General features: G+C 42.1%; 2 protein-coding genes, 2 non-coding genes and 2 pseudogenes across 4 annotated transcripts; 4 read left to right on the plus strand and 2 right to left on the minus strand.

Annotated features, from left to right (window-relative positions):
* The first annotated feature begins 945 nt into the window (after positions 1 to 945).
* On the plus strand, positions 946 to 85,183 carry HSD17B2 (hydroxysteroid 17-beta dehydrogenase 2). Its single transcript, XM_065920436.1, has 5 exons — positions 946 to 1,213; positions 57,468 to 57,680; positions 64,287 to 64,472; positions 78,756 to 78,893; positions 84,822 to 85,183. The coding sequence occupies exons 1-5, from the start codon at positions 946 to 948 to the stop codon at positions 85,181 to 85,183; spliced, it is 1,167 nt and encodes a 388-aa protein (XP_065776508.1).
* Positions 14,888 to 14,989, plus strand: LOC136162176 (U6 spliceosomal RNA). The gene has a single exon (XR_010662006.1). It is a non-coding gene; the product is annotated as a U6 spliceosomal RNA (small nuclear RNA).
* TRNAC-ACA (transfer RNA cysteine (anticodon ACA)) lies at positions 18,745 to 18,817 on the plus strand. The gene has a single exon. It is a non-coding gene; the product is annotated as a tRNA-Cys (tRNA).
* Positions 52,322 to 52,806, plus strand: LOC136158632 (gametocyte-specific factor 1 pseudogene; annotated as a pseudogene).
* Positions 85,184 to 109,544: 24,361 nt separating the features above from the next.
* On the minus strand, positions 109,545 to 120,174 carry MPHOSPH6 (M-phase phosphoprotein 6). The gene is made up of 5 exons (XM_065925093.1): positions 120,050 to 120,174; positions 117,905 to 118,017; positions 113,041 to 113,131; positions 110,664 to 110,758; positions 109,545 to 110,236 (listed from the first exon to the last, which is right to left on the minus strand). The coding sequence occupies exons 1-5, from the start codon at positions 120,098 to 120,100 to the stop codon at positions 110,104 to 110,106; spliced, it is 483 nt and encodes a 160-aa protein (XP_065781165.1). The 5' UTR covers positions 120,101 to 120,174; the 3' UTR covers positions 109,545 to 110,103.
* Positions 120,175 to 262,438: 142,264 nt separating this feature from the next.
* Positions 262,439 to 263,085, minus strand: LOC136157434 (programmed cell death protein 10 pseudogene; annotated as a pseudogene).
* Between the last annotated feature and the right edge of the window lie 25,273 nt (positions 263,086 to 288,358).

The raw sequence follows: 288,358 nt of genomic DNA on the forward strand, positions 1-288,358 counted from the left end.
GAAATAAGACTGCTTGTTTCCACATCTGTGTGATCTTGGGTAAGTCGCTTAAGCTCTCTGTGCCTCAGTGTCCTCACCCGTAAAATTACTACAGTGATAGAAGTTACTTCATAGAGATACTGTGTTCAGAGATGCTGTGCATATTGACTGTTGAAAGCTACTGCCTGGAGCAGAGTTTGGCAGAAAATCGAGTCTCAGCTGAACATGGCTCCTGGCACAAATAGATATCTATCAACCATTAGTCATATTTTTATTATAGCGTTATCTCTCCCTGGCTTGTCTTTCCTCTGGTGAGACCAAAGCACTTCTCTTCTGCCAAGAATCTCTTCCTCTACTTCTGTATTCTCTTTCCATCCAACCCTTCAGCCTGGCTCCAGTGGGAGATGGCAGGAGTGTTGCAGATGCGGAGGAAATCAGTGATCTGTTTCCCTTCCAGAGTTGATCTTCCAGAGTGGTTGCCTGGATTTACATAGACACACACACACACACACACACCGCTGGGTCAGAAAAGAGGCCTGACCCACACACCACAGGCTCTGAAAGGAGAAGAAATCTCCTGCGAGCTAGAGGTTTCGTTATTCACAGTTCAGACAGTTTGAATTCTGTCAATTATTACCCAACTAGTTATCTCTCCAGAGGTGATTAAAAAAAAAAATGATGCGTGTGTTTGTTGTGGGTGAGTACACATCTGTGTCATATGTGCAGTGGGCGTGGGGGGGGAGAGTAATCAAATAGTCAGTGCTCTAGTATTTATATTAAGCTGCAGACTGATTTAAATTATCCACCAGGAACTATGTGGCTGTATGTGTATGCTTAAGTGAGCTGGGGCTGCTTTCTCCCCCTCCCTTCTTGCCTCCCCGTTCATATAACCCAGGCTGCCTCCAGACTGCCTTTGCCCACTTGCCTCACTGGCCGTGAGCACGGAAGGGTGCAGAGTCGCCGAGAATGGGCACTTTCTTCTCTGAGACAGGCTGGCTCTGCCTGACTGTCACCGCACTGCTGGGAGGAACAATTCTTTGCAAACTCAAGACGAGCCCAGGGCAGGTGGGGAGAAAGGTGGTCTGCCTGGCGGGCCTCTTGGGAGGAACTTACCTGATCAGCCTGTTCCTCTTCTGGGGCTTAGTCCTCTTCTCCCTGTTGTATCTCGTCATGTATACTTACTTTTCTGGTCAAGAGTTGTTACCCGTGGATCAAAAGGCGGTGCTGATCACAGGTAAGTGGACAGCCCTGCTCAGGGCCGGAACTGGCCCTTGCTTCGCCTTAGCAGGACTTTTTTTCAGATTAGGTTTAAAAAGAAAATTAGGTTAAAAAGAAAATATCTGGCATGGAGTAAATGCAAGCACATCCCCAGTGTCTTTCACTACAACGATTTGATCTGCTTTTTTAGAAGGTGCTCTTGATGAGGTTGGTGGTAAGAGGGACTTGGAAGGGAACATGTATCTAAGTCACGATTTTGTTAATTTCCTAGGGTATGTACAAATAAGCCAAGACGGTTCCTTTCATCGTAGCCAGGAAAATCCTATAGGTTTTTTTTTTTTTTTAAGCTAAAACCAAATTTTGTTCTGAGATTAATGTTTAGATGTGTTTTAGACTTGGCTTCTTATTCCTGAGATGCACAAAAAAGCTGTCAAATTGAGGTTATCCTTGTACTTTGCTTCGTTATTTAAATATCGAAGAGACTCACCCGGGCTGGAAAACTTTGCGGTTTTCCCCAACTGCTGTCAAGAACAGCTTGTCTCATCCGAACCTTTGTCTTCAGATCTGTCTTGGGACCGCTAATGTTTCTTAATTGGATCAATTTGGCAAGGTGTTCAGAAGGCGGCTGGCTGCCGGTTGGCCGAGGTGCTAGCTTTTTTTCCTTCTCTTGTGTTGCTTTTTCCCCCTGCTGCAAGTGTGAGGCCAAATTAAATTCCTGGGTATTGTAAAACTGGTTTGTTTGGTTGTGAAGTTTGAGCTTGGATAGGACTTTAATTAGGGTTATCCAGTGTTATCCTCACCCAGAAAGTCCAGCCATGGTGAGGATAGCAGCTGCAGAACCATTTGCTGGGAGGGAGGTCATTACCCCACTCTCCACCCCTAGGTTGTGACCCCCGGGAGTGCAGAGAAGGCAAACAGGCAGTGTGAATGGAATCAAATCAGGCGAATTCCCAAATCACCGAGAAAGGGACTAGAAACTGACTTGTCTATCTTGCTCTTGGCTTTTAACTCAATCATGGAATTCTCTCTTAAAATGAGACACAAGCAGGCACTTGTTGGAGTTCTGAAGTGCTGCAGAAAACAAGCTTCTGCAATGAGAAAAAAAATTACCAAAACAGTTCAAAGGTAGAAAATTCAGTTGATCCATGGGATGTTTATCTACGCTAATATCTGGTGTTACCTGGAATCACGCATCTGGAGGACTTGGCTGGGTTTTCCACTGTTTCACTCAAATGTTCTAGGGCTGGCTGGGTGAAAAGCTGTAAGAACAGTATGAATTTTTCTGTTCAGTCTGTAGTAGCAAGTCCCCACAGTCTTCAGAGAAAGTCCAGTTCCAATTTATTTTTTGTACTTTTCCACTTGCATGAAAGAGAGAACAATGAAGCATGTTAAAAAAAAAAATCATGATGCTTCTGTTGACACTAATGGCCATGATTTCCCGGAGGTCCAAATATTCCTGGGAAATGGATTTCTAGAAGCAGCGGGCTAATAGATAAGAATACTAAAGCTTAGGATAAACAGAGGCAAACTTCAAGGTAACCGAGAAAGCAGGAATTGTCTCTTGCTTGTTTATCTTGTCAGTGTTCTTTATCCTATACTTTTGAAGACAGAGGCATGCAGAAATGCACCAAATACACACCCAGCTCAGCTCACATCAGTCATTGAAATGTCCTGACTTGTGTTCAGTGGCATGGAAAATGACTGATTCAATTAGGCAACTCAAACCCAGTGACTAATCCCTCAATGAAATGCTTAGCAATTAGAAAATTTAGGCTTAAGAAAGGAAGGACTTACCTTAAGGCTGACTGAATTGTGCCTTTCAAGTCACTTTCATGAGGAATGCCATAGATTCCATATAATTCTAGAGAAACTCTCAAGACCTTTGTACTAAATAGGGAAATTTTAAATGAATTTAGTCAGTTAGACCCTTGTTGTTGTTCAGTCGCCCAGTCATGTCCAACTCTTAACAACTCCATGGATTGCAGCACACCAGGACTCCCTGTCCCTCACCATCTCCCAAAGTTTGCCCAAGTTCATGTCCATTGCATCAGTGATGCCATCCAGCCATCTCATCCTCAGATGCCCTTTTCTCCTTCTTTCCTCAATCTTTCCCAGCATCAGGAACTTTCCCAATGAGTCAGTTGTTTGCATCAGATGGCCAAAATACTGGAGTTTCATCTTCAGCATCAGTCCTTCCAGTGAGTATTTAGGGTTGATTTCCCTTAAGATTGATGGGTTTGATCTCCTTGCTGTCCAAAAGACTCTCAGGAGTCTTCTACAGAATGATCGTTCAAAGGTATCGATTCTCTGGCGCTCTGAATCTTTATGGTCCAGCTCTCACAACCATATGTGACCACTGGGAAGACCTTAGCCTTGACTATGTGAACCTTTGTCAGCAGAGTAATGTCTCTGCTTTTCAACATACTGTCTAGATTTGTCATAGCTTTCCTGCCAAGAAGTAAATGTCTTCTATTCCATGGCTGCAGTCACCATCCACAGTTATTTTAGATCCAAGAAGAGGAAATCTGTCACTACTTCCACCTTTTCCCCCTCAATGTGCCATGAAGTAATGGGGCTGGATGCCATGATGTTAGGATTTTTAATATTTAGTTTTAAGCTGGCTCTTTTACTCTCCTCCTTCACCCTTATCAAGAGGCTCTTTAGTTCCTCTTCAGTTCAGTTCAGTTCAGTAACTCAGTGGTCTCTGACTGTTTGCGACCCCATGGACTGCAGCACACCAGGCCTCCCTGTATATCACCAACTCTCTAGGTTTACTCAAACTCATGTCCATTGAGTCGGTGATGCCATCCAACCATCTCATCCTCTGTTGTCCCCTTCTCCTCCTGCCTTCAATCTTTCCCAGCATCAGGGTCTTTTCAAATGAGTCAGCTCTTCACATCAGGTGGCCAAAGTATTGGAGTTTCAGCTTCAACATAAGTCCTTCCAAAGAACATTCAGGACTGATCTCCTTTAGGCTGAACTGGTTGGATCTCCTTGCAGTTCAAGGGACTCTCAAGAGTCTTCTCCAACACCACGGTTCAAAACCATCAATTCTTTGGCGCTCAGCTTTCTTTATAGGCCAACTCTCACATCCATATGTGACTGCTAGAAAAACCATAGCCTTGACTAGACAAACCTCTGTTGGCAAAGTAATGCCTCTGCTTTGTAATATGCTGTCTAGGTTGGTCATAACTGTCCTTCCAAGGAGAAGAAGCATCTTTTAATTTCACGGCTGCAGTCACCATCTGCAGTGATTTTGGAGCCCCCCAAAAGAAAGTCAGCCACTGTGTCTGGTGTTTCTCCATCTATTTGCCATGAAGTGATGGGATGGGATGTCATGATCTTAGTTTTCTGAACGTTGAGCTTTAAGCCAATTTTTTCACTCTCCTCTTTCACTTTCATCAAGAGGCTCTTTAATTCTTCTTCGCTTTCTGCCATAAGGGTGGTGTCATCTATATATCTGAGGTTATCGATATTTCTCCCAGCAATCTTGATTCCAGCTTGTGCTTCATCCAGCCCAGAGTTTCTCTTGATGTACTCTGCATATAAGTTAAATAAGCAGGGTGACAATATACAGCCTTGACATACTCCTTTCCTGATTTGGAACCAGTCTGTTTTTCCATGTCCAGTTCTAACTGTTGCTTCTTGACCTGCATACAGATTTCTCAGGAGGCAGGTCAGGTGGTCTGATATTCCTATCGCTTGAAGAATTTTCCACATTTTATTATGATCCACACAGTCAAAGGCTTTGGTATAGTCAATAAAGCAGAAATAGATGTTTTTCTGGAACTCTCTTGCTTTTTCAATGACCCAGCAAATGTTGGCAATTTGATCTCTGGTTCCTCTGCCTTTTCTAAATCCAGCTTGTACATCTGGACATTCATGGTTCACATATCGTTGAAACCTGGCTTAGAGAATTTTGAGCATTACTTTGCTAGTGTGTGAGATGAGTGCAACTGTGTGGTAGTTTGAGCATTCTTTGGCATTGCCTTTCCTTGGGATTGGAATGAAAACTGACCTTTTCCAGTCCTATGGCCACTGCTGAGTTTTCCAAATTTGCTGACATATTGAGCCCAACACTTTCACAGCATCATCTTTTAGGATTTGAAATAGCTCAACTGGAATTCCATCACCTCCACTAGCTTTGTTCATAGTGATGCTTCCTAAGGCCCACTTGACTTCGCATTCCAGGATGTCTGGCTCTAGGTGAGGGATCACACCATCATGATTATCTGGGTCATGAAGATCTTTTCTGTATAGTTCTTCTGTGTATTCTTGCCACCTCTTCTTAATATCTTCTGCTTCTGTTAGTTCCCTACCATTTCTGTCCTTTATTGTGCCCATCTTTGCATGAAATGTCCCCTTGGTATCTCTAATTTTCTTGAAAAGATCTCTAGTCTTTCCCATTCTATTATTTTCCTCTATTTCTTTGCACTGATCACTGAGGAAGGCTTTCTTATCTCTCCTTGCTATTCTTTGGAACTCTGCATTCAAATGGGTATATCTTTCCTTTTCTCCTTTGCTTTTCGCTTCTCTTCTTTTCACAGCCATTTGTAAGACCTCCTCAGACAGGCATTTTGCTTTTTTGCATTTCTTTTTTGGGGGATAGTCTTGATTCCTGTCTCCTGTACAATGTCACGAACCTCTGTCCATAGTTCATCAGGCACTCTGTCTATCAGATCTAGTCCCTTAAATCTATTTGTCACTTCCACTGTATAATCTTTAGGGATTTGATTTAGGTCATACCTGAATGGTCTAGTGGTTTTCCCTACTTTCTTCCATTTAAATCTGAATTTGGCAATAAGGAGTTCATGATCTGAGCCACACTCAGCTCCCAGTCTTGTTTTTGCTGACTGTATAGAGCTTCTCCATCTTTGGCTGAAGAGAATATAATCAATCTGATTTTGGTGTTGACCATCTGGTGATGTCCATGTGTAGAGTCTTCTCTTGTGTTGTTGGAAGAGGGTGTTTGCTATGACTAGTGCATTCTCTTGGCAGAACTCTATTAGCCTTGCCCTGCTTCATTCTGTACTCCAAGGCCAAATTTGCCTGTTACTCCAAGTGTTTCTTGACTTCCTACTTTTGCATTCCGGTCCCCTATAATGAAAAGGACATCTTTTTTGGGTGTTTTTTCTAGAAGGTCTTGTAGGTGTTCACAGAACTGTTCAACTTCAGCTTCTTCAGCATTACTGGTTGGGATATAGACTTGGATTACCGTGATATTGAATGGTTTGCCTTGGAGATGAGCAGAGATCATTCTGTCGTTTTTGAGATTGCACCCAAGTACTGCATTTCAAACTCTTTTGTTGACTATGAGAGTTACTCCATTTCTTCTAAGGGATTCCTGCCCACAGTAGTGGATATAATGGTCATTTGAGTTAAATTCACCCATTCCAGTCCATTTTAGTTCGCTGATTCCTAAAATGTTGACGTTCACTCTTATCATCTCCTGTTTGATCACTTGCAATTTGCCTTGATTCATGGACCTAACATTCCAGGTTCCTAAGCAATATTGCTCTTTACAGCATTGGACCTTGCTTCCATCATCAGTCACATGCACAACTGGGTGTTGTTTTTGTTTTGGCTCCATCCCTTCATTCTTTCTGGAGTTATTTCTCCACTGATCTCCAGTAGCATATTGGGCACCTACCAACCTGGGGAGTTAATCTTTCAGTGTCCTATCTTTTTGCCTTTTCATAGTCTTCATGGGGTTCTCAAGGCAAGAATACTGAAGTGGTTTCCCATTCCCTTCTCCAGTGGGTCACATTTTGTCAGAACTCTCCACCATGACCCGTCCATCTTGGGTGGCCTTACAAGCCATGGCTCATAGTTTCATTGAGTTAGACAAGGCTGTGGTCCATGTGATCAGATTGGTTAGTTTTCTGTGATGGTGTTTTTCAGTCTGTCTGCCCTCTGATGGAGAAGGATAAAAGGCTTATGGAAGCTTCCTGATGGGATAGACTGACTGAGGGCATACTGGGTCTTGATCTGATGGGCAGGGCCATGCCCAGTAAATCTTTAATCCAATTTTCTGTTGATGGGTGGAGCTGTGTCCCCTCCCTGCCATTTACCTGGGGCCAAACTATGGTGGAGGTAATGAAGATAAGGATGACCTCCCTCAAAAGGTCCCATGCATGCACTGCCACACTCAGTGCCCCCAACCCTGCAGCCGGCCACCGCCAACCCACGCCTCCGCTGGAGACTCCTGGACACCCACAGGCAAGTCTCCTGTGGGGTCACTGTTCCTTTCTCCTGGGTCCTGGTGCACAAAGTTCTGTTGTGCCCTCCAAGAGTCACAGTTCTGTGTGTAAGTTCTGGCAGTTCTATAGTGGGGTTAATGACGACCTCTTCCAAGAGGAGTTATGCCATACCCACACCCAGAGCCCCTGTCCCTGCTGCAGACCACTGCTGACCGCTACCTCCACAGGAGATGCTCAAACACAGCTCTGTCTCAGTCTCTGTGGGGTCCCTGGGTCCTGTGGCCAAGGTTTGTTTGAGTCCTCTGAGTGTCCCTGGCGGGAATGGAGTTTGATTCTAAATGCAAATTCGCCCCTCCTACCATCTTGCTGGGGCTTCTCCTTTGCCCTTGGATGTGGGGTATCTCCTCACAGCCGCTCCAGCACCTACCATCTTACTGGGGTTTCTCTGACCTTGGACGTGGGGTATCTCCACACGGCTGCTCCAGCACAGCATGGCTGCCACTTGCATTTAGGACTTCTAAATGCACTTTCTGCCATTAGAGTGGTATCATCCTCATAAATGAAGTTGTTGATGTTTGTCCCACCGATGTTGATTCCAGCTTGTAACTCAGCTAGCCCGGCATTTCTCCTGATGTGCTCAGCGTATAGATTAAACAAACAGGGTGACAGCAGACAGCCCTGTCACATTCCTTTCTCAGTCTTGAACCAATCAGTTGTTCCATACGAGGTTCTAACTGTCGCTTCTTGGCCCACATACATGTTTCCCAGGAGACAGGTAAGATGGTCTGGTATTCCCATCTCTATAAGAGTTCTCCACAGTGTATTATCATCCACAAAGTTGAAGTCTTTGGCATAGTCAGTGAAACAGAGGTAGATGTTTTTCTGAAATTCCCTAGCTTTCTCTATGATCCAGCAAATGTTGGCAATTTGACCTCTGGTTCCTTTTCTTTTTCTAAACCCAGCTTGGATATCTCGAAGTTCTTGGTTCGAATAATGCTGAAGCCTAGTATGCAAGAATTTAAGCATGACCTTATTTCATGGGAGATGAATGCAATTGTCTGATGGTTAGAACATTGTTTAAGTACTACCCTTCTTGGGAATTGGGATGAGAATTGACCTTTTCCAGTACTATGGCCACTGCTGGGTCTTCCAGACATATTGACTGCAACACCTTGATGGCATCATCCTTTAGGGTTTTGAATAGTTTCACTGGAATTCTGTCACATCCACTAGCTTTATTAACAGCAGTGCTTCCTAAGGTCTGCTTGACTTCACTCTCCAGAATATCTGGCTGTGGGTGACTGCACTATCATAGTAAACCAGTTCATAAGTCATTAAAGAATAAGTCATCATGACTTGGAACAGCTTTTGCTTCAGGTTGGCTTATATTGTAAATCAGTACACATTTTAGGGTTGGGGTGTACATAGAGAAATGTGGCAGTATACCTCAAAACCATAAATGTTATTCTTTTACATGATAATTCAAGATTTGGACACATCTCTTAAAGAAATAATCTGAAATGTGAGAAAAAGGGTAGATGCAAACCAAACTGGTACATTTACAAATGTAATGATATTTAAAATTTAAATATTTAAATGATATTTAAAATTGTGAAATATCAAAAGCAATCGAAATGGTGACAACATTGTAAAATTAGAAAGAAAGCAACAAATGTCATTAAAATGAAGAAAAAACAAAATGGTGACAAATGATGGTATAATCTCTGGATGTAAAATGAGAATTTGAAAAATTCATATAAAATGACATGACAACTTTGCTAGAACATGGAAACTGAACTAAGGGAAAGCACCCAGGGGATCTTGGTGTTTGGCTAAGACTATATCCGTGTCACATGAACGTGAAAAGCACTAGAAGGAAATAGTCTGTGAATGGTTGGATCAGAGTACTTAAGATTTGTTTTTCCCTCAGAACTTGTCTAATGTAGTTATACTACCTATATAACTGTGTACTTTAAAAATATTCATAATCTAAAAGTTGAGAATTATGTTTTACTTGGTGGAAATTTTTAGGGCCTTAAGCCAAGCCTCTCAAGCTGTTACTTGAGACAGCATCTCAAGAAGCCCTGAGAAAATCGCTTGGAGGAGGCGAGGAGAGGAGACCGGTTACACAAAACTTTTGAAACAAAGGGCAGGTAGTCTGAACATCAGAAGGTTGTTGTTAATTAAAGAAGATCAAATATCCCAAGTTAAGGAATTTGGGGCTTTTCTCTGAATGGGAAGATTCAGGCTCACTAAAATCATTCCTTTCTTACACGCCTTGGCTACCTGGGGCCAGCTCCTGTGTTTTCACATCCTGAGCTTCCTTTCCTCAGGGTTCAGCTGCAGGGAGTGGCTGAAGTCTGATGGCTGCTAGGTGGGAGGTATTCTTTTCCTTCCTGAGTGCCCTTAGGGTTCACCACTTCACTTTGGAGGGTTGGAATCCCTGATGACTGTGATATTCTTATTTATGGATATAGCAGGAAATATTGCATTTCTCATAACAAAACCATTTAACAAAGAGATCATATTAAAAGGATAAAGTCCACTGTAGTGTCTACTTAATTATGGACCCAGGTGTAGGACAATTACAAGTTCAAAAAACCTTTTTCCTTGAGTCCCCTATTTCACTTTGCTAAGATAAAGGGCTTTTGTCTCCAAGACATATAATTATAGCACATAGGCCATTCAAACCCATGTTTGTCTTCAAGGCCCCGAAGGCGTATGGCAGTCAGTCAATTTTTTAAACGGCTGTGAGATTAGTGAAGAGCCCAGCCACCCTGCAACAGCATGTCAAGCACCGAGGAGGCAAAAGAGGGTTGAGGTCTGACAAGCTTGGGTTGGAACCTTGCATGCACCTTGCCTCAGGGTAGGTTCTCTAGGGGCAGGGATTTAGGTGAGGACTTGTGTGAAAGGAATTTATTGGAAAGGTTTATAGGTTAAGGGTGAAAGGTCCTGGAGTAGGGAAGATGAACAGGGAAGGGGAGGAGGCCAAGCCCCAATTCAGCAACAAGGGAGGTGCCTTTGGCTCCTGTATTAGCTCAATAGCCTGGGGAAGATCAGGAGGCCCGGGTGTCACAGGGAGAGCTGTCCTCATTGCGGGCCAGGGGATACCCTCATCCTGTCAATAATTAGTTAAGGGCTGTCATCCCCACCCCTTTTGGCAAGAGGAGAGGCTTAAACTCCAGCTGGCTCTCCCTGCTGTGTGTGTACTTAGTGGCTCAGTGGAGTCTGCGACCCCTTGGACTGTAGCCCGCCAGGCTCCTGTGTCCATGGGGATTCTCCAGGTAAGAATACTGGTATAGGTTGCCATGCCCTCCTCCAGAGGATCTTCCCAACTCAGGGACTGAACCCAGGTCTCCTGCATTGCAGGCGATTCTTTACCATCTGAGCCACCAGGGAAGCCCTGTGGCTTTCCATGGCCACTGCCTAAAAGGACCCCCAGCATTCTGGGCAGTCGGTGGACCAGATCACAGGCTCTGCTTGCTGGGAGTGAAGTGTGCTGTGGATGAGAGGTCAAGGCGCATATACCCTACTGTGTGCAAAATAGAGAGCTGGGGGAAGCTGCCGTGTAGCACGGGGTGCTCTGCTCAGGGCTTTGTGATGACCTAGAGGAGTGGGAAGGGGCTTCCCGCGGGGGCTCAGATGCTGAAGGCTCTGCCTGTAATGCGGGAGACCCAGGTTTGATCCCTGGGTTGAGAAGACCCCTGGAGGAAGGAAATAGACGGGTGGGATTGGGGTGAGGTGGGAGAGAGGCCAAAGAGGGAGGGGATAAATGTGTGTGCTTGTCTGCTAAGTGCCTCAGTCGTGTCCGACTCTCTGTGATCCCATGGACTATAGGCCACACCCTCCTCCAGGGGATCTTCCCCACCCAGGGACTGAACCCCCGTCACCTGCGCTGGCAGGAGTGTTCTTTACCATCAGCACCACCTGGGAAGCCCCAGATATATGTATGCATATAGATCCCCTGGAGGAGGGAATGGCAACCCACTCCAGTATTCTTGCCTGGAGAATCCCATGGACAGAGGAGCCCAGAGGACTACAGTCCATGAGGTCACAAAGAGTGGTACATGACCTAAGTGACGTAGCACACATCCATAGTTAATTTACATCATTGTACAGCAGAAATTAACACAATACTGTAAAATAATTATACTCCAATTATAACAATATTTTTAAATCTAGCAGTCTGATATCTGCTAGATACCTCTTACTAGCAGTGTGATCTTTCAAAAGTACCTGGTTTTAGGCTTTAAACTGGTTTCTCCTCTGTAAACTAGAAATGATCACACACACACACACACACACTCACACTCACAGTTATAGATGGAGTTAGTGGATGAGAAAGAGGAGGGGGAGGGAGGGAGAGAGGTGATTTTGTCTGTTGATGTGGTAATGGGTGAGGTTAGGTAGGATAAAAAGAGAACCAAAAGGAAAAACAATAGCTGACAGAGAAATGGAGGGTGCGTCCAGAAAGATTCCCAGAGTAGCATGAAGCCCAGTGTTGGGTGTGGGAGGGAGCTCATTAGGATCTGAAAAAGTTACTTTTTACAAGGAAAATAAGGTCTTCCAGGCAACTGGTTAATCAGTCATGACACACACAGCCAGCACTCATTAAAACTTGTTCAGTTGGATATTTTTTTTGAATTGCATAATTTTTAATGGAATTTTCAAAACTAGGTACAATGGAAGAGAGATCAGGGAAGGGAAGAAGAATATGTTTGATGTGGAAGTCTTTATCGTATGCCCCAAACAGAGTCCTAGGTGGATGGTCACCCCTTTCTAGGACTTACTAAATAGTCCAATTTGTGTTCTAAAATGGAATACTGTTGGCATCAGCTTGGGATTTAGGTTCCTTTGAATTTTTTTTTTCTGGCGGCGGTGGTGAGGGGGTGGAGGGGCATGTAACACGTGGCTTGTGGGGGATCTTACTTCCCTGTCCAGGGATTGAACCTGCACTCTCAGCAGTGAAAGTCAGGAGTCCTAATCACTGGACCACCAGGGAATTCTCTGGGCTCCTTTAAACTTAACATTAGACTGCTGAAGTGGATAAGCATTGACAGTGGGTGGTGGTGGTTTAGTTGCTACTTCTGACTCTTGAGACCTCATGGACCGTAGCCCACCAGGTTCTTCTGCCCGTGGGATTTCCCAGGCAAGAGTAACCTGGAAACTTACATTACCATATGTAAAATAGAGAGCCAACAGGAATTTGCTGTATGTCTCAGAAAACTCAAACAGGGGCTCTGTATCAACCTAGAAGGTTAGGATGGGGAGGGAGATGGGAGGGAGGTTCAAAAGATGGGGGGGATATATGTATACCTATGGCTGATTCATGTTGAGGTTTGACAGAAACAATGAAATTCTGTAAAGCACTTACCCTTCAATTAAAAAAAAAGAATACTGGAGTGAGTTGCCATTTCCTTTTCTAGGCTGACAGTGGACTAGGGACTAAAGGAAATAACATTTCTGCACTCAGAGCTCTACATACTTTTTATATTTGATTCTCACAACCTTAACAACTAACATCTTATGAATGAGGAAATGATGTGTCCAAAGTCCTTGGAATACTAAGCAACATCAGTTCAGTTCAGTCACTCAGTCATGTCTGACTCTTTGCGACCCCATGGACTGCAGAATACCAGGCCTCCCTGTCCATCACCAATTCCTGGAGCTTACTCAAACTCATGTGCATTGAGTCAGTGATGCCATCCAACCATCTCATCCTCTGTCATCACCTTCTCCTCCCACCTCCAATCTCTCCCAGCATCAGGGTCTTCTCAAATGAATCAGTTCTTCATATCAGGTGGCCAGAGTATTAGAGTTTCAGCTTCAGGATCAGTCCTTCCAATGAATATTCAGGACTGATTTCCTTTAGGATGGGCTGGTTGGATCTCCTTGCAGTCCAAGAGACTCTCAAGAGTCTTCTCCAGCACCAAAGTTTAGAAGCATCAATTCTTTGGCACTCAGCTTTCTTTATAGTCCAACTCTCACATCCATACATGACTACTGGAAAAACCATAGCTTTGACTAGATAGAGCTTTATTTGCAAAGTAATATCTCTGATTTTTAATATGCTGTCTAGGTTGGTCATAACTTTTCTTCTAAGGAGCAAGTGTCTTATGAGACTAAACCCAGCTCAGACCCATCTGCCACCCAAAGCCTTGCTCTTAACAGCTGTCATTATCAGTGCCATAGCTACAGTTACCAGTTGGCTATAAATGTTCCCAGAATATAAAATGTGTCCATTCATCAGCAAGTAAGTGATGAACATCCTTTATGGGCACAAGACCCTGCTTGACACAGAACTTGGTAGTTGACTGGATGCAGAATATGCTCATGAGAGAAGATAAAATGAAAGGTATCACAGATGGGGATGAGGATGCCTTAAAAGGGTGATAATGGAGAGATGCCATATGGTGAATCTAACTTCAGGTTTGAGTTTGAGGGCAGTGAGGGGACCGTTGGAAATACAGACCTAGATCTTGATTAGGTTTGGAGAAGGAGAATGGAGAAAGAGAAACACAAGCAACATATCATGGTTAATGCTTCAAGGGAAGAGGTCATTGGTATATATTGTAAGGAATCAATACAGTCTTCAGTGAGTGTATAATTTAGTCAGTCTATCAGATTGTTTTTAATGAACACATATCCTCTTTGATCACTCATTTTAAGCTTAACCTTAGCCTTCTACAGAGAGGCATAAAAAAGGTATTGCTAACTTGGGTAATTTTGTAAAATCTGAATGGGGACTTTATTAGGCATTCTAGATGGCGTGTTGAGGTTGGCGGATATACTCATGGAATGAAGTTCCCCCAAATGTGTTGTAAGCTGTTTGATGGCAGAGATCAGATCTCTTTTATGACCAAGTTCCTTCTCTGTCTCTGAGCACATTAGACCCATCTCAGTGTTCATGAGTGAGAGAGCCATTAGTGAATGAACCAAGTGGGTGAAACGTCCTCTCCTTGTCGTGGTCATTGGTTAGACACAATGGGTTTGTCCCCATAGACTCCCTTGCTTAAGGACTTATCTCTGCTGGTTCTTTTTCCTGAGGTCACCTGTGTAGAAAGGTCAGAGTGACTTGGCCGAGTTGTGGAGGGCCCATTGCTCTGTAGAGACGCCATTCTCGGCTTTCTCTGGACAGGGCTTTGTGATGACTTGGTTCGAAGCCTGCGCCTGGTCACCCGGGATGCAGCACGAACAGAACACCCTCTGGTCATACCCCAGCTGCTGAAGCTGCTCTCCCAAGTGTCACTGGTACCCTCCTCGTCCCCCAAGCATGGCTCCCACGCCAGCACTGCTGACTGTGTTTTCCTTCTTGACACGGCCTCTTTTGCCTTCCAGAACACTATATGGCCACGCTTCTCCCCCACTGCTCTGTCCTCCGGCTCCTGTCTGTCCTTCTTCTTACCCCTCCCACTTAGGTGGCCTTTGTCCTTAGCCCTCTTCAGAAAGATTCCTGGTCCAAACAAGTTCATCTCAAAAAAGCCATCGAAGTGCTCGCTTGAGCAGCACCTATACTAAGATTGGAATGACACAGATTAGCCTGGCCCTGGGGCAAGGATAACACACAAATACATGGAGTGTTCCACATTTCTCATGTTGTGGTATGGCAGAAAGTAGCACAACAATGTAGAGCAATTAGGCTCCCATTAAAAAAATTCTTTTAAAGATTGATCTAAGATTATCCTCGCTTACTGCCTCGTGGACATAGCTGCCTTGTCCATTTGTTTTTCGGTCTGAACCTTGATTGCCCCACACATTTTGGTGTCCCCTCTTTATGCTCCTAACGATGAACCCTTTCCAGATGCTGGTCCTTTGCGTCATCCCCTACCCTCCAGTGCTGGGCCCTCAGAGCTGGTGATTAGATGAGATCATAGGATGTCAATAAGTATGCACTAGGACACGGTGTGGGCAGAGGTTCTGAATCAAGGCCAGGGACATCAGGTGAAGGAGTAGATGGTTCAGATAGCTCTGCTGCACTGAACAAAGTGGAGAAAAACAGACACCCGGGGGTAACACAAGTCAGTGAATCCAGATGCCAGAGAGGATAAGACAGGGCTAGGTAAGCAGGGGGCAGGAGGGAGTCTAGGACAGACATGGAGTGGAATGGAGGAGCATGTCTGGCTTGGGTGATCCAGGGACGTCTGCATCCATCCCACCCTCCATTATCACAAAGGGGCATCTCCTCTTTAACATAGAATTTACCACACCCAGCATGTGCTCCCTGGCCCCACTTCCACTCCCTTGCCCACTGGTATGCCTTATGAGTTCCTCTGTGCTCAGATTTTCCATCTCCCATGGATTTCAGGCCATAAACAGGACACTGAAAAGATACATGTCCGCTGAAAAACAATTCTAAAATTCAAAAAACAGAAGCTACTAGGGACCTGTGTGGAATGCTCTTTGTGTGCAGAGGACTCAAGGCCCAGAGACTGCACTGGATGGATCTTAACTTGAAATAGTCAGCGCCCAACATGGTCTTAGGTTGAGTGAAACCCCAGTGTCATCTTTATGGGTCAAAGACTTTGATAGGGCAACTGAAACACTGGGAAGGAATCTGGGTTTCATTGAATTCTGTTTTGAAAAAATAACTTTATCTGTTTGTATTTTTGGCTGTGCTGGATCTTCGTTGCCCATGGGCTATTATCTAGCTGCAGCAAGCAGGGGTTACTCTTGTTGCGGTGTGTGGGGTGCTCACTCTAGTGGCTTCTCTTGTTACAGACACGGACTCTGGGGCGCATGGGCTTCACTAGTTGCAGCACGTGGGTTTCAGTAGCTGTGGCTCCCGGGCTCTAGAGCACAAGCTCAGTAGTTGCAGCGCACAGACTTAGTTAAGCCACAGCATGTGGGATCTTCCTGGACCAGGGATTGAACCTGTGTCTCCTGTGTTTCCAGGCAGATTCTTTGCCACTGAGCCACTAGGGAAGCCCCAAATTCTATTTTCTTATAAACACTCATATTTACTGAGGTCCTGTAGCCTAGAAAGTCAAACCAAACCTGGGCATCATTAAAAAGAATAGAAACAAAACCAAAACTCTGTTCCTCTTTTGAAACAACACAGGTGCATCTAAGTGCAGGTTTGATCACTGTCATTCAGGGTGAACAGTATCATGTAGTGATTAAGACCGCACACTTAGGACAATGACTGATGCATTTACTAACTCCTGCCTTGCCACTTATTAGTTTTTTGACCTAGGGCAAATTAATCTACCTGCCAGAACCTCAGTTTCTTTTATCTGTTAAATGGAGATAATCATATACTGATCTCACTGGACTGCTGCCAGGATGAAACGAGACAATACACATAAAGGGCCATCTGTAGGTGGTAACTATACGTCTATCCAGTGCTAGTCATTGCAAATATAATTTTTATAATGAGCCAAATTATGCGTCCTTGGAACATTCATCAGTGCACTTAGTTCTGCCCTTGGAAGTCACATAATCTGATTAAACCACTCTTTTGCGTGGTAGCCCTTGAAAAATGTGAAGACTCTGTCATATCATAACCAAATCTGCTTTGAATTAAATCTTCTGATCCAGTTTACCTTTCCCTACCATGGCCTGGTTTCAACTTTCACCATTCTATTTAGTTTCCTCTGGACCCTTTCCAATTTCTTCACATTCCTTTGAGATATTGACTCAGATTTAACATCATGTGCCATCTTGGTATTAGCAATACAAACCAAACTGGAATTAATGAAATAAAATTAAATCAGTATACATGCACAGTTCTTCCTTGGATGTTGTTCCTTTGTTTGGTGGGGTCGGTTCATAAATCCCTTTGTAATATTCCCAGCTGAGTTCTGAACTCATAGAGATAGGCAAGTGAAAATCAAGGTGTCAATTTTATTCCCTATATAAGCCTTGAAGAAGGTATCTTAGTTGTGTAGTAATAATGGTGCATTGGAAAAGACCCTGATGCTGCGAAAAATTTGAGGGAAGGAGAAGAAGGGGGCGACAGAGGATGAGATGGTTGGATGGCATTATTAACTCAATGGACATGAGTTTGAGCAAACTCGAGGAAATAGTGAAGGACAGGGAAGCCTAGAGTGCTGTAGTTCATGGGGTCACAAAGAGTCGGACAGACAGTGACTGAACAACAGCAAATGGTGCATCCATTCAAGGCAGGGCTGAAAAGACTCAAGCCTTGCCCACAAGGTAGGACTTGGGTTGGACAGCTAGGCTATCATAGCCCAATAACACAGGTGTTTTGCAGGCTGGGAGATGCTGAGAAAGAGAGGAAAGCTTCCATGTGACACTCTGGCCTCTTGATTTTTCTCCTCTGCTTCTCTCAGTCCTGATCATTTGCTTGAACTGTCCTTTTGGTTCTTCTGCTAGAGAGAGAAGAGATCTTTGCCGCCATTGAAACAGTCTCCAAAAATTCTTTCTGTCAAATCACTAACCAGATGCTTTGCTCCACCTCCCAAGGGGCAGGAAGGAGTGGGAGACACAACAGGGCTAGTGTCACAATAATAGATATCCCTCTACACTGAAGGAAGCATGTGCAGTGGGGAAGAAGTGTTCCCCTCTTAATATTAGGCTCAGAAAACCAGCTCTCTGGATGGAGAATGCTGTATCTAAACTGTGGCTTGTATGATAGAGGTCTAGGGAGGTTTGACTACAAACTTAAACAGGGTCAATGGTGGGCTGTTTTCCCACAACCTATCACCCACACCCATTCCATCACACACACATAAACATATATACACAGATGTACTCTTAAGATGCACAACGTCTAAAAGAAGGTATTAGACCACTCACTAGCTCTGGGCCCTTGAACAAGCTGCTTCACCTCTCTGAGGTTAATTATCTTTATGTAGAATGAGGGAACCATGATGGTGTGTCTTCACAGTTCATGTTTGCGATTACGACTCGTCAACTGCCTCCTGAGCACACTTGACATACAATGGGGAGCGAAGACAGACAGGGTCTCTGCCCTCATGAAGCTTAGTTCCAGTGGAGAATAACACAGTACAAACCAATAAAGAGATAAGATAATCCCAGCCCAGCAAGGATTTGGTGGCATGAAGAGTGACCCTTCCTTCACTGCTGAGGACCACTTTGTACTGGAGGCTATCTATGTGTTAGGAACTGTGACAGGAACTGTGATTAGCATTCTCCTAATTTCATTTAATTTTCACAAATACCTTATGAATAATGAAAAGCTTTAGGTAGGGTGAATATATGCAACAAGCCCAATACCCATGTTCTAAAATCACCTGTAGTCCATGGAATTTTCCAGGCCAGAATACTGGAGTGGGTAGCCTTTCCCTTCTCCAGGCGATCTTCCCAACTCAGGGATTGAACTGAGGTCTCCCGCATTGCGGGTGGATTCTTTACCCAGCTGACTTCCCTGGTGGCTCAGACGGTTAAGTGCCTGCCTACAATGCAGGAGACCCAGGTTCGATCCCTGGGTCAGGAAGATCCCCTGGAGAAGGAAATGGCAACCCATTCCAGTACTCTTGCCTGGAAAATCCCATGGATGGAGGAGCCTGGTAGGCTACAGTTCACGGGGTTGCAAAGAGTCGGACACGACTGAGCGACTTCACTTGAAAATCATAATTGAGACATTGATAGATAATGTCTATTATTAATCCCACTCAAAGATGTAGAAGTTGAGACTTTCAAGAGATTACACAATTAAGATCATATAATGTAAAAGAAATAAGTGGCAGTGCTAGAATTTAAATGCAATATTCTCTCTCTTTGGCTTCCAAAGTGGCTCAGACAGTAAAGAATCTGCCCATAGTGAGGGAAACCCCGGATCGATCCCTGGATCAGAAAGATGCCCTGGAAAAGGGCATGGTAACCCACTCCAGTATTCTTACCTGGAGAATTCCATGGACAGAGGAGCCTGGTGGGCTACAGTCCACAGGGTCACAAAAGAGGTCAGACATGACTGAACAATCAGTTGTGCATGCACACACACACACACACACACACACACACAGTTATACTGAATAAACTTATAGTGTTGTGAGGGGACCGATAAGAAGGAAGATGTTACAAAGCAACATAACATGTGAGAATTCAGAGAAGTGAAAAGAAATAAGAGGAAATAAGACCACTTAGGAGACCAAGGCAGTGGCCAGGAGTTTGGAGAGCAAGCAGCTGATTGGAGGGGCACAATGATGGGAGAACCAGAGCACTTACCAGCTCTTTGGGTCTAGGTGGTAAAGAAGAGGAGAGACTTACTACACATTAGACTTCTCCTACTATAACCCTCATCAAAGCTCTTTGCACTTTCTTTTGACCATCTGTCTTGCCAGATGGACTGCGAGTTCCATGAGGGCAGACAGTATGTAAAGCATGGTGCCCACAACAGGTTCAAGGAGTGACTTCATGAACAAAAATGAATGTAGACAATTCATTCTGAAGCTCCGAGAATGATTCTTCCTACTAAAAGAAACAACAGATTTTGAGAGGCTGAGGGAAAGAACTGACTTTGAAGAAAAGATAGAGCCTTTTCTTTGGGATGTCAAGGTTGTATTCAGGTAGAGTGTCCAGATGGATCGCAAAAGTGAGTTAAGCTAGTCTTCCACAAAGGTAGGCAAAATAAAGCTCTGAAAGCTAAAACAATGCCTGAGCAATGAGTGTAGATAGAGATTGGGAAAAGGAACTGGGAACTTGGAGGAACAGTGGAGGCTACCCAGATCTATAGGATAGGAGGCAGAAGGTAGACCTGAAGGGTGCAGGGTGCCAAGGAAGAAGAAAGTTCCAAGGAGGAGAGTTTTAAATAACATCAAACATGGAGGACAGATTGAATGGGATGACAGGATACCTCTGGATTCTATGCTTTGGGGAAACTGATGAGAATAATTTCAGTAAAAGGTATAAGAAGGCCCCCCAGTGTAAGGACAGTGAAGGAGATGGTTGGGCAACTCTGAAGTTTTGAGAACACTGGTGGGAAAAGGAAGAAGCAAGATAGGAGATCAGGCCTAGGGAATAATAAGATCAAACAAAGAAATTTGGGTGATGGGAAAATTTGGGGGAGTAGTTTTGGAGGCTCAAAAGGCAGGAGATATTGACAATTCAAAAAGGTTGTTGTAACTGATGAAATGGGAGGCTGTTGCCTGGAGGATGAACAAGAAGTAGAAGCAGTCACTGTCTCAGTTTTCATTCAATTTACTATTTCAATTTACTTATGTAGTGAGTCTTTAGTGGTTTGTGGTCCAATTGTGCTTATAGGGTACTTACAAGAATACAATGATATAAAGCATGCCTGGTGTTCAGTACTGTACCTGGCTGCCTAGTACAGGGTCGGTGAATGCTACTATAGGAAACTAGGGAAGACAGAAGACAAGTAATCAGAGAAAGCCTCATGTTGGAAGGAATACCAGCTATTTTTCTGGGCTGGAACAGGTAGTCTCCACATTGGACTCATCTCTCCATTCTTGCCAAGATAAATTGAATCTCTCTTGTTTATGCTTCTGTCATCACATTTATCTACCTTGATGAGTGTTTATTTAATGTCCTCTTCGTTCTAGAACAATATCTCTTGACTGGGAAAATTTTGCTTCCCAGGAGAAGTTTTAGCAATGACTGAAGATATTTTGGGTAGTGACAACTTGAGGGGATGGAAACAAGCTACTGGCATCTAATAGGTAGAAGCCAGTGAAGCTGCTAAACATCATACAATGCACAGGATGGTCCACACAACAAAGAATTCAGTTCAGTTCAGTCACTCAGTCGTGTCTGACTCTTTGAAACCCCATGAATCGCAGCACGCCAGGCCTCCCTGTCCATCACCAACTCCCAGAGCTCACCCAAACCCATGTCCATCGAGTCGGTGATGCCATTCAACCATCTCATCCTCTGTCGTCCCCTTCTCCTCCTGCCTTCAATCTTTCCCAGCATCAGGGTCTTTTCCAATGAGTCAGTTCTTTGCATCAGGGGCCAAAGTGTTGGAGTTTCAGCTTCAACATCAGTCCTTCCAATGAACACCCAGGACTGATCTCCTTTAGGATGGACTGGTTGGATCTCCTTGAAGTCCAAGGGACTCTCAAGAGTCTTCTCCAACACCACAGTTCAAAACCATCAATTCTTTGGTGCTCAGCTTTCTTTATAGTCCAACTCTCATATTCATACATGACCACTGGAAAAACCATAGTCTTGACCAGATGGACCTTTGTTGGCAAAGTAATATCTGTGCTTTTTAATATGCTGTCTAGGTTGGTCATAACTGTCCTTCCAAGGAGTAAGCATCTTTTAATTTCATGGCTGCAATCACCATCCACAGTGATTTTGGTCCCAGAAAAATAGTCAGCCACTGTTTCCACTGTTTCCCCATCTATTTCCCATGAAGTGATGGGACCAGACGCCATGATATTAGTTTTCTGAATGTTGAACTTTAAGCTAACTTTTTCACTTTCCTCTTTCACTTTCAGCAAGAGGCTCTTTAGTTCTTCTTTACTTTCTGCCATAAGAGTGGTGTTATCTACATATCTGAGGTTATTGATATTTCTCCTGGCAATCTTGATTCCAGCTTGTGCTTCCTCCAGCCCAGCGTTTCTCATGGTGTACTCTGCATATAAGTTAAATAAGCAGGGTGACAATATACAGCCATGACGTACACCTTGCTGAGATTGAGACAGCCTGTCCTAAGGTGTGAGCTCCATATTGAAAGTGAGAGTGTTAGTTGCTCAGTCACGTTCAACTCTTTGCAACCCCGTGGACTATATATAGCCTGCCAGGCTCTCCTGTCCATGGGATTCTCCAGGCAAGAATACTGGGCTGAGTAGCCATTTCCTTCTCCAGGGGATCTTCCCAACCCAGGAATCAAGCCTGGGTCTCTATCAGGGGCCCTATCAGGGGCTATATCACTCTCATTGATCATGGTATCCCCAAGTGCCAGGTACAGAGCAAGTCAATGATGGGTGTCCAATAATAATAAAAGGGAATAAAAGGAAATGGATAAAGAAGATGGGACACACACACACACACACACACACACACACACAATGGAATATTACTCAACCATAAAGAAAAACAAAATCTTGCCATCTGTGACAACATGGATGGACCTAGAGGGTATCATGAAGTGAAATAAGTCAGACAGAGAAAGACAGTGTATGATTTCACTTATATGTGGCATCTAAAATGCAAGACAAATAAATAAACACAATAAAACAGATATAGGATTATAGATACAGAGAACAAACAGGTGGTAGGCAAGGAGAGAAATAGATGAGGGAGATTAAGAGATACAAAGTTCCAGTCATGGGTACAAGATGTACCTGTGTGGGGAATGTTGTCAATAACTATGTCATATCTTTGTATGCCGACATATTACAACCAGACTTATCATGATGATCATTTTGAAATGCACAGAAATACCAAATAGCTACAATGTATAGCAGGAAATAACACAGTCTTGTAGATCACTCATACTTCAAAAATAAACAAACTCATAGAAAAAGAGGCCAACTTTGTGGTTACCAGAGATGAGGGTGGGGGAAGGAGGAAATGGGTGAAGGCAGTCAAAAGGAAGGGGAAAAAAAGGAAATAGAAGGTTGAACTACAGCTTGAAGAATAGGCCTGGTCTCAATGTATTTTTCTCTGCTTTGACTACACGGTGGCAGAGTATGCTGGGAGTTGTTTAGAAAAAGGAGGTTGGAAAGAAGACTGTAAATATTCTATCCCCAAAGGGATGGAAGAGATGAAGCAGCCCTCGGGCTTCAGCAGGAGACTGACACTGCTGTAAACAAGAGACTCTCAGAACAAAGGGTCTGGAACTGAAGGTAGCATGAGAACATCCCAGACGTTGAGCCCTTCTTTGTTTTGACAGATGGAACTCAGCCAACCACCAAAGCAGCAGCAGAGGCAGGATTTTAAATAGACACAAAACAGAGAGTTCTTTTGGTAACACACAGAGGTGAGGCTTCTCAGCCAGCTGTGGGCTGCCATGAACACAGAGAAGTTCCCCTGCTTGGGGCAGATTCGCAAGCACAGTTGCAAGGCCTCTTATGAGTAACTCCTCTTTCCAACATCTTACCTACCCAAGTACACTGGGTGTCTCAGACCTGCTGTGTCTGAAGGCGAGCTCTTGATCTGGGACCCCTCCTACCTGGCCCTGGCTCGGTCTTCCTCATCTGGAGGTCCACATGACCCAGCACCCTGGAGACCAGAATCCCTGTTTCTCCTCCTCTTCCTCCCCAGATCCAGTTCATAGCCAGGGCTGTAGCTGTCACAGATACACCCATTTCTCTCCTGTACCACCTCTGGGCTTAGTTAAGGCTGCCCTCATCTTCCTGGGCAGTTCCCAGTCTCTAGGATTCTACTCTTCCCTCACTGCCACTCCTTCTCTGCAGAGGAGCCAGAGTGCCCCTCTCCAGTTTTAGACCCTTTAAAGGCTTTCCATGGCAAAGACTAAAAAGCCAAACTTCTGCCCAAGACCAGGGGCCCTGTACAACCTGGTCCCTCTCACTCTGTAACTTTCTCCCCTACTCCTCAGCTTGAGACACAAAGCTTTTCCTGGCATTGTAGCCTTTACACATGCTTTCCCTCTCATCTGGATTGCTTGGGGCAGGCGAATAGGTCTAGCATCTTCTTCATCTTAATGCTGTTGTTGTTCAGTCGCTAATTTATGTCTGACTCCTTGTGTCTCTGTGGACTGCAGCACGCCAGGGTCCTGTATCCTTTACCATCTCCCAGAATTTGCTCAAATGCATGTCCATTAAGTTGGTGATGCTATCTAACCATCTCATCCTCCACCGCCCTCTTCTCCTTTTGCCTTCAATCTTTCCTATCATCAGGGTCTTTTCCAGTGAGTTGGCTCTTTACTTCAGTTGGCCAAAGTATGGGAGCTTCAGCATCAGTCCTTCCAATGAATATTCAGGGTTGATTTCCTTTAGGGTTCACTGATTTGATCTCCTTGCAGTCAGTCCAAGGGACTCTCAAGTCTTCTCCAGCACCACAGTTCAAAAGCATCAGTTCTCCGATGCTCAGCACTCTTCATGATCCGGTTCTCACCTCCGCATATGACTACTGGAAAAACCATAGCTTTGACTACTTTGTCAGCAAAGGTCACCTTCATATCTTTGTCTAAGTCAGGGCTCCTCAGTCTTGTGCCATTAACACTCTGGGCCAGAAAATTATTTGTTTTGGGGGCTGCCTTATGCATTGTAGGATGTTTAGAAGGATTTATGACCTCTACTCACTAGACGCTAATAGCACCCTACCCACCGTCCCCGCCATTTCTTACTGTGATCACCAAAATTGTCTCCAGACAATGTCCCATGAGGACAAAATCACTTACCAGTTGAAACACTAGTGTCTTAAATATTACCTCATTGAGTGAGCATTCCCTAGTGTTGGGACTTTAAGTCTCCAGCTGTTATTCTCAATCTCCTTATCTTACTTTGATATAGTACTTTTCTCATCTAGAAATTAAATACACATTTATTTATCTATTAAGTATCTGCACTCCCCTCTCCCCACTAGATTACCTTGACTATCTCACTCAGTTCTGCTTTACTCATACCTAACACAGCTGCTGGGACACAGTAGCTACTCAATAAACATGCATTGAAGAAGTGCATGCATGAATGTATGAATTCATGAATGTTTAAGTTCATGAATAAGCCAGGACTGCTGGGCATGTGAGTGGGAGATGACGGGGCACAGGAGAAAGAGCATGAACTTTGGAGCCAGCAAATTCTGGCCTCCCACCTCTGGGTGATTAACACCGCAGAGCCGTAACTTATCTACAAAATCGGCAGACTGTCCTTGAGTGTTGGGTCAGCTCTCCCAGCTCCCAGGTGTTTCTTCCCATGCCCTTGGCAGTTGGAGTAGGTTTCCATCAGTGCTCACCATCACCAAGGGCAGGAATCAACACTGCACCCTCAAGGCCTTATTTGGTGCCAAGCATATCAACAATGACCTGTGTGCAGTGTGACCACAAATCACACTGTGTCCACGTTTTAACAACAGCGCTGTGGCCAGTCTGCTGAGATGATTCCCACGGGGCTGGTCTTTGGGAGGAAAACGGCCAACGCCAAGTGCCCCCTTTGGTGGGTCGTGGGCCTGGGAAGGTGGTGCCCCTCTCTGCTGTGCGCTCACATTCAGGTGGGCTTCCCAGATTCATGCAGAAATCTGGAAAGCTAGGCCTGGGTCTTTCTGTTTCTCTGCTCCTCCTTCTTCTCCAGGCTTTGTGAATAATGAAGTTGATGATGATATTTTCCGACTATGTCTTAGACCCAGTGAACTGAATGTGGGCAGTAATGGCCTCCTCTTCCTCATTCACCAGAAAAGGGAAGGTCCATGTCTTCAGGATGGTTCTAGCAAGCAGTCTTTGTGAGTAGGGCTGTCAGTGAGTTTCTGTTAGTTCACAGCATGAGCCCCCCCAGGAGGCAGCCCTTTGAGGTCTCCTAGTGGCTTAAAAATCCCAACCAGGAGGCAAGCCCCAGGGGTTTGAATTTCCCTTGGACTGGCTCATTCCAGTCCCATCAGGCCAGCAAGTGGCAAAGCAGGGATCTGAATTTAGGACTTGTCTAGCTTCCTGTTTCCATGCTCAAAATCCACATCCCAGGGGGCAAACACCCTTTTCCCCAACCCCAGCAGAGTTGGACTGTCTGTGGTGCCATGTGGTGGGGAAGGGGTAGCCCCCTTGTGGTGTCCTGGAGATGCTTTGACAAGAGACCATATTCCAGGTGGCTTAAACATCAGAATAGTTGGTATTTTTACTTTTATTGGAGTATAGTTGATTTACAAGGCTGTGTTAGTTTCAGGTGTACGGCAAAGTGATTCAGTTATATCCAGACACATATACGCTTTTTAAAGATTCTTTTCTCATATAGGCTATCTCAGAATATTGAGTAGAGTTCCTTATGCTATGCAGTAGATCCTTGTTGGTTATCTATCTTATATATAATAGTGTGTGTGTGTGTGTGTGTGTGTGTGTGTGTCCACTGCAGGCTCCTGATTTATCCCTTCCCCTCCTTCCATTTTTAATTTGCTTTATGGCTCTGATGCCAGAACTCCACAATCAAGGTGTGAGTAGGGCCTCACTCCCTTTGAAGCCTCTAGAGAAGGCGGCCTCTTCCAGCATCCAGCGGCCCCAGGTGATACTTGGCTTGTGGCAGCATAACTCTAATCTCTGCCTCCATCTTCACATGACAGTCTTCTGCCTGTGTGTCCAAATTTTCCTTTTCTAATAAGGACACCAGTCATATTGGAATATGGGCCCTCCCTACTGCGTATGGCTTCCCTGGTGGCTCAGAGGGTAAAGTGTCTGCCTGCAATACGGGAGACCTGGGTTCAATCCCTGGGTCAGGAAGTTCCCCTGGAGAAGGAAATGGCAACCCACTCCAGCATTCTTGCCTGGGAAATCCCATGGACAGAGGAGCCTGGTGGTCTACAGTCCATGGGGTCGCAAAGAGTCGGATATGACTGAGCGACTTCACTTTCTTCTTTCTTTTCTACTGTGTATTACCTCATCTTAACTAATTTCCCCTGCAACAAGACCGTTCCTAAATAAAGGTCACATTTTGAGGTCCTAGAGGTTGGAACTTTCACATATCTTTTTGGGGGAAATAATGCGACTCATAAGATTCCCTCAAACCAAAGTAAGGTCCCATCAGAGGAAGTGAGGATGGATGTTTGAGCAGATGTGCTAGCCACGGGCAAATCCACATGGACCCACCCTTCTCCACGCATCTTCCCCACTTCTGCTTTCTATCCTGGAGACTGACCTCCGTCAGTGGAGAGAAAAGGTCAGAGGTTGTAGGAAGGGAGAAGCATGAAATCAGCTTATTCCTTCTGATGCCCTTTCTGCAGGGTCACTGATGCTGTTTAGGTCCAACTTTTTGCAACCCCATAGACTATAGCCCGCCAGGCATCACTGTCCATGGAATTCTCCAGGCAAGAATGTTGCAGAAACCAGTACTCCAGAAACCAAGCACCACACTCAGAGTTGCAGAACTCAGGTTTATTATGCCGGTGGGCCCGGAGGAGTTAACACTCTAAAATCTGAGCCCTGAACAAAGGGATTACAGAGTTTTAATAGCTGGACAGGCATGATTAAGCAGGTTTGTAAGGGCTTGGCAATTGCAAATAGCAGGACAAAGGTAAGTGAGATAAGCTCCAGTTCCTTGTATTGTGAGTCCTCACTTTCTGAGACTATGTGACCTACGTGATCCAGACTTTGCAAGGAGCAAGCTGAGTTACAGAGGCAGAAGGAGCAGGAGGTTATGTAAAATTTTAACTTTTCCTCTTCATTCTCCCCTCTTGATGCTTCTGTCACTCATTGTAGAAAGCATCATCTCAGGTTTTGGTAGGCATTCAGAGTTCCCCATCGTTTAGGGGGCTATATTGAACTATTACCATTTGTAACTTTATGGATTCTATCTGAGAGGTTATGAACTGGGTAATAGCATTGAGAATACAAGGGCCAAACAAGAGTGCTGCAAAGAACATGAAGAGAGGACTGGTTAATGGGAGAAGCCACGATGCCCAGCTCCAGATACTCTTCCAATTACCCCAGGGATTTGCTAGTTCCTCTCCCCTTTCCATGATTCATTCCCTTAGCTGTTGGGCCATGTCCCTGAGGATTGGGGGACATGGATTGGATTGGATTGGATTACATAAAAGCAGCATTCTTCATTCAAGAACAGGCAGAGTCCTCCCTTTTTAGCTGTCAGTAGGTCTGCTGCTGCTGCTAAGTCACTTCAGTCGTGTCCAACTCTGTGCGACCCCATAGACAGCAGCCCAATGGGCTCTGCCATCCCTGGGATTCTCCAGGTAAGAACACTGGAGTGGGTTGCCATTTCCTTCTCTAATGCATGAAAGTGAAAAGTGAAAGTGAAGTCGCTCAGTCATGTCCGACTCCTAGCCACCCCATGGACTGCAGCCTACCAGGCTCCTCCATCCATAGGATTTTCCAGGCAAGAGTACTGGAGTGGGTCTAGCCCTCTTTTATTCTATAAAATCATCTCAGCCAGGGTTGACAATGAAAATCCATTGATATTTTGATAGCCGGACCCTCCAGCTTCCACTGTGTGTTGTCTAGTCAGCTTCCGGTGTGACTAGAGCAGGGCTCAGCATCCTTCCGGGGTGAGGGCCTTTGTCTTTGGAACTGGACCTTGAGGAGGTTTTTGGGGTCCTGAACTGCTTTCCAGGTGTCCTCATCACAGGAAGCTGCTGCCTTCTTGACTCTGGTGTGGTGGATCCAAGGGATAACACCTGTAACTTTAACAGCAGTATGGGTTGCCATGATGAGCATGTGAAAGCCTGTCCCAACTGGCTGAAGTGGTTCATGTTTTCAGTCTTTAACCCATATATCATCTCCTGGCTGATAGGGGTGAACCCAATTGTTCAAGGGAATGGGTGTTCCTTCTAAGGTTTCTCAGACAATATGGCGGAAGACTTTTCCCAGGGCCTGGAAGTGTTGGGACATCTCCAGGTCAGCTAGCTGTTGGTGGTCTCACTTGAGCTTTTCTGTCACTGGGGGTGGTCTCCCGTATAAGATCCCAAAGGGAGAATAGCCTGAGGACCTTGGGGTGCATTTATGGAGGGAGGGGAAAGTCCACAGAATTATAAGGTAGCTTGTCTCAGCACTGTCTGGGTGTTGGCCAGGGGATATTCTTGTCATACTACTACTTGGAGAAGGAAACTTAATAAGAAAGTTAAAGATATTTGGCCCAAAGATTAATAGAAGCAGCAAAGCTGCTGGGGGGCTAGCCAGGAGAACTAGGTCCAGATATTGGTTTGTGACATTAGTGTTTCTCTAGAGAGTGAAGAGGAACTAAAAAGCCTCTTGATGAAAGTGAAAGAGGAGAGTGAAAAAGTTGGCTTAAAGCTCAGCATTTGGAAAACTAAGATCATGACATCTGGTCCCATCACTTCATGGCAAATAGATGGGGAAACAGTGGAAGCAGTGTCAGACTTTATTGTTTTGGGCTCCAAAATCACTGCGGATGGTGACTGCAGCCATGAAATTAAAAGACGCTTACTCCTTGGAAGGAAAGTTATGACCAACCTAGATAGCATATTAAACAGCAGAGACATTACTTTGCCAACAAAGGTCCGTCTAGTCAAGGCTATGGTTTTTCCAGTAGTCATGTATGGATGTGAGAGTTGGACTGTGAAGAAAGCTGAGTGCCAAAAAATTGATGATTTTGAACTGTGGTGTTGGAGAAGACTCTTGAGAGTCCCTTGGACTGCAAGGAGATCCAACCAGTTCATCCTAAAGGAGATCAGTCCTGGGTGTCCATTGGAAGGACTGGTGCTGAAGCTGAAACTCCAAAACTCCAATACTTTGGCCACGTCATGTGAAGAGCTGACTCATTGGAAAAGACCCTGATGCTGGGAGAGATTGGCGGCAGGAGGAGAAGGGGATGACAGAAGATGAGATGGCTGCATGGCATCACCGACTCGATGGACATGAGTTTGAGTAAACTCTGGGAGTTGGTGATGGACAGGGAGGCCTGTCGTGCTGCGATTCATGGGGTCGCAAAGAGTCGGACACGACTGAGCGACTGAACTGAACTGAACTGAACCGAGGTACAAGAAGATACAAGAATTTGGACTCATAAAAATCTTTACCTGAAAACATCTGACTATCTGAAGGCTTGTTTTTCTGTTTTTTTCCCAGAGCACAGAGTGTCTTATTTTTCATTTCCACCCTGAGCTCCTTTCAAGGGGGTGTTGAAGGTCAGCATCTTTCAGTGGTCATGATTTAATCTTTGTAGAGGCATCTGGCAAGGGCCAACTTTCAGTCAGCAGGGCCTCTTCATAGCTACATATTTGACCATGTTCTGGGGGGCATTTCATGGTCATTGTGTCCCTTGGGGCTGGGAAGGCTCATTCCCAGGTCTAACAAAGATTCCATTGACAGGTCACTCAATGTGTTGTCACTAGACCAGGCCTTGTATGTAGCAAAAGTCTCTGGACCACACCTGTCTTACTAGCCTCTTGGTCCAGGAAAACATTTTCTCTTATTGCTTCTTCCCATATCTAGAGTCACATTATTACAGTTATTGATCTTGTATGGAATTGCATATCAGCATTTTACCACAGGCTCAGTCACACATTTGGTAATGTAAGCCATAATCTTCTGAAACAAGCTACACAGAAAATAATATAGCTAACAGATATTAGTAAGGTCACCAGCAAGAATTTAAGTCAAGAACTTTCATTGGGTATAGCCCAGTATACCCCAAGTCATCTGACTCAGTTAAATGATTACAGCCAAGTGTTAATCTCCTGGTTGTACATCATGGAGCATATGACCTTTATCTAAAAATTGGTTGCTGAGATAAGCTTTAAAAACAATCTTAGAGGGTCCTTTCTAATAACTTACTTAAAGCTTTTAGCAATATAACATAACAAGAAATTATCTTGGAAATGACTCTTAGTAGGCACAGGCCTTAATTAACAAAACTAGAACTTAATATTCAGTGAAACATAATTTTTTTCTTTTTGGAGAACTCATTGTGAGGGCATTAACACTGTAGCCAGGGAAGGCTTTAACCCATCAAATAAAAATGAGGTCCATCAGGGAGCTTGGAAAAGCCAAGTGGCCGTCTTGGATTTCCCATAGCCTTGGCTCTTTGATTTTCAGCTGTTGTTTAACCATTCTTAATTTCCTGATTTAGGAGCAGACTATTACCATGTTTTAAGGACATCAGGATAGCAAAAGTCTTACTGTGAGGGGTTATTTTTTTTTTGTAGAAGCAGAATGAGCTTTGTCTACATGTGCCATAATCTTAAATAATGTTTATTTACTTTACCAAAAAGTTTATTTACTTTAACAAAGACATTTTAAAAACAAATATAAATCACTTAAAGACAAAGAAATTCATAATCTGTTATCAAAAGCTGCATTCTAAGAAAACTTTGTTCTCTAAACAGAGAGAAAACCAGATTTTAGTTCGATACCAGCCTACTATTAATAATAAAATTTGTTTATCTGTTTAATCTTATTTTTCCATAAATCTTGAAGAACTAGCAGTTATCATCTAAAGGCATGAGAGTAAAACCATAGAAGGCATGTTTAAAATTTGATTCTATTGCAATTAACAAAGAAATCTGATCATTGTTGTGATATGTAACACTTTAATATGATAACTAGAATTATAATTGACCATGTTTTATCAGGGAATATCAGATCTATATGAATTTAACATAATTTTAGGATATCTATATTAGTAACATTGACCATACAGTATAACCAGAAAAGATTTATCACCACTTCAACAGTACTTCTCATGTAATTTAACATGTCTAATGAACCCAGGTATCTTCATAGCTCTTTGGGATGTCTCAAGGGCCCTCAGAAGCAACCCAAATTTAGCTACAAGTCAAGTTATTTAGGAAGTTTTGTCGATAAATGTCAAAAGTGTTTATAACACTCAGTCAGGTAGGATCATATAAGTTACTGTGAAATAATAGTTATTCACTTAGCTGAAGTTAACAAAAGATTTCAAAGGTAAATATACAACAGATTAATTAAGAGGTAAAGAAACTTAAATCTATAATTAAAAGCAGTTCAACATCTGAAGAAAGCATGTCCTCTTAACAGAGAGAAAGGCCAAATTTAAAGTTTTGCATCAATTTACTTTAAACTCATTTCAGTTCAGTTCAGTTCAGTTCAGTCACTCATTCATGTCTGAGTCTTTGCGACCCCATGAATCGCAGCATGCCAGGCCTCCCTGTCCATCACCAACTCCCAGAGTTTACTCAAACTCATGTCCATCGAGTCGGTGATGCCATGCAGCCATCTCATCTTCTGTCATCCCCTTCTCCTCCTGCCGCCAATCTCTCCCAGCATCAGGGTCTTTTCCAATGAGTCAGCTCTTCACATGACGTGGCCAAAGTATTGGAGTTTTGGAGTTTCAGCTTCAGCACCAGTCCTTCCAATGGACACCCAGGACTGATCTCCTTTAGGATGAACTGGTTGGATCTCCTTGCAGTCCAAGGGACTCTCAAGAGTCTTCTCCAACACCACAGTTCAAAAACATCAATTTTTTGGCACTCAGCTTTCTTCACAGTCCAACTCTCACATCCATACATGACTACTGGAAAAACCATAGCCTTGACCAGATGGACCTTTGTTGGCAAAGTAATGTCTCTGCTGTTTAATATGCTATCTAGTTTGGCCATAACTTTCCTTCCAAGGAGTAAGCGTCTTTTAATTTCATGGCTGCAGTCACCATCCACAGTAATTTTGGAGCCCGAAAAAATAAAGTCTGACACTGCTTCCACTGTTTCCCCATCTATTTGCCATGAAGTGATGGGACCAGATGTCATGATCTTAGTTTTCCAAATGCTGAGCTTTAAGCCAACTTTTTCACTCTCCTCTTTCACTTTCATCAAGAGGCTTTTTAGTTCCTCTTCACTTTCTGCCATAAGGGTGGTGTCATCTACATATCTGAGGCTATTGATATTTCTCCCAGCAATCTTGATTCCAGCTTGTGCTTCTTCCAGCCCAGCGTTTCTCATGATGTACTCTGCATATGAGTTAAATGAGCAGGGTGACAATATACAGCCTTGACATACTCCTTTCCCTATTTGGAACCAATCCATTGTTCCATGTCCAGTTCTAATTGCTGCTTCCTGACCTGCATATAGATTTCTCAAGATGTGGGTCAGGTGGTCTGGTATTCCCATCTCTTTCAGAATTTTCCACAATTTATTGTGATCCACAGAGTCAAAGGCTTTGGCATAGTCAATAAAGTAGAAATAGATGTTTTTCTGGAACTCATGCTTTTTTGATGATCCAACGGATGTTGGCAATTTGATCTCTGGTTCCTCTGCCTTTTCTAAAATCAGCTTGAACATCTGGAAGTTCATGGTTCACGTTTTGCTGAAGCCTGGCTTGGAGAATTTTGAGCATTACTTTACTAGCGTGTGAGATGAGTGCAATTGTGCAGTAGTTTGAGCATTCTTTGGGATTGCCTTTCTTTGGGATTGGAATGAAAACTCACTTTTTCTAGTCCTGTGGCCACTGCTGAGTTTTCCAATTTTGCTGGCATAATGAGTGCAGCACTTTCACAGCATCATCTTTCAGGTAAACTTAATTAAATTTATTTTAATCTTGATTAGTCAGTCCTAACCATGCACAAATTTTTTTTTCAGGGTCACTTTCCACAAATCTTCTAATCACTTTTTGTAACAGCAACCTGTAAATAGGACCTACTTTCTTTTCTCTTTATAAAATGTAATTTTATTTTTTATATCTTTTTCATTAAAAACACATTTCCTACTTCCTTATTATATTAGGAAACATTAATACTAGATATTTAATATTGAATATTTCCCAGTTTATGTGAATTTGAAATTTATTTAGATTAATTTTTTTTTTTTTTGTATTTAGAATTGCTTGATTTGTGCTTGCTTTTCTTTAGGCCAATTAAATTAGAACTCATTTACAACTTTAACAACATTATCAGAAAAAAACAAAAGACATACAGTGAGACATACATAAATCCAGACAGACAGACTGACAGAGATCTGACAGCTTTCTGTTTGAGGTTTAAAATATCTCTTTGACTCCCCCTTTGTTTTCTTTGCTTGAAGTTCTAATTTGCCAAAGGCTGAGGTCTCAGGCAAAGTTGGCTGTGTATTTCAAGGACATGGAAAGGGTTAACTTCAATCTTTTTCCTGGGCAGGCCTTTTAACAAGCTAGTTGTTTTTAATTGTATATTCAAAAAAAGTTGGTTTTATAGTTTCCAAAAAGAAAAATTTCTCTCAGTCCATTCAATCAGCAATCATGCACTAGCAATCATTCAGAGGTTATCACAAAGCCTCCCTTCTCCCGAGTCCCCAGGCTTCTTTAACTGTTGCCCCGTTCCTGTGAGCCCCGAGGAGAGGCCAGTCTCCTACCTGTTGGGGTAGGACCTGACTGGGGCCTGGCCCCGGGGCCTTACCTGATCCTGTGGCCTTTCCTGGTGAGTCGGTCCGTCCCTCCGATGAGTCCAGTCTGGGCTCAGCCATCCGGAGAACTGGAACACCAGTCTGAAAGAGACCCCAGAGTACTGTTAGGTAACACACCTCCTCGTTCATCTCAGGGCTCCTTTGCTGCAGCCTGGTTGAGCCACCAGTCCGGCTGCTCAACAGGCCAGCGTGATTGGAATCTCGCTGGGGCCTCCAGAAATGTTGCAGAAACCAGTACTCAAGAAACCAAGCACCATACGTGGAGAGTTGGAGAATTCAGGTTTTTTACACTGGCAGGCCCAGAGGAGTTAACACTCTAAGCTCTGAGCCCCGAACAAAGGGGTTACAGAGTTTTTATACACGGACAGGCATGATTAAGCGGGTTTGTAGGGACTTGGTGATTGCAAAGAACAGGACAAGAGTGAGTGAAATAAGGTCCAGTTCCTAGTATTGTGAGTCCCCACTTTCTGAGACCACATGACCTACGCGATCCAGACTTTGCAAGGAGCAAGCTGAGTTACAGAGGCAGAAGGAGCAGGAGGTTATGTAAAATTTTAACTTTTCCTCTTCAAGGACGCTGGAGTTGATTACCATTTGCTTCTCCAGGGGATCTTCCTGACCCAGGGATTGAACCTGTTCCTCCTGCATTCTTTACTGCTGAGCCACCAGGGAACTAGGAGTTGCCTAACTCCCCGATGGAATGTCACAGTTTACTCTCTTTAGATTTCAGCAACTGATCCCTCCCTTTGCCCCTTAGGCCTAGGACAGGGATCCTGACTTTTATGTGCCTGGGAGAATTTCACTGCCTTTTGACTCTTCTCACATCCATTACTGGCTTTCCTTCCAATCAGCCAATTTGCCATCTCTTTACCCAGGATATCCTGCCTTACAGAGCAGCAAATACAACAGATGCCACTATACTTTTAAGAAATGTTCACCCTACCATTAGTATTTGATTAAACACACATTTTACTAAATGACATCTTTTGGTCATGACTGCCAGGTCTCCATGATTTTTTTGTCTAATAACTTCATTTAATAATAAGTCAGCAACCAGGTGTTTCTAGAAATTTTTCCTAGCACAGGATTTGTCTGCACTGCAGGTACAGAAACACAAGGAGCCCACAGAGCCCATGAAGATCAGGGAGTTGTGACTTGAACCACAGAGAAAAGAAGCCAAACCATAAAGCACGAAGAGCAGTGGAGATTTGGAAGACGCACACGTTCCAAACAGGCCAAGATTATCACAGCCCTTGAGCAGAGTCCACAGAGGAGATGAGGGTTCATGGAAATCATCACCATCTTCCATTCTCCTGAATTAAAAACAATGACAAGAACTGCAAACCGAGATAGCAAATATCAGCATAGCCAAACAATGATACATTTAGCAGGAATGGGTAAAGTCCATACTGCTAGCCTTGGACTTGGAGTTTCCCACCAGACTATAAGTGCCCAGAGGGCAGGGACTGGCTTGATCTCTGTCACCATTCTACCCCCAGCGTCCAGTCCTGTGTGGGGCAGAGAGAAGCTGAGTGAACTCGTGAGTGGGACTCTGGCTGGGGCTAGCTTCTAAAGGTGTGTGAATCAGCTCCGAGACTGGGCACAGAGAAAGCTCCACTTGTGTGTCGTTGTCCCCTGGGGGAAGCTTCATCTCTGGATGCAGCTGGGGAACCAACACAAAGACGGACATGGAGAGTCACCCACGGGCAGGGCATCCCCTTGGCACTAGGCAAGGAGGTTCTAGAAAGTATAACCATAGATAGAGGTTCATAGTTGAATTTAATCAAGCAGATAACTGAAGGGACTCAGACATCAGGGAAGGTCACCCTGCCTCATTAGGTCAAGATGTCATGTGCTTAAGCCCCTATGTTAGTTATCCCCTGTACTAGGTCCATTCATGCCCTCCAGAATGTGTTTGCAAATCCTCAAGTTCATCTTTCTCCAAGTGAAGGTGCAGTGCTGTTCTCCGCCCTGTTTCCACCAAAACATGCAAGAGCCCTATCTCCTTAATCACTCACTCTCAAACCCACACACTTCCACACACAAATCGTAGTAAGCTTTCCAGAAAATTCAGGTGTCTTCTGTCATAGCAGATATGGTAGATATTACACTGCCCTATTCTATTCTTTTTTATATCTTACTTTTTATTGAGCTATAAATTCACATATCATAAAATTTGCCCTTTCAAGTGTACAATGCAGTGGATTTTAGTATACTCATAAGGTCAACCAATTGTCACTACTATCTAAATCCCAATTGTCAATAACCCCCAAAAGAAAGCTGGGACCATTAGTAGACTGTTCTCTTCTGAAAAGATCACTTAGTCATTTCTGCCAACTCGACCTGCCAGCTTAACCTCTCAACCTCCTGACTTCTTGCTTTTCATCACCTCCACCTCTGTCTCTTTGGGGAATCACTCTTCTTCTCCGCTAGTGTTTTTAGGTAGAAGGGAATAGTACAAGGCAGTGCTGTCCAATGGAAATATCATGCAAGCCACATAAGTACTTTGTGGTAGTTCATTGGTAAAGAATCTGCCTAACAATGCAGAAGACACAGGAGATGTGGGTTTGATCCCTGGGTTGGGAAGATCCCTTGGAGGAGGAAATGGCAACCCACTCCTGTCTGGGAAAGAAAATCCCATAGACAGGGGAGCCTGGCAGGCTACATACAGTCCATGGGGTTGCAAAGAGTTGGACACGACAGAGTATGCACACATGCATGCTACATAAGTAATTTAGATTTTTATAGTAGTCACATTTAAAAAGAAATGAAAAAGAAATAGGTAAAACAAATGTTAATCATACATTTAACTTAATACAATATATTAAAAATCTTATCACTTCAATATGTAATCTGTGTAAAAGTTATTAATGGGGTACTTTTCATTGTACCACATTTTTGGTGATTTGTTTACTTCCTTGAAGAAGACTGCTTCTTTAAGTCTGGTCCCTCCTTTCTGCCTCAATTAATCATCGCACAGCACTCATTTAGTTCCTCTGTAGCACTTAACCACAGTGCATCATTTTTTTAATATCATACAGGTAATGTCTATATCCCACACAGGACTGTAAACTTTGTGAGGATGGTGGTATAGTCTGAATTATATTCTCCCCAAATTCATATGTTGAAACCCTAGTCCCCCTGCCCCCCACACTGTGATGGTGTTTGGAGATGGAGCCTTTGGGAGGTGACTAGGTTTAGATAAGTTCATGAGGGTGGGACCCTCATGGGATCAGTACCTTTATGAGAAGAGATTACCAGGTGGTCTAGTGGCTAATACTCTGCACTCCCAATGCAGGGGGCCTGGGTTCAATCCCTGGTCAGGGAACGAGGTCCTGCATGCTGCAACAAAGATGGAAGACCCTGTGTGCCATGGCTAAGACCCAGTGGAGTCAAATAAACAAATAAATTTTAAAAAAATAAGAAGAGATGCCAGAGAGCTTTCTCCCTCTCTCAGTCATGTGAGGACACAGTGAAGAGGTCTGCAGTGGACTTCCTTGCAGAGGGCCAGGAAGATCGCTTTCACCAGAAGTTGCTCATGTTTGCACCCTGGTCTCTGATTTCTGCCCTCCAGAACAGTGGGAGAATGGATTTCTATGGTTGAAATACCATCCAGTCTATGCTATTTTGTTATGGCAGCCTGAGCTGACTAATACAGATGGAGTTCACGTTTTCTTTTGTACTTAAAGATTGGTTTTTTTATCCTTTATTCCCAGTTGTTTCAAATTAATATTCTTCTTGGACATTATGGTTCCTTGCCTTTCTTGGTGCTCACACAAGTGTATATACCTTCAGAGTATCTCATGGGCTCTTTCACAATAAAGTTATCACAGTATACTTCCTCACAGGCAAATTAGCAATGCATCTTGGATATTCCTGTATGAATACTGATCTGTCTTTTCTTTTCCTTTGTTTTTTAAAATTAATAATTTTTATTGGAGCATAGTTGCTTTAATATTTTGTTAGTTTCTACTGTACAGCAAAGTGAACCAGCTGTACGCATACATATATTCCCTCTTTTTGGATTTCCCTCCCATTTAGGTCACCATAGAGCACTGAGTAGAACTATACAGTAGGTTCTCTATTTCATACACAGTACCAAACATTTACATATGTCAGTCAGACAGGGATCACACTGGTCTTCCTCACCAGTATATCCCAAGTGCCTAGCATAGTGCCTGGCACATAGTATGATCTCAGTAAAAACTTGGCAAATGAATGACTAAATAGATATTGATGTCAAAATCATTAAGGTATAGCAATAGCTTCAATAGCTTAGACAAGCCACTTGGAATAGTGTCCCCTGGGAAATTTTATTTCTGGGAATTGTCACCAAAATGGGAGATGATCCCCTGGAAATGGGCCACACAACACAAATGAGATTTACTCATAGTGTTGTTCAGGCAACAAATGCTGAAACTTGATTCTCTTGTCTGTGAAATGGGGATAAATGGATTGACCCCAAGAGCCATGTGTTCATTCAACAAATACAGAGTTCCCAGGGTATGCCAGACACTGTCTTGGGGACTGGAGATTCAACAGGTCACATAGCAAAGTTATTGCCCTCTCTGAATTTGCATTTTATTGGGGGAGACAAATATTTAAAAATTAACATACCAATATGTCATACAATGTCAGGTAGTGGTAGGAACAATGAAGAAAGTTACCAAGCTATTCTAGTTTAAGGGGTGTAGTACAGTGTCTCAAATTGGTAGCCTTTTAAATGGCTTTATAAATGGTAGCCTTTTATATCACTCATTATTCAAAGTATGATTTACTACCCAGTATCCAAAGTGACCCTTTCAAAATCAAAGTCAGTTCATGTCTTTCCTTTGTTTAAAGCTTTGTAATGCCATTTCATCACACTTAGAGTAAAAGCCAAAGTCATCACCATGGTTTAAAACAAGGTTTTGGGACTTCCCTGGTGGTCCAGTGGCTAAGACTCTGTGCTTCCAATGCAGGGGGACCAGGTTTGATCCTGGTCGGGGAACTAGGCCACATATGCTGCAACTAAGAATTCGTATGCCACAATGAAGACCAGGCACTGCCAAACAAATAAATAAAGCAAGGTTTCTCTACCTCGGCACCACTGATACGGGGGTTGGATACTTCCTTGAAGTGTCACTCTGTACACTGTAGGATACTAAAAACATCCTTAGACCCTGGCATCCAGTGAGATACCAGTAGCACCCCACAACCATGACAACCAAAAATGTCTGCAGATATTGTTAGATGTCCCCTGGAGTGGAGGCCAAATCACCCCAGTTGAGAACCATTGGCTTAATGGCCCCACATGAACTGGCCTTGAACCACTGCTCTGATTCACCCCCTGTTGTTCCCTTCCTCACTCATTCCCCTGAGGTCACAACGGCCTGCTTGTCCTTCCTCTAACAGTTATGTCCCTGAGAGCCTTCGCACCTACTCTTCCCTGGGCCTGAACAGTTTTCCCTGGGAAAACTGTTCAACTGCTCCTGCCCAGAGGTGTCTTCCCTGACCTCCACATAGAACCTGGTGTCCTCCTCTCTGGTCACAGCACTCATTGTCTCTTAATACCATATGCATCTGTCCGTGTGTTTATTGAATGTGTCCCATCTCCACCTATAACATGAGGCCCATGGGACTGGCACTTGGATGGCCTTATGTACTACTGTGCCCCCAGGAACAGTGCATAGCACACAGCTGTTGTTGTTTAGTTGTTAAGTCATGTCTGACTCTTTTGTGACCCCATTGACAGTAGCCCACTAGGCTCCTCTGTCCATGGCATTTCCCAGACCCACTGGAGTGGGTTGCCATTTCTTTCTCTGGGGGATCTTCCTGACCCAGGGGTTGAACCCGAGTCTCCTGCATTGCAGGGAAATTCTTTGCCACTGAGCCACCTGGGAGACTGCACAGCACATTGTAGGCACTTAATAAATAGCTTGATAAATAATAAATATTCTTAAAGAGATGGGAATATCAGACCACCTTACCTGCCTCCTGAGAAATCTGTATGCAGGTCAAGAAGCAACAGTTAGTACTGGACATGGAACAACAGACTGGTTCCAAATCGGGAAAGGAGTACATCAAGGCTGTATATTGTTATGCTGCTTATTTAACTTTTATGCAGAGTACATCATGAGAAATGCTGGGCTGGATGAAGCACAAGCTGGAATCAAGATTGCTAGGAGAAATATCAATAACTTCAGATATGTAGATGACACCACCCTTATGGCAGAAAGTGAAGAGGAACAAAAGAGCCTCTTGATGAAAGTGAAAGAGGAGAGTGAAAAAGTTGGCTTAAAACTCAACATTCAGAAATTTAAGATCATGACATCTGGTTCCATCACTTCATGGCAAGTAGATGGGCAAACAATAGAAACAGTTAAAGACTTTATTTTGGGGGGCTCCAAAATCACTGCAGATGGTGATTGCAGCCATGAAATTAAAAGATGCTTGCTCCTTGGAAGAAAAGCTATGACCAACCTAGACAGCACATTGAAAAGCAGAGACATTACCAACAAAGGCCTGTATAGTCAAATCTATGGTTTTTCCAGTAGTCATGTATGGGTGTGAGAGCTGGACTATAAAGAAAGCTGAGCACCGAAGAATTGGTGCTTTTGAACAGTGGTGTTGGAGAAGACTCCTGAGAGTCCCTTGGACTGCAAGGAGGTTCAATCAGTCCATCCTAAAGGAAATCAGTCCTGAACATTCATTGGAAGGACTGATGCTGAAGCTGTAGCACCAATACTTTGGCCACCTGATGTGAAGAACAGACTCATTGGAAAAGACCCTGATGCTGGGAAAGATGGAACACAGGAGAAGGGGACGACAGAGGATGAGATGGTTGGAAGGCATCACCAACTCAATGGACATGAGTTTGATTAAACTGCGGGAGTTGGTGATGGACAGGGAAGCCTGGCGTGCTGTAGTCCATGGGGTCACAAAGAGTCGGACATGACTGAGTGACTGAACTGAACTGAACAAATAGCTGTTAAAAAAAAAAAAGCTGTTGAAAGAATGGACAAATGCATGCATATTAGAAGGATAGGCAGGAACACACAAGATAGGCAAAGCAGGACATGTGCGGGATGTTGAATAAACCAGCCTGACTAGAATACAAAGTAGAGCCTGATCTTGGGCTTGGCTGGGTGTGAACAAATTAAAGAAATTACTGAAACCCAAGCAGGATACTTCATCCATCACTTATCAGACAAGAGGGAGCCAGAGGAGGTTTGCAAGTCAGTGAGAGATATGGTGGTAAGGATGCAGTAGAAATTAGAAACCTGACTCCAAGTAGAAAACAATAGGATGAAAGCCTGGCTCCAACCAGAAAATAACACAATGCTTTGTGTGTGAGTGGGGATGGCAAATACCTTCCCCTCTTGTGCTGTCTCTGGTTGGTCAGGAGTGTGTGGTGGAGGAGTGGGTCCTGAGTGAGTGCGTGCTTTGATTGAATGAGGTCCATCAGAGGGGGGTGGTGGCAGGGACATCAAGGGTTCTGCACCTCTTTTGGGAGGTGTAAAGCCAGTGCAGAGAAAAAGAGTGAGCCGGGCAGTCAGGCAAGAAAAGGAAATTTATCAGAGGGAAAAGAGAGGGTGACTGGCTGTTAAGGAGAAGCAGCGTTCTCCCTTTCTGACGAAGTCCTTCTTACACCCCACCAACAAAAAAATTCTCTGAAAGGATGGTCACATAACCAGAGGTCTGTAATCTGGTGGTCTCGCAGCTTTAAGAAGACAGGCGCCAGTGAGATAACAGGATGCCATTTGCGCAATTGGGTCGGCCTCACAGATCACTGTGATTTATTCTTTGTTTGCGAGGTCGACAAAACGAGCCATCTTATCGATGAGACCCCCTGTGGGCCCTTTCAGGAGGAACTAGGTCATTGGCGGTGATGGCTAATGGAAGAGAAAGAGAAATTCTGTAGATCACAGATCTCTTGGGTTTCTGGACAGTATTTTGGTCCAGTTTGGCAGGTAGCATCTTGCACCATGAGATGTTAGAAGCAACCTAGAGTTTTTGGCTATGTGTTGGCAAGAAGGACATCCTGTCAGTCAAGAAGCACCTTTGCTGTGAAAGAGACTAACAGAGACATTTTTAAGAGAGCCCTTGGTAGATGAAATTATAGGTAATGATAGGGAGGAGGAAGTGAGCCACCTTGGTATAATGGGGCAATTTAGTGGCATCTCCAGGTAGTTTTCCCTTCTTTGTGTAACATTAATCTTAAGTAAATTTGCTTCTTAGATAATAGTGTGCTATTTTTTTTATGGAGTTGCTTAACATGTTTTTACAAGTGTTACCTTGTTTGTAGCCTTTCTTATGAACTAAGTGGTTGGAACTTCTTTTTAAAAAACTCCACCTACCAAACCACATGAAAACAAATGAGGATGAACAAAAGAATCCAGCCTCCAAAAGGAATAATGGTGGCTCCAATTACTTAAAGTGAAAATCAGGCACACCTGCTCTGCTGTTAGAAGCCAGAACAATGGTAGCTTCTGGGGTGGGGATTACTGGAGGAAGGCACCAGGGACATTTCTGGTGAGCCAGTGAAACTCTGGGTCTGGATGTGGGTGCTGGCTGCATGAATGGATTCACTCTGTGAAAATTCATCAACGTATAAAAAATCAAAAAATGAGGAAGTTTCCCTGTAATGTACATAACACACTGGTAGTCTCAAAACTTACTGCCTTAAGTAACTCCATCAGGTGAAAGATACACTAGTCATTGGTCAACAAAGACTGGCTATGTTCAGTAGCCAATGGTGAGTAGGGAAAAAACCTGTGTGCTTTAGAATCTAATGATTTTAATTGCACCTCTGCTCTTGTTAGTTTAGTGATGGTGGGAACTTTATAGTCTTTGAAGCTTGGTTTCCTCAACTATAAAATCAGAATAAAAAATATACTTTCATGGGAGCCACCTGAAAGAGCTCCAAATGATTTAAGCTGGAATAATTTGAGCTAAATACTATTTGAGCTAAATACTAAAATCAAGTATTGGATTATAACCCAAAGTATAAAATTAATATTCATGAGTACATAAAGATAAAAATAAATTAATAAATGAGGGAAAAGAGACAAATCTCCCACGTACAAGAGTTCCAAATAATTTATGTAGGTATTAATACATAGAGGCTTCCTTCCAAAGAGTATAGTATGGAAGAGGGGGGTGGATAAAGAGTAACTTTATAGCGGAGAAATTTCCCCACTTTACTTCATCCAGGTGATCAAAGGCAACTTCAACATTCATGTCTTGTTGCTTGTTTGTACTTTTAATACAATGTGATGAAAATGGCACTGTACCTGTGATCTCCTTCCCCAAGCTCATAACCCCAGCCTGAACATAAGAAAGACATCAGACAAATTCCAACAGAGGGGCATCCTGCAATATACTTGACCATGAGTGTGTGCAATATACTTGTGTACTCAGTCGTGTTCCACTCTCTGTGACACCATGGGCTGTAGCCACCCAGCCCCCTGTGTTCAGGGGATTTTCCAGGCAAGAATACTGGAGTGGGTCACCATTTCCTTCTCCAAGGGATCTTCCCAACCCGGGGTTCAAACCAGCGTCTCCTGCTTTGGCAGGCAGATTCTTTATCACCTGGGAAGCCCTGTATATTTGACCAGTACTCTTTAAAACCGTCAAAGACATCAAAAGCAAGAAAAAGCCTGAGAAGAAGCCTAAGAGATATGATGACTAAATGTCCTGAATGCTGTGGGATGTTGAGAAGTGTCCATGGTTTCTGCATGTTGTTGTTCAGTTGTGAAGTCATGTCCAACTCTGTTTTACCCCATGAATCTTGTCTAGATCCTTAACTCACCTCTTTTTAATGGCTTCTGTGCTTGACTGAGGATTTCTGAAATTCTGGCCTTCTCAGCTGACTGAGCATCATCCCTGTCACTACTGAGTTTCATGTCCAGTGTTTCTTAACTGGCATACCCTTAAGGGACATAATATGAAATTTTAAACAATTACAACATCATTTTCTGTAGCTTTTGAGGATATATACCCCTAACTTTCGGCTTCCCTGATGGCTCAGGGGTAAAGAATCTACCTGCCAATGCAGGAGACATGGGTTTGATCCCAGGGTCAGGAAGATTCTTTGGAGGAGGAAATGGTGACCCACTTCAGTATTCTTGCCTGGGAAACTTCATGGAGGGAGGAGCCTGGCAGGCCACAGTCCATGGGGTCACAAAAGAGTCAGACCTGACTGATTGACTAAGCAACAGCTAAAACAGTCCCTAACTTAACAATCTGATGAGAGGCTGAGCTCAGCTGGTGTTTTTTGTCACGAGCTGCTGGAAAGGAGGTGTAGGTAGACATCAGTCTTAGGAGGACAGGCGTGGGCACTGAATGGAAGTGAGCATTGGGATAGAAGGTGTTGGTCATGAGTAATTAGGAGAACAAGAAATTCCAGAAGGTGAAGCAGTTGGGGGCAATTGGTGATGAGTTCTGGTTCAACTTGAAATTGCAGCAGGTGGAGTTCAGAAGAGGCATCAGGATTAGACTGTGGTCTGGAAATCCAGCCACTTGCTCAAACCCAGCAGAGCTACCTTGACTGGTTGCTTATTTTGCAAGGCTAGGAGTTGCTTCCTTATATACCACTGAGAACAAACCCACTGCATTTTTCCATCCAGAAAATCAGCTGTAAGTCATTTGCACTGCTGCATGGATGATGGCAGTCCATCCTGTATGAAGGGAACTGGCATCACTGACGGAGACCCCTCTTAGGCAGAGAGCTTTCATCATTGGTGCCCCCATCCCCACCACTTCCAAGTGCTCAAGGAGACAATAAATGAATCATAGCAATAATAGAACATGAAAGAAGCAAATCTGGGGTCTGAGAGCCAGCTCTTTTTTGTTTTGTTTTCAGTTCACAAGAACCTTTTATTATCCCTATGTTTTTTAAAAATTCATTTATTTTTAATCAAAGGATAATTGCTTTATAGTATTGGGTTGGTTTCTGCCAAACATCAACATGAATCAGCTATAGGCATACCTATGTTTCCTCCCTCTTGAACCTCGCTCACACCTCCCTCCCCATTCCACTCCTCTAGGTGGTTACAGAGACTGGGTTTGAGTTCCCTGAGTCATACAAAGGACTCTGTTTTACATATGGTAATGTACATTTCCATGTTATTCTGAGAGCCAACTCTTGCACATCCCAGCTGTGTAGCCTTGAATGAGTTATCTCTTGGCATCTCAGTTGCCCATCTTAACACAGGAATATCAATAGTACTGAAGAAATATTCATAAAGGTTTTTACAGTCCAGGAAAAGTTCATTTTCATTAAAAATTTGACATGAGGGCTTCCCTGGTGGCTCAGTGGTAAAGAATCCACTTGCCAATGCAAGATACACGGGTTCAATCCCTGGTCCGGGAAGATCCCACCTGCTGCAGAGCTATCAAGCTCTCAGGCCGCAACCACTGAAGCCTGCACGTCTAGAGCCTGTGTTTAGCAACAAGAGAAGCCACCACAATGAGAAGCCCTGTGTACCACAACTAAAGAGTCGTCCCTACTCACTCAAACTAGAGAAAATCCTTCATAGAAATGAGGGCCCTGCACAGCCAAAAAATAAAATTTTAAATTATTTTTAAAGATTGACATGAAAGATCTAGCTAAGCTCTGTGATGACCTATAAGGGGAGATGGAAGGTGGGGTTGGAGGGAGGCACAAGAGGGAGAAGATACTTATATATATGTAATTATGGCTGATTCGTGTTGTCATAGGGGCTTCTCTGGTGGCTCAGATGGTAAAGAATCAACCTGCCAATGCAGGAGACACAGGTCCCATCCCTGAGTCGGGAAGAGGCCCTAGAGAAGGGGATGGCAACCCACTCCAGTATTCTTGCCTGGAGAATCCAGTGGACAAAGGAGCCTGGTGGGCTACAGTCCATGGGGTTGCCAAGAGTTGGACATGACGGAGCTACTAACACGCACTTTGTACAGCAGACACCAATACAACACTGTAAAGCAGTTATCCTCCAATTCAGCAAAAAAGATCTAGCTAATTCCCAGGGGTTCACCACCCAACATGACTATCTTTTCAGAGTGCCAAAGTCAACACAGGAGGTGTGTCAGTGGTATAACTGTCAAGTATTATTTTCTCTTCCTGGATTAGGCGCTGAGACTTGTGTGGCTCTCAGGGAAGTATTAGGTTCCTGAGAGTTTTATTCTACGTGTCTACCACTTTATTATACCTTACTCTATTTTATAGGGGCCAGGCAGAGTCAACATGAGGGTGGCAATCTGGTGGAGTGCTTAAATTTCAAACAAGGGAGGGGAAAGTCCTTTCCTCCCTAGTTTTCCACGGTTTTCCAGATAAATAACTCTAGACCCAGATGACCTTTGTAAGTGGGACAGAGTATGGCAGGTGTGTTGGGTTCAAAAGGCTGCAGAGGAGGGGCGGGTCACAGTGGGAAGGCGGGTGGCGATAGAGGCGCGCATGCGCAATAGGAAGAGGGAAACCGGACCTGAGAGCATGGGGGGAGGGGGGGCTTGGAGTGGCAGGGGGCAGCTTTGGGATTCTCAGCTTCAGCACACGGGTTCCTCGTGGGAACGCAGGCCCACAGTTGGCCCTCTTCTGGTTAATCAAGAGAAACCACTGATCTGGGTTTTCAGGTGAAACCCCTGGATTTTAGCCTTTGTTTAAATTTTTACGAAGTACACTGTATTTCGTAAAATACACATATTCAGAGAGTAAAACACATATTCAGCTAGTATCCTCTTATTTGATACATGACAGGTCCTCCATTTGTGTTTATCTATTCCACTCAGTTCAATCTCTCCGTGGTGTCTGACTCTTTGCAGCCCCATGAACCGCAGCACGCCAGGCCTCCCTGTCCATCACCAACTGCCAGAGTCTACCCAAACCCATGTCCATTGAGTCGGTGATGCCATCCAACCATCTCATCCTCTGTCGTCCCCTTCTCCTGTCCTCAGTCTTTCCCAGCATCAGGGTCTTCTCAAACCTGTCAGCTCTTTGCATCAGGTGGCCAAAATATTGGAGTTTCAGCTTCAACATCAGTCCTTCCAATGAAGAGAAGTGAAATTCCACTATGAGAATGGGCCCTGGCCTCTGAAGAGGACCACACCCTGAAAAACTCTGCTTTAAGCTGCTGTTGTTCAAAGATATTGACAAAGGGGAGACTTTGAGGAGCTTTAGGGAAGGAGAGTCTAGGAGAGATGAGACTGCTGGCAGAAAGCACAATATTTGGCCAATTCATCACTGTGGTTAGAATGTCTGTGATACTCTTCTGAGACAAGAACTCAAAATTCTTTTGGTGTTAGGAACCAGAAATAGCCAATGAAAGGAGTAGCATGGATTTAAACAGAAACACAGTTGCTATTTATTTAACACCTGGACGGCAACTGCCACATGGTTGCAATTACTCTAGTATATAAAATCATTTAATCTTTCGGACAATCTTATGAGGCAGGTCCTAGTATCATCTCACTTTATAGATGAGGAAACTGAGGCACAGAGAGGTAAATTGACTGGCCAAAGTCACACAGCTTGTAAGTAGCAGAGCCAGGATTTGGACCTAGGTAACCTGGCTCCAAAATCCGGGCTCTCATCATGTCTTTCTCTCTGCTGCATTTTCATTGGGAGAATTTTATCTAGTAGTGAAAAATGATGATTTATACTTTTGCAGACTGTGGAAATAGCTAAAACTGGTTTATATAATACTAATATAAAAATTAGTTGTCAAATCATACGTGTGCTATAATTATAGTTGTTAAAGAACAGTGTATAGGAAAAAAAGACTAGAAGGAAAAGCAAGAAAGTTATAAAACTTATGCTAGATTGGTGATGTTTTGGGTAACTTCTTTTGTTTATCCTGATGTTGCTCTTAAAGTTTTATTACTTATATGATGTTTTAACACTGTCTAGAAATTGGTAGCTCAGGGGTAAAGAACCTACCTGCCAATGCAGATGTGGGTTTGATTCCTGAGAGGAGATACCCTGCAGAAGGAAGTGATAACCCATTCCTCCTCTATTCTTGCCATGGACAGAGGAGCCTGGCAGGAGCCTTCCAGTCCATGGGGTTGCAGAGTCGGACACAACTGAGTGACTAAACAACAATAACAACAACAACAACAAAGAAACCATTTACAGGGTTGCAAATTCTTCCCTCTTCATCCTTTTCTGAATGCAGCTTCCAAGGAACCAGCTTGTGTCCAAGAGCACATGCTATTATTCTTGACAGGTGTGTTTCATTCAGGGGACCTAGCCTTGAAGAACTCCAGAACTTGAATTATTCACAACTTGCTGACGACTTGACCCAACAAATGATGGGATATGTTTCTGTTCACCAGCTAATCTGGTGCCCCCATGCGGCAATAGCATAAATCCACTTACAGTTAGCCCACCAGCTCAGAAACTATATGATTCTTAACTCTTCTGAATTAAAGTGATTCACATTTCTGTTTTTCACACAAATTGTGAGGCTTTATTAATATTTTAGAATAAATCATAATTTCACATTCACTCCAGTTTTGCAAAAACGAGACTCTAGTATTCGTTGCTTGCTCCAAGCTGATAATTTTCTAGGCCTCTAGAGACAGAATGATCTCAAAGGGCATAGCTTAAAACCACCTCCAGCATTACCTCCACCCTCTCTTGGGGTAGGCATCCAACTCAACAGGTGTTTGTTAGGACTTAGAGGCTAGGAACCCTCTATACTAGTGACATAAGACTCTCTGCATTTTTAAGGCATTAAGACCAGTGCCCTCTTAAATGCCCATTTAGCCAACACATGCTTTTTGTGTGTGTGTAGTTTTTTGGCTGTGCTGTATGGAATATTGGATCTTATTTCCACCACCAGGGATCAAACTCTCTCTCCCTGGATTGGAAGTGTAGAGTCTTAACCACTGGACTGCTGGAGAAGTCCCTAACACACGCCTTTTATTGATCACCTACTATATACTAAGCCCTGTGCTCTGGAAGAATAGAATATTTTATACTGCAGATGTTTATAAATCAACCCCTGCCTGGGTTTCAACTTCCTTCTGCCATGTCCAGCTAAATGACTTAACCCTTCTGTGTTTCAGTTTCCTCCTTTGTGGAGTGATGACAGTAAAATGACTTATCTCCCAGGGTGGGTGGAGTTAATATGTGTGAAGCTGGATGGGTCTTGGTAAGCATTCAAGTCATACTAGGTTTGATAATTTTCAGAGTCTGGTGGTTTAGTTGCTCAGTTGGGTCCGACTCTTTATGACCCTATGGACTATAGCCTACCAGGCTCCTCTGTCATGGGATTTTCCAGGCAAGAATACTGGAGTGGGTTGCCATTTCCTTCTCCAAGAGATCATCCTGACCCAGGGATTGAACCTGAGTATCCTGCATTGCAGGCAATTCTTTACCAACTAAGCTACTGATGGGTAAATTATGAAACATTTTGCCTCTTCACAAAGTGTTAGTTGCTCAGTTGTGTCTGACTCTTTGTGTCTAAACTCATGGACTGCAGCTTACCAGGTTCCTCTGTCCATGGAATACTTCGAGCAAGAATACTGGAGTGGGTTGCCATTCCCTTCTCCAGGGGATCTTCCTGACCCAGGGATCAAACCTGGGTCACCTGTATTGCAGGCAGATTCTTTACCATTTGAGCTGCCAGGGAAAGTAGCTTTCACAAAGGCCCCTGCCTTGTCTTTGGGTTTCTGGAGTGCACAAGGGTTACTCTACCTTGACAGGGAGTGGCTCCCAGCCACCTACATTCTCAAGGCCCTCTGGCCCCTGTACGGCCCTAAGGCACCAGGGTTAGCATAGCCTGAACGTTCACACTGCAGATCAGAAATGATGTCTGGGTTAGAGCCACAATACTGGTAACAGTCATATATGATATGCTGGGCTTTGTGCAGAACATTCTCTGTCTTGTTGACTTCCAAGGTCAGCCTAGGAGGGAGGAATTGTTATAACCCCACTTCCCAGATGAATAAGTGGAGGCTCTGCACTACTTTATGTAATGTTACCCTAGGCTCAGACATGAGGGAGGCAGAATCTTAACTGAGTCTTAACTGAGATATTTAGCCATCAGTAGAGGTGAACTTCCCATCTACCAAGATCATGCATGTGAACACCTGAAATTCAGGAAGAATGTCGTGTACCTAGTATTATTATTTTTTAAAAAAACATCAATCGTAGTAATTCCAGGCACTGTTTAGCACATCACAAATGATAACTGATGTAGGCACCGTTATCAAGCCCATTTTAGAGATGAGGAAGCTGCTTGAGCAGGGTTGCAGAGATGGGGGCCAGGTTCACAATCAAGTCCAATTTACCTTGATTCATGGACCTAACATTCTAGGTTCCTAGGCAATATTATTCTTTACAGCATTGGACTTTACTTTCACCACCAGTTCAGTTCAGTCACTCAGTCACATCCGACTCTTTGCAACCCCATGGACTGAAGCATGCCAGGCCTTCCTGTCCAACACCAACTCCCAGAGTTTGCTCAAATTTATGTCCATTGAGTCAGTGATGCCATCCAACCATCTCATCCTCTGTCATCCCCTTCTCCTCCTTCCTTCAGTCTTTCTCAGCATCAGGGTCTTTCCCAATGACTCAGTTCTTTGCATCTGGTGGCTGAAGTATTGGAGCTTCAGCTTCAGCATCAGCCCTTCCAATAAATATTCAGGACTGATTTGCTTAAGGATTGACTGGTTTGATCTCTTTGAAGTCAAGGGACTCTCAAGAGTCTTAGCCAACACCACAGTTCAAAAGCATCAATTCTTCGGTGCTCAGTTTTCTTTATAGTCCAGCTCTCACACCCATACATGACTACTGGAAAAACCATAGCTTTGACTAGACGGACTTTGTCAGCAAAGTAATGTCTCTGCTTTTCAATGTGCTGTCTAGGTTGGTGTAACTTCTTCCATGGACCAAGTGTCTTTTGATTTCAAGGCTTCACCACCAGATACATCCACAACTGAGCATCGTTTCCATTTTGGCCCAGCCTCTTCATTCTTTCTGGGGCTATTAGTAATTGCCTCCACGCTTCCCCAGCAGCATATCAGACACCTTGAGGGTGCTTATCTTCCAGTGTCTTGTCTTTTTGCCTTTTCATACTGTTCATGGGGTTCTTGTAGTAAGAGTACAAGCATGGTTTGCCATTTCCTCCTCCAGTGGACCACGTTTTGTCAGAACTCTTCGTTATGACCTGTCTATCTTGGGTGGCCTTGCATGGCATGGCTCATAGTTTCATTGAGTTATACAAGCCTCTTCACCATGACAAGACTGTGATCCATGAATGGGTTTTAAAAATTAATTAATTAATTAACTTTGGCTGTATCAGGTCTTAGTTGAGGCACGTGGGAGCTTTGCTGTGTCATAGAGGATCTTTTGCTGCAGTGCACAGATTCTCTAGTCATGGCCCACAGGTTTTGTTGCTCTGCAGTATATGGGATCTTAGTTCCCTGACCAGGGATTGAACCTGCAACCCTTGCATTGCAAGATGTATTCTTAACCACTGGATCACTAGGGAAGTCCCTCCAGGGAGATGCTGTCAGCTTTAAAGTCAGATATCTTTTCTAATGACTTGCATATTGATCCCTGAGTTGATGGTCAGTGTGCTCTCTGATTTCCTGAACTTGCTGATTTTTAGGGGCATGCCTGACTGTAGCCCCCAGCTGCTGACAAGACAGGTCCTTCAGGGTTTACAGGAAAGGCCAGCTGGCACAGCCAATGTGAATATGATCTCTCATCTTTAGAGCTGTAGAGACTCAGTAATTGTTACACATTTATTCTGGTATGGCTCAAAGGGTGAGTTTATGTCCACGATGTCTTCATCTTAAAATTTCAGATATCTCTGTTTTGTACTTGTGGGTATAAACCAACTTTTCTAGAGTCCATAACACATTCCAAGTGAGTGGGGTAGACTCCCATCTCAAATTCTGAGATTTTTGCCCCCATCCCCACGCTCTGCTCACGCCCAGCCCTGCGTCACAGGAAGTGGGGCCCCACCCCGTAACGTCAGGGACCGGAAGTGAACCGTTGCTGGGGCACAGGGTGTGGGCAAAGACCACGGTTGGGAGAGTGTGTCTCAGCTCAGCATTTTGGATTAGGCTCCATAATCCCCAACATGAAAGAAACTTACATCAATACTCTGAACCCTGAAAAGCTATTATAATGCCCTTATGGTAAAAACCACCAGATCAGGGCCTGCAGGTTTCCTTATCAACTTATCAACTGCAGAAAGAATCATCCTGATATCGCAGACAAACTGGAGACTTGTCCCTTCAACGCCTTCAGGTTCCTCGGGCTGAAATCAGTCATCATATCTTGAGCTGTGATGACAAAAGCTGTATTGAGCAGGATGTAGTCAACCAAACCAGGAACCTTGGACGAGAGACTGGCTGAGAGCACATGGCAGTGCCCTCCTTGCCATGAAGACTGGGATAAAGACTTGTGGGAACAGACCAGCACCCCATTTGGGGCACAGCCAACTTCTGTGGCACTGCAAGCAACATAGTTATGGAACATGAGAGTAACCTGTCTTCGGGCATGCACGTTCCCAAGTCTCTGCCATATGTTCTGCCATGGAAAAAAAATGGAAATGCACAGTAACAATATTAATCAAATGTCAGACCCTGGAAGACTCTTGCTTCTTCCTGCTACAGTGGGTTCTTCACTTTTTTCTCCTAAGCTAATTATAGAAGGATAAACTGTCTGTGACTTTCAAACTGACAAGTACTTCTCCCTGCCCCTTTGAGTCCTTACTCATCTGATGCAAGAAAGAAGCCTCATGCTCAGAAGAACTGTTTCAAAGAAACCATCATTGTGGATAGCTTGATAATTTGGTTAAGTTGCCTGCACCCCACGATCAGAATTCATATCCCGTTCTACATTAATGAAACAGAATTATCTAAATTTACCTTAAGTTTAGTTCATTTCAGTCACTCAGTTGAGTCTGACTCTTTGTGACCCCATGGACTGCAGCACAGAAGACCTCCCTGTCCATCACAAACTTGCAGAGCTTTCTCACACTCATGTCCATCGAGTCAGTGATGCCATCCAACCATCTCATCCTCTGTCGTCCCCTTCTCTTCCTGCCTTCAATCTTTCCCAGCATGAGGGTCTTTTCCAGTGAGTCAGTTCTTCACATCAGTTGGCCAATGTATTGGAGTTTCAGCTTCAGCATCAGTCCTTCCAATGCATATTCAGGACTGATCTCCTTTAGGATGGACTGGTTGGATCTCCTTGCAGTCCAAGGGACTCTCCAGAGTCTTCTCCCACACCACAGTTCAAAACCATCAATTCCTCAGTGCTCAGCTTTCTTTATAGTCCAGCTTTCACACCCATACAAGACAAGTGGAAAAAACTGTAGCTCTGACTAGATGGAAATCTGTTGGCAAAGTAATGTCTCTGCTTTTCAATGTGCTGCCTAGGTTGGTCATAGCTTTTCTTCCAAGGAGCAAGCATCTTTTAATTTCATGGCTGCAGTCATCATCTGCAGTGATTTTGGAGCCCCCCAAAATAAAGTCTCTCACTGTTTCCATTGTTTCCCCATCTAGTTGCCATGATGTGATGGGACCAGATGCCATGAGCTTAGTTTTTTGAATGTTGAATTTTAAGCCAACTTTTTCACTCTCATTTTCCACTTTCATCAAGAGGCTCTTTAGTTCTTCTTCACTTTCTGCCATAAAGGTGGTGTCATCTGCATATCTGAGGTTATTGATATTTCTCCCGGCAATCTTGATTCCAGCTTGTGCTTCATCCAGCCCAGTGTTTCTCATGATGTACACTACATGTAAGTTAAGTAAGCATGGTGACAATACACAGCCTTCATATACTCCTTTCCCTGTTTGGAACCAATCCATTGTTCCATGTCCAGTTCTAACTGTTGCTTCTTGACCTGCATACAGATTTCTCAGGAGGAAGGTCAGGTGGTCTGATATTCCCATCTCTTTAAGAATTTTCCACAGTTTATTATGATCCACACAAAGACTTTGGCATAGTCAATAAAGCAGAAATAGATGTTTTTTCCTGGAACTCTCTTGCTTTTTATATGATCCTACAGATGTTGGCAATTTGATCTCTGGTTCCTCTGCCTTTTCTAAAACCAGTTTGAATATCTGGAAGTTCACAGTTCACATATTGTTAAAGCCTGACTTGGAGAATTTTGAGCATTACTTTGCTAGTGTGTGAGATGAGTGCAATTGTGTGGTGGTTTGAGCATTCTTTGGCATTGCCTTTCTTAGATTTTGGAATGAAAACTGACTTTTTCCAGTCTTATGGCCACTTCTGAGTTTTCCAAATTTGCTGACATATTGAGTGCAACACTTTCACAGCATCATCTTTTAGGATTTGAAATAGCTCAACTGGGATTCCATCACCTCCACTAGCTTTGTTCATAGTGATGCTTCCTAAGGCCCACTTGACTTCGCATTCCAGGATGTTTGGCTCTAGGTGAGTGATCACACCATCGTGATTATCTGGGTCATGAAGATCTTTTCTGTATAGTTCTTCTGTGTATTCTTGCCACCTCTTCTTAATATCTTCTGCTTCTGTTAGGTCCATACCATTTCTGTCCTTTATTGTGCCCATCTTTATATGAAATGTCCCCTTGGTATCTCCAATTTTCTTGACAAGATCTCTAGTCTTTCCTGTTCTATTATTTTTCTCTATTTCTTTGCATTGATCACTGAGGAAAGCTTTCTTAACTCTCCTTTCTATTCTTTGGAACTCTGCATTCAAATGGGTATATCTTTCCTTTTCTCCTTTGCTTTTAACTTCTCTTCTTTTCTCAGCTATCTGTAAGACCTCCTCATGCAACCATTTTGCCTTTTTGCATTTCTTTTTCTTGGGGATGGTCTTGATCACTGTTTCCTGTACAATGTTATGACCCTCTGTCCATAGTTCTTCAGGCACTCTATCAGATCTAATCCCTTAATCTATCTGTCACTTCCACTGTATAATCATAAGGGGTTTGATTTAGGTCATACCTGAATGGTCTAGTGGTTTTCCCTACTTTCTTCAATTTAAGTCTGAATTTGGCAATAAGGAATTCATAATCTGATCCAGTCAGCTTCCAGTCTTGTTTTTGCTGACTGTATAGAGCTTCTCCATCTTTGGCTGCAAAGAATATAATCAATCTGATTTTGGTATTGACCATCTGGTGATGTCCATATGTAGAGTCTTCTCTTGTGTTGTTGGAAGAGGGTGTTTGATATGACCAGTGCGTTCTTTTGGCAAAACTGTGTTAGCCTTTGACCTGCTTCATTTTGTACTCCAAGGCCAAATTTGTCCATTACTCCCAGTATTTCTTGACTTCCGCCTTTTGCATTCCAGTCCCCTATAATGAAAAGGACATTTTTGGGGGGTGACTTTAACTCAGATGACCATTGTATCTACTACTGTGGGCAAGAATCCCTTAGAAGAAATGGAGTAGCCCTCATAGTAAACAAAAGAGTCCAAAATGCAGTACTTGGATGCAATCTCAAAAATGACAGAATGATCTCTGTTGGTTTCCAAGGCAGACCATTCAGTATCACAGTAATCCAAGTCTATGCCCCGACAAGTAATGCTGAAGAAGCTGAAGTTGAACGTTTCTATGAAGACCTACAAGACCTTCTAGAACCAACACCCAAAAAAGTTACCTTAAAGGGTCCAACTAAAGTAGGCACGACGCTGTGAAAACAGTGTGGAGATTTCTTAAAAAACTGGAAATAGAACTGCTGTATGACCCAGCAATCCCACTTCTGGACATACACACCGAGGAAACCAGATCTGAAAGACACGCATGCACCCCAATGTTCATCGCAGCACGGTTTATAATAGCCAGGACATGGAAGCAACTTAGATGCCCGTCAGCAGACGAATGGATAAAGAAGCTGGGTACATATACACCATGGAATATTACTCAGCCATTATAAAGAATTCATTTGAATCAGTTCTAATGAGATGGATGAAACTGCAGCCCATTATACAGAGTGAAGTAAGCCAGAAAGATAAATACCAATACAGTATACTAATGCATATATATGAAATTTAGAAAGATGGTAATGATAACCCTATATGCAAAACCGAAAAAGAGACACAGATGTACAGAACAGACTTTTGGACTCTGTGGGAGATGGCGAGGGTGGGATGTTTTGAGAGAACAGCACCTAAACATGTACATTATCAAGGGTGAAACAGATCACCAGCCCAGGTTGGATGCATGAGACAAGTGCTCAGGGCTGGTGCACTGGGAAGACCCAGAGGGATGAGGTGGGGAGGGAGGTGGGAGGGGGATTGTGATGGGGAATACATGTAAATCCATGACTGATTCATGTCAATGTATGGCAAAAACCCCTACAATATTGTAAAGTAATTAGCCTCCAACTAATAAAAATAAATGGGGAAAAAAATAAAATCTAACTATACAGCAAATTAAAAAAAATAATAAAGTAGGCAAGAAATTTGAATTGGAAAAATTAACTGTGTATTTGTGTTCTCTGAAGCACATGGACCAAATTCCTTCTAGCATTTACAGGAATGGACCTTTTCTGATTAACGGGGAAAAAAATTCTGCAATTTGACATATGTTTTGCATATGATCTTATCCTCTGGTTTCATAAAGCAGTGCACTTAGGGATTTCTATCTGGCTTCTGTTGCAGGTGTCTTCCTAGGGTTCAGTGGTTTGGGAGAAGGCCATGGCTTAGGGGAAAGCGTCTAAGGAGGTGAGAAGGGCAGGTGGCTAGGAGTCTTCATCTTTCATAATTCAGAAAGAATTGGACCCTGTGGGTAGCCCCTGCTATTGTCCTGGGTCCACTTCGAAGCAGCACCTGACATTTTGTTATATCTTTAAAAAGAAAAACCAACTCCAACCTGTTAGTTTGTAATGAAAATTTTACTGAAGATTGTATGCAGTGATGGAGGTTATTACATCAAATACTACACGTAGAGATGAGTAAAAAAGCTTCTGTCAGATGTCTTAGTTTTCTCTGCTACATTCTTTGGCCACCAGTCACTCCTGGACCCCTTCCCCTCATCAGCATTTCTCCTTCCACTTATGTCCCCACCTCAAATTCTTCCTCACCTCCATTTTTTTTTTAATAAGGAGAAATTTGTCTGTTGTGGCTTCTCTGCCCATTTTCCACTTAGCAAAGGAGAAAACTTCCTCAAGACCTACTCTCTACAGAGAACACAGACCATCATAAACAGCATGCAGTGAATTTTTCTTCAGTAATTTCTCCTGCCATTTTAGTCTGAGCCCATTTTGTACTGCTTTGGCCCCTTGCAGGTTGCGATTCTGGGTTTGGCCATGGTTTGGCCAGGTATCTGGACGAGCTGGGCTTCACTGTGTTTGCCGGAGTTCTGGATGAACAGGGGTCCGGAGCAGAGGAATTACGAAGAACCTGCTCCAAGCATCTCTCTGTGCTCCAGCTGAACATCACCAACACGCAGGAGATAAAAGAGGCCTACAGCAAAGTGAAGGAGAAGGTGCAGAACAAAGGTACTGCCTTCAGCTACCTGTGCCCTCGACTGCCCGCCACCCTCCTTGCAAATGCCTAACACTGGTTCTAGCCTTTAGTTACCACTTCCGTCCAGTCTATCCTGGCACCTGGAGACCCCTGCGCTGAGCCCCTGCCCTTTGCTGGGACCTCTTGCAGATATGAAGACATTGGGAAGGAGTCAGGCATGGTCCTTCCTCAGAAGTGACAGAATTCTCCATCTCATTCCCTCCAACCTCTGCTCACTCACTCTCCTGTTACTTACTGCCCCTCCACATGTCTTTCCTCTTACTGATACTAACATGTATTAGACTGAAAATAGCTTCATAATGGCTGTCTTCCCTTAGCCCCCACCTTTCTCTTCCTCTTCCTTCAAAGCCAAGTTCTTTCGAATCCTGCTGCCCTATTTTCACTTCTTGACACATCTCCTTAACTGGTCTGGCCAAGGGAATCAGTATGTATTATCCTGAACACCAAGCTCTTAACTTCTCTGCAGTGTTTGAATGTGTTGATTACCCTCCCCTCCTTGGGCTTTGGGGGTCTCCAGCCATATTTTATCCCCCAAGTTCTCTGATCATTCTTTCTGCTTCTCTTGTATGAACCTCCTTCCTCTGTCCGCTGTGCCAGTCACCTAAATGTGAATGTTACTGAGGGCTCCATCCCTAGACCCCACTCCAAATTTCCTGGGCTATCCTGTTTCTCTTCTTATACCAGGAATTTTCACCCAGGAAGTGTCTTAAAATACCTATGTGTGGACCCAGGATGGGCTATGTAATTTAGGGGATGCAGTGCAAAATTGCAAGTTATGTGGGGCCCCTTGTTTACAAAATGTTTAAGATGTTAAGGTAATGCCAGTGGAAAATTAAACTAAGCTTTTCTGAAGCACAGGTCACACGTCTGTGATTCCCACGCAACCTGGGGACTTTTCCCCAGCAGATAAAATCGGTATCTGCAGACAGTAACTCAGCAGATCCTTCCGCAGCGAGGCTGGTACTGGTGCTCTCTGTTAGCTGGGAAGGTCCCCTATAAAGAAGATCCCATTTGGGGGTCCCAGGTATTAGCACATTTTAAAGCTCTTCCAGCAATGCTAATATTCTGCCAGAGTTGAGAAACACTGCCATTTAATCCCGTAATTTCTGAATCTGTGTTAACAACCTAGCACTCTTTTCAACGTCAGGACCTATAGGCATATACAACTGGTTGCCAGATATCCCGCCTCAATTTGTCAAAAACGGACCTCAATATTTTTCCCTTGCTTCTAGTCTGCAAATCAGTTTCCCCTCCTGCATCTGACGACTGAGGCCCTGGCTCAGACACCGGCTGTGCTCAGTCGCTCAGTCATGTCCGACTCTTTGCCACCCCGTGGACTGTAGCCCGCCAGGCTCCTCTGTCTAGGGGTATTCTCTAGGCAAGAATACTGGAGTGGGTTGCCATGCCCTCCTCCAGCGGATCTTCCTGACCCAGGGATCAAACACAGGTCTCCTGCAGGCGAATTCTTTACTGTCTGAGCCTCTACGGAAGCCCAGGCACTGCCACCCAATTAGTCGTTTAAGCCAAACAACCAGGGGGTCGCTTAAGCCTGCAGCTTACCCTTGATTTCTGCATCCAGTTGGTCCTGAGTCCTGTCAATTCTATGTCCTATATCTTTACCATCCCGCCCCTTCCTATTATCCTTAGGGAGCTATGGTTTAACTGGGGCCCTCATCTCCCACCTGAGCTCTCTTTGCAATCGGGTTTCCTTCCCCATTGCTTTCCAGGTGGAGAGTGGTCTTTACAATGTGCTCATATTAGAGTATCATGCATCTCCTTTGATAAACTGAGCCTCCATGTCTTGGGCTCCTCCCACGAGCCAAGCATGGGCTTTATCTCACTGAATGGTTCTGTGGTCCTCCATTCACCATCAAACACCTTCACAGGGATTCTAAGACCTTTCAGGAGAATAGCCCTTGCCAAAACCTTCATCTGCAGTGTCTGCTATTCCACTCGTAAATGATGAATGGTTTCCAGAATAGAATGTTCTAGTTCATGACTTTGTACCTTCAGCTTCCTCTTACCCAAACTTCCCTCTTGCTTCCACTTCATTTCTCTAGACTTTTGCCTTTGTCCAACCAAACACTCTACTCTACAGGAGATCCATCTCAAACATAACAGCTCTTGCATGACCCTCCTAGTAATCCAGGTTACATCATTCATTTCCTCTTCTGGAAACTCACTCTTTACCCCTTGCACACACCCTCATTACTGCATTATTATACAAAGATGTCCATCTCACACTCCTCACCACAAGGTTTCTTAAGAACCAAAACTATGTTTCCATCAGGATTCTTTCAGATACAAGTGACATAACCCAATTCAAAACTGCTAAAGCATAGTTTAATTCAGTTCAGTTCAGTCGCTCAATCGTGTCCAACTCCCTGTGACCCCATGAAACACAGCACGCCAGGCCTCCCCGTCCATCACCAACTCCTGGAGTTTACCCAAACTCATGTCCATTGAGTCAGTGATGCCATCTAACCATCTCATCCTCTGCCATCCCCTTCTCCTCCTGCCTTCAATCTTTCCCAACATCAGGGTCTTTTCAAATGAGTCAGCTCTTTGCATAAAGGGAATGCATTTAGCTTACATAACTAAAAAGATCCGTTTGCTTTAGGCATGTCTGGATCCAGGCACTCAAGCAATGTCATCAGGACCCAGCCTCTCTTAATTAGCTTTGCTTTCTCCTGTTCTGGCTTCACTTGGGGGTTTTCCATGAAGGCCTCAAGGACTTCCTCCTTATATCCTCTTCACACCTGACCTACCCAGAAAAAAACTAATATAGTTGTTTTCTAGAAAATGTCATTTTCCTGGCCTTGTCTCTTGCTATCCCTCTTATTGACTTGATGGTGTCTTGTTAGGAGATGTTCAATATACACCATCTAGAGAGGCCCAGTGGGACAGTATTGGCCATAGTGAATAATAAAGTAGTACTTCTTGAAATGCTAATAACAGTGGTAGTGTCCTGGGATGAAAGGATCCAATCAGTATGCCTTCCAAGGTGTGAGCATTTGGAAAACACTGTACATGCTGTTTTGGGACCTGCATTCTGGAGAATAGTCCTCACTGAGGCAGAGTTACCAATATACGGATTCAACACCGATACAGAATTACCTGTTCTCGAGGTCTCTCTCGACTTCAGCCTCTCAAGTCAAACAGAAAGTAGAGCAGCAGAACAGGGTCATTTAAAATCATGAAGAAGGATGTTTGCTAAAGAACCCTCTGGGCCACGTGGATAAACCAGAAAACCTCAGCTCCTGTAAGAGGGCCAACAAATGTGCTGTGTCCCTACACAGAAGATTTTTAAATTAGTATGAACATATTGTTCATTATTGCTCTGGTATCTGCGTACTCAGTTATATCTGACTCTTTGTGATCCCCTGTGGACTGTAGCCTGGCAGGTTCCTTGGTGTGTGGGATTCTCCAGGCAGGAATACTGCAGTGGGTTGCTGTGCCCTCCTCCAGGGGAATCTTCCTGACCCAGGAATCGAACCTGTGTCTCCTGCATTGCAGGTGGATTCTTTAAATGTGAGCCATGGGGAAAATCCCTTTGTTTGTTATTAATATTAATTTTTAAAAAACTGTTATGAAGCCCTACAGGTATAATAAGTTTATTGGCCAGCTTAGGATTCTATGGCAGGAGTTGGCAAGCTGTGGCCCTGCCTTTTTTTTTTTTTTAACATTTTGAAAAAATAGTAGATTCACTCTTTGCCAAGCCTCCCCCAGTATTAATATCTTGCATAACTATAGTACAATATCAAAACCAGGAAACTGGCATTGGTGTAATTCCCAGAGTTCATTCAGATTTCATCAGTTACACATGCAAGTGCAGGTGCGTGCATGTGTGTATGTGTGTGTGCTTGCTCACAATTTCATTACATGTGTAGTTTTGTGCAAAATCACCCCACTCAAAATACAGAACTGTTTCATCACCACCAGACTCTATTATGTTACCTCTGAAGAGCGATATTCTCATCCTTAACCTGTTCTCTCGGAGAAGGCAATGGTAACCCACTCCAGTACTCTTGCCTGGGAAATCCCATGGATGGAGGAGCCTGGTAGGCTACAGTCCTTGGGGTCTCGAAGAGTCGGACACGACTGAGCGACTTCACTTTCACTTTTCACTTTCATGCACTGGAGAAGGAAATGGCAACCCACTCCAGTGTTCTTGCCTGGAGAATCCCAGGGATGGGAGCCCAGTGGGCTGCCGTCTATGGGGTCGCACAGAGTCGAATACAACTGATGTGACTTAGCAATAGCAGTAGCCTGTTCTCTATCTCTTTAACTTTGTCATTTAAAGAGTATTTTATTTTATTTTTTTAAAGAGCATTTTATAAAGATATATAGATTATTATATAGATCTGCCACCTGTTTTTGTATATCCTGTGAGCTCAGGATGGTGTTTACATTTTTAAATGGTTAAAAGAAATCAGAAGAAGATTTTTGGACACATGAAAATTATATGGGATACAAATGTCAATGTCCCTATTGTTTTTGGAATGCAGCCACTCCCGTTCATTTACAGATTGTCTGTGGCTGCTCACACCATAATGGCAAAGTTGAGTGAGTAGGACTTGCAATGTTAAAGCATTTACTATCCAGCATTTTACAGGATATGTTTGCTGGCCCCTGTCATAGGGCATTCTCAAGCTGCCACCTGTATATTTGACTGGTCAAAGGTATGCATCAGATTGAGTCAATTAAAACCATCACTTGGAGGGACTAATTGGAGGCATCCTCTCCTCCTGTCACCAACCTTCTAATAGCTGTTGAGCTCTTACTTCATGCCAGGCATCCTCTCACTTACAACTCCCAGTCATTACTGCATGTAAATGTCAGACCACCAACTCAGCTGTGCAAGAAATGTAACTTTATTTTCTATAAGTCAACTCAATTTCTGTCTTGAGCCACGGCGAAAACCATGTCAGTCATTTGGAGCTTTCTCTCATTTCTGCATGGTGGCATCCTGAATTCCTAGGGATGGGACATTACATCTTTGATGGCCAGTGCTTCATGCTGGACCCTGCTGAGATGTCCAATACTCTGTCCAGTCCTCATGCAAGTTGGCTGCTACTTGCCTCTTTGAAGTCATCAGAAGGGCGCTGTTAGGGCTGGTGTCTGCTGCCATTTCTGTGTCTTTCCTAGCATGGAGGCTCATTCTGCACCTCTGTATTCCAGTGTTTCTCACACGTGGGTGTGCATCTCACACTTGGGCACGTTATGTCACAATGCTGAGCTTCAACAGTAATTTCTGATCATCAGTTTCTGATTCAGCAGGTCTGAGATGGGGCTCCAGTATTTGCATTTCTAATAAGTTCCCAATTGCTGCTGCTGGTCTGGACCACACCTTGAGAACCACTGGTCTAAACCCTGCAGTGGCCCAGGGAACTCAGAGACTCTGCTTCGGGTCTATCTAGCTGAACACGCCCCGGATCCTGTCGCCTGTTTCTCTCATGTGACTCGTGCTCCAGACCTTCCTCCCCACAAAGCACGTGGAGTTTCTGTATTACCGCTCTCCCGCCGTTTAGGGCAATGACTCTGAAGCTTGGTTGTACACCAGAATCACCTACATAGGGAATTTAAAAAATGGCTAATGCCAAGATCCCCCTTCTTTACTACCCCACAGTTGCTGATCTAATTGGCTGCAGTGTGGCCTGGGTGTCGGGGGTCTTAAAAAGCTCCCCAGGTGATTTTAATGTGCAGTCAAGGCTGAAAAATCACCAGTTGTGGACAGTGGTTCTCCAAGTGAGGTCCAGGCCTGCAGTGTCAGCGTCACCTATGAACTTGCTAGAGATGCAGATTGTCAGGCCTCACCCCACACACCCCCAATCAGTTTCTCTGGAGCTGGGTCCTAGCCACCTGTGTGTGAACAAGCTCTCCTTGTGATTCCAGTCAGTCAAGGGGATCAGGCTGACTGGGGAAGGGAGCAGAGCTCAGGGACTCTGCAGTCTTCTTAGCTCTTGGCATTTCTGCTCTAGTTTTCCTGTTTCCCTGTACTAGGGGAACTTTTCCAGTCAAAGGAAAAGGGAAGATAGGATCTTATATTGTTTCACTGCATGTGAGACACATTGTCTTAAACCTGCATGTCCTAGAGACATCATTCTGTCTCCACACACTCCTTTGAGGGAGAAACATGAGGCAGACTTGGAATAAACTTTGAGGCAAAAGAATATACCTCCATAAAACCATTTCTTAATTTTTCACAAGTATTCAAGAAGAGTAAGGTTTTTTCAAGACTTTTCTTTTTTTTTTTTTTAATGTGGACCATATTTAAACTCTTTATTGAATTTGGTACAGTATTGCTTCTGTTTTATGTTTTGGCTTGGGCCATGAGGCTTGTGGTATCTTAGTTCCCTAACAAAGGATTGAACCCACACCACCCTGTATTAGAAGGTGAGGTCTTAACCACTGGGCCTCCAGGGAAGCCCCAAGACAGAGGTGTAAGAGTTGAAGTGATCTCTTGCCCAGATCTCAAGTCTCAAATGGGTCCTTTTGACTTTGGAGCTTGAAGGATTAAAAATCCTCCCGTTCTCTTGGTATTGCCCGATCTCAGAGCTGTTCCTTTCTGTTCTCAGGACTGTGGGCTGTGATCAACAATGCCGGAGTCCTTGGCTTACCAACCGATGGGGAACTCATTCCCATGACCGAATACAAACGATGCATGGCCGTGAACTTCTTCGGGGCCGTGGAAGTCACGAAGGAATTTCTGCCTCTTCTTAGAAAATCCAAGGGGAGGCTGGTGAACATCAGCAGCATGGCAGGTGAGCTTGCCTTTCCCCCACAAGGTCGTGGCTGCCAGTCCTACGAGATGCAGCCTATAGTGTTTGTGGGCTGAACAAGAGAGCAGGACTCTCATGCAGGGCTGGGTGAGGATTAGTCAAATCCTGTGTTTGCCATTGATCTTAGTACAAAACCTTTTTTTTCTCTTTCAAATCCTTTCATGTACTGACTCTTACCTATCTTCTGACTCATCTGTTCATTACTGGGGATTTAGGGTTCTCATGTATCCTCACAGCGTGACTGCTAATGCACAAGCTTCCTAGATTTGGCCAGGAAACCCTGCACACAGTTCACGTCAGCATGATGGAGGACGTGTGTTTTCCATCCTCCCAGCTTCTACACGCTCTGTCATTCCTTGGACAATGAGTCGGCACACCTTCACTCTTTTGGCACTGTCAGAGCTCCGTGTTTTTGTTGGCTGCCAATCACCATTTTCCATAAGATTGTTCCCATTGTTTTGCAGTCTCAAGATAGTTGGGACAGGGTGTGACATTTGATGGCTTATCTCTGTCCATTTCAAAGGGCAGATAGTTAACAAGTCAAGGGTTTAACATCTCCTGTCCATAAAAAAATGCCCATGCAGATGATGTCAAATTCTTTCTCCTAGAATAGATATTTCCAAAACCAGACTAAGAAAACACAAAAAAAGAAACCTGCAGGCCAATATCACTTATGAACATAGATGTAAAAATCCTCAACAAAATTTTAGCAAACAGATTTCAGCAACACATCAAAAAGCTCATTCCCCATGATCAAGTTGGGTTTATTCCAGGGATGCAAGGATCCTTCAGTATATGCAAATCAATCAATGTGATACACCATATTAACAAATTGAAAGATAAAAACCATGTGATAATCTCAATAGATTCAGAAAAAGACTTTGTCAAAATTCAGCACCCACTTATGATTAAAATTCTTCAAAACATGGGCATAGAAGGAACCTACCTCAGCATAGTAAAGGCCATATATGACAAACCTACAAACTGGGGTTCCTCAGAGCCTTAGTTGGCTTTGAGTGGTGTCCAGGGGGTTGTTTGGGGAAGTCACTGTGTGGGTAAGTGGGAAGCCAAGAGGGTGGGCTCTAAACTCCAGGATCCTGTCTTTGTGTAGAGGAATACCGATTTTCACTGTTGGCTCAGTTGGCTCTGAGTAAGATTTTTTTTCTTTTCTTTTTTTTTAATAAAAGTCTAACTATTTGTTCGTTTGATTTGGGTTTCTTTACGTTTCAAGGGGGAAGGGTTTTTTTTGTTTGTTTGTTTTTAATTTTTTAGACAGTTGATATTGTCCCTGATATTTTCTTCCCTGGTTCTAACTTAGCAACTTCCTTGAATTTTACAGCTATTTGAGTGTGTTGCTAACATTGATACTTTCTCTGGTGGCTCAGACAGTAAAGAATCTGCCTGCAATGCAGGAGACCCAGGCTCAATCCCTGGTCAGGAAGATCCTCAGGAGAAGGGAATGGCAACCCGTTCCAGTATTCTTGCCTGGAGAATCCCATGGACAGTGGAGTCTGGTGGGCTACAGTTCATGGGGTCACAAAGAGCTGGACACGACTGAGTAACTAACACTTTCAACATTAACACTGCTGGTTGCAGGGAAGGAAGAAAAGAAGGAAGGAAAAGAGGGAGGGAGGAGGGGAAGGATGGAGAGGGAGATAGGTCTAAGATGGTTAAGAGCAATGAGTGTTGTATTTTAACTTTTGTGAGAACCCCAAAATATTTCCAGTTTTTTTGCTAAAACAAACCAATCCTGAGAAAACACATTGGCAGTATTTCACCCTTACCTTTCTTCTGAACTTAGCCTTTACATTTTTGACCTCTGCAAAAACTTCAATTTCCTCAGTCTGGTACTTCTGGAAGTCTCACATGTTCCTTTGCCTCATTCATTCAACAAATATTTACTGAAACGGCTTATCATTGCCTTTTGCTTGACACAGTGACAATGAAGTTTTTCTCTTCCTCTGTGCTCAACTTTGAGCTGCTCATTCATTCGTAAGATTTTATTTTACATTTCACTAATATGCACACTATCTGTTATTGGCCCTGTGTCTGGCATGAAGTAAAAGCTCAATCAATAAATGAAAAAATGCAAGGGTGCAAATGAATGGAAAAATGGATGAATGAATGGGCAAGTGATGAATTTATACTATGAGGATGTCCATTCATACATCTTCAACTTGGCCTCTAAAACTTTTTCTAAGCCTTTAAAAAAATTTTTGGCCATGCCACATGGCATGTAGGATCTTAGTTTCCTGACCAGAGATCAAACCTGCACCCCCTGCATTGGAAGCACAGAGTCTTAACCTCTAGACCACAAGGGGAGTCCTTAAGCCAAGACTTTGAACTGACTTGTCACATGTTTGGGCTTCCCTGGTGGCTTAGACAGTAAAGAATATGTCTGCAATGCAGGAGACCCTGGTTTGACTCTTGAGTTGGGAAGATCCCCTGGAGAAGGAAATAGCTACCCACTCCAGTATTCTTGCCTGGAGAATTCCATGGACAGAGGAGATTAGTGAATACAGTCTGTGGGGTCGCAAAGAGTTGGACATGACTGAGTGACTAACACTTTCACTTATTACATGCTTCCATTAGAGGAAAATTTTTGAGTATTAAATCATACATCTCCTATTCTCACCATTAGACATGCAAAACCTTTACACCTAGCCTTAATTATTTCCATTCCATTATTTTACCATTGTCATCAAGTCAACATGTCTGAAGCTAAACTTGCTACTAGCAACTCAAAAATTTGCTCTCTTAACTTCTTGCTGTTCATCTCCTGGTCTTTAGGTTTCAGAGCTTCGAGCTTTCTTGGGTTTGTTTATCCCTTTCTCTCCTTTGCTCTCAGCCAGTCACCCACTGGAACCTCTCACTCCACCCACCAGGATGCATGGAGTCTTCCTTCATCACACCCAGCTCTGAATCCTTATGTTTCAGGGAAAACCCAGCAGTGGGTTCATTTATAGGACTCATAAATCACCCAGGGTATTTTATAAAGTTGTTAGACCAATAGCATGAAATCAGAGCAGACAGGAAGCATATGTCCCTGACAGCGCAGGCGTTTGTAAGAAGACAGGAGCCAAAGATATTAAGCTATGCATACAGTTTACCTTATTGATGAGGAGCAGAGGAATTCAGCAGAATTCCTTGCACTTTGCTGATGAGTGTTTTGTAGAACAATGGAAAAGATTTTAAGCAAGGAGAAAAGAAGCCAGACTGTAATACAAGTATCAGAAAAGTCATGGGATGTGTAAAAGACACTATATAGCCTACTACTAATCCACAGAAATTAACATCCAAGATGATGACAGCTTGATGACTTGATGATGAGTCTCTTGGCAAAGCTAATGCAATAGTAATTTTGGAAAATGTACTTATTTGGGAGTACATGCTGGCTTTTTCTCATTTTGAGGATGGAGGTATGGAGAGAGAGCGAGCCAGTCACTAACAAGCATTCTCCAAAGTCCTCCCGGGAGCTCCTGGCTGCCCTGACTCTTCAGGTTGTCTTGAGCCTGGCACCTTGGCCACCCTCTGCATGACAATATCATGTAGAATTATCATGGAAGTTTGCATCAGCAAGGTGGAGCCAAGCTGGAACTGATAACTCTGTTCCAGTTATTCAAGGCGGCATAGCAAGCAACCACAAAGACAGTGTCTCAGGATACTGTGAATAGATAACTGGTCTGGTAGAGAATAATGATCTCTCAAATATATCCATGCCGTAATGCCCTGAACCTGAATTATGTGACCTTACCTGGCAAAAGGGACTTTGCAGGTATGATTGAGTTAAGGACCTGAAAGGCAGAGGTTATCCCGAGTTATCTAGGTGGGTCTGATGTGGTTACAAGAATCCTTATAAGAGGGAGGCAAGAAAGTCAGAGTCAAAGAGCAGTTGGAAGATGGATAGTTGTGACCAATAAGTACATTTAGAACTGATGTTACAATACTTAGAGTGGTGCCTGGCATATAGTAGACATCTAATAAATGTTAATAATTATTAGGAAGCATCCATTAGGAGAAGGAAATGGCAACCTACTCCAGTATTCTTGCCTGGAAAATCCCATGGACAGAGGAGCCTGGCGGGCTACAGTCCATGGGGTCAGAGTCAGACATGACTTAGCAATTAAACAAACAACTATTAGGCTTTAGGTATTTTGGGGATGCCATCAGATATATGATCCCAACAAGCCCGTGAAGTATTAGTATCCTCCTTTTGCAGTTGTGAAAATCAAGTTTCAGAACAGTTACATTACCAGCCCTGCAGCTAGAACTGGAATTGAACTTTGGCCCCATGTTCTGATGCACCAAGTCACTGCCTCTCCCACTGATTCAGGTGGGATCTTGTGTTAACATCATGTCAGAGACTTTTCCCAAAGGATCACCTCTACCATGTTCCTCCGCCTACTAATCTGCAAGCTTTGGCCTCACCCCCATACCCAGGTGTAAAGAGGGTCAGTATAACCACTCCTGTAGACAGGAAGTTCCAGGATTGGGGCAGGGCAGAAACATTGCTTCTTTAAAGACTTCTCCAGGAGATGCACACAAGAGTCCATCACATTACTAATACACCCTTCCCTCCTACATCTCCCCCTCTCCAAAGAAAGCAACAAGAAACAGAAAGAACAAGAGAGGCAGCATGTAGATATATAGGTAGAATCAGGTTTCAAAAAGGAGGGAAAGCCAGGAAGCTGAGTGGGGATAAACTGCTTAGGTTTTGATCCTGTCTTTCCCGCTGACAGTGGAGTGACCCAGGACAAAGTCCTGAATCTCTGAGTTGCAGCTTCTGCATTTTACAAAGGGGATAATAATGATTGTTCCTTCTTGGGGACATGGTGAGATGGGATGAAATGACATGGATTTAAGCATCAGCTTTGAACCTGGCGTGTAGTGGAGTAAGAGACTCAAAGGCCATCCGCCATGAAGAGGCTGGGTCTGTGTGCCCCTGTGGCTTTTAATCTTGCCCACTGCTGGCATCACCACGCCTGACTGTGACACTACATGGCATTTCATCCTGCTGCTTCCTATCACACACTATTGGCCGATAAGCCCAATAGGTCACTACTTCAAGATTTGACCACAACTTACCTGGGAGGACATTTCTACCTCCCCCCCCCCACCCCCCGCCGCTTCCCTGTAAGCAAGTTCATTTCTCATCCCTCCCATAGAATAGGATAGCTCTTTAACCTAAATCCCGGCAAGGCAGTTTGATAAATATTTAACCAAGGATTGAAGGAAGTGAGAGATGATTCTTTGATTGATGGGACAAAGGGCAGGTGAAAAATCTTTATGTTTGAGAGGTCTGAAACTCTTTTCTGGCAAGCTGTCTGCTTAAGAAATTGCAGAGCAAATACCTGTGTTATATTGAAAGCTGTGTTTGAGTGAGAACAGCTAAAAGCAAACCTTATAAAAACAACTGAGGCATCAGGGATTTTGAGCCGCTCATGCTCTGAACTGTGCTCTTGTATCACTAGCTGGGTGATCTGGGGGCAGGCCACCCCACTTGTCTATGGGTCCCTTTCACCTTCTGTATGACAGGTGACACAGCACTGAGTCTAAGGCAGCATTTGCCAGCCTCCACGTTATTGATATTTCCGAGGGGGCTAATTCTTTCTGTGGGCGGCTGTCTGATGCAATATAGGATGTTTAGTGGCACATGTTCTTGATTCATTAGATGTAAGTAGTACCCACCCACAGTGCTGAGAAACCTTCAGATATTACCACGTATTCACTGGGGGTGGGGGTGGGGTGCAGAATCACCACCAGTTGAGAACTTCTGGTCTCAACCGTAGAGCTAAATGCGCTGTGGGTTCTGAGCACTTAGCACAGTTGCAGAAGGTACTCTAGCAACAGGGACCTCTCTACTGAGAGACAGTAATGGTTGCCCAAGTCGACTAAAAAGATGCACAACTTGAGAGTTGCAAGTTGAGTTTTATTGGGGGCAAAATGAAGACTGCAGCCTGGAAGGCAGCACCTCAGATAGTTCTGAGAGACTGTTCCAGAAGAGGTAGTAGGGGAAGGTGGATATATAAGATTTTGATGAAGGGGGGAGTTCAATACTATTAAACATTCATTTACAAAAAGGTTTCTGCTTGTCACGAGGATCTGATATGACCATGAAGGGATTTATTGCTTTTTTAGATATGAGGAGATGGAAAGATTGAGGTTATAGAATCTGTTCCTAAAACATCTATCTAAAGACCCATGCCTGGAGCACAGAGTGCCTTACTCCACCCTGAACTCCCACAGGAGGTGTTAAAGGTCAACAGCTGCAACAGTGCAGGGTTCAGTCTCCTAAAAGGCAGAGGGTGAATGCCCTTGTTATTCAGTCGTTGGCAATGATCTTGGCAAGTGCCGATTTGTAGTTGACACCCATCTCATCAAGCTATTTAAAAATGTTTGAAAATTACTTTGCATCAAAGTCAGTGGCCTCACAGAGAGTCTTACAAGTCTACAAGTTATGGGTATCGGCAGATCCAACCTTGAGTTCAGTTTGACTTAGTCCATGTGGTGGTTTAGTCACTAAGTCGTGTCCAACTCTCGTGACCCCAGGGAGTGTATCCCACCAGGCAACTCTGTCCATGGGGTTTCCCAGGCAAGAGTACTGGAGTGGGTTGCCATTTCCTTCTCCAGCGGATCCTCCAGCCCAGGAATTGAACCCCATATCTCCTGTCCTGCAGGCAGATTCTTTACCAACTGAGCCACCAGGGAAGCCCTTATAGGTAGATATTGATTATGGGATCATGCCTGGATTTTTTTTTTTTCCCTTGCCGAACTAGCTGCCTTAAGGGAACCATCTGGCAAATCATTCAGCCAGGTTCAGCTGCTCAGTGATGTGAGAGGAAGCCAAAAATGAGATCTACTTCCTTAAAACTAGCCAGGGCAAGCGTAGGACAATGGGTAGAGGGGAGAGTAAGATGGAGTGAATGTCTTTGTGCTGAGTTTAATTAGATGCTTACATACTTGAAGTCATTCATTTCTAACATCTACAGGATGCAGAGACTAACTCCTTTTAGATCAAGAACACTCTAGCCCAGGATCATGCAGCTGGTAAGCAGTGGAGTCAGGGTTGGTACCCAGGTCTGTTCTTTTCCTCCAAATTCTGTGTTCCTCTCACTCTTCCAGACTACCAAACAAGAAGATACCAGGCAAAAATGGGGGACAAAAAACCCCCCAAAACAAACAGAAAAACCACAGACCCTAACTCTAGTATGTTTAAGCAATGATGAGGAAGTGTTAGCAGTTGGGGGCTGTTGCCTACATCAGTGCTTCTCAAACACTGTGTACGGTGATCTTGTTCAGTCGCTCAGTCGTGTCTGACTCTTTGTGACCCCATGGACTGCAGCACGCCAGGCTCCCCTGTCCTTCACTATTTCCCTGAGTTTGCTCAAACTCATGTCGAGTCGGTGATGCCATCCAACCATCTCATCCTCTGTTGTCCCCTTCTCCTTTTGCTTTTAATTTTTCTCATCATCAGAGTCTTTTCCAATGAGTCTGCTCTTTGCATCGGGTGGCCTTGTTAAAATGCAGGATTTGACTGAATTGGTCTGAGAGGGCCTAAGATTCTGTATTTCCATAACTAGTTCTTAAGTGAATGCTACCTGGACAATTTTTTTAAACTTTGGATGCATTAATACCAGCAAGAGGGCTACTTAAAAACAATGACTGGAAACCAAAACTTCAATGAGGTAATATTTCACATTCACTAGGATGACTGTCATGAAAAATCAGAAAACAAGAGTTGATCTGCCAGGATGTGGAGAAACTGAAACTCTCCTGAATTGCTGGTGGGAATGTAACATGGTGCCCCCACTGTGGAAAACATTCGGCAGTTCCTCAAAAAATTAAACATAGAGTTACAGTATGACTCAGCAATTCTACTCCTAAGTATGTACTTAAGAGAGCAGAAAACTGGTGTTCAAACAAAAACTTGTACACGGGTCTTCATAGCATCATTATTTATATTAGCTAGAGATGGAAACAACCCAAATGTCCATCAGCTGATGAACTGATGAACATAATGTGGTCTGTCCACACAGTGGAATATTATTAATCCACAAAAAGGAACAAAGCTGAAGGGTGAACCTTGAGAAGATCGTGCTAAATGACAGGGACCAGCCACAAAAGGCCACATTTTGGGACAGTCCTATTTATGTGAAATGTTCAAAACAGGCAAACCCATAGAGACAGAAAGCAGGTTAGTGGTTCTCAGGGCCTGGAGGGAAAAGCCATGAGAGGTATGGGGTTTCCTTTTGGGGCATTGAAAATACAGAACCAAATAGTACTGTTGGTTGTGCAATATTGTAAACATACTAAAAGCCACTGAATTGTACACTTTAAAAGGGTTAGATGGTAAATTTTACATTCTGTGTATTTTATCACAGTAAGAGAAAAATCCTGCTCTCACCCCCAGAATTTGATTCAGTGGGTCTGGAGTGGGACCCGAGGGCTTGCACTTCTGATAGACTCCCAGCTGCTGCTGCTGCTTCTCAATCAGACTTTGAACAAGGTCTTAGATATTTCTTTTGATACTGAACAGTTTGTTGAATCCTCAGGGACTGGGGAGATGCTATTAATCTCAAATTTCTGGTATCCATACCTAAACGAGGTAAGCAAACTTACCTCTCCTGGGTTGGTCTGTGTTCTTTTTTCCTCCTTTTGGCTGCATTTTGTAGCATGCAGAACTTCCCCAACTAGGGCATCATACCCATGTCCCCTGCAATGGAAGCATGGAATCTTAACCACTGGACTACCACGGAAGCCCTGGTCTGTGTTCTTGAGTTGGAAAGGTGCAATATAGTAATGAACTTTGTTCCTTTTTGGGGGAGGGGAATGGAGGGGGGGACTCTTAGATCCCTGACCAGGGATTGAACCCTGGCCCCCAGCAGGGAAGCACTAACCCTGGACTGCCAGGGAATTCCCTGGACTTTGTTACTTGAATTGGCTCACTTGACCTTGGAGGAAGCAGAAACCAGCTGGGAGCCCTCACTACTTTCTCCTGAGACAAGATCATGAGAGTACTGTCTTGGGAAGATATTAGGGAATGAGAAAGCTGCTGTGGACACAGGACCCTGACTATAAACATGTAACTTCAGGGTTCCCTCTGCTTTAGCCACGGCCACCATGAAGTCCAAGACAAGGAACCCCAGACTGATGACAAATGTGAATGTTGAGTTTGTTCTTGCCAGACAACAGAGTCACTGAGTAGTTCCCCAAGGCAGAAAACCTGGGTGGGGGAGACTGGTAGGTTTAGGAGGGGGTGGGATGCTGCATTCATGGAGGCTCCACCAAGTAGAGACAGATGGTTTGCAATTGTGAAGGATGGAAAGAGTCCAGGGCTTCCCTGGTGGCTCAGTGGTAAAGATTCCACCTGCCAATGCAGGAGATGCGGGTTTGATTCCTGGGTCAGGAAGATCACCTGGAGGAGGAAAGGGCAGCCCACTCCAGTACTCTTGACTGGGAAATCCCATAGATAGAGGAGCCTGGTGGCTATGCTCCATGGGGTTGCAAAACGTTAGACATGACTTAGCAACTCAGCAACAACAGCAGCAGCAAAATAATCCATAGGTTTGTATGCAGGTGGTTAAAACAAGTCCCCTTGTTGCCTGGGTGTTCCATTAAGTTGCTTAATAACAGGTCACCCCATATTCTGGGCTGTTTACCAGTGCTGGCTACTTAGAATCTATTGACAGGAACCCGAGCATTCAATTTTAATATCTCCTAAGCGAATGTTCAAACTACCACACAATTGAACTCATCTCACACACTAGCAGAGTAATGCTCGAAATTCTCCAAACCAAGCTTCAGTAATACGTGAACCGTGAACTTCCAGATGTTCAAGCTGGTTTTAGAAAAGGCAAAGCAACCAGAGATCAAATTGCCAAAATCTGCTGGGTCATACGAAAAAGCAAGAGAGTTCCAGAAAAACATCGATTTCTGCTTTATTGACTATGCCAAAGCCTTTGACTGTGTGAATCACAATAAACTGTGGAAAATCCTGAAAGAGATGGGGATACCAGACCACCTGACCTGCCTATAGAGAAACCTATATTCAGGTCAGGAAGCAATAGTTAGAACTGGACATGGAACAACAGACTGGTTCCAAATAGGAAAAGGAGTACATCAAGGCTGTATATTGTCACCCTGCTTATTTAACTTATATGCAGAGTACATCATGAGAAACTCTGGGCTGGAAAAAGCACAAGCAGGAATCAAGATTGTTGGGAGAATATCAATAACCTCAGATATGCAGATGACATCATCCTTATGGCAGAAAGTGAAGAGGAACTAAAGAGCCTCTTGATGAAAGTGAAAGAGGAGAGTGAAAAAGTTGGCTTAAAGCTCAACATTCAGAAAACTAGGGTCATGGCATCTAGTACCATCACTTCATGGCAAATAGATGGGGAAACAGTGTCAGACTTTATTTTTGGGGGCTCCAAAATCACTGCAGATGGTGATTGCAGCCATGAAATTAAAAGACGCTTACTCCTTGGAAAGAAAGTTATGACCAGCCTAGATAGCATATTAAAAAGCAGAGACATTACTTTGCCAACAAAGGTCTGTCTAGTCAAGGCTATGGTTTTTCCAGTGATCATGTATGGATGTGAGAGTTGGACTGTGAAGAAAGCTGAGTGCTGAAAAATTGATGCTTTTGAACTGTGGTTTTGGAGAAGACTCTGGAGAGTCCCTTGGACTGCAAGGAGATCCAACCAGTCCATCCTAAAGGAGATCAGTCCTGGGTGTTCACTGGAAGGACTGATGCTGAAGTTGAAACTCCAATACTTTGACCACCTCATGCGAAAAGTTGACTCATTGGAAAAGACCCTGATGCTGGGAGGGATTGGGGGCAGGAGGAGAAGGGGACAACAGAGGCTGGATGGCATCACCGACTCAATGGACATGAGTTTGAGTAAACTCCAGGAGTTGGTGATGGACAGGGAGGCCTGGTGTGCTGCAATTCACGGGGTTGCAAAGAGTCGGACACAACTGAGTGACTAAACTGAACTGAACTGAAGCGAGTACCCCTCTAATGCAAAGTTTTGCTTTTGCATTAGCCAAGTCTGTGATGGGGGTGCATGTGGGATGGAGTGACGAACAGTACACTGTCACTTTAAATTTGCTTGCAGCCTCACAGAAATGTTTAACACTGGGTGTGCTAAGAGGGCTCATCTTTTATGTTTCAGATTAGCCAGACCTTGATTTGGGGGTCTTCTATTTGTTGTTATTTTGTCGCTAAGTCATGTCTAACTCTTTTGCAACCCCATGGACTGTAGCCTGCCAGGCTCCTCTGTCCATGGGATTCCCCTCAAGAATACTGGAGTGGGTTGCCATTTCCTTCTCCAGGGAATCTTCCCGACCCAGGGATCGAACCCATGTCTCCTGCATTGGCAGGCGGATTCTTTACCGCCACCAGGGAAGTCTGCGGGCCTCCCATGACAAACTTAAAAAAAAAACTTAAATTTTTAGTTTTATTTACCAAAATGTTATGAGACCTTATGATCTTGGTACATCCAAAGACCTACATGGGAGCTAGGCAATTCTCCTGCCCTAAGATGTCTTAAAGAGAATATGCCTTTTAAAACTTTTTATTTGGAAGTAAGTATAGATTCTCAGGAAGCTGCAAGGAAATGAACTGGGAAGTCCTGTTGGCCCTTCACTCAGCCTTCCCTAAAGATAACATTTTGCATAATTATAGTGTGACACCGAAACCATCGGTACCATGCACAGAGCTTATTCAGACTACACCAATTTTATCTGCACCCATTTATGTGTGTGTTTGTAATTCTGTGCAGTTTCATCATATGCATAGCTTCCTAAAACCACCAACACAATCAAAATACAGAATGTTTCGGCACAAGGATCCCCTGAGATATCCCTTTCAGGACTAGATCCACACCCTCACCCCAACTTCTGGTGATCATGAATCTATTCTCCATCTGTATAATTTATTTCAAGATTGTAATATAAATGGAATCATACAGTATGCAACTTTTGGAGACATGCTTTCACTCAACATAATTTAAAGGAAATATATTTTGACCAAGGCATATACAGCTCAAGACCAATCAAAACCAAACATATAAACAAGAAACATTTTCTTCCAGCATAGCCTTAGATTTAATTTCAGTCTCTTGAAACACAACATACATTACCCCTGCCCTCTCCCCTACCCCCTCCCACATCTCTGAGACTTAGATCAAAGATAAGACAGCAATACCAGGTCACTATCCAACTTCTGAGTCACAACTTCTACAACTAAAACATAGACCTCAGTTTTCCTAGGTCCCAAACTGTATTAACATTTACACATCCAGAAGACAGAAATAAATGGAAAAAATTCAGAGATGTTCTTGAGAAGCATTTAACAACCAAATCTGACCACTGGAATCACCTGGAGGAGCTTTTAAACAACCCAGTGCCTGGGCAAATAACAGGAAGGTTTATTAGAGAGCCTACTAACTGCTACTCACTCAGCTTTCACAACCAACCTGTGACGCATGTATTATCCTTATTCTTGATTTACAGTTCAAAAGACTGGCGTCATAAACATGAACTGGTTTTCCTAACTTTAGCTGGCTTTGAACACAGGCACAGGTGGCTCCGGAAGCCAGCCCTTAACTGCTGCCCTCTGCTAACCTGTCTTCCAACTGGCCACGTACTCCTCATCTCTAAAAACGTCGAAGAAATGACAAGTCTAACTGTCCAAACTGGGTTGAAAGTTTGAACAAGTTGTTTTAGATTCTTTGGCCCTTCTCATGGGTCAAAGGAAGGAATTGGATTTTGAACTCTTAATTTAATCACTTCAATAAGAAGCAGCTTAAATGTGTGGCAAGCAGGAATCAGAGTTTAATATTAGTTGCCAGATACTATATTGAAATTACATCAGTTAAGCCTCAGGACTCTTTCTTTTAAGTGACAGGGCCAAACCTCAAAGGAACTTAAAGAAGGAAGCAGGAGTTTATGAGCTCACTGACTGGTTGCAAACAAGCTTCAAGGTCATCATAAACTCTTCTCCCAGCTCCATTTCCATTTTGGTCCGCAACCCTCCATCTCTAGCTTTCTGAACTCGCTTGTCGCCACTTTTGCATACCTTCTGTGAGGTGGTGACAAAATCGGCCCCAGGAGTTCTGAGCTTCACCATTATCACACGTAGGAATCCAGGAATAAATGTAAAGCTATCTCCCTTCCACAACCTATATCAGGACTCTGCTCAGATGAGGTCACATGAACAGCCTGAACCCAGTCTCCATGGCCAGGGGATGCAAGAGCATGATTGGCCAGTCAGCCTCTCTTAATGATGACAATACCCCTGACTGACGGCCTTCCTGCAAAGACAGAGGGGTAAGGGAGAGTGTTTCCCAAAAGGAAGTTATGTGAGCCAGACCAAAGATTTATTTAAAATTTTTTTTTTTTCTTTTTTTTTTTTTTTGCTGCATCGCCTGGCCTGTGAGATCTTAGGTTCCCCACCAGGGGTCAAACCTGAACCCTCTGCACTGGAAGCGTGGGGTCTCAACAGCTGGATCATCAGGGAAGTCTGAGACCAAAGCTTTAATAATCATGTAAGAAGAATAATGCTAATTAATATTAGCTCTTCTAGATATCTCTTCAATGCCTGTGTTCTCTGCCCCCCAGTTTTACTGGACTGCAATTTTCTGCCCAGGAGCAAGCATCTTTTCATTTCGTGGCTGCAGTCACTGTCCACAGTAATTGGGTTCCCTTTTCACCAAACTCTCTCCAGCATTTATTACTTAAAGTCTTCTTGATGATGGCCATTCTGACGGGTCATATCCTCTTACAGAGATGTCCCACAGTTGCCTGTGGTGTTTATTACTCCTTGTGGCAATGTGTTAAGCCCAAATACAAGTACAGTAATGGAGTGAACAGTGCCCATTCTACCCCTCCTTCCCTCAATGTATGTCCACCCAGGACCTCAGAATGTAGGTTGGCCAAACCAGAAGGTCAGAGGTTGGGCAGCTGCTTTTTATTATATTAGCTTCATTGCTGGGAGAGACTGAGCCTTACACTTGGCTTGTCATTGGACCAGCTGTGATGGAACCGCAGTGGGAAGCAGAAGGAAAGGAAGCCAGACAACAGCGTGACCAGGAATACACACTTGGGTACCGGGGGCCCTTGTCTTCCTTTGTCTGCGTTAGTCATCGCTGATACCAGCTCCTGGCATGAAGTAGGTACCATCTAAAAACTTAGTGGATGAACAAATAAAAACCTCAGACCTGATTTTTTTTTTTTTTTCTTCTCGTTGTTCCCTAGGAGGGGTTCCAATGCAGAAGATGGCAGCCTATGGCTCATCCAAGGCAGCTCTGATCATGTTTTCATCAATCCTGCGACAAGAGCTGTCCAAATGGGGAGTTAAAGTCTCTGTCATCCAGCCCGGAGGCTTCAAGACAAGTAGGTGTCTGAGCCCAAGAGCCCTGCAGTGTTCATTCTGGAAGAGATTCTGACAGAGGTTCTGTTCTGACAAAGGTCCAATCAACCCCGCCAGTGGTGGGCCAAAATGGGGTTGGGATGGGTGGGCCTCTTTAAGCGTGTATCAGTCGCTTCAGTCGTGTCCGACTCTTTGGGACCCTGTGGACTGTAGTCCCCTAGGTCCCTCTGTCCATGGGATTCAGCAGGCAAGAATACTGGAGTGGGTTGCCATGCCCTCCTCCAGGAAATCTTCCTGACCCAGGGATCAACACCCTCCCCCCACTTTTCAAGCACTGACAGTCAAGTGCCTGGCTTTGCAATGTAGAGTTGCTCCCCTGCTTCCTCACACCAACGAATTATATTGATGTCATGTATTTTTTCAAACACCACCTCGTCCCTTCTGGAGGATATGGATATGATCTGCCTCCTTCTACCCTGGGAGGAGATGGCTGTCCTTTCTTCTCCTCTTGCTGAATTTCTGGACTCTAGGGAGAGGCAGATGACCCCCCATGGCTCAGTCCTTAGTTCTGGGCCATCAAACATTTAATTGGTGATTTAAGCGAAGATGTAAAAAAGCATGTCTAATAAAAAACCACACACTGGGAGAAGGATGCCTAACACACTAAGGAACAAACCCTAGAGGTTTGAATGTTAACTCAAACATACCAGATGTAAATCAAAGAGAAAAGCAGAACTTTGTCTTGAAGTATTTGGCAGCCAGGAGTCTCCCAGAGCTGTCCAGGAGGAGCCAGGAGAGGGTGAAAGGGTTCATCTGGGAAGGAAACCTGGGGAAAGACACCTGACCCATCCAGGTTGAGAGGTGGGACCAGAACAGTAGGAGGGGGTAGGTGAAGTCTGGGGAGGAGTTTTCAGCTTGGGGACTCTCTGGGTGGGGAGAAGAGTTGAGGGGAGTTGATGGAGAAGGAGGGTGGGTTGGAGACGATGCCAAATGTGCCAGCCTGAGAGACAGAGCAAGGAAGCTGGCTGACAGCTAGTGGAAAAGGGGAGAATGGTGGACTGGCAGGAGGATTGAGGGCTTGCTGACACAGCCAACGTAAACTTCTAACACAGAGATGTGGGATGCACTATGGACCAGACAGCAGCCCTGCAATTAAGTGACTGTTTCAAGGACCCAGTGAATTGTCATCGCTAGCATTTGGGGGGAGCTGCTCTTATCAGGCACTAGCCATTTTCCATACATTCCTTCCTGATGCTGTTGATCTTATTTTTTAAATTGAGAAATATATCACATATACACAGTTTAGTAAATTGTTATAGAAACTCGCGCACTTAACGTCCAGATCAAAAAACAAAGCATTCCCAGCTCCCAGAAGCCCCCATATGGTCTTCTCTACTTTTGGCTCTCTCCTCCCTGCAACACTTAACCTCCTGCACTTTTTCTAACAATTGTTTATTTGCTATTCTTGACAGTGTTTCATGCATGCATGCATCCTCAAACAATAGTTTGGCTTTATTGGTTTTTGAGCTTTGAACAGAATCAACATGTATGTAATCTTTTGTGTCTGTCTTTTTTCACAAAATATTATGTTTTCACAATTCATTTGTGCTGTGCATAGCTGTAGTTCATTCATTTTCATTGCTGTGATATAGTCTGTGAATATGCCACAGATTTTTCTACTTATCAATGGGATATTTGAGTTGCTTTGGACTTCCCTGGTAGCTCAGACGGTAAAGAATCTGGCTGTAATGCAGGAGATCTGGATTCGATCCCTGAGTCAAAAAGATCCTCTGGAGAAGGGAATGTCTACCCACTCCAGTATTCTGGACTGGAGAATTCCATGGACAGAGTAGCCTGGCTACGGTTCATGGGGTTACAAAGAGTCAGAGACGACTGAGCGACTTTTTCTCCTTTCTTTCTTTCTTCTTTGGACAATTGTAAACAATTCTGTGGAACTCCTGGCACACGTACTGTGGGGTGTGTGTGTGTGTGTGTGTGTGTGTGTGTGTGTGTGTGTGTGTGGCTTTTCCTATAACACATACCCAGGAATGAGATGACTGGATCATAGATTTTCATTATCTTCAACTTTACTGGATAATTCTAAATTGTTCCCTTAATTATCATTCCAATTTTACTCCCATCCTTTCTGTATATGTCTTAATTTACATCACAGCCCTGAGGGGTACGTCTAATTGATATCACTCACCAGGTGAGGACACTGCAGTAGGTGGGTAACAGATATTCCAGCATGGACATCTATGACGCCACAATGGTGGGGAATTAGAAATCAGATCCCTTGGTGTAGTGCCTGGTTCTTTTATATCATAAACTGAGCTGCTCTCAATTTACAGCTGACATTTGGGGACTACCCTGGAGGCCCAGTGGGCTTTCCTGATAGCTCAGAATCCACCTGCAATGCAGGAGACCCTGGTTTGATTCCTGGGTGGGGAAGATCCGCTGGAGAAGGGATGGGCCACCCACTCCAGTATTCTTGGGCTTCCCTTGTGGCTCAGTTGGTGAAGAATCTGTCTGCATTGTGGGAGATCCGGGTTCAATCCCTGGGTTGGGAAAATCCTCTGGAGAGGGAAAGGTTACCCACTCCAGTATTCTGGCCTGGAGAATTCCCTGGACTGTATAGTCCATGGGGTCTCAAAGCGTCGGAGACGACTGAGCGACTTTCACTTCACTGGCAGTTCAGTGGTTAGGACTCCGTGCTTCCACTGAGGGGGTTGGGGTTCAACCCCTGATCACGGGGAAGATCCCACCATATGCCACACAGTGGGGCCAAAAAGAATAAGTAAAATGAAAAATAAAGCTGATATTTGCTGGGCTCTCTAAAGGCAAGAGGCCAAATGATAAAGGGCTGAGGACTTATGTTTGGAGAATGACATTTGAATTGGGAGATGAGGAAAGGAATCTTTAGGGACACAGAATTTCTGAAGACATTCAAGGAGGCGTCAGATTTTTGGGGTCCCTTGCAATAAAAATAGCTAAAACATTTTGCACTCCAAGCACATTTTAAGATTTTATGTTAAAAAAAACAAAAAAAGATTTTATGTGATCCCCTGGAGAAGGAAATGACAACCCACTCCAGTATTCTTGCCTGGCAAAACCCACGGATGGAGGGCTACAGTCCATGGGGGTCACAAGGATTCGACACGACTGAGCAACTGAGCACACATGAGGTAGGCATCATAATAATCCCATTTTTTAGGTAGAAAACTGTGGCTCAGAGGAGTTAAGGAATTTCTCAAGCCCCAGAGCTGAAATGAGGTAGTGTTTGGATTTGGAATCAGGTCATCTTAATAGTTTTTTTGTGTATGGCCTCAAAGTGGCAGGGGATGGGCAACTGTATGTCGGAAGAGGCAGATGAAGTTTGATCAAAGGCTGGTGGCTTTATTGATATAAACATAGCTTTGGGGATTGTGAACAGGGCAGGTGCAAGAGTGGTTAGAAAGTCCATGAGATGTTCAGGGAGGGAGGAAGTGGAGAGGAAAAGAAACCCACCTAGTCTGTGAGAGCAGAGACTAGGGAAGAAGCAACTGGAGGAACCATAGTTCATGCAAACATGCTTTCGAAGTTAAAGAAGCCCCCGAGTGGTGAGTAGTAATTGTCAGGGTAATCATTTCTTTAAGTAGGGTGTCAGGGTGTCATGCCTTCATGAAAAGAAATGAGCAATTGAAACCCTGTTTGCATTTCCTTGAGTATAACTGGATTAGCCAGGCTCCCTCACTGTTCTGATATCCAGGAGTCACCCAGGCTGGCAAACAAGACTCACCCCCACGGCAACCCGTGTGCAATCACACACTTTGCAGGACAGAGTGTGGGTCGCTACAACCTTTCTGGAAAGTAATCTGGCAGTAGCTATTAAAATTCAAAATATACCTGCTTTTTGACCAGATCATCACCCTTTGGGGACAAGTAGCCCAAAGAAGTAAAGGGTGAAAAACAAAAGAATATATTGTGCAAGGTTGTTGATGGCAGTGCTGCCTGAAATGGGGAAACCTAGGAATGACTGGGTCGTCCTTTGATTGAGAAGCAGTGACTAAAAACTGCTCGGTGGAAAATTCTGCAGCTCTGGTTTAAACCTTGAGCTATTGACCAGGAGGCAGGTCTGTGATTTATTACTAAGCAAGCAAACCAAAACCAAAACCTGCAAACAAACAAAAAATACATAGTGTATGTGTTTTCCAATGAAAGCACATATAGTATGATCCTTTCTGTGTTTTGTTTGTGAAAACACAAATGAAATGAAGTTAAGCTGAAGTCAAACATACACCTATATGTTTATGAAGTAGAAGGGACTGTAAAAGGACACACAAAACTGTGAGTGACCTCAGAGGAGATTAATTTTTAAAAATATGCATCTCCTTATTATTCATTATTTGTATAATAAGCAGACATTGCTACTATATTTTAAAGTAAATATATAGATATATTTGGGCTTCCCTGGTAGCTCAGCTGGTAAAGAACCTGTCTGCAATGCAGGAGGCCTTGGTTTGATTCCTGGGTCAGGAAGATCCCCTAGAGAAGGGGTAGGTTACCCACTCCAGTATTCTTGGGCTTCCCTGGTGGTTCAGATGGTAAAGAGTTGGCCTGTAATGAGGGAGACCTGGGTTCGATCTTGGGTTGGGAAGATCCCTTGGAGGAGGGCATGGCAACCCACTCCAGTATTCTTGCCTGGAGAATTCCATGGACAGGGGAGCCTGGTGGGATAGACCATGAGGTCACAAAGAGTTGGACATGACTGAGCGACTAAGCACAGCACAGCACATAGATATTATTAAATTTTCTATAATAAGCAAGAATTTACTTCTATATTAAATTGTGGTTATGTATTTAATCACATATCATTATGTGTTAAATTTTAATGTGTTATTTAAAATGAAAATTATATTTATTAAATAGATAAAATCATATTAAAAAAATCATGTTCAAAATTACTTATTTTTTAACTTTTTTTTCTTTTTTGGCTGAAAGGCTTTTGGGACCTTCCCTGACCAAGGATTTAGCCTGGACAATGGCAGTGGAAACCTGGAATTCCAACCACTAGGCTACCAGGGAATTCCCAATGTTATATATTTAACTTTATACACAGGCATTACTGCTATATTTTTAAAAGTGAATAGAGGGGCCTAACGGGCCACAGCCCATAGGGTTGAAAAGAGTCAGACAGAGGTGACTTGGTACGTTGGCATAGATAATACATACATTTTATTTTATATTGTATATAACAGTCATGAAAAGATATGTACTAGAATGTTTGTGGCAGCACTCTTTGTAAGAGCCTCAAATTGAAAACAACCCCAACGGCCATCATAGTATAACAGATCAATAATTTATGGTATGTTTACAGAATGGAAAGCTACTGACTACACAATACATGTACCCATGTGTGTGTGCATTTAAAGTCAGGTAAAACTCTATTCTGTTCATTGGAACAGTTGCTTCTGGGAAAGCAGCCTTGGCTGGTTTTTCCTCTTCTTGGTCTGGCTGCTGGTTACATGAGCTGTTTAGTTTGTGGAAACCTAGTCCTCTGTGCCCTGTTCTGTATGCCTGTTTAAAAGAATAGAATTGCCATTATAAAGCACATACTTTAGGATTTCCCTGGAGGTCAAGTGGTTAAGGCTTCACCTTCCAGTGCAGGGGGTGTGGGTTCAATCCCTGGTGGGAGAGCTAAGATTCCACATGCCTCTCTGACCAAAAAAAAAAAAACCAGAAAATCAACAACAGAAACAATACTGTAGCAAATTCAGTAGAGACTTTAAAAATGACCCACATCCAAAAATCTTAAAAAAATAAAAAAGCAAAACACTTACTTTAAAAGGCATTTGAGAATGTCCTTCCTGACAGAAGCCAATTCACAAGAGCCTTCTTCCCAATCAGGGGTAGGACATGCCTGTTCTGGCCTTCCCAGCATCTGAGCCTCTCTTTTTTTCCTCGCATCTCAGACATCTCAGGCACGAGTCAAATGTGGGAGAAGCTGGAGAGAACTGTCCTGGACAACCTCTCCCCTGAAGTGCAAGAGGACTACGGCCAGGACTATATCCTTAGCGAACGTAGTTTTCTCCAGTTAATGAAAACCTCCTCTGATCCGGACATCTCCCCAGTGCTCCTGGACGTTCGGCATGCCATCTCTGCTCAGAGCCCCTTTGCATTTTATGCGCCGGGGAAATTGTCTTATTCATGGCTCTGTTTTGCTTCCTTCAGCCCTACTGGCGTATTTGATTATCTTAGCAGAAAAATGCATACCTACAGTAAGAAGATGCCCAGAGTGTTAAGCACATCTAACTGGGAGGATGAGGCTATGTAGGCAAATCAGTGGGAAATGTTAAGCATCTTGGAATAAAAAGGAATCCCAAGCTTCTCATTAAAGTTGTGACTTCCTTCCTTGCAGCCCCTGTGAATTCTGTTGGTTGAATAGGGAGACAGGAGGGAAGGGGGCAGGGCACAACTTTTAAAAGAATTGAGCATATGCTCCATTGAGCATATGACCAAAAAAAGCTGGTTAGAACCAACTAGACCCAAGTTGCTGGGCGCTCATTGTAATTTATTAGCTAAATGACACACTCACAGGTGTCAGGACAGTTCTGAAGCTGACCATAAAAGGCCAGAAGGCGGGCAGTGCTCCAATTCCTGAAAATCCTTACCCCTTCCCTGAAACAGTTGGAGTGACCCTGCCATTCACCTGTTAGCTTATGAAATCACCCAGCCCGTAAAAACTGACTGTCCCATATTTCAGGGCTGATCTCCAAGCCTTTTGAGATGGCCCACACTCGGTCTGTGGAGTGTATATCTTTCTCAATAAATCTGCTTTTTACCTATCACTCTTCTGTGATGAGACATAAAAAACCTGAGCTTCATTAAGTCCTGAGACCAGGTAGGCGATTTCAATTAAAATACAATGGGTTTGAGGGGCTTCCCTGGTGGTTCAGTGGTTGGGAATCCACTTGCCATTGCAGAGGACATAGGTTTTGATCCCTGGTCTGGAAAGATCCCATGTGCTGAAATGCCACAGGGTAACTAAACCCATGCGCCGCAACTACTGAAGCCTGTGCTCACTGGAGCCTGTGCTCTGCAACAAGAGAAGCCACCGCAATGAGAAGCCCATGTGCAGCAATGAAGACCCAAGGCAGCCAAAAATAATAAAATAAATAAAAACTTGGAAATAAAAAAAGGACAGTGGGTTTGAGTCCCAATCTGAGTTGCATAGTTTCAATAGAACTTACTGAAGGGGAGACATGATCACCATGGAGAGCATTAATTGGGTGTTTACTTTGCCCTGAATAGATATCAGACATTCTCTCATCTAGTTCTCATTAGAGAACGGAGGTAGGTATCTTCACCCCTGTTTAATAGACAAGGGAATTAAGTATCAGAGAGGTTAAATTCCTCGATCATTGTCACACAGCTAGCAAAAGGCAGAGCTAGAATTGAAATCCAGGTTGGATTCCACTGCCTGACAGGAGAGGGGAAGAGAAAGAGAGATGAAGGAAGAAAAGAGAGCAGGATGGGAGAAGAAAAGGAAGAAATGGCAAGGACCACAGTGACATTGAGTCTTTCTCACTGTGCACTGATGTCTCACTGCAACTACTCCATTAAGGGCATTGGATTCATTGTCTGTAACCAGTGGTTCATGCCCCTCTTCTCCCTTCATCTACCCAAGGAGCCCTGGGGATAACAGGATGAGGCCTCCCATCTCAAGCACGGGCCCTGAGGTCTTTTGGTTGGATTGGTGTCCATGGTAACCATCCCTGTGGCCTCCATATGAACATGCAGAATGGAAAAGCCAGCATCGTTACTTGCAGAAGTTCAGCTGAAGGGAGCAACGTGAGATACTAAGGAAGGTGTAGCCAAGTTCACTTGGTAGAGGTAAAAGGGGAGGAGCTGGAGAACAGAGGGGGCATGAAAGTAACTCGAAAGAAAACCAGCTTGACACGAGGGAAGCAGAGATCCAGACATCTTGCTCATCGCAAACCTCTCTTTGTCTCATTTCCTTTCTAGAATGTGCAGGTTCTTTTTCTATTTTTCAACCCCATGGAGAATTTATGGCCATCTTTTGGGGTCACAAAAGAGATGGACATGACTTAGCAACAAAAAACAACAACAAAGGGAAAGAAACCACAGTGCAGTCTATTTGATTGGAGAAAGACTGACCACCTCTCACCACCACTCTGGCCATGACCCCTTGGGTTTGGGCAGAAGTGGGAGGTCTGGAAATGTCACTGAGGCTCATGGAGAGAGGAAGAGAACTCCAGGATGAAGACCCAGGGCGTCTGTAGGGTGGTTTGGGGGAATATTGTAGCAGGGGCCACTTGAGCTAGGGGCTGATGTGAGGATGAGAAATCCAACCAGAAAGCCGGTGAAGATGAGACACCACTGCTTCCCTGGTGCTTTGAAAACACACCAGCTCCTATGGACCCAGATTCTGAGGATTAGGGCAAGCAAAAGAGAAAGAGATGGTAGGGGAAGGGATCTGGAATTCTACTTCACAGTCACCTGGAGACCCTGTTTTAAATCAGAAGAGGCTAAGTTACCTTTAAGTATTAATAAGCATTAAAATAAATTTTGGGGACTTCCATGGAGATCTAATGGTGAGGACTTTGCCTTCCGATGCAGGGGTGTGGGTTCAGTCCCTGGTTGACCATGTGCCTCATGGTCAAGAAACCAGAACATAAACAACAAAAACAATACTGTAACAAATTCAATGAAGATGTTAAAAATGGTCCAGATTTTAAAAACTCTAAAACCATATAAGTTAGGTATATGTCAATTTTAGCACAATACCTGCAGGTTCTCAGAAAATAAGAGAGACAAGTACTACATACAAAACTCCATGTCTGGACCATGTCTGCACAGTAATTGATGTCCCTGGTTTACTACAATAAAACAGTAAGAGCTAATGGCAGAGGGAAGCCCAAATATTGGGGAATTTGTCATATTCTTAGGGGAAGAAGGCATAATGAACAGATGTTTCAGCAACAGGACTCTTGGCAAAAACTATTTTATCTTCCCCAGTCCTGCTTTCTGTTCAAGGGCAGGATGCAAGGTACATTTAATACCCGGGCACACAGCATCACATGCAAATTACATACAAAACCTTACCCACGCCCCATTTATCTCTTCATTTTCTGTATTTTCCCAATGCTGGCAGAGGGAAGTGGGCCATCCTAACAACCTAGGATAGGAGGAAGGAATCAGAAAAAAGCATGTGGCAAAAAAAAAAATATGATTTCTTTTATTACATAGGGAGCTGATAAAGATCTAAATATAAACTTTACTACATTACTGAATGGAACATTAAATTTCATGAGTTTCATTATACTGGTGATAAATCTGTGTTTTGGGATGCCATTCTGGATGATGTAATTCTGAGGAAGAGTAATTCCATTCAAATGGCTCTGATGAGGTGTTGGTACCTCCCGCCCAGTAAGTCTCCAGTCCAACTCACACATAAAGGTCCACTCAGGGACCCAGAACCCTTGAACACTTGGTCTAGAGAAGTTCCAAACAATGTTTCTCTGTTGGTTTATCTTATAAGCCAATATTTCTCCTGGGATCTCAAGTGTAGGGTGTCCATGGCAGGACGAGGTGGTTGTTTGAGAGACTCAGCTTAATATCCAGATTAGAATTCCACAGCAAGAAACAAGAAGCAAAAGGAAAGGAAGTTGGGAATGAATATAAAGTTTGAATATAAGTTTGTAGTCTGAAGTTGCTTATTCTTTTGCCTGCCTAGCATTCCTTTGGTGGAGGATTTTAGTGAGATGGTCATTCAACGGACTTCACACCCCCGTCATAGAGGTGGGCATGTGACCCAGGCTGGCCAATCAATTTATACTCTTGGATCCAGTGATTGGTTCAGAGGTGGACTCATGACCAAAGAAGAACTAGTCATGACTCCTGACTGTGGGAGGATTGCTAATGGGCACTGGGAGAAAAAGGCTATCCTTTCCCACTGTAATGTCCATGTTAAACTGCAGCTTTTAGACCCCACAGAGGAGAATCTGGTCGAGAATAAAGACAGGATAGAGGAAAATGTACCAGAATGATGAAGAAAAATCAAAGAGTGATGACATAGTTTGAGTCCCTTGATTTGGCTATACCTGCATATCTACCGTTTGGACTGATTTCCAAATTGTGTGAACTTATAAATTTTCTTTCATCTATTTTGAGTTGGGTTTCTATCTTTTGCAACAGGATTAGTTCCTGAAAAATACACACTGTAGGAGGAATTCAGTGAAGAAGGAAGAGTAAAATCATGCTTGATGGAGAAAAAAGACAAAGTCACAATATTGTAGGAGAGGAAGAAAGAGATGAAACTAAAGAGAAAAATAAAGGAGGTTAGGGTAGGTGATATGATGGTTTAGTGGCCCTCTTCCATCGAAAGGCAATTATTTCTGTTAAAATTTATTTTGGGGTTTTATCCCAAAGTCTGTGGGGGCTTCCTGGTAGCTCAGCAATAAAGAATCCACCTGCACTGCAGGAGATGCAGGAGACTTGGGTTCAATCCCTGGGTCAGAAAGACCCCCTGGAGGAGGAAATGGCAAACCACTCCTGTATTATTGCCTGGAAAACTCCATGGACAGAGGAACCTTGTGGGCTACAGTCCACGGAGTCACAAAGAGCTGAGTCAGACACAGCTGAGCAACAGAGCACACACACATGCCCCAAAATCTGTGAGCATGCTCCCTCAGGGAAAAGGTGATGCAAAACTCTTTCTGGGCCCCATGGTGGGAATCAAAGATTTCATCTGATCACTGGCAATTCTAGACTATTGAAATCACACTTGGCTAGAAGAACAGTGGTAGGTACACTGTGTCTAGTGTGGTTGGACACCCTGTCCTGGATCACCGCAAAACCTGTTTACCATATTGCAAAATATGGAGATGAGTAAAGTGAAAATCCCAGTTTACCATGGGAAGCAGGAAGATCAACAAAGAAACTCAAAACTTTTGTCCTCAATTATTTGTTTTTCTCAGGTTCTTCCATCCACATGAGAGTGTTCTGGCCTCTGGTAATTGCCCTAGGAATTCTACCACAGAGATAATTTTGTTTGGTTCTGTTTTCTGTTCTTCTTCCTGTTTTGATTAATAGGTAATAATTCACTGCTGTATAGCACGTAACCTCTTTCTTTGACTTGTCCTGTACTCTCTCTCCTTACTGTCCGAGATGTAAGTAATTCCATACAGAGAAGGTCCTAACTGAAAACGCTATTCTTTAGAATGGGTATTACTTTTTGGTAAGATTTAAGTGTTTGTGCAAGACATTTTCATTGATGAACACAAAATTTACCCTTTCATCTTGAATATTTATAGTATTCAAGTATATCACCTCATGGCAAATAGATGGGGAAACAGTGGAAACAGTGGTTGACTTTATTTTTCTGGGCTTCAAAATCACTGCAGATGGTGATTGCAGCCATGAAATTAAAAGACGCTTACTCCTTGGAAGGAAAGTTATGATCAACCTAGACAGCATATTTCCAAAGAAGTGATGGGACCAGATGCCATGATCTTAGTTTTCTGAATGTTGAGCTTTAAGCCAACTTTTTCACTCTCCTCTTTCACTTTCATCAAGAGGCTCTTTAGTTCTTCTTCACTTTCTGCCATCAGGGTGGTGTCATCTGCATATCTGAGGCTATTGATATTTCTCCAATCTTGATTCCAGCTTGTGCTTCCTCCAGCCCAGCATTTCTCATGATGTACTCTGCATATAAGTTAAATAAGCAGGGTGACAATATACAGCCTTGGCATACTCCTTTTCCTATTTGGAACCAGTGTGTTTTTCCCTGTCCAGTTCTAACTGTTGCTTCCTGACCTGCATATAGGTTTCTCAAGAGTTGGGTCAGGTGGTCTGGTATTCCCATCTCTTTCAGAATTTTCCACAGTTTATTGTGATTCACACAGTCAAAGGCTTTCGCATAGTCAATAAAGCAGTAATCGATGTTTTTCTGGAACACTTGCTTTTTCGATGATCCAGCGGATGTTGCAATTTGATCTCTGGTTCCTCTGCCTTTTCTAAAACCAGTTTGAGCATATGGAAGTTCACTGTTCATGTATTGCTGAAGCCAGGCTTGGAGAATTTTGAGCATTATTTTACTAGTGTGTGAGATGAGTGCAATTGTGCGGTAGTTTGAGCATTCTTTGGCATTGCCTTTCTTTGGGATTGGAATGAAAACTCACCTTTTCCAGTCCTGTGGCCACTGCTGGGTTTTCCAAATTTGCTGGCATATTGAGTGCAGCACTTTCACAGCATCATCTTTCAGGACTTGAAATAGCTCAACTGGAATTCCATCACCTCTATTAGCTTTGTTCATAGTGATGCTTTCTAAGGCCCACCTGACTTCACATTCCAGGATGTCACTTCATGGGAAATAGATGGGGAAACAGTGGGAGCAGTGTCAGACTTCATTTTTTTGGGCTCCAAAATCACTGCAGGTGGTGATTGCAGCCATGAAATTAAAAGACGCTTACTCCTTGGAAAGAAACTTATGACCAACCTAGATAGCGTATTAAAATGCAGAGACATTACTTTGCCAACAAAGGTCCGTCTGTCTAGTCAAGGCTCTGGTTTTTCCAGCGGTCATGTATGGATGTGAGAGTTGGACTGTGAAGAACACTGAGCACTGAAAAATTGATGCTTTTGAACTGTTGTATTGGAGAAGACTCTTGAGAGTCCCTTGGACTGCAAGGAGATCCAACCAGTCCATCCTAAAGGAGATCAGTCCTGGATGTTCATTGGAAGGGCTGACGCTGAAGCTGAAACTCCAATACTTTGACCACCTCATGCAAAGAGTTGACTCACTGGAAAAGACCCTGATGCTGGGAGGGATTGGGGGCAGGAGGAGAAGGGGACGGCAGAGGATGAGATGGCTGGATGGCATCACCGACTCGATGGACATGAGTTTGAGTAAACTCTGGGTGTTGGTGATGGACAGGAAGGCCTGGCGTGCTGCGGTTCATGGAGTCACAAAGAGTCAGACATGACTGAGCGACTGAACTGACTGACTGACGGAGATTGAACCCCATGCTGCTATAGCTGTTGACCTTCAACACCCGCTAAGGGAGTTCTGGCTGCTGGAGTGAGGCATTCTGTGCTCCAGGGAATCCTGTGGGACAGGTCTTCAGATAGTTGGATGTTTTTAGGAACAGATATTATGATCTCAGTCCTTGCATCTCCTCATATCTAGAGAAGCACTAAATCCCTTCATGGTGACGTCAGATTCTCATGACTAACAAAAAACCTTTTGTAAAATGAGTGCCTCATGGTACTGAACTCCCCCTTCACCAAAACCTTATCTATTGACCTTCCCCCACTGCTGTTTTGGAGCAGTCTCTCAGGGCTATCTGAGATATTGCCTCCCAGGCTGCAGTCGTCATTTTGTCCCAAATGAAACTTAACTCTCAAGTTGTACATCTTTTTTAGTAAATCTTTTTTAGGGGAGTGAAGGCTGGATTTCAGGCCCCTCTTACTGCCTTAGCAGGGTATGTTGTGAAGTGTACAACCTGTGCAACTGTGCATGTAAGCCTTGCTGAGCTTTATGATATCCAAGGACAGTTTCTATCAACCTTCCTTAAAAGGCACCCTGTGAGGACAGAATCCGCATCACATCCAAGGGGATGAGCAAGTAACATTTAGAGAAGAAAAGGTAGGAATCCAGCTTCAGTTCCACTTTCCTGGTGAAGCCTTCTGTTCCAGGGGCATCAGAAATGATTTTGGATTCTCAACAGCAAATCATTAGGTACTGAAAAACCAGAGAGACTGACAGGATGACCAGAAGGCAGGGCACGTATGAGGTTTCAAAATCTAAATTAACAGTTAGGAGTGGTTATCACCACTTATCTTGTGATCCCCAGCATCTTGGAAGAGGAGGCCTGGAAAGCATTTCCAGTAGAGGAAGATGAAGACATTGGGATGGGAAGACAAGATGATGAATAGAGCAGAGGCTGCAGCTGGTGGGAGGGAATGGGACAAACATACAGAGGAAGGGGCTGGACAAAAAAAGAAGAGAGAGGAAGCAGGGGGGATGGAGGTAGATTGTAGAGCAAAAGGGTGAGGGATTTTGGCTGGATAATGATAGGGCCCACATGGGATCTCATTGAAAAGATGGCTCGTTATATCGACCTCGCAAACAAAGAATAAATCACAGTGATCTGTGAGGCTGACCAAACTGCCCAAATGGCATCCTGTTATCTCACTGGCGCCTGTCTTCTCAAAGCTGTGAGACCACTAGATTCCAGACCTCCGGCTACGTGACCATCCCTTCAGAGAATTTCTCATTGGTGGGGTATAAGAAGGACTCCGACAGAAAGGTAGAACATTGGTTCTCCTTAAGAGCCAGTCACCCTCTCTTTTCCCTCTGATAAATTTCCTTTTCTTGCCTGACTGCCCGGCTCACTCTCTTTTTCTCTGCACTCGCCTGACAGATACCGTTTTATCTTCTTCAGGCTGAAGTCAGTACAATCCAAGATGCTGAAGGTGCTAAACGTCTAGAGTGGTTATGGAGGACCTCTCTGAGGAGGTGATATTTAGGCTGAGAGCAAAGGTTGAGAGGAATTCTTAATCATTTCTGGTAGAACTTTAAAAACTCGAGTATTGGACTTTCCTGGTGGTACAGTAGATAAGAATCTGCCTGCCAGTGCAGGGGACACGGATGGGTTCGATCCCTGGTCTAGGAAGTGTCCACATGTTGCAGAGCACCTAATCCTGTGAGTCACGACTAAACCCACATGCCAGAGTCTGAGAGCCACAGCTCCTGAGCCTACGTGCTGCAGCCACTGACGGCCAGGCGCCTACAGCCCGAGCTCCGCAGCAAGAGGCTACGGCAACAAGAAGCCTGTGCAAAGCACCTAGAGAGCAGCTCCCCGCTTGTCACGGCCAGAGAAAGCCTGCTCACAGCAACGGAGACACAGAGCAACCCAACATAAATCAGTTACAAAAAACTACTATTTCATGTACAAGAAACACATACACACGCGGGCGCGCGCATTAAGCATATGGCCCAATGAGTTTGGAGAGATGAATAGAACTGTGTATCCCATGCTGGTGGGAGTAGAGATCAGGTTCACTTTCCTTCATATAGTCATCCAGTTGTTCCAGAACCATTTGTTGAGCAGACTTTATCTTCCCCACTGAATGGCTGTCACGCTTTGTAAAACATTTACCGATCGTATAGCTTTCTGGATTCTTCTATTTCTGTATTCTACTCTATTTCATTGACCTATTTGTCTATCATATGCCAATACCATATGGTTTTTATTTCTTTGAGCTCTCTTTTTCTTTTATTTTTGGCTTCCTTTTAAAACCTTTACCATATTCTATTTCAGTTCCCTTGGTGGTTACTCAAAAATTTCACATGTACACTTAAGGTTATGTTTTAAAAACTATTATCTACATGGGGCTTCCTAGGTGATGCTAGTGGTAAAGAACCCGACTGCCATTGCAGGAGACGTAAGAGATGTGGGTTCTATCCTTGGGTTGGGAAGATCCCCTGGAGGAGGGCATGGCAACCCACTCCAGTGTCCTTGCCTGGAAAATCCCATGGTCAGAGGAGCCTGGTGGGATACAGTCCATAGGGTTGCAAAGAGTTGGTCATGACTGAAGCGAATTGGGCTTCCCTTGTCGCTCAGCTGGTAAAGAATCCACCTACAATGTGGGAGACCTGGGTTCGATCCCTGGGTTGAGAAGATCCCCTGGAGAAGGGAAAGGCTACCTACTCCAGTATTCTGGCCTGGAGAGCACGCAATATCTACAAAGTTTGTATCTCTATTTTCCTTTTGAATAAGATGAGGACAATTGAAATTTCCTCAAAATGCTCCCTTCCCATCTTTGTTAATTTTTTTTCTGGTATTATTTCTTAAACCAGACAAATAGGCTACTTACAATCAATGCACATTTAAAATTTCTAAATAATTACACAACTTACAATCAATTAATATTTAGATTCTCCAGTCAATTTTTGCTGATTTCTGTCCTTACTAATTCTTCTTACATGACACAACCTTTTTTTTTCTAGTTTCATTCTTTAATAATTTTTTCAAGGAGGGTCTGTGAAAAATAATAGCTCTTGATTTCTGGGTTTGTGAAAGTGAATTTCAGTCCAGATTTCTATGCTCAAATGAGCTATTGTCATGAGTGATTCCATTCTATTTCTTTTCTTTTCTATTTATTTATTTATTTTAGCCACACGGCATGTGGATTTTTAGTTCCCTGACAGGGAATTAAACCCATGCTCCCTGAATTGGAAATGCAGAGTCTTAACCACTGGAACATCATGGAAGCCCCATGAGTAATTCCATTTCTAAGCATGAGTTCAAGGTCAAAATTCCAGAGTATTTATTTTATATAGAGCCTCGCATGAGTCACCTGGTGGTTTTATTTTTTTAAGATAATTTTTTAGAAGTTTTAAGTTCACAGCAAAGTTGAGTGGAGAATACAAAGATCTGTCATATACTCACTGTCCCCATACATGCATAAGCTCCCCCACTGTCCATGTCCCCTACTATAGTGCTACGTTTGTTATAATTGATGAACCTACATTGAACCATCATAATCACCCAAAGTACAAAATTCACCTAAGGCTTCACTCTTGATGTCCTATGCTCTGTGGGTTTGGATAAATGTATAATGACATGTAGCCATCATTGTCATATCATACAGATAATTTCTCAGCCCTAAAAATCCTCTGTACTCTGCCTATTCATCCATCCTTCCTCCCTACCTTTGGCAACCACTGATCTTTTTCCTGTCTCCATAGTTTTGCCTTTTCCAGAAAGTCATATAGTTGTAATCATACAGTATGTAGCCTTTTCAGATTGGTTTCTTTCACAAAGTAATATACATCTGTTTCCTCATGTCTTTTCATGGCTGGATAGCTCATTTTTTCTTAGCACTGAATAACATTCCATTGTCTGGTGTACCAGTTTATTTATCCCTGCACCTACTTGAAGGACATCTTGGTTACTTCCAAGTTTGGTGGGTGAATTATGAAAAAAGCTGCAGTAAACATCCGTGTGCAGGTTTTTGTGTGGACATATTTTTGACTCCCTTGGATAAATACCAAGGATCGTGATTGCTGGATCAGATGGTAAGAATGTGTTTTAGTTTTATAAGAAACAGCCAAACTGTCTTCCAAAGTGGCTGTCCCATTTTGCATTTTCAGGCCACGCGGTTTTGACTTCTCCTTGTTACTGGGGTTAAATTCCTCTGGGGGCACGGGAACAGTGTCTTTTGTTTTCAGGTTTGGCTCTGTGTTTTTAAACTTGGGGTGTAGTCTGCATCTGTTTAGTCCTCCATCTTGAGAAGACTTGTTTACATTCTGGAAAAGCATTACCCAGCAGAGCACAAAACAAGCGCACAAACCCTACTGGGGTGAGAAGTGTGGCAAGAAGGCTATCTGATTGATCGTATCATCATAAGAGAGTTAGGTAATAAGGTGAGATTGCAAAGGCAGTTCCACGTCACACAGGGCCAGAGTAAGGAGTTTTGAATTTATTCTCAGTGTGATAGAGAACCACAGAAACATTTTAAGCCGAGAAAGTGACATGATCAATCTCTAGATTTAAAAAGTAATTTGGCACTTATTGCTGGCTTTCTCATTCTCTTTACTTATCTAGCTTCTAAGCGCTCCTGATTTTACTTTCATATACATATGTCTGTTTCCACAGCCTCCAAAGCATTTACATTTTGAGAATGCCTCCCAAAATACAAATAAAACTTCCCAACATTAGTCTGCAAAAAAGAAGAAATCATGTTAAAGCACTGGATTAACCCTGGGTTATAAATTGCATGACTCAAACGAAGCAAAATGTAATTTGTCTTAGATTTAGCCAAATGTGGGCAAATTAAAATATATCAAGTAATTATTTAATAAATGAAGTGCAAGAGACAGAGTGAGATAGAGGAGGGAGAGTATGGATTAGAAGAGACTTGAAAGAAATGTCAATCAGTGGCTATGTAGGGAACCTATTTGGATCTTGATTTAAACAAACTATAAAAAAGCATTTGTTAGATAGTTGAAAAATTTAATACTAATTAGACATTTTATGATATTAAGAAATTGTTACTCTGTGTGTGATAGTTGTTTCTAAAATAGTTGTTTTAAAAGACCTTATCTTTTAGATGAACATGCTAAAATATTTTCATATTTTAGCCATTTCATAGGGGAAATGGTATGACATTTAGTATTTTGTTCAAAATTATATAGAGTGGGGTAGTAGATAAAAGTACAAACATAACAGAACGGCTGTAGGTAGAAAGCTGAATCCAGAAAATGGGTACATGGAAATTTATGATACTATTCTGTCTACTTTTATATAGATTTGAAATTCCACAATAAAAATCTTTGAAAAAAATTGAAATTTGCCATTTTTAAACATTCAATAAGAAATATGAATGTAATCAATACAAACTTTCCAGATAAAAAATCTGTGATCCTTCTCCTTTCCAATCATTCTTTTCTTGATTTTATGTATTATCTATCATCTATTTATTTATCTACCTACCTATCATTTATCTGTTTGCTTGCCAATCTATCCTTACTCTGTCAATAACAATTGTTCTAATATCTGACTCACAGTTGCTGTCTTGATTTGGATTGCCCCAGAAGGCGACCCTAATGAGGGTTCAGGTGCAAGCAGTTTATTTTGGAAGTGCAGGAAATATGCAAACAACATGGATAAATCTCAAACCATTAGGATGATCAAGAAAACCTAGGTACAAAAAAATAAATAAACTATAAGATTCCTTTTATATAAAATGTTAGAATAGGCAAAACTGACATAATATGGCAGAAACATATCAGTGGTTGCCTAAGACAGGATGTCAGGAACTGACCACAGGGAGGCAGGAGGGAATTTCTGGGGTGGATGGAAACAGTCTACATCTTCATTGTGGTGATGGTTTTGTCAAAAAAGTGAATACTTGTGTCAAAAGTCATCAAACCATAGACTTAAAATGGGTGAATCTTATCATGTGTTCATTATATTCCAATACTGACTTTAAAAAAAAATCCCTTTATCAGCAGACAGAGTGTCAGAATAAAAGGGATGTAGAAAATGACCCAACCTTTGAAAAGAATTACTTTTAAAACCTTCAGCTTGAAGCCAGTTTCTTCCTTAGCCCCTTTCTCAGGGAAGCTGAGTGAAAAAAGAGCTTTCAGGACTTGCTCCCCACCTTCATTTTCTTCTTAAGGAGGAAAGTATTCCTCATCAAAGAAATGAAGAGTGAGTTTATAGTCAATTTTTTATATGAGTTCATTTAATATGAGTTAGAATTGTTGGAACAAGGCAGTACTACTAATTCTAACACTTGAAAGTATTAAAACTCATAAACCTCCAACATGCATAATTCACATTCATGAGACAGCTTTTCTTAGCTTCATAATTATTACTTCCTCCCACCTTTGGAATCGTTGGCATCTATTTCATGTACTTCTTGTTTTTTTGTAATCTCTTCATCTGGGCGAAGTAAGCTCCAGGAGACCTCAGGCATTTCTTAGTTTTGCTCTTCTGCTCCCAGGTATAAACATTTGGAAACATACCATTTCTGATTTGAAAACTCCCGACTGCCAATCCAGGGCTGCTGGAGGGTGTGTTGAAACCCTCTGTCGCCACCCAGCTGTCTCTGCCTCAACATGAGGACAGCCGGTTTCAGCCTCATTTTCTTTTATACCAGTGAGCCTTCTGACCCAGTGGTTTCCCGTTTGATTCCTGCTGGAGGCTCTGGGGCTTCTGCCACTGTTGTTACAGAGGATACGAGTCACTCAGAATTGTACATTTGGTCCTACGGATTATAATGTCTAAAAATCCAGACGCCAACTTTTCTAGAATCAAGGGCATAGATGCCATAATCTGTTGAACAGTGTTATCACTGAAATCAGCTACAGTGTTACCACCATCCTGTGTAATAACCAGCATCCTGTGTAAAACCTGGCTAGCTAGCAACCTAACATTGTGGGATTATTTGCTTCCCTTGAAATTCCTCTCCAGAAATATCTGCACAGTAGTTTATCCCGCAGAGCTGATTTCTCCTGGGTAATTCAGAGAAACATATTTTTTCCTCCCTTCCAAACCTTCTAATGTACAGGCATAGGGGTACCCACAGGGATTAAAAAAAATGGATTCCCAACCCTCCTAACTGTTGGTGGGAATGTAAACTGGTATAATCACTAAGGAGAACAGTATGGAGGTTCCTTAAAAAACTAAAAATAGAGTTACCATAGGATCCCGCAATTCCACTCCTGAGCATATATCCAGAAAAGACAAAAACTCTAACTTGAAAAGATAAATGCACCCCAATGCATGTATGGTAGCACTGTTTACAATAGCAAAGACATAGGAGCATACTAAATGTCCATCAACAGATGAATAGATAAAAAATATGGTACATACTATACAGTGGAATACTACTCAGCCATAAAGAAGAATGAACTAATGTCATTTGCAACAACATGGATGAACCTAGAGATTATCATACTAAGTGAAGTCAGACAAAGACAAATATCATATGCTATCACCTACAGGTGGAATCTAAAAAAGGGATACAAATGACCCTAGTTATAAAATATAAATAGACCTACGGACAGAGAAAAATAATTTATGGTTAACAAAGGGGAAAGGGTAGAGAGAGGGAAAGATAAATTAGGGGTTTGGGATTAACAGATACACATTACTGTATATAAAATAGATAAAGAACAAGAATCTATTGTGTGGCACAGGGAACTGTATTCAATATCTTATGATAACCTATAATAGAAAATAATACAAAAAAGAACATATATATAAAATATATATAAGTGAATCACTTTGCTATACACTTGAAACAAACAAAACATGGTAAATCAATCACATTTCAATTAAAAAAAGATCCCTAAACTCACTAGTAGCCAGGACATGTGGATGAAAGAAACACCTTATAGACAAGATTGGCAAATGTGTCAAAGTTGATATCTCTGTTATGCGTGGCTGTATAAAAAACCACCCCCTTAAGCTTCTTAGAATCTCTCTTAGGTAACAAAGAAGATCTAGGAGACAAACCTTCAAATCTAACATCTCAAAATCAGAAAATGATCGTACAGCTGCATCCTTGAGTTTGATGATTTACCTCGATACTTATTCCAGGACCAAATTTTATTGAAAACTCTCCAGATTTAATCTTCGCATTTTCTTACTTTGAGGGCCTTTTGCTTGGCTAGAAAGACTACACTGGGCTCCCACATTTTCTCTAAATTCTGCTACAAAACTAACCAGTTCTTTCTGTAGCCCATCTATCTGGCTTCTTAAAACCACATTTACCTGTTTTATCATAGGCATCAAGAAGAAGCCATTTGTTACCTTTAACTTTTACCTGGGAATGTCCCCAACCAGATGTTACTAATTGTAGTGGGCCCTGTAGTTAATTTCTGGGAAGAACCTTGCATCTTCTGCTTGACAGAGTAGAATCCGGCACCTGGATTAAATCAGAAGGGAGAAGTACATCCTAAACTAAGATTTTCATAATTCTAACCTCCTGGAGAAAACTCAGAAATTCTCCATTACTCATGAGCTCTGAACAACTGAAGACTTTGAGTTTGTGAATATATGCCTGCAGATAGACTTATTTTGCAAAACAGTGAAGTATGCAGAATCTTTGAGGAGCCAATATTTATTAAACAAATTTCACAGGAGAGTCACTAAAAACATTATGTGCAGTTAGGTAAATAGAAAAACAGTTTTTAAAAGTCTATTATCTTTTAATTACCTACTTCTTTTTTTTTTTTTTTTAAACAAAGACCTGCTTGAGGAACTTGGCTTGGAACCAAAGAAGAGTAAGTCATAGGTGACTTCCCTGGTGGTCCAGTGCTTAAGACTCTGCCTTCCAATGCAGGGGGTGCAGGTTCTACCCCTGGTCAGGGCGCTAAGATCACATGCCTCCAGGCCAAAAAACCAGAACGTGAAACAGAAACAATGTTGTAACAAATTCAACAAAGACTTTAAAAGTGAGGCATAACCCCTGCTTTCAAATTAGGTAATATTTCACAGAATATGACTTTAACAAATATGTGATGACATACAGTTATATTCCAAGTGATCACTCATAATTGCTTTTCCAATTGTCTTTATTACCATAGAGAGTCACATGTGAAATTTTTCTTAATACAGGATTACTGATGTTGAGAATATTCTATTTAAAAAATAAAACATTTGTGTTGAAAACAGATTTTTAGTGTGAATTTAATGGAATATGAAGTCAAGTGGGCCTTAGGAAGCATCACTACGAACAAAGCTAGTGGAGGTGATGGAATTCCCATTGAGCTATTTCAAATCCTAAAAGATGATGCTGTGAAAGTGCTGCACTCAATATGCCAGCAAATTTGGAAAACTCAGCAATGGCCACAGGACTGGAAAATGTCAGTTTTCATTCCAATCCCAAAGAAAGGCAATCCCAAAGAATGTTCAAACTACTGCACAATTGCACTCATCTCACACGCTAGTAAAGTAATGCTCAAAATTCTCCAAGCCAGGCTTCAACATTATGTGAACTGTGAACTTCCATATGTTCAAGCTGGTTTTAGAAAAGGCACAGGAACCAGAGATCAAATTGCCAACATCTGCTAGATCATCGAAAAAGCAAGAGAGTTCTAGAAAAACATCTACTTTTGCTTTATAGACTATGCCAAAGCCTTTGACTGTGCGGATCACAATAAATTGTGGAAAATTCTGCAAACGATGGGAATACCAGACTACCTGACCTGCCTCTTGAGAAATCTGTATGTGGGTTAGGAAGCAACAGTTAGAACTGGACATGGAACAACAGACTGGTTCCAAATAGGAAAAGGAGTACGTCAAGGCTGTATATTGTCACCCTGCTTATTTAACTTGTATGCAGAGTATATCATGAGAAACGCTGGGCTGGAGGAAGCACAAGCTGGAATCAAGATTGCCCGGAAAAATATCAATAGCCTCAGATATGCAGATGATACCACCGTTATGGCAGAAAGCAAAGAACTAAAGAGACTCTTGATGACAGTGAAAGAGGAGAGTGAAAAAGTTGGCTTAAAGCTCAACATTCAGAAAACCAAGATCATGGCATCCGGTCCCATCACTTCATGGCAAATAGATGGAGAAACAATGGCAGACTTTATTTTTCTGGGCTTCAAAATCACTGCAGGTGGTGATTGCAGCCATGAAATTAAAAGACGCTTACTCCTTGGAAGAAAAGTTATGACTAACCTAGACAGGATGTTAAAAAGCAGAGATATTACTTTGTCAACAAAGGTCCATCTAGTCAAGGCTATGGTTTTTTTTCAGTAGTCATGTACAGATAGGAGAGTTGGACTATAAAGAAAGCTGAGCACCAAAGAATTGATGCTTTTGAACTGTGGTGTTGGCGAAGACTCTAGAGAATCCCTTGGACTGCAAGGAGATCCAAAGAGTCCATCCTAAAGGAGATCAGTCCTGGGTGTTCATTGGAAGGACTGATGCTGGAGCTGAAACTCCAGTACTTTGGCCACTTGATGTGAAGAGTTGACTCATTGGAAAAGACCCTGATGCTGGGAAAGATTGGGGGCAGGAGGAGAAGGGGATGACAGAGGATGAGATGGTTGGATGGCATCACCAACTCACTGGACATGAGTTTTAGTAGATTCTGGGAGTTGGTATTGGACAGGGAGGCCTGGTGTGCTGCAGTCCATGGGGTTGCAAAGAGTTGGACATGACTTTTTAGCAACTGAACTGAACTGAAGGCATACAATTTGGAAAAAGTAAATTCAGGAAAAAAGGAAATATTAAAAAAAATAAGGTAGTACATTGTACTTCTGAATGATTCTGTTTGGAAAAAATCAGGGTCTTGGGAAGCTATGCTATTTTATGCCTATTTCCCAATTCTGTTCTTTTGCTTTTGCCTGTAGAGTGACATGAGAGGAAAACTGTGGGCTTTGAGGTTAGTAGATCTGGGTTCAAGTCCTGGTTCTATCACTTACAAGCTGTGTGACATTGGGCGAGTCAGTGAATGTCTCTGTGTTTCAGCTTCTTCATGGATAAAATGCAGACAGTAAATTACATCTCCAGACCACAAGACCGTGCCTGGCTGAGTGTCAGAACTCATCATTTATTAAACAGACAAACAGTGGCGTAATCTCAGAAATATTCCTTGCACATGGCTGACATTTAATGATAAATCTCTGCGTGGTGATTGCTGTGGTATCGGAGAAACTGTTTCTTCTTTGGCTTATTTTTCACCAGATGACATCTGGGTCCCCCATTACCAGCACCTGTCTTGGTTAAACCCCTGCTAGGGTCTCTGATGATCCAGTGTGGGTTTATGCTTCATACTACTGACTTAGTTCAGGTGCTCTGTCCCCATGGACCCTAGAATCGGCACACAGCTTGAAGAGCATGCTTATTGTTCTTCTCCATTTTTGAGCCATTGCCACTCCAATGAGGTCAAATGAGAAGCCGAGGTGGGAGCAGCAAAGTGTCAGGTTCAAGGATAGGATCTATTTGACAGGGGCGTCTTATGTGGTAAAGTGACACAGGGACAATGATCAGAGCAGAGGTCGGAGAAGGGGAAGTGGGTGTGAGAACCTAGGTGAATGGTAGACGAGCGGGACCAGTCACGGGGAGTCACCATCTGCCAGTATTTGTCAGATTGCCATCTGCATTACCTGGATGGTCTTGTTTGATCCTGTTGCAATTTTGCAACAACATACGGTTACCCCTGATACTCCTGGGCAGACAGGGTTTTCTTCCATCCAGACAGTGCTGACCGAACAGGAATTTTAGCAAGGGATACCATCCAGATTAAATAGGCCTTGAGGAAAACTCTGTGACTTTGTAGAGTGCATCCAGGGACTCTTACTTTACAACAAATGTCTGAAACCCAGTGTGTCTTTTATCCCGGGGCAAATGAAAACATAGGGCCATATGGAAACCAAGCTAAATATGTTAGAAAGAAACTCCAGGATATGAAATTGAGCTGCTGATTTAGAAAGTAGCATCCTTTCTGTGCAAATAGTTTCTTTGTCCAAACACAGCTAAACAGGGCACATTTATGGGTTAATGACTCTCTCAATGATTAACGTTAACATTAGAATTTACTGTGTAATGGGAAGCTTATAGCTCTGTAAGAACTTACAGAGCCACCAAATAATTTTAGTAAACTGCTTATGGAAGGATATGCCTATACGGAGAGGGGAGGTCAGACCACAGACTCTCTTTAAGAAGCTGCCAACACACTGTGGACTCAAATGATAAGGCACCTGTGTGTTCTCTGAAGCCAGGATTGGGAAAATGAAAGAGGGTTTTGGCAGGAAAGTGGAGAAACCAAAGAAACTGATTTTTCTTCATAAAAGACATATTAAACAGTGGAAGTTCTCTGGGGATTTTCTTCAAATTACTCTTAGAGTTATATCTTCTCTTCCTCTCCAAATATAGCCCACTTCGATAAAGTTCGTCAACCAAATTGAATGTCAGTGAATGGATGGTTGTATACCTGTGAGTGGAATGATGATATCTTTTAAATTGAATTTTATATCCATTAGCCAGTGGTATTCAGTTTTTGTCCCCCAGATCTGGGATGGTAAAAGGTTTTAATTGCTTGATTTGGTGGCTTTGTCTTTGCGGCATTAACTGAAGTGTCTGCCTCCAACACAGATAGCTCCCTTAACAACTGGAGTCACAAATATCCTTGATCCCATCAGTGGCATTCTGTTTTTAAATTGGGTGCACGTTTCCTCAGAGACATGATGAAATGGTTGTATTTTACAGTATGATTAGAAATAAACTTGAGCACTGAGAGACTGAATACACAAATGGACAATGGGCAGGCCACATATAAAAACAGAACTTTGATTCATAACCTGCAGTAACCTGCCCAAGAAATCAAACCTTCATCTCTAATAAACAACTTAGGAAGCCAGCCTGCTAAATGTCAGACTTGGCAGGAAGTCAGTTAGTATCTCCAGTGAGCAAAAAAAAAATCCTTCATAATAGTCAGCCCCGAATAATCAGAACTTGATTAATAACTGACAATTATTTTACCTAATTATTGTCCCCACTTCCAATTTGGGACCAACTAGAGAAAATAACAGGCTTCCCTGGTGGCTCAGTGGTAAAGAATCTGCCTGCAATGCAGGAGACATGGGTTTGATCCCTGGGTTGGGAAGATCTCCTGGAGAAGGAAATGGCAACCCACTCCAGTATTCTTGCCTGGGAAGTCCCATGGATGAAGGAGCCTGGTGGGCTACAGTCTATGGGGTCACAAGAGTCAGATATGCCTTAGCTACTAAACCACCCCCACCAGAGAAGGTAAAATACGTGACCCTAACTAATGACTTACAATATACTGCTTCTAGTTGGCTGCCTGGGACTTTTCAAGGCATTGATAGCCGCCAATCAAGGTATCCTCAACCCCTCCCTTCTTCTCCACTATAAAGCTCTCCCACTCTCTATCTCCCTTTGAGTCTCTGCCAAAGCACAAGTGATGGTGGCTGACTCCCTTGCTATATAGCAGCTTCAGAGTAAAGTCTTTATTTTTTCTCATTTGATTGGTCATTAATTCCATAGCATGCATGTGTGCTAAGCTGCTTCAGTCGTGTCCAACTCTTTGTGACACTTCGGATTGTAGCCTGCTGCCGGGCTTCTCTAAGCATATTGGAGTGGGTTGCCATGCCCTTCTTCAGGAGATCTTCCTGATCCAGGGATCAGATCCTTGTCTCTGGGCATCTACCTGTACTGGCAGGCGGGTTCTTTACCACTAGCGCCATCTAGCAGTGTGGTTTAAATACACTCTGTAGACCAACTTGTTCCCAAATCATCCAACTATCATTCATTCGTCCATTTAAGAAACATTTATCACAACCTTTAATATGAGCTATATTCCTTGCTAGGTGCAGAGGCAAATGAAAAAGGATATAGTTCCTGCCCTACAGGACATTAATTAGCTTGACAATTACAGAGATGAACATGAACAACTCACCAACCAGGTTGACGGGCATTACTGTGCTGGGCAGTGTTCTTCAAAAAGTGTGCTAACCACGGCTTCCATGAGATAACTTCCAGGAAGTGTAAAGGGTTGAATGTTTTTACTTTAATAGCTGTAAACTTGAGGGGCATGACGCTAAATGAAGTAAGCCAGATTATAGAAAGACCAAACTTGCATGATTTCACTTATATATAGAATCTAAAAGAGCCAAACTCCTAGAAACGGAATGTGGAATGATAGTTGTCAGGGGCTAAAGGGAGGTGGAAATGGGGAGGTGTTGGTTCAGGTATAGTTTCAGTTAGGCAAGATGAATTCACTCTGGACATCTAACATATGCAATGTGAATTACAGTTAATAACCCTCTGTTGTGTACTTGAAATATACTAACAGGGTAGACCTTCAGTGTTCCCACTAAGAAAGAGAGGAGGGAAGGAGAGGAAGGGGCAAGGGAAGGGGGTAAATGTAGCTGTGTGAAGTCATGGATATGTTAGGTTGACTGTGGTGATCATATACCAAAGCATACATGTATCAAAATGTATACCTTAAAGGCATACAATTCATATTTGTCAACTATACCTCAATAAAGAAGCGAAGAAAAGGGGGGGAAAAGGATTTCAAGCTCTACCAAGCCCATGGTTTCACAGATATTACTGCTTTACCTGTATCTGTCAAAATCTAGTCAGGAGATAAGTCACCCTTCTTTCAACAGGGGAAATTCAATATAAATAACTGTTAATGGGGTATTAAAAAGCCAAAAAGGCACAGACAGAATACTGAAGGTTATCATGCAGGAAGCTGCCACTCTTAGGGAAGAGGCTGAAATCGTTCAATTTTAGAATCTTGGCGGACCCTGGACAGCTGAAATTCAAGATCCTCTGACAAGTAGTTGCTCAGTTAAAACCAGAGTCTCTGAGCTGGGAGTGGGGGGTCCTGTGGGCCAAGGTACCAGATAGACATAAGAGGGCATCAAGTGTTACTGACAACTGTGCCTGGAATGCCAGCCTCTGTTGGGGTGAAGAGGTACCAGGGGAAGGGTGCGGTGGGCAAGTGAATAGGAAGCAAAGAGGCAGAAAGAACTGAGCCCTCCTCCCCCGCGAGCTGTGCTATCTCCTCTGGGCTCCATCAGCAGATCCCAGTAAGGAGGCAGCTGGCAAAAGAGAAACGGGATTTGCTAAGGGCTTCCCTGACAGCTCAGTGGGTAAAGAATCTGCCTGCAATGCAGGAGACCCCGGTTTGATTCTTGGGTAGGGAAGATTCCCTGGAGAAGGGATAGGCTGCCCACTCCAGTATTGTTGGGCTTCCCTTGTGGCTCAGCTGGTAAGGAATCCGCCTACAGTGCGGGAGACCTGGGTTCGATCCCTGGGTTGGGAAGATTCCCTGGAAAAGGGAAAGGCTACCCACTCCAGTATTCTGGCCTGGAGAATGCCATGGACTGTGTAGTCCATGGGGTCGCAGAGTCGGACAAGACTGAAGTGACTTTCACTTCACTTCTTCACTTAGCCCAGCATTAAAGCTGAGTATAAAAGTGAATCTGTGAAACAATAGGTTTGTATCTGTTACAGTCTGTTGAGTGGGCCATTCAGCATTCATGTACACACGTTTCTAAACGTGATTAAACTTCCCAGAAGAAAAACTCTATTTCTCCCAAATGAATTGCAAACATCCTTTGTACAAAAGATGTTCTCACTCTCTTCTCCAAAATCCCAGCAGACATTGTATCTGTTTCTGGGAAACAGTCACACTATTCATCTTATCTCCTGTCAGTTATACCTAGAATTTAGTCAGACTCATCTGAATATTATCTCAAGGCTAAATTGCAAAGTTAACCCTCTTTAAAAAAATTGACACAATACTAAGATGAAGAAGTGAGCACACATACATACACCAAGAAAGAAAATGTGTGAAACTGCTTGGTAGCTTGTTTCTGTAATTAGTCACAAGTTAATCAACTTCATTTTTCCCCTACACACTCCATATTTCCTTTTTCCTCAGTCAGTATCTCAGTTGCTCAGGGTTGACACTGCTAGAGCGACCCAAGAGAGAAGGCAATGGCAACCCACTCCAATACTCTTGCCTGGAAAATCCCATGGATGGAAGAGCCTGGTAGGCTGCAGTCCATGGGGTCGCTAAGAGTCAGACACGACTGAGCGACTTCACTTTCATTTTTCACTTTCACACATTCGAGAAGGAAATGGTAACCCACTCCAGTGTTCTTGCCTGGAGAAGCCCAGGACAGGGGAGCCTGGTGCGCTGCCGTCTATGGGGTCACACAGAGTCGAACACGACTGAAGCGACTTAGCAGCAGCAGCAGCAGAACGACCCAAGACTTCAGAGTCTAAAGGGTTGAAATCTTTTTTCACCTCTGAGGTTGTACTTTTCCTTTAAAACTTGTCACTGGACATGGAAGTGCTAAAAAAACACGCCCTAGAGGATGCTCTGGGTTTGACATCCTTCTTCATCACCTATTGTGTAGGAACAACACAAATGTCCCTTTGTTCCCAAGATCACAAGTACCAGCCTGGAAAGTTAAGGTTTCTTGCCTGTAGGTTTAGTGGTAAAATGGTCAGATTGTTTCAATTTCTGTCTTCTTGGGACCACTGCTGTCTTCCCTAGCAGAAACAAACCTTCCTTGGGAACCTAGAGCTCCAGACAACAGAGGTCAAAATCGAGGGACAGGAAGCAAAATGTCTGTGTGGGTTAGTGGGTGTAGCAGTGAGAGGAGCCGTTCCCTTTGCCTGCGCTGATTCCAGGCGGTACGTTCTGACCATGGCGAGAGCAGCAGACCCAGCTGAGTGCTCAGTGACTCAAAGCACCAGTTACAATTTGTAAGATAAGAGTGTTGTATCCCACCTAGGGCCACGGTGCATTGTACCTTCAGTAGACCATTCCACAGTTCTATTACGGTGCAGAGGATCATGAGGGTGGGTGAGATGCCCCATAAATTCAGGGACTGTGGTGCCGTGAGAGACTTCCAGCTTGTGCCCCAGGATGTAGAGAGCAGGAAGGTGCGCTGTTCTCACCTTCACGATGAATTAAGAGCCAAATTAACTTCAAAGTCGTAACTTTTTTGTAACTCACCAGAGAACTGCGGTCACAGAGCAGTCTGAATCTAAGGAGACTCCAAGAGAGAGGAGGAAAGCACCTCATTCAATTGCTAGAACATAGTTAGATGAAATCAGTATTTTTCAGATGTCCTAGGTAAACATCTCCAGACGGATACACATACACATTTAATTCCATGGGCCTCTCATTTACTATCTAGAATAAGGTTCAGATTAAGAGATGGTGTCCCTGGTTCAATTCCTGGGTTGGGAGGATCCACTGGAGAATGGATTTCCCTTATGGCTTAGCTGGTAAAGAATCTGCCTGCAATGCGGGAGACCTGGGTTTGATCCCTGGGCAGGGAAGATCCCCTGGAGAAGGGAAAGTCTACCCACTCCAGTATTCTGGCCTGGAGAATTCCATGGATAGTCCATGGAGTCACAATGAGTTGGATACGACTGAGCGACTTGCATTTTTAAGAGGTGGTATGGTTGGTGGTAAATTTTACCAGGTTGGACTATCAAAAATTGTCACTGTTTTTGGCCCATAAAAGTTTCAATCTAATACATCACCATATTCTAAATTAATGGCTGTTGGACATTACCAATTGGACAAAAGTTCCAATACTGAATTAGACTAAAATTATTATTTGATAAGAGAACAAAAAAGCATATGAAAACAGGTATTTATTATACAACAATGTCTAAAAATTAATTAAAGGCTTAAACAACAACAAAAAACATAATTCCACACATTGACATTGACTTTGTAGCATGAAAATTCTTAGCCCCAACTGGCAAGTTTGTTCTTGATGAATTAACATATAATAAATTCTCATGACATGATTCCAAAATATATGTATGAACTGACTTGACATGTTTATAAACATAAGGGCAATTTAAACACTGGTATTAGTTTTCATGAGTTCAATTCAAGGTTAGTGACTGGAGAGTTATATTAGAAAAAAAAATCTGAGATAAAATATTCTTTAGGAAGCTACCACATACCTATGTACATTTGAAGACCAAGGGTTAAAAGTCCACTCTTGATGAACACCGCTAAGCAAAGGATGTATAACATCCATCACACGTCTGTTCCAAAAACAGCATGTTTCCAAAAGTATACATTTCTTTACAAATAAACATTATGGCCCTAATAACTACAGGGGAACTGACAGAGTGAGTTCCAAAATATGCTCTCATCCCTGAGCCATATCCTAAGGCCTCCACTTTAATCTTGGGGCTTTAAGAACATCTTCTTTGCTTTAATTGGTTTTATGTCTCCATTTTCATCTTCTTCGTAAATGGCACGGTCTCTTTTCTTGGCAAACTTTTTCCCAATTGTCCCCACCAAGGTCTCATATCTGTTAAGACGAAGAAACAGAACAAGTTTAGTTTCAAATAAAAAAGGAATCAACTTGTCAAGAATATCAAGCCAAATACACAACAAAGAATAAGAAAAACCAAAACTATGATTAAAAGAAATAATCTGATTTAAAATTCATAATTTCTCTGCAAACAATTCACTTTTTTGTTTTGCATTATCCTAATAAATTAAGATGTATATTTTAAAATATGTATTAGAAGCAGCACTAGAAATTAGCCCCCAGCTGCCAGCCTGTAACAGGTATGAATCCATCCTAGGTCATGTTAGAAAAAGCAGGAAGTCCCCTTTCTGCTGGGGTACTCCCTTCAAAGGTATGGCAGACCCATCACCGGGCGGGAGGAGTATACGCATAAGTCAGTGAATGTTGGGCTCAGATTATAAACCTGGTCTAAGGCAACACTTACCTTCTAGCCATTTCTTCATCTGACACATCGAGCTCCACTGTTTGCTCTTCAACTTCTTCTGCTTTGTTCTTAGCGTTCATCTGAAGCATTAATTTCTGAAAAAAACACAACGGTGGTGACTAGCAGGGCTAGAAAAAGCTTGTTAAAGGAATTAGTGTCAAACACATTTGAAGGTAGAGACACAGAAGTCACAGAATCTACAGGACTAGTCAAAACTTACAAGGGAGTCTCTAAAATTTAACCAACTTTACCCCGCAGTATTTGATATAAGCCAGTTCTGAATTAATAAAATAAGACAAAGCCCACTAGATTAGACTTACTGTTAATGAGTCTAAATTGTATTTTAGATCAGAAATTTATTAGTTACTTGTATCTAAAGCAGGCATGCTAACACACTGTAGAGTGGGGGAAAGCAGTAGTAAACTTCATGTGTCCTCTGAACCGCCCACTTTTGAGCCAAATGGGAGAAACGCTACAGTCTATAGGAATTCTAAATGCAGCTTTGGTGGCAGCTGGGGAAGGGGAGCAGCAAAGTGCTGGAAGGCTGGCACTGGTGAACGGAGGGGCCTCCTCACCCCTAAACACGTGGGTGGATAACACACCGATGTCTGTCTGTGTGCCATGGATCCTTCCTTGGCTTCTTTTTCTCACATTAACCTTTTCTTGATAGGTATCCCTCGACAGATTTAAAAACAATATCCTCTTTATCACAAAGGTGGGACCAGGAGAGGAAAGTAGAAATCACTTTTGACTAGCTTTTCCAGCGTTTAAAGGACTGCAGATGAAGTAGTCTCGGTACAAGCTCTGTGGGGGCACAGACTTGGGTTCCCTGCTGCACTTCCAGTGCCTCCACAGGGCTGATGCACCACAGGTACACAGTAAATATTTCCTGAATAAACCCCACGGTAGGTGTCCCTTGAAACACACAGATACTATGAAATGTGTTCTAAGTACATCCTGCTTGTAATAAAGTAAGTGTTCCCAAGTTGGTATCATTCTTTTTATAACCAGGTACACTGAACTTTTCTCACAATTTATTGACAGCTCAGACCTGCGTGCCAAACAGTTCAAAACCTTTTCCCAGAGAGAATATATTCAGTGTTATAGAGTGTTAGTAATTAGTCACTTTCTGATAATATCCCACATCAAATCTGGAGGGTCAGATCAACACTTTTCCCCACTGTATCACTTTGTGGAGTCCTTGCCCACCCAATACCCTAGTCTCTGGACATCATTTGCTCAGAGTAAGCTTGACTATCTTTTTTTAACCTTTTACCCCATTGCCCTCATTCTCCTCCTAATCTAAAGCTTTCAGCAGGCCAGAACAGGAGACATATTAAAAACAAACACTTCCAGTGTTGATTTTATGTAAAGCCGATTTTACCACCTTAATTACTACACCCACTCAAAAAAGGAGACAGAGGAAAATCAACCTGCAGTCTTTATAAATAAACAATGGTGTTTAGTTTGGCTAACTGTGGTTGCTCCAGGCATCGTTAGAGAACCAGTTTTCAACCAGGAATGATTCTGCTCACCGAGGGGCCCCTGGCAACGTCTATATGTTTGTATACACTTCAGGTTGCCACAACTGGAGTGTGTATGTGTGTATCTAGTGGGTAGGGGGCAGAAGTCAGGGATATTGCTCAACATCCCACAGTGCACAGGAAAGCCCCCACCACAAAGGAAATTTGAGCCCCAATGTCAACAGTCCCAGGGCTAAGAAACCGATGCTTCATGAGATAGTTACCAAAGGAAAGCTTTGTATCACAAACCTCCATTTGGTTGGCTAAGTACTGACAGGAGAGCTTTCAATACCTGAGTCAGAGTTCTAATAATTATTTGTTAAATGGAGGTCTGTGCTTCTCTACAAACCCGAGGCAGGAAGATTAAAATGAACAGCTCAGTTATAAGGTGAATACTTCCTCTGAACACAAACTTTCTAAAGAATCATTTAAAAATCTATTTACAAGCTTGGATTAAAAGCTGTCCATTAAAAAGTCAAATTACTCGATTTTTAAGTAACACCTTTTCCATTAGAAAAGATAGATTTATAGATACCAGAAAATAATTTTTCATAATGGCATCAAATGAATAAAATCCTGACATTCCTGTAAAAGACCTGAGCTAAAATTCTAATACTTACTGTGGCACTGTCAGGGACTGTATACTGCTAAATTAAATCATCTACTCAATTCTAACATAAAACTAGACTGCAATGCCTGTAATTTCTTTAAATAGCTATGGCAATATTTTAAGACTTGTTATTTTCTATATAATGAGGAGAAATGGTATCTTTTGGGAAAAAACCCAAACCCAATCATTAGCAGAAAGAATTCAATTGGAAAAATTTTAAATCTGAAGCAATTATATTTAATACCTCAACCTCAGGATTAAATCCTCTGAATGACATTCTTCCATAGAGAAGATCTTCACACAACAAGAAACTCTGCTCTTCTATAATGAAACTCCTAAATGAGAAAATAAACCTGTATTAACAGCATGTCTACTTGTGGCAAAGCAGAGCAAATAAAAGTCAAGATTTCAAATGAAAAATAGATCTTATGGTTCTCAGTGGAATCAATGAAAAATACACTAAGATTTCTAACCTAAAGTTAGAGATAAAAACAGATTGCTTTAGTCAACAAAAGCATTGGGAGGCAAGAACACAGGGCACCTGAAGTTTCCAAATGTAAAGTTAAGTTTCCTTGATGTTTATGCTCCCCCCCAAGTTTTTATTAAATTTGCAGAAATCAGTGTCCTAGGTGGCTTTAGTGAGTATCTTAGTTGGAGCTCTCAGCTAAAAATAACAATGACTGGTGATGGATGACGTAAGCAGAGAAGTAATTTACTGTAAGGATATAGGGTATCTTACAGACACTGGGAGAGCTGGATGAGCGAGACTGGAAAATGAGCAGAAATAAGAGTGGCTAGGTGACCCCAAACCAAAATCATCCAAGTAAAAACGGCACTGCTACTGAGAGGGTTCAACATGGACACCACAGAGGGCATCCAGAAAACAGCACGCAGGTGGGGATGTTTCAGTGACCGAGGACTCTCCCATGAGTCACCAGTTCATAACCCCTATCCCAAGCGAGCACATCCGACTACAGCACATGTTCTCCTGAACTTCCTGTTCAGTCTTTCTCATTCAACTGGCCAATCTTGTTTCTTGTAGAGTGCAGGTGATAAAACATCACGAACGTCCCAAGTAAATCACCTCCCTCAGGAAAGCACCATACACATGCATTTAAAAATTTACTTAAGTCAAAAGGTGGACCCAAAGGCCAGCAAAGGATTCATAGAAGCACCACTGGCCCCTCAGAGGGCTTTTCATGTGTTTCTACTGACTCAGTAACATTAGTATGAAAAGGTGGTTTGTTATCTACAAGCATAGTTGATGGTGAGGGACACTCATGGAGCTAGCAAATAAGGGAAATATTCCAAAATATAACCGAAAACATTCTGTAATTTTCCTATTTTTATTAATCAGAATCTATAACTTTAGAGCTAAAACACATCCAAGAAATTATCAAATTCGTCAGTTTTTGCAGACGAGAAATGACTGCTCAGGAAAAAATAAACACACCTGTCTAGGGACACAAATTACCGCAAAACAGGGCGAAAACTCACTGCTGGGGAACAACTCTGTGGGTCTCCTTCATTTCCGCACACCTGTGAGTGACGCACTAGATGTCCTTTCGTTTTTTTTTTCCCCAAGGATACGTGCACGGTGAACAGCTTTGAAAGGCTAAGCTATTGTCTCCCTTCTTCTGCTGGAGCAATGCACTGACTTGCTTTAAGGCTCAAAATAGGGATACTGCTTTTCTTGGGGCCAAGGGCAAGTCTGTTTGCAGTGCAGTATCAAAGACTCGGGGCACCTAAGCTCAGGACTTCTCTGTTCTGATGTTAACCTCCTGCGAGTACCACGTCATCCTCCCTGGGATACAAGAAAATGCTGCCAACATGAGGCTCAAGCGGCCTGCTGTGCTGTGAGTAATCAAGTCCTCTGTCTCTGACTCAGAACTCTCCTACCTTCCACCAGTTGTCCGTGAAACTGTAGTGGGCTGACTTATTAGTTTGCAAGTAGGGTCAATCTCAGACCTCACAGTTCTTGAAGTTCACCAGGCCACAATACACAAGCACAAGAAGCACAGTAGCCAAAAATACTTTTTAAACATCATCCTGTGGCAGGCGAGTAATTAAACTGGCTATACTCACATCCTCTAAACCACAGCACATCCTTTGGAGAAAAATAACATGGCAACAACAGAGCAAAATCTCTGATCTGGTAACTTCTATATCTATACTAAGTAATTTGTATTAGGTTCCCTGGTAACAGACTCTGAGACAGAGTTCTGGGCACAAGTTTCACTGGGGAGTGCTGGCTGGGAGATACCCCTCTATGGAAGTGAGGGCTGCAAGACTGGGCTGAGGGAGAAGCTGACTTGCAGCGTGGCTACACCAAGACCTCAGCCCCTACAGGGAGCTCCAGAGTTGGAGCTGCAGAGCTCCAAGAAGCCCTGCAGTTGTTTCAAGCTGAGGCAAAGAAGCAGGTTTTAATCCACCTACACAGCCTGGTCACTGGCTAGGGGAGGTATGCACAATGAATAGTCCTAATGGTCATCACTGAGTTACAGTCCAATATAGCTGAATGGCAACCTCTAGACTTCCAGAGCATATACACAATGAAATCTCCAGTTTCACAGAGATCGGTAACCCTTTGGAATAATCCAGGTGGTACTACCAAGTAAAGGTTCACAAACACAAATGAGCAGAAAGAGTGGCTGAATTTCCTAACACTCAAATATAAAGAAACACATACACTGTTAACACTTTGTGCTTTATGCCTAGCTCTTTATGCCTAGCTCTAGCTTCACATGTATTATCTCATTTACTTCTCATACTATCACACCCAATATACCAATGACAAGAGACAGGTTCAATAACTTGTCTAAGATCATAAGCAAGCAAGTGGCAGAGGTGGGCATCACACCCAGGTCTGCCTGTCTCCAGAGCCCATGCACTAAATTAACCAATCCATCCCACTATCTGGGATGTTAAAGCACACACACCTCAGGGATGTGTCATCCATTTACCCTTCCAGGTCGACTTCTCACTCCCCCCAGAGCCCCCACCATCAGTACCTTGGGAAGCTGATCTGAATGTAATACCTGGAATGGCTTCCTTCCTGGAAGGAAGGATTACTTGGGCTGGTTGTGCCCTCAGATAAAGATGGTGACTCTTGTAAGACACTCCCTCCACACAGCACATCTTCAGATTCAGTTACCACTCCCTCCCCTTGACCTTCCAGGCCAGGGGAAATTATTTCTATTACACAAGTCACCGAGGTGCCACACTGCCCACAGCTGCTTCCCCACCGCTGCCCACACTCTGGGGGTCTCTGTTGTATGCTCCTCAGATTGCCCAACTTGACAGCTTCATCTCTTCCAGCTGATGTCCTAAACCAATCTTCATTTCTAAACATAAATATGACACTGAATGCAAAAGGTTATTATTATTTACTGCTATGATCTGAAAGTTTGTGTCCCCACACAAATTCATATACTGAAATCCTAACCCCCAAAGATAAGGATATTAGGAGGTGAGGCCTTGGGAAGGTGCTTAAGTCATGAGTGTGGGACCCTCATGAATGGGATTAGGGCCTTAGGAAAGGCCCCACAGGGATCCTCAGTCATTTCTACCAGGTGAGGATACAGCAAGAAGGTGCTGGCTGTGAACCAGGAAGAGGACCACCATCAAAACATGACCAGGCTGATAGCCTGATCCTGGACTTACAGCTTCCAGAACTGTGAGAAACACACTTATGCTGTCTATAAGCTACCCAGTCTGTGGTATTTTGTCACAGAATCTGAACAGACTATGTCACATACCTCCCTAGGAAAGGAATCTAAAGGTCATTTTCCTGGGAGTAAATACGCTATTTTGGGGGGGGGGGGGGGGGGGGAAGAATACTAAAAATAAGATACAAATGGTCCTGCTTTTCATTAAAAATAAGTAACAAAACACCTGGAATACTCTTGAGCAAGTTTAGCCAAGGCATAAAATTAAATTAGACCTCCTTACCACCGACAGTCCCTTTCCTACCAACCCCTGCTCCCAAATCCATACCACCTTCAGCATCACCTTCTCCTTCCTCACTGACATCTTGCCTCCTCTGAGAAGCAAGAGAAAAGCAAGTTGAGAAGTAAGCAAAAAAACCAAAGTACTTTCCTTCCATCCCTCCTGGTGGGACATACTTTCTATCTTTAGAGGAGGATGTTTAACCTCCCAAGAAAGATCTAGAGAAGATCAGCTAAGTAAACAATGGACAACAACTGTGTTAGAAAGAAAAAAATAAATTATAAGGTATGGAAAGGGAAAATATAGTGTATCTGAAGACAATAAACAGCATCTTTAGTCATTTAATAAAATTTAAGTAAAACTATCATACCACAGAGGATATCAAGGTTAAGAAAAGAATCAAGGAGGAATGATACACAGCTTTCAGAAACATTTAGAAAAGTTAACTGACGATGTGAATCATCACTCCTTCATTAAAAAGTTATCATGCATCAACCAAGATGGAAGAAAAATGATCTAGTGTGTTATCCTGTTTCAGTAATAACTACCTGGTGACCCTAAGCAATTTACCCTCCCTTAAGCTTCAGTTTCCTCAACCCATAAAATGGGTGGAATGATGGTAGCCAGCTCTCAAGTTTGCTGTGAGGATTAAATAATTAAGAGACACAAAGTGCTTTGCCCAGGTCCTAGTATACACTAAAGACTCAATACACGTTAGTTAAGATGACTGCTATAAACAGTAAAAATTAAAAAGAAAATAAACAAAACACTCTTGACTTTATAAAGCTCCATCTATGGAGAACTGTTACTAAAACAAAACTGGAGAGACCTGAAGTACACATATAATCTTCAGAACTTAATACAATAGACAGCACGTTGCAGGTTTTCTTAAAAGGTCACCAGCTATCACCAGAGACATATGGCTTAGATTCCTTTATTCTAAACAAGGAATATAAAAAAAGAACAATGTTATAAATAATGGAACATCAATAAGAACATATAAATGCAAGCAGAACTCTTATAGACTTAATAATTTTAAAAAATATTTGCAGGGCTAACTCAAGAAACTGAATAGATATCAGTTCATGGGTTTTATGTCACTGGAATGATGAATCACTTTTACAGGGATGTGAACCTCCAACATGTCATAAAAAACCTACTCTTTCTCTTTCAGCTCAGGCAAATCCAAGTACCAGTGCTCTTCACTAATGATTTTCTTTTCTTCCTCTTCTAGTTGTTTCTTGGTTTCCGAGTCCAGTCCCCTTTGCATGAACTGTCAAAACATAACAAAATCAGAGTCAGCAACATTTTCCCCAACAACCTCATTTCTCTGGGAATCCCATCTCAAAGGTGGGGGTGGGTGACCAAGCAGCTTAGCTGACCAAGGGGACTTCCAGTACACTAGAAAATAAACAAGTCAGTACTAAATCCTCAGCCCTCTCATTCTTGCTCTGTACTTAGCTCTGGCCAAACAGCTACACTAGATAAGGAAACCTAAAGCAGCTGCTCCCTTGCTTCTCACAGGATACCCCACTTTATCTGTATACTCTGTGTCTCCTGCTGTTCTGCCAGAAGGCTTTTTGTCGGCAATGGCCAAACTTGCTAGAGAAGCTGGGTAATTGTTTTTCTCTCCTTTGCTTGAAGTGTCCAGCTGAGTGCTCCCCAACCACCCAAGCAGGGGTAGATAACTTTTTAAAGTTAACTTCTTCCTTCACAATTACAGAATCTGATTGTTGGTCTCAGCCCTAAACAATCAGCATATCTTCATTTGACTTATTCCAAGACTAAAACAACTGCTAAAATCTTCCCAATGCCTGCTTTGCTAATATACTTCCCTGAAATTTACATGATTACAAACCATAAGCAAAGAACCCCCTCTGTTCACTGAAGATCCAAATTTTGCTAATACATATCAAAGAAGTACTTCAGAAATGATTAATTACACTACTACTTACTCTCCACCCTCACTTACCCTATTCATCCCAGGTTATACTCCAGTTCAACTCCACTCATGTCTTGCACATGCGACATTTACTCTCCAATGTTTCAAAACATTTATGCCCTGCTTCCCTTCACTGCAAACTCCATTAATCTGTAAACAAGACATCTAGCAGTTTGCATCTAGATGGTGTTCAGTGACAAGCAGTACAGAGTTGTACTGATAATTAAGAGCAGGGGCTTCAGAGTCAGATTGCCTGAGCTTAAGCCCTGTCTACACTTATTTATAAACTGTGTAACTTTGGGCAAGTTACCTACTTCTTGTTTCAGATGCCTTAGCTGTAAAAGAAGGATAATAATCGTACCCACCTCAATCGGTTATTATGTGGATTTCCTGCCTTATAATATGCAAATCACTCAGTGTCTAGCACATAGAGCTAGAAATGTTCGCGACTAACATTACTTAAGTTTTAAGGCTTACATGTTTCTCCTGTATTAATTCCTGCATTCATTTTATCTACCCTTGTCCGCACACCTCATCTGAAAATCAATTTTGTTTAAAGTTGGTGACATAATTCCACTTCCACCTCAACTGTTAAAATTCTCTCTGTTCCCACCACCACTGAAATCCCTCACCCAGATCATCAGTCCTAGCTGGTCGTTATGACTGCAGTTTTGTCGGGTCTTTCTGCCAGCAATGTATTCTCCACAGGACAGTGAAAGTAACGGTGAAAACTTAAGAAGCACAGCTCGTAACACTCGCCTCGGTGCTCAATCGCTTCCCAATGTTGCTCACAAGATTAAAAAAATTCCTAATCTGGTCTAAAATTCCTTGCTTGCATGCTGTGATTATTGGCTCCTTTTCCAGGCCCATTTCTTGCTACTTGCCTTCCAGACAGAGTGAATGACCTTTAGTTCTCGGAAATTACGGACTTGGGGGGTAGGGGTGGTTTGCCTCTCCAGCTTCTGAACTCGCTTCTCCCCCAGTCTGGGTCGCTCTGTCCCCCACCCTCCCACCAACCCTTCAGTGTCTACTAGATGCCACTTCCCGCAGAAGCCCAAGTAAGTCCAGAGGCTTCCGACGCTTCTAGCACCACTGCACTAAGTACACCATATTTTAAGTGCCTGCTTATGCGTCTGTCTCTCCTATCCGACCGCCGGTTTTAAGAGAGAATCCGCCGGAATTTATAATCCAGTTCCCGGTGCCTAATGCAGAGCAGGCGCTGCTCAGTGAATGAATGAACGCGAGAGCTGGAAGTCCTCCGGGGCTTCTCTAATGGCTTCGTACGCCCACCGCCTCGTCTCTAGCCAGGTCGGAAAGACTGAGTATCCCCACTGCCCGACCCGCCTCCCTCCCGTCCCCGCACCTTCATGCGCAGCAAGTTCTTGGACAACTTAGTTTTGCGCTCGGCCGCCATACTGACTCCCACCGGGCTCCGCGGTCTGCAACTGGACCCACCGCGCAGGCGCGATTCTCGTGTGCGTGGGCGTCGTCATACGTAGCGTGCGTCGTCCCGCCCCGTCGGCTCCACCCCGGTTTCTCGCGTTTAGCTGACCCGCGCTTTTTGCTCGTCGCCTCAGAGAAAATTTGCCTCAGGAGGTGCTTGCCTCGCGAAGAAGCCCAGGGTAAACAGGGCTGTCAAAGCAGAAGTGAGAGCAACTTGACGCCAAGAGAGAGGGAGACCCCAAAGCGGCCGCTGCCTCAGGAGGCCGTAGTCCTGGGCGCCGTCAGCCTTCCCTGAGGGCTTCGATTGGTCCCCTCAGGGCTGCGCACCGGCCTCTTGCTACCCGCCTCACGGACCCGGTCTTGCAGCGCGTCGCCGACCCAGTTGCCTTGGTGAGACCTTTGAGACAGTGGCCACACCAACCATCCCCCCCTGGACCGTTTCTTTGAATTGTTTCTAACGTGGCAGGCGGGTTTTCTGTGGCACTCCATGTGTGTAATAAGTTCATTTTCCTGATAACCCCATGGGGCCGTCACTACCCTCTCGTTGCAGTTGAATAATCTGAGCTACAGGGAGGTTCCAGAACCAGCCCAAAGCCAGGGTGAGGGCGGTGGGAGTAAACCCAGGCAGTTTGGCTGCCGAATGGCCTTTACAGTGTCAAATCCACCTGTTAATTGGAGTGTGCGTCTTTAAACCCTAATTGCCAGTTAAATAGGAAGAATAGGGAGAGGTAGATGTCAAAGACACGAGCATGAGAACATAACCTTATTTTCATACGAAGAGTTAAAAAAACTTTGCCAAGATGATAGTTTTAATGCTGCGCATTACCACCTAAAGACAGTTTTCACGCCATTCATAGCTGCCACACTTTGAAAAACACCAATCCTGATAGCTCTTCCGCTGATAGCGTGCACTATATGCTGAATTCTTGTGCTAGGTACCTCATGTCTTTTATTTTGTTATTATTTTTAAAAAATTTTATTTTTAATTTTATATTTTATTTTTTACCCCTGGGAGTGTGTATTACTTTAGTTGAACCTCATAAGAACTCTGAAGAACGTATTGTGGTCCTCATATCCTTTGGGAACCTGAGGCCCAGAGATTAAGGGACTTACCAGAGTTTATACAGCTAGTAAGTGTTAGAGCTAAGATTGATCACAGGGCTGACACTTGAATAAAACATAGTCATGCCCTGGCAGGTTTTCTCAGAGGAGGAAAAAAAGTCATTTTAATATGGTAAGTGGGTATAGAAACTTACTCATTCATGTCTGTGTGTGAGATACTGGGTTCATCTCTGAGCTACACTGATGCATAAAATCACATGACCTGCCTTTCTTGGAGCTGACCATCTGGTGAGAGCCATGGCGGAAAGAAAAGGATGATGTGTTAGAGAGACTTTTAGGGTGACATTAGATAAGCTGATCTGGGATTGCTCTTGTCAGATGATAGTGCCTTCGCTTGGGAGTTGAAAAAAAAATTTGTTGTATCAAGGATTGGAGGTAGAGTGTACCAAAGGGAGGGAATAGCAACTGTGAAAGTCCTGTAATGAGAACAGGATGAGTTGTCATAGAGTTTACCAAGTGGGAACAGTAGAGGTAATCACATGTTACGGGTGGAATTGTGTCCCTCCAAGATTCATCAGAATTTTGTTTCAGAATGTGGCTGTATGACTTAGAGAATGAACTTATGATTGCCAGGGGGAAGGATAAGAGGAAGGGGTAGGGAGTTTGGGATGACATGTACACACTGCTGCATTTATAATAGGTAACCAGCAAAGAGCTACTGTACAGCACATGCAACTCTGCTCAGTGTTATGTGGCAGCCTGGTTGGGAGGGGAGTTTGGGGAAGAATGGGTATATGTATATGTATATGTATAGTTAAGTCCCTTCACTGTTCACCTGAAACTATCCCAATGTTGTTAATTGGCTCTACTCCAATATAAAATAAAAGGTTAAAAGAATGTGGCTGCGTTTGGAAACAGGACCTTTAAGGAGGTGATTAAATTAAAATGAGGCCCTTAGGGTCGGTGGCAATCTAATATGACTGGTGTCCTAATAAGAAGAAGAAATTTGAATACACAGGAAGATACCAGGATTGCGCATGTACAGAGGAAAGACACAGCAAGAAGGTGGCCATTTAAAAGCTGAATAGAAGAGGTCTCAGGAGAAACCATACCTGCCTACACCTTCATCTTGAACTTTTAGCCTTCAGAACTGTGAGAAAATAAAGTTTTGTGACTTAAGCCACCTGGTCATACTATTTTGTTATGACACCAAATTAGCTCTCAATTACAATTATAATAAGAGCCCTATGTGAAAAATATGGGACTCATGAGAGGATATAGAAAAGGCATCTAAACCATTCTGGCCTGGAAAAGGAAGTTCTCTTAAATGTGTGACATTTGAGATCTGAAAGGGGGAGGAGTTAGCCTGAGGAAAAGCCTTCTAGTCATTTAGTTTTGTGCTACCATAATTCCCATACATCCACAGAAAACTTACTTGCAAAACTGAAACGCTACTCATTGGACAAAAACTCGTCATTCCCTCTCCCCCCAGCAAACTATACTACTTTATGCTTCTGTGAATTTGACTTCTGGTCAGGATTTTGAAAGAGGTTCTGTGAGAGCCAAGGTGAAGAAGTGATCCATCCTGCCATCTGCATCCAGGCATCCAGGAAATAGCTGACTATGAACACTACCTTGAAAGATAGGCACATGTCTTTTCAGATTTAAGAGGAAAACAATTCCTGAAGAAAGAAGAGCATATGCACACCAGCTAAGGAAGCTAGAAGCTCTATACTTCCCCTCTGGACCTCTGTTGTTACCAATCTACTTGTACACTGGATTCTGATTCCTTTTCCCAAAACATTGGCTTCATTATGGTCACTCTCCTGCTCCACAGTTTACTGTGAATATTGTTGTCTGAGGGATAAAGGTCAAATTCCTCAACCTTCAAAATTATGCATTTTTATTTGACATAGAAAATACTTATAATTAAAACAAATTCCCAAAGCTTCTACCCATCAAAATGTAATGAATTAAAAGTGGTTTAAGAGTAATAATGTAATTTTCTATACATCTGTAACAGACTTTTGGACTGTACGGGAGAAGGCGAAGGTGGGATGTTCTGAGAGAATAGCATTGAAACAAATATACTATCAAGTGTGAAACAGATTGCAAAGCCCAGGTTGGATGTATGAGACAAGTGCTCAGGGCTGGTGCACTGGGAAGATCCAGAGGGATAGGATGGGGAGGGAGGTGGGAGGGGGGATGGGGATGTGGAACACATGTAAATCCATGGCTGATTCATGTTAATGTATGGCAAAAACCACTACAATATTGTAAAGTAATTAGCCTCCAACTAATAAAAATAAATGAAAAAAAAGTAATAATGTAGTTTTAACTTTGAATTAAATTCTCAGACAGGGAAGATAACTCCTTCATCTCTCTCTGCTATTGAATTGTAGAATACAGAGGATAGGTTTCACACTCAATAATGTGTTAACCTGTTTTAGTTACACAGCCAAAGAAACATCATTTGGGGGGAAGAGATATTTTCATAGGTTTTCACACAATTCTGAATCCTTTCATAATGGAATTTGTTGGATGAGTGAAAACCTCCAAATCCTTCCAGTTACTAGACCCATTAAGAAAAAGTTCCCTGAGTCTCTTCATTCTTGGAGCTGATCATTTCTAAGGCTATGCAGCCCAGTACAGTAAGCCTATGATTAATATTTTGCTACTGAGCACTTGAAACGTGGCTAATGTGACTGTATAATGGAATATTTGTTTAAATTTAAAAACTATAGCAGTGTAAATATTTTCCTGTTTTACACATTTTATTATTTTGGCAAGACTGTATTTCACTGTAGCCTGTCTATGTTGAGATGTGCTGTAAGTGTAAAATATATACATTTCAAAGACTTGGAAGGAACAAGAGTAAAATATTTATATTTTTCATATTGATTAAATGTTTGGATAAGAGTTTAAATTAAGTTTAAATTAAATAAGAGTTTGGATGTATTGGTCTAAATAAAACCTAACATTAAAATTAATTTCATCAGCTTCTTTTTTTAATGAGTCTGCTAGAAAATTTAAAATTATACATATAATTTCTTTTATCATTGTATTTCTTTTCTATTTTATGCTCTCTCTCTCCCTCTCACTCCCCTTCTTTCTTTTTATTTCTTTCTGTTAGCTTTTGTTCTTTTGTTTTATGCAAGTACCAGAAATTGATCATGGCTTTTAAGTAAAATGGGGATTTATTAGAAGGACATTTCTAATAGTTTATAACAAGGCTGGAGAAAAGGGCAAGTTAAAAGGACAGAAACCAGGGCAGCACAGGTATCTAGGAAGCAGGAATTAGTGTCACTACAGAAATAAAGAGCTTCAGATGATTGTTGTTAGGATTTTCAAATTTTCATAGTCAAGGAGAGAATCTCATTGAGTCTTAGCCAAGAGAGGACAAGACCCGATATATAGTCCCTTCAGGACTATACACAATGGGGGAGGGTAATTTTTTGAAGAGAAATTGGGTGTATAACCCAAAGAAAAGATAATCTTTGTAATAGCCCAAACAGCAAAGCCAAGGTTAAGTATCTATTTGAGGCAGGAAGGAAGAGAGTTTCCTTGACACAGCCATGGAGGACAAATAAAGAGCATCAGTTGGGAAATTGACACACAACATCAGATCTATTATTTCTCACAAGATGTTTTCCCTCTTGCTGCCAAATCTTACTACTTTCATATGAGTAACAATCATAGACTTCTATTTTTTCTGCCTTATACCTTTTTCATTCTTCAACAAATTTTATTAAATACCTCTTATGTTCTTGACCCTTTGGTAGGTGGTAGGGAAACTATCTCTTCCTAATGGTATGTTGTAGACAAGGTTATAGGTCTTAAATGCTGTCATTCAGATAAGACTTATTGCAGGAAACCTAATCTGAATTTCAGGAGCGTGGAGAGTCTTCCGTGGGAAAGTGACACCTAAGTTGAGACCTCAAGATAAATTAAGCATATGCCAAAGAAAAAAAAGGGAAAGGGGCAGGGGGGATGAAGGAGTTATTTAATTCAGATGGAAATTTTTTTTCAATGATGGCAATTGTATAAGTTACAAGTGTGGAGAGGCAAGCTAGGGCCAGATCGAAAAGGCCATGTGTTAAGTCAGTAGGATTTTGAAAGTTCCTGTGAAGCTATTAAACTGTTTTACCAGGACAATGGCATCATTTCAGAATTGCACAGTAGAATTGTGTTCATCTTAAGAGCACTCTGAAAGTAAAGAAAGTGACAGTGTTAGTTGCTCAGTTGTGTCTGACTCTTTTCGACCCATGGACTGTAGCCCTCCAGGCTCCTCTGTCTGTGGAATACTCCAGGCAAGATGAGAGGAATGGGTAGCCATTCCCTTCTCCAGGGATGGAACCCTGGTCTCCTGTATTTCAGGCAGATTCTTTACTTTCTGAGATACTACTTTGACCACCAAAAACTATTAGAAGTAGTAGTAATAGTAATAGATGAATTCAGTAGAGTTGTAGGATACAAAATTAATATGCAGAAACTTGTTAGCAATTTTTTATATGCTAATAAACTATGAGAAAGAAATGCAGGAAATAGTCCCATTTACAGTTGCATCAAGAAGAAAATTACCTAGGAATAAATTAAGCCAAAGAATTGAAAGATCTGTACTTTTGAAAACTATAAGACAAAGACAAAATAATTTGAAAACAACACGAATAAATGAAATGAGATGTGATGCTCATGGACTGGAAGAATCAATATCCTTAAAATGTCTATACTACGCAAAGCAATCCAAAGATTCAATGCAGTTCCTTTCAAAATTTGCATAGCTTTTTTCACAGAACTAGAACACAGTGGTAACATTTGTATTGAACCACAGATGGCCCCAAATAGCCAAAGCAATTTTGAAAAAGAAAAAGTTGAAAGTATCACACTCTCAGACTTGAAGCTATATAGCATGCTACAAAGTTCTAGTAATCAAAATTATGGTACTGGCACAAAAGTGTATGCATAGAACGATAGGATAGAATAGTACAGAAATAAACCCATGCTCTTATGGTCAATTGATCTATTGCAAAGGAGGCTAAAGTATATAATGGGGGAAAGATATTCTCTTCAATAAATGATGTTGGGAAAATAGGGCAGCTACATGAGAAAGAATGAAACTGGATCACTTCTTATACTATATATAAAATAAACTCAAAATGGAATAAAGTCTTAGACATAAGGCCTGAAACTGTTAAACTCCTAGAAGAAAACTAGGCAGTAACTTTTTGACACCAGTCTTAGCAGTCCTCTCAGGCAAGGGAAACAGAAGCAACAATAAACAAATGGGACTATATCAAAGTAAAAAACTTCTGCACAGTGAAGGAAATCACCAACAGATCAAAAAGATAATCATGGAATGGGAGAAGATATGCAAATGATTTGCAAATGATATATCTGACAAGCGGTCAATGTCCAAAATAAATAAAGAACTCATACACCACAGAATCAAAATCCCAAACAACTCCATTAAAAAATCAGGACCTGAGTAGACATTTTTCCAAAGAAGACAAATATATGGTCAAAAAGCACATGAAAAGGTTCTCAACATCACCATGAGGGGATGCAAATCAAAACCACAATGGGATACCTCATATTTGTCAGACTGGCTGTTATCAAAAAGACAAGAAACAAGTGGTGGTGAGGATGTGGAGAAAAGGGAACCCTCATGCACTGTTGGTGGGAGTGTAACTTGGTTCAGCCACTGTGGAAAACTGCTGAGAGTCCTCAAAAAAAAAAAAAAAAAACAAAAAAACCTAAACTAAAAATGGAACTGCTGTATGATCCAGCAATTCCACTTGTAGCTATTTATCTGGAGAAAATACAGATTTGAAAAGATATTTGTATCCCTATGTGCTTTTGTAGCCCTATGTTCATTTGTATCCCTGTGTTCATAAGCCATGCAGATGTAATGTGCATATAGGGAATATTGTCAATAATATTGTAACAACTTTATATGGTAATAGATGGTAACTGGTTTTATTTTGGTTATTTCATAATGAATAAAAATACCAAATCATTATGTTTTACACTTGAAACTAATAGCTTATTTTAATTATAATTCAATAAAAAGTGTTTAGAGACTGAATTTAAACTGAAAGTGGAAAGGGAGGAAGAAAAAAACAAGAGAGGGAGAAAGTCTAACCCTTAAGTAATCTCAAATGTTCTTTCAGTTACTCTTCCTGGGAACTCCCTGGTGATCCAGGGGTTAAGAATCTGCCTTCCAATGTGAGGGACGTGTGTTCGATCCGTCATCTGGGAACTAAGATTTCACCTGTCCCAGGCATAAAGCCCCTGCATGACTCAACTAGAGAAAGCCTGCATGCAGTGAAGACTCAGTGCAGCCAGAAAAAGAAAAAAAAGATAATCTTCTTAATTTCTTTTAATTTCCTGTTTTAACTAGTTTATCCTATCATCTGTTAGATAAAATCCAGACTGATTACAAGGCTTTCTACACCTGCCCTCTAGCCTTATCTCTTACCTTTTTGGCCCTGTCTTGTATTGGACATGACTGAGCGACTAAACGGAACTCAACTGTATGCCTCAACTTCATTTCCTCTAGCCAGACTGATCTATTTGCTGTGCCTCCAAACATTTCATATTCACCTTCCATGTAAATATTCATACTGCCTTCTATTTCTGGAATGATGCCCGGAATAATGTTTTCTCTTTTTTCAACTTTTCAAATCCTGCCTATCTCTCAAAATTCAATTCAAATTTCATCTTCCTCTTACATCAACCAAAAATGATGACTTTCTTTTTTTTTCCTTCATTGCTGATAGGGCTGTTTTACAGTTTCAGTGTTTAATTACACACTGCTTTTTATTGTCATCTAACGTATCAGAGGGCAGTTCTGACCTTTATAGTTACCTGAATCTTTCACAGTTTCAAACAGTTCTTAGTATACTCAATAGATACTTACTCAAATCAGTAAGTGAAAAACTGTTCTTTAAAATGGGTGAGATAGCATCTTTTAAAATTACACACATTCTTTAATAACTAACTGATAAGCCCCAGAACACCTAACCAATTCTATCTAGCAAAATTGACATTAAAATTTTTATTTTACAAAAGAAAAAAAATCAGAGAAATGAAAGGCCAGGGATGTGGTAATGAAACCACTTTATTTTCCTGAACTAATTCTATTCAAAATATTCCATTCAGTTAAAAGATAATGATATCTTTGGACTTTCTGTGGAAGTTTCTAAAGAAGCCAGTTGCTATGGGGATTGAGAAGACAAAAAATTTAAGAATATGATCATATTTATGCATATGAAGCTACCATGTCTAAACCTGGAAGACATTTATTTGATGGAGGGGGTTCACAGAGGGGAAAAGAATGTGGAAATGAATTGTTGGGGGAACATGTTATGGTGGTGGAAGTCAAGATACAGTTAAGATGGGTGTTTATTTTCTTCGAGGGAAAATTGTGTGTTTACTAAAAATAAGGAAGAACCAAAGAAAAGTTAAACAGAGGGCTGGAGAGACTGAATGGTTTTCTCTTTACCTATGACAGGTTTTTACTCCTGAAAAAAATTATAGATGTCAAAGCCAGTAGTTGAAAAGGAGGCTGCTGGGACTTTGAACCAAGCCAAATCAGTGGCTTTCACTGTTTTATATCCCTCTGTCACTCTTAGGAATATGAGTCCCACACTGCAAAAATAAAAAGCCCATTCTTTTTCTTACAAAGAAAGTTATGTTTGTAGCTATCATTATTTTATTTACTATTTGTAGTAAGTTTTACAGACATTAAAATGCATTTTTGCCTTTTGGAGAAATATTTCCTGTTACAACTTTACAAAAGAAACAACCCCCAGCCCCGCCTCCCACCCCACTTTCCTCGATTACTACCTGTTTTCTCTGAGTATGCCTGAAAAAGTGGTGGCAGATGCATTCAGCCTTGTATGCTCACCAGATGGTGTAGGTTGATGGAGAGTGAAATTTTCATTCTGGTGCTGTTCTGAGTCCTTCTCTGGTGTTCTTGCGACAGTTGGAAATTTCTGGCCTAGAGGACATGGACAAGCCAGGGCAGGGTTTTTCATGACAAAAGTGAACTATTAAAGAGATGAAGGTATTCTTTTTTCAGTTCCTGAAAAGAGAACCAGCAATGATGTTTTGTGATAAAGAGGAAAATAATTGAATTAGATATTAGATTCCTTTGATTAAAAACTATCTATTTTTTGAATTACAGTGTGCTATAAGATTAATACATTTTATCGTAACCAATACAAAAATACACAAATGCACTAGGTAGAGAAATGAAAACCTTACCTGCTTTGTTCGTTCCCCTAACTCCCATTTCTTACAGACAACTTCTGTGAAATCCTTTGGCTTTGAAAGTTTGAAATAGAAAAATATTCTCTAAAAAAAAAAAAAAATTCTCTAATTAAACTTTATGTCTGTTGAATAGTTTTAACTTTAAGAAAGATATCTGTTTCTGATAGTAAGAAGGCATTGCAAAGTGTTATAATTTCTTTTCTTTGGCCGTTGTGCCTGGGAGTGTTTGTTTTGTTCTGTTTTTCTGTTTCATGAGAAGGTTTGGCCATGACTTACTACCACCATTGGGTGGCAGCCTAAATTGCAACCTCTTAAGAAGTCATCCTCATTGGGTTCTGTGAAATTCATCCGAGAAATGATGACTTTGCACAGATGTTTTTTAAGGAAGAGTTGAATAAAATTTTCCTCTTATTCTGAGAGAGAGAGAGAGAGAGAGAGAGAGAGAGAGAGAGAGAGAGAGAGAATGCAGCTGAGCAAAGGAAATAACTAATGACCAGGATACCTGGGAGAAAATCCTCTCTTCCAGTAAGTCATTTGCTCCTGCCCCATCTACTCTCAGCAGTTTAAGAGCTACTGAACCCTCTAACCCTGGGAGGATCAAATGAGATAACACGTGAAAACATCTTATCAAATGTAGAAAGCTGTGCAGATGTGAAAGATGATTATCATTATAGCATGGATGCGGGTTGCTTTCATAGCCAGTTTTATTGGCATGATTGCTTTTTAAATGGAGTCATCTGTGTGAATTAAACAGAATTCACAGATCTGCAAAAACTATTGCACATATTTATTTTATTTGAAGTCACTTAAATCAAGATCTAAGTAAAACCTCATCATACTTCTGGGATGGCAGGAATTAAATCTAAATATTTATGTAATATTCTCCTGTGCCAAACATTGTGCAAAAATTCAGGTTCTTGAGTGAGTGAAAGTCACTCAGTCACATCTGACTCTTTGTGACCCCATGGACTGTAAAGTCCATGGAATTCTCCAGGCCAGAAGGGGATCTTCCCAACCCAGGATTGAACCCAGGTCTCTTGCATTGCAGTTGGATTCTTTACGAGCTGAGCCACAAGGGAAGCCCAAGAATACTGGAGAGTGTAGCCTATCCCTTCTTCAGGGGATCTTCCCCAATCAGGGATGGGCTTCCCTGATAGCTCAGTTGGTAAAGTATCTGCCTGCAATGCAGGAGACTCTGGTTCAGGATCTTAAATGGTGCCAAATCATAGTGAAGATCATAGCTCTTGTAATTGATCATTGGACCTCATTGGAGATGCCATTGTCCAGCTAACTGGGTCCACTAGACTCTGTTTTACCACTGTTTGTAGTCCATGCTTGGTGTTAGGAATCTTTGAGAGGACTAGGGGGCCAAGTGTTCAACTTCTCTGGGTGTACCACACAGACACCCTCTTGTCTTGCCATGCTCTCTGTCTCACTAGACCTTCTGAATCCTTCTGACCTCTTTCCAATACTGAGAAAACTTTTCCTTTTACCTTTTGCTGCCTCAGAAGGTACTCTGGTTCTCCCATTTGGCTTCAGGCCTCATGGATGTACTTCTTCAGTGAGTGTAGACACTGCCAAGAGTCAGGAAGAACTGTAGAATCCGTGCAAACTTGTGTTCTGTGAACTTTAAGATCTTAAGGGATTGTCTGCCCTCTTGAAACTATTGAGGTGTATATAGAGAAAAATACAAACCAAAGATTCAGAAAGTATTCTACTCCAGTGACATACAGAGGTGTCCTCTTGGCTTCAGGGGGGCAGAGCTTTGGTGAGTACACCAGAAAGATAAAAAGATTGTGTCTTTTTATCTGGATGAGTAGAGCACTCAGCATTATCTTCTTGATTTTTTATCTTTCTTGCCATACATAGACTAAAGAACTGTTTTTCTATTTTTTTCCAGCTGCTCTAATTTCAACATAAGAGAAAAACACTTTGTCTCTCATTAACTCTAAAAAGCAATAATTATAATAGTTTATAATTTACACTTGTCAATAAATACTCCCATAACATTAGTGAATATTGCTTCTCTGGGCTGGTTATTGTATTTGGATTTTTATAGCAACATTCAGACTATGAGGAAGCTAAGTTTGTTTGTGCTGCTTAGGGGATGGGTGTTGGGAACCATTGGTTTTGTTGATTAAATTACCTAATCAGAAATTAATTACTGTAAGTTAAATTCATAGCTGTTTGGAATTTAGCAGCTAAATTTTAAGGATTGAAAAATGTTAAATTTTTTAATATAGAAAGTTTCAAAAATATTTAAAAATACAGAGAAGAGAGTTGTCTAATTAAGACTCATATGGGGACTTGCCTGGTGATCCAGTGGGTTAAAGTTCGACCTTGCAATTCAGGAAATGCAGATTTGATCCTTGGTTGGTAAACTAAGATCCCACATGCCCTGAAAAATAAAAACACTCATATACTCACCAAACAGCTTAATTATTAATTCATGGCCAATCTTGTATTCTTTTTGTCCCATCATTTTCCTTCTCTCTATCCCTCCTCCAATTATTTTGAAGCCAATCTTCAGTTCAGTTCAGTTCAGTTCAGTTCAGTTGCTCAGTCGTGTCTGACTCTTTGCGACCCCATGAATCACGGCATGCCAGGCCTCCCTGTCCATCACCAACTCCCAGAGTCTACTCAAACCCATGTCCATCGAGTTGGTGATGCCATCCAACCATCTCATCCTCTGTCGTCCCCTTCTCCTGCCCCCAGTCCCTCCCAGCATCAGGGTCTTTTCCAATGAGTCAGCTCTTCACATGAGGTGGCCAAAGTATTGGAGTTTTGGAGTTTCAGCTTCAGCATCAGTCCTTCCAATGAACACCCAGGACTGATCTCCTTTAGGATGGACTGGTTGGATCTCCTTGCAGTCCCAGGGACTCTCGAGAGTCTTCTCCAACACAACAGTTCAAAAGCATCAATTTTTCGGTGCTCAGCCTTCTTTATAGTCCAACTCACATCCATACATGACCACTGGAAAAGCCATAGCCTTGACCAGACAGACCTTTGTTGGCAAAGTAATGTCTCTGCTTTATGTATGATATAATTTATTGGTAAACATATCAGTGAAAGTGAAAGTTGCTCAGTCGTGTCTGACTCTTTGTGACCCCATGATTCCACGGAATTCTCCAGGTTAGAATACTGGAGTGGGTAGCCTTTCCCTTCTCCAGATCTTACCAACCCAGGGATCGAACCGGGATCTCCTGCATTGCAGGCGAATTCTTTACCAACTGGGCTATCAGGGAAGCCCAAATGTTTCAGTGAATATCTCTAAATGGTAAAGGACTTAAAAATCAATGTAATCACAAAGCCGTCATTGCTCTTAAAAGTGAAACATGATGAAAGGATGCTGCCTCTTTATTTTCATCATTTTTTCTCCTTATTTAAAATTTAATATTAAACTTATGTCAACAGCATAAATCTTCATATAGTAACATATACTGAAGGATATCCTGGATATGTTGATAAGTGAAAGAGCAAATAATAGAGTAATTTTTATAACATGATTCAATTTCTACTTTAAAGGATTATAAATAACCACATCTATTTTAGTTTAAACATGTAAAAGCATAGACACACATATAATACATCAAACCAAGAATAGTTTTTACCTTTAAAGTAAGATAGTCACAGTTGGTATTAGAGATGGGTATAGGACTCTTAACCTATTCTTTAGTATTTTTTATTTATAAAATATATGTGTATTACTTTTGAAATTAAGTTTTCAAAAAAGAATTCATGAAAGGAACAACTTAAATTATATCAGTATGAGAAATGAGAGACATTTTTAGATCAGGCTATTCTATTCAGATAGTGTCCCTCAGTTGAATAATCCTTACTCCTGGGTTAATAAGAGTAGCAGTTAGCATGTATAGAGTTTTGGCTAGGTGCAGACACTTTGACAGTTGCTTTCAATCTGATTATTTGTTTCTTACCATAACCCTTTGAAGTGGGTATTCCCATTTCACTTATGAAGAAACGTGATCTAGAGCAGTTAAATAACTTGCCAGAGTTTGGAAGAGGCTGACCAGGCTTGGAAATTAGGTGCTGGGACTTCCCTGCCCATGAACTTGACTGATGATTCCACTTCCCTTGGATCTGAAGGTCTCACAGTTACAGAATGAGTTTCGTTATTTCAATTCATACTTGTTTGACTCTTGTTGCTGAGTATCTATGTTAGCTTTAATTACTTTGTTTTGCAATATTTTACCTTATTTTACTATAAACTTAATAGCTCAGGCAAGACCAAGTAGTAATTCCTCTCACTTCCCCCCATTGTCTGCAGAATCTGGCCCGAAGGACTAAGGGGAGAAACAACCTCAAAAGAGCATCATGCTTTTCTAATATAAAAAACTTTTAAACGACAGGCAGAAGGTTCTTGTCAATAGCGGCTTTATGTGCAGTTATCCAACTACCTAACTTTTCTTTCTTGCTGAAAATTCTTATAAAGCTCTTCTTAATTTATCTGTTCCATAAATGTTCAGTTCAGTTCAGTTCAGTTGCTCAGTCGTGTCTGACTCTTTGCGACGCCATGAATCTCAGCATGCCAGGCCTCCTTCCATCACCAGCTCCAGGAGTTTACTCAAACTCATGTCCTTCGAGTCAGTGATGCCATCCAGCCATCTCATCCTCTGTCGTCCCCTTCTCCTCCTGCCCCCAATCCCTCCCAGCATCAGGGTCTTTTCCAATGAGTAGGACAGCGGAATTATGAGTATATGGGAATAGAAGTGCCCAGCACTTTTATTTGGGTTGCGTTTTACATTATAGATATAACCATGCTAAAACTATCTTTTTAAGAAAGTTGTTATGGGTTAGTCCTTGCATACTGTAGCAGATTTATTTTTCGCAACTTGACATTGGCATTCGCAATGCTTTGGGCTTTCTCAGAGTATATTTTTGTTGTTGTTCAGGAATAACAAATTAACTTATTATTTAACATAAAAAATGCAATAGGAAAGCAAAATAGCCTATATAACAAAATACCTACAAACACACATAGTAGGATACAAAAATTATTTATGTATTCTATATATTGTTATATCCTTTACTTACTGGGGATAGTTGAGATATTACTGAGTATCCAAAAGAAAACTGTCTCTAAACAAGGAAAACTGATCCTTACAAAAATTTGCTGAAATTATTCAATTAACTTTTTAAAAAGATGTGTGTTTTGAAATTTTCTGTCCTTTGCACTCCTTTTCTCTGTTCATCCTGTCAGGGAGCAACAGGAGTTCTGTAGGTTTTAAGAAAATGCCCCGTCAGTCTTCAGAACTTAGGCCACTTGATGCCCTCTTCACACACAGTGAAAAAGCACAGCATGTACTTCACACAGTGAAAGAAGACACTGTCCAACCCTGGTTGCATTGTTAAAATAAAATATGAGGCTTTAGTAATTTAGATTTAAAATTTTGTGCTTCAGATAAGTTGAACGGTCACTCTAATGGGTAGTTCACGGTGTTTGGAGAAATAATTTAATATTAATTCTTCTGCAGATGTATAGCTCTACTCTGTGTCTCTGTCTGGATACTCCAGAGAGGTTATTTTGAGGAATCATCTTATAAGTACTTGTAATTATGTCTGTTTAGATGTTTTAAAATAATTCAATTCTAATTCCTTTGAAAGTGAAAGTTAGGAGGTCCAGATAGAAGGGGACTTATTGCTCTGAAGGGTGAAGAGTTTTCCACTGACTAATGTCAGAAAATGTTGTACATTTTGGAAGCTTTTAGGTAATTTAGAAACCATATTATAGAAAACCCAGTTATGTAACCTTTCCTCTAGGTAGGTCTCACACCCAGCGTCTGAGGAAATTCATGAGTTTAGGTCTGATAAGCTTCAACTGTATTCCTTCAAGGAGATGTATTTTTCCTGTGAATTATATACCATGATTGGCTTTTTAGTTATTTCTTCCTCTGTATTATCTTCCAGTTGTTACTAGAAAGTAAGTATCCAGACATGAGTGTTTGGTTTTGTGATAAATGCAACTTTAATATAAAGAGTTTGACAGAGGATGATTCTGTAAGGTTACAGTTTTCATGATATTTTAAGTGTTAGAGCTAGAAATTTTCTTAAAGATCTCCACTCAACTCTTTATTTAACTCATTAGGAAACGGTGGTTCCAACAAAGTTAAGCAACTAGTGGCAGTTCTAGGACTAGAGAGGTCATATTGAACTATGGATACGTGTTTTGCCTCTGAAGTTCTACGGCCTGCCCCTGCCACTTATTAGTTCTGTGACCTTGTGCCAGCTAGGTCATCTGTCTGTGCCTCACTTTCCACATCTTAAAAAGGGATAGTCATGGTACATAGTTTGTTTGGATATTATGAAGATTAAATAAACAAATGTGAGTTAAATGCTTAGCACAGTGCCTGGTACTTAGTGAGTACTGAAGAAATGCTGTTAGAATTCATGTTTCTTCCTTCACAGTGGATTGCTTTATGGTTGTGCCACACTGTCGCTCCTGACATCACTTAAATATATTTGATATGGCATTAAAAATATTTCATCACTGATATTTCTCTTTAGAATTGATAAAATATTTTAGAAAAGAGCATATTTAACAAGTATCATAGCTATTCTTTTCCATGTGTGAGATGGCCATGTAATAAATGAATGGAAAGGAAAAAATTAAATTATGTATGTCTGAGTATATTCAGATTGTACTTTATATAATAAATTACTTTTTAATGCAGCCACAATTCCTAATTTACATCAAGAATTGTCCACTTCAGTGGCTCATTAGATAAATTGAGCCCAACTAACCAACATAAGCTTATTACAAATGCACATCTGGAATGTGAAACTATTACAGGAAACTCATTGGAAGAGAAATTTCCTGTAAAGGGAATCCTTGATTTTTCAATAAAAGAGGAAATATCTTTTCTGGGTTCATATAGATAATATGGATTTAGCCATGATTTGTTCTTCAATTATAATCACTTACTGCCTTTTAAAGAGAGATTCATGTCTTTGCAGGTTTCTATGAAGATATACCTCTGCAGCAACAATGGCTAATCTTAGATCTATGATACTGTCCATCAGTTAAACCATTAGTGTCAGCTTTATGCATTGAGCCATGTGTAGTGAGTTATTAGATGTATGTAGCAGATATTTTAGGCTGCCGACTCCACTAACGTAAAATACACCTCCTTGGAGGAACACAGTTTCTTGCTATTAGAATCCTATTTTTTCCTCAGATATTAGGCTTTAGGGGAAGTTGGAGTAACCCTCAACCTTACAGGGAGGTAAATCTTGAGAAGTCAAAACCAGACATTCTAATTCTCGTTATTACCCTTCCAGTAGTTGATTTAGACATGAGTTTGTGACATAGTTTTGACCAATGAGAGTTGAGAGGAGTCTTTGGGAAGGAGGGTGCTTCTGGATAAAATTTATACATAGAAGGAAACATTTCTGCCTCTTAATGTTGCCATCTTTATATAGTGCCTGGAATTGCAGAAACTGTCTTAGGACTTTGAGGAGGGGGACAAGCCAGCATAATTTCATTGGCAGAGTAGACAGATAGAAAGGCCTGGTTCCTACTTGATGTTGTTGAGTTACCCAGTGAACTCACCCTGGAGCTACTCTACCTGTGGACCTCTTGTTTTATGATATAATAAAAGTCATTGTTGAAACCAATTTTACTCAGCCTTTTACTATTTTCAGTGGAAGCATGCTAATTGATACAATATAAAATCATGTAATTATAATTTTGGTTTCTGTATATTCTTTGCTTGTAGCTGCCAGAATGAGCTGAGGTCTGAAAATTGCTCAGCAGGACCAGGCATAGCAGGGACCTCTCCTTTCATGGTTTCACTTGCCAATGACCACTGTCTTGATAACTGTAAGTATTTAAACTTGTACTAACCAGTTACATTTCTTTATACTTTGAGTTAATGTTTTAGTTATAATCATGTAAATATTAAATTATAAAATTATTAACCCTCATAGGGTCCCATTTTGCTGTGATTTCATTTCCTTTTGGGTACCGCATCATTTTGGGGCCAACCTGATTGGGGGGTTACTTCTGTCAGTGTAAGGAATGCTGTAGATCTTTTGTTACATTAGCACAACCATCTCTTTTGAATTGACATAGTGTTTTCCTACCAAAAATGCTTAGTTTGGGTGTCTTAAAAGTAACTTTCCTCCTTTTTTAAAAGTCATGAGCACAGAATAATGCAATAGCAGCTGTGGATTAATAAGAGTGAACGAACATATGTGAGAAAGGATTCATGTTGTGATAAGTGAAACAAAAAATTAACTTACATATATTTCAATATATTTAATTTTTCTTTTGGATGATTACTAGACATAGGCATTAATTGATTCATGTAAATTACCAGGGTTACAATTTATAGGAGACTTATAAAATAAATACATTTGGTTAATTAGAGAATGATCAAGTCTACAGGGAGATTTTAACACCTTTAAAGAATTCTCCTCAGTTAATTTCACTACTGAATAAGACACTGCATTTTGGCTACTGTCTCTTCACACACTCTTACTGTGTAGAGTTACTGACAGAGTAGTATTCCCCTTCTATAATAGTAAAGGAGGAGTCACTTTTCATATGGCTTCATCAAGAGATTTGTTATTAGTTACCAGACCATGAATGTAGATGATGGAGGGTCTCAGTAAAGGGTGACAGTGTCTCTTTAGTTATTTCATCAGTCATCTAGGCGAAGCCAACTGTGAGTGAGCTGCACAGATGGGCCTGCTCAGAGAGACCGGTAGGAAAGTGCCCAGTGGGGCCTGGGCCCTTGGCATGGCTTCTTTTCTTGGTGTTAAATAGACTAATAGGTGATGATCACTGTTCTTCTTAATCAAAGAACAAAACCCGCATCCCCTTTTCTGGTAGATAGGCTGCTGTATATTTAGAATGAGGAAAAGAGAAATATTTGCATAAAGCTTAAGAAATACCTGCTTAAAGCCTGTTAATTGAGAACACCTGCTTGCCAGCAATTTTTAGTAGGTACATCTGTAGAGAGAGACTGGGAAGAAATTGTTCTTTCCTGCCCCATGTAAGGCAAAACGAAGGTGTAAAGGATGTCACTGTGGGTTTTTAATTTCTGTCCATAGACAATTCAAAACCTTTTTTAGGACTCTGTCTGCTTTCTGGGAAAACTTCCTCCAATTCAGTTCCTAAGGAAACCAGCCTTGGAAAATTAAAATTCTTTCACTTTTAAGCAGAATTCAGGAAGTAGTATGAGTAATACTGAGATATTATTTGGTGTATCATTTGATAGGAAGTGAAAATCATGTGAGTCTCAATCTTCTGGCCTCCTGAAATTTTCTCCCCATCTTGCTATAAAGAATTGAAGTGCAGTTTTTGCTGGAGATGAGAGGCATCTCAAATTTAGGAGAATATTAGGACAGACCCTAAAAATATTCTTTAATGGTGTCCATGAACCCCCAGCCTCATGTTGAGCTTCTTTGGGGAGTAAGAATGTGAATATTTGTTGGGGCCAAGGGGTTTGGGTAGCTGTTGTGCTGGACTCCATTAACTTGACTGCTTTTTAAGAATCTTACACAAAGTGAAATAACAGTCTTTTTGAAAATCTTAGTATGTCTCATTTGTATTAAGGAGTGCCAAGAAAATGTGTGTGTGTGTGTGTGTGTGTGTGTGTGAGAGAGAGAGAGAAATCACAGGACAGAGCAGTGATTACTTGATTAGCCCCTACATCCTCTGGGGAAACTCCTTCAAGTGCTGAAAGCTTTCAGGTTCTGTGTTTCATTTCAGTGGTGTGGTTTAGTCACTAAGTTCTGTCTGACTCTTGTGACCCCATGGACTGTAGCCCACTAGGCTCCTGTGTCCATGGGATTTTCCAGGCAAGAATACTGGAGTGGGTTGCCATTTCCTTCTCCAGGGGATCTTCCTGACCCAGGAATCAAACATGCATCTCCTGCAGGTGGACTCCTGCATTGCAGGTGGATTCTTTACCGCCTGAGCCAGTAAGGGAGGTGAAATCCCAAGGCTTTTTGGGTCACATAAAGCCCTAAATAATTATATAACAGATTATATTCATTTTCACATTTCAGAGTATTCTTATGTATTTTGCAAATTTTTTGTCTGGTTTCTACCCTGTAATGTAAGCCCCATTTATCAGCAGATCTTCTGTATTCTAATTCTTTTGTATTCTTGCATGTGACACACTGCAAACTGCAGGGATTCAGTAAATCCTGATAACTTGCAAGTTTTAACTAGTAGATAAGATAGTCCTCTAAAGGTTACAAAAAACTTTGACAATTAGCAGCAGGAGCAGTCTTAAGCTCTTTTCTTAAAGAATATATTTAGGGAAGGATGTGTAAACATTTCAATTGTCTTGGTAGCATTCTTCCTATGATTCCACTTCTTTAAGTAACAGACATAATTTAAGCACTTTAGTTATTGTTGTCATCTAATGTATTAAATACGTAATTGTCCAGTATACATTTTCTTTTATTTATCCCTGTCAACTATACCATATTTCCTGTTTTGTTTCTTAGGATGTTTTCATTGTTAGTTCAAATGCCAGTTTTCCTGCCCAGTCAAGACAGATGTCAAGTACAGGAGGGAGGCCAGGTCTTTGGCATATCAAGACTTCTTTGCCCTGGGCTCATTTAACCCACTATTTGCCATCTATCACTAGAGTGTGCACCTGACCAACGATTAGCAGTTAATGGCAACAATGAAGCCTGTAGTATCCGAGAGGTGCAGGTATCCAAGGCTGCTGCTGCAGGAAGAAGCAAACACAGCAAAATAGATATATCTGCCTTGGTTAATAAAGATCACAGACAGAAATACTTTTTACCGCCTGTGGACATGCTGGGATTTTAGAGCTGATGCTATTAATCAATCTGTCCTAAAACAGAAATAGTTGCAAATATGTATTATACAGTATCTGTGGGATAGAAAACAAACCTTTAACTAAGCTTGTTTTTTTTTTTTTTGAGAAGTTGGAAAATGTTGCCAGCCTGTTTTTTATGTAATTGAAAATGTTTAGAAGCTTTCCTGAAGAGTTGATTAATATATCAAAATCAAAAAAGGCAATTTTGAGTCTAATTTTGTTTGTTTACAGTGTAATACAGGATTCTTGCCTTTGAAATTCTTCCATGCAGGGTGAAAAATGACTGTCAGTGTGAAACAAAGTAGTCTATTGAAAAGAACATTGTGTCTAATAGGAAACAGCTGATACCAGCCCAGTGAATGCTATCTGGTATTAAAAGATAGTATTGTAATTCCAAGATAGAGAGTCCAGATTTGACCAAGCATTGGGGTGGGAGTTCTTTTGCCCCACCTACGTCTGGAGCAAGAATCCCAAGGTGAAGAGTTGGTTGGGAGGCTCTTTGGTCCAGGATGGAGGAACCAGGATAGTTTGCAACTTTGATTAGCTGCACAGAATAGAGTATCCCCACAAAGGCAGAAGTGATGCCATGAGGAAAGGGTTGGTATTGCAGGAAGGGGCACCCCTTCCAGGGTCCGAGAGCATGCTCTTGTCTAACACTCAGAAATGAATTGTCTTAGGAGACACATGTGCTGACAAAGCAAGAGACTTTATTGGGAAAGGGAGCCTGGGCAGACAACAGGAGGATAAGGAAACCCAGGAGAACTGCTCTGCCACGTGGCTCACAGTCTCGGGTTTTATGGTGATGGGATTAGTTTCTGGGTTGTCTCTGGTCAATCATTCTGACTCAGGGTCCTTCCTGGTGGTGCATGCCTTGCTAAGCCAAGGTGGATTCCATTGATGAGGATTCTGGAAGTATGGTAGGACATATGGCATCTCCTTTTGATCTTTCCTGAATTCTTCTGATTGGGGATGGCTTGTTAGCTCTGGGTTCCTTACCAGGACCTCCTGCTATAAAATAACTTACACTGGTGAATACTATGTTGCCTGGCCTGGGTGAGTGGTTTCAGTCAGTGTTTCCCCTAACACTGGCATAGCTTTTATAGGAGGGCCTGAACTTTTACTATATTCCAAGAAGCTTTTCTGAGAGCTTCTTGATTTTCTAAATACAAATGAACTGAAGTAGTTACTTATATTTTTGTTCTCAGTTTTTGGAAGAAGAGGCCATAGTTCAAGAAAACTTGCTATACTAGGAAAAAAACAAGTGAACGCTAACCAAGAGCTTCTGCCTATCTGATTAAAAAGTGAGTACTCTAGGAGTTTTTCCAGTAGTCATGTATGGATGTGAAAGTTGGACTATAAAGAAAGCTGAGTGCTGAAGAGTTGATGCTTTTGAACTGTGGTGTTGGAGAAGACTCTTCAGAGTCCCTTGGATTGCAAGGAGATCCAACCAGTCCATCCTAAAGGAAATCAGTCATGAATATTCATTGGGAGGCCTGATGCTGAAGCTGAAACTCCAATGCTTTGGCTACCTGATGTGAAGAACTGACTCATTTGAAAAGACCTTGATGCTGGGAAAGATTGAAGGCGGGAGGAGAAGGGGATGACAGAGGTTGAGATGGTTGGATGACATCACTGACTTAATGGACATGAGTTTGAGTTAGCTCCGGGAGTTGGTGATGGACAGGGAAGCCTGGTGTGCTGCAGTCCATGGGGTTGCAAAGAGTCGGACACGACTGAGCAACTGAACTGAACTCCAGGAGAGGAAAATGCCTGCCCTAGAATGGTATTACAAATTCCTTTCCCCAGGAAGGTCCTCATTTCAAATATTTTCCCCATTGTTTTAATCATTGATATCTCCTAGAAACTCAGTATTTTGGTAGCCAATAGCACTATTTCTGCAGGACTGTCTTTGAAAGACAGAAGCAACACAATCTTCTTGGGACCATAGGTCTTGGTTTGGGGTTAAGAAAATAATGTCACTGTATGCAGAAGGAGGTGAATGAATGGTAATACAGAAAATCAACTAAATTTCATACCTCATTGGGTAGATACTAATGTATCTGCGCCAGGTTGTCAGATGGCCTCTGCTTGAATATCTCCCCTGACAGAGTGAATAGCTCAGATGGCATCTAGTTATTAGTAAACTTCTTTTTGTCTTTAGTCAAACCTGTTTCATCAGATCAACAGAGAATGTCCTCCTGTTTATTGTGATGGTCCTTTTCAGATAGGTAAACTGTTATTTTATTCCCATAAGTCTCTTCTCTCCCAGGCCAAGCTTCATCAAGCCCTTTCATCTTTCTGTTCATAACAAGATTTTCACCATTCTAGTGGCCTTAATACCCTACTTTGACTGTGGTTTTCCTAGTCTAACTTCTGCAGAATAGAACTGGGTCCCCCTCACTTTAAAAAGTCTCAAAATAATACACTGTGATACCATTTTAGTTCCTTTGATAGCCACATCTTAATGTTGATTTGTATCGAGCTTGTGATCAATTGATGCCTCTTGGTCTGTTTCACATAAATGAGTCCTTCCCCCACCCCTTCTTCCCTGCACCATGTGCCTGTGCCCTGGATTCTTAAAATTGCATATGGGACTTTACCTTTGTATGTTTTTTGAATTCTGACCTGCCATTCAAATATGTCAAACTCTTGTAAAATCTTGATTTTTTTCATCTAATACAGGCTTTCCTGTCAGCTACAAATTTAAGTAGTTTTTTTTCCCATTTTTTGTAAGTGTTATCATATTATTGTAAAAAAGCATGTGCTTTGCATGAGACAATCTGGGTTTTTAATCCCAGCTTCCTGTACCTGCTGTCTTATGTTGGCATGTTGAATTTCCCAAGTCCAGTTTTCTCATATTAAAATGAAGATGATAATAAATTCTACCTCTTAGGTTTGTTGTGAGCATTTACAATAATATAAGTACCTATTGCTGAGTAGGTGATGGTTTTGGTAATAATAATAAAAAATTATTTGTAACATGGACTTGGAACCAATTCTCTTATTTTCTCTCTCCTCATCTGAGTCAAATTTATTATTTTGGATAGGGCTAAGAACTGAGTCATATAGCTTCTAGAGACCATTCTAGCCTGACATCCATTAATTAATCAAATATTATTGAGAAATGAATGTTTATTGAGCGTGGCTGTGTTTTAGTACTATTCTAGTGATTGGGCTTATAGTGGTAAAAAAAAAAAAGACAGTGAAATCCTTGCCCTCATGGAGCTGTCATTCAAAAGGGCAGGGCTACGTAAAACGTGAGGACCTCATTCACATAGAATTTGTTGACTCTGCAAGAGAAGATAGACATATGTACATAAATACATACATACACACATACAGACACCTCATATATATGTAAGATACAGTATCAGTGTATATAATACAATGTCAGATAATAGTAAGAGCTATAATGTATAGTGTCTGACTTTGCAACCCCATGGACTAGACAGTCCATGAAATTCTTCTGGCCAGAATACTGGTGTGAGTAGCCTTTCCCTTCTCCAGGAGATCTTCCCAACCCAGGGATCGAACCCAGGTCTCCCACATTACAGGCAGATTCTTTACTAGCTGAACCACAAAGAAAGCCCAATGTATAATGTGACATCAACTAGTTGCAAGAACTATGTAGAAAAATAAAATAAGGTACTCAGAGTACAATAGAGGCAAACATTATCTTACATGATTGGAGAAAATCTGTATACATCATGGAATACACCTTTTTTCTCATGTTGCAAGATTGGAATACTGTTTTTCTAGCTCCATTGCCCTGGTGCCTTTTCTCGTCTCTGTGATCCCTTAAAGATTACTGACAGTGACTCTTAGATTACATCTGCAAAGTCTCTCCATACTCTGGGATGTAATTTGTTTAGGCCTACAGACTTGAACTCATTTAAAACAGCAAGATGGTCTCTTGCTATCACCTTACTTATCTCATACTTCAATTCCTTCTAAACTACATTTATTCAACCCTCCTGAGTTTAAAGATCATTCTCCTTGATAAAGAAGATGGAAATACAACAGAAGTTGAGATATATGACTTGCTCTTTGTTGTTGGTTAATGTTGTATCATGTGCCCCAAGCAGTAAGTGTGTTTTTTAGGTTCATCCTTTTTGCTTTGATTGTAGCTGATAAGGGGGTGTGTGTGTCTGAGTTTGTGGATGGAAGGTTTAAGCATATTTCACTACGGTGTAGCGAGGGCCTAACTCCTGTCATGTTCTTTCAGTTCAGTGCTCCTGTACACATTTTGTCTTCTTTTAGCATCAGTTATGAGTGAAGGCTCTGGAAGTACTGTGTATTAGTCGCTCGTTTGTGTCCAGCTCTTTGCGACCCCCGTGGACTGTACTGTCCTTGGAATTCTCCAGGCAAGAATACTGCAGTGGGTTGCCATTTCCTTCTCCAGGGGATCTCCCAAATCAGGGATCAAACCCAAGTCTCCCACATTGCAGGCAGAACTACATTGTCCAAGGGCAAATCCTGGCTGTTCCATTTCCTATAGCAGTGAGACCATGGGCAGGTTACTTAGCTTCTTTGAACCTGATTTGCCTCACCTGTACAATGGAGATAATGATGCTTGCCTCCTAGGACTTGAGAATCAATGATTTAATACACATAGAGTGCTTAGGATTCTGTTTGTCACATAGTAAGTGCTTATCACAGCCAGCACCACTATCATCATTTCTAATGCATTCCTGTCGTCTTTCAAATGTATTTTAAAGAGACTGATCTCATCAGGGAGGTTTTTGGTCAGCCACAGTTTGTCTTGTGGTTAGGGGCCCTTCAATCCAATTTTTGTATCTTGTGTTTCTGTGTATCCAGGACCAAACAGTTAGAAATGATGTAAATAATGAGTCAAAGACCATGAATCATCAAAGAAAGATTAAATTACGTTTAGTGTGCTCATGGCAGCAGCAAAATAAATGGATGAATTCTTTATAAAGTCTGTCATTTGAATCTGGCTTGAAATTTTTTAAAAAAGAATTTCTTCCTAATCAGGGAATCCAAGTAACCAGTACACTCACTTCCAAGTCTTCTGACTTAATTTAAATGCTAAAGGAAAGCATGTCTTGGTTCCAGATGAAGCTAAACAAACCCACAATACCTCATGGGAATCCTCAAATATGGTTTCATAACAATATGAAAAGGTAAACTTGCAGGCACTCACTCATCCTGTGCTATCAGATCTTTGGACCATAAATAGGGACTTTGGTGGATGCTTTGACAGATTCGAATGGTTGCTCTAAGGAGAGACTCTCCATTCCCCTGCCTTTGTGTTTTTATGACAGATTTCCTTTGTCATAACAACCATCACATTCTTGGCATTTTCTGATAGGAGAAAGAACTAAACCTACTTAACTCACAAACTTTCTTTCCTGGCGGTCTCCATTCTACAGGATACGGACACATGTTGCAAACATACAGAAGCAGCCCCTGCCTGGGTGGGTAGGTTCTAGAGGGTTGTACAGTGGTGTATTGATGCCTGTGATTGGTAGGTAAATCTACCTAATTGAGAAATAATATTAGCAAGTCCATTTGTACCCAAACATCAAGCCAAATTCTCAAATCAGTTTTTATCAGTAATAATGATAATGCTGGTGTTTTGATCTCTATTCGTCTGTCTTCCTTATTTCCTAATACAGTCTTGAGAACTTGATATTATTTATTGATCTGCTCATACCTCCAATGATGCACACAGTAAGAGTAAAGACAAGCAATACTCTTTCCTTCCTTTCTTCAAATGTAGCCAAGATATGAACCAAGATTGTCTTTAAGTAGCTTGTGCAAAAATAACTGTGATTGACTATTCCCGGGGAAGTGAAAGTTGCTCAGTCTTGTCCAACTCTTTGCGACCACACGGACTATACAGTCCATGCAGTTCTCCAGGCCAGAATACTGGAGTGGGTAGCCTTACCCTTCTCCAGGGGATCTTCCCAACCCAGGGATTGAACCCAGGTCTTTCGCATTGCAGGCAGATTCTTTACCAGCTGACCCACAAGGGAAGCCGAAGAATACTGGAGTGGGTAGCCTGTCCATTGTCCAGCGGATCTTCCCAACCTGGGAGTTGAACTGGGTGTCTCCTGCATTGCAGGCAGATTCTTTATCAACTGAGCTATCAGGGAAGCCCCAATTCCCTGGGAAAACCTGCCCTTATTTCTACCTTTCATTAGGGTCAAAAAGACAGACAAATAAGCCTAGAAGCCTGTGATGAAAAAGGAGCTATTGGTAGCACCTAGCCAGAGAGGAAAGCTAGACTGAGCTGGCTGGAAAACGACTTTCAGAGCAGCTTTGGTGGGAGGCTGTTTTTTTTTAGAAGAGGAGGTAGTGGAGTGTCACTGTCCTGGGGACATGGGACAGTTTGAGTAGCATGAAGGGCACAGGTCATGTTTAGATGCACAAAAACTAACATTGGATGTTTCTTAAAATTGTTGTCCATATAAAAATCCATGCAGTGCCTAGATGCATTTTTAGGTTTCCCCTTAATGTCCCCCTAGTGTACATACTAAGCTTCATCCTTGCTGAGTTAGAGAGAGTTAAAGAGTAGACCAGAGAGTGGAAATAAAGCAAAAGCTGGCCTGGGTATACAGGAAATTGGATAGATATGACTGAAGAACTAAGAAATAGGGACAGGTTTAAAAGCTAGTTAATGAGCACAATTCAAACAGATTGACCAGAGGAGAAAACCCTGGAAGTGCTATACAGGACCTTCCGGGAGTGGAAGGAAATGAGGAGAGGAGAGTTCTGAAGGTGAAGAACCAAGGAGAACCATAAATTATTTCCACTTCAATTCTAGGAGAGCCCAGAGAGAGTGAGTGGAATTTGAATGGAAGATTGATCTTCCTAGAGGCCAGATATCAGAGTTGAATTTAAATCCGGAATTCATGAGCTATTTATTGTTCAATTGCTATGTGCCCATCACTGTGCTGAGAACTGGTGAAGAAAAAGGTGAACCAACACAACCTAATTCTTGTCATGGGGCTTAGAATCTAGGAGGTGAGTCGTAGAGCCAATTAAGATGTTGCAAGTGCTAGCTACACAGTACAGGGTACCACGGCAACACAGAGGCTGTACCTGATCTCATAGCTGGGAGGTAGGTCAGGAAAATCTTTCTGGAGAAAGTTCCATGTGAGCTGAGACCTGAAAGGCAAGTCAGAGTTAGGTAAGTAAGAGTTAGGTGATCAAGGAAGACAAAGTGAGTAGGAGGTGGCAAGGCCAAGGCCTAGGGGATGGATGAGAAAGAGCTTCAGAGTTAGGCACTCAGAAAGCTGAAAGTGGTTTAGCATCATGCTCCAGATACTTCTTTGTAGGTAGTCACTTTGCCTGAGGTTTGAGTCTGCAGAAAAAATAAAAATGGGCCTTGGCAAGGTCACAGGTGGAGAATGTACTTTGGTGTCTGTCTGTTGGGATACAAAGGATAGAGCAATAAAAAGTGGCATTGATGGGGTCTCTGGGAGGGTGGAAAAAGTGTTTTGAGATTCTCTGGATGCTGAGGCAGTGGGCAGAGGGACAGCATGCCACCAAGTCCAGAAGAAAAGAATAATACTGCATAAGAAATTGAACTTTGTGCATGGCCAGGAAAAAAAAGATGATTTAGTTTTATATGTTACATTTTAATAATAGTCATTTGTAACTGCATAATGAAATTTGTGAACAAAAGTTCATTTCCAGAAGAATAATCTCTAACTGATATGCAATGCCTCAATAGGATTTGGCCAGGTTTTAATTTTAGTTTGAATAAATAATGTAAGATACTAGGCTGTGAGATAAAAGGAAATCTCTGTACTTTCATCTCTCCATGATGGAAATAATAACTACTTTATTTCAAAACAAGTTTCCAATTAGTTTCTGGGAAATATTATTATCCCCTTTTTCCAGATACTGTAGCTCATTTTGAAACTTAATTTTGATAATATATAAACATTTCTGAAACTTACTCTACAGGAATGACAGTTATATTTGGAATTAGGAATGCAGTTGAGCTGTAATTTTGGTTCTGCTCTAAAAAATAGTAAAAATAACAGAAGAGAATTAGTCAAAGTATAATCTTGTTTCATGGCTATTCATGACCTGGCATGGAATTATCTTTACCTTAGAGTATAGATCAGGGCCATATTCTCCAAGATTGTTCAATGGATTTTTTTTTTTTTAATTTAAGATTAGTTATGCTTCACTTGAAGTTAGTTATATATTGTCTTTTCCCTACTTAAAGAGTTGATATTATTTAAATAATTAATGTACTCATTCAGTAAACACAGTTGAGTGCTAACTGTGTACTGGACTCTGGGCCAGATACTGGGATTTGTGTGGTGAATCAGGCAGCTGTGACCTTTCTTTTGAGATGCTTACAGGTTAGAGATACTTGAGGAATTCTGAGGACACTTACTGGGGAGAGATTCCTCCACCCAAGTTTCCCCCTAGATCCTATAGAAATAAAGACCACATATTTTAATTAGTATCATAAGTCTGAACCTGACCATTATCTTGAATCATTCAAGGTGGGTAAACTGAGGCACAGATTCAGTTCAGTTAAGCCGCTCAGTTGTGTCTGACTCTTTGCAGCCCCATGGACTGCAGCACGCCAGGCTTCCCTGTCCACCCCCAACTCCTGGAGCTTGCTCAAACTCTGTCCATCACTTGGTGATGCCTTAGGCTCAAATGATTTGTAATAAAGTGGCGACTTTGGTTGAGAAGTTGATCCCCTGATGAGTTCTTCACTGCCTAGGCCCCATTAGCTCGCTTTTCTACAATTGTAGGGTATTGTTTGCTCTGTTTTTCTTCCCTCAGTAGAAAAAGGCAGACTGGTGATGCTATTTTTCAGATGAAGAAAACAAGGCACAGGGAGTTTACCCAAGGCCACTTATCACTTTTATGGAGGAGCCAGAATCACAACTCCTACCCTTAGAGTTTCCAGGCTGTTGCCTAGCTACCAAACCTCCCTGCCTCTTCCACTGCACAGCAGCTGAGCAGGCACTTAATAATCATAATTGATGGTGCTGGCTAAAAGGGAGAGCTCAGAGTGATTCTGGGAGTTTGTTTTCACATCCCAATGAATTTTATTCTTCCTGTGGTCAATAACCTCTACCCATTTGTTTTAGATTGCATCCCTGTCTTAGTCCACAATGTAGCTTTCTTATCTGCATTGATGATTTCTGTTTTCTCTTTCTCAACTATTCTTTTTGGGGGAATTCAATTGCTGTCTACAGGTATTACATATTAAAAAAAAAAAAAAAAAAAAGCAAAAACAAAACAATGTCTGCTCTAGGGCTCCCCAGAGAAGTCTCACTATAGCAGTTTTAAGAAACAGAATGCAATTAAGTGAAAGTTAGATACATTCTGCCAGAATGTAACACTTCTGCTTCTTAAAATATTAGCTGCATTAATTAATCGATTACACATGTTAAAAATATTTGAGCACCTATTTGTTCCGGATACTAGTGGAAATGTTACTGTGTGCTCAGTCGTGTCCGACTCTTTGTGACCCCATGGACTGAAGCCTACCAGGCTCCCCTGTCCATGGAATTCTCCAGGCGAGAATACTGGAGTGGGTTGCCATTTCCTTCCCCAACTAGTGGAAATAGAAAGATACATTTGTTTATGGTTTCAGTTGTGATTTATTGAGTCCACCTGGCACATGCCAAATACTGTTCTAATGCTGGGAATTCTATAGTTTTCTTCAGGTTGCTTATAATCCTGGGGGAGGCAGACAATTTTGAATGATCACACAAGTAGATAATTGCAACTTTCACCTGTTCCTTAAAGGAGAAGCTCAGGGAGCTGTGAGTGCCCATTACCATGGTTTTGACAGTCAGGGAAGGCTTCCCAGAGAAACTGATGTTAGACTTGAGTCCTGATAATAAGTCGAGGGCACTGAACAAAGAGGGAAGGAGAGAGTATTCAAGGTGCAGGGAACAACATGTTCAAAGGCCTTTTGGTGGGTGGGAACATGTGGAGTCCAGCGGCTGTAATACTTGTATGGTTTGAATGAAGTCAGAGAGCGAGAATGGGCTAGAAGAGGAAGGTAGAAGCTGGACCATGCGTAGTGTCAGACACATTTACTGCACCACTTCATGCCTCAGTCTGATTCCAGCCAGGGCTATGAGGGACAGTGCTATACCAGTTCCCACTGATCCTATGCTGACCTCATTCTAAGTATGTCTGGGCCTTTTCTGGTCCCCAGGTCTGAGGCTCTTGCAGGAGACCATTGGCAGTCACATGTGAGCAACTTGGAAGTGTCAATGAGTTAGCACCATAGGGCACCTCTCAACCATTGGCAGATGAAAGTCTATGGGTAAATGCTTCCCTCTTTGTCTCTGGTGGACAGTTCTGAAATACATTCCCCACAGTCCTCAGAAGTTCCTCAAGGTATTGATCACAGTTGCTCATGGCAGTGGTCAACTCGCTCATTAATTTCCTTCTCAGTTTTACTTGCTTTCTAATACCCATAATTCAGGCTTCTTGGGGTCACTCCCCAAATGATGTTTTGTCTTGTCTTAAAAGCCATGGAAAATGATTGGGTGTTTTGAACAGAATGGTGAAATTAGCACTTTAGCACTTAAAAGAGATCATTTTGGCTGCAGTGTGGAAGATGGATTGGAGGGTAGTTAGTTCTTTGTAGTAGTGCTGGCAAAAATAGTTCGAATAGAGTGGCAACAGTAAAGATAGAAAGATGTAGACAGATCTGAGAAATATTTAGGACCTATAATTGACAGGATGTGGTGACAGATTGGATATGGCAGGTAAGGGAGGAGATACTGGAAATGACTCCTTAGTGTCTGACTTTTAAAGCTATGTGGATAATGATGCATGCATGCGTGCTAAGTTGCTTCAGTTGTGTCTGACTCTGTGCAACCCCACAGATTGTAGTATGATAGACTCCTCTGTTCATGGGATTCTCCAGGCAAAAATACTGGAGTGGGTTACCATGCCCTCCCCTAGGGGATCTTCCTGACCCAGGGATTGAACCCAGGTCTTCTGCATTGCAGGCAGATTCTTTACCATCTGAACCACCAGGGAAACCCATGGATGATGCTGCTGCTCTCTGAGTTGGGGCAGTCTGGAAGGTCAGGTGTACCAGAGGAAGTATTTGTTTCTTTGTGGTCCTCCTGATAGAAAGCCCAATACAAACTTGCTTAACCAGAAAGAGAATTAGTTGACTTATATAAATAAAAAAATAGGGTAAACTGGCCTTAGGAATGGCTTGTCTTGGGACCAGTAGGATAAGAATCAGTCTCTTGGGTACCTGTGACAACTTAGTGAAGCAAGATGATCACATACTCAAACCATCAAATAGAAAGAGGAATTTTATCTCTAGGAGCCCCAGCTAAGGTGTCACTGTGACTCATTACGCCCACCAAAGTGCTCATTACCATGGAAAAGTTCCTGACTTTTGTCTTGAACATGTGTTTGAGGCATTCAATAGATGATGGATGTGTGGGTTTAATCTCAGAGGAGAGTTCTGGGCTGGGTATACCTTGGGAGTAATCTGCACAAAAGTACTCATTGAAACCAAGGGAATGGATACAGTCAACTAGAGGGAGGAATATACACTGAGAAGAGAAGAGGATCAAGGACCAAGTATTGAAGGATGCCAACACTGAGGTGGAATTCCTCTAAGTAAAGGAAAATTAACCTGAAAATAGAAAAAGAAATAGCCAGAGAGGTAGTAAGAAATCCTGGACTTGTTTAATAAATAGTAACAGGCAGCAGCAACAGGTAACAACAGTAGCTGCTTTTTTTGGAGTTCATAGTCCAAAAATGAGACATGAGTTCGAAACTGAAGGTATTGTAGAGAATTTCACCACAAGTTACGTGTTGTATTGGTGGTATGAACCCCCCAGCACATCGAATGGGAGCACGAAGAGATTGGTGAATTGTTCTTGGGGGAGAAAGGGATCACGTGAGAAGCCTTGAAAGATGAGAAAGATGCTGCCAGTTGGAGAAGGAAAAAGCCCCAGGTCCAATTTGAACAGAATCAGAATTAAGAGAGGGTAACCTAAACCATAAGCACTTTAGGAAATGGACAAGGACTGAGTAGGGTTATGTTGGTGAAGGGAGAAAAGCTGGAGGCATCAATGGGTTATGTTTGGATGGTTATTTATCTGAGGGCTTAACTGTATCACTCCATCTCTTGAGTGATCACTCCACTGTTTGAAAAGCAGCTTGACTGACCTTTACTCTGGATTGGCTGGTTGGTCGACATATGATGTCTCTGTGTGTGTATTTATATATGCATGCGTGTGTTTTCCATTAAAAGACTCTAAATTAAAAGGTTTTATCAGGTTAATATTGACTTATTGCTTACCGTTACTTCCAAAGTGAGGACAGGAAGAATTGTGGTCACGTTTCAACAAGAGTGATTTAAATAAGACATTAGGAAGTGTTTTTTTTTTTTTTAAAGTATTTATCTATTTATTTTAAAAAATTAATCTATTTTAATTGGAGACTAATTACTTTGTCATATTGTGGTGGTTTTTGCCATATATCAGCATGAATCAGCCATGGGTGTACATGTGCCCCCCATCCTGAACCCCCTTCCCACCTCCCTCCCCACCACATCCCTCTGGGTTGTCCCAGAGCACTGGCTTTCAGAGCCCTGCTTCATGCATCGAACTTGCACTGGTCATCTGATTCACATATGGTAATATACATGTTTAAATGCTATTCTCTCGGATCATCCCACCCTCACCTTCTCCCATATAGTACAAAAGTCTGTTCTTTACATCTGTGTCTCTTTTGCTGTCTTGTTACCATCTTTCCAAATTCCATACATATGCATTAATATACTATTGGTGTTTCTCTTTCTGACTTAAGGAAGTGTTTTTCTTATCAGTGATATTTATTTTACTTGTCTGCCTCAGTCTTCCAATTTATAGGCTCAGTCAAAGAAAGGAAGACTGTACAACTAACAAGCAAACAGAAAACAGAAATAACTAAAATCTGTAAAGTTTATTGGAGATGAAGAAGTTGAGGAAGTTACATCTGAAGCAACCACCTCAACACTCCAGTTACCTAGGGACATGTTTCTAGAGGAGATACGATTTAGGGATCTGGGTTTTAGGGTAGGGCACACTTTCCAGGAATTCCTGGTAGAGGATAACAGTGATAGGCAGATAAAAATGGCCCCTAAAAATGTCCACATCCCAGTTCCTAGAACCTGTGACTATATTATGTTGCGTGGCATGGAAGATTTTAGGTTGTAGTTGAAATTAAGATCATTAATCAGCTGACTTTAACATAGGGAAATTATTCTGGATTATCCTGGTAGGCCCCATTGTAAACCATAAGGGTACTTTAGAGTGGATGAAGAAGACAGGAGAGGGAGTCGGAGAAAGATTTGAAGAGGCCATGCTGCTGGTTTTGAAAATGGAGGTAAGAGTCATGAGGCAAGGAATACAGTCATTTTCTAGAAGCTGGGAAAGCCAAGGCAGCAAATTCTTTTCTAGAGCCTCCAGAAAGGAAGGGTACAGCTCTGCTGACATCTTGGTCATAGCTCAGTAGAGTTCTTTTGGACTTCTGACTTGAGGATTATAAGATAAAAATCTGTGTTGTTTTAAGCCACTAAGTTTGTGGTAAAGGTTACATCAGCCACAGAAAATGAAACAGTGGCTGAGGTGGTCTAATGAATGGTAGTCATAGTCAGTTTTCTTTTGGCATAAACAGAAGGTGGAAGTAAGGGAGGCCATAGACTAAAGATGTTATTATTAACCTCTTTTGTTAATTTTTAAAACTTTAAATTTTGTATTAATTTCAGACTTTTTATAAAAGTTACAAAAATAGTACAAAAGAAGTCACATAGGTCTCCTAAAGGTTAACATTTTAACACATTGCTTAAGCTGTATAATAAATAATCTAATTTATGTGTATATATATTATATATAATATAATATAATGTATATAATATATAATATGTATAATATATAATATATATAATATATTGTGATATATAATATATTATTATATACATATTATAGTATATAATATATATTATACATTGTATATAATTATATAATATATATAATACTATGTAATATGTAATAATTATTTATTATTATAATACAATATGACATAATTATAAATTATTATAACTATTATTTATAATTATAAATATTTATGATTTATAAATTATATATTACTGGTATATATGGTATAATATATAATAATTATATATTATATTATATTTTATATATTGTATATATGATATAAAATAAATATTATGTTGTAATATAATATAAATTATATATTATATTACATTGTAATATTATATTATATAAATTATATTATAATGTAATATTATATGCTTATATATAATATAATTATATTATTATATACTTATTCTCAAACAATTCAAGAAGAAAATAATACATACACACCTATATAATACTTGTTGAGAATGAGTTGATGATATGACACCCTTGCTCCCCAAATACTTCATGTGTGACTCCTACAATAGCACAGCCGTGTATAGAAGACAGCATCAGTAAGCTAAAATGGCACAGCACTGTTAGCCAACCTGAAAACCTGTTTAAATGTTGCCAGTCGCCACATTAATGTCCTTAACAGCAAAGAGTATATTTTTCTCTGTTCTGGGACCTAACCCAGGACCACGTACTGCATTTGTCTCCTTTAATCTGGAGCAGTAATTCAGCCTGTCTCTATCTCAGGATCTTCACGTTTTTAGAGAGTACAGGCCAGTCCTTTTGTAGAATGTCCTTCAGTTTGGTTTTGTGTAATGCTTTTGAAATGATTAAGAGTCAGAGGATGCATTTTGGACAGGAATACAAGAAACGGTACTGTGTCTTTCTCTGTGTATCATATCAGGAGGTACTTGGTTAAGATGTTTGCCATATTACTTCACTGTAAAATTACCATTCTGTTTATATTTAGTAAGTGTCTTGTGGAGAGATATTTTGAGACAATGTATATATCTTGTTTCTCATAACAATTTCACTCATTAATTTTAGCATTTATGAATCTTTTGCATGAAATAAATAACTGGAGGTTGCCATTTAGTGATTTTCTAATTATTTAAAATTCAAATTTATGTCTCTAAGAAGTAAGGATTTTTAAGACATAACCTTAATACCTTCTTCTTACCCTAAATGAGCAATAATTCCTTAATTGTCCTGATTATATTTTAAATTAAAAATATTTTGTTTTATGATAATTTTAGATTTATAGAAGAATTTCAAAAGCAGTGTAGCAGGTTACTGTATACCAATGACTTTGTGTTAAATATATCGATCATATTGGAAAGAATTGACATCTTAATAATACTGAACCTTCCAATCCATGAATGTGACTATCTGTTTTATAAATTTCGCCATATAGGTTCTTGCACACATATGAAACTAAATTTCATTTTTGGTATACTATTATAAGTGGTATTTAAAAATAATTTGTCACGAAAAATTGACTTTATATCCAGTAAACTTGCAAACTCACATACTAGTTCTAAGACATATTTTTGGTATATATTTTGTGATTTTCTATGTAGACAATCATGTAAGCCTTTGACTTCCTTTTCTTTTTTTCTTGCATTGGCTAGAATGTAACCAGCATGGTGCATCCAGTAGGATGTTGGATGGAAATGGCTTGTTCTTAATGGGGACGTTCAGGTTTTTACCACGAGATGTGTTTTTTCTTTTTTCTGTTAGCGTTGTGAATTACATTGATTGATTTTCAAATAAACACTCCCAGGATAAACTTGATTGTGACATATTTATTATTCTTTTTACATAATGCTCAATCTGATTTGCTAATAGTACGTCGACTATTTTAGCTGAGCTCTTCTTAGAAGTGTCCATTTAGTGGCATCTACCTGATGGGGAGACAGTGGAAACAGTGTCAGACTTTATTTTCTTGGGCTCTAGAGTCACTGCGGATGGTGACTGCAGCCATGAAATTAAAAGACACTTGCTCCTTGGAAGGAAAGTTATGACCAAACTAGATAGCATATTAAAAAGCAGAGACATTACTTTGCCAACAACGGTCCATCTGGTCAAGGCTATGGTTTTTCCAGTGGTCATGTATGGATGTGAGAGTTGGACTGTGAGGGAAGCCGAGCGCCGAAAAATTGATGCTTTTGAACTGTGGTGTTGGAGAAGACTCCTGAGAGTCCCTTGAACTGCAAGGAGATCCAACCAGTCCATCCTAAAGGAGATTAGTCCTGGGTGTTCATTGGAAGGACTGATTCTGAAGCTGAAACTCCAATACTTTGGCCACCTTATGTGAAAAGTTGACTCCTTGGAAAAGACCCTGATGCTGGGAGGGATTGGGGGCAGGAGGAGAAGGGGACAACAGAGGATGAGATGTCTGGATGGCATCACTGACTCGATGGGCATGAGTTTGAGTAGACTCCGGGAGTTGGTGATGGACAGGGAGGCCTGGCATGCTGTGATTCATGAGGTCGCAAAGAGTCGGGCACGACTGAGCGACTGAACTGACTGACTGACTGACCCCAGGTAAGTGTGTAGTAACATCTCTTCTCTCCCTATAGGTATCTACTTGTATTTTGGATCTGTTGGTTTTCCTGAGATCTCAGTTCTCTAAGAGATTTGAAAAAAAGTCATGAGTTTGCAGTTTTCTGATCTTCTTTTGTCTCGGTTGTTGCTGCTGTGAGGGTGAGAGCAATGCTCTGTCCAGCTCTCTAAATGCCTAATTGGAAACTAGAGGCTCCACAACTTTTTCCCCACAATTGTTTGTTTTAGTCAGAATCCAAATTAAGTTTATACAACATAATGTTTATATATCTCTTAAGTCCTTTTTGATCTATATTTTCCTACCCCCTTTCTCTCTTTTTTCTTTCCCTTGCTACTTTTTTCTGTTATGTCATCATAGACACTGGGCCTGTCTATTTTACAGAGCTTCCTCCAGTCTTAATTTTGCTGATTGCATCTCTGATGTGGCTTAATATGGTGCTCTGTCTCCTATAAACTGGTAGTTATGTCTTGAGGTTTTATCAGAATCAGGTTTATTTTTCTTTAATAATTCATAATCTAGGTATTTCTTTTTGTATGTCATGTTATTAGCTATTGATATTCAACACCTAGCTCTGTTAATTCATTAGGACCTTTTAAAAAGCCTTTCTTTTACTGTAATAAACATTATAGTAAAAATATGCAATGAAAATTTTATAATGAAGTTGAAGAAAATGAGGCTTAGAGAGGTTAAGTGACTTTCCTAAGGCAATACAGCCAGTGAGTAAAACATGTAGCCAGGCCTGGAACCAGTGTCTAATAAATGCAAGTCCTGTATGCTTTTTATACCATATTACCTGTGCAGAGTTTGCATTATTAAGTAATGGGAAGATCCGTGTTTCATCCCTAGGCACATGAGACGTATTTATCTCTTTTAGGAAGACTGAATTCTCTTGCTTAGAGGCATAGGACCATACCAAATGATTATTCAAAAAAAAAATTTCCCCTCAAGTTCTGGGTTATATTCATTTTTATGGATATGATTAAAATTTTTTATGTTAATTCTCGTGTTTGAAATGATATCTAAATTCAACTCAGAATCCTGAGCAAATTTCTGCTTGCACCTCCAGTGCTACAGAAAAGAAGAGAATAAAACAAACAGATTTAGATTAAGTACTATAAAGCAGTATGTTTCTTTTGTCTACTATAGTCAAAGCTTGCTACTGAAATTTTTCTTCAGCTTGGAGGAGAGAGAGAGAGGCAGAGAAGAGGAGAGAAAATAAAGAGGGAGAATTTGCAGTTGGTTTTAATCTATCACCTAAGTTTCTCATGGGTTTGTCTCTCAAGAGAGAGAGTATCTCCTTTGCGCGAGTCGGGGGGTAAGAAATTCCATGAATTATTGGTTAGAGTTTTGTGGAAACAACTGAAGAAAAAGACATTTTTAACACTATAAAAATAAATGAATTGTGTTCAGATCAACCAAGGACAGACATCTATCCTGACCTGAGCATTCACTTTTCATCACAAGTGGATGTCCTTAGATACCCAGCCTATATCATCTGATGCGTGACTGATGGTCCTAAGCTTATTTTTAAAAAGAGGGCATGCGTGTCCCACCCTGCTAGTGTTTCCTGAAATCTCTACAGTTTATTAAGTCATTAATAATAAAGATTATTCTTGAAATAATTTTAATCTATTTCAAATCCAATTTATGAAATAAGGAAGGATGAACTTGGCTTTACCTTTTAACCACAGGGTTCTGGGTATCCCTGAATAGAGGAAGCGCTCTACCTCCCCTATTACTTTCCATGCAGACTTAGAAACTTAGGTATGAATGGACTTTTTGCCCTGGATAGAACTTTTTCTCTGGGCTGGGCCCAGTGGAGTTACTGGAATCCTGTTGGACGCAGTAGAAAATGGATCAGAAATCCAAAGAACCAATCCAACTTTGAAAACACTGTATGTCAAAGGTACAGCTTGAGAACCAGGGTGAATAGACGTAAAGTGGGGAATATTGGGTTGGCCAAAAAGTTTTTTTTTGAGTTTTTCTATAAGATGTTATGGAAAAATCCCAATGAACTTTTTGGTCAGCCTAATACATTTGGATTGCTAGAATCCTTAGAATATTAAAACTGTTGTGGAGTTGTAGTGATATTCTGGTCCAGCTCATTTTGGGGAAAGTGACTGACCCAAAGTCTCAAAATTTCCACTGGCTAAGTAGGTGCTGGAATTTTGTTCTCCTAAGTTATTCCTTAAATATCTTTTCCCCTGACATCTGAATTCAGAAGACCTGGGCATGAGTCTGACTGTAATGTTAACTGCAACTGTGATCTTGGGTAAATCACTGATTGTCACTGAAACTCCTTTCCTCCACCTGAAAAATATGAATATTAATACCTTTTAGGATGTAGTGGATTAAATGGGATAATATGCTTGGAAGCCCTTTATAAACTGTAAAGTGCATAGAGAAGTTATTAGAGCTGAGGGATCAAACTAAGTCTGGTTAGATCCACTGACATTCCCTAGGAAATTTCATGATAGACCTAGACTTGCCTTCTTCCTGAAAACCTTGGGTATGAATTGAAGCCCACTAATATCTCATGCAATGAGCTGTGGTGAGGTTGTCAGTCGCCACCTTAGTAGGGTCATCCGGAAGGGCCCATTTATACTCTGGAAGGAGCCTGATTCTTGAGAGCAGCCCCTACATCTTCCTTCTGCTGTGAAAAAAATATATTTAATAGATTTCACTAATGTCTATAGGAGTGTTCACTAGGGATCTTTGGAAAGAGTAATCTTCACATTTAGAAATCTTCTCATTATGGATAACGGGATGATGAGGTGAAAAATGATCTTGGCTACTTATGATTCTGAAAAGCCTTCAGACTGAATAATGTATGGTGAATTAGACATAATGGCGGAAAAGAAATAACTCATTTACTTCAAGGTCCTGTTAGTTATTTAATCACTTTTACTGTCATATAAATACATACTGCCAGGCAAAGTGGGGAAAAGCAAAAAATGCAACTGTATAATGACAGCCTAGCAAATGCTTTAAAAAGAGAACTTAATTCTGGACAGTTCCGTGATTGAATCAAGACTTCTCACGGCATGTACATTGTAGAGGAGCAGTGACTGGAATCCCTCACTTTGTCTCTGCATTATTATATATCATGGAACAGAGAGGTATAAAATTGGCCAGTTAGATCTGAACCCTGTTTGGACTTAAATGAGATCATTAGAGTGAAATACTTCGGGAGAATACTAGTAGAATATAGCGTTATTGTTACTTTAAATTTTTAGGTAATTTAGGCCAGAGAATGGCATGGACACTATTAGCCACATAAGCTGAAACAGAAAAACTTGTCCTGGAGTTATGACAGACATTAAAATGCCCCATGTGGCGTCTGGGTGTCACCAGAAATAGTTAGCAAAAAGCACAATTGCTGAATTGTGTTACAGATACCAAGTGAGCAGGAACTTGGTCATGAAGGGCAGTTCATGAGAAGTGGAATAATTAGAGGGAGCTACACAAAGACCTTGAAGAATGGGAGAAGTTTAGGTGTGGAAAACTGAAAGGTGAATTCCAGTCTGGTTTGTGTTTTAAGAAACTTTTCCAAGATAAGAGCTGGAAATGTATGGTTCTAAAAGTTGGACTGATTCTAGTGTTGTAGTCTTGCCCTTCTTCAGGGCCTCCAGAGATTTTTCAACAAGGAATCAATTTGGGGATCTTGCTCAAAGATGAGCACAGGTGTTGCCTTGACACAGAAAATGCCAACAGTGGTTAATGAAACTCTTATCCCCTCTCATGTTCATTAAATTGTAAAGCAAGTTTTCTCTCCTTTAAGAGAACTGTGTCAGTTGCCATCATCCTCTGGGTTTAGGTCTGCTTCTTATCAAGAGCTGTGACAGAAAATGTATTTGTTGGAGTAGTTCTTTACAGTAGAAACATAATGCAAGCCATGTACACAAGCCATATAGGCAACTTAAAATTTCCTCGTAGCCACATTAAAAAAGTAAAATAAATCTAATAAAAAAGTAAAATAAACAGACAACACTGAAATCCAAAGGATCATAAGAGACTACTACCAGCAGCTCTATGCCAATAAAATGGACAACTTGGATGAAATGGACAAATTCTTAGAAAAGTATAACTTTCCAAAACTGAACCAGGAAGAAATAGAAGATCTTAACAGAACCATCACAAGCAAGGAAATCGAAACTGTAATCAAAAATCTTCCAGCAAACAAAAGCCCAGGACCAGATGGCTTCACAGCTGAATTCTACCAAAAATTTAGAGAAGAGCTAACACCTATCTTACTCAAACTCTTCCAGAAAATTGCAGATGAAGGTAAACTCCCAAACTCATTCTATGAGGCCACCATCATCCTAATTCCAAAACCAGACAAAGATGCCACAAAAAAAGAAAACTACAGGCCAATATCACTGATGAACATAGATGCAAAAATCCTTAACAAAATTCTAGCAAACAGAATCCAACAACATATTAAAAAAATCATACACCATGACCAAGTGGGCTTTACCCCAGGAATGCAAGGATTCTTTAATATCCGCAAATCAATCAACGTAATACACCACATTAACAAATTGGAAGATAAAAACCATATGATTATCTCAATAGATGCAGAGAAAGCCTTTGACAAAATTCAACACTCATTTATGATTAAAACTCTCCAGAAAGCAGGAATAGAAGGAACATACCTCAACATAATAAAAGCTATATATGACAAACCCACAGCAAGCATCACCCTCAATGGTGAACAATTGAAAGCATTTCCTCTGAAATCAGGAACAAGACAAGGATGCCCACTCTCACCACTACTATTCAACATAGTGTTGGAAGTTTTGGCCACAGCAATCAGAGCAGAAAAAGATGTAAAAGGAATCCAGATAGGAAAAGAAGAAGTGAAACTCTCGCTGTTTGCAGATGACATGATCCTCTACATAGAAAACCCTAAAGACTCTTCCAGAAAATTACTAGAGCTAATCAATGAATATAGTAAAGTTGCAGGATATAAAATTAACACACAGAAATCCCTTGCATTCCTATATACTAACAATGAAAAAACAGAAAGAGAAATTAAGGAAACAATACCATTCACCATTGCAACAAAAAGAATAAAATACTTAGGAGTATATCTACCTAAAGAAACAAAAGACCTATACACAGAAAACTATAAAACATTGATGAAAGAAATCAAAGAGGACACAAACAGATGGAGAAACATACCGTGTTCATGGATTGGAAGAATCAATATTGTCAAAATGGCTATTCTACCCAAAGCAATCTATAGATTCAATGCAATCCCTATCAAGCTACCAACAGTATTTTTCACAGAACTAGAACAAATAATTTCACAATTTGTATGGAAATACAAAAAACCTCGAATAGCCAAAGTAATCTTGAGAAAGAAGAATGGAACTGGAGGAATCAACCTGCCTGACTTCAGACTCTACTACAAAGCCACAGTCATCAAGACAGTATGGTACTGGCACAAAGACAGAAATATAGATCAATGGAACAGAATAGAAAGCCCAGAGATAAATCCACGAACCTATGGACACCTTATCTTTGACAAAGGAGGCAAGGATATACAATGGAAAAAAGACAACCTCTTTAACAAGTGGTGCTGGGAAAACTGGTCAACCACTTGTAAAAGAATGAAACTCGAACACTTTCTAACACCATACACAAAAATAAACTCAAAATGGATTAAAGATCTAAATGTAAGACCAGAAACTATAAAACTCCTAGAGGAGAACATAGGCAAAACCCTCTCCGACATAAATCACAGCAAGATCTTCTATGACCCACCTCCCAGAATATTGGAAATAAAAGCAAAAATAAACAAATGGGACCTAATGAAAATTAAAAGCTTTTGCACAACAAAGGAAACTATAAGTAAGGTGAAAAGACAGCCCTCAGATTGGGAGAAAATAATAGCAAATGAGGAAACAGACAAAGGATTAATCTCAAAAATATACAAGCAACTCCTGAAGCTCAATTCCAGAAAAATAAACGACCCAATCAAAAAATGGGCCAAAGAACTAAACAGACATTTCTCCAAAGAAGACATACAGATGGCTAACAAACACATGAAAAGATGCTCCACATCACTCATTATCAGAGAAATGCAAATCAAAACCACAATGAGGTACCATTACACGCCAGTCAGGATGGCTGCTATCCAAAAGTCTACAAGCAATAAATGCTGGAGAGGGTGTGGAGAAAAGGGAACCCTCTTACACTGTTGGTGGGAATGCAAACTAGTACAGCCACTATGGAAAACAGTGTGGAGATTTCTTAAAAAGCCGGAAATAGAACTGCCATATGACCCAGCAATCCCACTTCTGGGCATACACACTGAGGAATCCAGATCTGAAAGAGACACGTGCACCCCAATGTTCATTGCAGCACTGTTTATAATAGCCAGGACATGGAAGCAACCTAGATGCCCATCAGCAGATGAATGGATAAGGAAGCTGTGCTACATATACACCATGGAATATTACTCAGCCATTAAAAAGAATTCATTTGAATCAGTTCTAATGAGATGGATGAAACTGGAGCCCATTATACAGAGTGAAGTAAGCCAGAAAGATAAAGAACATTACAGCATACTAACACATATATACGGAATTTAGAAAGATGGTAACGATGGCCCTATATGCACAGCAGAAGAAGAGACGCAGAAGTACAGAACAGACTTTTGAACTCTGTGGGAGAAGGTGAGGGTGGGATGTTTCGAAAGAACAGCATGTATATTATCTGTGGTGAAACAGACCACCAGCCCAGGTGGGAGGCATGAGTCAAGTGCTCAGGCCTGGTGGACTGGAAAGACCCAGAGGAATTAGGTGGAGAGGGAGGTGGGATGGGGAACCGGGATGGGGAATTCGTGTAACTCTATGGCTGATTCATATCAATGTATGACAAAACCCACTGAAAAATAAAAAATTAAAAAAAAATAAATCTGATGAAAAAAATCTGATGAGATTATTTTAATATATAAATATATTTAATCCAATATATGTAATAAATATAAAATTATTAATGAGATATTTTGCTTTCTTCTTTTCCTACCTAGTCTTCAAAATCTGGTATGTATTTTACTTTTTTAGAGCACATTTCAGTTTGGATTAGCCACATTTTAGGCTCTCAGCAACCATGTGGCTAGGTGGCTACAGTATTGGACATCACGAAATATTCTTTATCCATTGTGGAGAGTGGTACTGACTGAGTTTAATTCTGTATTTGAGGATGAATTTCCAGAGTGTCTGGGGTGGGGTGGGGTCATCTATCCATATCTAATGATCCATCCAAAATCAACTCCATATGATCAGAAAAGTTTAAAATATTTATCAGAAGAATTTGTATGAGTGATGGTTTACATAGTTTTGAGGAGGAAGAAAATCAAAGGGAAATGTTGGTAGGTTTACCATTATAACATAGAAAACTTTTAGAATAATGAAAGAGTCAAAATTTTCATTGAAAAAGGGCACTCAACAGATTAAGGGAGATATTTGCTCTTATTATGAGACAGGTTTTAATGAATACCCATCGTAGTAAATATCTATCCTGTTTAAAACTCATTCAAATGTAAGAAATAAAATTAATACCTCATTTGATTAATGAAATAGTTAACAATTTGTAGAAGAAAGCCAATAGCTGTTTAAGAAAGTTTAATACGTGTATGTCTTACAAAAAAGAAAATTAACCATCATTTAAACCAGGCAAAATCTTATACTTATTTTTGAAGCAAAAGCAGTAATGTCCAATGCTGACAAAATTCTAAGAATACTTTGGTAAAATCATTTTGAGATGCAATGTGACAGAATAGCACTAGAACCTTAAAACTGCTCCTATCCTCTTATCTGCAGTTCCATTTTTGGGTATATATTCTAAGGAAATAATACAACAGAAGGAAATAAAGGATGCATTTGAAAATGTTCATTTCTACTTGTCTGTAATAGTGAAAAGCTAGAGGGTGGTTAAACAGATGATACTAGATCACCTAAATGTACAACTATATAGCCATTAAAGTAGTAATTATGAAGATTGCATGGGAAAATGTTTAAGGCATATTATATGGAAAAGAAGAATGCAAAATTGTGCGTACATTTTGATTATAAAAATATGAAACCGTATGTGTGGACAAAGACCAGAAGGGAGTATAAAAAGATAAAGATACCTGTGTAAAAGTTGGAGGGATTATGATTTGGTATTTTGTTTTTACAAATTCTAAGAGATTGGATCAAGATAGTAGAAAAGGAGCATATGCATTCATTTCACGTGCTAGCAAGATTATGCTCAAAATCCTTCAAGCTAGGCCTGAGCAGTATGTGAACTGAGAACTTCCAGTTGTATAAGCTGGATTTAGAAAAGGCAGAGGAACCTGAGATGAAATTGCCAACATCTGCTAGATCATAGAAAAAGCAAGAGATTCCAAAAAACATCTGCTTCACTGACTATGCTAAAGCCTTTGACTTTGTGGATCACAACAAACTGTGAAAAATTCTTAAAGAGATGGGGATATCAGGCCACCTTACCTGCCTCCTGAGAAACCTGTATGCAAGACAAGAAGCAACAGTTAGAACCAGACATGGAACAATGGACTGGTTCAAAATTAGGAAAGGAGTACATCAAGGTTGTATATTGTCACCCTGCTTTTTTAACTTATATGCAGAATACATCATGCTAAATGCCAGGCTGGATTAATCAAAATCTAGAATCAAGATTGCTGGGAGAAATATCAACAATCTCAGATATGCAGATAATACCACTTTAATGGCAGAAGAGAAGAGGAACTAAAGAGCCTCTTGATGAAGGTGAAAGAGGAGATTGCAAAAACTGGCTTAAAACTCAGCATTCAAAAAACTAAATTAAAATTAAAGACATGTGCTCCTTGGAAGAAAAACTGTGACAAATCTAGACAGTGTATGAAAAAGCAGAGACATCACTTTGCCAACAAGGGTCGCATAGTTAAAGCTATGGTTTTTCCAGGAGTCGTGCGTGGATGTGAGAGTTGGACCATAAAGAAGGTTGGGCACCAAAGAATTGATGCTTTCAAACTGTGGTGCTGGAGAAGACTCTTGAGAGTCCTTTGGACAGCAAGGAGATCAAAGCAGTCAATTCTAAAGGAAATCAACTCTGAATATTCACTGGAAGGACCAATGCTGAAACTGCAGCTCCAATACTTTGGCCACTTGATGCGAAGAGCTCATTGGAAAAAACCCTAATGCTAGGAAGGATTGAGGGCAGGAGGAGAAGGGGGTGACAGAAGATAAGATGGTTAGATGGCATCACTGACTCAGTGGACATGAGTTTGAGCAAACTTGGCGAGACAGTAAAGGACAGGGAAGCGTCATGTGCTGCAGTTCATGGGGTTGCAAAAAGTTGGACATGACTTAGCGACTGAACAACAATAGTAATTTTATAAGTGTGGGTATTAATTTACAAATAGATAAATCAGATTCTTTACCATCTGAACCACCAGGGAAGCCCCAAATAGAAGAATAAAATGGGGCAAAGTTCAGAAACAGTCTTAGTTAAGTGTGGGAATTCAGTTTATTATGAAGCATCCAATCTATAGAAAACTAACAGACCATTTAGTAAATGATATTGGGATCAGAGGCTCTTCATTCAGAAAAAAATCTAAACAGACATCTAGATTATATCATATTTTTTTATACACAAAAATCAATTCCAAGAGTGTTAACAAACTAGGTGCAAAATCACCACTACAACCAACCATGTAAGCAAACAAATCTATAAAAGCTACCATAATTTAAAAAAAAGTATTTAAAAATAATATGAGTAAAAAAATTATTTAAAAATAGTTTTTAAAATAATTGAGTAAAAAAAGATATATTAAATTATTTTTAAAAATTAAAAAATAATAAAATTATTTAAAAATAATTTTAGACTTACATAAAAGTGCAAAGGTAGTTCAGACAGTTTTTGTACACCCTTCTCCCAGATTACCCTAATGCACATATCTCACATAACCAAAGTTTTGATGACCTCAAATGAAAAAATAGGCCTATAAAAGACAAATTAATGAAAATTATGCTGTAATTCAGTTTTTGTTGAGAGGACAGACTGATATAAAAAATTTTCAACATATAGAATGGCAATTTTATTAATATCCAATAATGAGCTCCAACAAATCAGTAACTATAAATAGGAAACACCTCAATAAAAATGTGCCAGAAAAATTAGGCAATTCACAAGAGAAGAAAAACATAATATATAAAAACATCCAAAAACATACACAGAACTCTTAAAATTCAATGATACAAAACAACCTAAATAAAAATGGACTAAAGACTTTAATAAATCCTTCACCAAAGAGGATACACAGGTGGCAAATACACATATGAAAAGAAGATCCATTTCATGTACCATCAGGGAAATGCAAATTAAAACAATAGTGTGATACCATTATACACCTCTTGGAATGGCCACAGTCCAGAACATTGACATTAAATACTGGTGAGGATGTGGAGCAGTAGGAATTCTCATACGTTGCTGGTGGGGATGCAAAATAGTATTTTAGAAGACAGTGTGGTGGTTTCTTACAAAGCTAAACACCCTAACCATACAGTCCATCAGCTGGGTTCTCTGATATTTACTTAGAGGAGTTGAAAACTATGTCTACACAGAAATTGGCACAGGCCTGTTTATATCAATTTTATAATTGCCAAAATTTGAAAGCAACCAAGATATTCTTTGGTAGGTGAATGGGTCAATAAACTGTGGTTCATCAAGAGAATGGAATACTACTCAGCACTAAAAAGAAGTGAGTTATCAAGCTATGAAAAGACATGGAGGAAATTTAAATGCATACTGCTGAGTGAAAGAATTCAATCTGAGAAGTCTACATGCTGTGTAATTTCATCCTTTTGATATTCTCGAAAAGGCAAAGCTATGTAGTCAGTGAAAAGATCAGTGGTTGTGGGGTAGAAGGTGAGGAAGAGTGATGAACCAGTGGAGCACAGAAGATTTAAAAGGCAGTAAAAATATGCTGCATGGCACTATATTGGTGGATACCTATCATTATACATTTGTCCAAACCCATAGAACGTGCAACACCAAAATTGAGTCTTAAGGTACACTGTGGATTTTGGGTGATTATAATGTGTCAATGTAGATTCATCTTTGGTAAAAAAAAAAAAAAAGTACCATTCTAGTGAGTGATGTTGATAATGAGGAGGCTCTTGTGTGCAGGGCAGAGAATATATGGGAAATCTGTGTACCTTTCTCTAAATTTTGTGTACTTTTTAAGAGCAGTTTTAGGTTTAGTAAACTCTTTAAAAAAAGGGTATAGAGCGTGTTTAGGTTTAGTAAACTCTTTTAAAAAAAGGGTGTAGGGTGTGTTCAGACATGGGATGATATGATCTCTAGGATGTGTTGTTAAAGTGAAGAAAGCAAGTCAGAGGATGAATAGTAGAATCTAATCCCCTTTGTGTTAAGAAAGTGTTCATATATGTAAGTCAATTCATGCAAAAATGATATGAAGTGTGCCTATCAAGGAATAGGGGAAGGAAGCATTCATGTTTCAAATTATGTAATTTTGGATGTTTGAATCTTTCACAACATGAATATATCCCCATTGTATGTATGTAATGCAAATTGAAATGAGAAAAGAAATGACAGATTTTATTTTCTTTTTATCTATTTACTTTATGAATATAAAACAATTCTTTTCTATTGACAGTATGTGCTTAGTCGCTCAGTTGTGTCTGACTCTTTGCAACCCCATAGACTGTAGCCCTGGAGAAAACAATAGCAACCCACTCCAGTACTCTTGCCTGGAAAATGGAGGAGTGGGTTGCCATGCCCTCCTCCAGGGGATCTTCCCAACCCAGGGATCAAACCAGGTCCCCTGCATTGCGGGAAGATTCTTTACTCTCTGAGCCACCAGGGAAGCCCATTGACAGTATGGGGATTTAGAAAGAGTGAGGATATTTGAGTATATTCCTCCACAAAGGGTGTCTCTCAATACTGACTCACATTTCTAAGTAGGCCAGCTTACCTTTTGGGAGCACAGCTCTCCATATCAGTTTCTTGTATCTCTTAGGGATTTCCTAATTGGCTCCCCAGCCCTGGCCTAGAGCTAAGGGGGCATTCAGTTTCCAGGCACAAGCTGGCAGTTGGCAGCGTTTGCTCAAAGGCAGGTTGATGTTCTAATCAGAGTGCTTTGCCTGTAGCACTGGCATTTCAGAAACACTGACAACCCAGGAGGAAGTGACAGATAAGCAGCATATCACTGGCCAGAGTAGGCCTTCCTATTACTCAGATTAAATTGAAACATATGCCCAATTGTGAATTTTAAACAGTGTCATCAGCATATTTGACAGCTCATTCAGGAATATAATATGGTTCTATTGAGGAGGCAAAAGCTACAATCCAAATCTCAACATTTCCCTTCATCTATCACTGAACGAGAATGATATGAGTATAGCTTTCATATGCTTGGTATTGGTGTGTATGTACACACGTGTACTTATGTGTGTGCATGCACACATTCACATGAGTCAATACATGTGTGAGTGTGAATGTGATAGCCCCAGTCTAAAATATTTCATGTTGTTTTCCTTCATAACAATGAAAATATTCCCCAAAGACAAAATTCTGATGTTGAAATCATACTCCCCTGGGATTGGGGAACAGAGTGGGTATGTGTGCAGGAGACAGCATGGGAAGAAAATTCTGGTTGTGGCTATGCTGTTTAGTGATTTAGGATACGTACTCTAGCTGTGTATCATCCATCCATCTGTTCAAGAAGTATGTTTTGTTTAAAAAAAGCCAGAAAAAGTACTCTAGAGTATTGAATGTAGAAAACAACTTCAGTTCAGTTCAGTTGCTCAGTCTTGTCCGACTCTTTGCAACCCCATGGACTGTAGCACGCCAGGCCTCCCTGTCCATCACCAACTCCCAGAGATTACTCAAACACATGTCCATTGAGTTGGTGGTGCCATCCAACCTTCTTATCCTCTGTCATCCCCTTTTCTTCCTGCCTTCAATCTTTCCCAGCATCATGGTCTTTTCTAATGAGTCAGTTCTTCCCATTAGGTGGCCAAAGTATTGGCGGTTCAGCTTCAGCATCAGTCCTTCCAATGATATTCAGGGCTGATTTCCTTTTGGATGGACTGGTTGGATCTCCTTGCAGTCCAAGGGACTCTCAAGAGACTTTTCCCACACCATAGTTCAGAAGCATCAATTCTTCAGCTCAGCTTTCTTTGTAGTCCAACTCTCATATCCATACATGACTACTGGAAAAACCATAGCTTTGACTAGACAGACCTTTGTTGGCAAAGTAATGTCTCTGGTTTCTAAAATGCTGTCTAGGTTGGTCATAACTTTTCTTCCATGGAGCAAGCATCTTTTAATTTCATGGCTGCAGTCACCATCTGCAGTGATTTTGGAGCCCAAGAAAATAAAAGTCTCTCACTGTTTCCCCTGTTTCCCCATCTATTTGCCATGAAGTGATGGAACCAGAGGCCATGATCTTAGTTTTCTGAATGTTGAGTTTTAAGCCAACTTTTTCCACTCTCCTCTTTCACTTTCATCAAGAGGCTCTTTAGTTCTTCTTCACATTCTGCCATAAGGGTGGTGTCATCTGCATATCTGAGGTTATTGATATATCTCCCGGCAATCTTGATTCCAACTTGTGCTTCATCCAGCCCAGCATTTCTCATGATGTACTCTGCATGTAAGTTAAATAAGTAGGGTGACAAAATATAGCCTTGACATTGTCCTTTCCCGATTTGAAACTAGTCTGTTGTTCCATGTGCAGTTCTAGCTGTTGCTTCTTGACCTGCATACAGATTTCTCAGGAGGCAGGTCAGATGATCTAGTATTCCCATCTCTTGAAGAATTTTCCACAGTTTGTTGTGATCCACACAGTCAAAAGCTTTGGCATAGTCAATAAAGCTGAAGTAGATGTTTTTCTGGAACTCTCTTGCAACTTAAGTATTAATCTTTCATGGAACTATATTTGAAAATGGTTCCATTCTGAGAATCTTTTAAATCTTAAAACAATTTTTAAATAATTGATGTGTGTGTGGCCATAATTTTGTGTTCTTGAAAGGAATACCTTGGATCTCAGGATGTTGCCAGTTTCTACATCCTGTGCAAGATGTACAGGGCTGAGGCAACTGTCAAAGAAGTAGTGTGTGTGTGTGTGTGTGTGTGTGTGTGTGTTGTGGTGCATGTGTGAGGAGCGGGTATGTGGAGTGAGGGTAGGAAGGCCAGAATTAGACCAAGAGCCAAAGTGGGAGCCTTTTTTCCTTCTCTCCTTCCCTTTCTTCTTTCCTCCTTTCCCCCTTTCTTCCTTTTATCTCTTCTCCTGACTACTCCTAACTTCTCCCCTGCCTCTCCCCTTTTATTCTGTCTCCCTTTTTCACACTTGCTGTTCTTTTCTGTACCTCACACCTCTTTTGTATGTACAATTATGGAATTTTTAGAAGTTTTTTTATTATGCTTTTATAAAGCATCTTTATCAGAAGACAGACTCATATGAATTGCTACAGTGCTTCAAATCCTAGTTGTTCTAGCAGTATATCCCAAGTAACTTTGATAGGGAACATTCTTGAAGAATTAATAAGTTATATTAAGGGCAATCATTGTGAAGAATAAAAGCAAATAACTTTTTAAAAAGAAAAAAGTACTTCTAATTAAAAAATCATGTTCTTATTGGAAATATCTTTACTTACTTGAATACAAAGAAATCAAAACATTATAAAAAATGTAGACTCAATAAAATCTCATATTCCCTGTTTTAAGTTTACCTTTTTCCTCAAGAAGTATGTGATTTCAGTTGTGACATTAAATTCTCATAGTTTGCTTGTATATTATTAGCAGATATTTGTGATTTTGTTGCTGGTTTAAAACAATAACAGTATTCAGTGTATACAGGTTTGAATTGGTAACTAGAATGGCCTATTGCCTAAGACTCAATAATCGGATGCCAAACCAGAACATCATAAGAATGTCCAAACTAATCAAAGTTTTCATTATATCTTAGCATTTGCTGCTGCTGTCTCCAGAAAAGATTGTGCCCTAGAGCGTTGTGTGAGTTGTCCAGGAGAAAGAAAAAAACTGGGTTCAAATTTATTAAATTTTCTGACCTTCAGTTTCTTCTGTGAAATGGGGATAGTAGTGTAATATCTACTTAACAGATATTATGAAGTTGAGATATAGTTTGAAGAATGTAAGTATTCCTGAATCAACAAATATTTATAGATATTATGAATATTTCCTAGGTATTCATACTGTTATCAATACAAACTAAGAGGAATGAGGTATGTGAAAATTGGCATCTAAATACTATTTATTATTAAGTGCTCAGAAGGGACAGAGGCTATGATTTTAAAAAAACATATTTTTAAAAGATTTATGTATTCATTTTTGACGGCACGGGGTCTTCGTCATTTTGAGGGGGCTTTCTCTAGTTGTGGTGAGTTGGGACTCCTCTTCGTTGCTGTGTGCGGGCTTCTCATTGCCGTGGCCTCTCTTGTTGTGGAGCATGGGATCTAGGCATGTGGGCTTGATAGTTGTAGCTGGCAGGCTCTAGAGCTCTGGCTCAATAGCTGTGGCACAGAAGTTTCTCCCTTGCATGTGGGATCTTCCTGGACCAGGGATCAAACCTGTGTCCCCTGCATTGGTATGGGATTGGATAGAGTCTCTGTCTTCAAGTAGAAGACCAGCTAATGAAGTCAACAGCATAAAAAGTGCTATCAATAGCAGATAGCTACAGATAACACATAACTCTCAATTGTCTCTGTGCGGTTTACATTTTTGAAAGTTAAACAATGTCTAATGAATACAAAACTCTGGTTGGTGATTATATGTATTACAGAATGGAATGCAAAGCTGTTGCTAAGTTATATTAAGCCACATACAAAAGATGCAAAATCTATAGTGAAAAAAGTTGGCTGCTAATGAATCCATTCTTTAGTCAACAAATATTAAAAAGCACCTACTGTATACCATGCCCTGGAGACACTGGGTGAACAGAACACACAGATTGTTTAGTCTCCTGGAGTAGACACTCTGGCACAGTGTAGATGACCCTACAGAAAGGAGTGACCAGGAAGATGCCAGCAGATAGTGAGATGGTGCTAATGATTCTCAGAGTGGTCCCACTCAGCAGTACTGTTGTCACCTAGCAGTTGGTTAGAAATGAAAATTCTCAGAACTTTCAGATCTACCCCAGACCTGCTGAATCAGAAACTCGGGAGGACTGGGCATGCAATTTGTGTTTTAATAAGTTCTCTGTGTGGTTCAGATGTTTGCTCCAGGTTGAGAGCAATGGCACCATGCATAGAAGTAGCGTTGCTCATGTAGTTGAGAGTACTCACGTATTTCATTTGGATTGGGTGCTGGGGGAAGACCTCTCTGAAGAGCTGATATTTAAGTCAAAATCTGAATGTCAAGAAAACGCATCCATGGTAACAGATAGAACAGAGACCCTGTGTTGGGAATAAACATGGCATATTGCAGGAGCAAAAGAGGTTGGTATGACTGGAATACACAGTGACCATAAGGTGGTCAACGGGTAGAGTAGTTCAAGTTATGGTCAGAGGTGTTTGTGGTGAGGGCTCAGCTGGTGGTGAAGTGGGCGTCCCAAAGTATTACCTGGGAATTCTGTTAAAGTGCAGATTCTGATTCAGTAGATCTGGGGGTGGGATTGAAATTCTGCATTTTAGCAACTCCTTGGCAATGATGCAGGTGCTAGTCCATTGACCATGCTTGCAAGTGGTAAGCAAGAGGGTAAGACTTTGCAGTTATGAAATGCAATCTAATACCAAACCTCTGTGAGTATGGTTTGGGTTTATTTGTTTAAAATTCTCTGGTTCCTTCAAAACACAGCTGTGTCCTCCTCTCCCACCCAGGTCCTGTGCTTTTTGAATTCCTGGGCTGACCAGTGGAACCTTCTCATTACTGCTGCCTCTTATTAAGAGTTTCTTTGTCTGCTCAACTCCTGCCCAGTGGCTTTTGGAATGTCTAATCTTCTTCTCTCCAAGTCCTAGCTTCTCCTTAGTGATCCAGTTGTAAGAAGCTTAGGTTTGTTCATCCATTATCTGCCTCTGGATTCCCAATACCTTAAGTTCAGCTGAGGGACATTTCCTGCTTGGGCCAGGGCTATGAAACTTCAGATGATGCCTGGCCCCCAAAATACAATCCATCCAAATTATTTTGGACCCACTGTAGGTGTCTCTTACTCATCCTAACCTCCTCATACATTCCTGCCAGTTTCTGGGTTCTGCCTGTGCATCCTGTGACATCTGACAATGCTGCGCCCCTGAGTTTTGGTGTCATGGGGTTTGTCCTCCCTTCCTGCTCTCTGGCCTTTCCCATTGGCAATCACAGGAGAACTTTCTTCTGGGGAGTTAGCTTTTGCTCCTTAGTTCTCTGCTGCCCTCTACTGGGTACCAGGAGCCAGAGCCCTTCACTTGGCTTGACTCTGAAGCTCTTGCTCTGAGTACTGATCACCTACCAAGATGCTCCACCCTTCCCACATTCTTTCCTTCCTTTTCTATTCAGCAATAATGTATTGAGGATATTCTATGTGCTAGAAATTGCATAAGGCCCTGGGGTACATAGGTGAACGAACTTAGTCCCTATCCAGAGGGAAGACAGAAGACGAGTAACAGTTAGAAGACAGTTTGAGGAGGACCAGATGAGAGACAGGCAGAAGAGGGATGAAGCTGGAGAAGAGAAACATTAGCATTGCTGGCAAAGGTAGGGTATCCTCCACCGGGATTTCAGTTTTGGGGTTAGATTTTAAAAGATGGTCAAGAATGGGCAGGCTGCTGGGGTCTTAGGTTTACAGACTAGGAGGGATGGAGAAATTACATTCTGGTTCACTGAATAATGTGCCATCCAGAGTGTTAGAGGACAATGTCATAGATTATTTAAATTCATATCATATTCGCCTTGAGGCTTAAACACTGGGGTCTTTTTATAGTCCTGATGCCTTATATTTAAGCATACAAACACCCAACAAAAGATAAGCACCAGAGTTTTTCTGTTTAAAATCAGACAAAAAAAAAAAAAAAAAAAGGAGAGAGAGAGAAAACTTTATGAAGAAAGAAAGAAATAAGTTTCTGATAATCTCTGTATTTTTTTTTTAACCTGAGAGAGTATATATACTGTGCCTTTCCTAAAGTTGAGGAATTTGATATTTTCATTCTTGTATTATTTGGGATTTCTGTGCTACATACCAAATAATAACAGTAAACACATTATCCCCAGGAAGATGTTCTTGTTGCTGGTGAAAAAATTAGCTCACTAACACTTTACCCCCAATTATGCTGTTCTTGCACTGGAGCGCTACTCATCAAGATAACTGACAGCTTCAATTGCTATTTGTAAAAAGTTGACACCCAGGCTGGGCATCCTGCCTGCAGAACAGCATAGGCTGAGGAGGAATGGTAAGTTAACGGGCCTCACCCACCTTTACCCCTTCACTCAGCGCCCCCAGCTTGAGGTATAGTAAACAGCATCTGGCTTAGTAATACAAATGAAGAGACACTGGATCGCTAAGGAAGATGAAGTTACTACATCCTTACCTGGTTAAAAAATGAAAATGTAGACTTATCTGTGAAAGGAGTACATGTCTCAGCATGGAGCATGGCCCTGGCATTATCTCTTTTTATGTTCCTGGTTCCTCTCACAGGATCTGGCCTGTGGTGGATGCTTTCAAGATGTTAGTATAACTGAGTTAAATTCTATTGTCCTTCAGATAGAAGCACCATCTTTATGTCTTCCTAGTTGGTAGAGCTCCTAGAAAAGTGGTTGCTTAGTTTCGTGTTACATGGTACATGCACAGGATCATCACAGGAACTATGGAGGGACCCTGTTTCTTTCCACTGACTCATTGGGTTCTCTTTTCTGAAGCCTCAGGCTGCCCTGGATTCTCATATGATTTAGAAAATATTAATAGCCTGTGCCAGTCCTTCCTAAGGAGTCATTTCTTTCCTGAAATAATTCATTGGTAACAGACATGTGACATCAAAGATGAGACAGATACAAGGAGATATCATGACATACCATAGATAAAAGTCTTTCACTTGGAAAGTGAAAAAAGTGTGGCAAAAATTGAAGGGAAGAGTCTTATAGAAGCTCTATGCTCCAGCTAGAAATATGAAGTAAGTGGGTCTGAGATTGAACTTGCCACTCAAAGAGCCTCCTAAATTTCTACAAGCATAGAATATGAGACTTGAGAGTCTTTAGGAATCACATATTCAAACTCTGTGATTTTTTATTATTGTTGTATTTATATTTGTCCCATCACTAGAAACAGATATGTTGATCTGCAAAAAAAAAGAGAATAGAGTTTTATTTTTCTTATACAAAGTCTGATAGTGTTGATTTGGTGGCTCAAAAGTGTCAGGATCCATCATCACTGCAGTTTTCCTGGCCTTTCTCTGTTGTCCATTGGCTGATAATCATGAGCAAGAAAGCTGCCACAGCTGTAGCCCTCATGCCCATATTCAGGGCAGGAAGAGGGGGATGAGAATGGTTTTAACCACATCTGGAGAGCAGAAATTTTCCAGAAGTTCTCCAGATGGCTTCCTCTTACATCTCTTTAGCCAGGCACCCCTAGACATAGTGGGGTCTGGATATAATGTTGCCATAGAAAACATTGGGGGGGTGTTAGCAAGAAAGAGGTGGAAGTTGGACAGTGCAGGCAGTGACAGTGTTTTTCACAGATGAAGAAGCATATCAGGACTCAATACTGGTGGACAAATTATTTTTAACTATTTTAAAATATATAAATAAATTTTAAAAACTATATATTTTTAAATTGGGATAAATCAACGTTTATCCCAATGCAAACAAGTTAGTCCTAGATTCTTAATGCCAGTTATTATGCCCAATGCCCTGACAGAATGTAAAACAGAGGTGAGTTACCTGGTTTTGACTACTTTGGGCACCTACAATTGGCTCCGGCAGTCATATGTGATCATATGCATTTTTTGCATATTGCAATTCCAACACCTAACAGGATTGAGCTATACAGTGGTACTTGGTGTTTGTCCTGAGACTTCCAAGAATCCCCCAGATTTATGAAAAGCACTGGTGAGCAACAAACTAGCGTCAGATGCAGGTACTGGCTCACTCACTCCCTAACTGACTAACTCCCCACATACCAGCTCACAGTGGGGGTGATTCAGATCAGTGCCTCAGCAACATTACAAATTGCTGCATGTCATAGTTCCCCATGATCTCTCTCACGTTGTCAAAGCCATGACTGTTAAATTTGCAAGTGGAAAAATGCCTACTGTTCATTTTTCAAAATATTTTCATGTAGCAGTGAAGTATCAGAGCATAATGACAATAAGCCTTTTAAATATTTATTTAAGAAAATATTGAAATGACATTTTTACTATTTTAGTTTGATAAGAGATGAGTCCACTGTACTCATCTACCCATCATCTCCAGATAGATGACCAGATCAAAACCTGAACTTCCTTCATCTTCCAGGCTTGAATCTTTCCAGGTAGGATGGTTGGGAACCAAAGTCCTGGTAAAAACTCATGATCCAAGCATAACTGGGTTCAAGTCTTAATAGAAGGGATGGTGGTTTGGAGATAAAAGAGAATCAGAATAAGTGGGGTAATCTAACTCTAAAAATAGATAGAAGGTTAACATCACGGAAAGTTCTGGGAATTGGCCCTAACCCTAAACTTTCCTCCTTTCTCTCTTCACTATCCTATTATCCCTCTTAGACTTCCCTATTTCTTTTTTTTTTAAACCCTCTTTCTCACAGACTGAATTCTGGAAAAAGGAGCATGCTAAGGTGTCTGGGTACATACATGTATCCATACCTACCCACACTCACATTCACACCCATATTCGTATTTGCACCTATAACTGTGCCTATGCGTGTATGTTCAGTTGCTCAGTCATGTATGACTCTTTGTGACCCTATGGACTGTAGCCCGCCAGCCTCCTCTGTCCATGGGATTCCCCAGGCAAGCATACTGCAATGGGTTGCCATTTCCTCCTCCAGGGGATCTTCTGGACCCAGGGATCGAACTCGCATCTCCTCAACCATCCCCTCTATTGGCAGGTGGATTCTTTACCACTGAGCTATCTGGGAAGCCCCACCTGTACCTATACTTATATCTAAACCTATACCTGTAGCTTGTACCTATCATCTATTGGTATTTGGTCATCAAAATTACCAATATATTTGTACTTACAAAAATGGTGGGGTATATCTAAATATTGCAGACTTGTATTGCAATCACAGATTTTGTCTAATGTGAGATATGCAACAACTGTATCAGAGTGAAAGTCCATGCTTTAAATTAGGCATTCCCCTGAGTTTGCACATAATGTTCTCTCTCAAAAACTTGTGGCAAGTCGTATATATATAAAACTTAAACAAAATTTCCTATGTGTTCTGTTACCAGAGAACTGAAAAATATACTGACATTCCTAATCACACTTTGCCGTTTAGGCATCATCCTTGGTGACACATATATTTCAAGCGTCATGTTCTTTCCCTTCAGAAGGTTGACCAGCTTGAAGTCAGTGAGCATCTGATTGAGGCTAATGACTTACCACTTTCCACAGGCCTAATGATTTCTATCTTTGCCTCAATTGCATTGAGTTAATGAGACCTCTGCTTCTTATCATGGATATCAGCACTTTCATTTTTCCTTTCTCCACTAATTTTTGTAACCTAGTAAGGGAAAATGTGATGAAATATTCATATAATTGTACAAACACTGCTTTACCTTCAAAAATGGGGATGCATCTGGCCCGCAGTCCTACTGTGAAATAGCCAACCCTATACAGATACAAAAAAGCTCTTATTTAGGGAGTTAAATCAATAAGCTATCAATGTTTGGATTGCATGGAAGTTGAATACATGGAAATGAAACATAGTCTTATCACAGTTTTTAAAGTTGGTCATTAGTCATGTACTGAGTGTGAAAAGCTAGAACCAGGAGCCAGTACTCCTAACTCCAGATAATTAATAATAATTAGTTCATTCAACAAATATTTGTTCAACATCTATTCTTATATGCAAGATAGTCTGATAGGGAGAAAAATCACCCTTTCTTTTACAAAATAGCATGGAAAATGATTTTACTCTGTAAAGAGAGTCACAGGTTGAATTGTTGGAAGTAGGCATCAAGGTAGAATTTAGTGTGCAGGATGTTTCTTAGAAATTAAGGTCTGTGGAAAGGAGGTGGAAGAAACAGGATTGGGCAGGGGGAAAAGTTGAACTGGCTATAGGCCAGGCACAAATTTCCCTGACTCTATGGGGAGTTCTGAGCATATTTTTTCCATCAGAGTTGACCCTTGTTGGACTGGACTGGCTGCGCATTTTCACCAAAGCCCTGTCAGTCACTGAGTGTGGACTACCCTAGCAAGAATGTTCCCTTGGGCAAGGTGGCTGAGGCATACCTTGACAGAGCTGATAGCTGGGTCAACAAGTCATCCCTTCAAGGAGGAATCTAGTAATACATCTCTGTAGGATAAAAATCTCAGCAAGCTAAGAATGGGGGGAAAATTTCTCAACTTGATAAAGAATATTTATGAAAACCTAAGTCATTCTTGGGAAATGGCAACCCACCCCAGTGTTCTTGCCTGGAAAATTCCATGGACAGAGGAGCCTGGCAGGGGCTCTGTGAGGTCACAGAGCCTGATATGACTGAGCACACACACACTCACTGTTAAGTATGTCCATGTCATACTTAATAGTGAGAAATAATGCTTTCCCTCTGAGTTTGAGAATAAGGCAAGAATGTCCTTTCTCATATTAGTCAAGGGTTCCTAGAGAAACAGAACTAGTAGGATATGTATAAATCTAAAAGGAGATTTACTGTGAGGACTTGGTTCATGTAATTATGGAGACTGAAGAATCCCACAGTCTGCTCTCTCTAGCAGGAGACCCAGAAAAGCTGATGGTGTAATTTAACCTGAGAACTAGGAACATATGGTGTAAATTCCAGTCTGAGGGCCAGAAGAGATGAGATGAGATGTCCTAGTTCTACCAGTGAGGCAGGGAAAAAGGTGAAATCTTCCTTTCTTTGCCTTTTGTCCTGTTCAGGCCCTTGATGGATTAGATGATGCCTGACCACATTGGGGAGGGAAATCTACTGAGTGCACTGATTCAGATACTGATCTCATCTGGAAACCTTTCATAAACACAACCAGAGATAATATTTAATCTGGGCACCCATGGCCAATCAAGTTAACACAAAAAATTAACAATCACATTCACCATATCTAGTCAGCATTTTACTGAAAGTCCTTGGCTGTGCAATAAGAAAAGAAAAGGAAATAAAATATATACAGAATGGGAAGGAAAAAAATTAAACCATCTTTGTTTTCAGATAATATGATTGTCTGTCTAGATTGTCTATCTAGCCCACCAGGCTTCTCTGTCCATGGGATTCTCCAGGCAAGAATACTGGAGTGGGTTGCCATTCCCTTCTCCAGGGGAGTCTTCCCAACCCAGGGAACTTGTATCTCCTGCATTGCAGGCAGATTCTTTAATGTCTGAGCCACCAGGGAAGCCAAACACCCTGGTAATAATGAATATATACCTGGTACCCATGTTATGGGCTTCCCAGGTGGTGCTAGTGGCAAAGAACCCGCCTGCCAATGCAGGATACAAAAGAGATGCAGGTTTGATCCCGGGATCAGGAAGATCCACTGAAGGAGGGCATGGCAACCCACTCCAGTATTTTTACCTGGAGAATCCCACAGACAGAGGAGTCTGGCAGGTTACAGTCCATGGAGTTGCAAACAGCCAGCCATGACTGAAGTACCTTAGCATGCATGCACCCATATTATGGTTTCTAATACATTCTGCAATCCAGTAAACTTCTTGGATTCTAAGACTGGGGCAGGGAAAAAAAAAGAGTGGGGCAGGTAATATACCACATGAATCTGAAGCATCTTGTAGAGCCAGAAAGTAATACAATGCTAAACAAGCAAACAAAACCCCCACAGTGATGGGGATATGTCATAGGAAGTCAACTGAAAGAGCTTCCAATGGCCAAAGCAGAAACCATTTAATTAAAAAAACAGTATTAGATTGCAACTTAAGGTATAAAATCAATATCCATGCATTCATACAGATGCAAATAAATGATTGAATAAATAGATGAATGATAGTGGTGGAGCAGGGGGAGAATACACAAATATCCTATGCAAAAGAAATAAAGGTAATTTATGTAGATAATGTGCCTTCAAGTTGGTGGAGTATAATTCTTGATTCTTATAGTGTGGGGCTTTGCATTGTGACTTCTTCCCAAGAGTAAAGTATGGAAAAGATGGGGTGGGGTGGCTGACAAACTCAACCTTGGTCAGATAGTTAAATTAACAATCAACGGTAATGACTGAGTTCTGTGTACTCTTGATATGATGTGATGACAATGACATTTTACCTCTGGGTTCTTTTTTCCCAAAAGCCATAACCCTTGTCTACTCATGGGGAAAACATCAGGCAAATTGTAACTATGGGGCCCTCTACAGAACACCTTACTAGTATTCCTCAAAACTGCCAAAGTCATCAAAAACAAGGAAATTCTGAGAAACTGTCATAGTCATGAGGAGCCTAAAGAGACATGGTGACTAAATGTAAGACGGTATCCTGGATGGGATCCTGGCACAGTATTAGAACGTTAGGCAAAAATGAAGGTAATCTGAATAAAGTATGGGCTTTAGCTAATAATAATGCATGGATATTGGTTCATTAGTTGTGATAAATGTACCATACTAATGGAAGATGTTAATAATAGGGGAAACTGTGAGATTTAGGGAGACTTTATACTATCTTTGCAATTTTTCTCTAAATCTACAACTGTTCCAAAAATGTTATCAATTTAAAAATGCATTGTAGCCATTGTGCCAGGCACTGGGATAACTTAGACATGACCCTTCCCTCAAAGAGCTGAAATTTTTGAGTCCACAAATGTGTGAATATACAGTCTAGTATTCAAGTTGGAAATAGAGGCACAGGCACGAGGCTTTGGAAACCCGGGGTTTTAGATTAATTGTCTGCAGATGTCTATTCGACATCCTATGAAAAGCCATTGTTTTACCTAAAAATTTCTGTAAATACCTGTTCAGAGATAGTGGTTATTTTCTTGCTTCCTGGTCTGGGTTTCTGTTGCTGTTGAGCTCATGCCCTTTCATCTCTCACTACCGTCTTCTCTGCTTATAACCAGGCTGTGGGACTCAGGCTGTTTCCTTTTTTTACCCACCCACATGTGTTGTCAGACTTTATTAAAGAATGAAGATACAGAGATATTTACATGTTTTAAATGCAAAATAATTAAAAGTGTATATTTGACACCTGTTCTTTAAACTTCCGTGGCCACACTGCCACAGGGAGCTTCTCATTGGCGCCCTTGATCTGCAGGCTCCAGTTTCCTGCCATGTTTGGTCCTCTCTGTTGCATCTCTTGGATATTTCCAGTATTCTGGATTGTTTCTTCTGCAGCGAAGCTTACCTCTTTGTTTCTTGTTCTCTGTATAAGGAAGGTTTGGGATCTCATTTTCTCCACCCCAAAGTAGACTGGCAAAATATGAGTTTTAAAAAGATGGGTTCTTCTAAAAAGCAAACAGGTACAATAAGATAGAATAAAACCATAGGTACCAATTCTTAAAATAGTAGTTTCTTTATACTGCTATCCCAGGTCAGAAAACAAATTTGAGTATTTCAAATAAGAAAGTAGGGTTATTAAGCAGGTATAGGAGAATATTGTCTTGCAATAAATTGGGGTGGTATTAGCTGGACCCTGGGGAGAGGGGATTAGGAGTCCCTTTCTGTCTTCCCTCTGACTCTTTGTAAGGAAGTACCTGCTTCATTCTTCTTTCCTTGTGGTTCTTGGACAGCTCATCTGCTTTCATTTGTTCCTTTGTAATATCCTGAAACGACCGCCTGGTACCTGATGCTGTCTGATGTTTCAGTTTAGCTCTTCATTGATATTTGCCTCAGTTCTGTCAAAGCTTTGCCCATGTTCCATCAATCAGCGTTTATCTGGCAGAGAGAGTCACTTGGCCATGGCCATGACCAAGGTGCCTAGAAATGTTAGTTGTTACCATTGTTTTGGGGTTATTATTTATTTTATCGTACAGAACAACTTTCCTCAGCCAACCTCAGCTGTAACCTACAGTCATCATGTGAGAGTTTACAGTTTTGTACATTCTCTTTCCTTTTATACGGACTCCTCCTTCATCCTGAAATGATTAAGACGGAGCCATATTTCCTCAAGTGTCTACCGAAGTTGGAAGGAAAGTCAGGGATTGTACTAATCATGACTCTTTGTTGCAAGCTATAAAAACCTAATTCAACTAGCTTAAGCAAAGGAGTGAATGGAAAGTGGAGTGTTTCTCAAGATCAAAGGAAGAACTAAAGCATTCTGGGCACCTTGGCAACAAGATTTATGTGTGTCTCCTCATTTCTCATCTCTTTCCCTTTGTTTGGCTTTTCTCTGTAGGCAGGTCCTGCTTACAGCTATAGATTCCCATCCTCCTTGTTCAGCCACCCCACTAACAAGAGAAAGCGTGTTTTAATGTAATGTTTATCAGTGCCAGAGAAGAGCTCTGGGCAGCCCACTTTCTCCTTGGATCATTGTTGTAGGAATTATGATTGGCTGGTCTAGGACCTTTGCCGTCTCTCAGGGAAGTTGTTTAGGGGACTGTGACTGATAGCGTGTGAATGACAGGAGGTGGATATAGGGCAGACAAATCAACTTGTATTCACTGCCAAGAGAATGTAGCTTTTTCGTATCGGAATAGTGAGTGTAGGTAGATTTCTGAAAAGACACAGGGTATAGAGAGTGAGGTTGGTGGATCATGTAGGTAGTATCCCTCTCTTCTTAGGACCTCTTAGCCTGTGCCCTGTTCTCAGGAGGAGGGTGCAGCTCATCCAGGCATGTTGGATTATATGATTTAGAGAGCACGAGGTCTGGATGAAGTGGCTTGGGGATACTTTCAGGGATCATTGGAGACTCTCACTGGGTTATGGGACCTCAGCTGGACCTGGAACCTCAGCAGGGATGCATGTGGCATCTTCTCTGTGCTTCCACTTTTACCCTCTAACTTCTCCATTCAATAGACTTTATTAACAGGGCAGCAATGGAGAAATAGACATAGATAATAGACTTAGGGACATGGGGAGAGGGGAGAGGGTGAGATGTATGGAAAGAGTAACATGGAAAATTGCATCACCATGTATAAAATAGATAGCTGACAGGAATTTGCTGTAGGGTTCAGGAAATTCAAACAGGACTCTGTGTCAACCTGGAGGGCTGGGATGGGGAGGGAGGTGGGAAGGGGGTTCAGGAGGGAGGGGATATATGTGTACCTATGGCTGATTCATGTTGAGGTTTGACAGAAAACAACACAATTCTGTAAAGCAATTATCCTTCAATAAAAAATAAATAAAAAAATAGACTTCTCAGTTTGAATGTGTTTGGAGTCACACAGCTGATCATGATTGGTAGTACTCTCACCCTGGACTTCCACAAGTCTGATAGAAGAGTTTGGAAAGGCCTTTTTTTCTCCCTTGCCTGAGAGGTTGGAGGCCCTGCCTCCTGAGGGCCATTCCTATTTCCAAACAATAAAGTGGTTAAACTGTAGCATGTGGGTCTTTTTTAAAATTAATGATTGCAGTGGATTATAAAAAGGCATGGAAGTGCTTGCATCCATTCAAAAGCACCAATACAATAAGAGGCCAAAGAAAATCTTTTGAGAGTGCACTGAAAAGTAAAAGTAACATAAAGAGTGTTAATAGTTTTTGTCATTGCAAGTCCTGGCAGGGATTCTGGGGTGAACTGATGCCATTTTATTTTCAGTTCCAATCACAGTCTAGTAGAGTCAAGTCAGAGTTCAGCTGGGGTCTCTTTTTAGGCTCAAGAGAAAGTTACACAGAACTCATTCAGTAAATATTTGTGGAGTGCTTTCTATGTGCAACACAGGGGTCAGGGCACTTCAGGCTTCATGTTTCTGCCCTCAGAGAGCTAACAGTGTAAGCAATGAAAATTCACACACAACTACTGCCCAAGACTAAATATGAATAGAACCCTGAAGGAGGTAAAAGCCAATGACTTGGCTTGGAGAAGAGGGCCGTTTTCTTCGACCAGGTAAGGACAAGGTGTTGGTGGTGGAGTAGGTAGTAGAAAGGGGGAAAAGATAATTATTTTGTCACTAGTGTATATCTACAACCTCCTTGGAGTTCAAAGAGAAACATAAAGTAGTATCAGGAATCTGGTTTGCCAAATCTTAGAATACTTGCATGATTTCATATTTTCTGAGCAGACAATGAAACATCTCAAGATTGACTTGAAACATATTTTATAGAGTTGTATATACATTAAAATATCTTTCTCCTTATTATGGTATTTCATAATGCTCTCCAAATCTAGACTTTTCTCTGCTTTCAGCATAAGTCCCATTGACTCAGGAAGTGGGAGGAATGGTGTGATGGGTGAACCTGCCAGAAAAATATGTGTCTCCAGTTAGGAGAGAGTAACTGGAGGTCTCTTCCAGTAATCTTACCTTCTTGTGCCATACAGACCCCCTACTCATGAGCACTAAAGAGTTTCCAGAGAGAGCCAGGCTAGAGTTGCCAGATAAAATATAGGGCACCCAGTTAAATTTGAATTTCAGACAAACAAACAATGAATAATTCCCTAGTTTAAGTATGTCCTGGCAACCTCCTAGGCTCACTTGTCATCTTGACCATAAATGGATAGTCTGGTTTCTCCCCCATATCTAGCTTTATTGGATCAAGTTATTAACAATGCTACATGTCTGGAAAAACCAGTCCCACCCCACCCTAGACTCTATTCTAATTCCCCGTAGAATAACAGAAGGAGGGCTTATGGAAGAGCAGAGGAAAGACACTGGCTTAGGATATATATATATATATATAATATATGTAATATTATATATACTATACATATTCATATACATATTCATATAATATATATATATATATTGAATACTGAAAAGAAGTCAATCTGGGAAGTGTTAAGGTCCGATGGCCTTCTTAAATGCCATCTCAGGTTTAGACCTTGGTCAGTCTCCTACCTTGCTCCCATGCACCATCCTTAGAGTTCAGAGAATCACCATCCAGAGAGAGTAGAATGATGGAGTGGAACTCATGCTGGAGGCAGAGCTTGTGGGAGATGAAATCCGGGGAGAGTGAGTAAAGAGGTCAAAAAGATGAGTTAAAATGAGGAAAGATACAAGGCAGCGAGTTTTCTCAGCCCATTGTGAGTGGCTGGCCCTAAGGGGAGTACTCTGAAAGTACAGAATTATGGTCCATTGAAGGAATTGGGGCTGTGTTGACAAAAACAACCCTTTTTGAACTTTAATGTCCATGCAAACTATCTGGGGATCTTGTTAAAGTAGAAACTTTGGATTCAGCAGGTCTTGGGTGGGTCCTGAGATTCTGCATTTCTGACAAGCTCCCAGGTGATACTGATGCTGCTAGGACATGGTCCACATTTCGAGTAATGCTGAAGAGAAATTACACCGACACTTGTTAAAGATGGAAAGGAAAACTTTATTCAAGACTATTGCAATAGTGGAGAGAGACTGAACTTAACATTGAATCCAGCAAGGCAGTTGGGGATTTATGTCCTACAGGCAGGGTGAGGGATAGGATGGAAAGTTACTAAGAGGAATTGGTTAGGTATCAAGGATGGGTGAGGAACCTGACTGGGTATCAAGGGGGATTCTTGCTCAGCTGGCTTAGCAGAATTCCTGCTAATATCATCAGGCCTTTTGCTTAACAATAGATCGTCAAATTGTGAACAGTCTCCCCTCCCCTGCCACTAGGATCATTCATTGCTGATGTGTTATGAACACTGAGGCAAAATTCAATATTGCAGTATCTTTCCAAAGAAAGGAGCATGGTACATATAGTGATTTGCCCATTCAGCAACAGGTAGATCAGTTCAAGATCATCTCATCTCAGGGGGTTAGCATTTCCTTGAGGCCACGAAGGACAGGGATTCTTTTTTAATCCCTTCTGTAACTTTCCCCATAACCTTTCTTTTCATCTTTTTCTGGTGGACAAACAGCACCTTGAAACCCTCTTCTGATTCCCCAGGTAAACCCTGCAGACTCTTGAGAGGAGAAACTTCTAACTACCAGGAAAATGTGGGAAAGGATCAGTTTGGAATTTAAAAAAAATTCTTGAAACAGGGAATGAGAAGTCTTCAAGAGAGTGCAGAGTTGAGGAGAGTTATCTCCCCAGGATCTAGGGTCATCTTTCTCCAGCACCGTCTCACCCTCTTCCATCCCAGGCTACCACTGGTAGCCCCAAAGGCCTCTGTGACTCTTTTTGTGTATTGCCCAACATTTGTTTCTTTCTCTTATTTAAAACTTCATTTTTGCTTCATTTGCTTTTAAAAATAGAAGCCAATGATTTTCTCTTTTTGTGAGGCAGAAGGAGATGTAGAAAGAAAAGATCCCAAGCTTTGGAGCCAGAAAACTAGGGTCCTCTTTCCACCAGTTCTTTCCTTGAAGATTTGCATGCAGGCAGTGGTACGTATAAGAGCAGTCTCTTCCACATGATCTCTCCAAAGATCTTGAGCAATTCATTGACTGCCTTTGGCTCTAGCTTCCTTATATAAAAAATGAGGGTAGAAGTCATTCTTCTTTGTCCATGTTAAAGACATGGCTGGGAAAGTGTTGCGTGCAGGATAAACTGCAAATCATATGTTGGTTATTATTATTGATGTTGTTTTTATTTTTGCCACTATAAGGAGAAAACACACATTTTAACAAGTTTTTCCCCCCTTCAAATGAGTAGGAGAAAGACATGGTAAAAATACAGAGTATGAAAATTATACAGTGAAAACTGTCTCATTCTTGGCATTAGTCCCTTCTCAGAATAGTAGCTGCTTTTAATCATGTTCTTATGTTTTCTTCCAAAAATATTCTCAGCATATATAAGCATGTGTTTGTATGTATACATTTATATAGGTAAGTTTGCATGTAGGTATTTTTCCACACATGGTTGCCACCTTCTCCATCTCCCTTTCTGCTGACTGTGTAGTTCAGCGACTGTTCCGTGTCATCCTGTTAAGCTTTTGCCATTCTCTCTCACATCTGCAGAGTGTTCCAGAGTCCATCGTCTCACACTAACTGAAATGATGGGCACTTAGTTTATTTCCAGTGACTGGCTGTTTCAAGTTATGCCGCAGTGACCATCCTGTGCATTTGTGCAAGTAGATCTATATCATAAGTCTTAGAAGTGTGAAGTCTATGTCCAAGTGTACAGGCTCTTTACATTTTAATAGAAATTGTCAAATTGCCCTCTGGAGAAATGTCCACAATTTACATTTTCAGTAATACGGTTTTTCTGCACACCTCCATCAATACTGCAAATTGATCTTTATTAATTTGAATTTATAATGCTATCTCATTGTGAGTTTAGGTTTGTATTGCTGTAATTTTTTTTTTTTTTTTAATGCTTTTTTTTTTTTTTTTAAATTTTTCAGTGGTTTTTGTCATACATTGATGTGAATCAGCCATAGAGTTACACAAATTCCCCATCCCGGTCTCCCATCCCACCTCCCTCTCCACCCGACTCCCCTGGATCCTCCCAGCCCAACAGGCCCGAGCACTTGACTCATGCCTCCCACCTGGGCTGGTGATCTGTTTCACCACAGATAATATACATGCTGTTCTTTCGAAACATCCCACCCTCCCCTTCTCCCACAGAGTTCAAAAGTCTGTTCTGTACTTCTGCGTCTCTTCTTCTGCCCTGCATAAAGGGCTATCATTACCATGTTTCTAAAGTCCGTATATATGTGTTAGTATACTGTAATATTCTTTATCTTTCTGGCTCACCTCACTCTGTATAATGGGCTCCAGTTTCATCCATCTCATTAGAACTGATTCAAATGAATTCTTTTTAACGGCTGAGTAATATTCCATGGTGTATATGTACCACAGCTTCCTTATCCATTCATCTGCTGATGGGCATCTAGGTTGCTTCCATGTGCTGGCTATTATAAACAGTGCTGCGATGAACATTGGGGTGCACGTGTCTCTTTCAGATCTGGATTCCTCAGTGTGTATGCCCAGGAGTGGGATTGCTGGGTCATATGGCAGTTCTATTTCCAGTTTTTTAAGAAATCTCCACACTGTTCTCCATAGTGGCTGTACTAGTTTGCATTCCCACCAACAGTGTAAGAGGGTTCCCTTTTCTCCACACCCTCTCCAGCATTTATTGCTTGTAGACTTTTGGATAGCAGCCATCCTGACTGGCGTGTAATGGTACCTCATTGTGGTTTTGATTTGCATTTCTCTGATAATGAGTGATGTGGAGCATCTTTTCATGTGTTTGTTAGCCATCTGTATGTCTTCTTTGGAGAAATGTCTGTTTAGTTCTTTGGCCCATTTTTTGATTGGGTCATTTATTTTTCTGGAATTGAGCTTCAGGAGTTGCTTGTATATTTTTGAGATTAATCCTTTGTCTGTTTCCTCATTTGCTATTATTTTCTCCCAATCTGAGGGCTGTCTTTTCACCTTACTTATAGTTTCCTTTGTTGTGCAAAAGCTTTTAATTTTCATTAGGTCCCATTTGTTTATTTTTGCTTTTATTTCCAATATTCTGGGAGGTGGGTCATAGAAGATCTTGCTGTGATTTATGTCGGTATTGCTGTAATTTTGAGTGAACTTGAGCATCTATCTCTTTATATGCTTATAAGCCATTTACCTTTGGGCAGCTTGCTTATACTCTTTTTCCATTTGAAAAAGCACCTATTAAAGAGGGCTGGCCCAGATTGACCAGGCTTTGCAGGGTTACTTTCCCCAAGGATTATCTGGGACTCCCTTTCCCCCACCCCCACCCTCCATCCATCTCTGTTTTTGGTGTCTGGATGCAGCTCTGGCAGTCACAAATGCCCTAGGCCATGTATCTGCACCAGTGCACCCATCCATTTGCCACGATAAGTGAAAGCTGATTGCACAGTTCTGTATTTATTTATGACTTTCCTTCCAGCTATGAGAAGTTTTTTATTCCTCTTCACTCAATCCCTGGGAGCTAGTGTGAAGCAAGTGTCTTCTCAATTTTATAGTAGAGCAAATGGAGATGTGAAGACATATAATTGGCTGTCTGAGCACCTAGTGAGACGACTGCTGCGTCTGTGGGTATAAGATGTTAGCTGCGTGACTGGGAGGAGCGTTGTGCTAGGAGGTTACAGATATATGCATTCTGCTTCCAGTTCTAGCATGGAGTCACTGAGAGAGACTGGGCCAGAGGCACTGCCTCTCTCAGTCAGTTTTGTCACCCACCGGCCCTCAGGGCACAATGAAATTCTGAACCTGTAGAAGGAGAGGGGGAAGGAAAGAGGATTGGGTAGGAAGAGCCAGTAGAACAAATCTGAGAAAGTTTCAGCTGTGCAGATGGGGAGTTCCAGAGTAGAGACTGTCCATTAGAGGAACATCTTGGACAGGGACTGTTGGGTAGTATTACCCCTGTCGCATCCAGTCATTGGCTGGGACCTACCCAGCCTGAACCCTGAGGTGCATGCTAAGGTTGTGTAGCTGGAGGCTTTTGGCTGCCTGGACTCCTCATGACTGACCCTTCCTTGACAAGAGCTCTGGGTGGTACACTTCCATGGCAACAACAGCTAGTTTGTTTGGGTAGTTTTTTTTTTTTTTTAGCATTCAGGGATTATTCTGGAAACGTTGTAAGTCTGGAGACATAGTTACTCCAGGATGAAGCACTGTAATACTCCTCTGTTTCTAATATGACTTCATTTATAAAATTATTAAAATTATATGTTGGAGGCAATCTGCTCTTCTTTGTTGTGGAATACTTAAAAATATGTTTTTTTCTGTTGTGTATATAAGTTGTACGATTTGGTACTTATCTGGACACAGGAGAGCAGCCAAGTACCAAAACAATGAGAAAAGCTCATATTCCTAGGTGTTTATGGGAAGAGAGGCATAGTAAGCCCAGATACCACAAGAGGAATTAGGCACATGGAATTTTCAGTGGCAACCCTTTTTCTTGAGTTTTCCTAGGACCCCAGAGCTCCACACAGCAGACACTTTTGGTGCCCTGTTTTTCATGCCCACTTCTGATTTCAGCCACAGCTATGGAGCACAGTTCTATAGAAGCTCAGATTCCCCTGGCACCATACTACCTGAAGCGCAGGGGTACAGAAATTTTCTGAGCTGCCAGAGTCTGCTTAGTTCCTGCAAAGCCGCCCTGGGAGTGTCAAGGAGTTGATGTGCCGGATGTCAATCTCAACCAACAGTGGATGGAAGCCTGTGGATGAATGTCCTAGCACTTGTCCTTCAAGGGGTAGTTCTGGGAGGCATCCTGCACTTGTTTCTATTTAACCCTAAGCTCCTTGAACTGGGAGGTGTTTTGTATATGTTTGCAGAGTTGACTGGATGCTTGTCCCCATCCTGCTCCCTGACCACATGGTGTCTGCAGCTTGCAGTCTGATTCTCACCTTGCTCCTATACCTCTGTTGTCCTGAGCATCTCGTGGACAGACAAGTGCTTCTGGACTCAGTGTCTCTCGCTGTCTTCTGCAGCCAATTTCCAACTAAAGTCCTGACTCTGACCTGGAAATTATGACTTAGACTTGAGATTAGGCTCTCTTGACATAAGAGAGCCTCATCCGCTGACAATAAGGAACTGGGTTGTGGGGTGATTAAATGAGCTGCTGTATGTACAGCATCTAACAGAGGACCTGGCCCATGCAAGTGCACAGTAAATAGTAATTAGTATTATTGTGCATTCTATTCTTTATTATATGCAATTAGATGTTGTATACACATATGTATATACACACATAGTATATAAAGATTGTTTTATATGTGTAGAAAACAATGCTTTTACTCCTTATAGTCTTTTTGCATCAAAAAATCATTCAAGGTATATGACATTGAAAGTCACTTACATAAAATAATCATTGAGATAAAAACAAAATATCCAGAGTAACATTTTTGAGACTAGGGGATTGTAAAATCATCATTCTAGGCTGGGGATAGCTGTGGTACTTAAACATCATATTTAGCTCTGAGCCAAAAAGGAAAAAAAAGCAAGAAACACCTACGTTATCTCTTTCTCTCATATTTTCGGGAACAAAAGGAGAAAGAAAGAAGAAGGAAAGACACTTTGGTGTCTGAGTTGTGAGTCATCGTGGGGGACCGTATCCTTCTCTCAATGTTTGCTGAAGAGAATGGAGTGAGAGCAAGTGAGAAGGGATTGCAGACGGGACGTTTGCCTCTCTGTTTTATACTTTTGGGACAGGAGAAATTACGATGGAATAAGAGAAATAATTCCTTTTTGGGCCAGAGTGTAGCTGTTCCCTTTGCAGTGCTCATAGTTCTTAGAAGACGAAAGATGCTTTATCAGTTACAAGACTGATAAAACTGCAGTACGCATAAGCAAACAATGCTGTGCTGGCTAAGGCCTGCGATCTGATGCAGGTTTCTCTAATTGGCTGGGTTACTGTCCTTGGTCACTCATATCAATACTTAGCTTAGGCATCCATCTTCCCAGTGCATTTTCCTATGAATTGTGGCTTAGGTTTGAAGTTGTGTCTGGTACAATCAATTGAGCCGTTTGTATCAGTGAGGATGTCAGAATACCGACTTCTCTTCTCCCCACCCAATAAATATCACTGAAAGCACTCCTTGGGGCCCCTCCTCACTGTTGTGGACTGAATTTAGTTCTTCCAAATAATTATGTTGAAGCCCCAACCACCCCAGTGTGACTATTTTTGGAGACAGGGCAAAAAAGAGGTAATTAAGGTTGAGTGAGGTCCTAAGGGTGTACCCCTAGTCTGATAGAATTAGTGTCCTTACAGAAGCAGGCAGCAGAGTGTGTGTTCTCTTTCTCTCACATGCTCCTCCTTCCTCTGTCTCTGTCTCTCCACTGTATGAGGACACGGCCAGAAGACAGCTGTCTGCAGACCAGCTAGGCAGCTCTCACCAAATCAGCAGGCACCTTGATCTTGGGCTTGCAAGCTTCTAGGACCATGGGAATTAAATTTATGTTGTTAAAGACACCTAGTATGTGGTGTTTTGTTATAGTAGAGTGGACCACGACTGAGCAGATTAATACTCACCCATCCCAGGGCCAAGGAGAGTAACACCATCCCTGCTCCCAACTCTGAGTCACCAGTGAGACCTCAGGCGTACATGCTCCGCTTCCATGGTGGTCATCTTTGCCCAGTTTCATCCAGCTGGAGCCACAGCTCCTTTCTGTTATGTGAGGGCCGCACTTAGAAAAGGATCAACCCATTGCCAGTGCAAGGGAGTGAGCAGGTGAGCGGGCGATGTGAGGCCTGTGGAGGCAGGCCCCTCTCCTTCATGGGCATTATTTAGTCTGCTCAGAGGGTGTAAGGCTGGGCCCTTGAGGCCCAACTTCATAACAATAGCTCAGTGGAAGGTGTTAATTGAATTGAGTTCAAATTATCAATATGACATCAACCCTGAAGCAAAAGAGAAACATCCAAAAGAAATCACTATAGTATCAATGGCTATCTTTTAATGAGCATTAACCATGAGCCTGGCATGTACCAGGGGCTTCATATAGTACTTCCAACAACCATGCAAAATTAGTAGATTAATGCTGACTTAGAGAATAAAATTCAACAGGGATAAATGTGAAAATTTGCATTTTGGTTTATACATCAGTTGTATAAGTAAAACTGGGGATGGACAAGCTGAAGAGCAAGTTTCTGTTAAAAATAACTTTAAAACATTATTGACTTAACTGCTCACTAAGTCAAACCATCCATGCAATGTGTCTGGCTCTTTTAGAAATAAATGTGTTCTCAAGCTAAATTAATGGAAATTCAGTTTGGAGCAAGTGGTATAATAGTCCATTGAATTCTGTGCTGGCTTTTTATAATATTATATGCAGTTTTGGGCTCTAAGATTTAAGAGGGATGTTTGTAACCGGAACTATTTTCAGAGAGGAACCCAGAGAGTGGAGGCCCAGGCATCCATACTGCCTGAGGGCTGGCTAAAGAGACTGGGGCAACATCTGGCCCAGACAAGACTAGATTCAGTGGGACGGGGGCATGACCTGCTAACGTTTGGAAGGTTATGACTGAAGGTCTACCAGGGCTAACGTCTATACAGTTCACTAGTATGTATCTCTAGCACTCAGAGGATACCTTGAACATCAATATAAATTTGATGCTCAGTGACTGAAGGACTGAGTCTCCTAATGGGTATTCTGGTTGATGCCTTTTGTTACAAGGAATAGAGGCTCTTACATTGCATTTACATTGTTCAAGTATGCGGGCTTCATTGTAAAGATACAGAATCAGCTCAGTTCAGTCGCTCTGTCATGTCCAACTCTTTACGACCCCAAGGACTGCAGACGCCAGGCTTCCCTGTCCATTGCCAACTCCCAGAGCTTGCTAAAACTCATGTCCATCAAGTCGGTGATGCCATCCAACCATCTCGTCCTCTGTCGTCTCCTGCCTTCAGTCTTTCCCAGCATCAGAGTCTTCCAATGAGTCAGTTCTTCATATCAGGTGGCCAAAGTATTGGGGTTTCGGCTTCAGTATCAGTCCTTCCAATGAATATTCAGGACTGATTTCCTGAAATACAAGAAAGTGCTGTCCAGTAGAACTTCCATTGATGATATGAATGCTCTTCATCAGTGCACTTCCAAGGGGAAGCTGTTCAGCCACATGTGACTCTTGAAATGTGGTTAGGGAAACTAAATTTTTCATTTTTATTCATTTGAATTTAAATCTTAATAGCTAATGGCTACTGTATGAACAGAGCAGATGTAGATTTTTAAGGACAGGTTGTGCGGGATTTGGGGTGTCTCTAAGTGATGGCTCCTCTTAGATTTACATTCTTCACCTTGCCTCTCATCCCTATTTCTCTCTGTGCCATTCTCTTCTCTCTGTTGAGAGCTTAGATGCCTCATAACTTGAGTTTGCCCTTGACTGCCTTGAATGTTCCTCTTCACATCATAAATGTTCTTTGTGCTCTATTCACCACCAACTGGCATTGCCTTCTGTGTGTCTCATTTCCAATTCCTGAAACAGAGGGAACGAACATGACGTCCAGCTCATCTTCACAGAGTATCTGGGTCAGGTGTTCCAGCCTTGTTGAGTCAGTCAGGATAGAAACAGGGCCCTGTGGTGTGAACACAGCCCCATAGGCAGTAGGACTGAGGGTGGTGAGCAGATCCCCCTAGAAAGGCTGTGTGTGTTGTGGGGGAGCTGTGGACAGAGCAAGCAGCAATCAGCATTGCTAGTCGGGTCAGAGCTTTTACAAGTCTGTAGAGGACAGTGGAGTTTACAAGGAGGCAGACTGTAACTCATTCGTTCATTTCACTTAGCCACTATTTTAGTGAGTGTCCACCGTGGGCCAGACTGAGTGTTAGACGCTGGAGATACCATGATAAGTGGAACAGATGTGACTCCTTTATTACTGTATTAGTCAGGGTGCTTGGAGAAATAGAACCAATAGGATAGATAGATAAATAGATAGATAGATAGGTCTATAGATAGAAGAAGAGACATTATAGGAATTGACTCACATGGTTACAGAGACTGAGAAGGCCTACAATCTGCTGTCTATAAACTGGAGAACCAGGGAAGCTGGTGGTGTAATTCAGTCTGAGTCTGAAGGCCTGAGAATCAGGAGGCCAACGGCGTAATTCACGATGTGAATCTGAAAGCCAGTGAACCAGGAGACAGATGTCGCAGGGCAGGAGAAGATCTATGTCCCCGTTCAAGCAGAGAGAGTAAATTGGCCCTTGCTCTGCCTTTTTGTTCTGTGGGAGCCCTCAGTGGGTTGTGCACCCACACTGGGTAGGAATGTTTGCTTTACTCAGTTCACCAATTCACATACTAATCTTGTCCCAGACATCCTCAGAGACACACCCAGAAATGACACTTTACCAGCTATGTGGGCCTCTCTTAGCCCAGTCAAGCTGACACATAAAATTAACCATCACAGATACCTCGCTCATGGATTAGTGAGAGAAGTGGAAGATGAGGTAGGTGGTAACAATAAAGCACGTCGGATGTCCTTACAGTGGAGCAGAAGCGTATGGTGAACATAGAGCCAGAGAGCCTAAGTCAGTTTTGGAGGATCTAGGGAAGGCTTCTAGAAGAAATGACAAGTTTGGCTGGTAATAAGGAAGGAGAAGAAAGAGGGCCTAGAAGGGAGAGAATTCACATTTATAAAACCTGAAAGGAGTTCTTTGAGGCCACATTATATAATATATTGTGAGACTATGGTTCCCTGACCTGTAATTTAGTGAACATTGCAATCTACTGCACATTCTTGAAGATTCCCAGTGCATATGAGGCTCTGAGAGACTCTGAGAAGTCCTCGGTAAAAGACTCCTTAATTCTATTTTATTAAACATTTCCAAAACTTATTTAACCATGAATCTGTTTTCTGTCTAAATTCATGGTCCATGGTACACACACAGAGAAACTATGGACATTTCAGTTGTGTCCAGTAGAAAGAGACTATATTCAAGACAGATCTTGCAGCCCAATCAAATCTGTTCTAGACCTGAAAATAAATGTCTTTCTGACTGAAAGGTTCTTGGCACACCCAGAGCCAGATTCATTAGGTCATGCAGGTGGCAAAACCCTTGATTTCCACTTGGAACTCTCCTCTGGGGGTTCACACACATTGAGAAGGGACTTCATTTTGTTTAGTGCCCAGAGATATAGGAACTCAGTTTCCTTTTCCAGATGTCCAGGTATCTGGAAATTCCCTTCTTCACCAAGTCTTTCATGGCTTTCCCTCCAGAAGCACTTTCCCTTCAGGGAACTATGAGGGATATCAACTGGCCTGGCCATTCTCTTGGTCCTCAGATTATGCTCCTCATCATTTCATATGGGTGCATATTGTCTCCTCAACTAGGCATTGGGTTCTGGAGTCACATTTGGCTTCTGTCTTTGACCAGGTAGTGATCATGTGCAAGCAACTTAGCTACTCTGGGCCTCTGATTTTTCATTTGTAAAACAGAAATTAAATTACCTGTTGTATAAGATCCTGGAAGTTCAAAATTTTGCTAAATGTTCTAGAGCATTTAAAACAGTGCTGCCACAGAATAAGCTCATACCGCCTCTTAAGAAGAAGATGGGAACGCTAGTTTTCCTGGGTTTGAGTTTCCTTCTATAGGCCATGAGAGTGTTAGGGTCCTTATACGAAGAGAAGGAGACTGGAAGTTGTCCGCTCACACTTGCCCCCTGCTCACAGGCACTGGAGAAGGTCGCGTGCGGACACACCTGGAAGGAGGGTCCTCGCTAAGGACCAGGTCACGTGACCCTCCAGTCTCGGACGTCCAGCCTCTAGAGCTGTGAAGAGTAAATGCCTTTTTTAAGCCACTTGGTCTATGGTGTTTTTATTATAGCAGCCTAAACCAGCTGATACCTCATCCATCTCTCACCCCCATTGCCTGATACAGGCTTGAAACCCATGGAAATTATTTATGAATAATTTTCAGGGCTTGTCACCCTTTGATAAAGAAGGGAGATGCATGATTCAGATGGCTAGCTCCGTGGGTGGTGATGACTTTGTGGATAAAGAAATGGAGGGCTTAGTTGAAGGCCAGGAGAAGCTTTGTGGAAGGGGGCCTGAGGGGAACTAAGGGGAACTGAGGGGAACTAAGAAACAAACTAAGGTTTGTTTCTCAGAAGGGGAGCTTGTTTCTCAGAGGGGAACTAAGGAGAACTGAGGGGAACTAAGAAACAAACTAAGGTTTGTTTCTCAGGAGATGTTTGTGGAAGATTTAGACTCTGTTATCTTGCTCTTACTCTGCTAATGGCATGATGCCCCCTTCAAGGAGATGCTGGAACTTGGCAGAAGGTCACAGGTGATAAAATCCTCACCTTCCAGGGGCTTGGGGTCTAGTGTGGAAGGCAACAAAGTCACAGAGCAATTGCAGAACCACATGGAAAAGGCAAAGATAGGAGTGTGTGCTGGGTTGGGAGTAGTGTCGATAGGGAGCACCTGAAGGGGAGGCCAGGTTATTAGTTTCCTTAGGGCTGTCATAACCATCTGCCACAAACTGAGGGCTTAAAGCAACAGAGTCCATTATCTGTCATTCCTGGAGTCCAGATATCTGAAATAGGGATGGCAGCAAGATTATGCTCTTTTTGAAAACTCTAGGGGAGAATCTTTCCATACCTCTTGTAGCTTCTAGTATCTCCAGGTGTTCCGTGGCTCGTGGCTACATCACTCCCATCTCTGCCTCAGTCTTCATATGACCCTTTCCTCCTACTCCCTGTATCTACCCTCTGTGTCTCCTATAAGGGCACTTGTCCCTGGATTTAGGGCCTACCCAGATAATCCAGGATGCTGTTCTCTCGAGATCTTTAACTTACTTACACCTGCAAGCCCCCTTTTCAAGGGTCAGGTCACATTCATAGGTTATGGGGGTTATGATGTGATCATATCTGTTGAGGGGGGGCTACCATTCAACCTATTATATCAGGGAAGCCCCCCGGTTGCTATAAAACAGTAGAGTTAAAAATATTGAAGGAGTTATGTAGGTGAAAGGGCAGAGAAATTGTTCCAGAAAGATGCCATGGCTGGGGTGGGGGGGTGGTCAGCATGTGCAAAGGTCCTGTTGGAAGAGACTCCACAGTCATGGTGTACTCTCGTGGGGAATGAGTGAGTGAGTGAGTGAGTGAGTGTGTGTGTGTGTGTGTGTAGTACAGTGTAGCATGAGGAGAATGGGGCGGTTTGGGGCTAGAGAAGTAGTCAAGGCTCAAATTCCTGGGCATTTGGGAAGACATGAATGACAAGGAGAGAATAAAGAAATTACTAAAGCATTTTAAACAGGGAGGTGATGTGAACTGACTGGCCTTTTAGAAAGATCACTCTGGGTACTCTATGGAGGGTGGGATGCAGCCAGGCTGGTGGGAGAGAAACTAGTTAATGAAACTTCTGCTCAGTAAGTGTGCATTGACTTGAGTCCGTCTTCCCCTTCCTTTTATTTTTCTACATTGCTTGTGATTTTTGCCTGGGCTCTTGGATGCAGTTTAACACTACTAAGCTGCTCTGTTTACTTGTAATGCTTGTCACTAATAGGAAACAAGATGCTGGCCTCACAAGGGAAACTGGCCCTGCTCAGTTGACAAAGTCCTCAGCATTGATGATGAAAGATTGTAAATGGATTGAGCAGGTTGATGGTGTCAGTTCCAATTTGTTGAGCCACTGAATCATGTTGTCAACAATTAGCATCTGCAGAATATGAACACACATACATCACCCTTTCAGTAAAAGACTGAGAAACTCTGGCAGTTGCTCTGGATGTGACACAGACCTTATCATCACTACTTTGTCATTATTGCCAAAATTAAAGTTTGAGCAGTTTAAAAATATTCATTGAGCCCCTTCTATATGTCAGGCACTGTTCAAGATGCCCAGGCTTTTAGCAGGGGACTGATACATATCACCCACAAATCCCATAGCAGAAAGAGGGAGGGCTTCATAAGCCCTCTGTGTATCAGCTCCATGCTGTGGTGCCTGACTCTTTGACGTGAGGCAGTTTTATTCAGTGGTGGGAATGCCGTTGAGTACAGAGCTCCCTTCCGACTGATTCTGTAGGTATCCTTGCTGTTGCTTCACCTTCTCATTCCGCTCTTACTGTTCATTTCATTCTAGGGGGTTAGCTCCTTCCTCCAAGTGGTCTCTTACAGAGTAGAAGTGCCTTTCTCAAAGTCTGCTTGTTTATTTGTTCATTCGACAAAAACATATCAGTTGCTGATGGCTTACAGTGTTCTATGCCAGCTGGAGGTGGGGGTGTCATTATACAAGTTAGATATTGGTTCTGCCTTTAAGATACTTACGTGGTCTATGGAGGTGCGGTGATAAGGCAGGATGACACTTCACTGGCAAGAGGCATTGCTCTCACTTGGAAGGTGGTGGAGTGGCTGTTTCAGTGTTGGGAAAAGCAAGGCTGGAGGAGAAAATGTTGAAGCTGAGCTTTGAAGGGTTTGCCTAGGTGGGGAAAAGTGGCATTCACTCCAGTCTGATTCCTGTTTTGGAGTCAGACTTCTGGGTTCAGACCCCAGCTCTAGCCTATGCTTAGCATGAGGTCAAACCCAGATCTCCCGCACTGTCGGTGGAAAGCTTTACAGCCTGAGCTACCAGGGAAGTCTGTATGCTTAGCATGAGACCTTGAGCAAAGGCCCTCCCTCACCTGGCTAAGTCCCAGTTTCCTCATCTGTGAGATGGGATATGAATAGCTCTGCCTGCCTGGTGATGCTGTGGAGATTCAGCCATCTGCATGTAATGCTCTGGGCACAGTGCCCAGCACAGAGTAAGCACTCAATCAAAATCAGCTGCTGTTGCTATTAGCCAGTCCTTGTGAGAGTAGGGCCTTTCCTGACATTGTTTGCTTTGAAAAGCACCTGTGATCATATATTTGAGAAAGTAGCATTGAAACATATATATTACCATATGTAAAACAGTCAGTGGGAACTTGCTGAACGATGCAAGGAGCTCAAATCCGGGGCTCTGTGACAACCTAGAGGGGTGGTATGGGGTGGGAGTGGAAGGGAGGTTCAACAGGGAGGGGACATACTTATACCTAAGGCTGATTCTTGTTGCTACATGGCAGAAGCCAACACAGCATTATAAAGCAGTTATCTTCCAGTTAAAAATAAAAAAAAAAAAAAGACTGGAGTGGAGGGCTTGGTTGACCATTTCACTAAGTTGTAGATTTGTTTTGTTACAAGAAGGGGCAAAAGGTGAACCAGTCTCCTGCTCAAAGCCCTGTTAAAGGTTTTCTCTTCTTTCCTGGCTCTGGGGCTGGGTTTTCTACCTGTTATTATGATAACATGACTTGGAATATCTCTAGCTGAGCGGTCCAGAACCCGTGGGAACTGTCAAAACGGGGATTGGAACATAAATATGAAATGACAGGCAGCTTCATGTGCCATTATTAAACTTCACAGCTAGAATATTTAAAAGCAAATTATCATGTAAAAATATTCTTATGTTAAACTGGAAATGAAAATGACTTATTTATTTGCTTAGATCAAATCGTTGGAAGCCAGTTAGGATGTATTTTTCTCCCTGCCAAATGCTTTGATGTGTTCCTTTAACTATACAGTTTAGATATGAATATTAGTTAAGATGCATCAGCCACAGTGGGGTTGTCAGCCTCCTCAGGATTGTATCCTTTCAAATGGGTGAATGAATGGAGAAATAAAATAGGAGTTGGAGGCTTTAATGTTTCTGGCATTCAACCAAGAGAATAGGTCAGCTGGAGGTGGTTGAGAAATGGACTTATTGTGGGAACAGAGGCACTCCCCCTTTTGTGTCCTAGTCTTTAGGGGCACATGTGGGTGTTGCTGGGACCCGGGACTCACCTTGATGGCCACCAGATGTCACCATTGAGTCACAGACACACAACCTGAGAGGCTGAGAATCCTTCCGGGGAGGACTTTTATTTTTATTTATTTATTTTATTTCATTTATTTTTATTAGTTGGAGGCTAATTACTTTACAATATTGTAGTGGTTTTTGCCATACATTGACATGAATCGGCCATGGGTTTACATATGTTCCCCATCCTGAACCACCCTCCAACTTCCCTCCCCATCCCATCCCTCTGGGTCATCCCAGTGCACCAGCTCCGAGCACTTGTCTCATACATCCAACCTGGACTGGCGATCTGTTTCACACTTAAGAGTGAAACAGGGGAGGACTTTTAGAACAACTTTACTTGGCCAAATGACTCACTCCTTACTTTAAATATTTAGCTCCTGCTAACCTCAGGAGCCCAGGGCAAGCTTAATTGAAATCAGGAGTTTACTTTAGAGCATGGAAGAAAATTAGAGCAGTGGGGGAAAAAATGCAGTATTTTCTTTTTCCGTGTTCTGTTGATTCTCCTTGTCGTTCAATCACTTCTGCATGCCTGGTCTACCCACAATTCCCAGCCCAGAATTAGGCAATAAATGCACTGAACTGGTTAGACTTGCAAAGCCACTGAATGTCAGAGTAGGAAGGGGTCTTTGAGGTCATCTTGCACATTACCTCAGCTCATATGTGGGCCACCAAGAAGTGAATGAATTGCCCAAGGTTACAGGTAACTCTGGGCCGGGAATCTCTCCTAGGGCTACTATAGGTAAGTATGAGACAGTGGTTCTCTATGTGTGGCTCCTGGACCAGCGTCATTACTTTCACCTGGGAATTTGCTAGAAAAGCTAATTCTTGGGTTCCACTCCAGCCCTATTAAATCAGAAAGGCTGGGTTGGGACTCGGCAATGTGTGTTTTAACTACTCCTCCAGATTCTGATCTGACTGAAGTGTAAGATCTTCTGTTAACTGGAGTTGGAGGGCATTAATTCCTACCTCCATGTGCTATAAGCATCTCTGTAGACTCTGGCCTCTGACAAGTGCAGCCAATTCTCAGCTTCTCGCTAGAGCTTGACCTCATTGCCATGTTCCCTGGGAAGAGTGTCTCCCATGCAGACATATCTGTGCTGGCTTGGATAAAAAGACACTTGTGCTCTGTACTCCACTTCTCCATGCTCTGATTCCCATCCACTGGGTGCAGCTCACTTAGCGTGCTTCCCAATGGCTCTACTGCAGCCAAAGACAGCTTGAGGCTCAGTCTCCGTTTTTCTCTCCTCTACTCTCATATCCTCATTAAATTTATTTCCCTTTGCCTCTCACTATTCTTTCTCCATTACAGGAGAGAGAACTTAGTGTTATTGAACACATCTTAAGTGCCCAATTCTTCTACATATTCTTAGAGTTCTCACGACAAATTCTGGAGAAGAGAGTTTGACCAACATCACATTTTTTATGGCCAAGAAATGTCCAAGGTCACTAGTGAGGGAGTGTATACACAGGGAAGGTTTCAAGGGCCTTGCTTCAAATAAATGAAGCTTTATTTCCCTCCCAGGCTCTCTTTGCATTAAATGGGGCTCTAAGTGCCAAGAGGGAGCCAGGTAAAAATTTTAGATTCTCTTGCTTGGATCTGAGGACAGAGATTTCTAGAGGGTAGGAGATGAAAGAAGGGAGACCCTATGATTCCCCACAAGGTGCTCTCCCACACAAGAGAGCCTATGTTCTGTGCCTGGAAAGTGGTTAGATCCTGGTTGGATCTGGAAAGAAATATTCTTCAGCTTACGCCTTCACTTCATGGTGTCATTTTCTAGGTGTGTTAGGACTGCTGGCTCGTCTTTCCCATATGTCCTTCCATGGCTTAACCTCAGGTTAGAGTACTCTCAGATTTGCTCTGCCAGATGAAGTTAGATTGGCTTCTTTGCCATTTCTAGCATTTGTCTCTTTTCCCTTGTTTGTATGTAGGGAAAAATATGTATTTGTCTGATTTTGCTACTGTTGGTCTTGGGGAAAGTCTGATCCAAACAATGATTTGATGTGCACGAGGAAAATACTGCTTAACCCTGTTCCTGTCTTTTCAAGGTCTACTTTTTATTTTCTCACAGTAAGTGATACAGGGGGATTACAGTGAACTCATGAAGTTAAAGGAAAGCAGACACCAATGACTTCCAGGATCTTTCATCATTAGCTTTGCCTCCCTAGCAGACACATCTTTAAAGTTTAAGAACACTTACGTTATTTCATTTTTAGGCTTTCCTCCTTCTTGCTGGGGTATTTCTTTGTAATATAAGATTTAATTCAGCTTTTACATTTTTGAGTGAGAATTTATTTCCCTTTATATTTAGGCATCTACTTATCAGTTTAGTTTATTCAGCTGAGAGGACTGAGTGTTCATGAGAACACTGTTCTCCTTGCCTTTTTCTCATTAGTTATTCTTATTTTTTTTTTTTCATTAGTTATTCTTAAAGTGTGAGTTTTGAGTTAGGCCCGCCTGTGCTCACTTTGCCTCTCACTGGATTGTGTGAACTTGGATGAGTAGCTTCACCTTTCTTCATCTCATTGAAAGTGAGCTAGGTTTAGAAACACAGTTGCAGACTGCCTGACCGTCAGATGCTGGTGATGCCTCAGATCTGTAGGGCATTGTTGTGGCTGACCTAGGAGCTTGGGCTCAGATCTTCCCCAGGAAGCTGGCATGTGAGGGGCTAGTTTCCCTGGGGTATGTCAGAAGTGATGGGAACTGAGTGCAGGAACTCTGCCTCCCCCAGGGTGAGACTCTTCCTGGGTCCAGGCATTTCCTTCTTTTCTTTCTTAAGCATGGGTCCCATTAAGTTCCTACCACCATCCCTTTCCACCCATGTTCTCCCAGCAGTTACTTGGACTTGGGCCACCAATATGAGATACCTCATGTTTTGTGGTCAATTCAGTTCAGTCACTCAGTCCTGTCCCCATGGACTGCAGCATGCCAGGCCTCTCTGTCCATCACAAACTCCCGGAGCTTACTCAAACTCATGTCCACTGAGAGGTTGATGCCATCCAATCATTTCATCCCCTGTCATGCCCTTCTCTACCCACCTTCAATCTTTCCCAGTATCAAGAACTTTTCAAATGAGTCAGTTCTTCACATCAGGTGGCCAAAGTATTGGAGTTTCAGCTTCAACATCAGTCCTTTCAATGAATATTTAGGACTGATTTCCTTTAGGATTGACTTGTTTGATCTCCCTGCTGTCCAAGGGTCTCTCAAGAGTCTTCTCTAACACCACCGTTCAAAAGCAGCAATTCTTCAGCGCTCAGCTTTCTTTATAGTCCAACTCTCACATCCATACATGACTATTGGAAAAACCATAGCTTTGACTAGATGGACCTTTGTTGGCAAAGTAATGTCTCTGCTTTTCAATGTGCTGTCTAGGTTGGTCATAGCTTTTCTTCCAAGAAGCAAACATCTTTTAATTTCATGGCTGCAGTCACCATCTGCAGTGATTTTGGAGCCCCCCAAAATTTTCTCACTGTTTCCATTGTTTCCCCATCTATTTGCCGTGAAGTGATGGAACCAGAGGCCATGATCTTAGTTTTCTGAATGTTGAGTTTTAAGCCAACTTTTTCACTCTCCTCTTTCACTTTCATCAAGAGGCTCTTTAGTTCTTCTTCACTTTCTGCCATAACAGTGGTGTCATCTGCGTATCTGAGGTTATTGATAATTCTCTCAACAATCTTGATTCCAACTTGTGTTTCATCCAGCCTGGATTTTGCATGATGTACTCTGCATATAAGTTAAATAAGTAGGGTGACAATATATAGTCTTGATGTACTCCTTTCCTGATTTGGAACCAGTCTGTTATTCCATGTCCAGTTCTAACTGTTGCTTCTTGACCTGCATACAGATTTCTCAGGAAGCAGGTCAGGTGGTCTGGTATTCCCATCTCTTTAAGAATTTTCCACCGTTTGTGGTGATCCACACGGTAAAAGGCTTTGGCGTAGTCAATAAAGCAGAAGTAGATGTTTTTTCTGGAACTCTCTTGCTTTTTCGATGATCCAGTGGATGTTGGCAATTTGATCTCTGGTTCCTCTGCCTTTTTAAAATACAGCTTGAACATCTGGAAATTCATGGTTCACGTACTGTTGAAGCCTGGTTTGGAGAATTTTGAGCATTACTTTGCTAGCGTGTGAGATGAGTACAATTGTGTGGTAGTTAGAAAATTCTTTGGCATTGCCTTTCTTTGAAATTGGAATGAAAACTGACCTTTTCCAGTCCTGCGGCCACTGTTGAGTTTTCCAAATTTGCTGGCATATTGAGTGCAGCACTTTAACTTCATCTTTTAGGATTTGAAATAGCTCAACTGGAATTTCATCACCTCCACTAGCTTTGTTTGTAGTGATGCGAACAAAATCTAATTCGAGGGATTAGATCTGATAGACAGAGTACCTGAAGAACTATGGACGGAGTTTCATGGCATTGTAAGGAGGCGGTGATCAAGGCCATCTCCAAGAAAAAGAAATGTAAAAAGGCAAAATGGTTGTCTCAGAAGGCCTTACAAATAGCTGAGGAAAGAGAAATGAAAGGCAAAGGAGAAAAGGAAAGATATTCGCATTTGAATGCAGAGTACCAAAGAGTAGCAAGGAGAGATAAGAAAGCCTTCCTCAGTGATCAGTGCAACAAAGTGGAGGAAAACAATAGAATGGGAAAGACTAGAGATCTCTTCAAGAAAATTAGGATACCAAGGGAACATTTCATGCAAAGATAGGCACAATAAAGGACAGAAATGGTATGGACCTAGAAGAAGCAGAAGATATTAAGAAGAGGTGGCAAGGATACATAGAAGAACTATACAAAGAAGATCTTCCTGACCCAGATAACAATGATGGTGTGATATGCTCACCCAGAGCCAGACATCCTGGAGTACGAAGTCTAGTAGGCCTTGGGAAGCATCACTATGTACAAAGCTAGTGGAGGTGATATTTTGTGTAGTGCTCAGTAAAAGTTGCTTGCTCTTTCGATTGCCTTCAAATGGAAATCTGACAAAATCAACCTAAAAACATGTAAAGAATATCATGTATTCCAATATCCTTTCAGTTAAAAAATACTGTCAGCTAAAAACACCATGATGGGTCTTGCTATCTTTTTCACCAGCCTGTGCATTTGAATGGAGGTATGTACTTATTTGCCTCATTATTTCCTGGTCTGAATATAGTAGTAGGTGCTTAATAAATATCAACTGAATGACTGATTAATTGTAAGACTTGGATTTTGGACTCAGCTTATGTTAAGATCTTGAGCAAGTCACTCAATTCTTTGAGTTTCCTTTGTTAGTTCAGTTCAGTTCAGTCTCTTAGTCATGTCCGACTCTTTGCAACCCCATGGACTGTAGCACACCAGGCTTCCCTGTCCATCACCAATGCCAGGACCTTGCTCAAACTCATGTCCATTGAGTTGGTGATACCACCCAACCATCTGTCATCCCCTTCCCCTCCCACCTTCAGTCTTTCCCAGGGTCTTTTCCAATGAGTCAGCCTTTCACATCAGGTGGCCAAAGTATTGGAGCTTCATCTTCAGCATCAGTGCTTGCAGTGAATATTCAGGATTGAGTTCCTTTAGGATGGACTGGTTGGATCTTCTTGTAGTCCAAGGGACTCTCAAGTGTCTTCTCCAGCACCACAGTTCAAAAGCATCAATTCTTCAGCGCTCAGCTTTCTTTATAGTTCAACTGTCACATCCATACACAACTACTGGAAAAACCATAGCTTTGACTAGACAGACCTTTGTTGGCAAAGTAATGTCTCTGCTTTTTAATACGCTTTCTAGGTTGGTCATAGCCTTTCTTCCAAGGAGCAAGCATCTTATAATTTCATGACTGCGGTCACCATCTGCAGTGATTTTGAAGCCCAAAAAATAAAGTCTCTTGCTGTTCCCATTGTTTCCTTTGCAGAAGGTTCATAGTCATCCCTGAGTTCTAGGTCAAGCTCTCCAGGAACAGATGCCTGACGTGCGGGTTTGGGTTCCAGTGGCATCTTAAGGAAGTGCTCCTACATTGGGAGGGAAGAGGGGAGCAGTGGAGGAGGCTGAGGAAGAGGAGCCAGAGTGTGATCGCAGCAAAGTCCTGCAGGGGCAGGGAAGCACCAGCCTGATCCTGTGGGATTTCTGGGGAATGGACTAAGCCCCCTGGCGGTCCCCATTTGTGGCAGTGGGGCTGGGCTTTTCATACTCCTGTGCCTCAGTCACTGGATATGGGCTGACTGGGGAGGAAAGGGGGAATGTAAATTTCCAGACAGTTACAGCTCTGCACCCAGTTGGGCAAGGTGTTCTCCAGGGGCCTGAGGGAAGTGCTCCGAAACAGAGCTGCAGAATGTGTGTGTAAAAGTAGAAGTGTGGGCACAGGTACCTGTGTGACTGGTCCACTGTGCTGTACAGCAGAGACCAACAGCGTTGTCAATAAACTCTACTCCAATGAAAGTTACTTTAAAAAGAGAGCAGAAGCATGGGGCTGCACCTTACTCATCTACACTTCTAATATGCTGGTATCAGACGAGAAAATATGTGAAAATGCTTGAAGACCACAATGTTCCTTTTCCCAAGCAAATGATGGCTTTTATATTCAACAAATAGTTTTTAAAAAAGTCTCGTGCGTCTAGAAATCCAGAAAAAGAAGGTTCATTTTAACTGCACATTCTGGTTCATAAAGAGTCGCCTTTAGATAAGATTTCATGTCCTTTGAGAACTGGTAATCCAATACCAGTTTTCAAAAAATTGTAATTTAAATTAATGCTACAACTATAGGCAAGGCAATTTAATCTCTGTTTGATGCTTCAGAAGGCATTTCCCAATCTTGTAAGGCCTCAGGGTTGTGATTATCACTGGATAGTAGACATGCACAACTGCAGTTAACAGCCTGAGCTAGGGGCATGGGGAAAATGGCTTATCCTCTCTCTTTTGTTATGGCCGAGGTGCTGGCTCTTGCTGTATTTACAACTGGCTAAACACTGGAGCGCTGAAAATTTTGTGAGCCCAAAGCTTTTTGATTTTCCTTTAATTATTTGGCTGAGTCGGGCCAATGTGGGGACTCTTACCTGACTTAATTAGATGATCTCAACTGTAAAGACATAGACTCTGTGACATGGGTAAATAGAATTTTGTTTAGCAGTTTCTGTGTCCTCAAAAAAGCCTCAGGGTAGCTGTGCTCTGACACACACATTGCCTCTTACATCACACAGTGGTTATATTTTAATTGTCATTATAGTTGTTATTTTACATCATGTAGAGGACAATACATTTCCCCTGGACGAGAGTGGCTAAGGTGAGGTTTTCCTTAGTGGACTCATCTGTGAACTTATCCATTGTCAACTTTTGTCATAGTTGTTCAAAATGCCATCCACCTCCTGTTATCACCTATTTTGAAATCACATAATTAATGAATTTTTGAGATTCTGCAGCATCTCTTGTATTGCAATATATATATGTGTGTGTATATATATATGTGTGTGTATATATATATATACACACACATATATGCAGGAAAAACATAATCCCCTCAAATCTGGGAAAAATATGAAGAGGAAAAGAGATGAAATCTTATCCAGAAGTCTTTAGGAATGGCAAGCAGAGAAGGAAAAAGAAGAGGAAAGACCCTGTTGTGGACCCATTTATGTTTCATGAAGACCAGGGACATTCCTGCAGAATAATCTAAGATTTCTTGAGCTTGTGTTATTACTCTGTGTTTGTTGTTTTCATTTTTTCCCCTCTTCTTTCCTTGTCATTGAGTGGCTGGCAGTAAAACCGATGCATTCACTGAATTATACATAAGACATTTGTTATGTACTTTCTGTGGGTCAGGTACTGTGTGGACTCTGAGGCTGTAATGATAACTCAGAACAGGTCCCATCTTTGAGGACCTAAGGACTAAGAGTTGAGATGGATATTCAGTACCCAGTGACAATAAGCCTTGATCATCAGAGGGAAAAGCCAAGAGCCATGAGGGCACAGAGAAGGGGAGCAGAATGGAGGACACTGAGGGATGACTCTCTTAAACAGCATCCCTAGTGAGCACAGACCCCAGCCTGGTGAAGCAGGGAATAATCGGGAGGAATAGCAGAGCCAGCTGACTCTTAAAAGCACCAGGAAATTTCCCATGGAGAGAAACCCAGGTCTGGCTGTTCCCTGAAAGAGAGCCAAATCATTTCCTTGTAGAAAGCATTGGTGGGATTTTGTGCCTTTCTGGTGAAAGATTGAATATGGACAATGATAAATGTCCATAAATGATAAAGACAAATGAATAATGGTGATAGCTAAATCACATATAAAAATAGAACCCTACCTATAATCTCTGCAGCAGTTGGCCCCAAACGGCCAGGATTTGACCAATGACTGCTGGCTTCCTTACTTTTTTCCCCCTGATTTTATCCTGTTTTCAACTTAGGACCAAATGGAGAAAGTTACATCTGCTCCCCTAACCCACTGGGTAGGCTGTTCTGCTTCATTAGCCCACCTACAGCTTCCTCAGGCCAACCGCTTCCCATCAGAGCAAGTGATGATGGTTGACTCCCCTGCCATAGGAAGCTCTGCTTAGTTTTTGTTTATTTCCACAGTTTTTGGTAAAGGGTACATCAAACCACGAACACCAGTGCTAATACCCTCTAGCCACTCAGTAAGTGTTCTTTCTTGATGGAGCACTCCTTATACTGCTGACAACATACCTGGAGAGCACCCTCTTCTCTTCTAAGGGACCAACCACCCTGGCTGAAGGTGGAATGAACCTTTATAAACTCTGCTACCCTCATGCTGGGGAAAAATGTCTGCAGCGCTGAGGGGCCAGAGAGTTTGATGCAATGGCCGGTGAGCTGCAGTGTCAGGTGCAGGCCCACGCTCCAGTCTGAAGCACAACTCAAAGATACCTTCAAAAGCTGGGCTGAGAAGACCAAGGAGAGGTGAAGGATGCCTTTCAAAGGTAGAAATCTTGTTTCAAGTCAACAGTGTTCACTTCCAAGAGTGTTTCACGATAACAAAGTTCTTGATAAGCTGTGTGCAAATCACACTTCTTTAAATGGGTCCTACTTTCCCTATGATTTACACTTTCATTTAAGTGTTGATTTATCATCATTGCTTCCCCTGGCAACCATTCTTACGACTTGCCTCTTAGTTCTAGCCTCCCTGGCAGATAATTAATGAGTTCTTAATACAGCTTATGGGCACCAGAGGGAACACACTATTTAAAGATGCCTTTCAAGGGATTTTTTTTAGTGAGGGGGGAGGTAAAGTGAAGAATTCCTTTGTCAAGCAAAAAAAAAAAAAAAAAGAAATCACATGCCAAAAAAAAAAACCGCATGTGTTTGGCAAAACATTGCCCCTTTGAACTTGTGTACTGTTCAAAGGCAGGCCAAGAAGTTTGCTTGAATTAAATGTCCAGTCTAGAGGTTCAGCTGCCCAGTAGTCCCTGAAAATATTTGGTGTGGGTAAGTAGGTTTTATTAAATTTTTTTATTAATTAATCGATATTCATCTTGTGCTCACTTATTCAACAAATACTTATTGAACACTTATAATGTGCTAGGCCTCATGCTAGCTATGGGGCTGTCATGCTGAGCAAGACACATATGCCATTGTGCTTGTGGTGCTGCTTGTAGCCTGTTGTGGGAGACAGATACAGCACATAATTTTGTAGGTGATTAGTTCACTACACTTTTGACAAATGCTACCAAGGGACTGGGCTTCCATGGTGGCTCAGATGGTAAAGAATTCACCTGCCAATGTAGGAGACCTGGGTTCAATTCCTGGGTCAGGACGATCCCTTGGAGAAGGTCATGGTTACCCACTCTGGTATTCTTGCCTGGAGAATTCCATGAACAGAGGAACCTGGCAGACCACAATTCATAGGGTCACAAGAGTCAGACACCACTGAGTGACTAACACTTTCACTTTCACACTTTCACCAAGGAGCCAAGGAGGGGCTAATGAGACCAGAACTGATCTGGGGGATGGAAAGTGGCCTTGACTGAAAGTGAAATTCAGTCAAGCTGAATTTCAAGGATGAATTAGGATTAAATCTCAACATTAAAAAAACAAAGATCATGGCATCCGGTCCCATCACTTCATGGCAATAGATGGGGAAAAAGAAACAGTGACAGATTTCATTTTCTTGGGTTCCAGAATTACTGTGGAAGATGACTGCAGCCATGAAGTTAAATGACGTTCTTGAAAGAAAAGCTATGACAAAACAAACATAAACAGTGTATTAAAAAGCAGAGACATCACTTTGCCGAGAAAGGTCCATACAATCGAAGCTATGGTTTTTTCCAGTAGTCATGTATGGATGTGAGAATTGGACCATAAAGAAGGCTGAACACAGAAAAATCAATGCTTTTGAACTGTGGTGTTGGAGAAGACTCTTGAGAGTCCCTTGGACAGCAAGAAGATCAAACAAGTCAATCCTAAAGGAAATCAACCTTGAATATTCATTGAAAAGACTGATGCTGAAAATGAAGCTCCAATACTTTGGCCACCTGATGCAAAGAGCCGACTCATTGGGAAAGACCCTGATGCTGGGAAAGACTGAGGGCAGGAGGAGAAGGGGATGAGATAAGAGGTTGGCAGAGGATGAGATGGTTGGTTGGCATCACTGACTCAATGGACCTGAGTTTGAGCACACTCCGGGAGATAGTGAAGGATAGGGAAGCTTGGAGTGCTGCAGTCCATGGGTTGCAAAGAGTCGGACACGACTTAGTGACTGAACAGCAACAACAAAGGGTACCCCAGGCCCTGAGGAGTGAGCACCAAGCCCTTGTGAGGCACTGGGAGCAGGACTCTTGGAAGAGCAGAGTGAAGAATGCAGAGAATGGGAGAAGAGAAGCCTGTGAGATAAATTTGGGTACAGTGGTGACAGTTCTTATGGACTAAGTGTTTTGAGTTGTATCATTATTGATCATTCCAGGCAGGGAAGTGGCATGCTCGGATATACCTTTCAGAGAGAGAGATTTGTCTGCATTTTGGGGAATGAATTAGAGGTGTTAAGCAATGGATCAAGAAGACCTATTAGAAACCCATAGCCTTTGTGTAGGATGAAAGAGATGATGTTCAGTGGTGGTTTTAGCAAGCACAGCTTATAGGAGCACTGGGTAGTGAGCATTAGGATTTGACTCAATTCATGTCACAGAAAAGAGAGATCAGTGGTCCAAGAAGAGTGAGAGGACTGGCTCCTCCCAGGAACAGGGCCCCTCTTCTGAGGGCAGCAACTTCAGTGGTCAAGGAGGGCCCCCAGAGTTGTGTAGGTTAGGTCTGTGGAACTAGGAAGTTCAATGACTTGGAGTTTGTTCATGAAGCTTGAATTAAGCTCTAAGGTTGTGGCCGCATATTTTTTAAAAAGAAAAAAAGTCAAGTGTTACCAAAAGATGCCTTCTGGCCACACTTCAGGCTAGTTGAGTCATAATTTTTGTGGGAGGGGATGGAGGAAGTTGATATATTTTTAAAAGTTTCTCCGGTGACTGTAATGCACCATTTCTTGGGCTTTGTAAACTTGGAGGGATGCAGGTTGTCTTGGTTGCTGGCTACTGGGGGATTCAGAGGAGGCAGGGCTCAGGGGTGGGGAAGGAAGCTTACGTAGGGCCAGGCTGGGATCCAATAGTTTTGCAGAAGGCCAGATCTGACACTTCTCTGTTCCAAACACATAGCTGCAGAGCCATCACTAGACCTGCTCCTTGGAGAAGAAGACTGTGACCGTGTCTTGGCGTGGATGCCCGGCAGGCTTCCTCTGTGCCAGGGACTTTGTTTAGGGAAGGCCTCTGCTGTCAGCTCCTCTCATCAATTTCTTCCAGCCTGTGATTCCGTTGCCTAATAGGATCCATTAAACAATCCGGGGTCAGTTGGGGAGTCTGGAGTCCACAGGATTCCTGGGACTGAAATGTTGAGGCTCCCAATGCTGCTGGGTTTCTTGGCAGCTTCACACTGGGTAGGGCATCATTAGCATCTTGAGGGTCCTTTCCATAGGCAAGTAGAGAGCTACTGAGTGGCTCAAGGAGGAAGTGAGGTGAGAAATGCCTGCTGATCCAAGAAATGTCCTCTGAGCTCAATTGTGGGCCTGAGTCTGGGGATAATGCGTGAGGCTGACAGAGGCAGGGCATGCCTGGGGGTGTGGAGGGCAGCAGAGGGTTGGGGGGCAGACTTGGACAGCATTTGGGGTGAGATTCTCTTTGCTTTTGTCCTGAACTGACTGATCTTTGTGATTGCTGCAACAGTGGGAAGGGGAGTTGATAGTCCCAAGGTGGCTTGGGACTCTGCTTTGCTGCAGAGTGATTCAGACCCAGAAACACCTGAACAGAAGTTTACAAATAGCCTGGAGATGGAAGAATCTCAAACTCTTCCTTCTTCCACCCCTGGTGGGTCTTTTGAACTCTAGAGTTAGATTAGTTCAATAGACTCTCCTTATTCATTATAAAATATTCAAATATTTATTGAATACCTACTGTGTACCCAGCACTATTCTTGGTCTTAGGGTTCATCAGTGAACAAGCAGACAAGAATCATCTCTCATGGGAAACAGACACTAGTCACAAACCAATCAAGCAAACAAGTGTAACTCCTGTAATAGATAGAACAGGACAATGGGACAGTGTGAAAGGGACAGGGGCAGTGTCAATCTGAAGACAAGAAGGAGCTAGTCCTGGGAAGACCTGAAGGAAACACATTCCAGATGGAGGGAGCAGACATGGGCTTGGAGCATTTGGGAAACAGAGAGTGTGCAGGCATGTCCTGGGGTGAAATGAGCTGGGGGAGTGAGAATGCAGTGAGTACAGTAGAAAGGCAGTAGCAGATTATATAGGGCCTGGTGGGCCTGAGGAAAGGATCTGAATTTTGCTTAAGTGTAATATGATGCCACTGGAAGGTTGTGCATAGGAAAACGCATGACCTGATTTATGTTTCTAAATGTCTCTAACAACTATATTAGTTTCCTAGAGTTGCTATAACAATAAAGTTCAAGCCACACATTGATTGCTAGCTTAAAGCGACAGCAGCTCATTCTGTCACAGTGCTGCAGGTCAGAAGTCCAAAGTCAAAGTGTCAGCAAGGTTGGTTCCTTCTGGAGGCTCCAAGAGAGAGTGTTCCACACCTCGCTAGTTTCTGGTGGTTGCTGAGATCTTTAGCGTTCCTTGGCTTGCAGCTGCATTACTCCAATTTCCACCTCCGACTTCTTATGGTTTTACCTGTGTATCTTTTTTCCATTCTTTTCTTAAGCACACTTGTTATTGGATTTAGGGTCCACTCTAATCAAGGTCCTTGATTACATGTGCAGACACCTTTTTCCCCAAATAAGATCACATTCCTTATTCCAGGAAGCTGGGCTTCCCTGGTAGCTCAACTGGTAAAAATCCACCTGCAATGCAGGAGACCCCAGTTCGATTCCTGGGTCAGGAAGATCCTCTGGAGGAGGGCATGGCAACCCACTCCAGTATTCTTGTTTGGAGAATCCCCATGGACAGAGGAACCTTGCTGGCTACAGTTCATGGGGTCACAAAGAATCGGACAGGATTGAGCAACTAAAGCACAAGGTCACATTCTCAGGTTCTGGGTAGATTTTTGGAGGCTTCCATTCAGCCTGCTGCAACTGCTATGTTTAAAACAGATTTAGGGCAAGCCTGGGAGCAGGACACAGACATTGTAGCCTAAGCAAGTAATCACTGAAGCTTGGATTAGGATATTGCTGGAGCAGGTGTAAATTTTGGCTCTGCCTCTTAGGAGCTGGGTGAATTTAGGCTGCATAAACCTCTGAGTTTTAATCCCTTCCTTGGAGAAACAGGAATAAGAATAGTTCCTATTAGGTATGATGCTATGAGGATTAAGTGAAACAATGCATAAAAAGTGCTTGGCATGACCTCTGGCCCATAATAGTAGCTCAGTAAAATGTTATTGGCTTTTGGTGTTGATAATATTAGCAGGACAGTCAACCCGATCAGTTGACCTTGTGACTCGGGGTTGGTTGGTCTTGTCATGAACTGGAGGAGCAGTTTGGATTTTGGCCATTTGGGAGCTGGCTGCATGGTCAGTGGTGGTGGCAGGAGTGCCTGGGCCAGAAGGAATGGATCAGTCAGGGTTCTAGTAGGGAACCTAACCAATGTGTATATGTATCTTTCAGGCTGGCAAGTCTGAAACCTGTAGGGAAACTGTGAGACTGCATATTCTTGAGCAGGAGCTAATGTTGCAGCCCACAGGTGGGATTTCTCCTTCCTCTGGGAAACTTTACTTTGGCTCCTAAGGCCTTTCAACTGATTGAACAAGGTCCATCCAAGACTAACAAGGATAATATCTCTTTTTTAAAAGTCAAACTGATTGCAGATGTTCAGCATACGTACAAAACACCTTTACAACAACATCTAGACTAGTACTTATTTGAATAATTGGGTACTATTGCCTGGCCAAGTCGACACGTAGAATCAGCCATCCCAAGGGAGGTGGCAATGAGGCCCATAGCCTGGGTTGAGACCAGGTCTGTGGGAGAGAATAGGCCAGACTAGAAGGAAAGTTCAACACATGAGTCGAGAGCCCAGGGCAGAACCTTGGCCGACCTGGGTGGTCCAGAAAGAACTGGAACTCTCTGTTAGTGGTTAGAAGCCCAGGGGATAGACCACAGGGTGAGTAGAAGGCCACTGGCCAGCAGGGATGCAAGCAGGCATTGACTCCTGTAACCTCAGAATTCAAACTCGTCATTCATAATTCTAAAAGCCAGGTTAATATTGGTATGGCTTCCTATCGTCCGGGGATCGAAAGTCTAATCTTGATTAATGTCTTACCTTAGAAATTGGTATAAAGTGACTCTCATAAAGATTAAATGGAAGAATGTTGACAAGTAACCTTGTATTTGTATGTAGAGCTCTCTGAACAATCCAGATATTGATAAGGCATATAAAAAGAAGAAAAATTACAAAGGATTAAAAGCAAATGCTTATCCTCTAACTCAAAAAGAATGTCCCTGAACTTAAAGAATCATGCTGGCTGCTAGGTGTTGGGTACCTTCTATGCCTCAGGGACTCTGCTAAGCATTTTGCTTACATTTTCTCATTTAATGTTCACAATAACCCTCTGAGGTGGATATGGTGATGTTTTCTATTTAGAAACAGGGAGATTGAAGTTCTGAAAGGGTGAGAAACTTCCCCAAGTTCATGCAGTTACTACGTGGCGGATCTGGGACTCATGATGGTCTGACTCTAGAGCCTGTGCTCCTGTCTCACTTCATCTAAGACCTAGCGAACTGAAGCTTGAGAAACAACCTAAAAGTGCCTTTATTTCCATTTGGGGGAAAAAAATGGATGAACAAGGCAAGGACTGCTTGAGGGAGGCTTTAACTTATGAGAAAGAAAGTAGAACTACTCAATTGCTATTTGAATTTTGACTTATCTACTAAGGAGAATGATTTTGCCACAAGAGAAAAGTAGAATAAAGAGGAGGGAGTCAGGGCTCAGTGTGGATGTGAAGGCAGGAAGCCAGCACAGCTCATAAACATGAGCTCAGTTCTCCAGGCTTAGATGAGATTCATTTCACAGGCCTGTTAGAACTTTCAAGCATAAAATCTATGGTGCTGGTTGCTACTTAGGACAAGAGATGCTACCTTTGAACTTCTCCCTTCTCCTTTGCCTGGTATCTGTTTCTCCTCAAGATATTTTCAGACTCAGATGGGAAGATTTTTTTTTCCCCTTCTCCACATCTATTCCTTGAAAGACTTTTGGCGTAAGAAGAGAACGTCACACATGAAGGTATATACCACATATGTGGCAAATTTCTTAATGAGTTAAGTGTTAAAATGTCCTCTTCCCCTTCTCTTTGGCCTTATATTGGAGCACTGCCACTAAAAAGAATGGTGTGTAGCAAAGATAATTCCATATAGCAAACAATGAAAAATTAACTTCTGTTGCTCTTGTGTCTCAAGTGAGTTGGGAACAGACTGGGTGGCTCTACTGATCTTGGCAAGACTTGCTCACATGCCTGGAGTCCACTCAGGACATTGCCTAGTGTAATCTCTCCTAGGCAGGGGAAACCAAGGCCACATGGGTCTTCCCCACCAGTTCCTCATGCTTACGTGTTGTCCTGGAGTGTTCTTATGGTGGTGGCAGAGGCACAGGGATGTAGCGGAAACACAAGGCTTGAGGGCCTGTCCTCAGAACTAGTTCTGTTGGCCAAAACAAGTCATAGCTGAGGCCCAGACTGAAGAGGTGGGAAGAGAGAGTCTGTTTCTTTAATAAGAGGAACTGGAAAGTCACATGGCCATGAATGATGTTAATCTCCCTCAAGAATCTGGTTTGGGCCAGACATTGCTTTGGGAGTACGAGTGTAAATAGTCATGTCCCTGCCCTTGGGTTTTCTAATTTAGTAAGGCCAGTACCTATCAATACTGGACTATTCCCTGGGCTGGAATGTGAAACTTTGGCTAATGCATAAGTTTACAGTGAGTTCTTTATTCATGCAGTACATGTCTTTTTTTTTTTTTTTTTTTTACTGTGTGCTGCTCATTTATATCTCCATGGTTGACTGTAGCAAATGGTTCTCTAAAGTGGAGAGATTTGTTCCAGTAAACATTCGTACTCAGCAATTGCAGGCCACCGTCTCATTTTTCTTAAAATTGCCCAAGAAGAAGGAGAAGTTCCTTGGTGTGTGTAAGTGGGCTGCAGGAGTTGAAGGTCAGACAGGGAGAATACTAGGAATATGCAGCCAAAGTTAGTAACTCATATCTCCTATTCTCTCCAAAGATGGACTTGGTGAATCACGTCATTGATTCTCCTGTGTTATGTTTCCTTGATAGAAATACAAGAGTCAGCAGTCTTCAGCCTAACTCAGCAAGAATAGCAGCCTCATCTGCTTACTTCAAGGCTTCCCAGATGGCTCAGTGGTAAAGAATCTGCCTGCCAATGCAGGAGATACAGGAGACATGGGTTCAATCCCTGGGTCAGAAAGATCTCCTGGAGGAGGTATTCTTGCTTGGAGAATTCCATAGACAGAAGGGTCTGGTGGGCTACAGTCCACTGGGTCACAGAATCCGTCACGACTGACTGACTGAGTACACACACACTGCTTATGAGGTTGTGGGAAAGGAAGTTAGGATTTCTGAGAGCCACAGAACTTTCACCAAGAACTGGTCATGTTGAACCAACTCTTATTCCTTTCATGATCACATTATTGTACCGTCATAACAGCCTGGAGGCATGATGTTCGTAATGCCCAGCAAGGCAGCTGGTAAAATATTTTATAAAACTCGCATAGTCAACAGGGTGAAACATGACTTGGGTAAGTTAACAAGTTGATTTATAACTTAATGTTTATATATGAAGATCTTATACTAATGTCAATTTTTGGAAGGTAAGATGAAAATTTCTCCATCAGAACATTGCGGGACATTCTTGTTTGTGATATGGCTGGGATACAGTTGTAGTGGGCAAACCTGTCAAACTTCCAAATGATTCAAAGCCAGAAGAAAGAAGTTTGTGTAATGGATGGTGGGATCAGGATTCTACATCATGTTACAGACCAAGATGATGGGCTGAAACTAAAAGATGAATTAGAATAGGAATAAATCCACAGCCAGGAAGGGACCTTGAAGAGTAATTTGCAGAGGTATGGGGTAGCAGAGCCCCAGCTTAACAGCACACAGTCAATTAGAGCCAGCTCTGTGACATGGTGGATAGAAAGCTCTATGCCTAAACTGAATTAATAGAGGTGGGGTGTTAAGATCAAGGGAGATTACAGTTTCCCCTGTCTCCTGAATTTATCAGACCACAAACATTCAATAAAACATTATTAAGTAGCTCTCTGTATCAAAGTCTTAGTCAGGCAGTTTACTTCTTAAATAAATTGATGTGAGTTACAAGGAATTCCTACATCCCAGTGCTGAACAAAAGGTATCTGAAAACTCCTACTTACAGCTGGGCTACAAGTGCCAGGACTTGCTGTATGGCCTGAGTGCTTATTTATAGCCTGTGGGGTCAACTTGCCTTTTGCTCGTTCACCATTTCTTAACTCAAACCTCTTATTGCAAGTAAATGGACTTGTTTACTTTGATTTTCTTCTTTTATTAATCAGCATCCCTTTAATGGCTCATATGATAGCATCAGGGCTCTGTGTTCATTCCTGTTCATCCTTTTGATGTTGGTATCATTCTTTCCTGCTGCAGAGAGCTTCTTCCACATTTCAGTGGAAACGGCCAGAGGGGCTTAAGATTATATTATTCTTAAGGCCCATACTCTTAGAGCAAGAGACAGACAGTCTACTGGTGCTTATGTATCAGAGAAACTCTGCTTGGACTGACATGTCATATAGTCACTCAAACTGGCCACTTCTGAGTAATGGTGTTCACACCTATCATGGCTGTAAGGGTGTTTGTGTGTGTATGTTGTTGGCAGGGGGCTGTGAATAGCAGATTTGGCCCCATGTAAAAGCCACATGAAATTTTCCACAGGGAAGAGCATAGGTTTTATTCCCAGAGAAGTGAGGATAGTATTCTAGGGAGACAAATATATCTATAAACTCTTCTCCCAAAGAAATCATTAGAATACGGGTAAGAGGAGGAAGAAGAAAGATGGCTCAGGGGACCCATTTATTTTTAAATGTGTTAACCAGTTCCTGAATTAAAAGAGAAAGTTAAAGTATTAGTCGCTCAGTCCTATTTGACTCTTTGTGACCCCATGGACTGTAGTCCATCAGGCTCCTCTGTCCATGGAATTCCCCAGGCAATAATACTGGAGTGGGTTGCCATGCCCTCCTCCAGGGGATCTTGCCAATCCAGGGTACAAACTCAGGTCTCCTGTATTGCAGGCAGACCATGGATGAGCCACCAGGGGTGGCTGCAATTCCTTCTGATCAGGCGTTATGTTAAGACTAAAGCAGAGGACAGCTTTGAGCTGAGGCTGAGATTTGCTGTTGCTTTGTTCCCCACTTAAATTTGGGGTTTGTACTTCCCACCTGCCTTCTTCTTCTGTTGTTTGGATGTGTGAAGGAACATCCTGGGGAAGCCTGAAGTCCTCAGGTGAAAAAATATGAACAAGGAACACACTGATGATGTCCTGGTAATTTTCAAGGAAGTCCTGGATCTCTTTTGCAGATGGTCCGGAGAGAAGTGGGAAAAGACACACTGATTTTCAGCTCAGTTCCATTTCTGTCTCTGCTTGTTGTGGCTGATCATTTTGAGGACTCCCATGGAGCAGGGAAATGGGGACTTTCAGCCTCACTTCTCCTGGTCTGATAGAGTAGCTGCAGGACATGTGGTGGGGTCACGTGCTCCCTGTGAATGGACAGGGAACATGGATTTCTGGCTCTAGAGAATCTGATGCTCAGACTAATTTGCACTCCGGGACCCCTAAAGCCCTTACACACCATCACATCCTCCACCTCTTGATTACTTGGGCTGGCAGGGAAACGCCTGCGTGGGCACCCAACAACATCGTTAATCTTGATGTCATCTGCTTTGGCTGTGGACTTCACTGTAGGGCTTGAAAGTCATTTTGCAGAAAGTAGTCAATCCTAACGATGTTTATGGTGACTGATATTAGAATGGGTGAGTTCTGTGAATGCTGTCAAGCCGGCTGGTCTGTGATTGGAAGTCATTTGGTATCAGAAAACTGGCTTTCAATGGAAAGGTCACCACTGATTATACACAAAATAGGTAAGCCATGGGATGTTTGGAGTGATTGTTGGTACTCAAGTTTAGATCCACAAAGGCCATCCTTTTGCTTATTTTTCCTTCTTCCTTGAAAGCTGTACATTGTTTGCCTTTCCATTTATCTGAGATATTAAAAGTGGAAATTTCCTGCAATTTATCTACTATACATTCTAAGAACCTGTCATGTTTAATTGCTCCCAACCCTGCAGAAAAATGTATACATCAGGTTTTTAAATATTTTTTACCTTAATAAGATTTTATATGTAGAGATATAATGTTAAAAGATTCATATAACTGCATAAAATATATTCAGTGGATATATTAATATATATACATTTAAAATTTATTTCATATATTTCATATGAAAAATATATTTCATATGTGCAATATCTATTTAAAATATATGGCATACATTTAATCTTCTTGTAACCCTGTGAGATAGATATGATTTTCTTAATTTTTAATAGATGAAGAAACAGAAGAAATTAGCTAGCTTTCACAAGATCACAGAGTCAGCTGCACATAATAGACACCAACTCTGATCCATTTTAGCAGAAAACAAATTTATCGAAATGGTATTGTGTAGTTCTCAGCATGTTGGGGAGGGCTGGAATATAGGTCTAGAGGCCACAGTCAGGAATAACTCCTGCTGCCCCTCTCAGACACTTGGAGCGAGGACGTCACTGCAGCCCTGGAATACAAGGAGGCTGACGCCACCGTCTTTCTTAGAGCGGCTGCCTCAGGCTCTGCTGCTTTGGTAGCCCTGGTTCTATTTTCAGGTTTGGGCATGTGAGTCTGATGGGGGCTTTTGCTTTGAAAGGGATATGTACATTTATAAATGGAAGAAAAAAGTTGTTTCACACACTAATTCTGAAACTTGGAGAAAGTTCAATGTTATAATGTAGTGAATTGCTAGAGAGTCACTGTAGTATAATTAAGAACTACAACAAAAAAATTGGCAAATAATGTTGGTTTGGAGGAACTATGAGAGTTTTAAGCTTGTGACCAAGTGGAAGATCACAGAATGTCCTTCCTGAAAACATATCTACAAAGCAACCATGTAAATGTTTTAATTTTTTTCAACACAGGTGGTGCATGAACTTTGAAAAATAGAATAAATTTTACAAATAAGCCTCAAGTTACCTTGGCCATCACCAGAAATTTATAGAGAATTCCTTCATATGAGAAGCCTCTTGTTAGTTAGATTCTTTTAAACCTATTTGTGTGTATTCTCACCCATAGACTTGTATCCAAGAAAATTTTATTTACTGTGTGTGTGTTTCCTTTAGCACCTAATCTTAGAGAGTTTTCTGTGTTGGGAATACAGATTTCTCTCACTAGTTTATGTACTTCATAGTATTTCATTATATGAGTACACTAGTCAGCTTGCTCTGACAATCCCCTGTTGGTACGCATCTAGGACATTTGCAGTTTTTAGCTTTTGCCAACACTGTTCCAATGAGCATCCTTGAACATGTCTCTTTGTGGACTCTTTCTCCATAGTGGCTATGAGTAGTGGAATTGCTAAGTCACTGGGGATGCACATTTAAACTCAATAGGTACAGGCAGATTGTCCTTGTAAGCACTTGTACCAAAGTATGCTGTCACTTGCAATTTAAAAATAACCATCTCCCCACATCAATAACATTAGCGAACTTCTTAATTTTTTCCAGTGTTAAGTGTTTTGTTTTTAATTTGCCTACATTAAGTCCTTGAAATCTGGTGATGAGGAACATCTTTTGGTGTATTTGTTGGCTATTTGTATTTTCTCTTTTGTATATGCCCTTTTCCTACTCTTCCTCTGAATATCTTCATTTCTAGACTCCTGAGGTTATTTCCTGCCTCCTGAGAAATCTGTATGCCTCTTACCTGCCTCCTGAGAAATCTGTATGCAGGTCAAGAAGCAGCAGTTAGAACTGGACATGGAAAAACACACTGGTTCCAAATTGGGAAAAGAGTATGTCAAGTCTGTATATTGTCACCCTGCTTATTTAACTTATATGCAGAGTACATCATGCGAAATGCTGGGCTGGATGAAGCACAAACTGGAATCAAGATTGCCGGGAGAAATATCAATAACCTCAGTTATGCAGATGACACCAACCTTATGGCAGAAAGAGAAGAACTAAAGAGTCTCTTGATGAAAGTGAAAGAGAAGTGTGAAAAAGCTGGCTTAAAACTCAACATTTAGAAAACTAAGATCATGGCATTTGGTCTCATTGCTTTATGGCAAACGGATGGGGAAACAATGGAAACGGTGACAGACTTTATTTTGGGGGGCTCCAAAATCACTGAAGATGGTGACTGCAGCCATGAAATTAGAAGACACTTATTCCTTGGAAGAAAAGTTATGATCAACCTAGACAGCATATTAAAAAGCATAGACATTACTTTGCCAACAAATGTCTGTCTAGTCAGTTTAGTTCAGTTCAGTTAGTTCAGTCGCTCAGTTGTGTCCAACTCTTTGTGACCCCAGGAACCTCAGCACTCCAGGCCTCCCTGTCCATTACCAACTCCCAGAGTTCACCCAAACCCATGTCCATTGAGTCATTGGTTGATGGTTGCTATCCAACCATCTCATCCTCTGTCGTCCTCTTCTCCTCCTGCCTTCAATCTTTCCCAGCATCAGGGTCTTTTCCAATGAGTCCGCTCTGCATCAGGTGGTCAAAGCTATTGGAGTTTCAGCTTCAGCATCAATCCTTCCAATGAACACCCAGGACTGATCTCCCTTAGGATGGACTGGTTGGATCTCCTTGCCGTCCAAGGGACTCTCAAGAGTCTTCTCCAACACCACAGTTCAAAATCATCAATTCTTTGGCGCTCAGCTTTCTTTATAATCCAACTCTCATATCCATACATGACCGCTGGAAAAACCATAGCCTTGACTAGATGGACCTTTGTTGGCAAAGTGATTGTCTCTGCATTTTAATATGCTGTCTAGGTTGGTCATAACTTTCCTTCCAAGGAGTAAGCGTCTTTTAATTTAATCGCTGCAATCACCATCTGCAGTGATTTTGAAGCCCAGAAAAATAAAGTCAGCCACTGTTTCCACTGTTTTCCCATCTATTTGCCATGAATTGATGGGAACGGATGTCATGATCTTAGTTTTCTGAATGTTGAGCTTTAAGCCAACTTTTTTGTTTTCTGAATGTTGAGCTTTAAGCCAACTTTTTTACTCTCCTCTTTCACTTTCATTAAGAAGCTCTTTAGTTCTTCTTCACTTTTTGCCATAATGGTGGTGTCATCTGCATATCTGAGGTTGTTGATTTTTCTCCCAGCAATCTTGATTCCAGCTTGTACTTCCTCCAGCCCAGCGTTTTGCATGATGTACTCTGCGTATAGGTTAAATAAGCAGGGTGACAATATACAGCCTTGATGAACTCCTTTTCCTATTTGGAACCAGTCTGTTGTTCCATGTCCAGTTCTAACTGTTGCTTCCTGACCTGCATACAGATTTCTCAGGAGGCAGGTCAGGTGGTCTGGTATTCCCATCGCTTGAAGAATTTTCCATAGTCTGTGGTGATCCACACAGTCAAAGGTTTTGGCACAGTCAATAAAGCAGAAATAGATGTTTTTCTGGAACTCTCTTGCTTTTTTGATGATCCAACGGATGTTGACAATTTGACCTCTGGTTCCTCTGCCTTTTCTAAAACCAGTTTGAACATCTGGAAATTCACGGTTCACGTACTGCTGAAGCCTGGCTTGGAGAAGTTTAAGCATCACTTTACTTGCGTGTGAGATGAGTGCAATTGTGCAGTAGTTTGAGCATTCTTTGGCATTGCCTTTCTTTGGGATTGGAATGAAAACTGACCTTTTCCAGTCCTGTGGCCACTGCTGAGTTTTCCAAATTTGCTGGCATATTGAGTGCAACACTTTCACAGCATCATCTTTCAGGGTTTGAAATAACTCAACTGGAATTCCATCACCTCCACTAGCTTTGCTCGTAGTGATGCTTCCTAAGGCCCACTTGACTTCACATTCCAGGATGTCTGTCTCTAGGTGAGTGATCACACCATTGTGTTTATCTGGGTCGTGAAGATCTTTTTTCTTGAAGAGATCTCTAGTCTTTCCCATTCTATTCTCCTCTATTTCTTTGCATTGATCTCTGAGGAAGGCTTTCTTATCTCTCCTTGCTGTTCTTTGGAAGTCTGCATTCAAATGCGTATATCTTTCCTTTTCTCCTTTGCTTTTTGCATCCCTTCTTTTCACAGCTATTTGTAAGGCCTTCTCAGACAGCCATTTTGCTTTTTTGCATTTCTTTTTCTTGGGGGTGATCTTGATTCCTGTCTCCTCTACAATGTCACGAACCATCTAGTCAAAGCTATGGTTTTTCCCATAGTCGTGTATGGATGTGAGAATTGGACTATAAAGAAAGGTGAGCACCGAATTGATGCTTTTGAACTGTGGTGTTGGAGAAGACTCTTGAGAGTCCCTTGGACTGCAAGGAGATCCAACCAGTCCATCCTAAAGGAGATCAGTCCTGGGTGTCCATTGGAAGGACTGATGCTAAAGCTGAAACTCCAATAGCTTTGGCCACCTGATGCGAAGAGTGGACTCATTGGACAAGACTCTGATGCTCGGAAAGATTGAAGGCAGGAGGAGAAGGGGATGACAGAGGATGAGATGGTTGGATGGCATCACTGACTCAATGGACATGAGTTTGGGTAAACTCCGGGTGTTGGTGATGGACAGGAAGGCCTGGCGTGCTGCAGTTCATGGTGTTGCAAAGAGTTGGACATGACTGGGCGACTAAACTGAACTGTTGGAGAAGACTCTTGAGAGCCCTTTGGATTGCAAGGATATTAAACCAGTCAATCCTAAAGGAAATCAGTCCTGAATATTCACTGTAAGGACTGATACTGAAGCTGAAACTCTAATATTTTGGCCACCTGATGTGAAGAATTGACTTATTGGAAAAGACCCTGATGCTAGGAAAGATTGAAGGCTAGGAAGAGAAGGGGACGACAAAGGTTGAGATGGTTGGATGGCATCACTGACTTGATGGACATAAGTTTGAATAAGCTCCGGGAGTTGGCGATGGACAGGGAAGCCTGGTGTGCTGCAATCCATGGGGTCGCAAAGAGTTGGACATGACTGAGTGACTGAACTGAACTGAACTGAATATTTTATTTCATGTTAATGGAATCATAGTATGTAGCCTTTGTGCTTGACTTATTTTACTCAGCATAACATTTTTGAGGTTCATCCATATGGTATATGCGTCAGTACTTCTATTCCTCTTTATGGCTGAGTGATATTCCAGTGTATGCATGTGTGACGTTCCACATTTTGCTTATCCATTCATTATTGACGGCTGTTTGGGCTATTTCAGTCTTTGGTTATTGTGAATAGTGCTGTTGTGAACATTTGTGCATGAATATCTGGGTATTTGTTTTTCAGTTCTCTTGTGTAGGAGTAGAATTGCTGGTTCATATGGCAATTTTATGTTTAGTTTTGGGAGACTATGCTGAGCTGTATCTGTTTTCTTCCTTAATATTCTAACCAACTCAGTGAGGAAGGGCTATAATTATCTCTTAACAGATAAGAAGTTAGAGATAAGAAGAGTGAGGCCCAGGGAAGTTAAGTGGTTTTCCTAAGGTTGTGTGCATGCTGCGTGCTAAGTCACTTTGCCTGTGTCCAACTCTTTGTGACCCCGTGGACTGTAGCCCACCAGGCTCCTCAGTCCATGGGATTCTCCACGCAAGAAGACTGGAGTGGGTTGCCATGCCCTCCTTCAAGGAATCTTCCTGACTGAAGTATGGATTTCTTGCATCTTACATCTTCTGCATTGGCAGGCAGTTTCTTTACCACTAGTGCCATCTGGGAAGCTCTTTCTTAAGGTTACATAGCTACTAAGTGGTGAAGTAGGGATTTAAGCCCAGGCAGGCTGGTTCTAAAACCCGAACCCTTAACTGCCATGCTATCCTCTCTGCTATCCCACCGCTATGCCTAAGGAGGATGATGTCAAGGTATGAGTTAGTTTGCTTGTTCAGAGGATTATTAATTGAAAGAAAAATCCTCTTACTACAGGAATGCTACCTAGTGGCAAAGCTACAAAGCCACCTACCATCTATTAAACTGTTTTTAACATCAAAGGGAAAGTGAACATAATCTCTGTGGGCACTTTTCTGCTCACCTGTGCAGGTGGCTCACCTGTGTCACCTGGAGGACCAGGAATACTTATTCTCCCAGCCTCTCCCCCTTTCTGTCATCCCTTCAGTCTCTAACAGCTTCTAAGCGCTTTCCCCCCGGGGGACTGGTGATTTCAGTTATAGTGGAACTCTCAAGCAGCGTATCTCAATGGGAAGTTGCACAACCATTTGAGTCTTCATTTCATACCTGTCTTTCCTACCACTTGTCAGAGAGAACCCAGGATAAGTGATGTTCATTAGGATTAATACCCATTGATAGTGGAAATGTGAAATTGAATCCAGATAGCCTTTGAAATAAGACCCCAGGGTGACTTAGTAGTAAGGTGAGAGCAAAATCTCTGCTGGGTCACAACTGAGACTGGGTAACTGCAGAAAAGTGAAATGGATCCTAAGAGACACATGCTTGTTAGAAAGTACCAGCATCGCTGTGGGGGCAGAGAGGCAGCAAAATGTTTGCTGTATGTGCTACTCCAGAGAGGACCGAAGAGTATAGCTGTATCACACAGTGCTCCCATCTTGTTCAAAGGTGGCATCTTTCTCCTGCTTACTAGTAGGGGTGGGATGCTCCACTCACCTGAGTATGTTAATAACTGGCTGCCTACCAAGGTGTGTGCTAATGAAGCAAAAAATTGCATTTTCCAATTTTTAAATAAGTTTTCAAAGTCTCTTGGCAAGTTGAGATCTGTTGCCTGTTTCATACAAATAAAAGCTTCTGGAACGTACCTTGATTTATTTCTCTGCATGTGTCTTGTACTCAGCCATTAAGCTGAGCATCTTCCATTTGCTCCACTAGACCCATTGTGGGTTCTCTTGTTCTCTGGTTTCTCACTGGATTTGGTCAATGGGAGGCACTAGCAGGAGATTGGAGGGAAGGATGAAGTGGAGTTGAACACATTTGAATTTGTGATTCACTTCCTTGTGGGACACAGGTTAGTAGTGTTTGTTTTTCTGTGGTGCGGCATAGCTCCTGTCAGGTGGTCCTCTCCCAAAGCTACAGATTTTTTTTTTTTTTTTTTTTTTACTTTTGGTGATACTTCCTCCATTTGTCCCTTCAACGAGAGGGTAGTATCTACTTCCTACTGTTGTAGGAAGGGCTTTGTGACCTGTGGGTTTTCCTCAGCTTGCCACTTCTTTATATGCCACCCCTCCCCCTCTTCAGCAAGCCATCTGTTTCTGGCCGTGATCCTGACCAGGACAGCCACTCAATACCTCTGTTCCCTATGACAGCTCTCAGACATTGACAGGTAGGGGCAAGACTGCCAAGGCTGGAACAGAATACAGATCAACTATCAAACTGTGACACTGTCATCTTGTGCCTAATGAGACTGGGCCAGAGAACGGGCGATCTGAGGGCTGAGGGATTTGATCAGGAGATGGGGAATGCAGAGGAATCTGGAAAAGTTATCTAAGATGTCTAAGAGAGACATCCAGAATAAAGGGCAGAAAATTAATGCCGCAACTCAAGGGGCAGTTGATGAGATGATCTGTGGATTTCAGCTATATATACACACACACTTTCAAAAATGCCTTTATTGCTTGAGTAAATTTTCCCTTTCCTTAGTATATATTGAGAAGAGCCACTTTTCATGTGCATCTAAGATCTCCCCACCCCTTTACCCCAGGATCTGAGCTCCTTGCAGGTTCTTAGAATAACCCAAGCCATTTCTTACTCCTGCCCATTCAATGCAAATGGTCCGCTTTGACAACTTTTTTATCATGATAATTCATAGTCCTTCTTTAAGGCTTAGTCAGCCATGATAGTTGTTAGTCTTTAAGATCAACTGAGAGGCCCAGGAAGCCCTGGTCTGATGGAGGTGACTTCTGGGCACCCACACCATCATACTAGTCTTCCTTTGTCCACTGCCAGAACATCGGACAAATCTGTCCAGTAGGATTTTGGTCCCACTTATTAGAGAGTTGTAGTTTAGAGCTTGTAGTTAAGGGGAAAGAATGTTAAAATTTCTAATATTTTGGGGATTTTGGGGGCAATGGGATAAAATATTCTGTATCTGTACTTTGAGAATGGGAAAAGAGCCCCCAGAAGTTCTGAAAAATTCTGTTTTATAAGGTGAAGACATATACCTCTAAACATGAAATCAAACTCCTTATACATTAAGTAAGGTGGAACACATCAATAGTGGTTCAAGGGAAAGCAAACTCCCCTAGGATAGAAGGCAAAGAAACAACTCTTGGGGTAAGAGGGCATTTTCTTCATGATTCAGTAAGCTTTTCACCCTCAGGAGGGCCCAGATAAATGTGTATGAAGGAAACTATGTGTATCTGTTTGCCATGGTGTGTATGGGAGGTCCTCAAGACCACCTCCAGGTTTTGTGATTTGCTAGGAGGATTCCTAGACTCAGCATATAGCTATACTGATGGTTATGATTTATTACAGCAAAAGGATACAAAGCAAAATCAGCACAAGGGAGAAGTACTTAGGGCAAAGATCAAAGGAAACGTGCTATAAGCTTCCAAGAGACCTCTCCCAGAGGAGAACATCACAAAGGATGTGCTTACTTCCCCCAGCAATGTGTTACGACAATACTTGAGATGCATCCACCAGGGAAGTTCTTTAGAGACTCAGTGCCTAGGGTTTCTACTGGGGTACCCTCTGACTGGCACATGGCTACATTCCAGACTCCCACGAGGAAAGCAGGTGTTCACCACAAAAAAGTCCTACTGTTTTAATAGTCTAGGCATAGTGAGCCCTCTTCTCAGTCCCGGAAATGGTGGAAACCCCCCTCAAATCCAAATTTCCAGATGCCATCCAAGGGCCAATCTTTAAGCAGGCCTTTCTAAGAATGGCAGTCCTCAATACTACTATGTTTGCTCCTTTTCTCACATAGTGTCACACTGGTTCCTCCTGGTTAATGGAGGCAGCTCTATAATTCACCAGCAAGTAGAATCCCTTTCCCTTAGATTCCATGAGGAATTGGGGCTTCCTAAGATGTCAGCTCAGATTTTTTTTCGCAGATACCTTACCACTGATTTCCAAGCCACCATGGCACTGCTAATAGTTGGCTTCATTTAAATTGTTACCCACACCCCCTTCTTTGCATCCCAGCCTGAAGGGCTTAAGTTCAAATTCCCAAGAGCCATCCCTGCTGCTTGTAAGACATATCTCAGAGCTTTGCCAGGAGTCAAATCCTATGTCACATGAGGGCTCCTGTGAAATTAACTCTCTTTTATCCAAAAAACGTTATATTCTGCTCTCATTGACTGAGCACCCAGGGATTCATTTCCAGTTATGGTCTCCTGGTTCTTGCCCAGCCATGTAAACCAGTCCTGTGACTACTATGGCATGCATCCCTCTCTCCCTAGCAGGCCCAACACATGCTCATTATGTGAGGCTGAGAGTTAACACTTGCTGTTGGTCTGGTAGTCAGCAGTGGAGGTGGGAACATTGTGTCCTTAGGCACGTGGCCCACTTGTGGCATTGCTATTCTTCAAGCAGAAAATGGGGCCTGTCTTCCAACAAGGAAAGGAGGACACTTTAACAGGCCCAGACATTTCAGGGGGCTCTTTGGGTCAAAAGTAATCAAGTACATCTTCCCAAATATCCCCACCCCAATTCTCAGAGTCCTACTCATTCCATCAAGGCCCTGACTTGAGTGTAGGACATGTGCCTAGTCTGAAAATTCATCCTTCTCTAAAGTTCTGCCACTCTTAGAGATAAGTCCGGTGTTTGTTCTCCAGCTCTGTTTTCATGCTGAAGAATACCAGGGTTCCTTTAACTACTGCCAAGGAGGCTTTCTAACACAACACAATTTGCTCTAAATTGTTGAAAGATTGCCCTGAGGCTATCATTTTTTGTTTCTCTTCGATGCATTCATGGTATTCAGCAACAGCTACCCAATTTTACAGTCTGGATAATTACTATATCTTTCACTCTTTCTCAACACCAGTGGCGTTACAGAAGCAGCATGTCCCCTTCCACCTCTAGCCTGTCCCAGTTATCCACAGGTCAACGTCTTAGTAATTACACTGTGCCAGTGTGCCAGGGCAGAGAAGGCAATGACACCCCTCTCCAGTACTCTTGCCTGGAAAATCCCATGGACGGAGGAGCCTGGTAGACTGCAGTCCATGGGGTTGCGAAGAGTTGGACACGACTGAGCGACTTCACTTTCACTTTTCACTTTCATGCATTGGAGAAGGGAATGGCAGCCCACTCCAGTGTTCTTTCCTGGAGAATCCCAGGGACAGGGGAGCCTGGTGGGCTGCCGTCTGTGGGGTTGCACAGAGTCAGACACAACTGAAGTGACTTAGCAGCAGCAACAGCAGTGTGCCAGGGATGGATGGTGCTCCATCTCCCCTCAGTGATGGATGCCTCTTTGCCAGGCAGCCAAGTCATGATTAAACTCCAGATCCTTTCCTTTGAATCTCATTCTTAGGTCTGCTTCTCATACTCTCTTAGGTTAGTTTGGGGGAAGCAAAATAATGGCCCTCAAGATGTTCATATTTTAATTCCTGGAACTAGTGTCTTACCTGACACGGTAAAGAAGACTTTGCAGATGTGGTTAAAGGAAGGATCTTGACATGGGGAAACTAGCCTGGATGATCCAGTGGTGTCCAATATATTTATAAGCATCACTGTAAGAGGGGTGAGGGAGGGGTCATAGTCAGAGAACTTAAAGTGACAATGGAAGAAAAACTTGGCAGTGATGTGAGCCATGAACTAAGAAGTGCAGGCAACTTCTAGGTACTGGAAAAAGTGAGGAATGGATTATCCCCAGGAATCTCCAGAAGGAGCATAGCCCTGCCAACACTTTGACTGAGCTCAGTGAGACCTAGGTCAGATCCAGAATGGAAATATATTTGCAGTGTTTGAGTTGCTAAATATGTGGTAATTTATTACAGCAGTGATAGGAAGCTAATATATTTGGGTTCCCTAGAAGCAGAGCCTGAGACAGGGATTTGGGTACCCCTGATTTATTTAGAAAATGCTCTCAGGAGACTCCCATAAGAGAGTAAGGGAGACAAAATGAAAGGGAATTAATTGCTAATCAGAGCTGTGGCCCTGATTAAAATCTAGCCTTGGCCTGATTCACGGAGGGTGGTTGTGCTCTGGATATAGGTCACATTGCGGAGTTATTCTCTCTTGAGGCAAGGAGGCTACCCTGTGATTACAGCTTTAGCCAGTCATTGGTGGCTCCTGGGTTGCTGGTGGTCATAAGGCTTGGGAACAACATGTATCCTAGATGACATGAGTCCTGTAAGCAGAACCATTCTCTGAAAAGGGAGGCCCCTGTGACCTGTTAGCAGCTAACTGTCAGAGCGGGGATGGGTGCACAGTCCCTTGAACAGAGCAAAACTTGTATACCACAAGGAAACCACCTGATGTGCCAGACCAGAGGAATAAAAATATGTAAGCAATTGCAGCTTTTTGTAGCCTGATTGCTTTGGCCTCCAAATGCAGACTCAGTTTGATTTGCCAAAACACAGGTACGTGGATTTATCTTCCTAACAACCAGTTACTCAGTGGTTTTACAGAATTCAGCTGCTTTACTAAATTCTTCCAGCTTCTTTCTGCTTTAGTTTGTTTAGGCAATCTTGACTTGCAGTTGACATCAGACCACTGCCAAGATCACATTTGAGTGAGAAGTCGCTTGGACTCACTGATGTGACTGGTGATTTTTGGCTAGTTTGGGATTTCTAGGGAGGCAATGCTGGTGCTGGAATACTGATCATTGGTCTGTCCCCTGACTTGATCAACACAGGAAGTGGGATACCGGTAGAAAATCTCCAGTGGAGATAGGTTTTCAGCCTTAATTATTTTACCCCATAATGGCACAATGAACACATCCAAACGAAAGGAAAATGGGATTCTTCACTGAGCTGCATCATGCCCCAGATCCGTAATTTGATACAAAAGCTTCACACAAATTGAAATTAAAATGCATTTTAGATGCTTTCTCCCATCAAAGCAGTTTGCACCAGCGGGCTTCTCTCTTTCACGAGTTTGCTATAGAAATAGGGGAACTAGGCAGCTTTGCTCTTGGCGGCTGTGGAAGTAACACAATCTCCCTGCTTGTCAACTGCAGGCAAGAAAATGAAATAAAATGAAAACCAATTGGAGGTCTAATTATCCTTTTTAAAATGACTTCATCCTGTAGAGTGGTCCACTGAATACATAAAAGGCACCTTTCTTTTCATTTCTTTAGTTTCCCTTGGGTGTTTGGGGCCACAGTAACAGAGGGAGTCACACTGGGATACAGGAAATGGAGCACTCAGTGTTTCAGTCCAATTTACTTGCTTAACAGCATTTATAGAGGGTATGGTTATCTGTCAAGCATTGTCTCAAACACTCCTCAGATAGAACACATTTATTTTTCATAAAGACTCTACAAAGGACATCTCTTACCTTCTGAGATGGACTGTATTCTGCCTATGGAATGTATGAAAGTGAAAGTTGCTCAGTCCTGTCTGACTCTTTGTGACCCCATGGACTATACAGACCATGCAATTCTCCAGATTAGAATACTGGAGTGGGTACCAACCCAGGGATGGAACCCAGGTCTCCTGCGTTGCAGGCGGATTCTTTTTTTTTTTTTTGCAGGCGGATTCTTTACCAACTGAGCTATTGGGGAAGTTGATAGTTCAGTTCAGTTCAGCCTCTCAGTCATGTCAGACTCTTTGCGACTTTATCAACTGCAGCATGTCAGGCTTCCCTGTCCAACACCAGCTCCTGGAGCTTGCTCAAACTAACGTCCATCGAGTCAGTGATGCCACCCAACCATCTCATCCTCTGTCGTCCCCTTCTCCTCTCGCCTTCAATCTTTCCCAGTACCAGGATCTTTTCCAAGGAGTCAGTTCTTCACATCAGGTGGCCAAAGTTTTGGAGTTTCCCCTTCAGCATCAGTCCTTCCAATGAACACCCAGGACTGATCTCCCTTAGGATGGACTGGTTGGATCTCCTTGCAGTCCAAGGGACTCTCAGGAGTCTTCTCCAATACCACAATTCAAAACCATCAATTCTTCACTGCTCAACTTTCTTTATAGTTCAACTCTCACATATACATGACTATTGGAAATACCATAGCTTTGATAGATGGACTTTTGTTGGCAAAGTAATGTCTCTGCTTTGTAATATGCTGGCTAGGTTGGTCAAGCTTTTCTTCCAAGGAGCAAGCATCTTTTAATTTCATGGCTTCAGTCACCATCTGCAGTGATTTTGGAACCCCCAAAAAGTAGTCTCTCACTATTTCTGTTGTTCCCCCATCTATTTGCCATGAAGTGATGGGACCAGATACCATGATCTTAGTTTTCTGACGGTTGTTTTAAGCCAACTTTTTCACTCTCATCAGGAGGTTCTTTAGTTCTTCTTCACTTTCTGCCATAAGGGTGGTGTCATCTGCGTATCTGAGGTTATTGATATTTCTCCTGGCAATCTTGATTCCAGCTTGCACTTCATCCAGCCTGACATTTTGCATAATGTATTCTGCATATAAGTTAAATAAGCAGGGTGACAATATACAGCCTTGATGTACTCCTTTCCTGATTTCGAACCAATCTGTTTTTCGATGTCCAATTGTAACTGTTGCTTCTTGACCTGCATACAGATTTCTCAGGAGGCAGGTCAGTTGGTCTGGTATTCTCTTCTCTTTAGGAATTTTCCACAGTTTGTGGTGATCCACACAGTCAAAGGCTTTGGCATAGTCAATAAGGCAGAAGTAGATATTTTTCTGGAATTATCTCGCTTTTTCGATGATTCAACAGATGTTGGCAATTTGATCTCTGGTTCCTCTGCCTTTTCTAAATCCAGTTTGAACATCTGGAAGTTCATGGTATGTGTACTGTTGAAGCCTGGTTTGGAGAATTTTGAGCATTACTTTGCTAGCGCGTGAGATGACTGCAATTGTGTGGTAGTTGGAACATTCTTTGGCATTGCCTTTCTTTGGGATTGGAATGAAAACTGACCTTTTCCAGTCCTGTGGCCACTGCTGAGTTTTCCAAATTTACTGGCATATTGAGTGCAGCACTTTAACAGCATCATCTCTTAGGATTTGAAATTGACCAGTTGGAATTCCATCACCTGCATTAGCTTTGTTCCTAGTGATGCTTCCTAAGGCCCACTTGACTTCGCATTCCAGGATGTCTGGCCTTAGGTAAGTGATCACATCACTCATCTTCTGTGAGAACTCCAAGTCCATAGTATATCTCTCAATAAATCTGCTTCTACTTAAAAGAAACCCAAATTGATGAAGTAAGTAGTAATTATTGCTATTTTAGGGACACTAAGGAACAGAGAGGTAAAGTGACTTGCCCAAAGTCACACAGCTAATAAGAAGCACTAGAGTTGGAATTTTAACTTGGGTCCAAGTTCAGTAGTCATGTATAGATGTGATAGTTGGACCATAAAGAACACTGAGTACTAAAGAATTGGTGCTTTCGAACTGTGGTGTTGCAGAAGACTCTTGAGGGTAACGTGGTCTGGAAGGAGATCAAACCAGTCCATCCTAAAAGAAATCAGCCTTGAATATTCATTGGAAGGACTGATGCTGAAGCTGAAACTCCAATACTTTGGTCACCTGATGTGAAGAACTGACTCTTTGGAAAAGACCCTGATGCTGGGAGAAACTGAAGGCAGGAGGGGAAGGGGATGACAGAGGATGAGATGGTTGGATGGCATCATCGACTCAATGGACGTGAGTTTGAGTAAGCTCTGGGTGTTGGTTAGACAGGGAAGCCTGGTGTGCTGCAGTCCATGGGGTCACAAAGAGTCAGACATGACTGAGCAACTGAATTGAACTGAACTAACAAAGGAAACTCAGAGAATTGAGTGACTTGCACAAGATCTTAACATAAACTGAGTCCAGAATCCGAGTCTTACAATTTATCAGTCATTCAATTGATATTTATTATACACCCACCACTATACTCAGACCAGGAAATAGTGAGGCAAATAGGTGCCTATCTCCATTCAAATGCACAGGCTATTGAAAAAAATAGCAAGACCCATCATGGTGTTTTTAGCTTTCAGTACTTTCTGACTGAAAATATTTTGGAATACATGGATATTCTTTACATGTTTTTAGGTTGATTTTGTCAGATTTCCATTTGAAGGCAATCAAAAGGACAAGCCCTTTTACTAAGCGCCACACAAAACATGAGGTGTCTCAGGTCTAACCTGTTGCTTTCCCTGTCCATTGGTGGCCCAAGTTCAAGTAACTGCTGGGAGAACATGGGTGGAAGGGGACAGTGATGGGGACTTAATGGGACCCATGGTTAAAAAAGAAAAGAAGGAAGTGCCTGGACCCAGGAAGAGTCTCACCCTGGGGGAGGCAGAGTTCCTGCACTCAGTTCCCATCACTTCTGACACACCCCAGGGAAACTAGCCCCTCACATGCCAGCTTCCTGGGGAAGATCTGAGCCGACTCAGTGGAAAAGACCCTGATGCTGGGAAAGATTGAAGGCAAGAAGAAGAGGGGATGACAGAGGATGAGATGGCTGGATGGCATCGCTGACCCAGTGGACATGAGTTTGGGCAATCTCTGGGAGATGGTGTCAGTGCTGGAGTTCATGGGGTCACAAAGAGTTGGATACGACTTTGTGACTAAACAACAGCAAAGTTCAGGACCTTAATACACTATGATCTTCATTGTTCTTGTGATGAATCTGGGTGGAGTTTGGCTTTCACAAAGAAAACAAAGTCTCTCATCTCTCCAGGCTTTAGCTCTAAACCTGATAGCCTCCTACCATCCTACCAGGAGGTCAGGAGTGCAGATCCAGGTGTGTCCACAGCACATTCCGATGATCATCCTCAAATATGAAGCTCCCTGTATTATTCACAAAAGGGTTGTACTATGCATACTGTTTTGTTCTAGAGTCTTTCTCTTATTATGACACTTTGGCAAAATGTCCTACCAGTGGACAGAGTGACCTCATTCTTGCTTACATCTGTCTCCTATTTACCATGTACATTATCCTTAATTTAACCAGTGCACTACTGCCAGACATTAGGTTTTCCAGGTTTTCTGTCATCAAGAGTAGCAATGTAATGAATATGTTTATATAGCCAAGTGTGTTTTTGTGAGTGTATTCCCAGGGCAGGTTCCTAGCTGTGAGATTGCTGGATCAAAGAGCATATACATTTTTAATTGTGATTGTTCTTGCTTCATTGTTCTCCATACAGGTTGTTCCAACTCATATTGTCCCCAGAAGTGGATTGAGAGTAACTGTTTCTTTATTCTCTTGATAGTACTGTGTATTGGAAAACCAAAAAATTGACCATGTGACACGTGAAAAATACCTTATTGCTGTTTCAGTTATGAGAACAGTTATATATCTCTTTATTGTTTTTTGGCTAGTTTTTTTTTTTTTGGAAACTGTCTACTTACATCCTTTACCCACCTTTTTTTCTAATTAAGTTCTTTATCTTTTTCTCCCTGGTTTGTGGGTACCTTCTTCATTTTTTAGAGTCTTGGAGAGCTCTAGATCTTTGCTTTATAGCAGGTCTTATACTCTGACCTGGAAAGACTTTTATTGAACTAACTTTCCTCCTTCCTTTTCTTTGCTTTTCTCCTCTTTAATCTTTATTTCCAAGTACAGTGCTGTGTACCCTGTGGACACAATAAACATGTGCTGATTGACTGTTTTATTTATCTGATTTTTATGGCTTCTTCCCTCTGAAGAGCTCCACAGACTTTATAGTCATTAACTCAATAACCCTCAAAGCACTCTAGTGTGGCAGCTGTAATTACTGTCAGGGTTTTTGAGATGGTGAGACAGAGGAACTGAGATTCTCCAGAATAATTTTTTGAGAGCCTCAGGAGGGGATCTGGGGAGAGATCAGCCCTTTTCCAACTCTGGACCAGGAGAGTGTATCAAAGGGTTCTATAGAATGACTGTAGGTTGATGGGTGGGTGATCACTGGGTCTACAAAGATTTCTCCAAGCCCGACTGTTTAGTCTGAGAGAGAAGTAAAAATATTAGTTATGTGTGCCTGGTTCAAATCCTAGTTCCTTTTCTCAACAGTTGGGTGATGATGGGAAGAAACAGTCACTAATATTTGTTGGGCTCTTATTATATGTCAGACCACATACTGCACGTTTTTTCATGCACTGCCTCACTTGACTGCCAAAAGGTTAAATGACTGGCCTGCAATGGTGTGGAACTAACTGTTGGTGTCTGTGGGCTGGGTGGTGGCCCGAGAAATATATGTCCTTATCCCTAGAACCGGTGAATGTGACCTTATTTGGAAGAAGAGTCTGCAGAGTAATTAGGTTAAGGATTGTGAGACAAAGTCAACCTAGAATACCTGAATGAGTTCTAAGTCCAATCACAAGTGTCCTTATAAAGATGTACACGGAGGGGAGACAGACACAGAAAAGTAGAAGGCCACACAAAGACAGAGGAGGAGATGGGAGTGATACAGCCACACATGCAGGAATGTCTGGAGCCTCCAGAAGCTGGAAGAGAAAAGGAAGGATCCTCAGGGGAAGTGGGGAAGGGCCCTGCTGACACCTTGATTTTGGACTTCTGGCCTTCAGAACAGTGAGAGGGCAAGTTTCTGTTGTTTTAAGCCCTCCAGTTTGTAGCAGCTTGTTGTGGCATCCCCAGGAAACTCACACCACTTTGACACGGGAACCACGTTTGGGGGGCTTCCAAGTCTACACCCTCAGCTCTGATGCTGTCCTGTCAGCATGTGGCTGAACCTCTCTGTTTCCTCACCTATAATCGAGTGTAGCAGTTGTGCCTACACCAGAGCACTGTTGTGAGGATTAAATGGGACCATGTATAGCTGGTAGAGAACAGTGTTCACTAGATTTTGACTCCTGTTGCTCCTAGCATTGTGGTTATTTTCACTGAGTTTCACTGCGGTGCAGCTACTCCTGTGCAGACCTCACTTAGGTACAGGGTCAGTGCCTGCAGCCAATGCTGGTCCCACAGGGAGGGTACTTTGGGAATTTTAGGCTATATAAGTCATCATTCTTGGTAGTTGGTAACTGAGTAAGTACCTTTGAGACACAAGTCATTGTCCCAGTGTTTTTGTTTTGTGATTACTTATGATTAGGTATTTTCATTTCTTTCTGTGTTTTCCTTTGTTTTATTTTTAATACTAATAATACTTACATTTATTGTTAACTTATCTCTTTCTACTTATTGTTAACTTAGAACAAACCATACCTTTAAGTCTCTAAGAACCCCTGCAGGTTTGGTAACTCACATGGAGGACTCGTAGGACTCAGGGTATAGTTAGATTCATGGCTGAGACATACAGTAAAAGGATACAAAGCAAAATCAGCAAAGGAAAGATGCTCATGGGGCAAAATCTGGAGGAAAACAGGTGCAGGCTTCAAAGATTCCTTTCCTAGTGGAGTCACACAAGATGTACTTAAAACACCCAATGATGAGTTATAACAAAATTGTGAAGTCTGATCTACTGTTGAATATTGCTAGAGACCCTGTGCCCAGGGTTTTACTAGGGGTTGCTCATGTAGGCACCTTCTGCTTCAGTTCAGTTCAATTCAGGTGCTCAGTCTTGTCCAACTCTTTGCGACCCCATGAATTGCAGCATGCCAGGCCTCCCTGTCCATCACCAACTCCTGGAGCTTACGCAAACTCATGCCCATTGAGTTGGTGATGTCATCCAGCCATCTCATCCTCTGTTGTCCCCTTCTCCTCCTGCCCCCAATCCCTCCCAGCATCAGGGTCTTTTCCAATGAGTCAACTCTTCGCATGAGGTGGCCAAAGTATTGGAGTTTCAGCTTCAGCATCAGTTCTTCCAATGAACATCTAGGACTGATCTCCTTTAGGATGGATTGGTTGGATCTCCTTGAAGTCCAAGGGACTCTCAAGAGTCTTCTCAACACCACAGTTCAAAAACATCAATTTTTCAGTGCTCAACTTTCTTCACAGTCCAACTCTCACATCCATACATGACCACTGGAAAAACCGTAGCCTTGACCAGATGGACCTTTGTTGGCAAAGTAATGTCTCTGCTTTTTAATATGCTATCTAGGCTGGTCATAACTTTCCTTCCAAGGAGTACGCGTCTTTTAATTTCATGGCTACAGTCACCATCCACAGTGATTTTGGAGCCTCCAAAAATAAAGTCTGACATTGTTTCCACTGTTTCCCAGTCTATTTCCCATGAGGTGATGGGACCAGATGCCATGATCTTAGTTTTCTGAATGTTGAGCTTTAAGCCAACTTTTTCACTCTCCTCTTTTACTTTCATCAAGAGACTTTTTAGTTCCTCTTCACTTTCTGCCATCAGGGTGGTGTCATCTACATATCTGAGGTTATTGATATTTCTCCCAGCAATCTTGATTCCAGTTTGTGCTTCTTCCAGCCCAGCGTTTCTCATGACTCTGCATGTAAGTTAAATAAGCAGGGTGACAATATACAGCCTTGATGAACTCCTTTTCCTATTTGGAACCAGTCTTTTGTTCCATGTCCAGTTCTAACTGTTGCTTCCTGACCTGCATATAGGTTTCTCAAGCGGCAGGTCAGGTGGTCTGGTATCCCCATCTCTTTCTGAAGTTTCCACAGTTTATTGTGATCCACACAGTTGAAGGCTTTGGTGTAGTCAACAAAGCAGAAATAGATGTTTTTCTGGAACTCTCTTGCTTTTTCAGTGATCCAGCGGATGTTAGCAATTTGATCTCTGGTTCCTCTGCCTTTTCTAAAACCAGCTTGAACACCTGGAAGTTCACGGTCCATGTATTACTGAAGCCTGGCTTGGAGAATTTTGAGCATTACTTTACTAGCGTGTGAGATAAGTGCAATTGTGCGGTAGTTTGAGCATTCTTTGGGATTGCCTTTCTTAGGGATTGGAATGAAAACTGATCTTTTCCAGTCCTGTGCCCAAAATGAACACATAAGCACAGATCACTTTCCAAAATGTCCATGATTTCAGAGCATAAATGCAGACACACCCTTAAAAGAAGCATTAGAAAGGAGAAACTCTGGCCTGCTGAGTTTTCCAAATTTGCTGGGATATTGAGTGCAGCACTTTCACAGGATTTGAAATAACTCAACTGGAATTCCATCACCTCCACTAGCTTTGTTCGTAGTGATGCTTCCTAAGGCCCACTTGACTTCACATTCCAGGATGTCTGTCTCTAGGTGAGTGATCACACCATTGTGATTATCTGGGTCATGAAGATCTTTTTTGTACAGTTCTTCTGTGTATTCTTGCCACCTCTTCTTAATATCTTCTGCTTCTGTTAGGTCCATACCATTTCTGTCCTTTATTCTGCACCTTCTGCTTAGCAGGTACCAAAATTCCAGACTACCAGAAGAAAAGCAGTTGTTCAACATAAACCATATTGTTTGTACAAAATTGAGGTGTAGTAGGCACCTTTATCAGTTTTGGAATAGTGGGAATGCTCTTAAAACCCAAGTTCCCAGATACTAGCCAAGGGCCAAACCTGTAAGCAAACCTTTTTAAGAATGGCAGTCTAAAGTGTGCTAAGTTGGAACTTAAGGTTGGAGTCTGCCTTCCAAAGAAGGGGACACAGGTTTGATCCCTGGTCAGGGAACTAATATCCTGCAACTAAGCCTATATGCTGCAGCTACCGAGCCTGTACACTCTATTCTAGAGCCGGTGCTCTGCAACTAGAGAAAGCCCGCACATCGCAACAAAGAGAGCCTGTGCAATGCAATGAAGACCCAGCATAGCCAAAATAAAAAAAGAAAAAGAGATAAGGCCTGCTATGTTGACTCTTCTTTCCAGAGCAAGCAATAAAATGTGTTCATTTCTAGACATTATTTAGTTATTGCAAGAACCTTACAGTGTGGATGGTATTATTATTCATAATTTAGGGATGAAGAAACTGAGATTTAGGGGGTTTTAAGAAACCTACCCCAAATCATCTCTGATAGATCAGAGCACAGAAATGGTTGTAATAAGTATGCAACAAGGGAGGAGAGAAGGAATTGTTTAAAATGGCTCTAACAGAGAGCACGTATGAATTATGCTGTAGCAATCCTCATATCTCAGTGACTTATAACAACTCATTTTATTTTCCAGTCAATCTCCATGTCTATTTCAGGTTGGCTGGGGTGCTCTGTGCCATCCTTGCTCTGGGACTCAGCTAATGTAGGAGTCACTGCTGCTCATCACTGGGGCAGGAGGAAAGCACAAGTGCACATTGTACCTTGGCTCTTAAAGGTTCCACCCAGCAGATGTGCATCATTTCCATTGGCCAGTGCAAGTCTCATGACCTCACCCAGCTTCCAGGGAATGGGAAAGTGCTATCCTATCGGGCCTGTTCATTGAACAGCCACCAGCGACTACATAGCAGCCAAACCATGAGCTTGTGGTTGTTTAACCTTCCCTTTGAAGCCTCTGGTGAGCCACCACGCCCTCTCCTCAATCTGGCCCCATGGCCTAGAGGGCACGCCTGGAGCCTAGGGGCAATGTCATGTGTATACTTTCTTTGCCCATAGGCCACAGACTCCCAGGCTAGAATTTACAGGATTAGTATCTTTGGGGCCACTCCTTCACTAAGCCTCTGGCTCGCCCCTTTTCCTCTGCCAGCAAGCCAAAGTCACATGAAAACTGGAGCTGAGGAGAAACCTCTCAGCTTGATCAAGCTCTTTGAATCCCTGGCAAATGTCACCTAGACATCTGAAACCCTGGGTTCCTTAAAAAAGAATTCCAGGGGTATATTTATTAGCAAGCATGAATTTTGACAGATTTTCATGTTCCTCTCTCTTGGCAGGGCATGCAGGGATCTCCTGCCAGTTTCTGACAGCCTCGTCGCTAGGTGTTAAGTGAAAAACATCATCAGCTCCATCTATTGATAGGTTTAAGTGACAGTGTATGTTGCCAATCTCAGCCAAGAATCACTGCTGACAATTTTTCTCTCCATCACCGGTGCCTGGGTGGGAACCTCCCTCCACCCAACTTCCTTGGGAGCTTGAAACGCTGTTAACCGTATTAAGGATGCATATGTCTGCATGACTGCAAGCAGTAGGTTAGTGGAGGAATTAAGCAGGGCATATGGCTTCCGGCGGGCTGATTGGATCGTGCCAGTGTCGTCTAGCCCTGTGCCAAGTGGAGCTGTTAAAGCTGCTGTGCCTGGTGCTCCTGAAAAGAGAAATTTCAGCCAAATTTGTTGATTCGTGCTCTCTGAGGCTGCCAGGGTGCTCTGCCTGCTTGGCAAGGCTCGTCTCTCTCATGGACAAACCTCACTCTGCCCTCTTGCGCTGCCCTGGGGACAGTGGTCTCTGCACATCCTCCAGTTCTCAGCCTGTAGGTCTGGTGGGCGCCCCCTTCTCCTTCCAACTCTAGTCCCACCTGCTCCCTCCAGTCCTTCTCTATCAGAAAGTCAGAATGATCTTTTCAGAATGCAAAGCTGATCGTAGCCAAAATAATTAAACAAACAAATGCAACCCGCCGCCCCCAACAAAACCTCAAAAACACTCCAGTGAAACAAAAAGCTTCATTAGATTCTCATTGATGTTAGAATAAAAAACCCAAATTCCTAGTACTACCCAAATGGTCCTGTGTGGCCACTGCCCGCATTTCCTGCCTCATCCACAAGAGCTTCCTCTTGCTCTCCAGGCTCGAACCACATCAGCTTCTTTAGGTTCCACAGTGGCCATGTCTGTCTCCTTCATGGGACTTGGCACCTGCCCTTTCTTCACCCCCTGTCTCTCTCTCCCTGTTTAGTAGCCCCCAACCTTGGCTGCACATTAGAATTGTCTGGGCGCAGGACAAAAGATCCTAAAGGAATTAGTTCTTGGATCTACCACCAAATATTTGGATTTCATTGGTCTGGAGAGGGCCTGGTAATAAGCATTTTAAGAGCTCCACAAGTAATTATAATATGTCTCTAGGGGTGAAACCCTGACCTGGTTAATTCCTGTGCAGTCTTTAGATCTCAGCCTTGTGACCCGTTCTTCAAGGAAGTCTTCTTGATATTCCTGATTAGGTCAGAATATTCCTATTACATTCTTGAAGAGCCATTCACCCTACCCTTCCTCGTAGTACTCCAGTCTGAATTTTATACTTAATTATGGAATAATTGGGTTAATATCTCTCTTCCTTAGTAGACTTTAAGCCTCATGTAGGCCATGGTTATGTATCATTTTTTTCACTATTGTAAATTCAGTGCTAGCACCTAACAGGAGGTCAGTAAATAATGGTAAAATGAATGAATGGATTTTTTGGGTGATCTGCCTTTTAAACACATTTCTCCAGCAATTTTTATGTTCTCTGGTTTGAGACCCATCACAGCCTCTTCTGGGGCTAAGATTCTGTGATGGTGATTTCTCATTTTGTTCACATAGGACAACAAAAGATGCAATGGAAAAAAATGGTTCTGGGAATATCTTTTTAATAGTATTTAATTTCTGGGATTCTGTATATTCAGCTGTGTTGTTTTCATTGTAAGTTTCCTCAAATCCTTTGTGGAAAGAGCCAAGCTATATAAATCAGTATGTGTAAATAAAATTAAGCTCTACTGTTTCCCTAAGTCATCAGACAATAGAAACCTCAATAACATAGCTGCCTTCATGACTACTAAAATTGACCAGGAGGCATTTCCAGTCCAGGCAAGATGGCACTGCAGGACTGGAGTATTCTTAAGTACCAGGGGGTCAAGTCATGTAAAATGAATTACTTCTCCACTTTGTATTCTCTTCCTGGAATATTCAGATGTGAGCTTGTTCTAATGGACAAGGCCCTTACTCTAAATTTGGCAAACCTCAGTTTGAGTTCTGTCGCTACTGTTTGTGCAAGTTGGCTACCTTTTCTGAGCTTGTCTCCACATCATGGAAATGGTTGAAAAAGACCCTTTTGGGATTTGTAAGAACTTGGAACAGTAAATACAAAAGGCCCTGTCTTGTGCTTGGCATGTAGTTGGGACTTGTACAATGGACATTACTCTTCCTCTTCCTTTTACTATTATTTAAAAGTTATGGTCATCATAATTCTAATTATCTTTATTCCTTCTTCCCACTGGAGTGACTCAAATAATTGAATCCCTGCTACCGATGCTCTTGGAGCCTGATAGCAGTACAATGACAAATTAACACCTGCATTAGCTCCCAGAGTTAATAGTCCATCTCCTTGAAATGTCCCTCAAGGAACTTTTCAACAATGCCTTGTCTATAAGATATATAATCTGTTTTTTAAACCACAGATTTGGAAAAATACCTCTAAGGCAGGCTGCAAAAAGTCACATTCCTCTCTGGTAGCTTGGCCTCCATGATAAGCCCATGGTAAGCCCAGATGCATTCCTGTACCCTTGAAGCAGGACATCACTGAAGGCTTCAGGATGGGTGGTCTTATAAAATCTCTCCCAGGCTCATTCCCCTGGCTGAGAACACAGGTCAGAACAATTGGCTGCCCTCTCTTAAAATGAGAAAACTTTTGGCCCAATCTCTGAAAATTGTTTAATGGCAGTTGTGGTATTAGTCGCCATAGCCTATTCCATAGGGCCCCAGATTTTAAACTCAAATGCCCAGTCCTTTTCTCTTTTCATTAAGAATAAATGTCACCAGGGACTGGGGAGGTTTCTTGGAGATGGCACTGAGTCACAAAAGGTGGGCACTTCCTAGACGTGATGGTTCTCTTTCTTCAGTGATGTCCTGAGACTGAAGTTTCCTCACTCAATGACAGAAATCTCAAAATTAACCCTATGCATTTGTCAGCAAGTGTCCAGCAGGGCTGATCACAAGTAAACTCTATTTTTTCACTTTTTCCCATGTTTCAGAGCACCTATCTGTGTTAGGTGGGTGCAGAAATGAACATTCACAACTCTCACCTTCAGGGCTCACAGGTGGGTGCAAAATTTAAGCATCATGTGGTGAGTGCTACGGTGTGTGTACATATATGGTGATTGGCAGTAGTCAGAACAACTCAGATTAAGCTTCACAGCAGTGTCATGTGTTGATGGAAAGCTTAGGGTCAGTTAGGTTTGAACCCTAGCTCTGCCACTCATAAGCTATGTTACCCTGGGCAAGTTGTCTTACCTCTCTGAGTCTGGATTTTCATATCTGGGAAATGAGGATAATTGATAATACTTATAAAGGGGTGAGAATGAATGAGGTAATGTATATAAAGTGCTTAAAACAGCACCAGGCATATAGTGAACACTGGATAAAATTTAAAAGCACCTTGAATGGGGCCAAGCTCATAGTAGGTCCTAAAATAGTTATTGAATGGATGAATGAATAAACACCAATAATACTATAGCAATATAAAGAGATATGTTTAATTTACTGACAACAGTGTATTGAGAAAAATTGCTGGGTAAATGTCAAACCTGTGTTGAACCTGAAAGGAAAATTCATTCATCCATTTATTTACTGATTTAAAAGCTACGTAGCAAACCCCTTCCATGTGCTGTGCACCGAGGACAGAGTCATGATAGACAAGGCCTTGGACTTTTGAGGTTCTGTCTTAGCTACTGACTGAACAAGAGCTGTGTGCTGCTCTGCTTGGTGCTCTCCATATGAGAGCATGGAATATGTGGGGTGGGGGAGGCAGCCTAGGCAGAAGTGAAGGCGGGAGTGTATTCATTTCCAGGGCCACCACGACAAATCACCACATGTTTTGTGACCTATCTTACAGTTCTGGAGGCCAGAAGTCCGAAGTCAGGGGGTCCGGGCCGTGTTTCCTCATGAGACTCCAGGCGACATTTCTCCTTCTAGCTAGATAGATATTCCTTGGTTTGTTGGAACATCACTCCAATCTCTGCCTCTGTCTTCACATGGCTTTTCCCCTTTGTCTTCTCACTGTGTCTTTGTGTCTTAAATATCCCTCTCCTATCTTTAACAAGGACACTAGTCATTGGATTTAAGGCCCACCTTAAATCATGATCTCATCTATCAGTTCTCAGCTAATCTGCAGAGATCCTATTTCTAAACAAGATCACATGGACTTGGCCATATCTTCTGGAGGGACACTATTTACACCACTACAGTGAGTAATGGAGAAGGAAGTGGCAACCCAGTTCAGTATTCTTGCCTGGAGAATCCCCATGGACAGAGGAGCCAGGCAGGCTATTATTCATGGGGTCTCAAGAGTCGGACGCGACTTAGCGACTAAACCACCACCACCACAGTGAGTAAATACCCTGAGTCTAGAAAGAACACCCTGGAGCACGTAGGGTATTGAGTCCAATCATTTGGGAGGGCGGAGTATTTGTTGGGTTGACCAGGGCTCCTGGAGAATCTCATCAGTTCACAGGCAAGCAGTCACAGAGTGCCCTGCACTCAGAGGGGCTCTGTGCTATGTTAGTGCTCTGCTCTAGTTGTCCTGAAGCTCTAGGGAATTTTATCTCTGAACTCGTGTTCTGCACATGAAGTCTGTGGGACAATGAAGCATGCCTGTGAACAGAGCAGACACACAATGCGTGTGTGTCCAATGATCCTTGCCACCCGGTTTGCGTATCACATTTTCACTCCTCTGAGAATGCCAAGGGGCCCACCGTATACATGGGGGTTCAGAGAGACTCTGAGCAAGTTCTAGGTAAGTACATTACATGTACTGCTGAGAAAGTGAGGGAGTCGACAGCACTTGGAGGCCATGCTCTCTATGCACACGAGAACTGACTTTGAACACATAAAGAGTGTCCTGATGACTTTGAACACATAAAGAGTGTCCTGACCTTCTAAGAAATGCGAGTGATCAAGGGACCCTGGCACACTCTTTCTTACTCATATTACTTTCCTGTATTAGGCAGCCGCGTAGAGTGAAGATGATGACAGAGAAAGAAAGGGAGTAGTAGTGTAGTGTTAGTTCTTCGGTTGTGTCCGACTCTTTGTGACCCTGGGGACTATAGCCCACCAGGCTCCTCCATCCATGGGATTCTCCAGGCAAGAATACTGGAGTGGGTTGCCATGCCCTTCTCCAGGGGATCTTCTTGACCCAGGGATCGAACCCGGGTCTCCTGCATTGCAGGCAGATTCTTTACCATCTGAGCCACCAGGGAAGCCCTGACAGAGAAGGGAGCAGAAGGACTGGGTAAGTCAGAGTTCCTTTTCCTCTTAGTCCTCTGTACTCATCAGTAAACCAGAGCTAGAGTGTTGGTGGAAAGTGCACATGTCAAGAAGTGGGATAAGTTGAGTTAGTTTGGTGCAGCATTTCCACTGTTATGGTAAGAATGGCATTCATAATAATTCATGTGGAATACGAATTATACAATTTTTGTGATTCCACGTGTGAGTAAAAAGCTCTTATATTTGCATTTTGAACTGGTACCACACAACACAAAGATGGAAGTTCATGCTAATATTTAAAAATTTTAATTTTTCTCTACTAAGAACAATGTTAAACAGTATGTAAAAAGCATTGTGACAAGTTGAGAGAAAGAAAGGCTGTGGAAGAAAGAAAAGCTTTATATTTTCGTGCCATTAACAGCACAGTTTTCTGCTTTGGGAGCAAGGAGCTCCACATTTCATTTTGCACTGGGTCCTGCAAATTGTGTGACTGGGCCCACAGAGGAGACTGTTGGGCAGAACCCCGCGCATCCCTCAAGTCCATTGCCTCTGGAGCCCTCACCCCGCTAGGTGCTGGCAGTGTTCTCGTCTCCGGCTTCACTTTCACGGCAAGCAGCCCTTGCTTCGTGTTTTTTCCCCACTCAGGTCACAGTTTTTCTGATGGTTTTTTTTAAAGAACATTCTTGCTCTTCTCCCACATCTTTCCCCTCTCCTCCCCCTACCTTTTTTCCAATACTTCAGGGGGTTTCAGGGGAGCGAACAGGCCCGTTAGGAACTATCAGTGCTGGCCGGCCTCTGGTGTCCAGCTGTGGAAGCCACCGGTGAGGAACCACAGGTGGGGGGCTGCCATGTCTCAGCAGGACAGGTCTTCTGCTAGGTTCGAGAGGAAGTGGCCAAAACAGCTCTCAGTCTCAGGAACCTCTCTATTTGTGAGGCAGTGGCGGGTGCCTCCTGGCTGACAGACTCACCTTTGCCTTCTGAGAAGAGGACCGTTTCCTCAGCCAAGCCCGCTGACGAGACTGCCATGCTCGGTCCACCCCAGTGCTGGATGAGAACCTATTTCTGTAACTATCATTCCTGACTCTGCCGGAGAGGCTCTTCCCTCTGCAGCTCTTCACAGGCAGAAAGAACCAGACAGAAATCCTAGCCTGATTAAGAAATTGTGAAGAGTAGGTTGCTCTTTTTTGACTGCCCGTGACAGGAAGGGAGCCCGGTATAGAAAGGGCCTGTGGAAAAGAGCTTTCTCAGACCAGGGCTTGTTTCTGTTCTGTTCTGCTTGATGTGGGAAGGCATCACACACCTGACTGCCTCCCCGTCCTCCACCCAATAGAGATGTGTGAAGACTGGAAACGCTGCTTAGGACTTGGTGAAACTGGCATTTTCTGGGCTTTTGTTCACCTTCCCATTGACGGCTGGTTTGGGTCCTCTCCAAACGCTGGGCTGGCTGGGGACCAAGCACTCACGCTGTTGCATCGGCAAGCATGGCTTTTGCTAACTAAATAGCATGAGGAGGGAAGGCTAATATTTGTGGAACATAATTTCAATCCAACTGCAGGGCCTTCGTAAGTGCCACATAAATGTTGAATCGATGAATGCTCGACGATTTTATCCTACCCGCACATTCTGCGCCAGGCCCCGTATGGTTTGCTCATTTAATTCTCATCAAGGAGACATCTGATATGGGGATTATGACCCCCTGTTTTATGGTATGAAACCAAGGCTTACTGAGAAAAGGCAATTAATTCAAAATCATATAATAATAGAAAGCAGAGTTAAAATCTCTCTCCAGGTCTTTTTCCTCCTAAAGCATGATTCCTTTCTCCTGTACTACACTGTCAAATCCCAAATGACAAATCATCTTTCCTCTCCTGTTTCCCTCTCCCCTCTCCCTCCTTTCTCTTCTCCTGGCTTCCTGCCTGCCCTCACCCCTCTTCCTTTCATATCTCCATCTATTCAGTCATGCCTCTCTTCTCCCTTCAACACACACGTTTCCAAAAAAGAAGTTCAAGTAACTGATTGATTTCTCATTTTAGAATTTAAAGACCTTCAGGAACTAAGTCTTGGTAAGATTGATCCTTTGCTTCAAGGTCTCTGTAACATATTCAGACTGATTTCCTCAGTGTTTCCTTAACAAAATATGTACATTCCTGCTTTTATCTCCTTCTCCCATCATATCCTTTCTGAGCCATCACCACACTCAGCTGTTCTAGCCAATAGTGATCTATCATTCTCGTCACAAACGGTAGCTAAAATTTACAGAACATGTACTTTGTGCCAGTTACTGCTATAAGCATGTCACCCACATTTACTTAAAGTAGCCTCAGTCCAATGAAGTGGGTGCAAAACTGTTGTGCATGTATTGCTGAAAGACGAAACGGAAGTCTGAGGTGTTTGTGGTGGGTGAGTAACTTGGCCAAAGCGCAAAGGTAGTGATGTAGTTGTATTATTTTCTAAAGATCACATCATTCATTGCTGCATTTTTTGAGACAGTGCTTTGGGATAACCAACTGTTTCATATAAATATCTTCTAAAGAAGATGATCTCTGATTTGAAGAATTACATCTTGCAATTCTTTATGTATTTCCCAGAGTTAAAAGTTTACTTGATGAACAATGAGGGGTAAAGGTAGTGCCCTGTAACATGATGTAAAACATCCAGAAATACATGTCTAATTAAGCTACCAGAAACTACCTTTTGGACACTTAGATAACAAATGAGAAGTTTTTGGAACATAGGAATGTAGAATTAGAAGAAAGATTTTAAAAAAGAAGTAGTCCAGGTATATTAGTTAAGGTAAAGCAAACTTCCATAACACACGACTGAATTATAGAGCGTCAAAGATGCAGTTGTGTGTGCTTAGTCGCTCAGTCGTATCTGACTCTGCGACCCATGGACTGAAGCCCAACAGACTTCTCTGTCCATGGGATTCTCCAGACCAGAATACTGGAATGGGTTGCCATGCCTTCCTTCAGGGGATCTTCCCAACCCAGGGATTGAAACCAGGTCTCCTGCATTGCGGGTCGATTCTTTACTGTCTGAGCCATTAGAGAAGCCCAAAAGATGCAGTTAATATTTATTTCTTGCTGTTATCAATGAGCTTTCCTGGCTGGCAGAAGGCCTTCTTGCAAGAGATGACTTGGGGCTCCATGCTTCTTTTACCTTGCAACTCCACTACCTTCCATGTGAGGACTTTAAGGCCGTGGTGTTTGTCTGCATCAATCCAGAGGGGGAGAAGGGATCTTGGAAGCTCCCACCTGGGCAGTGTGGACAGGCCAGCCTTGGATATGGTGCCCATCATTCCCACACCCCTCTCATCAGCTGGGACTCTGTCACATGGCACCCCTCTCGCAAAGAAGGGGGGAATTGTAGATGTGTGCCCATCAAGCAGAGAGAGTGGGTTAGGTGCTCTTTGAGCACCCATTTCTGTGACAGGAATGGTTTAATACACGTGTTTGGCCAACTCTGAAGGGTTGGGAATGGCTGTCTGGAGTGAGTTGTGGAGGGGGATTTTGAGACAGTCCACGCTTTGAAAGAAAGAATATGAAGGACCACTCTTTGTGCTCTAGGGACTGAGGGTGGGGGTGGTGGCAATACATATGTCACTACTTGCTGTCCCTGATTCTAATTGGAGTTCTTCATTTTACCTTTGTTAATTTATTCATCCTAGCTGTGTGGGACAACTGCCGGGTGATGGAGACACAGAAATGGGTAAGTCACAGGCTCTACCTGCAGTGGGTCAGTTGGTTCAGGAGAGGGAATTTATGATGGAGTGTGGTCCCTTCAGCCAAGGGTCAAGACAGAGAATTGTGGAAACGCACGGGAATGAGCCATAGTGGAGCAGACAGGTCAGGAAGGAGTCAGTGACCGGCTCAAGGTCACACTGCAACTATGCAGCAGGTGCAGGACAGGAACACGGAGAGTCCTCATTTAGAATGTGGGAGGCTGCCGGCCAGAACTGGTGGGGGTAACGCTCACAAAGCTACCTGCAGTGTCTCTCATAGCCGGTGCTGAACAAACACATGCTGCTCTTCCTGTGCTTGTTCTCAAGATTCCGTCCGTCTACATCCAGCAAATGTGAACTCTTCATCAAGAGTGTGCTATGTGCTTTATTTACTTACTCAACAAACATTTATCGAGTAGAGCTTACTGTGTGCCAGGCACTGTTCTGAGAACTGGGAGGAAGTCAGTGAACAAAATAGACACAAATCCCACCTTTGCTGAACTTATGCTCTGGCACAGGGGTGCAGATTGTAAACATACGTGAGTCAGAGAATCCAGGAGCAAGTGATGAGTATAATGAAAAATGGCTCCTAGTGAAGAAGGATTGTCCATGTTTAGGAAGGGGGAATGATGGCAGTTAAATTTTAAAAAGGGGTAGTCAGCAGGCTTCACTTCAGAGGTGACTCTTGAGCCAAACCCTGTAGATGTGTAGGACGTGGTTATGTCCTCAGAAACTCCCAGGTTGGGTAGGACTTATCCCCATTTTGCAGATGAGGATAGTGAAGTGAAGCTGATGGAGGTAAAGCAACCTGGTCAAGCTCCCCTGAGAACTGGGATTCAAATCAGGCATCTTGACCTGAAGACCCATGAGGCAGAGAAGGAAGCAAGTGGGAGGGGATGTGAGTCCATGCTTGGAACTCTGGTCTGGATCAGGCAGCCAATTCTGATGGTGTCTTTCTCCTTTGCTGTCCTTAATCACATTCTCTTCCTGCTTGGTTTCTTTACTTTTGCATGCCACCTCTCTAGATGTAATGAATAATATTTGGAGCTGCAAACCAGAGAGCATTTAGTGGTCATGAAGGCTTGATAAAATGTGTACATGGTTTTAAACATTCCATTGTAATGCATGGTAAGGCTCAGTTAAAAAAGAGAGCACGCAGAAGCCTGCTGGATTTGATTGATGACTCGCCATCAATATTGATGGCCGTGAGCACATTGGGAAGTTGGGATGCTGTATTTCTGCTGTGTCCTGCTAGCATTCAAGTCTGTAGGGATGATATATTGTGTAAAAGCCTGGGTATCACACTGCTGTAACACTGACATTAAGTAATGATAATGGGGCTCAGACTTCGTTTGAGGTAAAATCAGTTTTGAGTGAAACATGGGCTCATAGATCCTGAGCTGGGGAGCTGTTCCCCACATTGTTTGCTCTGGGGGCATCCATGCCCATGACACTGCACTAGCTGCCCCTGTATTAGAGGTTGCTTGGAGGCAGGAGAACTGGGGAAGTCACAGCCCTCACCAGCAGCCTTAGTTTTAAGCCTGGCCAATACTGTAAGGCAGACAAGGTATTAATACTAAAGGGGCAGAAAGATAAAGAACATTACAGTATACTAACACATATATATGGAATTTAGAAAGATGGTAACGATAACCCTATATGCAAAACAGAAAAAGAGACACAGAAGTACAGAACAGACTTTTGAACTCTGTGGGAGAAGGTGAGGGTGGGATGTTTCGAAAGAACAGCATGTATACTATCTATGGTGACACAGATCACCAGCCCAGTTGGGATGCATGAGTCAAGTGCTCAGGCCTGGTGCACTGGGAAGACCCAGAGGAATCAGGTGGAGAGGGAGATGGGAGGGGGGATCGGGATGGGGAATACGTGTAACTCTATGGCTGATTCATATCAATGTATGACAAAACCCACTGAAATGTTGTGAAGTAATTAGCCTCCAACTAATTAAAAAAAAATACTAAAGGGGTTCAAGTTTAGAACTTAGAACTGGGAGAAACTCAGTGTTGGTTTTTGGTTCCTACCTTGTTGCTTGGGAAGGCAGCATCATACAGTAGAAAGATCTTGAACTTCAGAGTCAGACCCTGAATCAAATCCCAGAACTGCTGTTGACCACCTGGTAACCTGCGGGAAGTCATTTGATCTCTCTGTGCCTTAGCTTCCTTACCTGCAAGAGTAGGATAACCAACCTACCTTATAAGGTTATAACAAACATTAAGTGAGAGGCATCCTTGGCACATGATTGACTGGGGAATGGTGGTCCCTTTCTCTTCTGTTTACTTTGTCCCTAGTCATGGAACTGAGGGATTTGTCCTTGACCTTCTGGGTTGCAATCCTGGCTCTGTCCTTAACTGGGTTTTTCCTGGGAAGGTAGCCTGCCTTGCTTGGTCCGGAACGCAAACTCAGACCATGAGCGGGCCCCTTGCTTGCTGACATCAGCAATGTGTGGTGCTGCTTTCTCTACCTGTGGGGTTGATGGTCTCCCTTCTGGCATCTCTTCTGCCCATCTGCTCAGACCCCCTCCTATGTATTGATGGGAATTTTTCAGCAACCAGAAACAAAAGTCCTAACTCAGCTTGTTTAAATGAAAGAGAGGATTTCTTATCTCCTATAACTAGAAGTCCTAAAGTGGGTGGAAAAACCCAGGTTTTCTGACAATCTTTTCACAATGGCTTATCTTTTGGTCTTTTTTTCCATTGGTAGCAATGTGATCTGAGTACCACATTCAAATATGAGTGTCCAGCAGAAGACAGGCCTTTCTTTCCTTTCTTCCTCCTTGCTTCCTTCTTTCTCTTCTCTCCTTCCCCCCCATCCCCCACCCCGTCCGTTCCTTCTTAGGGAAAAGAAAACCTTTCCTGATACTCCCCTGGACCCCCCATTGAGTCTCACTGGTTGACACTACGTCTCAGTCTAACCAATCACTGGCAGATGAAATGGAGCAGTGTAATTGGCTTAGACCATGCATAATTTGCTCACTGGGAGGACAACTGGTGTCCACCTCCTTTGAGGCAAATGGCTATGTAAGGAGGGAGTAGCTACCTGAGCAAAACTGGAACTTTTTCAAAAATTGTGAATGGTTGTTGGGTAGGCAGCCGACAGTGTCTGCCTCATGCAACTCTTGGCATATGCTTGGATTTCCTGCTATGCATTGGAAGTTCTGTCTAATCTCAAATTCATAGATAGAGAGCAAAGTGCTCATTTTGCATGCTAACTTAAGTTGACTGGTAGTGAGTACTTGGAATAAGATAGTGAGGATTCTGGCCACATCTGGACTCAGCAGGAATGACAGCCATGATTGATTAACAATGTCTGCTAGGGATGTGTGTGTCTGTCAGATTGGAGACTTAATAGGAAAATTTTCTTCCTTTAAAAAAAATTTTTTTTAAAGCTCTAAGCTTTGTCTTCCTAAACTGTTTCACTCCCAAAGGACTGCTTGTTATCCTAGTTTTTAGAAACCATGTTTACATATTTCACAGGCAGATGTGTTGCAGAAAGTTAATTGGTCGTTTATGAATAGGCTCCTTGTCTCTGACTTGTCAGCCTTCCTCATAGCCTCTGAGAAAGGACCACAAGTCTCTGGCTTCCTCTTGGTTGAGTTAAGGCATTATTCACTTCCCTGAAAACCCAGGGAAGCATGGTTCATGCCATCAACAAGAGGCTGGCGATCCAGAGGTGGAGGATGTGACTGGAACAGCTCAGAGTTTTCATTCAACTTTAGAAGAGGCGTCTAGAGTCCATCTTTCCTGCCCAGAGTCTTCTTTCCCAGTAAAAAATAAAATTCCATGAACTTGTAATTCTGCAAGTTTGGGTCTGCCAAGGGAGCAGTATTTTAATTTTAAAATCTTAGCCAATTATCAAGAGGGTGGCTTTCTTCTGGGTATCAGCATCATCTCTGTAACAGCCTTCCCCACCCCCCTCCTTCCTGCTTATCTTTGGAGACTAGCCGAGCCCAGCTGCTCCGTAGATGCGATCTCTCCAGGCATACTAATAATGGGGATTTTTTTTCCCAGAGCAAGTTTTCATTATTTTGGGTTTTTGTCTGTTTGTCACATGTCCAACTAATTTCTCTTTGTTTTTGAAACAAAGGGTGGTTCTAAGAAAATGAAATTGCAGCAATACATTTTATGCTGTTTCTGAATTCTTCCTTCCTCCTCCCTTTCTGTCCTTACAGTAAATGCAAAGTAGTTTTTTTCAGGTTATGTTTGACAAATCTCTGGACACAGTCAGATAATTTTGCATTTCTAGACTCAGTGAACCACATGACAAAAGTTAATTAAACTGGCTAGGATAGGAGTATCTGCTGGTAGATCAGGAAAACTGTCACATTTCTCAGAATAATCATGACTAACTGAGACACCTCAATGCTCTCGGTGTTGTTTAATAAACATACCATTTGGTACTTAGAGATAGCCGTAAGCCACCATTGTCTTAAATTGTCATAAAAGGAATTAAATTATTCTGTATACTCAGAAACTCATTACTATTTCTTTCTCCCCTCAAACCTCAGTCTGAAAAATCCCCCGTGTCCCTTAGTCCATATATCTATGGTGGTACTGTCTCACTATCTAAAAGGAGTGGTTATGCTGTACTCACCACTGTGCTTTGGAATGGGCCCAGGCATTGTCATTTTACAGGTCTCCAGATGTTCTACCATGCAACCAGATGGAGAACCCCCAATACAAGAGTCTCTGCTATATAGCGATCAGGATAGGCTATGTTCTGCTACAGCAAGAGTTACTTAAGTCTCACTGACCCTACAACAAATTTCTAGACCTTGTCACTTGTCCATAGTTGGTTGGCTGGATACTCTGCTCCACCTTTCCTGTCTCTAACACCCATGCTGTTGGGGCTTACTGTCTGGACCATCATATGTGGCCACGACATGGAAAACAAACATAACAGATCACATCTAGGCTCTCAAAGCTTTCTTCTGGACGTGGAACAATTCACTTCCATCCATACAATTAGCCCAAGCCAATGCCATAGCTGCACTTAGTAGGAATATGGAGACCCTCAGCTGACACACACCACGACTCAGGCCAAGGTCTGAAGGTTTCCATCCCGGAACACCAGGTCAAAGCCAGATGGCGAGACGTTACCAGGCTGCCCTCCAACCCAGCCCGTGATCTAGGGGTGGTGGTGCCTTCTGTTGTGACGCAAAGCTCAGCAGGGCTCCCCTGCGGCTCAGACGGTGAAGAGTCTGCCTGCTGTGCAAGAGACCAGGGTTCCACCCCTCGTTGGAAAGTTCCTATGGGGAAGGGAGTGGCAATCCATGCCAGTACTCTTGCTGGAGAATTCCATGGACAGAGAAGCCTGGCGGGCTATAGTCCGTGGGTGGGCAAAGAGCTGGACACTAGTGAGCGACTAACACGCACGCACAAAGCTCAGGCAGTGACCCTTTAGGACAGCCCAGCTATGATGGTGACACTTCATCACTAGGTAAGGAGACATTTACCTGAGTCAAGGCATCAGGGAAGTAAGTCCTATGAGAGCCTGGAAGGGAGCTGAATGATTCCTTCATTTACAAAGTACACAGCTATGGCCGTGGAAAAAGTCGGAAGATGAAAGAGGTGCAGAAAGTGTGTGTGCTGGTAAAATCTTTGACTTTAGAAGTCTGGAGATGCCTTTAATACTCCTTGATTCCCCTGACAAATTCCAGGAGCTGAATGGGTTAAAAATGGCCAGATTTTACATTCTCTTCCAAGTGGGCACATGTGACAATCTGAATCTTGTAAGAATAGGAGATTAATTAGCTTTTTTGGACCCAGAACCCAGAAGAGAATGCAGCTGAGTTGCACAGGAACTCAGTGGCAGCACTGGAAGGGGACCTTGGCAGCCCATGGCAAAGCTACTGGCAGGAGAAATAGATGGAAGAGTGAAAAGATACTTTCCCATCTTCTCTGAGGACAGCGAGAAAGGCTAGTTTAGATAGTTTTGATATTTTTCTACAGATACTTAAGGGTAAATGGACTCAACTTGTAGCAGAAGGAATGCTGGTTGACAGAATCATGTCCTAGTTAAGCATATGGCCCTGGAGTCAGGTGTCTGAGCTTCAATCCTGACTTTGCCATGGCTAGTACAATAACCCTGGGCAAATCACTTAAGTTCCTTGTGCCAGTTTGTAAAATTGGGGTAATGATAGCTCCTACTTCATTTTTTGTGAAAGTTAAATGAACTTACACATGTAACATACTTAGGAAAGTATCTGGCACATAGCTAGCATTTATTAAATAATCTGTATTTAAATACTGCTATTAATATTATTATTGTTATTATTCCAATAACTTTTCTAATGTTAGCATGATTAAAGAGTATAGTGAAGGAATGAGGGGAATTTCACTATTTTTATCTGTAGACTTTAAGAGTTAGACCAGCACTTATCTTGGTTAATTATACTATTCATTCATTATATTTGGATGGAGGTTTTTAGCCTAATTGAACTTTAGAAGTCCCCCACCCTCCACCACCACACCATCAATCACTTAAGAAAGAAAAAGTACTAAACCCAAAGGCAGCAACGAAATTGCCTGATGGTTAGGGGGAAAAAAAAAACTCAGACAAGCTTTTCTAGCATTCCACATCAGCCCCAGCTGACTTCTTTGATGGGTATGCTCATGATAGATAGAGGTACAGAAAGAAAAGAAAAAAAGAAAGAAAGTCGATCAGTCATGTCTGACTCTTTGTGACCCCATGGGTATAGTCCATGGAATTCTCTAGGCCAGAATACTAGAGTGGGTAGCTTTCCCTTCTGCAGGGGATCTTCCCAACCCAGGGATTGAACCCACGTCTCCTGTGCTTTACCAGCTGAACCACAAGGGAAGCCCAAAGGCACAGAGGTTAAGTCAAATAGATTTGAGATCTGAAACTGAACCTTGGAACAAGCACTCTGTGCATCTGCATTTTTGACAGACCTGCTGTCCCCGGGGAAGATGTGTGTCCAGGAAGCAGCAGCGGTTCCACTGTGTGTTTATGCTCAGAACCTGGGGCTGGACGGTGTTTGTAAATAAGAGAGGAAGGGCTCGGGGTCACATGGTGGAGGAGATGTGCATGATTAGATGGTTAGCCTGGAGAGGTGGCTGTCCTTTCTCGGAGCTACTGTGTTCAGTTCAGGAATACTGTAGTAACTGTCCTCCCCTGTGAGTGTGCAGCTCCTCACATGTATCCAGCACACCCCCTGTGATAAGGGGTCCCAGTCTCAGCAAGTCTGAGCCACCTGCTTGATAGGGGAGATGTCATATATTTTGGCCCAGACAAGCAGAGAAGCCTCACCATATGAGAAACAATGATCTTATATAAAGTAAACCCATTCTAATACTTGAATGGGACTCTGACAATCTTCATATTATGGAAACTTTTTACAAAAAGCAAGTCTAAACTTGCTGATGGAAAATGTCAATTTGTGGGGGCACCTTGTCCCAGATGAGACCTGTTCATCCTTGTTAGCTCTGACTAGGGTGGTGCCGAAAACTGTGGTGAGCAGGCACAGATGATGTGCAATCCAAGCCCTGTGACTTGGGGACAATGGACATCATGATTGTGCACAATTGCCAAGCACTTGCTCCCTATCAGGCGTGTATTTTACATATATTAATTCATTGGATGCTCACCTTAGGTAAATAGTGTTAGTGTTCCCATTTTCCCAGATAAGACAAGGAGGCACAGAAAGTTCTAGGCCACTTGCCCATGTTCTTAAACCAGAAAGTGGTGGAGGATGCGTTCAGCACATCTGAATTGAACATACAGACTCTTCACCACGATGTGACCTAAGTGATGATGTGAATGAATATGGACAGATGCTGAAATGAGTAATAAGAGGCACATGGGCAGTTGTAGTCAAGGCCTTGGTCATGAGGAGCAGAAATCCAAACTGGGAAAGGGGAGGGAGATGGATTATAAGGAGAGAAGTGAATCTCATGCAGGTCTAAGACAGGAAGTACAGTTGAGCCATGGGGCAGCTGGAATGGTCTTTCTCTTTTAGCCCGCCTCAGCCCATAGATTGGAGCTCATGGAGCTAATTTCTACTTCCATCACTGTGCCTGCTCTGTGCACGTCAGCTCTCTCAACTTCTTCATGTCTGCCTGTGGCTTTCAGTGGAATTCACTGCAGCCTAGATTCTACTCCTTTTATCCTCAGAGTCTCTCCAATCCGAAAGCTGACTGTTTCTTAAGAGGGAGACCCTCCTTGGTTCAACCCAGCCAATAGAAGCCAGTAGACTAGGGACTGGCTTCCCTAGTCAGGTGACCATCGTGGCAGTTAGAGGTAGTGAGGGGGAGGTCTGAGAACAGAAGATCCTGAACTTTGTTTTCTTTTACTTTCAATGACCCTTTAACCAGTCTGGTGGAGCCTGTACACCTTTCTCAGAATAATGTTTTTAAACGCATAAAATACATGTTGGATTACAAAAGCCGCCGATTCTATTAAACTACAGTTATCAGAATATTGAGTGGCTTCCCTGGTGGCCCAATGGCTAAGATGCCATGATCTTAAAGCAGGGGGCCCAGGTTTGATCCCTGGTCAGGGAACTAGATCCCGCATGCTGCAACTAAGAAGTCAAACACTGCAACTAAAGATCCTGCATGCCGCAACAAAAACTGAAGATGCCACGTGCTGCAACTTAGACCCCATTCAGCCAGGTAAATGCATGAATAAAACAAATGTTAGAAAAAAGAATACTCAACAAAATGAGATTTGCATGGGTTTAAAAAAAAACACATTGATGTGATAATAGCAAGTGTCACAACAACTGTAATTTTGAAGAACTGGTGAAAGGTAAAAGGTATTTTGAAGTTCCTGCAAAACATGTGTGATATAAAAATATTTGTAACTTGTATTGGTGACAACATCACAGACAGTGCTAATATAACTATGTTCTGCTGCTTATGTTCATTATTGAAGGAAATTCTAAATTTCACTTAGAAGATCCTGAAAACAATGATGGGGAACTTCTTTCCTTTTCAGGTGCGTAGACCATTGAATTCTATCCACAGATTCCCTTCCATACTCTGCTGCAGTATTTCTCAAAGTGTTGGGCTAGCAGTGTCAGAATAAATGAAGGGTGACAGGAGGGGAGGGGGGCAGAAATGATTCCTTTTTGGAAAATGCAAATTTTAAAAAACTAGAACAGCAAACCCATTTTTGTTCTCGCCTGAAGTGTATCTTACATGTACTAAATTCTGAGAGCCACTGATGTAAAGTAAATAATTTGAAACCTCTTAGCATCATTCTCTTTAACCATAAAATGGGGTTGGGGTATGAGCCAACTGAGTCATATAAAAGTAAAATATATTTTGAATGCAAACGTAGCTTTTGAAATGTTTAGAAATAACCTAGTGATGCTGGATGTGGGCAATCTCAAAAGCTTTCTGAAGATGCCATTTGGTTCATTTAAGAGAGCTTCAGAGTGTCTCTGCAATGGTTGAATTATGTCATTCTGAAGAGCACATGCTTTTCTGACAGAGTCCCAGTGTCTGCTGCCCACTGTAGTGAGAACTTTGCTCATTTTCTTGTCTGACCAGATTCCAAAGCATCCATACAGGTGTGGTGCAGGGTGAAAAGGACACAGGAGGACACAGTTCTAGTCCTGGCACATCAGAAGAGGCTGAGTGTTATCACTAATCTCTGGGATGCAAGACTTTGCAGCGTGTGACTGGAGGCAGAGTGCCAGTTAAGAGCAACCAGACTCTGGGAGACAGAATGAGCTCAGAGCTATTGGCCTGAAGACACCGGAAGTCTACAGAGGTAATTAATGACAAGAAGGGGAGAGAGGAGTAGCGGGGTGAAGCAGGAGTCAAGATCAGGGGTAGCTGATGCACGCAGAACAGGGAAAGAACTCTAAGCTTATTGTAAAAGGACAGTGTTTTCCTTACTCCTGTGGCTCTGGGTCTGGGAATACTGTGGGATTTCCTGCTTGGGACTCCAGCTACTTCAGTGATGTCTAGGATGTGGGACCACTCTTCTGGGCACAGATTTCACAGCTGACAAGGAGAGGGGCATCTTGGGAGCAGCAGAGGACTAGTAGGTAGGCACATTGTCCACTGTCAGTTTTTTCTCTTTATGCTGGTAGCAACATGACGTAGTGGGTGACAGCATGGGCCCCAGGTCGGCACTGGAATTCCAGCTTTGCTACATATCAGGTGGCTCATCTTGAATAGACACCAATCCTTCTGTGCTCCCTGTGCACAGCGAGCACCGGTATAGCTTCAAATTACTGTTAGTTGTGGCTATTTATGGGAAAAAGGGGCAGAGCTTACTAGGGCCCAGCAAATCAGAAAGACTTAATTGTACATCATCATAGAGTTCAAAAGTGGCAGTATAGTGTGAAGACGCTGTAAAGTGCTATCTGCTTCTAATAAGTCTCTTAAAACAAAGTTTGGAAGAATACCCAGTCCCTCAGATATAATAACTAGCAAAAATATCTCCATTAACTACTTTTTGCCCAGAGTGATAAAGGACAGAAAAGTAGGAATTCTTACTGCTTTATTATCTGATAAACTGCTAATAAACTCCTGTTAGAAGCTGTTTAGACATTACACAAAGTCATCTTGGTCTTCTGATTTCATATATATATATATGTATTTTTTCAAGTAAAGAAATATTTAACAGATGTAAACTATTTATTGAATATTTGGCAGCAAATGTTGTTAAAATACTATCTTGTAGTGTATCACTTTCAAGTTAAAATGTCAGAAACAAACCTCAATATTTATAATTATTTTAAAGAAAGTTATGTAATGGCACATTAAGGCATAAATTCTTTTCGCTTAGCATTCTTAAAAGAGTGATACTAGCAAAAGTGATGCAAAATCTTCAGTGTGATTATGATTAAGCTATATTTTATAAAAGCATGGTGTAATATGCCAGTAATCCCATTCAACATCTTGTATTATTAGATCCATTCAGAAGGGACTGATAATTTACACAGTCAAACTTAAAAATTTATGGATAAAGACAGTTCAGTGCTGCCACTGAGAAGTATATCTCTTAACATATACAACTTTCAGGCCATAGTTTTGAGGCCTGAAGTATCAAGTTGGTTTGATGAATTTGGTTGGCACTTATGAACATATTTATTGCCTTGTCATCTATAAAATAGGTTTTCAGAGTACCATTGAAACTTTTGGAGTACTTCACAGAACCTTTCTTTTGGTGTTCAAGTGCCCTGTGGTTCTGGTATTGATATTTCTTGAAGACATTGATCACTTTTTATCAAGAAGTTATTATATTGCACTTGCTATATCCTTGACTATCTGCAGAAACCTCACTCTGTCGTTGATCTCATCTGGGATCTTACCGAGAATTTGTTTAAGTGCTTGTGCCTTTTCATTTAGGTTTTGGAATTCAGGCTGTGGTCGTTTAATCATATACTGTTCTACATCATCAGCTGTCATTTGAAGAAGGGACTCTGTGAAGTTGACTTCTATACTTTTTTATCCCTAAAATTTTCATAATGATGTCTTGTATGAGTCATAGATTTTCTTTTTCAGCCTTGATGAAAGCTACTCTCAGTGTCTGAGCTACAGACAGATTTACTCATTCTGTCTCATTAAACACAGGATATGTGACTGCAGAGAGGGTCATAGAAACCATAGAAGTGGTCTCAGCTTCATCTCTTCCATTGTCATCCTCATTGAAAAGCCAACTCCTTAGGGAGACCACATCATGAAATTGGAACTGAATCATAGATCTCTGTCAACATTTGACTCTTCCTTCTACAGTTCTCCTTGGCTACTGAGGCACTGACTTCCCTTTCCACATTTGGAGCCCTCTTCCTACCACATTTTTATTTGATCATCTCTCAGGGGACATTCAGTTTGTTTCCATGTCTTTGCTATTGTAAATAATGCTGCTCTAAGCATAGGAGTGCATGTATCTTCTCCAGATATTTGCCCCAGAGAGGGATTGCTGGATTGCATGGTAGTTCTAGTTTTAGTTTCTTAAGGAACCTCCATACTGTTCTCTATAGTGGCCATACCAATTTACATTCTTACCAACCAACAGTATAGGAGGGTTCCATTTTCCCCCATACCTTCCCCAGCATTTATTGTTTTAGACTTTCTGATGATGGCCATTCTGACTGGTGTGAGGTAGTACCTCACTGTAGTTTTGATTTGCATTATTCTGATAATGTATGACCTTGAGCATCTTTTCATGTGCTTTTTAACCATCTGTATGTCTTCTTTGGAGAAATGTTTATTTAGATCTTCTGCCCATTTTTTGATGGGTGACTATAGGATGCTTAAAGCAAAAATCATAACCTTGTGTTGCAAGGTCTATATTCATAGATGAAAGAAAAAGATATGTGAATATAGCACAAAGTATGAGGAAGGATAAATGGAATTGTGCTATTGTGGGGGAACGTCATTGCTAATTAAAAACTCAATATTATTTTAGCCTGGACTGTGATAAATTAAACGTACATATTGTGAACTCCAGAGCTTTTCTGTTCAATATAGCAGTCACTGGCCACATGGGGCTACTAAGCACTTGAAATATGTCTAATGAAACCGAGGAGATGAATTTGTCATTTAATGACTTAAATTTAAATGAAAAACTGAAGTGGTGTATGCATTTTTCTATGAGGCACCATTTTATTGTTTTTACAGATCTTTCACTTTAACAGTTGTGATATGCTACAGGTATAAAAATTCAGATCAGATTTCAAAGATAGTATGAATGTAATTTTAGAATCTAAAATATCATATTACATGTTAGAGTGATAATATTTATGTCATGTTAGGTTGATATATTATTAAATTAATTTAACTGCTTTTAAGTTTGGTAATGTGTGAACCAAAAATTGAGATATTCTATAAATGTTACATGTGTGGCTCACATTGTACTTCTAACAGACAGTGTTATTCTAGAGAAGTTACTAAGGAAAATAACACAAAGTGATATAGTTCAAAAGTCAAAGGAGAGAAAATGCAATATTAAAAATTGCTCAGTTTACTCAAATAATAATGGAGAAAAGAAGGAACAAAGGAACAGATGACATATTGAGTTAGCCAAAAATTTTCTTTAGGTTTTTCTATAACATTTTTTGGGCCAACACAATAGATGGAGTAAATGGAATAAATGGCAAGGGAATAAAAAACGGTGAACTTAAACATATGCTAACCAACAACTACATTAAAGAAACGAAACAGTACATTACAAGGCAGAGTTGTCAGGTTAGATAAAAAGTAAGACCTAACTATATGCCGTTTGTGAGAGAAATAGTTTAAATATAAAGATATAGATTGAAGGTAAAGAGTGGAAGAAATTACATCAGGTTAACAGTAAGTTTGAGAAAGAAGATGCAGCTTTGTAAATATTATACAAAGTAGATGTCAGGTGAGAGGAGTATTACCAAAAGTAAAGTGGATATTTCATGTTAATTATTTTTTCCATTTATTTTTATTAGTTGGAGGCTAATTACAATATTGTAGTGGTTTTTGCCATACATTGACATGAATCAGCCATGAATTTACATGTGTTCCCCATCCCGATCCCCCTCCCGTCTCCCTCTCCATCACATCCCTCTGGGTCTTCCCAGTGCACCAGGCCTGAGCACTTGTCTCATGCATCCAACCTGGGCTGGTGATCTGTTTCACCCTTGATAGTATACTTGTTTCAATGCTATTCTCTCAGAACATCCCACCCTCACCTTCTCCCAAAGAGTCCAAAAGTCTGTTCTGTACATCTGTGTCTCTTTTTCTGTTTTGCATATAGGGTTATCACTACAATTTTTAAAAATTCCATATATATGTGTTAGTATACTGTATTGGTATTTATTTTTCTGGCTTACTTCAGTTTGTATAATGGGCTCCAGTTTCATCCATCTCATTAGAACTGATTCAAATGAATTCTTTTTAATGGCTGAGTAATATTCCATAGTGTATATGTACCACAACTTCCTTATCCATTGGTCTGCTAATTTAGGTTGCTTCCATGTCCTGGCTATTATAAACAGTGCTGCAATGAACATTGGGGTACACATGTCTCTTTCAGGTCTGATTTCCTCAGTGTGTACGCCCAGGAGTGGGATTGCTGGGTCATATGGCAGTTCTATTTCTAGTTTTTAAAGGAATCTCCACACTGTTGTCCATAGTGGCTGTACTAGTTTGCATTCCCACCAACAGTGTAAGAGGGTTCCCTTTTCTCCACACCCTCTCCAACATTTATTGCTTGTAGACTTTTGGATAGCAGCCATCGTGACTGGCGTGTAATGGTACCTCATTGTGGTTTTGATTTGCATTTCTCTGATAATGAGTGATGTTGAGCATCTTTTCATGTGTTTGTTAGCCATATGTGTGTCTTCTTTGGAGAAATGTCTGTTTAGATCTTTGGCCCATTTTTTGATTGGGTCATTTGTTTTTCTGGAATTGAGCTTCAAGAGTTGCTTGTATATTTTTGAAATTAATCCTTTGTCTGTTTCTTCATTTGCTATTATTTTCTCCCATTCTTAAGACTGTCTTTTCACCTTGCTAATAGTTTCCTTTGTTGTGCAAAAGCTTTTAATTTTCATTAGGTCCCATTTGTTTATTTTTGCTTTTATTTCCAAAATTCTGGGAGGTGGGTCATAGAGGATCTTGCTGTGATTTATGTCAGAGAATGTTTTGCCTATGTTCTTCTCTAGGAGTTTTATAGTTTCTGGTCTTACATTTAGATCTTTAATCCATGTTGAGTTTATTTTTGTGTATGGTGTTAGAAAGTGTTCTAGTTTCATTCTTTTACAAGTGGTTGACCAGTTTTCCCAGCACCACTTGTTAAAGAGGTTGTCTTTTTTCCATTGTATATCCTTGCCTCCTTTGTCGAAGATAAGTTGTCCGTAGATATGTGGATTAATCTCTGGGCTTTCTATTCTGTTCCATTGATCTATATTTCTGTCTTTGTGCCAGTACCATACTGTCTTGATGACTGTGGCTTTGTAGTATAGTCTGAAGTCAGGCAGGTTGATTCCTCCAGTTCCATTCTTCTTTCTCAAGATTACTTTGGCTATTCGAGGTTTTTTGTATTTCCATACAAATTGTGAAATTATTTGTTCTAGTTCTGTGAAGAATACGTTTGGTAGCTTGATAGGGATTGCGTTGAATCTATAGATTGCTTTGGGTAGTATATTCATTTTCACAATATTGATTCTTCCAATCCATGAACACGGTATACTTCTCCATCTATTTGTGTCCTCTTTGATTTCTTTCATCAGTGTTTTATAGTTTTCTGTGTGTAGGTCTTTTGTTTCTTTAGGTAGATATACTCCCAAGTATTTTATTCTTTTTGTTGCAACGGTGAATGATATTGTTTCCTTAATTTCTCTTTCTGTGTTCTCATTGTTAGTGTATAGGAATGCAAGGGATTTCTGTGTGTTGATTTTATATCCCACAACTTTGCTGTATTCATTGATTAGCTCTAGCAATTTTCTGGTAGAGTCTTTAGGGTTTTCAATCATATTAATTAAATTGTCAGTTTGTTGGGAAGACTTAACCATCATATATGTGCATGTACCTGTTAAAAGAGCTTAATATTTGAAGCAAAAAATGGCATAACTAAAGTGATAAATGGAAAAATCCACAATCACACTGGGATATTTTATTACTGTTCTCTCAGTAATTGTTAGAAAAATAGAATAAATTAACTTCACAAATGTGGTAATAGAAGTGACATGGAATGAAGAAGGATGGAATTTGCAAACTGGGATAGTCTCAGATGTCTCCAGCCAGTATCCTTAAACGTTTATGTTGTTTCAAGTCACCAAGTTTGTGGTAATTTGTTAGAGGGGCAAAAGGAAACTAATATAGTAACCAAGTAGAGAAACATGTTCAATAGGGAGAATAAGCCTGTAAGCTTTCTGGCAAGAACAAGATGGGTTTTTTAAAAAGACACAGTGGAACAAAGCGGAGGGATAAAACGAACAGAACTGAGACTAGAAATGAAGTAGGAGCCAGATCACACAGGGCCTGGAAAGTACACTCAAGAGGTTGATTTTTATCTAAGACATTAGGGAGCCAGAGAAGGATTTGAGCAGAGGACAAGCAGGTTTTAGTGTTGAAGAAATCACCACTGGACTCTCTTCCTTGCTTTTAGGAAAGAAGAAAGAATTTGGTTGCCTAGATAACAGCTCTTAGTTTTCATACCTTTTAATTCTCATTTACAATAAGTATTCTTCCCTTTCTATCCAAAAAAGAGTTGAGTTCTCCTCAGACAAAGCTAGGCAACCTTATCTTCAAGACTGTAGGCAGATCATTTCTTCTGGGACTTCTGGGGTGGCTGTTTGAATTATGGTAAGGGTAGGGAGCTTACCTGAGTCGGGCTGTGGCCCAGAATGAGTTGGACAGAGGAAATGGACTTGAAAGCACTTGTCTTCATCTAATCGAGACTGGTGATATCTTGGGGCCAGCTGCTGATGGAGGACAAGGAGGCAGAGAAGCAAGTCTTCATTCCCCAGGCCTGGAGGCTGGCAATATATCATTGGTGCTCAGATTCCTTTTCAGGGCCAAGGTCATTAATAGAAAAAGCACTTCAGATATTCCTGTTCTGCAAGGATTACAGTTTTCCCCCTAGCAAATTTTTAAATCTCTTTAATGATTAAAGCAGACAGTCATCAAACCACTCAGTAGGGGAGAAAATAAAGATAGCCTTCAGGGTTAGGTAAAGGAACAGAAATACACCTGAGCAGGAGGCCTATCAAGGTGATAGGAGATTTTTCTCTTCTACCTTTAGCAGTGGCTGTTGATTGGCAGAGACAGGACTGAAGGAGATGGGAGGGCTTCTGTTACTGGGACTGTTCTCTTGAAAGGAGATTAAAAAAAGAAAAAAGAAGAAGCAGGGCTGTTATGGGGATGGTGGTCCTTGCCTTTGGACAAGCACGTGTATGTAAAAAGTTACCCAGACCACCATTGAATAAGCATTCACGTGCTAGGTCCACTCTACATAGCTATAGCCCACGAGATAGGATTACTGTTTACTTTTATTGTAATGGACAGAGATTGATTCGGCTCATTCAGTATCACTTTCTCACTTCTGCTGGTAATAACACACTGGTTTTTCTTAGGGAGCCACCCCTTCCTCACTCTCAGTGTGTGTGGTTTGGGTGGTTAGCCTCACCAGCTCTAGATCTTGTTGTAGGTCTGAAACTGAAGCCCATTAGAATACACAGTCCCTCTGGCTTAGAAATTTGTTCAAGGATCAGTAAATGACTTGAGGTGTTCCAAATAGGATGATCCTAAATTTTTGCTGAAACCTTTGTAAAAGAAGCTTGCTGCTTCTTCTAGAGTTACTGAAAGGGTAGATGTGAGTTTGGAGCAGATGGTGGCCATCTTGCTCCAATAAGGAGAGAGCCTGGTTGAGAACAGAATTGAGGTCCAAGAGAGATGAACTAAGAAGATCCAGATTTTAGATGAATTCATGTAGTACCTGGACCTAGTTGTGCTACATGAAGATCATGTATGCCGCAATAGTACGTGACCTGAGAACTTCCAGATGTATAAGCTGGATTTGGAAAAGATGGAGGAATGAGAGAACAAATTGCCAACATCTGTTGGATCATTGAAAAATCAAAAGAACTCCAGTAAATCATCTACTTCTGCCTCACTGGCTACACTAAAGCCTTTTATATGTGTGCATCACAACAAACTGGAAAATTCTTAAAGAGATGGGAATACCAGGTCACCTTTCCTGTCTCCTGAGAAACCTGTAGGCAGGGCAGGAAGCAACAGTTAGAACTGGACATGGAACAACGGTCTGATTCAAGATCGAGAAAAGAGAGTACGTCAAGGCTGTATGTTGTCACCCTGCTTATTTAACTTATATGCAGAGCACATGACGTGAAATGCAGGATGATGCACAAGCGGGAATGAATTGTGTGCTGGAACTGTGTGCCTAGTTGCTTAGTTGTGTCTGACTCTTTGCAACCATGGTCTGGGGCCCACCAGGCTTTCTGTCCATGGGGATTCTCCAGGCAAGAATACTGGAGTGGGTTGCCATGCCCTCCTTCAGGGGATCTTCCCAACCCAGGGATCAAACCCATGTTTCCTGCACTGCAGGCAGAGTCTTTACCCTCTGAGCCACCAGGGAATGAAGATTGCTGGGAGAAATATCAACAGCCTCTGATACGCAGATGATGCTACCCTAATGGCAGAAAGCAAAGAGGAAGTAAAGACACCTTTGATTAAAGTGAAAGAGGAGAGCAAAAACCTGGCTTAAAGCTCAGCATTCAGAAAACAAAGATCATGGCATCCGGTCCCATCACTTCATGGCAAAAAGATGGGGAGACAGTGGAAACAATGGCAGATTTTGTTTTCTCGGGCTCCAAATTTACTTCAGACATTGACTGTGGCCATGAAATTAAAAGACACTTGGGCCTTGGAAGTAAACCTGTGGCGTGCCTAGACGGTGTGTTAAAAAGCAGAGATATCACTTTGCTGACAAAGATCCATATAGTCAAAGCTATGGTTTTTCCATTAGTCATGTAGGCATGTGAGAGTTGGACCATAAAGAAGGCTGAGGGCTGAAGAATTGATGCTTTCGAACTGTGCTGCTGGAGAGTCCCTTGGACTGCAAGATCAAACTAGTCACGTCTAAAGAAAATCAACCCTGACTATTCATCGGAAAGACTGACGCTGAAGCCGACGCTCCGATGCTTTGGCCACCTGATGCAAAGAGCCGACTCATTGGGAAAAACCCTGATGTTGGGAAAGATCGAGGGTGGGAGGAGAAGGGAGCAACAGAGGATGAGATGGTTGGATGGCATCACTGACTCAATAGACATGAGTTTGCACAAACTCTGGGAGTTAGTGAAGGACAGAGAAGCCTGGTATGCTGCAGTCCATGGGTTGCAAAGAGTCAGGCATGACTCTTAACGACTGAACAACGACAAATGTTGCAGCCTATACTAAACACTTTTGTCTTTAGATAAATTATGGAATATCATAATTGAAAGGGATCCTAGGACTGTCTAATTCAGAGTTTCTTACCCAGGATCATTTCACCTTTCATAGTGCCTATATATTTCAGAGAATTTTTAGGCTCTAGGTTTCATGTAAAATCTTGAGAACTGGATTTTTTTTTTTTTTTTTTTTTGCTGGCAAGGGGTTCTATAACTCTTACCTGATTCTCAAGTGATTTGTGTCCCTAGATCCTCTTTTTATACCACACAGAATCTTTCCTGCTGTCATTCGAAGATCGGATTCTTTGTTCCTCCACTGAATGAGCTTGGGGGTATTGACTTGCTATATGGAACTAAGTGTATGGTTCTCATGAAGTTTTTACAAATTTCTCCTCTGTGGTGGGTGGCTGCTTTGGGCTTTGTCCCTATACTGGCTACCATCTCAACTTTTTAAAGCCTCGATTTCTTCCCGAGAGGTTTGAAGCAGCTGCCCTGCCTGCTTTGCAGGGTGGTCATGGGTTTCCCTTGTTGGTCAGCTGGTAAAGAACCTGCCTGTCAATACAGGAGATACAAGAGATGTGGGCTTGATCGGGTCAGGAAGATCCCCTGGAGAAGGAAATGGAAACCCACTCCAGCCCGGGAAATTCTGTGGACAGAGGAGCCTGGTGAACCTCAGAGGTCTATGGGGTTGCAAAAAATTGGATATGACTGAGTGCACACACACACACACACAAGGGAATTAGCTAAGGGCAGGGCAGTGAAAATTCTCTTGGGCTTTCACAGGTCTTCTAGCCCTACCTCTATCTGCTCTCTTCCTTGCAAGGTGTTTGCTGCTTCGAGGCCAGTGCAGGAGTCTGGGGTATCTGCTTGCTTTTCATATTCCCAGTAGCATCTGTGGCATCCAGACTGGCTTATGTATATGAGAACCCATTCATTAAGTTGCTGTCAGAAGTTCTTATACATGTAAAGAAAATGCTCTAAATGTTGTTTTCAGAGCACATGAACAAAATAGTTGGATCATCTGATACAGAGAAAGATCTCCTAGCTGATGGATTTTGTTTCCCCTAACACAAGGCTAAGGCCTTCAGAATGAGTCTGTTCATTAATGCATCTACTCACTCACTCACTTGAATGAATATTGAGGAACTACCCTGTGCTCAGCACTGTGATGAGAGGAGAGGGGGGGTGTGAGTGACAGTCAGTGCCAGATTCTTATCCTCAAAGTGTTCACATTGCAGTGATAGGACACACATAATTGCCATCCAATGCATGGGTAATAAGACAGGTATCAGAAAAGTCTGGTTGAAGACAAAAGAGGAAAGTGACTAAGTTCTAGGTTGGTATCTAGGAAGGCTTCAGAGAGGGTGACATTTGATCTAGGTTTTGAAGGATGAGGAAGAGTTTGCCAGGCAGAAGAGGCAGGAAAGTCCAGCCAGTATGTTGTAGCCATGCATTCCAGGAAACAAATTCACTCAGAAGGACAATGCAGATAGTGGAGTGCAGTTTATTACACCAGCGGGCCCAAGGCAGAGTCTCCTCTTAGCCAAGGACCCCACCAGTTTTTGTGACCTTGTATACCTTAAGTGTACATGCCCAAACCCACCTCCCAAATCCCTTGAAACTAATTTGAAAAAAGGAAAAGAAAGATACAGTCAAAGTTAACCCATGATTCATATGCCTTAAGTCTAGGTAGTTAACAGTGGACAATTATCAGTAGGCCTGTGGTCATACTCCAATAAGCATAATAGAATTTATGATTCTATTCGGTTACACAGATAATTAGGGTATTCTTTTAGGCGACAGAGTCTAGCTATGAGCCCTGGGGCTCTTCCATCTGGGGGCCTGGTTTTCCAGTTGGTGTCTTCGTTTCCATAGATACTGGGCATAGAGCTCAAAGTCCAAATGGAGTCCTGCTTTCAAGATGGAGCCTGTTCTGTCTGTTTCCTCCTTCAGGGAAAGAAGAGGCTCACCTGTGGCCCGAGGTGTGGAGAAGGAAGCAGAGTCTTGTGTACAGGCCTTCTGTGCAGCAGGGGAAGACAAAGGTGTAGCTGGGAGACGCCTGGTCTCTGGTGACCAAAGGCTGTAGTACGCCCCCTAAGGACGGTTCCTGTGTTCTGTAGGCCCATGGCAGGTTTTTTTTTTTTTCCCCCAAGCAGGCAAATGATTTGTTTTAGGGAAAGAAAAGAGGAAACATTGTATACAGAAGTTAAAAAGAATGAATGAAGGAATCCTACATGTCCTAAAGCAGTTTATCTCACATTGGGCTGCACAATAAAACCACTGAAAAAAGCCCCACGTTTGCTCCCTCTTCATGCTGATTGATTCTCAATTTCTAGGGGATGGGGTCTGGGTATCTTGATTACGATGAGTAGCCCAGGTTGAGAACCACTACTTTAGGGCTTCTTGGACGCACCTGAGTGTGTTGGATACAGATGACAGTGAGAGGGTAACAGGCAGGAAGGCAAGGGGTCCCCAAGCGGAGGAAATAGACTGCAAGTGTCAGACTTTTTTTTCTTTCTCTTAAGCCACAGGAGGAAACAAACTGCAAGTGTCAGATGTTTTTTTCCTTCTCTATACAAAATTAAAAGGAGGTTTCCTTTAAAATTCTGTGTTGCCAGGACGACACCTGGTTCCACCAGAACTTAAGTTTTCTCAAGCCTTGAGCTATTTTTTACATTTAAAGTCGCTCAGTCGTGTCCGACTCTTTATGACCCCATGGACTATATATATAGAGTCCATGGAATTCTCCAGGCCAGATTACTGGAGTGGGTAGCCTTTTCCTTCTGCTCCAGTAGAACTTTTCTCAAGCCTTGAGCTAACCAACGTGCTTTTCTTATGGAAATGTTTTTCTCAAGCTATGTTAATGAACTATGTATTTACCTTAGAATATGCCTTTCTTCAAGTCGGTTCCATCTAAGACTCAGAACCAATAATGGTTCAACAAACCAGTATTGATTTTATTCAGTTCTCTTAAGCTATGTGAATGAAACTATGTATTTGCTTGTAAATTTGCCTTTCTTCAAGATTCATGTCAATTGTTTTATGGCCCAGGATGACTCACCTTGTGTCAATGCCATCTCAAAATGCATGTTGTGGGTGAGGGGCCTCATGAAACTCTCAGTTTTGAGATATTTCCTTTCTCTAATTAGCAGCTTGCTAATAGGTATATAACTTCTTGCTCTAAACTGGCAAGGGAGCACTCTTTCTGCCCCCTTTTCATGTCTATGTTAGAAGCTTTCTCTATCTCTTTTACAATTTAATAAAACTTTATTACACAAAAGCTCTTCATGATCAAGCCTCATCACTGGCCCTGGATCGAATTCCTCTCTTCTGAGGCAAGAATCCCGGCATTATTTATGGCTCATAGTGGCAACCTTTTCAACAGGGCACCATGGGCCACGGCGATTCTTATTAAATGGACCTGCAATTTTTAAAATAAGATTTTGATTTTAGAATAGTTTAAGGTTTACAAAAAGTTTGCAAAGATAGTACAGAGATTTCCCATATACCCCACACCCAGTTTTTCCTATTAATAATGTTTTACATCTGTCACAATTAATGAACCAATAATTATACATTCTTATTCAAGTCCACACTTTATTCAGATTAACTTAGTAAATTTAGTCCATGTCCTTTTTCTATCCCAGGATCCCATCCAGGTACCACAATACATTTAATCATCATCTCTCCTTGGTTGCCACAGTTTCTCAGACCTCTCTTGGTTTTTGATGACTTTTACAGTTATTATGAGTTCTGGTGAGGTATTTTGTAGAATGTCCCATAATTGAGGTTTGTCTGATGTCTTTCTCAGGGTTGTATTATGAATATTGGGGTTTTAGGGAAAATCAGAGGTAAGGTGCCATTTTCATCACGTGGTATCAGGGCACATAAAATCTACATGATTTATTGTTGATGTTGACCTTCATCACATGGCTGAGGTTGTGCGTGTTAGGTTTCTCCATGTACATCCCCACCCCTCTTTTTCATTTTGTACTCTTTAGAAGGAAGTCACTATGCACGGCCCACACTTAGAGAATGGGCATTGTGTCCCACCTCCTTGTGGGCAGAATATCTACATATATTATTTGAAACTCTTCTTTATGAGAGGTTTGTGTATTCTACCTTACTGATTGATTACTTGACTGACACATGGCTCTTTATATTTTACTTTTGGGTTATATCCAATACAACTTTATTTTATTGCTCAAAGCACTTCAGCTTTGGTCATTGGGAATGATTCAATTGATTCTGTGTCTCTTTGACATACTTCCATCATTGTGTTTTTGTTTGTTTAGTACTTCCTCACTTTTTGTCACTATAAGAAACTCAAGGCTTGTCTTTATATTTCTGCTCATAGTCTGGAATCAGCTATTTCTCCAAGAGGTCCTGATTGGTTGTGTTAAGAGAATGGGACTAAAATCCAGCGTCTGAGTAGTAGGTGTGTTTGTTGCTTCTGGAATCTTCTTGCTTAACAATGGACCTGTATTTTATAAAATTTAATGTTTAAGTTAACCATATTGAGGTATACTTTACAAATAATACACTTTAAGTGAACATTTTGATGGATTTGAACAAATTTATAATCGATTGTGGCCACTACCTCAACCAAGGTTGAGAACCTCCCCACACTCTTGTGCCACTTCCCACTTACTTACCACTTCCTCTTCCCCCACCCCACGCATCTACTGATACTCTTTCTGTCACTATAGGCTCAATTGTCTTTTCCAGAGTTTGACATAAATGGAAATGTACAGTATACCCTTCTGTTCCTGGCTTCTTTGGCTTACCATAATGTTATTGAGATTCATGCATGTTGGTTTATCAGTATGTCATCTTTTTCACTACTGAATAATATTCCATTGTATGAATATTGCACAGTTAGTCTACCCATTCACCTATTAATGGACATTTGTGGTGTTTACAGCTTGTAACTACTATAAATAAGTATACATTTCAAATAGCATTTCTAATGGTTCTGATGCTGATGGTCTGAGGAGCCCCACTGAAAGCAGTTTTAATGTGATTTTGGAGGAGAGCACCTTCTGGCATATCTTTTCTTACCACTTGTGTTTAGGCTAGCTGGGTTTCTTCCTTAAATTCTGATCAGGCATTGAGGAGATATGGCTTTTGTCTTCTGTCAACTCATCCGTGGTTTAGTGATTTCAGCAGACCCCTCCCTGGGTCTGAGGCTTTCTAATCCAAGATGTTTCTCAGCCTTTGAAATTGGTCATATGTCCTCCAAGTTTCCTGGGCTTTCTCTGTGCCTGACTCTATGCCTCTAAATTCCCTGACCAGCTTGAGAATTTCCTTTGCATTTTTTCTTTCTTTTTTCTCTCTCCTCTCCTCTGTGACAGAAATCATGTCAAACTAAAGTTATGTTTTCCTTTTTCTAAATCAGTGGGCATCTAAAGCCCTTTCATGGCTCATACTTTATTACTAGGCTCAGTGGAAAAATAAACCACATTTACTTTTTTCTGTTAAGGAACAAAAACTCACAAGAGGAACAGAATACAATTGAATTATCATCTTATTCATCACCCATCTTATTTTTTCATTTAGCTTCTCTGTTTCTCCCATGAAATCCCATACCATTTCTATACATTAATATTGTATCAGCTATGATAAGATATAACCCCTAAGTTTCAAAGTTTATCTATCACCTCTGTCAACTGCAGTGGAGGTATTCTGGTTAAACAAATTTCTCCTAAGTGATGATTCACGATCTTAGCTTTTCCTGTTCTGCTGTCTTCAATGCATGACTCTCAAGTTTGTCATGGGTGGCGAAGCCTCTTCATTCAAGGCTGCCAGGAAGAGACAAACGCATGGAGAGTGTCTCATGCAGGTTTTTTTTGGGCCAGGCTTGGATGTGGCTTCCATCACCTCTGCCTGTGTTCTGTGGGCCAGACTCTGTTCTGTCCACCCGTAACTGCCAGGAAGGCTCTGTGCCCAAGAGGGAAAGAAAACACTGTTCGCAATCATGGTGGCACTTTTACTGTTTTTCTCTTAGCCTTAAGGCTTCCACTGAGCTCTGTGCAACACAGGGTGGGGGAGCTGAGCATTTCCTTGTGCCTTTTTTAAGCCCTTGGGATCAGCTTTTTGCCTCTGGGTTCCTTGGGGTGAAAACTATGTTAAAAAAGTCACTTCAACGTAAGCTTCACAGGAGTAAAAATCTTGTCTCCTTTGTTTTCCGTTGCATCCCTAATACAGCGAATAGTTCCTGGCATTGCATGAGGGCTCAATAAATATTTATTGAATGGATTTTTATAAAATGAATTTGTTAAGTTCCAAGTTTTGTTTTGGCTGGGTGTTCTTGGAGTGTGTGCAGGCTACCAGTAGGTGGCAGTGTGGTTTGAAGTGTGCATTTGGGAACAGGGAGCTAGAGGACTGCCTGGTGGCCCAGCTCCTGCTGGGCTCTCGGGGCCAAGTCTGGGGTGGAAGCGGAGTGAGTGCAGTAGAGTAGCAATTTTTGGGTGTTTACCATGTGCCAAAGCCACACAAAGAACTGAGGCCACACAAGGACTGATTATTGACCCAGTTAATCCTCCTGCAACCCTGACTTTGCAGACGGGGACACTGATTCATGGAGCAGGCCACATACCTAGGAAGGGGGTCAGGATTTGAACCCAGGCAACCTGACTTGGAGCTAACACCCTTAGCATGCCACAATGCCTAGAAGTAATCTCTGAAGTCTCAGGGAAATGACTCACCCTGGGGAGGAACTGGTCACTGTGCAGGTCAAAAGAATCTTCTTGGGCATCAAAGGCCAAGCAGGGGGCCAGGGAAGACAACAGAGTTGGGGGCCCCCACCACAGTCAGGCCTGTTCCTACAGGGGAGCGGTGAGACAGCAGAGGCTGATGGGGAGTAGAGCCTTCAGGTGGGGTTGGCACTGGCAACCACCAGGAGTGCAGTGAATACCAGCCAGGGGCAGACGCGGAGATGTGTGTGTGTGCGGACGGCCACAAAGGACCAGTGGTGGGAACACGTTGGAAATTCTAAAGAAGGGGTTCCAACCCTGTGAAAGGGCTGACGCATGCTTTCTGAAGGACATCTGAAGAACTCTGGGCTTTTGTGGAGACCCGTGGGTAGCCCCTGAAGTTGATGGGGAGTGAAAATGGGGGAAACCTGAGCCCTCCTCTCAACATCAGCTGGTACATCGCTACCCTGGCCTCTTCTGTGGGGTTGTTGGAATCCTGTGTAGGGGGTTGTTTGTTTTAACAACAATGTCTCTAATGTGGAAATTGTTCAGCCAAATAGCTTGTTGAGTGCTTCTTTTGACGTCTGAAGTGGAAATGGTATGGGAAGCCCTGCTAACATAAAGATGAAGTGTTTTCCATAGGCCAGTCACAGAGTCCACTTCGATAATGTACGATGAAGCCTTTGAACCTGCTCTTTCCACTCTCACTGCCATGTTCCATCCCACACTCCGGTCATAGCCCAGCCAGGGATAATCTTTGCAGCAGCTCAGAAATCCTCTGGTTTGGACTGTTTCGTCTTGTCTTTATTCAGGCCTGGGCCCCACACCGGCCTGGCTTGAGGGCATGCCTGGTTTATTGTCTAAAAGAAATGGCCTGAACATCAACCTGCTGAGAGTGAGGAGGAAAAGGAGAAATAGTAACATTGATTTATTTGGGACAGGAAGAGCCGCGGAGTGGGGAAGCAGAGAGAGAGAGTGATTGTAAAGCTGGCTTGGTTCTGCGACCTGCTGGGGCAGAGACCATCACAGCGAAGGCAGACGAGGTGGGCACGGGAGAGCTGTCCATTCCTCCCCATCACTGAACAATATAACTAGGAGTCAAGGATGAAATAGGTGGGTTGGGAGCCCCCAGGACCCCAGCTAACGGCAAGCCTGATGCCTACCTTCTGAAAGGCTGCCTGCGTTTGTGTCGATATGCTCGCTGCAGCCATTCTGCAGGAGCTGTCTGATAACAAAGGCTTGGATGGCAGACTTGTTCTTCCACTCGGTTGTCAGCTCAGCCGCTGCCAAGAGACACTTCACCTTCTCCTCCTGTTGGGCTCCTGGGGCCTCAAGGGGTGAAATTTGCCAGTGCGTGACTCCAGGCTGGCATCTGCTCTGGGATCAGGGTCTACTTAGGACAACTCAGGCCAAGTGGGTGAGGTTTGAAAGGTCAAATCAAGGATTTATCTCATAGCCAGGTTTATCTGGGGACTCAGGGACTCCATAGCCCATTCCATAGAACACCAGTTCTGCAGATTGCTGCAATTCAGAGTGGGGTGAAGCAATTTTATTTATTTATTCCTTATTTAAGGGTCGGGGAGTGTTTTGTTTTGTTTTTTATTGTACAAATTGAAGCATCACCCCAGGTGGTGCTTCCTCTGAGGCTGAAGGACAATCAGGTATTGTGTGAAATTGTGTTTCCCTGACAGTCCAGAAGCTCATAGGCCTATGGGTGGCAGAAAAGCAGCACCCACTTGGAAGAGTCTGAAATATTTTCCACTGAAAACCTTGTGCCTGCGTTTGAGCCACGTTCAGTGACCTGGCTGAAGAGCTGATACCCACACATGGGCTGCTTTTGTCCCATGGACTGGAGCCCTGGGAGCAACATGACTAAATTATCTGGGTGTGGGAACTTGTAGGGAGAACAAGATCATAGATCTAGCCTTGGTTCTAGATTACCATTGTGTGCTAGGGCACACTTGTTTCCCCTCATCTTAGAACCTGGAGAGTCCTAGTCATCCCTCCCCGGTGTTTACTGACCATTTTCTCCCTTGTTTGGTGTCGAGGGAAACACTCGCCACCTAAGGATGGTGGTGAAGAGCCACCAGAACACCTGGATTACTAGCCCAACTCTAGCCTGCGAGATGTATACCCTTGGACATGTTCCTTCACGGTGTCAGACCTCGGTTTCCCTGATTGTCCGGAGTGAATGGAAATGGCACTTCACTGGATAGTTTTCATCTGTCCCTCCAGATTCATTATTTACCCATCTCCATCCTTCCATGGGCTGAGGAAGTTGATTTATATGGGCTGTATCAATGAGCTTACATGTCCTGTGGGGTCCCAGTGAGTTTGTCCAGTGGGATCTGGCAGATAGAAGTTGGATAAAGGAAAGAGTGAGGTTGGGGAATTTATTCCCCTCGCTCCCTCCTTTCTGAGTCATTGTGGTTGGCTTTATCCCCTTTCCTAGCTTTAGTGGCCCTCTTCTAGTGCTGCGCACCCATCCCTGCCCTGGCAAGCGTTTTCAGACCCAGGGGAGTCATGGCTCCCTGCTCTTGCTAGCTCTGTAGTACCACACCAGTACTTGCTGGTTCCTGGAACACTGCTTATACCTTTGTAAGTGACCCTTGATCAAGCTTTCCTCATTTGCCACATTTGAATATACCGACTTTGTCCTGCCAGAATCTTACAGAAACCTCTTGCAAAGATACCATTTCATAGAGTGGTTGTGATGGCTAAAGGAGTTTATGCATATAAAGAGCTTAGAGCAGTGCCTGGCATAGAGGATGTACTTGTTACACCTTAGGCGCTATACGACTGTTAATTCTTCTCATATTATTATTGTGTCTCAGAGTAACAGAAGCACAGTGGATGACTTAGGTGCATGATTTCATGACCATTTGGCCGTTCTGTCATATTTCTGACAGTTACACATTCTTTTCTCTCTGAAGTTTAGGTTGATGGGTGGGTCAGCCTGTGCTACTCCTGAGCCCACAGACTCCTTCTCACACCATGCTTGACTTTAGGCTCTATGTGGTTCTGTTGAGCCCTGTGTCTTGGCTTACCCTACTCCTGAAGTCCAGAGAGATGGGGAGCATAACCCGTTAGCAGTAACGTTTGTTTAGCCACACAAGACTGAAGCGTGTGATTGTGCAACCATCGCTGTGATCTCGTTTTAGAACATTTTTTATCACCCAGAGACATCCTTCATGCCAGTTTGCAATTACTCCCCATTTCCCCCACTCCGTAGCCCCTGACAATCACTGATCAATTTTCTGTAACTATAGATATTGTTTTCTGGACTTTCATGTCAGTGAAAAATGTAATATGTGGCCTTTTGTGTTTGTTGTCTTTTACTTAGCATAATGTTTTCACAGTTCATCCACTGTGTACTATTGTTATTAGCATGTCATTCCTTTTTATTATTGAATATTACATGGTATGGGTATACTGCATTTTATGCATCCATCTCCTTTTGAACATTTGGGTTGTTTCAATTTTTTGATTATTATGAATAATACTGCTACGAACATTGGCATATATCACATATGTTATTTATTTCTTGATGATCTGACTTGTTTCATTAGAATCTAAGCTTCATGAAAGCAAAGTTTGTCATGTATCATATACATACAAAGTATCTACGTATATAATTAGTATAAATATGTATGACATATATGGGCTTTATACATATATTTATGGGCTTCCCAGGTGGCTCTGGTAAAGAATCTGCCACAGGAGATGCGGGTTCAATCCATGGATTGGAAAGAAGGAGAGAAGGAAATGGCAACCCACTCTAGTATTTTTGCCTGGGAAATCCCATGGACAGAGGATCGCAAAAGAGTTGGACATGACTTAACGACTAGACAACACAACAAATGACATGTATAAATGACTAATTGTGTTTGGCATTTGGTAGGTGCTTAATGAATTTTTTTTTTAATGAAAAGATTAAGAAATAGTGAAAATAGAAATAAATTAGAATGGAAATCCAGATTGGTAGAGAATACGTCTCAGGGGCATCCTAGAGATGCCTCCTCAGTCTCACTCAAGGGGCAGGGCCAGGGAATCTGCATCTTAGCAAGCTTTCCAGTAGATTCGGAGCACCCTAACATTGGAACAGCCTGTACACGGGTGGTGAAATGAGGTAAATTTGTCCTTGCCCAAAAAACTCTCTCTTACAACTTTGTTTATGAGTGCAATGGAGTTGCCTTCCTCCCCCAGTAGTGATCCCACGTGAGGCATCTCTGTCTAGGTCAAGTTGAGGTTGAAGAATTTTCCAAGAGGAATTCGGATTTTCTTCCTTTGCCCTGTGTACCATCTCTCTCACAATTCATCTGTGAGGCACAGGTTTTCTTTTGTTATGGGGGTTGCTGGACGACTGAAGAGGCAAATAAAACAGCTTGCAGTCGACTCAGCAAAAGGAAAGCCCAGAGCCATGGACAGGACCATGGGGAGCCATAGAGCCTCGGGGAGGGTAAGCAGCAGGTAGGGTGTGTGAGGACCAGCAGTCTGGATGAGCAGGAAGGGACCATCAGGAGCCCCTGCAGAGGCACATTTCAACATCCAGGCAGGCTCATAACTCTCCCTTGCTTTGTATTGAACTGGGTACACTGCTGGCTTGCTTTTCAACTGTGCGGAGATGTACATGACTGTCTTTTCTGGGAGAGGCTGCTCCTGGATTTTAGAGGAAAGCTTCGCTCTTTACTTTGATCCGACTTCTAAAAGAATAAGGCATATTATTTTTTATAGCAAAGGAGACTTCTAAGAAGTTTGAGTATTTAAATTTGAAGTCTCCCCTCAGTGTGTGAAAGCAATATTAGAGTCAGTTAGGTGTAAGGGATGAATAGTTAATGTAACAAGAGACAGAAAACCTGAAAAAGATCCATATCCAAATGAAAATGTATGTTTGAGCTAAACTACTGCCTTTTTGCTACTTATTTTTTATTTGATAACAAGCATTAACTACATATGGGCACTGAGAGACTCTGTGGGATAGATAAAGCATACGGCTACCTGAAAATGCATGTAAATTCAGCATCAGACTTAGCCCTTTTCTCTCATTCATGATTCTGAATGAGGAAGACAGGTGTATTGTACAATGTAGAATGTGTATTATAAAAAGTAGAATGGATGCCAATTTCCTCTTTATACCCTACATTGTCTACCCACCTCTATTAGAACTTATATCACATTGTAATGATTTGCTTACTTAAAATCTATATATTATTTATTGGATACTCTGTCAGGTACCACATTAAGCCCTTATATAAAATACTTTGACCTCAACACAGTCCTGCGACGTGGGAACTATCATTGGTCCTATTTTACAGACAAAGCAACCGAGGCTCAGAGAGATGAAGTCACTTGTCAAGGTCATGCATTTAACATGTGTCAGAACTTTGACTTGGGCCACCTGTGCCTGACTCCAGAGCTGACTCTCTTAACTACTCATTTGATTCCAGCAGTTCTCAAACTGTGGTCCATAGAACCCTGGGGGATTCCCTGAGACCCTTTCAGAGGGGGTTCGTGAAGTCAAAACTTTTTTCATAATTATAAATTCATCATTTGTCTTTTGTTGATATTTATACTGATGCAATAAAAGGAATGATGACTGAAACTTCAGGCGTCTTAGTACAAATCAAAGCAATGTTACCAAAAAGTGACAGTGAAAGTCACTCAGTTGTGTCTGACTCTTTGTGACCCCATGTACTGTGTCCATGGAATTCTCCAGGCCAGAATACTGGAGTGTGTAGCCTTTCCCTTCTCTAAGGGATCTTCGTAACCTAGGGATCGAACCCAGGTCTCCCACATTGCAGGTGGATTCTTTACCAGTTGAGCCACAAGGGAAGTCCAAGAATACTGGAGTGGGTAGCCTATCCCTTCTCCAGAGGATCTTCCCATCCCAGGAATCGAACTGGGGTCTCCTGCATTGCAGGTGGATTCTAAACTGTACCACAAATCATTGAATTCTTCCCTGCAATATACAATAAAAAATATTATTTAATATTTGATATTATATATAATTAAGGGGTGCTGTATAACTCACTCATGCATATTTTCCAAATGAACAATGCATGATGTAATAAAATCATGTCTGGGAAAAGATCCATGCAAAGTTTATTGTGCTTTTTAAAGGAATTAAGAAATATTTAAAAAATTTTTCTTTGTTTTAATTTCTAAAATGGCAAGTACTGACAGATATAACCCTTAAAAACAAAAGTTCTTTAGGGTCCTCAATATTTTTTAATACCGGAAAGAAGTCTGGAGGTAAAATATTTGAGCAGCACTGCTACAGGTAGCTAGGAGAATGAGAGGTTCTTGAGCAGGAGAGTTATACTGATCATGTCTCAGTTACTGATCAAGTAACTCAATTCTGTGCCTTTTCTTCATCATGGAAAGTGTCTCTGAAAATCACCATTGACAGTCATTGACATATGTTAAGCCAATGAACCAGGTTAGATGAATCCAGTTAGGTTGACCAGAACATGAAGCTCTGGGTTTGTGAAAACTGCCCTATTGCCAGCCCTTGGAAACCAGTAGTCCTCTCTGTACACTGCATTACGTGTTTGCCTAAGATCTGCAGGGTCTGAGTATCAGGTCCCCTAAAAGCTTAGCTTCCGTCAGACAAGCTATCATCCCCATGAGGACTTCATTCTCTAGGTATGTGCAGTCCATATCCCGCAAGTGAAGGTTTATAATCAAATGTATAGACTTCCCTGGTGACTCGGATGCTAAAAAATCAGCCTGCAATGCAAGAGACCCAGGTTTGATCACCGGGTTGGGAAGATCCCCTGAAGAAGGGAATGGCTACCCATTCCAGTATTCTAGCTGGGAGAATTCCATGGACAGAGGAGCCTAGGGGGCTACAGTCCATGGCGTTGCAAAAAGTCAGACATGACTGAGTGACTAACACTTTCACTTCTATTTTATTTTTCATAGTTTCAGACCAGAAAGGCTAATTAGGAGCAAGCCAACATCATGGAAGAGAAAGGTCCATGCAAGTCAAGTGCTCTGGTGAAATAGGAAAAGAACATTATCCCACTGAACTCCTGGTTAATATAAGAAAAATTTGAGGGGTTGTGCTTGCCTCAAACAATAGAATGGGAAAGACTAGAGATCTCTTCAAGAAAATTAGAGATACCAAGGTAACAGTTAAGGCAAATATGGGCACAATAAAGAACAGAAATGGTATGGACCTAACAGAAGCAGATATTAAGAAGAGGTGGCAAAAATACACAGAACTCCAAAAAAGATCTTCGTGACCCAGATAACCATGATGGTGTGATCCCTCACCTAGAGCCAGACATCCTGGAATGCGAAGTCAAGTGGGCCTTAGGAAGAATCATGATAAACAAAGCTAATGGAGGTGATGGAATTCCAGTTGAGCTATTTCAAACCCTGAAAGATGATGCTATGAAAGTGTTGCACTCAATATGCCAGCAAATTTGAAAAACTCAACAGTGGCCACAGGACTGGAAAAAGTCAGTTTTCATACCAATCCCAAAGCAAGGCAAGGCCAAAGACTTCCAACTCCCCACAATTGCATTCACCTCACACGCTAGCAAAGTAATGCTCAAAATTCTCCAAACCAGGCTTCAACAGTACGTGAACCATGAACTTCCAGATGTTCAACCTGGATTTAGGAAAGACAGAGGAACCAGAGATCAAATTGCCAACATCTGTTGGATCATCACAAAAGCAAGAGAGTTCCATAAAAACATCTGCTTCTGCTTTATTGACTATACCAAAACCTTTGACTGTGTGGATCACAAGAAACTGTGGAAAATTCTTAAAGAGATGGTAATACCAGACCACCTGACCTGCCTCCTGAGAAATCTGTATGCAGGTGAAGAAGCAACGGTTAGAACTGGACATGGAACAACAGACTGGTTCCAAATCGGAAAAAGAGTACATCAAGGCTGTATATTGTCACCCTGCTTATTTAACTTACAGGCAGAGTACATCATGTGAAATGCTGGGCTGGATGAAGCACAAGCTGGAATCAAGTTTGCCAGGAGAAATGTCAATAACCTCAGATACACAGATAACACCACCCTTATGGCAGAAAGCGAAGAAGAACTAAAGAGCCTCTTGATGAAAGTGAAAGAAGAGAGTGAAAGAGTTGGCTTAAAACTCAACATTCAGAAAACTAAGATCATGGCATCCGGTCCCATCACTTCATAGCAAATAGACAGGGAAACAATGGAAACAGTGGCTGACTTTATTTTGGGGGGCTCCAAAACCACTGTGGATGGTGACTGCAGCCATGAAACTAAAAGACGCTTGCTCCTTGGAAGAAAAGCTATGACCAACCTAGACAGCATATTAAAAAGCGGAGGCATTACTTTGACAACAAGGTCCGTCTAGTCAAAGCTATGGTTTTTCCAGTGGTCATGTATGGATGTGAGAGTTGGACTATAAAGAAAGCTGAGCACTGAAGAATTGATGCTTTTGAACTGTGGTGTTGGAGAAGATTCTTCAGAGTCTCTTGGACTGCAAGGAGATGCAACCAGTTCATCCTAAAGGAAATCAGCCCTGAATATTCATTGGAAGGACTGATGCTGAAGCTGAAACTCCAATACTTTGGCCGCGTGATGCAAAGGCCTGACTCATTTATGAAGACCTTGATGCTGGGAAAGATCAAAGGCAGGAGGAGAAGGGGATGACAGAGGATAAGATGGTTTGATGGTATCACTGATTTGTTGAACATGAGTTTGAGTAAGTTCCTGGCATTGATGATGGACAGGGAAGCCTTGCATGCTGCAGTCCATGGGGTTGCAAAGCATCGGACACGACTGAGCGACTGAACTGAACTGAACTGTGCTTGCCTAGAGTGACATATATCTAAACCTTTCATTATTAAGTGCTTATTCTCTACCAGATATTGTGCTAAGCTGTGTTCACATATTATTTCTTTTAACCTCAATAATCCTGTCAGGTATTATTACTATCTCCATTTTAAAGATGCGGAAACTAAGACCCAGATAGATAGGTGGCTGAGACAGGTTTTGACTTTGATGTTGGTTCCAGAGCCTCCAGTTCTTAACTCGTTTGTTGCACTTCTCACTTTAAATGAAATGAGAAAGTCAACTGGCTCGATGGCAGATGGAAAACACTGTAAATATAAAAGAGATTAGGAAAGAGGCATAGAGGCAGAAATACAGGCACTGTAGAGGGCCTGGATGTGAAGTGTATGGGGGTAGGAAGCAACTGAGTTTGTTGTTGCTGGTGGTGAGCATGTGTGTTGAATGCCTTGCACTGTACAGGGAGACGCTAACCTGAGGCCAAGTCCTGCTACTCGGCTCCTCTTCAAGACAGAAGATTGCTCTACGGAAAACAGATGAGATCATTGTGCTGGTTTTCCTATAACCAAAAGTTTGGAGGCCAGGCAATGGGCTGAAAGACCCAGGCACGATGCTGAGAAAGGAGTTGAACAGCACATTGAAAGTGAAAGTGTGAAAGTGTTAATCGCTCATTGGGGTCCGACTCTTCACCCTATGGACTGTAACTTGCCAGGCTCCTCTGTCCTTGGGATTTTTCCAGGCAAGATTACTGGAGTGGGTAGCCATGCCTTTCTCCATGGGGATCTTCCAGACCCAGGGGTTGAACCTGGGTCTCCTGCATTGCAGGCAGATTCTTTCATTATAGCCTGAGAAATATTGATCAAAGATTGTGGGCTATACCGGAAGTGGAAGGGGGACTTGAATAACTAGCTCTACCGATCTGAGTCAGCATTGCTTTCTGCCCCAGGGTCCGCGTGTCTAAAATGGAGATAGTGGGACTTTCCTGGTGGTTCAGTGGTAAAGAATCTGCCTGCCAAAGCAGAGGGAATGGGTTCTATCCCTGGTCTAGGAACTGAAATCCTACATGCCACAGGGCAACTAAGCTCGTGCGCTGCAACTAGGGAAGCCAGCTCACTCTAGAGCCTGTGTTCTGCAACAAGGGAAGCCACTGCAATGAGAAGCCTGCACACAACTAGAAAAAACCCATGTGCAGCAACAGGGACTCCATGCAGCCAAAAAGAAATTAAAAATAAATAAATAAAAATGGAGATGTCAATACCACTTTGAAGGAGCACTGTGAGAGGTAACGGAGGTGGTGTATAGGAAGTCACGTTGTGTAGTGATCGAAACACACTGTGTACTCAACTCCTTCTGGCTCATGGTGCCAGGTGGTGCCTTTGTCTCCACCGTCCCTACTCTCTCCAGATATTTTTTCTAGTCTTTTAAAGACACCGGATATGGAATGTTTACAGTATCATTTGGGGACCAGATTTTTCCCCCCTTAGTTTCACAAATCTGATGAGGGTCTTGTGGGGTATACATTTGGGAAGATGCCCCAAACTTGGCCCTGGAGGCTCCTCCCAGGAAGGTCAGATCTTAACAGTATGTGCCTTCTGAAGTCCAAGTCCTAGGCTGGAGAGGGACTGCTTTCCCAAGCTTGGGCTGTGGAGACATCACCTGGGTGCAGACGAGCTTACAGGACAGCCAGGTCCTTGTGGCTGAGACTGGGGCAAGGCCTGCTTCTTGGGGTTCACTCCTTTCTGCTGGGCTTTGCCTGTCAGCTGGCAGCGCTGGGTCTTGCTGTTACGAGTGGTGCTCAGAGCCTTTATAGCGGACTCCTGGGCCTGGCAGGGATGTTTCCTCATGTGCATAACACACAGCTGCTACCTACTTACTAGCAGCACAGTTTTGGGCAAGACAGTTGACTCTCCTTGCCTTATTTACCTCAAATGTGAAGCAATAGAACAGTAGTGTCTACTAGTAGGGTTGCTGTGAGGATTAAACGGCATGAAACGTATAGGGGGTAGGCCACAAAGTGTGACACATTGTTTAAGCTCAATAATTATTCTTTATCATTAGTGTGGCTATTATTTGATTTGATAAGTGTTCTGCTAGGCACTAAGTGCCATGCCATTGAGTCTCCACAACAGTGTGGTGGGACAGGCACCATGATGCCCACTCAGAGACAAGAAAACTGGGCTTAGGAAATAGGGAATCATGGTGCAGATGTAGACCTTTAGGGCTTTCTCTTTTCTCTGTCCACCACGCCACACTGTGAGCTTCCTATTTGGTTTTAACCAGTGCTGTTTATTTTTTAACAATTGGCTGTGTGCTGAGTGACTTGAGACTCAGAATCGGACTGCGTTTTATTTTCCCATTAATAACTCACTTTGCAGCACTGATGATCCAACAAGATCTTGTATGTGAAAGGACTATATAGAACTTGGAAGCACTCTACAAAATATTTGTTTTTTTTTATTTATGTAGGCCCCCATCGTGTTCCAGAAAAGGGATTTGAAGTAGCCTATTAGTTGTCATTAGACTGATGATGATTAATGATTATAATAACAAGACA

The sequence above is a fragment of the Muntiacus reevesi genome, chromosome 2 (assembly GCF_963930625.1).
Source record: "Muntiacus reevesi chromosome 2, mMunRee1.1, whole genome shotgun sequence".
NCBI lineage: Eukaryota > Metazoa > Chordata > Mammalia > Artiodactyla > Cervidae > Muntiacus > Muntiacus reevesi.

Coding starts and splice junctions, on each gene's coding strand:
- HSD17B2 (XM_065920436.1), top strand. CDS start 946: ATGGGCACTTTCTTCTCTGAGACAGGCTGGCTCTGCCTGACTGTCACC. Junction 1,214..57,467: donor AAAGGCGGTGCTGATCACAG/GTAAGTGGACAG, acceptor GGCCCCTTGCAG/GTTGCGATTCTGGGTTTGGC. Junction 78,894..84,821: donor GCCCGGAGGCTTCAAGACAA/GTAGGTGTCTGA, acceptor CTCGCATCTCAG/ACATCTCAGGCACGAGTCAA.
- MPHOSPH6 (XM_065925093.1), bottom strand. CDS start 120,100: ATGGCGGCCGAGCGCAAAACTAAGTTGTCCAAGAACTTGCTGCGCATG. Junction 113,132..117,904: donor CCTGAGCTGAAAGAGAAAGA/GTAGGTTTTTTA, acceptor TTTCTCATTTAG/GAGTTTCATTATAGAAGAGC. Junction 110,237..110,663: donor GATGAAGAAATGGCTAGAAG/GTAAGTGTTGCC, acceptor TCGTCTTAACAG/ATATGAGACCTTGGTGGGGA.